Source organism: Moschus berezovskii, chromosome 1 (genome assembly GCF_049115385.1).
Source record: "Moschus berezovskii isolate FMDL1 chromosome 1, NW_MosBer_1.0, whole genome shotgun sequence".
Classification (NCBI taxonomy): Eukaryota; Metazoa; Chordata; class Mammalia; order Artiodactyla; family Moschidae; genus Moschus; species Moschus berezovskii.
The window spans coordinates 24,904,777-25,193,134 of NC_142460.1; the positions used below are offsets into that span (position 1 = coordinate 24,904,777).

General features: G+C 42.0%; 1 protein-coding gene and 1 non-coding gene across 12 annotated transcripts; both read right to left on the reverse strand.

Moving 5' to 3' along the window:
• Positions 1-44,238: 44,238 nt before the first annotated feature.
• Positions 44,239-195,750, reverse strand: BACH1 (BTB domain and CNC homolog 1). Of its 11 annotated transcripts, none has more exons than XR_016037332.1 (7): positions 195,652-195,750; positions 169,128-169,421; positions 164,031-165,368; positions 162,245-162,451; positions 153,876-154,083; positions 132,392-132,591; positions 44,239-44,734 (listed from the first exon to the last, which is right to left on the reverse strand). XR_016037332.1 is itself a non-coding variant. In XM_055421628.2 (6 exons), the coding sequence occupies exons 2-6, from the start codon at positions 169,359-169,361 to the stop codon at positions 44,727-44,729; spliced, it is 1,995 nt and encodes a 664-aa protein (XP_055277603.2). In that variant the 5' UTR covers positions 169,362-169,421; positions 195,652-195,750; the 3' UTR covers positions 44,243-44,726. The 11 variants fall into 11 exon arrangements, 8 of the variants coding, with proteins under 8 accessions (XP_055277603.2, XP_088692065.1, XP_055277577.2 ...); XR_008685324.2 differs by lacking the exon at positions 44,239-44,734 and adding an exon at positions 111,675-116,462; XR_008685322.2 differs by lacking the exon at positions 44,239-44,734 and adding an exon at positions 127,216-128,372.
• Positions 112,277-112,381, reverse strand: LOC129554115 (U6 spliceosomal RNA). Its single transcript, XR_016038513.1, has one exon. It is a non-coding gene; the product is annotated as a U6 spliceosomal RNA (small nuclear RNA).
• Positions 195,751-288,358: the final 92,608 nt, after the last annotated feature.

Sequence of the window (288,358 nt, forward strand, 5' to 3'; positions counted from 1 at the left end):
GTTCTGTTGTTAGTTGTTTCTTTCATTTCTACAACACTTTCTTTTCCTTCTGAGCACTAACCTCGGTCTCTGACTATACATTCACTTCTTTGAGTGTTTTGTTGGAAGTCCTGCTTGTTCCATCCACTGATTGTCGGCACTGTGAGCTCAGAGACCACATCCAGCTGTCCTCATTATGTCAGTCAACTCTTTCAGTTCAGTTCAGTCACTAAGTCGTGTCCGACTTTTTGAAATCCCATGGACCGCAGCACACCAGGCCTCCCTGTCCATCACCAACTCCCAGAGTTTACTCAAACCCATGTCCATTGAATCAGGGATGCCATCCAACCATCTCATCCTCTGTCGTCCCCTTCTCCTCCCGCCTTCAATCTTTCCCAGCATCAGGGTCTTTTCAAATGAGTCAGCTCTTCATATTAGGTGGTCAAAGTATTAGAGTTTCAGCTTCAACATCTGTACCTGCCACATGTGCAGAGTTCATGGCCTTAAAGAATGGTTTCACCTCAGAATCACAGCAAACCTAATTGTTGGGCTGTGAGGACACACAGCTATTTTAGCCACAAGCTCTGGCCCCAGTTTCAGAATCCAGCTTACTCAAACCTGACGGGCATGGCTTTCTATACCCCCCATACCACCACCTCCATCCAGACAAAAGCTGACCCTCATTTCTACAGAGTCATGGGAAGACAGTTGGTTTGCAAAATCAGACTTTTTTTCTGGGTACTAAAGACTCACTTCAGAGAAGGCAATGGCAACCCACTCCAGTACTCTTGCCTGGAAAATCGCATGGATGGAGGAGCCTGGTACTGGATCCCTGTAAATGCGATTTTGTTGCTAAAGAAGTGAGTTAATTAGGAAAGATTCATTTGTAATACATTATAATGAAGGAAATTTCTATGCCTCTTCTAAAAAAAAAAAAAACCACCATCTGGTACAAATATAAAGAAAACTCACCCTGCTAATGACATGTGCAAACATGAATAATGAAACCTCTAGGGGAGCAGAAAATCTTCTCTCTCTGTGGGTAAGGGTTTTTATGGCAAGCCACTCCAGTACTATTGCCTAGAAAATCCCATGGATGGAGGAGCCTGGTAGGCTGCAGTCCGTGGGGTCGCTAAGGGTCGGACACGACTGAGCGACTTCACTTTCACACATTGCAGAAGGAAATGGCAACCCACTCCAGTGTTCTTGCCTGGAGAATCCCAGGGACGGGGGACCCTGGTGGGCTTCTGTCTATGGGGTCATGCAGAGTCGAACACGACTGAAGTGACTTAGCAGCAGCAGCAGCCTTCTTTGAGGAAAGTTTTCCAGGGAAAAGGAAGAGCGGCTTTTCATTCTCAGTGAGTCAATCTGCATTTGAATTAAACGAGAAGACAAAAGAAAGTCCTCCAAGCCATTAGAGATTTCCAATTGCTAAATTTCCTCCAAACTGCATGAAGATAAACAGAACCAGAATATATGATATTCAGAAAGCATCACAGAAGTTGGCCTCACAGAGCCAAAGAAGACGCCACTACAAAGCAAACACTGTCAGGGAAAATAGAACTTCCACCAAAAGCAATAGGCATTGCACTAGAGGTATGGAGACGAAAAAATGTTATTTACACAGAAGCCCAGGGTTTCCAGCGACAGCGACCTGGTGCAGCTTTCGTAGATGGCTGCCACCAGGCGGTCACCGTGGGTATTACAGCTACTTGAAATGCTTTAATTCCAGGTTTTCCCAGAGAAAACTACCTGTGAAAATTCTCAAATCTAGAGATCACGTCCTGGTATGACCGCTCTATCAAACCACTATTCTGACAAATTATATTTTTTCCCCTTAAAAATGGATTGGGGAGCAAAATAGAGCTCTATTACAGCTAAGCTGAACAAGCTTGCCTCCTAAAATGTAACTCTATTTTTGTCCCCTCCACTGTCTCTTAGAATTTATTCAATGAGGCTGGTTTTTATATCCCTGTTTCAGGATGAAAATTCAGGCAGCCTCCTACGCTGGTGGTGGGAATGTAAATTGTGGTGCAGCCATTATGGAAAACAGAACAAAGATTCCTTATACAACTAAAAATAGAGTTACCATATGATTCAGCAGTCCCACTTCTGGACATATATTTGGAAAAGATGAAAACTTTAATTCAGAAACATCCATGTACCCCAATGTTCATAACAGCACTATTTACAATAGCCAAGCAACCTAAATGTTCATCAATAGATGGACGGACAAAAGAGATGTGGTATACTGCTGCAGCTAAGTGGTTTCAGTCATGTCCAACTCTTTGTGACCCTATGAACTGTAGCCACCAGGCTCCTCTATCCATAGGATTCTCCAGGCAAGAATACTGGAGTGAGTTGCCATTTCCTCCTCCAGCAGATCTTGCTGACCCAGAGATCAAACCCACATCTCTTACATATAAGTTCATTTGTATCATATTTTAGATTCCATGTGTGATATCATATGGTAATTATCTTTCTCTGCCTGACACACTTCACTTAGTATGACAATTTCTAGGTCCGTCCATGTTGCTACAAATGGTATTACTTCATTCTTTTTTATGGTTGAGTATACAATATTCCCTGATAGCTCAGTTGGTAAAGAATCCGCCTGCAATGCGGAAGGCCCCGGTTTGATTCCTGGGTCGGAAAATCTGCTGGAGAAGGGATAGCTATCCACTCCAGTATTACTGAGCTTCCCTTGTGGCTCAGTTGGTAAAGAATCCACCTGCAATGCAGGAGAACTAGGTTTGATCCCTGAGTTGGGAATATCCCCTGGACGAGGAAAGGCTACCCACTCCAGTATTCTGGCCTGGAGAACTCAATGGACTGTATAGTCCATGGGGTCACAAAGAGTCAGACAGGACTGAGCAGCTTTCACTTTATACAATATTCCATTGTGAATATATGGGAAGTTCCCAGGTAGCGCTAGTGGTAAAGAACTTGCCTGCCAATGCAGGAGACTAAGAAATGCTGGTTTGATCCCTCGGTTGGGAAGATCTCCTGGAAAAGGAAATGGAAACCCACTCCAGTATTCTTGTCTGGAGAATGCCAGGAACAGAGGAGACTGATGGGTTACAGTCCATGAGGCCACAAAGAGTCGGAACAATTGAAGTGACATAGCATGCATACACTGGTCAGAATTTCAATCTTGCATTAAACATTAGTCCATTCCAGCTTATCCAGAATCCAGCAGAAAGCTGATGTAGGGGGAGGAGAGGGTATGTTGTCTCTTTTCTAGCTAGCATTTCTAACCTCTAAGTGATGATAGAGATACCAAGGGAACATTTCAGGCAAAAATGGGCACAATAAAAGGGTAGGAATGATATGGACCTAAAGAAGCAGAAGATATTAAGAAGAGGTGGCAAGAATACACAGAAGAACTGTACAAAAAAGATCTTCATGACCCAGATAACCACGATGGTGTGATCACTCACCTAGAGCCAGATATCCTGGAACGTGAAGTCAAGTGGGCCTTAGGAAGCATCACTATGAACAAAGCTAATGGAGGTGATGGAATTCCAGCTGATCTATTTCAAATCCTAAAAGATGATTCTGTGAAAGTGCTGCACTCAATATGTCAGCAAACAGAAAACTCAGCAGTGGCCACAGTACTGGAAAAGGTCAGTTTTCATTCCATTCCCAAAGAAAGGCAATGCCTCTTATGTACAAACTACCACACAATTGCACTCGTCTCACACGCTAGTAAAGTAATGCTCAAAATTCTCCAAGCCAGGCTCCAACTGTACATGAAACATGAACTTCCAGATGATCGATCTGGATTTAGAAAAGAAAGAGAAACAAGAGATAAAATTGCCAATATCTGTTGGATCCTAGAAAAAGTAAGATAATTCCAGAAAAACATCTATTTCTGTTTCATTGACTACAATAAAGCCTTTGACAATGTGGATCACAACAAATTGTGGAAGATTCTTAAAGAAATGGGAATATGAGCCCACCTTACCTGCCTCCTGCAAAACTTGTATGCAGGTCAAGAAGCAATAGTTAGAACCAGACATGGAACAATGGACTGGTTCCAAATAGGAAAAGGAGTACATCAAGGCTGTATATTGTCACCCTGCTTATTTAGCTTATATGCAGAGTACATCATGCAAAATGCCAAACTGGATGAAGCACCAGCTGGAATCAAGATTGCTGGGAGAAATATCAATAACCTCAGATATGCAGATGACACGACCCTTATGGCAGAAAGCGAAGAAGAACTAAAGAGCCTCTTAATGAAAAGGAAAGAGGAGAGTGAAAAAGCTGCCTTAAAACTCAACAATTTAAAAAGAAAGATCAAGGCAGTCAATTTCATCACTTCATGGCAAATGGATGGGGAAACAATGGAAACAGTGACAGACTTTATTTTCTTGGGCTTCAAAATCACTGCAGATGGTGACTGCAGCCATGAAACTGAAAGACACTTGCTTCTTGGAAGAAAAGCTATGACCAACCTAGATAGCATATTAAAAAGCAGAGACATTACTTTGCCGACAAAAGTCCATCTAGTCAAAGCTATAGTTTTTCCAGTAGTCATGTATGGATGTGAGAGTTGGACCATAAAGAAAACTGAGTGATGAAAAATTGATGCTTCTGAACTGTGGTGTTGGAGAAGACTCTTGAGAGTCCCTTGGACTGCAAGGAGACCCAGGCAGTCAATCCTAAAGGAAATCGACCCTGAATATTCATTGGAAGGACTGATGCTGAAGTGGAAGCTCCAATACCTTGACCTCTTGATGTGAAGAGCTGACTCGTTTGAAAAGACCCTGATGCTGGGAAAGATTGAGGGCAGGAGGAGAAGGGGATGACAGAGGATGAGATGGTTGGATGGCATCACCAAGTCAAGGCATGAGTTTGACCAAGCTCTGGGACATGTTGAAGGAAAGGGAAGCCTGGCGTGCTGCAGTCCATGGGTTCTCAGGGATTCAGACAGGACTGAGCAACTGAACAGCAATTGCAAGTGATGACATTTGAAATGGAGCCTTTGGCAAGTAATGAGGATTAAGTGAGACCTTGAGGGTGGAATCCTTACAATGGGGAAGAGAGCCCTTCTGGGAAGAGACACCAAAGGGCTTGCTCACTTTATCTTTCCATGAGCAGGCTCTGAGTAGGGGCCACAAGAGAACACAGCAAGAAGGTGGTCATCTGCAAACCAAAAAGAGAGTCTTCCATGCTAGGACCCTGATCTCAGACTTCCATCCTCCAGAAGTATGAGAAAACAAATCTTTGTTGTTTAAGCCACCCAGATTATTTGGTTTTTTCCAGTTGCTCAGTCATGTCTGACTCTTTGCAACCCCATGGTCTGCAGCACATCAGGCTTCCCTGTCCTTCACTATCTCCTATGGTTTGCTCAAACTCATGTCCATTGGGTTGGTGATGCTATCCAACCAACTCATCCTCTGTCACTCCTTTCTTCTCCTGCCCACAATCTTTTTCAGCATCAGGATCTTTTCCTGTGAATCAGGTCATTGCATCAAGTGGACAAAGTATTAGAGCTTGAGCATCAGCCCTTCCAGTGAATATTCAGGGTTGATTTCCCTTATGATTGATAGGTTTGATCTCCTTGCTGTCCAAGGGATTCTTAAGAGTCTTCTCCAGCACCAGAATTCAAGAGCATCGATTCTTCATACTAGTAATGGCAGCCTGAGCCAACAAAGAGACAGAGTGAGGGGCACATAGCAACTGTAAGAAATAGCACAAGGGACCCAGTTCACACCTGTAGGAGAGTGCAAGCTGCTCTGACCAACAGCCCAGCAGGCCTGCAGACCCACAGTTATGCATAATTAGACTCCAGTGCGATTGGTCAGGTCAGCCGTGACTGTCTCATTTCCTTTGTTCATATACTCCATCTTCCAGCTTCTCATGCAGTTTTCAGGAACATGTGGCCAGGTCACAACGTTCTAATCACAGAGATGAAAAAGGATGTCTTTTTGAAATAATGTTTCTTCACTGATGTGAGAAGAGAGAGCCACAGGAAGGTTTCTCTTCCTGTCTGCCCTTTCTTATCCTCAAGTCCCATCTTGATACCTAGAATACTTCTGTAGGATGACAGGCACCTTGCGACAAATAAGCACTAAGTTAAAAGGTCCATAGACTGAAGATGGAGAAGTAGAGGGCTTGCCCAGTGGCTCAGCAGTGAAGAATCCACCTGCAATGCAAAAGATGCAGGAGACATGGATTTGACCCCTGGGTCGGGAAGATCCCCTGGAGGAGGGCATGGCAACCCACTCCAGTATTCTTGCCTGGAGAATCCCATGGACAGAGGAGCCTGGCGGGCTACAGTCCACGGAGCTGCAAAGAGTCAGACACGACTGAAGTGACTGAGCATGTGTGCACTCATGGAGAATTAGGTGGATAGAAATGGTCCCTGTCTTTAATGATATTTCTGAGCAACTGGCCCACACCTGGATGCACCTGTGTCTAGAGTAATTGTTGTGGGAGATAACTGCTAATCCTTTTTGATCAGAGTTTCAGTGGCTCCCAGGGGAATACATTTTCATCCAGTTGGAAAGGACAAGTGACAATGGGCACAGAACAAAAATACATCACTGAGTACGTCCAAGCTCCATCTTTCAGGAAGTTAAAGAGACACATGCAGGCTCCAATTCTTGGTGGTAATCTGACCACTGTTATTGGCACCTCCCAGTCCATCTTGACTTCTCTGGTGGAAAGACACACTAGACAACTTAGTAGATACTTCACCTTCAAATAGCCTTTAATGTAGATGTTCCTGTCTTACAGGAAGGAGTTCCTAAGTTTTCATTTGCCCATCAAAACATGCCTGCTGGCATGCAAATATCCAACAGAAAGAGAAAGTTTAGCAAAATGTCAAATAATAATTCTGATAACAATGAGGACAATACTTACTAGTTCACACAAGATTCCCAAGGTATAGAAAGTACTTAGGAATTTGTTTCTATCATCACAATAGATTTTGGGGAATCCCATTTTGTCAGGTTTGAGAATTCATATATTGGCAGATCCTGACTTTTATACATCAGACTTACAGTTCATTTTCATGCACTATGTATTGATCTGACTAGATCAGCTTTTATATGACACATAGAGACTCCCTGGAAAAGAGCCTGACGGTGGGAAAGACTGAAGGCAAAAGAAGAAGAGGATGGCAGAGGGTGAGGTGGTTGGATGTCATCACCAACACAAGGGACATGAATTTGAGCAAACTCCGAGAGATAGTGGATGACAGGGAAGCCTGGCGTGCTGCAGGCCATGGGGTCGGAAAGAGTCGGTCATGACTGAGCAACTGAACGACAACAGGGACTCGCCTGCTTCTCCTGATCAGTGAGAATATGGCTTAAGCCTGCCTGCCAACAGGTCAGTTCTGCTGAGGGTATCATCTTCATCAAAACTACCAAGGTCATCAGAGTATCTTGAATTCTACTTTATTGCATTTGTTACAGTATGACTTATTCAACATTATTTGTTACATTATTAATTGTTCTACATTATTGCATTTGTTACACTGCAAAAGGTCTTCTCTGGCGGTTCAGACAGTAAAGCATCTGCCTGCAATGAGGAAGACCTGGGTTTGATCCCTGGGTTGGGAAGATCTCCTGGAGGAGGGCATGGCAACCCACCCCAGTATTCTTGCCTGGAGAATTCCATGGACAGAGGAGCCAGGTGGACTAGAGTCCATGGGGCCACAAAGAGTTGGACATGACTGAGCGACTAAGTACAGCGCAGACCTTACTCCCTACCCACCACTCGTAATATATGAATCTATTGCTATGACTTTATTCATAGATTTTAACACACATCTTTGTCAATACATTCCATAAGTACGAGGCTACTCACACTAGGCATGGTGTTCATCAAAATCTTCGATGTCAGAATAAAATATGATCTCATTAGCTCTTCCAAATATTTGCAGTTAAATTAAGTTTCACTCCAACATTTGCTGTCTTTTAGAAACCAGACTATGAAGGAGAGTCACAGGGTCTCTCAGTCATTTCTCCCTGCTTCCTTAATAAACAGAAGTTCCACATGTACAGAAATTAGATATCTGATCCCATAAGCCATTAATGAGCCCCCGCATGCATCAGTGTCTGGCCATGGCAGTGTTTTCCTCCTAACAATCTCCCAGGAGACCAACCTCTGACTGATTATAGGTCCATGATCGGGACACGGTCACACTCTCCTTGTTATTTACTAACAAATGCCCTTGGCCTTGCACTCAGCCATAAATTCAGCTCATTACAGAGATGCTTGAGATCATCTGTTTCAGCCAGTCTTTCCATTCCTGCATCCAGGAGATGGACCGTTCACTCATCGGCTGCTTGCAGATTTGCCTTCCGCCTCCACACACTCCTCTACTCTCAAGGGTCAAAACCCCCTTCAATTTTGTGTGAAATTCACTTCTGGTTGTGAAAAATGATGATCTGGATTTTTTTTTTTTTTTCGCTTAACTTTAGCCCTTCCTGTCCAGTGACTCTTGACTCATCTCTCTGGTTGCTGTGAACGTGTGGTGGGCAGGCTTCTCAGGGCGGTGGTTTTTCTTGTGGTTCATGGGCTCTAGACATGTGGGCTTCAGTTCAATGAAACTTGAGGGCGTCGTTGTCCCCCAGCATGTGGAATCTTCCCAGACCAGGGATTGAATCAGTGTCTCCTGCACTGACAGGCAGATTCCTAACCACTGGACTGCCAATGGATCTCCCTCCTCCTCCTTTTAATAGAGCAATTCTTAGTCCTTCTTCTACCTAGTCCCACAGATATTCCCTTCCACAAGACTCTTGTAAAAGTGTCTTCTATCAAAATTTTACATTCATATCTTTGGACAGTATCTGTTCAAATATTTTACAAATATTTACAAGAAATCCTAAAGAAAACCAACCCTGAATACTCATTGGAAAGACTGATGCTAGAGATGAAGCTCCAATACTTTGGCCACCTGATGCTCCAAAGAGCCAACTCATTGGAAAAGATCCTGATGCTGGGAAAGATTGAAGGCAAAAGGAGAAGAGGGCAGCAGAGGATGAGATGGTTTAATGGCATCAGTTCAGTTCAGTCGCTCAGTTGTGTCCGACTCTTTGAGACCCCATGGACTGCAGCACACCAGGCTTCCCTGTCTATCACCATCTCCCGGAGCTGACTCAAACTCATGTCCATTGAGTCCATGATGCCATCCAACCATTTCATCCTCTGTCGTCCCCCTCTCCTCCTGCCCTCAATCTTTCCCAACATCAGGGTTTTTTCCAATGAGTTGCAGATTTTGCAAATCCAGTTCTTTGCATCATGTGGCCAAAGTATTGGAGTTTCAGTTTCAGCATCAGTCCTTCCAGTGAACACCCAGGACTGATCTCCTTTAGAATGGACTGGCTTGATCTCCTTGCAGTCCAAGGGACTCTCAAAAGTCTTCTCCAAACCACAGTTCAAAAGCGTCAATTCTTTGGCACTCAACTTTCTTTAATGGCGTCACCAACTCAATAAACATGAGTTTGAGCAGAGTCTGGGAGATAGTGAAGAACAGGAAAGCCTGGCGTGCTGCAGTCCATGGGGTTATAAAGAGTTGGACGTGACTTAGTGACTGAACAACAACAATTTATAAATATGAGCCTAACAATAAAATTTGACATGGACTTTCCTGGTGGTCTAGTGGTTAAGAACCCAACTGCCAATGCAGGGGACAGGAGTCCCATCCCTGGTCTGGGAAGGTTCCACATGCCATGGAGCAACAAAGCCAGTGTAACAGAACTACTGAAACACACCCAGAGCCTGGGCTCCGCAAAAAGAGAAACCGCAATTGGCAGTGAGAAGCCCATGCGCCACTGCACAGAGTGGCCCCCACTCACTGCGATTAGAGAAATCCCACACAGCAACGGAGATCCAGTGTAGCCAAGTAAATAATAAATACATGTTAAAAAGAAAATGCCTTAAAAGTTAACATAATAAAGGATCACTTTAAAGAAACTGATTTTTTTAAATGATAAAGACAACCTTTGATGTGTTTAATAAAAGACTTACGATTTCAAATCCATGATTTTACTATAAACTCACAACTTTGTGGAAATGGTAACCAACCACTTACTTTTTGCCTCAAGGTTTGAAAGAACATAAAATGACCAAAGGCGTTTCAGCTGTATTATTTGTGAGAAAAGAAATCCTGACATAAAATGTTGTTAAATATTTAAATGGCTTGCCAGAAGATGGTGGAGTTCCTAACCTTGAATAGATGAAGTTTCAAAATGAATTCTTAATTGCCTGAAAGGAAGCAAAAGGTGATTTTAATGACCTCTCCAAGCCTGATTCTATCCAATATCATGCCCAAGTCATAATACCAATATTTTTAAGAATCAAAATATGTTTTAGAAAGCAAGAAAGTGATTGAATACAAATGTAAAGTATCTTCAGGAAAATATATCTCTGGATAAAATGCTGCAAGAAACTCACATAATCCTCTTTACATGTCAGTAATGATTTCTGTTTGAGGTTCATTCTGGTTGTACATACATGAGCAATGGCACAGTTTATTCAGGGGAATGATAAAAAATTAACAACCACTTCTCATTTTGTTAGAGGAAAAGCATCAGTCCAACATTTTATGTACATGATTGCAAAGACTTAGAAGCAAATTAGTGAAATAGTCCCTGGTCATTCATTCAGAAGTATATTCTACCCTACTGGGTATGTGTTTATTTCACTTAGTGAAATAGCCAACAAAGATTCAAAACTGCTTGTAATCAAAAAGCACTAATTTGGGATTAAGGAAGGATGCTGTATGAATATACAAAGAAAGTAGAAAAAAATTCGAGAGCAATGTTTCAATGAAAACTTGAGAAGGAAGAGACATTGAAGGAATGAGAATTTGCCACATCACATGCTGTCTCTCACTGACAGGTTCCAAAGGCTCATTTTGAAATCTCTCATTTAGAATTTAGAGCACATGCGTATTCCCACACAATCACAGCATCTGCAGGTTGGAAACAGCCTCAAAGATCATTTAGGTCAAGTGCTTCTCTGAGACTTAATCACCTCTTACATCATCCCTGCCAAACAAATCAGGTTATAAATGGCAATTAAGCTTTCAGATGACACGACAAAGTTGTTTTTATATCATAAAGTACCCTAACATATGCAATAAACAGTAAACAAGTAACTCATTGTTCCATTTTGCATTATGACTAGGGAACGGCAACCCAGTCCAGTATTCTTGCCTGGGAAATCCCATGAACAGAGGAGCCTGGCAGGCTACAGAACATGGGGTTGCAAAGAGCTGGACACAGCTGAGCAACTCAGCACATTTAAAAAGTAGGATGGAATCACAGTACCAATTTGCGGGTACCAGCTGCATAGACACATCTCCTGTAGTCCCAAGACTCAATCCGGAACATTCCCTGTCCCCCTCTTGTGTGCAGACACCAGAGGGTTGAGGACTAGATGCTGGAGCAGGGCTGTGAGGAAAAGGGTGAGGATTTGTGTTGCAGGGCAGCAGAAGCATGGCCAAAGGGTCAGGGGAGAGCGAAGAAAGACGTCGGAGGCAGTGAAGAGTGACGAGACTTGCAGCTCCTGCACCTCTCTTAGGGAATCCCTGGGAGTTCAGCTGGTAAATTCGTGCAGGAGACCCTGGTTCCATTCCTAGGTCAGGAATATCCCCTGGAGAAGAGATAGGCTACCCACTCCGTATTCATGGGCTTCCCTGGTGGCTCAGATGGTAAAGAATCCACCAGCAATGAGGGAGACCTGGGTTCAATCTCTGGGTCGGGAAGCTCCCCTGGAGGAGGGCATGGCAACCCACTCCAGTATTCTTGCTAGAGCATCCCATGGACAGAGGAGCCTGGCGGCTACAGTCCATGGGGTCACAAAGAGCTGGACATGACTGAGCGACTAAGCACATGCAGCCTTTCTCTTTGCCCTTCCCTGCTCACCTTCAGACTCAGTGCTGCCCCAAGGCAAGCCTCCTCCTCGGGGCTCCTCCTCTCGTCACACACGGTGGAAGCGTTAAATCAGTCATTTGTGCATTCATTTGGTTTTTGTTTGTTTGTTTCTACTTTGCACTCTATTGCTCTGTCACTTTGCTACTCTTGGTGTTCACCAGCGAGCCAAGAGTCCTAGAGCTCAGGTGCGACCAAACTGTGCATTTCTGGATACAGTGGGCTTCCCTGGTGGCTCAGCTGGTAGAGCATCTGCCTGCAATGCGGGACACCTGGGTTTGATCCCTGGGTTGGGAAGATCCCCTGAAGAAGGGAATGGTTACCCATGCCAGTATTCTGGCCTGGAGAATTCCACGGACTGTATAGTCCCTAGGGTCGCACTAGGGCTCAGGTGCCGTCATACTGTGCATTTCTGGATATCCAATGCCCTTGGACAGCAAGGAGATCCAACCAGTCCCTCCTAAAGGAAATCAGTCCTGAATATTCATTGGAAGGACTGATGTTGAAGCTGAAACTCCAATACTTTGGCCACCTGATGAGAAAAACTGACTCATCTGAAAAGACTCTGATGCTAGCAAAGATTGAAGGTGGGAGGAGAAGGGAATGACAGAGGATGAGATGGTTGGATGGCATCACCGACTCTATGGACATGAGTTTGAGTAAACTCCGGTAGTTGGTGATGGGCAGGGAGGTCTGGCGTGCTGCAGTCCATGGGGTCGCAAAGAGTCAGACACGACTGAGCAACTGAACTGACTAAACTCAATGCCTCTTCACAGCCGGCTCACAGAATGTGCTAAAATACGTGTTTAGGGGATAAGAATTTTTTCGTGGAATATAATTGCTTCACAGCAGTGTGGGGGTTTCTGCTATGCAGTGAAGTCAATCAGCCACTTGTATGCATATATCCCCTCCTTCCTGAACCTTCCTATCCCCTCATCCCATCCATCAAGTTCGTCACAGTGGATCGGACCGAGCTTCCCGTGCTTTGTGGCAGGTTCCCACTAGCAATCTAATTTACACATGACAGCGTATCTAATGCCAATCTCAGTCTTCTAGTTTGTCCCACCCTTTCTGTATCCACCTGTCCGTTCTTCACGTCTGCCTCTCTATTCCTGCCTTGATAAAGGGAAGACAAAGGGATTTGAAGCAGAAACAACCGAGGTCCCTTAAAGCAACAGAATGGAATTCTCTTGTTTCTCTCCAATCTCCTTCCCACGGGCAACCATCAGCCAGACCTCGGCTGTGACAGCTGGGGATGGTTCCCATATCTTCTCTCTTTCCTCTCCCCTTCCTACTTTTCTGCTTCTTCACCCACCCACCTAGACACCTCCTCTAATCTGAACTGACTGCTTAAAGAGCAGGAATCTAAAATCTTAAGGATATTGTTTCAAGAAACAAGAGGTCTGAAGGAGTAAGAAGAAAGATAGGAGGCGAGAAAGTCCCAGAAGAAAGGACTTAAACCTTGTGTGGCTCAGATGACAGGTACTCACTAAATATCCATGCGTTTCTCCACATTTCACAAGCCCACACATCAGAGTGGCTTCAGGTGACTAATTCTTAACAGTAGAACATGAGCAGAAACAATATGCAGGTTCCCATCTGAGAAAATTAAGAACAGGTGTTCCTTTTCTGAGATTGTTCTTTTCCCCTGATACGTTGACCTTGGAGGTTATTTGCTCCAGGGGGCATTACTACAAGTTAGAAGAGCTGTGAGGAACAATCGAACTTTACATGAGGGTAAGTAAGAATTTTTTTGTACAAAGCCACCGAAGTTCAGAGACTTAGAGAATATAATAGCATTACCTATTGTATTGGTAATGCTAATACAATAACATCATTTTTGTTGTTGTTGTTGTTTTTACTTTTTAGTACAGTCTTCAATTGGAAAAGTAGGTTTATTAGTCATGCTTGGTTTATTAGTCATGCTTACAGGTCAAGGGTTACCACGTTTAGGCACTGGCATCTAATCCACAGTTTCCAACCCAAAGTCAAAGTCAGCACTTCCTATTTCTACCTGTCATTCAGTTAGAAGATGTAATATTTTTAAAGAATTGTCTACAGGATTTTCAACACTGTATTCTTCTAGATATTCCTAAATCTACCCCCAAGTGAATCTGTACCAGAAAAGCCTTATTTATTGAACACCTTGTAGAATCATTCTGTGCTCGGCATGAGGCCATTAGATAAAGAGATGCTACAAAAGACAAATGGGAAACTCACTGCAGGAGCCACTGATCAGATACGTGAGGACTATTGCTCATTTATTCCACAGTTTCATCTTTATCTCCTTAATGGATCACAGCCTTGCTGTGAGCAAAGGGGCTTGTGTAACTCAATGAAGTTATGAACCTTATCATGCAGGACCACCCAAGATGGAAGGGTCACAGTGGAGAGCTCTGACAAAATGTGGTCCACTGGAGAAGGGGATGGCAAACCACTCCAGTGTTCTTGCCGTGAGAACCTCATGAACAGTATGAAAAGGCAAAACTATGTGACATCAGAAGAAAAACGCTACCCCCCACCAGGACAGAATGTATCCAATATGCTACTAGAGAAGAGCAGACAGTTATTGCCAAAGAAACTGAAGTTGAACAGTTCTATGAAGACCTACAAGACCTTTTAAAACTAACACCAAAAAAAGATGTCTTTTTGATTATAGAAGATTGGAATGCAAACATAGAAAGTAAAGAGATAACTTGGAGAAATAAGCAAGTTTGGTCTTGAAGTACAAAATGAAGCAGGGCAAAGACTAACAGAATTTTGTCAAACACCCTCTTCCAACAACACAAGAGAAGACTCTACACATGGACATCACTGGATGGTCAACACTGAAGTCAAATTGACTATGTTCTTTGCAACCAAAGATGGAGAAACTCTATACAGTTAGGAGGAAAAAAGACTTGGAGCAGACTATGGCTCAGATCATCAGCTCCTTATTGCAAAATTCATGGTTAAATTGAAGAAAGGACTGCTGCTGCTGCTGCTTAGTCACTTCAGTCGTGTCCGACTCTGTGTGACCCCATAGACGGAAGCCCACCAGGCTCCCCCGTCCCTGGGATTCTCCAGGCAAGAACACTGGAGTGGGTTGCCATTTCCTTCTCCAATGTGTGAAAGTGAAAAGTGAAAGTGAAGTCGCTCAGTCGTGTCCGACCCTTAGCGACCCCACGGACTGCAGCCTACCAGGCTCCTCCATCCATGGGATTTTCTAGGCAAGAGTACTGGAGTGGCTTGCCATTGCCTTCTCTGGAAGAAAGGACAGAAAACTACTAAACCATTCAGGTACGACCTAAATCAAATCCTTTATGATCATACAGTGGAGGTGATAAATAGATTCAAGGGATTAGATCTGGTAGACAGAGTTCCTGAAGAAATATGAAGAGAGGTTCATAGCATTGCACAGGAGGTGATGACCAAAATCATCCCGAAGAAAAAGAAATGCAATAATAGGGAAAGCAGTTGTCTGGGGAGACTTTACAGTTAGCTGAGGAAAGAAGATAAGTGAAAAGCAAGGGAGAAAGGGAAATATATACCCTAGTGAGTGCACAGTTTCAGAGACTAGTAAGCAGAGATAAGGAGACCTTCTTAAATGCAAATGCAAAGAAAGAGAGGAAAGCAACAGAATGGGAAAAACTAACGAGCTCTTCAAGAAAATTGGAGAGCTCAAGGGAACATTTCATGCAAGGACGGGCATGATAAAGGACAGAAACAGTAAGGACCTAACAGAAGCAGAAGAGATTAAGAAGTGGTGGCAAAATACACAGAAGAACTATACAGAAAAGGTCTTTATGACCTGGATTACCACAATGGTGTGGTCATTCACCTAGAGCCAGACATCCTAGAATGCAAAGTCAAGTAGGCCTTAGGAAGCATCACTATGAACAAAGATGGTGGAGGTGATAGAATTCCAGCTGAGCTATTTCAAATCCTAAAAGATGATGCTGTTTAAGTGCTGTACTCAGTATGCCAGCAAATTTGGAAAATGCGACAATGGCCACCAGACTGGAAAATGTCGATTTTCATTCCAATCCCAAAGAAGGACAATGCCAAAGAATGTTGAAACTACGGTTCAGTTGCACTCATTTCACATGCTAGCAAGGTTATACTCCAAATCCTTCAAACTAGACTTCAGCAGTATGTGAACTGAGAACTTCCAGATGTACAAGCTGGATTTAGAAAAAAACAGATTAAACTGCCAACAGTCATTGGATCATAGACAAAACAAGGGAAGTACAGAAAAACATCTCTGCTTCATTGACTACACTAAAGCATTTGTGTGGTTCACAACAAACTGTGGACAATTTTTAAAGAGATAGGAATACCAGATCACCTTACCTGTCTCCAGAGAAACCTGTATGCAGTTCAAGAAGCAACAGTTAGAACCAGACATGGAGCAACGGAGTGGTTCAAAATTGGGAAAGGAATACAAGAAGGCTGTATATTGTCTCCCTTTTTATTTAACTTATATGTAGAGTACATCATGTGAAATGCCAGGCTGAATGAATCACAAGCTAGAATCAAGATTACTGGGAGAAATAACAACCTCAGATATGCAGATGTACCAATCTAATAGCAGAAAGTGAAGAGAAACTAAATTACCTCTTGATGAGGATGAAAGAGGAGAGTGAGAAAGCTGGCTTTAAAATTCAACATTCAAAAAACAGATCATGGCATCCAGTCCCATAACTTCATGACCAATAGATGGGGGAAAATTGGAAACAGTATCAGATTTTATCTTCTTGGGCTCCAAAAATCACTGCAGCTGATGACTGCAGCCATGAAATTAAAAGATGCTTGCTCTTTTGAGGGAGAGCTATGGCAAACCTAGACAGCATATAAAAAACCATAGACACCACTTTGCCGGCAAAGGTCCATGTAGTCAAAGCTATGGTTTTTCCAGTAGTCGTGTAGGAATTGAGATTTGGATCATAAAGAAGAGTGAGCATCAAAGAACTGATGCTTTCGAACTGTGGTGCTGGAGAAGACTCTTGAGAGTTCCTTGGACTGCAGGCAGATCAAACCAATCAATCCTAAAGGAAATCAAATCTGAATATTGATTGGAAGGACTGATGCTGAAGCTGAAGCTCCAATACTTTGGCCACCTAGTGAGAAAAGCCAACTCATTGGAAAGGACCCTGATCCTGGGAAAAATGTAAGACAGAAGGTGAAGGGGGTGGCAGAGGATGAGATGGTTAGATAGCATCATTGACTCTGCTGCTGCTGCTGCTAAGTTGCTTCAGTTGTGTCTGACTCTGTGCGACCCCATAGACGGCAGCCCACCAGGCTCCGCTGTCCCTGGGATTCTCCAGACAAGAACACTGGAGGGGTTGCCATTTCCTTCTCCAATGCAGGAAAGTGAAAATTGAAAGTGAAGTCGCCCAGTTGTGTCTGACTCTTTGCGACCCCATGGACTGCAGCCTACCAGGCTCCTCTGTCCATGGGATTTTCCAGCAAGAGTACTGGAGTGGCATGCCATTGCCTTCTCCGATCATTGACTCAATGGATATGAATTTGAGTAAGCTCTGGGAGAGAGTGAAGGACAGGGAAGCCTTGCATGATGCAGTCCATGGGGTCTCAAAGAGTCAGACGTGACTTAGCAAATGAACAACAATAACAAAAATCATCTTTATAAGAATATTCTCCACACTGTCCTTTCTTAATATCAGTAATAGCCATGCCTATTCTGTAAAATAGAATTGTATTGGTGCCTAACTCATCAAATATGTGTTGCAAGGACAAAATAATGCATTTTAAAAAGCTTAACATGGTGACTGGAACAGAATAAGCACCAAATATATTTTTGCTATTGTAATGAATTTTTAAAATCTTAATTGAATGGTAAATTTATGTTAATGTTCAATATGTTTTCTAATAGATAAGAGCCCAGACTGGAGCCTATTGATAGCAAGTCTATCATACGTCTCCAACTTTGTTCTGTGCTGCGTTTCTTTCTCATACTTTTCCAACATATGTAACTTTGCAGCACTTTATATATTCCTTTAAGCTGCTCTAAATTCTTTTCAGAGTCATGAAGACTATAACTAAATAAAAAAATTAACTGACTGAACCCCAAGTTCTTGACTTACCTTTTATTAGCATTTGGAGAGGGAAAATGAAACAACAATGAAAAGCCTATACATATAAATAGAATTCTCTCCATTAGAGCATCCTCTTTCTTTCCTACTGGTGTAAAAAATTTAAATCTTAGCACTTGTGACTGGAGAACACACAAGCTCCAACTAGGCTCCATCAACTAGTTTGACTTTGACACCTCGGTCAAAACTTTACAAAGGATATCACTTTCAGCAAAACCTATTTTCAAACATTCATGCTGAGGATGAGAGTGTATTCTGTGCATGGACCTGAGACATGTAAAGAATCTCTGGACAAAAGCTATAACTGTGACAGCCAATTTCCAAACAAATTCTCAAGAACCCCAAGGTGTGACAATATATTTATAGAAAGAGAGTTTTTTAAATATGAAATTGTTGGAAAAATCTGCCTATATGGTCATCATAATAAATAGCCTTAAAACATTATTGCCCCTAACTTCAAAGTAAATTAATTCTACTCAATTCAGTAAACATATCCTGCAACTTGTTTCCTGAACAGTGCACTAGATTCTGGAGACCTAGAGATAAGTAAAGCAAGGACCAAACTCTCAAAGTTTCTGCAGTTGGGTAAGACACACTTAAATAATTAGTCTTGATGAATAAATACATTTCAGTGTCTTCTTAGCATTGATCACAAATTAGTCATTTATTTGTTTGCTTCTGTATTTACTGCCTCCTCCACTAAGCTCACTAGGGGACATGACTATTTTGTAGGCAATGAATTCAGCTCTTGTACAGAAGTCATTACATTTTAGGCACTCAATAAATATTTTCTAAATAGTACTGTTGTCATGGGTAAAATGAACACAAGTCAATAGCTTTCATATATGCAAATAGCAGCACTTAGAAGATGTAATGGAAAAGATCCATTTCTAATGGCAACAACAATAATTCTGAGTAAAGATAAAACATCTAGGTATAAATCTAACAAGGGATGTGGAATAACAATTCCAGAAAAATGGATAGATTCCTGAATGAGCCAGAAGAATAATCAAATGAATGGAAAGATATGCCAAGTTTATTGACAAAAAGGCTTAAGATTACAAAAATGTCCTTCTCCCTAAGTTAATTCATAAATTTAACAATCCCAATAAGAACATTAAAAAAAAAAACTTTGTTCAGAAACTATACAAGCAAATTCTAAAGTTCATATGGAAAAATATGCTAGTAGTTATAACCAGGAAATGTCTGAAATAGAAAAGCCTCACAAGCTAATAAATACACTATAAAACTTCAGTTATTAAATGTGTGGTATTGGGACACATATAACAGACAAAACAAGAAAAGATAAATTCTTTCCACTTCTTTGATTTAGTACATGATAAAGAAAGAAAGAAAGTGAAGTCACTCAGTCGTGTCCGACTCTTTGCAATCCCATGGACTGTAGCCTGCCAGGATTCTCCATCCATGGGATTCACCAGGCAAGAATACTGGAGTGGGTTGCCATTCCCTTCTCCAAGGGATCTTCCTGACCCAGGGATCCCCCGCATTGTAGGTAGATGCTTTACCATCTGAGCCACCAGGGAAGTCCACAATAAAAGTGGTGTTCAAATCTGTACTGATAAACATGAATTTTAGTACATAATGTTGGGGACAAGCAAATAGCCATCTGGAAAAATGATACTATTGAATTCATAAATAATACCATATACAAAGAAAAATTCCAAATAGATTTAGGTATAAAAAAATAAAATCATAACACGATTGAATTCTTTTAAAGCCACAAAATGGAAGTAGAATTTATTGCAATGACTCAGAAGCAAGAAGTGAAAAGTAGAAGATTGATCATTTCAACCACATAAAATTTATAGATTTTACATTCTACAACAGCATAAGAACATGCTGGAGGAAAATATTTGAAATCCATATCACCATCAAAGGACTACATTTACTAATATGTAGAGAGCTCCTAGACATTTAGAAGAAAAATAACAAAAAACTAAGAGAAATATGGACAGAGAACATAAACAGGCAGTGCACACACACAAAAAAAATGGCCACTAAACATATAAAATACTCATAATTTTTAAAATGCAAATTAAAACTCCATTTCTCACTGTGATGTGTAGAATTCTATGGAGGTCCCATAATCTCCATTCTCTAATGTTAGGGCTACATAATCCCCTTTCCTTGAGTGTGACTGGGACCATGACTTGCTTCCTTTGTTTCCTTTTTAATGTTTTATTTTATACTGGAGTATAGCCAATTAACAATGTTGTGATCATTTCAGGGAAACACCAAAATGAGTCAGCCATACATGCACATGTATCCATGCTCCCCCAAGCTCCCCTCCCAGCCAGGCTGCCCCATGGCATTGAGCAGAGCTTCCGGTGTTATATAAAAGTTTGTCATCCATTTTAAATACAACAGTGTGTACATGTCCATCCCAAACTCCCTAACTGTCCATTTCCCCTCATTCTCTAAGACCGTGAGTCTGTTTCTGTTTTGTAACAGAAAACTGCTTCTAACCACTAGCAGTTCTAAACAATAGTTTCTATTGGTATAGAACAAACAGCTGCTAAGCAAAACAGTCTGAGCCCAGACTAACTGCTAACTACCCTGAATAGGCTATGTTATATGACAAACAGGATGATATGACATTCCATGATTATGTCACGTAAAATAAGATTGTATCTTTTTAAAAAAATTAATTTATTTTAACTGAAGGCTAATTACTTTACAATATTGTGGTGGGTTTTGCCATACACTGACATGAATCAGCCACGGGTGTACATGTGTCCCCCATCCGGAACCCCTCTTCCACCTCCCTCCCCACCCCATGCCTCTGGGTTGTGACAGTGCACCGGCTTTGAGTGCCGTTTCATGCATCAAACTTGGACTGGTCATCTATAAGATCGCATCTTAAGAGACTACAGTAAGAAAATCTCCTGCTGGCCATGAAGGAGCAAGCTGACGTGATGTGAACTGCCTGTAAAGGGTCACATGGCTGAGAACTATATGGTATATCAAGATAATACTGAGAGCATCAGTTCTACAAATATAAGATACTAACATCTTTCAACAACCACACGAACTTGAAAGAAGAGTTCAAGCCTCAGATGAGATTGAAGTCCCAGACAACACTTTAATTGCGGCCTTAGTCCCTGAACAGAGGATGCTTAGTTAGGCTGTGGTCCTAACTAAGGACTGTGGGGCTGTTGGTCCACAGAAATCATGAGATAACAAATGTGTTTTGTATTAAGCCACTAAGTTTGTGGCAATTTGTTATGCAGCGATAGGAAACTATTACATTCACCAATCATGTTGGCAAAAATACAAGAGTACAGCACTGTGTGTTGCTGAGTTATGTCCACCAGCCAACTTTTACATTGCCAGTGGGACACCAAATGGTTTGATGCCTGTGGGGGAAAATCTGGCAATGTCTAGCACAGTCACATTTACACATGCCATTTGGCCTAGCAAACTTCTCACCTCTGGAAATCTATCAGACATTTGCATAAGTTTGAAATGATATATGTACAAAAGTTTTCATTAGAGCATTATGTATAATAATAAATAATGGAAGCAAACCGAAGGTCCAACATTTGGGGACTGGTTAAGTTACCCAGGGTCATCTACTTAACAGCACATTATGTGTCCCTAAAGAATAAAAATGATGTATAATGCTATGGGGAAAAATCTCTAGGATACATTACAAAGTGAAAAAAGGTAAAATGCAGAACAATATCTAGAGTATGACAGTGAACACTTTTGATAATGAACACTTATGCTTAAGGAAACACGTTATTTTAAAGCAAATACTTGTAGGGAATGGGGAGAAACAAGATGGATGGGGATAAGAATAGGAGTAGGTCTTCTCCAAGAATACTTATTAAGCATTTTCTATTTTGCAACATATACATGTATCACCAATTAAAATTAGTATAATTTTTTAAATTACTGAATGGATGGATGTCTAAAAGCACTGTGTTATACAGGTATATAAGATGCAGAGGTGACAATGGATAAGCAGTGAGGGATGGAATAGCATCAGTCTTATATTTTCATGTGGACAGGGACTCTACATAGGATTCCGAAAGGTATTCAAGAGTTAAAACAGATAGCCAAGCCTCAGAAGGACAGCAAGGACTCTGTTCAAACACACAATGGGATGAGACTGGCAGTACATCTAGGGAACAAAGGAGTCTGGTCTCATTAAATGTAACAGGTAAACCGAGAGCTACATAGGGAGAAGGGCAACAGTGAATAAATCAAGGCGTCCATGGAAGTGCTCCTAAGGAACCTGAGCATAAGGTTTATGTCTTAAGATCATTCTAATGATGGCTTGGAGGATGTATCAGAGGGGATCTGAATTTGTTTCCTGTGGCTGTCATAAACAATTAACATGTAATTAGTGGCTTATAAAAACACAATTGCATTCTCCCCCACTTCTGGAGTCCAGGAATCTGAGCCAGAAGTCTGAAATCACAGTCCTGTGACAGGGCCCCGTTCCCAAGGAAGCTCTAGGGGAAAATCAATTCTTTGCTTCTTCCGGGTGCTTGGCTGTGGCTGTGTCACTCCAGTCTCTGCCTTCATCCTCATGTGGACTTTCCCCCTGTATGTCTGAGTCCTCTCCTCTGTCGCTTCTAAAGACATTTGCCACTGGATTTGGGGCAGACTTGGGTAATCCAAAATGATACCATATCAAGATCTTAACTCAATTACATTAGCAAAGAGCTTCTTTCCAAATAAATTCACATTCACAGATCCCAGGAATTAGAACATGGAATTTTAGGGATGGCCATGATGGTCAATGCTAAGGACAGGAGAATATTTAGAGGTGATTGTAATTGACCATGTAATCGATGTTCAACAAAATTCAACTTTCCTGATTAAAACCTACAAGTCATTTTAATTTTCCAGAAATCCACTCCACATATTTCTTTCTAAGCTCACCCCTCTTGCCTTGATTTTTATTCAAGTAATTGAAGGCATATTTGCAGCAACCCCCTCCTACGCCCATCTCTTCTAAGTCTTCCATTATGCCATAACCACTGCGTGACATTTTCTACTTTAGGGACGCTTCTGGGCTTTCTATTCAGGAGTGGCAGGTCTCAAGGAGATACCTTCCTTTAAAAAGACAGCTAGCTAGAGGCAGACAGAAGGCTCTACAATGAATATTTCCAGACAAGAAAGCCTGAGGCATATGGCATTAAAGTTTCTATAAGGCCTATGTGGAAGCACACCAATCTTCATAAAAACTAGATACGAGAATTTCAAGAGTAGGAGGTAGCATATTAAAAAGAATGCAGAAGAAGCAAATCTTTAAACTTGCCATCAGAGTCAAGAGAGGGGTTTCTAAATAAAGGAGAAAAACAAGTCAAAGCTCCCAACTTCTCCTCCTCCATAAAAAGACACTTTCTACCAACTTAGGTCAACAGTCAAGAAGAAAAGAGCGATCCTCCAGAATGTGATCTGGTCTCCCCTTTGTGGTGCCTGTAGCCAAATTTTAGCTGTTGACCCTAACCAATGCTCCAGTGAATCCCTTACTTTCTAATCAGAAATTACTCTCTTTCCAACACTCAAGGCTCTGATTCTAAACTGCTACTATCCAAAAGAACTTTCTGTAAAGACAGAATTTTCTGTATCTGCCTTATCTAATACGGTATCCGCCAGCCATAGGTGGGTATTGACCACTTGAACTGTGGATGATATGAGAGGGAGCTAATTTTCCAATTATCTTACATTTTTATTTCTTTACATTGAAATAGCCATGTGTGTCTGTTGACTACCATACTGAACAGCACATTTGTAACACTGCTGGACGCAGGACCTGACCCATCCTCCTTTTTGAACAGGATCAAGTTCTATCTCAGCAACAACATAAGTCTTGTTGCCAGTCCATTCTATAGGAGATCAATCCTGGGTGTTCATTGGAAGGACTGATGCTAAAGCTGAAACTCCAATACTTTGGCCACCTCATGTGACGAGTTGACTCACTGGAAAAGACTATGATGCTGGGAAGGATTGGGGGCGGGAGGAGAAGGAGACGACAGAGAATGAGATGGCTGGATAGCATCACCGATTCGATGGACATGAGTTTGAGTGGACTCCGGGAGTTTGTGATGGACAGAGAGGCCTGGCGTGCTGTGATTCATGGGGTCGCAAAGAGTCAGACACGACTGAGTGACTGAACTGAACTGAACCGAACCACTCCTAGAAAACCATCTAGCAAACCTATTGGAGCTCATGACCAACAACAATATTTCAATGATACAAATTAGAAGGTTGTTTTCTTCTCTCTTGCATTGGTTCAGAACGTTACGAGAAAAGACCGAAGATGCTGACTAGATATTTTCAGAGACATGGTCATAACTGTGGGGCCCTCTGAGAGCCACAGTCTCACATTGTGGCTGTGTGTATGATAAAATCACCCTTCCATTCTAGCCTCTCTTTCCACACAAATTAACAAAGACTCTTTAGCTCTTGGATTTAATTTCTATTATGGGATTGAAATGTGTCCAGTTACATACACTATCATTATAAGTATTAAGTTGCAAACATGCCTTATGCTGTTTTCATGTTCCAAGCTACCAACTTTTATATGGAGTGAAATTGGCAACCCATTGAAAGAATGCTAATAAGGCATTTAGGTCCAGACTCATTCTCTTTCAAGGAAACATTATAGATGCCTCCAAGAAAATGAACAAGAAACCATTGTTTCAGTGGGTGATTTTGCCACATCTATACTCTAAAGCATTAAAATATTGCTGAAGCTTTTAATAAGTCAACTAGGCTGAAAGAACCTGGATTCTTTATTCCCAAAGAAGGGGGAACATTTCAACAACTCCCCCTTCTCTTCCTGCCCTCAATCTTTCCCAGCATCAGGGTCTTTTCCAAAGAGTCAGCTCTTCGTATCAGATAGCCAAATATTGGAGTTTCAGCTTCAGCATCAGTCCTTCCAATGAATATTCACAGTTGATTTCTTTTAGGATTGACTGGTTTGATCTCCTTTCAGGCTAAGGGACTCTCAAGTCTTCTCCAGAACCATAGGTCAAAAGCATCAATTATTTGGGGCTCAGCCTTCTTTATAGTCCAGCTCTCACATCCATACATGACTTCTGGAAAAACCATAGTTTGACTATCTGGACCATTGTTGGCAAAGTAATGTCTCTGCTGTTTAATGCGCTGTCTAGGTTTGTCATAGCTTTTCCTCCAAGGAGCAAGCATCTTTTAATTTTATGATTGCAGTCACTGTTCAGAGTGAGTTTGGAGCCCAAGAAAATAAAACATGATGGTAAGCCTACAACTGAGAGAAAATAAGAAAGAACAAGACCAAATCAATATATAATCTACAAATAATAAAGATAACCCAATAATGAATGAGGTCAAATTTATAGAGCACTCAGAGTCTCTCAGAGAAAAACGGTTTCAAAACTATATGATATCATTACCCGTCATTAGTGCTTTAAAGGAGCTGATTGCCCTGCCATTCTTTGTGTTGTTGTTTTCTCTTCTTAAATAAAAGTTATTTTTGTGACACCAACAGCCATTAGAGGAGAAATGATTCCACACAGTGGTGGTTAGCAACGGGGCGTAATTATTCATTTCTATTGAGGGCCTTCATTTAGGGACTAGAATTTTGAGAGCATCTTGAGCAAATTGATTCCAAGTTAACTTTTATTTAAAAATAGTTATTTATTTGGCTGCACCAGGTCTTAATTGTGGCACATGGGATCCTGGATCTTCTTTGCAGCATGTGGGATCGTGAAGTACTGCATGCAAATTCTTAGTTGTGGCCTGTGGGATCCAGTTCCCTGACCAGGAATCAAACCAGGGCCTCCTGTATTGGACGTGCTGAGTCTTAGCCACTGGACCAACAGAGAAGTTTCCCAAGTTAACTCTTAAAGTAGATGCTAGGTAGACAATAGATAGGTAGATGACATAGATACGTATTTTTGAAACACAAACTATTTATGGCTGTGGTTATTAAAGAGCCTTCAAGCCCACTGCAACACATGGGTTCACCTGTTTTTTCACATTGTGAGATTTCTATAAAATAGAACCCTAGATTTAAAATGGACTTTAGCCACTGCTGACTCTATGGACATGAGTTTGAGTGAACTCCGGGAGTTGGTGATGGACAGGGAGGCCTGGCATGCTGTGATTCATGGGGTCACGGAGAGTCGGACACGACTGAGCGACTAAACTGTACTGAACTGAACTGAAGAGCAGGAGCTCCAGGTCAGTCTACATGGTTCAAACATTTCCTTGGTCGTGTGACCTTAAGAAACATGTGTATCCTTTTTGTAGGGCCTCCCCAATGGCTCACGTGGTAAAGAATCCACTTGCAATGCAGGAAAACACAAGAGTCGCAGCTTCGATTCCTGAGCTGGGAAGATCCCCTAGAGAAGGGGATCTGTAAAATCATTATACACAGTACCTACTTCTTTAAGATGTTGTAAAGGTTAAATGAGTTCACTATTGTTACGGACATAGGATACTCCCTGGCACCTGGTAAGTGGCAAATGTTAGTTCTTATCATCTTCATTATAATCATTTTACAGATGGAAAACAGCAATGTCCAGGTAGGGAAAGTGATGTGTCCAAGTCAAACAACTAATAAACACACAGAAGAACCAGAGTCTCTTGGCAGGTAGCCTGTGTTTCTTCCACCCTGATGTGCTGCCTGTGCTGTTTTGTGCTACATTATTCTAGGCTCCACTTTCTTCTGCGTGAAGTCCTTATCAGGAACGTAACAAGGAGGAAAGAAGCCAGAGAGGAGGAAGCCTAAAGGTGCGGGTACCAGAGCTCTCAAGGCAAAACAATATAGATCGAACTAGCTGCTGGAACCAGTCAGCTCAGTGTCATTGCTAAAGGTCCCTACACCCAAGCTTCTCTCCATCTGCTGCTATTCCGAAAATTTCTTTTTACCATGAACAACTTTTCATCGCATAATTTAAATACATCATAAATACCATTGTTTTGCAGTGCCATGGTAAAGAATCCTCCTGCCAACGCAAGAGACACAAGAAACATGGGTTCGATCTCCGGGTTGGGAAGATCCCCTGGAGTTGGAAATGGCAACCCACTCCAGAAATTCCATGGACAGAGGAGCCTGGTGGGTGACTGAGCACATAAGCACACTCGGTTATAAAAAGCACACATTGGCTTACATTTACATTCATGTCAAATGCTACTCTTAATAACTTTCAAAACTTACTTTTTCTTTTTTTCAGTTCAGTTCAGTTCAGTTCAGTCGCTCAGTCGTGTCCGACTCTCCGCGACCCCATGAATCATGGCACGCCAGGCCTCCCTGTCCATCACCAACTCCCGGAGTTCACTCAAACTCATGTCCACAGAGTCGGTGATGCCATCCAGCCATCTCATTCTCCGTCGTCCCCTTCTCCTCCCGCCCCCAACCCTTCCCAGCATCAGAGACTTTTCCAGTGAATCAACTCGTCGCATGAGGTGGCCAAAGTATTGGAGTTTCAGCTTCAGCATCAGTCCCTCCAATGAACATCCAGGATTGATCTCCTTTAGAATGGACTGGTTGGATCTCCTTGCAGTATAAGGGACTCTCAAGAGTCTTCTCCAACACCACAGTTCAAAAGCATCGATTCTTCGGCGATCAGCTTTCTTCACAGTCCAACTCTCACATCCATACATGACCACGGGAAAAACCATTGCCTTGACTAGACGGACCTTGGTTGGCAAAGTAATGTCTCTGCTTTTTAATATACTATCAAGGTTGGTCATAACTTTCCTTCCAAGGAGCAAGCGTCTTTTAATTTCATGGCTGCAATCAGCATCTGCAGTGATTTTGGAGCCCAAAAAAACAAAGTCTGACACTGTTTCCACTGTTTTTCCATCTATTTCCCATGAAGTGATGGGACCAGATGCCATGATCTTTGTTTTCTGAATGTTGAGCTTCAAGCCAACCTTTTCACTCTCCTCTTTCACTTTCATCAAGAGGCTTTTGAGTTCCTCTTCACTTTCTGCCATAAGGGTAGTGTCATCTGCATATCTGAGGTTATTGATATTTCTCCCAGCAATCTTGATTCCAGCTTGTGCTTCTTCCAGCCCAGCGTTCCTCATGATGTACTCTGCATATAAGTTAAATAAGCAAGGTGACAATATACAACCTTGACGTACACCTTTTCCTATTTGGAACCAGTCTGTTGTTCCATGTCCAGTTCTAACTGTTGCTTCCTGACCTGCATACAGGTTTCTCAAGAGGCAGGTCAGGTGGTCTGGGATTCCCATCTCTTTCAGAATGTTCCACAGTTTATTGTGATCGACACAGTCAAAGGCTTTGGCATAGTCAATGAAGCAGAAATAGATGTTTTTCTGAAACTCTCTTGCTTTCTCCATGATCCAGCGGATGTTGGCAATTTGATCTCTGGTGCCTCTGCCTTTTCTAAAACCTGCTTGAACATCTGGGAGTTCACGGTTCACATACTGCTGAAGCCTGGCTTGGAGAATTTTGAGCATGACTTTACTAGCGTGTGAGATGAGTGCAATTGTGCGGTAGTTTGAGCATTCTTTGGCATTGCCTTTCTTTGGGATTGGAATGAAGACTGACCTCTTCCAGTCCTGTATTTGAGTATAATTGCCTTACAATGTTGTGTTAGCTTCATTGTTTCTATGCAGTAAAGTGAACCAGCTATATGTAAGCATATATCCCCTCCCTCTTGGGCCTCCCTTTCACACCCCAACCCACCTTTCTAGGTCATCACAGAGCAACAATACTTTTAATATTTATAAGATAAAATATGCAAATATATAATAATAATATTAACTTAATAAATAAGAACATAAGAGCGTTAACTAGGGAGCAGGGGATATTGAGGTGTGGGATGAACTGGAACAAACTGAATGCTCTGGGTACTGAAATCAAACTTCCCTTTCCTCACCATTTGCCAAGAGCTAGGAGTGGAGCACAAGTCCATTATGAGCCATTTCATAAACAATGAACAAAGAAACATGAAAGGCATGAACTTATTTGCTCCTTCCATGAAATACCAATCCCACTGAAGATCCAAGTCAAGGCAGATCTATTACCATGAAAAAAGTGACTATCCACGGGACCCTGAAGGAGAGCCAACAACACATTTGATGTCACATTTCCTGATTCCTGTGGACATTTAGAGAAAAAAAAAAAAGAAACAGGCTCTTGTGTAGACACATGTTCTAATCCAAATTTTTACATAGCATGAAAAAGAAAGGAAAAAATAAGCCATCAGCAAATTTTCCATCTTTCCCTGCATTCCACAGAAATAACACTTGCTTCTGCCCAAAGTACTTTAAACATAATTCCTCTTTGTATTGAAAGCTTAAAGTGTAAAGGCCATCTTGACTATAAAAGCTTCATAAAAATCCATATATTTAAGTTCAGAATGACTTTTCTTTCATTCCCATGTAGTGTCTGCAAACCACATTGATGCGTTTTATCAGGAGTCACACTGGCTCAAAGTAGAGAGATAAAAACCATATGAACATAAAGTCTTATTTTTTAAGTTCTTAGCTTTAAATATGCATCAGCAGGATAGAAGCTGTTATTTTCTCCACATTGGCCTTAATCACTGTGCAAAGCATTTGAAAATTACTCTTCTTGAAAAGTGGACTTGGCCATTGTCAGTCTCTGTCACCAAAGCTTTCTCTTTTGTTAAAAAAAGAAAGAAACTATTTGTCTAGCACTTCTTCCCCCGGTGCTACATGGAACATTTCAAATCATTGATAAATTAGGGAAATTGTTTTAATGAGAAAGATTGATTTTGTCACGCATGCAATATCTTCTCTTTTCTTGACCTCATTCTCCCCTGGGACATCAGTTATTATTCAAAGTCTCTACAGCTTGCTTGAAACTCCTCTGGGAATGTCAGTTTACCAACCTGCCTCATGGAAAAATATTGTTATCTGCTTTACCGTATGTATGTATAAATATATACACATTCGTAAGGGAGTGTCTTGGTCCATTTGGGGCTACTATAACAAAATACCACAGCCTGGGTAGTTTATGTTAGTAGCTTAGTCATGTCTTTCTCTTTATGACTCCATGGACTATAGCCCACCAGGCTCCTCTGTCCTCAGATTTTCCAGGCAAGAAAATCAGAATGCGTAGCCATCCTTTTCTCCAGGGAATCTTCCTGACCCAGGAATTGAACCCGATCTCCCGCATTGCAGGCAGATTATTTATTATCTGAGCCACCAGAGCAGCCCTGGGTTTATATAAACAATAGAAACTTATTTCTCACAGACTAAAGGCTGGGAAGTCTGAGATCAGGGGGCTGGCAGCATTGAATGAGAGCCCTCTTTCAGACTATAGACTTTTTGTTATATTCTGATATGGCAGAAAAAGAAAGGGATCTCTCTGAAGCCTCTTTCAAAGGCACTTTTGTAAGGGCCCCACCCTCCTGACTTAAGCCACCTGTCAATGGTTCTACCTGCTAATACCATCACCCGTGGGGATCAGGATTTCCACATACGACCTTGAGGGGAACATAAACATTCAAACCACAGCAAGGTGAATGCATATATTCTCCAGGGAAGCTCCCCAACCCAGGGATCAAACCCAGCTCTCCCACATAGAAGGCAGATTCTTTACTGTCTGAGCCACCAGGGAAGCCCACAATTTGCACTATTCTAAATGTATTCCTCACTTCTTGCCTTCCTCACAGGCCATCAAATAACCCACTTCTTGAATTATATGCACTTTTCTAACTGGAAGGAAAAACCCCAGTGTCAAATAGCACTATCTCATTTGCTCACGGAATAGCCAATTAATACACAAGAAACAATATCAAGGTTAAAGAAACATGAAACATAGTTAAGGACCACAGAGTAAACCACAGCTCAAAAGGATAGCAAATGACTAGACATATAGCAGATCATCAATAACTGGGCACCTAATTGATTTTGTTCTTTACCCAGAAGCAATTTTAATTTTTTAAGAGAACTTATAATAAATTGTTAGTGGTAGAATTTAAGATCACGTGGAAGACAATAAAGATTTGGTTTTAGTTTTGTATCCACTAAATTGCACCATGTAGTTGATCATTTAATTTTATCTAAATGCAAATTTGACCTTATATTTGTCATTTTGTACCATATAATTTTTTAAAATATTGATATGAAATGAAGTGGATTCTCAGATGTGGGCCCCGATTTAGTGTTGATCTGATCAATGCTGAAATAAAAACCATTCTTGGTTGGATTTTTTAACTTTCTCAGTTTTAACAACAACAGTTTTTTATTGTTTCATTGACCCTTGAACTGGGTAGAGACAGAAAGCAAGACCCACTGTGTGATTAATGACAATCTCACCAGATTAACCCAAACTAGTTTGTGAAAGGTCGATAGATAGCTTCCCTTACTATTATCAACCAAGAGAAGGATAAATGAGGTTAAAATTTTTAAGAATAAAGGAAGCATTAATATACAAACAATCTTTGGGGTGAAAGATCCTATTTTTTTTGTAAAGATATTCAGAAGGGCAATATAAATATCTGAATGTTGAGATATGTGTGTGTATGCACCTACATATTCACTGAAATCAACATGCATGTTTCAATAAACACCAAGATTTATTATGCCTTTGGGAAATATTGACTTGGGTAAAAATCAATACATCTTGATGTTCACCGCCACAAAATCAATAGTTGCTTAATAATTTACCAAGATTCAGGGGATTTAATGTATCTGATGACTGTGAAGTAAAGTAAAACGACTATACTTTCTTCCAGGAATACTTGATAAAGGATATAATACCAGCATCAGACATCTGGAATCAAAAGTTATGCCCCCTCCTTTCTGAATGAAAGCAAGTGATACATCATCTTTCCCAGAATTGCAGATGAAGACTCTGAAATTTGAACAAGGAGCCAAAGAGGAAGAGGAAGAAACCTCAGAGAAGACAACTCTCATTGGAAAATAGATTCAATGTCAATTCAATGTCACAGATGAATGCGGGTGTCTGTGCCTGTGAATCGAAGAACAGTACCCTCCTGGTAAATATAATTCCGTCCACTTTGTTAGGCCCTAAACTTGCCTTACGTTGACTGTACATTTGTCTCTTCCTAGTTTCCCACTTAACTCCAGAGATTCATAAATGCAGGTAATTCAAATGCCTTGACAATCTAACCCCAATTCAAAAGGGTCTTAGTGACAGACTTAGGGAAAAAAAGTGCTGGAACAGTTTCTATCCTTCTTAGGATAACCTTAATGTTTGTTTCCAAATATTAAGGAACATGAAAATTAGAAGATGGCCAACCCTCTGCAGTGCTTACATAATGATTCATCTATAAATCAGAAGCCAGGCCAATATGACCAGTCATTAACTTTGCATCACTCAGGTTAAGTCCAAAACAGGGAAACTCTATACAATGAATTGTGGGGATGTGTGAACCGTCTGACAAACATACAGAATGGATGCTTTCTAGTGCTTCTAGACGGTGTTAATAAGTTGAGCTTTGGAAATAAAAACCGAGATCAAAGCAACCAACAGACTAAATAAAAACTCAGCTCCCTCCAGAAAAAAAAAAATTAATGATTAATTTCTCTAGAAAATTGTCAAACTACCTTTAGCTGAAAGCACAGAAAAGAGACCTGGCTCCCATGCTGTATGGTTCACAAAGAAAAATAGTGAACAAGCATGGACTCCAGAAAATAATGGCTAATAATACTCCCCTAAAGAAAACAGAGCTATGAGTCATTCTTGGCAGGCATTGACAATAGATAAGGCAGGATATCTAATAAAAGAATGGGGGTGGTGGAGCAAGATGTATCTACAAAGATTAAAGATTGCAAGTAACCACTGAACTGAAATGGTTCTGAGTGCAAAACTGTCCCATTCTCTTGCATTCACAGCAGAGAACATCTGTGATGGGTGAACTCTCCTAAGGTATCACAATTTGTTTTTCAGAAAGCTTGCCCATAAATTATCCTAATTGAGCCTCACAATAAAAACTTGAAGGACTTGGAAAGGTGTTATAATACCCTCTTAACAGAGAAGGGTGCCTTCCAACAGAAACATGTAACTAGTCCAAGATCACACAACAATTAAAGGGCAGAAATGAGTCTGAATCTATGTCTTCTACTTCTAAACCCAGGGCATTTCTTTGGATGTCAAAAAGAAGCTTTTATATAACAACAACAAAAGTTGCTACCATTCGTGTTAGTCAGCATTCTCCAGAGAAACAGAAACAACAGGAAGTGTGTGTGTGTGTGTATATACAAGGAGAGAGAGAGAGAAACTTTAAAAAACTGACTCACACATTTGTGGGAACCGACAAGTGTGAAATCTGCAAAGCGGTCCAGTAGGCTGGAAGCTCAAGCAGGATTTCCATGTTGCAGCCTCAAGACAGAACTTCTTCAAGAAACCTCAGTCTTTGCTCTTAAGGTTTTCAACTGATTGGATGAGGCCCAACCACATTCAGTTCAGTTCAGTTCAGTTGCTCAGTCGTGTCTGACTCTTTGCGACCCCATGAGCTGCAGCACGCCAGGCTTCTCTGTCCGTCACCAACTCCCAGAGGCCACCCAAACTCATGTCCGTTGAGTCGGTGATGCCATCCAACCATCTCATCCTCTGTCATCCCCTTCTCCTCCTGCCTTCAATCTTTCCCAACATCAGGGTCTTTTCAAATGAGTCAGCTCTTCGCATCAGTTGGCCAGAGTATTGGAGTTTCAGCTTCAACATCAGTCCTTCCAATGAACACCCAGGACTGATCTCCTTTAGGATGGACTGGTTGGATCTCCTTGCAGTCCAAGGGACTCTCAAGGGTCTTCTTCAACACCACAGTTCAAAAGCATCAATTCTTCAGTGCTCACCACAGTTCAAAAGCATCAATTCTTCAGCTTTCTTTATAGTCCAACTCTCACATCCATCCATGACCACTGGGAAAACCATAGTTTTGACTAGACGAACTTTTGTGGGCAAAGTAATGTCTCTACTTCTTAATATGCTGTCTAGGTTGGTCATAGCTTTCCTTCCAAGGAGTAAGAGTCTTTTAATTCCATGGCTGCAATCACCATCTGCAGTGATTTTTGGAGCAGAAAAAAAGTCTGTCACTGTTTCCCCATCTATTTGCCATGAAGGAACGGGATGCCATGATCTTAGTTTTCTGACTGTTGAGCTTTAAGCCAACGTTTTCACTCTCCTCTTTCACTTTCGTCAAGAAGCTCTTTAGTTCTTCTTCACTTTCTGCCCTATATGGAGGGTAATCTGCTTTACTTAACGCCAACTGATTATAAGTGTTAATCACAACTGAAAAACATCTTCACAGCATCAGAACTAGTGTTTGACCACACAAACAAGCACCACAACCTAGCCAAGCATGACATATAAAAGTAAATTAAAACACTTGCAATCAATAATATTCTTTTGTTGTTGTTGGAGTATAATTGCTTTCAGTTCAGTTCAGTTCAGTTCAGTCGCTCAGTCGTGTCCGACTCTTTGCAACCCCATGAATCACAGCACGCCAGGCCTCCCTGTCCATCACCAACTCCCAGAGTTCACTCAAACTCATGTCCATTGAGTCGGTGATGCCATCCAGCCATGCTTTACAATGTGCTATTTTCTACTGTACAACAAAATGAATCAGCTATATGTGTGTTGGTGGTTTAGTTGCTAAGTTGTGTCCAACTCTTGTAACCCCATGGACTGTAGCTCACCAGGCTCCTCTGTCCATGGGATCTCCCAGGCAAGATACTGGAGTGGGTTGCCATTTCCTTCTACAAGCTATGTGTATACATGTCAATCATATTCTTATAACTTCTTTTGTACATTTTCCAGATCACATTAGTGACATTAAGATCAAATTATTAGATCAAATTTTTCCTTCAAATATCTATCTCTAATATTCCAATTTTAAATCCCGCATTCTCCTTTTACATAACTTACCCCCATTCTGTATCAGGTTTCTGTTCATCATGGCAACTGCAAAATGTGAAGCATAGTTACTTCTCTGACAACCAGAGTGAGAAAAGAGTTCCTTGGTTAACCAAATTCTAATTCTTAAGTCATTCTAAAGTGGTGTTTCTAAAAAACTGGGTGATGGACTATCTTCCTTTGAAATCATCTGTGGACTTTGTTAAAAGCAGATTCCTAAGTCTTACCCTAATGCTTTGGAATCAGAATTTCTATGGTGGGCCCACGCTATATTTTAGCAAGCATCCTAGGCAACATTTGGGTGTAATACAGTATAAGAATCACTGAACCAGAAGATTAAAGCTGTGAGGATACAAATAAGACTCAGACACTAACACAAAACCCTCTTCACATTATACACAGGAACAGCCTAACCCTAACCCTAACCCTAACCCCAGCCGAGTAGAGATCAAGAGAGGAAACAAAAAGAAAACTTCCCAGCTTTGGCAGAAATAAAGACATTGGTTCCTGTCATATTCTCACAAACAAATGCCCCAGTGCTCTGTAAAAAGGGGAAACAAACACATCACTGCCTGTAGAAAGTGACTTTGAGAAAATAGGAATAGATCCATAACATGGAATGAATGCCATGAGCTGTAAACAGTGAAAGAGAACTGTGCCACGTGTGGTACCCATTGTATGACTCAGAAGGTGCTTCATCAACACAAGGTACAACTTCAGCTGGTCAAGTACCCTGAACTTTGAGAAGCTTTTGATCTAGAATCTAGATAAAGTGAAGTCACTCAGTCGTGTCTGACTCTGCGACCCCATGGAGTATAGCCCACCAAGCTTCTCTGTCCATGGGATTTCTCAGGCAAGAATACTGGAGTGGGCTAACATTTCCTTCTCCAGGGGATCTTCCCAACCCAGGGATCGAACCCAGGTCTCCCACATTACAGGCAACGCTTTACCCTCTGAGCCACCAGGAAAGCCAGAATCTATATAAAAGAAATGAATAAATGTGAAGAAACAAAAAGCAGTGTCACTCTGAGAAGTGAAAATCTAAAATCTTGAGAAGTCTGCCTTCTGAAGGAATTATAGACCTAGAACAAATTTGTACTACTAAGTCTATTCCCTTGGTCTTCAGTTTCCCATAAACTATCACAGCAAGATGACATTTCACCCTGGTTTAAATTCTTTCATGGGAGATTTTGAAAAACTTCTTGGTAACTTCTGATACGAGTGTGCTCCATTCTATAAATAAAACAAAACCAACTGCATATTTTTAAAATCAACTCCCCAGAATTTAATTCAAATTATCACGTGTCTTCTGCAGGGTTATTTTAGCAGTGAGCACATAGGCTGCAGGGCAAAGGGAAACAGTGCTCTGTTGGTGGGAAAGTAAACAGGGAAAAATCATTACAAAAAAAGCAACCTGAAATTTTCTCAAAAAATTAAAAATAGAGCTCCCATCTACATCTGGGTATTTACCCAAAGGGATTAGAAACCCTTAGATATCTAGAGATACCTGCACTTCCATGTTCATTGAAGCATTATTCACAACAGTCAAAATATGGCAACAATCTAGGTGTCAATTAGTTGATGAATGAATAAAGAAGATGATCGAACCCAGGTCTCCCACATTGCAGGCATACACTTTAACCTCTGGTCCACCAGGGAGACCTGGTATACATTTGCAGTGGAATATTATTCAGCCACGAGAGAGAAGGCCATCCTACCATTTACAATAACCTGTATGAATGTTGCCGGCATTATGCTAAGCGAAATAAGTCAGACAGAGAAAGACAAATGTGTCACTTATGTGTAGAATCTAAAAAGCAGAGTAGAGCAGTGGTTACAAGGGTTGGGGAATGGAGATATTAGTCACAGCTGCAAACCTTGTTACAAAATTAGGAAGTTCTAGAGAACTAAGGTGCAGCAGGGTGATTATAGGTGCCACTGCGATGGGTAAATGCTGCTAAGTATTCTCATCACATAAAAAAATGCTGACTATGTGATGTGACAGAGGTTGCAGCTAATTCACCATGGCAATCATTTTGCAATAAAACATGTGTCCAGTGGTTCAGGATGGGGGGACACATGTACTCCCATGGTTGATTCATGTCAACATATGTCAAAAACCACCACAATATTGTAAAGTAATTAGCCTCCAATTAAAATTAACTAATTAATTTTAAAAAACTAAGCTGTACAGCTTAAGTTTATACAACTTTATGTGTCAATTATATCCCAGTAAATCTAGGGATAAATAAAAAGTAAATAGTGACCACAGTGTTCATTTTAAATATACCATCTAGAAGAGTTAATTTTCACACAGTTAAATTTCACACAGTTGGTAATGTGTCTACTGAACAAACAAAAATAACCTTGCAGTTCTTTTCCAAATTACCCTTCAACTTGTAATTGAAATCTTGTAAAAACATGCCAAGCATAGTAAAACAATATGCAGATATTTATATAAATTATGTAAATATTTATATTTTAATTATATATGCATATTTGCTTAAATAATCTGATGTTTAGGGGACACTAGTGTAAAAAAGCAATGGTCTGGAATGACAACAAAATTGGCTTAATGTGTGGCCCTTCCACTTATTAATTTATATGTTCATAAGCATATTATTAACAACTCTAGATCTCTCTTCAGGCTGGGTATGTCAATACCTTCTTCACAGCATCATGAATAGCATGCATAGCAGGATTTCTGGATAAACACAAATTTAAACTGCAACACAGAACTTCCCTCCCCTGATATCTAAGAAGCAGAGGAAAAAGAATTGCATCAACCAAAAAAAAAATCATTAAACTAGGAATGTACATTTTTTAAAGTAATGGAAGAAAAGTTACAAGTGACTCTAGAGAGAGGGACACAGGACCACTTCACACCCCTCCTACAAGAGTCCACCATATCCCAGGGGTATCAGTGAGTTTATGAAGTCCTGAAATATTTCACTATTGCCCCCAAACCTGAACAGAAGCAGACTGAATGCACATTTTTATTTTTTTCCTCTTTTAACAGAGGAATTGGAGAAGGAAATGGCAACCCACTCCAGTGTTCTTACCTAGAGAATCCTGTGGACAGAGGATCCTGGTGGGCTGTTGTCCATGGGGTCGTGCAGAGTTGGACATGAGTGAATCGATTTAGCACACATGCATGCCTTGGAGAAGGAAATGGCAACCCACTCCAGTGTTCTTGCCTGGAGAATCCCAGGGACGGAGAAGCCTGGTGGGCTGCCATCTATGGGGTCTCACAGAGTCGGACACGACTGAAGCGACAGCAGCAGCAGCAGCAGAGGAATAATGGACTGGTTCCTGGAGTGAACCATTAAATGAAGGAGGTTAAATGAAGGAAGCCATATTGACGAATTGAAGATTAAGCTGAAGTTCAAGGATATCCCTGCTCCATGCAAACATGAAGGACTCCTAGCTAGTGGTATTGAAAATATATGGTTTAAACATTGTGGAGGCAGAACAGATCCTAGGTATCTTTGTGGACACATCAGGGGAAGGAAAGGGTAGGATGAAGTGAGAAAGTGGTATTGATACGTATGCACTATCATGTGTGAAACAGATAGCTAGTGGGAAGCTGCAGTGTAACACAGGGAGCCCAGCTTGGCGCTCTATGATGACCTGGAGGGATACAATGGTGTGGGAGGGGAGGGAGGAAATACATACATATATATATATATAATTATGACTAATTGGCGTTGTTGTACAGCAGAAATCACAATATTGTAAAGCAACTTTCCTCCAATTAAAAAATAAATTTAAAAGAGAGAGAGCGCTCCTCAGCTGACCAAATAGAATGTCCGCATAGAATGCCAAAGTGTAAGCAAAGTGAAAGGAAACAGCACGAGGCAACTCTGCAAACGTGACAGCAGAATGAGCGGGAGTAGTGATAGGAGCAGCACATCAAAGGACAAAGACCCAAGACCAGGAGGAAAAAGTTACTCAGTGAACAGAAGGAAACTGCAAACTGCTACAACTCCTGTTCCACTATAAAACAGTAATAAAAAATAAAACACTACAAAAAATAAAAAATAATTTTATTTGGTATAAATAAACAAAATTATTTAATGGATAGAGAGAGATGATAAAAGGATAGAATGAGATGAAAAGGGAGATTGTATAGCTAAGGCAATAAATTGATGCCCAAATCAACATCACTCCTGAACTAAAAAAATATATATTAGACCTAGCAAGGAGTTGAATACACATTGCTAAAGAGCAAATTATTGGCATGTGGAAAGTACAGGCCATGAATGCAGATTTAACAAAGATGAAGAAATTTAAACAATTAGGAGTAAGTAGATTAAACCAGTCAATCCTATAGGAAATCAACCCTGAATATTCATTAGAAGGACTGATGCTGAAGCTGAAACTCCAATACTCTGGCCACCTGATGTGAAGAGCTGACTCACTGGAACAGACCCTGATGCTGGGAAAGATTGAAGACAGGAAGAGAAGGGGGCGACAAAGGATGAGATGGTTGGATGGCATCACTGACTCAATGGACATGAGTTTGAGCAAGCTCCAGGAGATGGTGAAGGACAGGGAAGCCTGGCGTGCTGCAGACCACGGTGTCGCAAAGAGTCAGACATGACCGAGCAAGCAACAAAGAGAGGAACTAAATTTCATGAAGGACAGAACCACTCCATCCTAAAAAGAACTAGTGCCTCTGAGGCAGTTCAGTTCAGTTCAGTTCAGTCGCTCAGTCGTGTCCGACTCTCCGCGACCCCATGAATCACAGCACACCAGGCCTCCCTGTCCATCACCAACTCCCGGAGTTCACCCAAACTCATGTCCATAGAGTCGGTGATGCCATCCAGCCATCTCATTCTCCGTCGTCCCCTTCTCCTCCCGTCCCCAACCTTTCCCAGCATCAGACTCTTTTCCAGTGAGTCAACTCGTCGCATGAGGTGGCCAAAGTATTGCAGTTTCAGCTTTAGCATCAGTCCTTCCAATGAACACCCAGGATTGATCTCCTCTAGAATGGACTGGTTGGATCTCCTTGCAGTCCAAGGGACTCTCAAGAGTCTTCTCCAGCACCACAGTTCAAAAGCATCGATTCTTCGGAGATCAGCCTTCTTCATAGTCCAACTCTCACATCCATACATGACCACAAGAAAAACCATAGCAGAGAATCCAACAAATTAACCCACAAAATATGTTATAAGTTATAGTACAAGAAAAGCAAACCCTGAAATTCTATAGATAAAACTAATGTGTTAGAGTGAAAGAGTGTATCCTGACTGGGCATAGCCAGTGTGACAGTGAACCCTCCACACTGACAGACTGTCAAACATCAAGAATAAAATAGGGCTTCCCTGATGACTCAGTGGTAGAGAATCCAGCTGCCGGTTCGGGAGACGTGAGTTCCATCCCTGATCTGGGAACATCCCACGTGCCGTGGAGCTGTTGTGACACAGCTATTGAGCCTGTGCTCTAGACACTGGGAGTCACACCTACTGAAGCCTAAGCACCCTAGACCCCACGCTCCACAGAGATGCCCCTGCAAAGAGAAGCCCACACACTGCAACTAGAGAAGAGCCCACACAGCAATGAAAACTCAGCACAGCCAAAATAAACCAATAAACACTAAAAAAGAATTAAGAAACAAACAGTCATACAGGCAAATTGTGAAAATCGCTCATGAGAGTTAAAACATCACATTGACCTTCTATTTATCCACTGTGTCAATGAATGCCAGATGATGATAGAATAAGGCCTATTATGGTCTAAGGGAAATAAAATGGTTTCCCAAGGGGATTATTTCCCGCTAAGAAGCTGTTGACATTTGGAAGCATCAGGCAGACATATAAAAGACATATACAAGAAATGAGGCAATGGAAAAGTCATGAAGTCTTTAATCTGGCCAATAAAGAGCTGAATCTAATTTTTAAACTCAAGAAAAAAGAAATCATGACCCAAAAAGTTAAGCATTGAATCTATTATATCATTTTTGCAATGTCTGTATATGTTAGAAAATGCTCACATTAAAATTTTGGAGGAAAAAACACTGAGCTATCACATGTGATGATGTGTATTTTAATGACCATGTTTTATATCTTTGTAAAGATGGTTGAGCTGTCAATGTCACTGACAATGTGTCCTTAGCATGTGTCCACTGCCTTAGCAGTAACACTGAGCATCGGGGAGCTGAGGAGGACCATTCAGCAGCTTCCCACACCCCCAGGCTGGAGGCAGATATTTATCTGAAATATATTTCTGAATCATAAGCTTTGATAAGAGGGAAAGTTAAGAATCTGTGACAGAATCAGGGCCTTGGCATCGGATGGGACCATCAATGGGGCCATTATGGCACTCAGTAAAAAAAAAAAAAAAAAAAATGAGGCTTCCCCAGCAGATCAGTGGATAAAGAGTCTGTCTGCAATGCAGGAGACACAGGAGATGTGGGTTCGATCCCTGGGTTGGGAGGATCCCCTGGAGAAGGAAACAGCAACCCACTTCAGTATTCTTGCCTGAAAAATTCCATGGACAGTGGAGCCAAAGTGTCACAAAGAATCAGACATGATCTAGCCACTAAGTAAGCACAATACTAAAAATAATTATTAGCTACATCATAACAAATTTGTGATTCTCTTCTCCTCTAGGAAAACTAAGAAAGATGTTGTCTATTTCCTTTGAAATATTGTACAGCTTGCATTGTGTGGTGTGATGAAAAGATCATTTAACCAAATGCCAGGAAACTTGAACTTACAGTTCAATATATTTGATTATCTATAGATGTCATAGGTGACACGTAGATTAAATTTAAAAATGCATGTGTGGTGAGTTTAGATGCTCTATTCTGTGATATTGCTGCTCAGCATCCATCTGGTTCAACCGACAGGGACTTAGATGAATACCAGCCCCAAATGCAAGTACATGTCCTCGACGGCAGCCTGGTGAGCCACGAGCGAAGGTAAGCTCCTAAAATAGCTCCCCAACAGCCCTTGTTCAACAGCCTCCCCTGCCTCTCACATGGCCTTCCTCTTGTGTGCCCCTTGGGTAAGACCCCAGAGGAGTGTACCAAGAGGCTGTTCTTTCCTTTGCATTGATCACTTTGGCCTTCCCCTAGGAACTCCAAAGCACTCCATTCATAGACCCTAATAGAGGCACGTGCCCCTGGTCCTATCTCTCTCTCTCTGCACTCTGCCTTGATCTCTCTCCCACCTTGCTGGACCCTTGAGACACCTTCCTCCAGGACCTGTGAGTAATGAACTTCTCTATTTTAATTTCTCTTGTGATTTGTTGTTGAACTGGGGTTCACCTTTCCAACGCCCTGTGCTCCACTCAAGAAATGTTTGGGTAACAAAGTCACAAGGATAGGATTATTTCAATGGATGCCCCCCAAGTCTAAGAAATTTCAACACCATATACAAAAATTTCAAAGTAACAACAGGAAAACACCTTATTGTAATCATTTATATGAAATCTAAAGTTGAAGCATATGTGACATTCATTTTAAAAACCTGGAAATATCAGGACTTCCCTGGTGATCCAGTGGCTAAGACTCCACACTCCCAATGCAGGTGGCCCTGTTTCAATCCCTAGTCAGGGAGCTAGATCCCACAACCTTCAATTAAGAATTCACATGACGCACCTAAAGATTCCGCATGCCACAGGTGAGACCTGGTGCAGCCAAATAAATAAAAAATGTATTTTAAAACAGGGGAATATCAACATCTTAGAAGATTCAGGGTTGTAAAAACAGAAATGCAAAAAGGAGGATTTGTTATAGTAAAAGCTAAAATCTAAAAGAGAAACTGGCCCCCATAATAAGCTGAAAGGTATGGAGCAGTTTCTGTTTCTGTCTTTCTGAGACTGGATGTTGTCTTGGATTGTTTTTAGTGGTTGCAATGCATGTGTATGTGTGTGTTTGTGTGAACATCCCGGAGTCAGGACAGCCAGTTCCTGCTCCTGGGGTTTACAGGAGGCTTGGGGTTGCCATAGTGTCAACTCCAGCTTCCATAGTACTTATCCCATGACTCCCTTAGAATATCATCTAATTCCCAGTCCTTGGTGATCATGGACTGATCAATGAACTAGAACTAAGTCTGCAAGTAGAACAGTTAGGAAGGGAGGTTGAACAGACAGGTAAACTAATCAATGTCTCTTCTACAGTTGTTTTTGTAATATAAGGTTTGAATAAGAAATAAAAATTATATTGGAAACTGAAGAGACATTATGCACAATTAGAATACTTATATAACTAAAAGAGCCAAATGAATCTATTAGAAATAAATGATCAACTAGAAATAATAAAAGTGAAATAATAATAATATAATAAAAATAATAAAAAATAATAATAGAAATGGAAAGATAGTACATCTAAAAATTTCATAGAAGTTTTGTATTCCATAACAGGTAGCTAAAACACAATCATAAAGGAGATTATTTCTCAATAATAATAAAATTATAAAATATTAATGAAAAAGTTTAATGAAAGCTACACAGAACTGTACAATGAAAGAATGTCAAATAGAAAATACAAAGAAAAACTTTGCTAATAAAAAGTTATGACGTAGACCTCAATAAAGAGATTAATATTTTCTCCAAGTTAATTTAAATGGGTATTATAATCTCATTCACATTTCCAATTGGGAGTGGCAGGAAAATAACAAAAAACTTCTAAAATTGATTCTGAAAAAAAAAAACATTTAAAGTAATTGGAATATTAAAGAAATATTTTTAAAAAGGAATCATCACAGGTATTTTAAATACAGGAAAAGCAAAGTATTACTTTAGGAGAACTGAGTTTTATCAGATATGAAACCTTATAGGGACTTCCCTGGTGGTCCATTGGGTAAGAATCCACCTTCCAGTTCAGGGACACAGGTTCCATCCCCGGTTCAGGAAGATCTCACACGACATGGAGCAACTAAGCCTGTGCGGTGCAGCTACTGGGTCTCCCTGCTCTGGAGCCCCTGCATCACAGCTGGAGAGTCCGTGTGCCAAAATGAAAGATCTCTGCTGCCGCGACGAAGACCCAGCACAGCAAAATAAATAAATAAATAAATATTTTTTTAAAAACCTTACAAAACATCGATAATAAAAATGCAGCTGTCATAAGACTGGAAAAAAGGATGAATAGAACAAAACAGATAAATCAGAAATTGCAGCAGCACTATATTAAAAACGCATTGGTTAAAATAAAAATTATAAATAAATTATATTGATAAAATATACCAATTTTAAAAGAAATTAAGTTGTATATTTACCTTTTATCATCCCCTAAATAAAGGCTAGGTCCATAAAAGAATCATTTTTAGCAAATTGATAAATATTATAATAATTAATATATCTATTTTACCTGCAGAGGAACGATTATTTTTTTGTTTATTTTATCTTTTTAATAAGAGGAAAATTGCTTTACAATGTACAATAACTTTCTAAGTCAAAGTACCAAGTAAAATCACAAAGAAAAAATTGTGAAATTTATGTTTGCAAAATTTTAAACTTTTATCTTAAAAAATTTACCAAAAACAGAAAACCTCAACTGAAAAGGAAAAAGAGATAGAAGCAATATTGATATCAAATATGCAAAATATTTCTTTCTATGGCAAATCCTGTTCAGTTGCTCAGTTATCTCTGACTCTTGACCCCATGAACTACAGCATGCCAAGCTTCCCTGTTCTGCACTATCTCCTGGGATTTGCTCAAAGTCATGTCCATTGAGTCAATGATGCTATCAACCATCTCATCCTCTGTTGCCCCTTTCTTCTCCTGTCCTCAATCTTTCCCAGCATCAGGGTCTTTTCAAATGAGTCGGCTCTTGGCATCAGGTGGCCAAAGGATTGGAACTTCAGTTTCAGCATCAGACCTTCCAATGAATATTCAGGGTTGATTTCCTTTGATGTTGACTGATTTTATTTCCTTGCTGTCCAAGGGACTTCTACAGCATTTAATCTCTCACCAAACTGTACAAGAATAACAATAATACTATTAAAATTGAAATAGGCAGCAATTTATACAAGAAAAAAATACAAATACATTTAAACAGGTGGAAATATGCTCTTTCTCACTAAATATCAAAGATATGCACATTGAAGCAAATTTGAATACTATCATGCAGCTACAAGCTAGAAAACATTTTTGGTAATAGTGTAACTGGTATAACTGATTTAAATGGCAACATCACAAAACGAACACCAAGGGTCATAAACTTATTTTTTCCATTCTTACTACATCCATAAGACAATAAAATGAATATAAACTTTGAATTCAATTAGGCATGGGCTCCATTTCTGATATTAAATTTCAGACTCACCTTCTTTATTGACTAAGAGATGATAACAGTAACTACCGCTAAGATTTCCATGAAGATTATACATGATAATGATGCCCATAAATACCTAGGAGTGCATACATACAAAATAGGTTTTAATACCTGTGCTTTCTCTCCCCTTCCTGCTGTCCCCACAAAAGATATACATGAGCAGATACACACCTAAACATGAAAAACACATGATAAGAATGTAAATTGGTACAGCCACTGTAGAAAACAGTGTGGAGTTTCCTTAAAACACTAAAAATAAAACTACCATATGATCCAGCAATTCCACTCTTGAGCATATATCCGAAGAAAACAACATTAGTTTGAGAAGATACAAGCACTCCAATATTCATAAAAACTTACTTACAATTGCCAAGATATGGAGGCAATCCAAGTGTCCATCAATGAATGAACTGACAAATAAGACATTGTATATATATGTATCAGAGAAGGAAATGGTAACCCACTCCAGTATTCTTTTTTGTTTTTAATTTTTATTCTTTTTTTGGGGGGGGCTAATTACTTTACAATATTGTATTGGTTTTGCCATACATTGACACGAATCCGCCCCAGGTGTACATGTGTTCCCCATCCTGAACCCCCCCTCCCACCTCCCTCCCCGTATCATCCCTCTGGGTCATCCCCCTGCACCAGCCCCAAGCATCCTGTATCATGCATCAAACCTGGACTGGCGATTCATTTCACATATGATAATATACATGTTTCAATGCCATTCTCCCAAATCATCCCACCCTGGCCCTCTCCCACAGAGTCCCAAAGACTGTTCTATACATCTGTGTCTCTTTTGCTGTCTCGCATACAGGGTTATTGTTACCTTCTTTCTAAATTCCATATATATGCGTCAGTATACTGTATTGGTGTTTTTCTTTCTGGCTTACTTCACTCTGTATAATAGGCTCCAGTTTCATCCACCTCATTAGAACTGATTCAAACGCATTCTTTTCAATGGCTGAGTAATACTCCATTGTGTATATGTACCACAGCTTTCTTATCCATTTGTCTGCTGATGGACATCTAGGTTGCTTCCATGTCCTGGCTATTATAAACAGTGCTGCGATGAACATTGGGGTACACGTGTCTCTTTCAATTCTGGTTTCCTTGGTGTGTATGCCCAGCAGTGGGATTGCTGGGTCGTATGGCAGTTCTATTTCCAGTTTTTTAAGGAATCTCCACATTGTTCTCCATAGTGGCTGTACTAGTTTGCATTCCCACCAACAGTGTAAGAGGGTTCCCTTTTCTCCACACCCTTTCCAGCATTTATTGCTTTTGGATAGCAGCCATTCTGACTGGCATGAAATGGTACCTCATTGTGGTTTTTATTTGCATTTCTCTGATAATGAGTGATGTTGAGCATCTTTTCATGTGTTTGTCAACCATCTGTATGTCTTCTTTGGAGAAATGTCTGTTTAGTTCTTTGGCCCATTTTTTGATTGGGTCATTTATTTTTCTGGAATTGAACTGCAGGAGTTGCTTGTATATTTTTTAGATTAATTTTTTTAATCAACCTTGTCAGTTGCTTCATTTGCTATTATTTTCTCCCATTCTGAAGGTTGTCTTTTCACCTTGCTTACAGTTTCCTTTGTTGTGCAGAAGCTTTTAATTTTAATTAGGTCCCATTTGTTTATTTTTGCTTTTACTTCTAATATTCTGGGAGGAGGGTCATGGAGGATCCTGCTGTGATTTATGTCAGAGAATGTTTTGCCTATGTTTTCCTTGAGGAGTTTTATAGTTTCTGGCCTTGCGTTTAGATCTTTAATCCATTTTGAATTTATTTTTGTGTATGGTGTTACGGAGTGTTCTAGTTTCATTCTTTTACAAGTGGTTGACCAGTTTTCCCAGCACCACTTGTTAAAGAGATTGTCTTTTCTCTATTGTATATTCTTGCCTCCTGCGTCAAAGATAAGGTGTCCATAGGTGCATGGATTTACCTCTGGGCTTTCTATTTTGTTCCACTGATCTATATTTCTGTCTTTATGCCAGTATCATACTGTCTTGAAGACCGTGGCTTTGTAGTAGAGCCTAAAGTCCGGCATGTTGATTCCTCCAGTTCCATTCTTCTTTCTCAAGATTGCTTTGGCTATTCGAGGTTTTCTGTATTTCCATACAAATTGTGAAATTATTTGTTCTAGCTCTGTGAAAAATACCGTTGGTAGCTTGATAGGGATTGCATTGAATCTATAGATTGCTTTGAGTAGTATACTCATTTTCACTATATTGATTCTTCCAATCCATGAACACGGTATATTTCTCCATCTATTAGTGACCTCTTTGATTTCTTTCACCAGCGTTTTATAATTTTCTATATATAGGTCTTTTGTTTCTTTAGATCACTCCAGTATTCTTGCCTGGAAAATCCTATGAACAGAGGAACCTGGTGGGCTACAGTCCATGGGGTCACAAAGAGTTAGTCATGGCTTAGTGACTAAACAACAACAAATATGTGTGTACATACACAGTGTAATACTACTCAGCCATAAAAAATAAAATTTTTCCATTTGAACCAACATGGTTGAACCTAGAGAATACTATGCCTAGTGAAATAAATCAGACACAGACAAATACTGTATTTGTCACTTATATGTGGAATCTAAAAAATAAAACAAATCAGTAAATGTAAAAAAGAAGAAACAGACTCACAGATAAAAGGAACAAACTAGTGGTTACCAGTGGAGAGAAGGAAGATGGGAGGGACAAGACAGGGGTGGGAGATTAAGAGATACTAACTGCTATGGATAAAGTAAATAAGCTGCAAGGGTATATTGTATGGTATAGGAAATACAGCCAAAATTGTAATTGGACTACAACCTTTAAAAACTGTGAATCATTATCTTGTACACCTGAAATTTATTTAATACTGTAAATCAACTTTTCCTAAATAAAAATAGACACAGATGATCAGATACATACATAAATCTGAACACCTATGCACATGTATAAATACACACATGAAAAAATTTAGTTTAAGGAAATAATTTAACCAAAGCCTAGCACCATTGAGATCTGAAGGGAAATGGTAGGTCATTCCTAAACCGTTAAAAGGGCTTGGGAGTTCTCCAGCTACAAACTTGTCAGTATGAGGAAGGCAGGACCCAAAGGGACACAAAAGAAGACAGCATGGGGTAGAATCAAGGACCAGCCCAACCTAGCCCTTACTAATTGCCAAGGGCAACCAACCTCCCTCCATACACCTGAATTCCAGCTCAGGAAGATAAACTGCTCATAAACTGCTGAAAAATCACTTCACAATAGAGTCATGGTAATTGCTTGGAAGTATTTAATTCATCCAAGGGGTCTTGGCTTTAAACTGCACAGTTAGGTAATATTTTTTCCCTACTAACTAGAAGATGAGCTCTCCAGGGGAGATACAGATCAGTTGCAGAAAATAGAATTATTTTCCTCTGCACATCACAATTGCAATGTGTGCAAAAATTTGTAGATGTTGCATGTGAAAACCCAAAAAAAAAAAAAAAAAACTAATGGACAAGCTGATTTCATATATTCTTATTATTAGACATTAATTCTTATTGTTAGTAACTGTTATTATTCTTGAAATGGCAGCAAAAGATTATTTATTTCTAGAGGTCCTAACTTATAATCTTCTATTATACGTGAAACCAGGTGTCGAAGAGTCACATGGATCCATACATGATGGACAGTCTCTCTCTGCTTACACAGGCCTTTGGTAAACACAGATTCTAGTTCTGAATCTACTGCCGCTGTTTTTCCAGCCTCTATTGTTGCCTTCAGTTTGTTCCCCTGTTTTCTAATTGCTCACTTGTTTCCTCATCCTATTTATAGCTCTATTTTTTTCCCTTCACTGTTGGAATGATTTCCAGCTGCAACACTCTTTCAAATGTTTCTGAGGGAAAAAAAGAAATCTCATCTTACACAGAAATAGCCAACCTCAAAATGATTCATTTTATTGTCCAGGCCTTTTTACGATTAAAAGACCTTTTCATATTATTCATGAGTCTAAACTGATTCATCCATATAATTTAGATTTTTAAGCTTTTAGGTTAAGGACTACAATTTCCTAATGACATTTTCAGTGCTAGGTAGAAAGTCTGCACTGAAATTGATGTTTTTTCCCTTAAAAAAAGAAATGTTAGCACTTACTCCACCTTTTAACTTAGGCTGCAGAACTAAAGAAATAGGTTTAGACTCTGTAAGGTGGGAAGGATTCTTAATAACTGCCTGAAGCGACTCACTATAATAGGAAGCAGGCTTTGGTGCTAATGGATTTCTGTTTAATGAAATCACACATGTATGCAAATTTGATACAGGGAAACCATTATTTGTGGGTGCATTACTTTTGAAAACTTTCTTGTTTTGTTCATTCTAAAATGAATATATGCTCATTATGGAAAATAGAAAAGAGAAAAAAAATCAACCATACTCTCACTATACAAAATACTATCAGTATTAACACCTGATGACTTGATTTTATTTTTTTGTGGCTCTAAATGGAATTTGGGGTTTTGTTTTTTCCTTTGTGGTTTCATATAATCGTGTTTATTTTTATATATTAAACTTCACATATATATATAAGTATATACATATATGCAATATATCAAATTGCCAACATCCGCTAGATCACCAAAAAAGCAAGAGAGTTCCAGAAAAACATCTACTTTTGCTTTATTGACTATGTCAAAGTCTTTTACTGTGTGGATCACAACAAACTGTGGAAAATTCTTCAAGAGATGGGAATACCAGACCACTTTGTGAGCATGCTCACAAGACAGGGCACATACAGAGAATGGCAAGAGGTTCTATTGGGCTAAAAATGAAGTCATAAGAGATGTTTCTGAAGAAATCAGCAGGGATCCACCAAGAAGGGCATGAAAACTAATTAAACTAACTGTGAGTTAACACCCTGGATTAACATCAATCTGGTTTAATCATTCATACTACTAGCCTAAGGGTTAAGTGAGATAATATCTGGTACTCGGGTATTTTCAACAGGACATGAACCCTGAACTACCAGATGTTCACATTGGTTTTAGAAAAGGCAGAGGCACCAGAGATCAAATTGCCAACATCTGTTGGATCATTGAAAAAGCAAGAAAGTTCCAGAAAAACATCTATTTCTGCTTTATTGACTATGCCAAAGACTTTGACTGTGTGGATCACAACAAACTGTGGAAAATTCTTCAAGAGATGGGAATACCAGACCACCTGACCTGCTTCTTGAGAAATCTGTATGCAGGTCATGAAGAACACTTAGAACTGGACATGGAACAACAGACTGGTTCCAAATTGGGAAAAGAGTACATCAAGGCAGTATAATGTCACCCTGATTATTTAACTTATATGCAGAGTACATCATGTGAAATGCTGGGCTGGATGAAGCACAGGCTGGAATCAAGATTGCCAGGAGAAATATCAATAACCTCAGATATGCAGATGACACCACCCTTATGGCAGAAAGTGAAGAGGAACTCAAAAGCCTCTTGATGAAAGTGAAAGTGGAGAGTGAAAAAGTTGGCTTGAAGCTCAGCATTCAGAAAACTAAGATCATGGCATCTGGTCCCATCACTTCATGGGAAATAGATGGGGAAACAGTGGAAATAGTGACAGATTTTATTTTGGGGGGTTCCAAAATCACTCCAGATGGTACTTCAGCTGTGAAATTAAAAGACACTTGTTCCTTGGAAGTAAAGCTATGACCAACCTAGACAGCATAGTAAAAAGCAGAGACATTACTGTGCCAACAAAGGTCCATCTAATCAAAGCTACAATTTTTCCAGTAGTCATGTGTGGATATGAGAGTTGAACTATAAAGCAAGCTGAGCGCTAAAGAATTGATGCTTTTGAACTGTGGTGTTGGAGAAGACTCTTGAGAGTCCCTTGGACTGCAAGGAGATCCAATCAGTCCATCCTAAAGGAAATCAGTCCTGAATATTCAATGGAAGGACTGATGCTCAAGCTGAAACTCCAATACTTTGGCCACCTGATGCTAAGAGCTGACTCATTGGAAAAGACCCTGATGCTGTGAAAGATTGAAGGCAAAAGGAGAAGGGGATGACAGAAGATGAGGTGGTTGGATGGCTCACCGACTCGATTAAGATGAGTTTGAGTAAGCTCTGGGAGTTGGTGATGGACAGGGAAGCCCCGTGCTGCAGTCCATGGGGTCGCAAAGACTCGGACACAACTTAGCAACTGAATTGAACTGAATATATGCGTGTGTGTGTGTGTTTGTGTGTGTGTGTGTGTGTGTGTGTGTGTAGACATAAAATACCTTACTTTCTTTATTATGGCATGAATAATTCTCCTATTATAAATTTTTACAAAATCACCTTAAAACAGTTACATAATATCCCATTGAGTGCTAATGCTCAACCCTATTTGGCTTTTATGTGACATTTTATTGTCATCTTAATTCGCAAATAAACTCATTATTTATCCTGTTATAAAATTTAACAGTTTCTTCATTGGAGTTTATTTAGGGTTTCTCAGTCCTGGGTGTTCATTGGAAGGACTGATGCTAAAGCTGAAACTCCAATACTTTGGCCACCTCATGAGAAGAGTTGACCCACTGGAAAAGACTCTGATGCTGGGAGGGATTGGGGGCAGGAGGAGAAGGGGACGACAGAGAATGAGATGGCTGGATGGCATCACCGACTCGATGGACATGAGTTTGAGTGAATTCCGGGAGTTGGTGATGGACAGGGAGGCCTGGCATGCTGTGATTCATGGGGTCGCAGAGAGTTGGACATGACTGAGCGACTGAACTGAACTGAAGGGTTTCCCAGGTGGTACTAGAGGTAAAGGACCTGCCTGTCGATACAGGAGACTTAAGAGATGCAGATTCAGTCCCTGGGTTGGGAAGATTCCCTGGAGAAGGGCATGGCACCCCACCTTAATATTCTTGCCTGGAGAATCCCATGGGTAGAGGAGCACACACACACACGCAGGATTTCTAATAATATAATACATTGTAATATAATCCACATACTATAAATAAATGTCATATAAGTACATTAATATAATAATGTCAATATATTTAAATTTTCTCATACTATCACTTTCTCCATCCTTTTATGTATTCATAACCCTTTACTCAAGTTTTACATTTCACAGTGTTAATCAACGATTCTAGATTGCTAGATTTATAGTCCTGAGGTTACAATTTAATTCAATAGAAACTGAATTATTTATGGTCTCAAAAAGCAAGTTATTTTAAATAAAATCAATGATAAATTTCCATTAAGATGCAAAGCATTTGGTGTAAAGTAGAAGATTCTTTTGTAATTCATAAGTCCCATGCTGCTGCTGCTGCTGCTAAGTCGCTTCAGTTGTGTCCAACTCTGTGCGACCCCATAGATGGCAGCCCACATCCCGGGATTCTCCAGGCAAGAACACTGGAGTGGGCTGCATTTCCTTCTCCAGTGCATGAAAGGAAAAGTGAAAGTAAAGTCGCTCAGTCATGTCCAAGTCTAGCAACCCCATGGACTACCAGGCTACCTCCGTCCATGGGATTTTCCAGGCGAGAGTACTGGAGTGGGTTGCCATTGCCTTCTCCAGCATAAGTCCCATGCTGCTAAGTCACTTCAGTCGTGTCCGACTCTGTGTGACCCCATAGATGGAAGCCCACCAGGCTCCCTCGTTCCTGGGATTCTCCAGGCAAGAACACTAGAGTGGGTTGCCATTTCCTTCTCCAATAAGTCCCATACTTAGTGCTTAAAATGAACCCCATTGTGATATAGCATGTAAAATGCCATTTATCAGAGCTATAAATAAATTCTTAAAATTAAAAGTACAGCTTCAAAGTCTTTCTTGAACACTTTGATTCTAACTAATCGGCATCCTTACTATGTATTAGATTATAAAAATTGCAGTGGTGGAAGCTTGTGAAAAATACTCCTGTTTCAACTTACTATGAATTGTAACATACATAAAATGTACAGTGTACCTATTTTGTCAAAATTGGTTTTAATGTTCTTGATATCAGTTGTAATTTATAATAGGAAGCAAATATTCTGGCAGCACCAGGGTATGGGCCAAAACTAAATTTTTTGAAAGAACACACCTTTTAGATAAGCCAGAAAATATATTTGGTAAATGTTGTAAATGGTGCAGAAGGTTGTCATTAGAAAATAATTTTAAAGACACAAAAAGTCACAGAAGGGAACTAGTCTAGCTGGATAGAAGAATTTGCAGAATACAAATTTAATATTCTGTATTTTAGGGAAGTTTGTGGGAAGATCTTGGAAAGGTTGTGTGGCAGAATATTAAGACACAACCCTCCTGTCTTCCATTTTCACCTGAGACCCAAATAGAGAACATTCCCTGCCAAGTATCCTTATGATTTTAAAGGGATATCTGTGAAAGACTTGCCATAGCATAACTAAAACCAGTTTTAACAGCTTTGCCAAATACCACCACCCCCCACACTAGGGTATATAAGAGAAAACCAAAAGGAGAGAGATACAAAGAACATCTTTAAACAGAAAGCTTTGCCATTATTTGAGCTTTTGTTCATTGGGATTGATTAACAGGAATGGAGTTATTAGTTCAAAAAAAGAACTATTGGAAAGATGAACCTCATAAGGACCTTGGAGAGACCAGAGATGGAAGACAGCCTCACATGTCCTAGGCCATGGTACTTACCCTCCCGCCTACAGAGGGGGGAGGCATACCTCCTTCTGCCAGAGAAAGGGAATATGGCATAAGAGAGTCATGCAGAGGACACGTGTTCCTCAAACTCAGAGAGAACCTAACGGAGAGAGAGATGCCACACTGCCTGCCAGGAGGCAGAACCAAAAGGCAGGATCTTATTGGAAGTAGCCTGTGTGTCTCCATCATTTTTGGATAGTGATAAAATGTGCAAAGAACCGCCTCATTGAAAAAGACCCTGATACTGGGAAAGATTGAAGGCAGGAGGAGAAGGGGACGACAGAGGATGAGATGGTTGGATGCCATCACCAATGTGATGGACATGAGTTTGAGTAGGCTCCGGGAGTTGGTGATGGACAGGGAGGCCTGGTGTGCTGCAGTCCATGGGGTCGCAAAGAGTCAGACAGGACTGAGCGACTGAACTGAACTGAATATATCTAGAGCTTCCCAGGTGGTAAAGAATCTGCCTGCAAAGCAGGAGACCTGGGTTCAGTCCCTGGGTCAGGAAGATTCCCTGGAGAAGAGAATAGCTACCCACTCCAGCATATTTGCCTGGAGAATCCGAAGGACAGAGGAGCCTGGGAGGCTACAGTCCACAGGGTCACGAAAGAGTCAGACACGAATGAGCGACTGACACTGTCACACTTTTCAGCAATGTCTAACACATATAGTACCTACCACTTGCCGGCACTGCTACGAAGCCTGTAACCATAATAACCCTGTACTCTGAGAACACTATGAAATAGGTGCTTTCCTAATTTCTCCATTTTCCAGTGAGAAACAAAGGCATGGAAAGGTCAAAGTCACACTGCTAATAAGTGGCAAAGCCAAAATTCAAAATCAGGAAATCTAGTTCTAGAGCTCATAAGCACTTTGTTGGGTCAGATCAAAGAATATCAAAAAAAGAGTGAGAGAAATTCAACATTTATTACAGCCTGATCAAATTATGAGCTACTGACTCACATCAATAAAGCCAAGTCACAAAGAACTGTGAACAAGTATTTTTGATTTTCCCAGCATATTAGCTCTGTAAGGACCCCCTGAGGTCACCTGGACTTAGGGTAAAAAATGGGCAGCAGACTCCAAGTGCCAGCTTTTTTTACATGAACAGTACATTGAGTAGATATTTTAATACTAAAAGTCTTCAGAGAAGTTATGGAATCTGACTAAGATTTCTTCCCAAGATGAGGGAAAAAAATGACAAAAGTTGGGTTATTTTTTTTTTGAGATGCACTGGTGAGTAAGAATAAATTTGGTTTCTCCATGCACTATGCCAACCACCGTTCTCAATAAATGAGTTAGAGAGAGAACCAGTGGGATACTGGAGCCAGCTAGCAAGAGCCATCTCTGTGTGTCTCTCCCCAAATACAAGTTCAGTGGTACCACATAGGTAGTTTGAAATCAACCGCAGTGGGAGAATTTACACCGTGGAAATTGCAAATGCCACAGGACAGATTCTTCTTCTGCTTCTAAGAGCTGGCTGCTAAACATTTACCAGCATACCACTGGAAAGAATCTCCCATTTGGAGTTGAGATGAATGTAGAAAAGTATTGACCTGGACCAAGGGCTGGAACTAGGAGTCAGCAAGAAAGAAGTGGCATTCCCAAGGATCAAGGCGAAGAGAGAAAATAATAACCTGAAAGCAAACCCAAGGGTGATCATGTTATAATGACCAACTCTGGACACACCATTTGGACTAAAGGTCAGCTTTTAAAAATAGCCTAAAGGTTGAGGAATGAATATGACAAAGAAATACAGGAAGGAGGGAGCCACACAATGCAGGGACCAACAGTGCCAGAGCTACTGGACCTGAGGCTGGTTTTGGAGCATCCTGGACTAGAACCCACTGTGTCAGGACTGCTGCTTTGGCTCCTGGCTCAGTCACTCAGCCGTGTCCGACTCTTTGCAACCCCATGGACTGTCACCCACCAGGCGCCTCTGTCCATGGGATGTTCCAGGCAAGAATACTGGAGCGGGTTGCCACTTCCTCTTCCATGGGATCTTCCCAACCCAGGGATTGAACCAGAATCTCCAGCATTGCAGGCCGATTCTTGACCCGCTGAACCATCAGGACTGGTAATCTCCAAAAGAGGCTGCCAGAGTGTATATATAAACTTGTTTCCATTTCAGTGAATTCTAGAGATTTTGTATATTATGAGATTCTTTTGCTAAGATCAGTTACCTTTTTTGATCATGTAGTCCTTAGCAATATAAACAAATAAACAATAAAAACATTGTTAGGCTTGCCTCAGATACAGCAGGGCAGGGAAAAGTTAAGGGAAATATGTGCATAAGAGGATCCTGGGGAGAAGGCTGGACAGAGGAATGTACATAACAGCAGCTCGAAAATAAATAAGCAGAACAAAATATCTGAGGAATGGGCCAGCTAGTTTCCTGGTGCATTAGCCAGCAGAAAGATTGCAAAACACTACTCATTTCTCTGAGACTCAGATCAATATCTCTCACAGGGAAGGTGTCTCTTAGAAAATATACATTCCTGCATCAGGCATCTGGTTAGCTTGTGGATTCACTACAGGGCCCTTTCTCTGCTCTTATAGCCATTTTTGAGCCCCTGAACTTTCTCTTGTTAGGCATAATTTGATGTGAAATTATAAGCCCTAACAAAATGACTTAAATCCCTTAGAAAAGACCAGAAGCTAGAGCGATGACATTTGAAGATTAAAACCTAAAATTGTCCAGAATGACTAAATAGTCCTTCACTTGTACAGAAACAAATCTTAGCATAATTGATCTTTCAGGGATCAATTTATTGCTAATCATTCTGTCAGAACCATTTTGGTTTTGCATTTCTCCAACAAAGATAAACCATCCAATTTAGACCTTCTTTCCTGTAGATGTGTATCTTGTATCGTGATGAACTGTGATAAACTGAAGATCATTATGTGTCCTGTTGGAAGGTGATCTAATTTAACCTGTGTATTCGGTAGATGTTGTTGTTTAGTCACTAAGTCAAGTCTGACTCTTTGCAACCCCATGGCCTGTAGACCACCAGGCTTCTCTGTCCATGGGATTTCCCAGGCAAGAATACTGGAATGAGTTGCCATTTCCTCCTCCAAGCAATCTTCTGGGCCCAGGGATCAAACCTGCATCTCCAGCAGATTCTATTACCGCTGAGCCACTAGGGAAATCCTAACTCTATAACTAAGTAACTCAATAGCCAGATAAACTAAGTGACATCCCAAGATCATACAGTTCAGTAGAATTCCATTGACCTATACATCAGTTAAACATTCAATATTTGGTTAAGGCAAAAGATGATAAACTCAGAGGCACTGAATATTGGAGTAAGTGTTAGTTACCCAGTCATGCCCAACTCTTTGCGACCCCATGGACTACAGCCCACCAGACTCTTCTTTCCATGAGATTTTCCAGGCAAGGATACTGGAGTGGGTTGCCATTTCCTTCCCCAGGGGATCTTCCAGACCCAGGGATCGAACCCAGATCTCCTACACTGCAGGCAGATTCTTTATCGACTGAGCTACAAGGGGAGCCAGTACACCTTTAAGCAGTATTATATTAAAACTCACAAGATTATTTGACCCTGGGAAATAGACATAGCTTATATGAGTCTTGCTTTTATTATCAATTTTTAATGGTTTTATTATCATTTTGAATATTGGAGTAAATGCATCCTATTTTTCTATTCCTAAATTTGTCTAATGCCTCTTTGTAATGATCAATAAATGACCCTATTGAGACATAGATAGTAGATGGTGGCATGTTTATGTAATTTAAGATATAAGAGAGAGACACGTAGCTGTTACTTAATCAGTCATGGCCCCACAGCCCAGAGCCCACAAGGAGCTATCGTTACTGAGAATTAAGTTATCACACCTCAAAGCAGTGGGCTTCCCCAGTGGCTGAGCAGTAAATGATCTCCCTACTATGCAGGAGACACAGGTTCGATCCCTGGGTTTAGAAGATCCCCTGGAGGAGGAAATGGCAACCCACTCCAGTATTCTTGCCTGAGGAATCCTATGGACAGAGGAACCTTGCAGGCTATGTATGATCCATGGGGTGGCAAAGAGTTGGACATGACTGAGCAATCAAGCGCACACACACCTCTAAGCAGTATTATATTAAAACCCACAAGATTTTGTGATCCTGGGAAATAGATATAGCTTATATGAGCCTTGGTTTTATTATCATTTTGTAAAATATTGCAGAATAGGTCTTTAAGCTATCTCCCAATTGTAAATGTAATAGGAATGAAACTCAGTTGTGGAAAAAAAAATACTATCCATTCATTCTAAGCTACACATTTTTTAAATTTGTATCTTAACATCTCTGAAATTGGAAGAATTTTTACAACCAAAAGTGTCTTACCATCATTGTCACCATGTGGCTGTTATGGTGAAATGGGAAGTGAACATCCAGAGACAATGGTGGAACAAGCCTTTTTCCTGTTCTCTTTCCTATTTATTTCTTTTTTTAATTGAACATTATATTAATTTCAAGGAACACACTTTTCATAAATGCTGCATGCCCAGTGCTTTCGTAGCACAGAGGAAGGTACTGAAAAGAAACCATGAACACTGACAAGTCTGCATCAAAACGAAATTCAGAAGAGCATGACTCCAGGTGGGACAAACTACTATGAATGTGGATTAAAATTGAACTTGCTTATATTTTCCTTTTTATTTATGCATAAGGGTAGTACATGACAGAATTCTATGCCTAGAGAAATCTAGAAAAAAAATGTTTTCATCAGTATAAAGTAAAAACACCAAGAGAAATGACAGAATTAAGTCACAGTTTAGCAGCAACTTTTTTTCTTTGTGGAACACAACTAAATTTGGCATCTTAGAGTTCACAAAATATAATATCCCATTCCTTAGGTCAGGTGCATTTCAATTCCGAGCCCCTATTCTTACAGCCTGATGGCAAATGCAACCCTAGTTATTCAACAACCTCTAGCCCATGGTTTGATGTGTGTTATACTGCAAGGAGATCCAACAGTCCATTCTAAGGGAGATCAATCCTGGATGTTCATTGGAGGGACTGATGCTAAAGCTGAAACTGCAATACTTTGGCCACCTCATGCGACGAGTTGACTCACTGGAAAAGACTCTGATGCTGGGAAAGGTTGGGGGCGGGAGGAGAAGGGGGCGACGGTGAATGAGATGGCTGGATGGCATCACCAACTCTGTGGACATGAGTTTGAGTGTACTCCGGGAGTTGGTGATGGACAGGGAGGCCTGGTGTGCTGTGATTCATGGGGTCGCGGAGAGTCGGACACGACTGAGCAACTGAACTGAACTGAATCTTTGAGAAGGCTGGTAAGTCAGGTTCCTGGGGTTCTGCCTCTTTAAATACCCGCAACCAGTTATTTATTCTCAGTTCTTCCAGAACTGCATCCAGGAGCTGAGCACAGAGCTCCTCTATTCCAGAAAAACCACAGATCTCTCCTTGTACCAACATGGGAATCTCCTCAACATCATTCTTTCTCATAAAGTGATGAATTCCTCCCCTGTAGAAAGGGAGTCCAATAGGGAACACTTCTGGCTATTTCCTCCTTCTCACCTACCCTGTCCCTAAGAATTGAGAGAGAAAATTGTACTTTATTAAAGAATAACAGATAAGAAACTGACTATGCTTCCCAGGCCCTCCTTTACCCTCTCTTAGAGGGAGCTGCTCAAAGGGAGCCAACATCCTTCTACTATTCCACGATGAGTGTTTTACCAGGGCAACCCCATGGGGAGGCCTGTGCTGGTCCAACATAGCCTGGGACTGAGAGGGTAAGCCTGTCTGTTTCTTGGGTTCAGGGTCAGGACTCCACTTGTCTACACATATGTCACATCCTCAAGGTCAGCTACAATAGAAATAAAGACAATATTCGGTCTTACTACTTCCGGGTTGGACTGCAAGAAGATCAGAACAGTCAGTCCTAGAGGAAATCAACCCTGCTTAGTCATTGGAAGGATGGATGCTGAAACTGAAGCTCCAATATTTGGGCCTCCGGATGTGAAATGCTGACTCACTGGAAATGACCCTGATGTTGGGAAAGATCGAAGGCAAAAGGAGAAGGAGGTGACAGAGGAGGAGATGGTTGTATGACAGCATTGACTCGATGAACATGATTTTGAGCAAACTCTGGGAGATAGTGAAGGACAGGGAAGACTGGCGTGCTGCAGTTCATGGGGTTGCAAAGAGTCAGACATGACTGAAAAAAAACTTCATTATCATTAGCCTCAACTGGTCTTGAGCTTGGGGAAGATAAGTACACATTCCCAGGTACACATTCTCTCTGTTGAAATACTTTCCTCCTTCTCTTCCTTTTTTGATGGAATCTGATGGCCCATCAAACTCCATCAGCAGCAGCCAAAAATTTAGTCCTCTTTTCCAGAAAATGGATGATAAAGTATCTCCATGCCATCCTTCCTCTACAAGAAAGAAGATGAATTAAAACAGCTAAATTTCCACGTCAAACCAGGGGGAACTTTGTATTGTAATCTGTGATCTACCACCAGTGAGTGAATTCCATTGTCAGAACATCTCCCAGAAGTCAGAGTATTGAAAATAGAGTTCTGAGGGTTATTATTTACAAGAGAGCTATGTCTTAAGGGAAGGAATTTGGGAGGGAAAGAATCAAAGGCAGACTAAAAACCCAAGAAGGAAGATTTGAGGAAGACCTTTAGGTACCCAGAGGGCATCTAGATGGTGCCAGGAGGCTATAACATAAGGGACCAAGAAGAACATAAAAAGTGCTATTTTTCCATTACACTAACTCTGATGAGTATTTTCCTGTATGTGTGCTATAATTCAGGGTTTTCATGTGGACCCCGCCCTTTTTAGGCAGTTTTCCTCTGAAAGGTGTACTTTATGACAGCAGCAATTTCTACTGTCCTCCAATAATAACATTTATCTGCTAACCCCACGGCTCATGATAGACTGTCATGGTGGACTCTTATCGAACATATCATTATCCATTCTGGCTGCCATAAGCGCCACATTAATCTCTGACTCTCTGAGATGGAAATTAAATTGTGCTCCAAGTTCTTAAGCGTTTACCTGTCATTGCTAAGTGATTGATTCCCTGAGAATCAGGGATTTTAAAATTAAGGGTGGATCTTTAATTAATAGACTAGAGAAACTCCCTCAGATATAGGGAGGAGGGTCATAGTCATTTTTATGATACACTAAAATAAACCATGATCTACCTGTCCAGCTTCTCATCAAACACCCCGAGACGAAAGGGCAGGCAGCCTTCCTTTCCAGGCTTACGCTCCTCACCTGTGGGTCCAAGGCTGCACCACCGACTGACTGAGACATAAAAGCTTTGTCTTCAGTGTCTTGCCTGCTAGGTTGGTAATAAATTTTGCCATCCGGGGCAAATTACCATTCAGGACAACACTGAAATTCCACTTGTCTAGAGGCAGCTGATTTTCCTTTTAAAGGTGAGTCAGTTCCTGGTTTCTGAAAACAAGCTTCTCTCTTCACATTCGGCTTTCACACATTTGCAGAAACAATTATTGAGGTCTCATTCGACTTTCTTTCCAACTGCATTAGGAGAAAATTCCTAAATGCAGAGCACACCCAGACCTGAGAAGCGGGGAAGATTTAATTCTTGAGCCTCAAAAGCACCATTTAACCCTTCCTGGTACCCTCCCTTTCAAGTCAGCCCATGCCTTCTGCAGTGGCTCTTTTGATGTGTTAACTTGGCTGAGCTATTCTTTCCAGTTATTCAAACACAAACTTAGGCATTGCTGTGGAAAGATTTTTGCAGATTTAATTAAAGTCCCTACTCAGTTGACTTTAATTAAGGGAAATTATCTCGGATAATCTGGTAGGCCTGGCTTAATCCGTTGGAAGGCCTTAAAAAGCATGGCAGGATAAAAAAGAATGAAATAACGCCATTTGCAGCAACATGTATGGACCTAGAGATTATCAGACTAAGTGAAGTAAGTCAGAGAAAGACAAATACCATATGATATCACCTATTTATGGAATCTCAAAAAAAATAATATGAATGAATACGAAACAGACTCACAGACATAGAAAGTGAACATGGTTATCAAGGATAGTGGGGAGGTAGGATAAATTAGGAGTTTCGGATTAATAGATAAATAAAATAGATAAAATAAAATAAAAATACATAAACAAGGACTGTATAGCACAGGGAAATCTGTTCACTATCTTGCAATAATCTATAAGGGAAAAGAATCCGAAAAAGAAGACATAGATAAATAGATAGAGATAGAAATATATATTAATAGATGCTGCTGAGTCATAGATAGATACAAAGATATAGATATAGGTATAGATATTTGTTGCTGTTGTTGTTCAGTGGCTAAATTGATTCTAACTCTGCAACCACATGGACTGTAGCATGACAGGCTCCTCTGTCCTCCATTATCTCCTGGAGTTTGTTCAAATTCATGTCCATCAAGTCAGTGATGCTGTCCTACCATCTCATCCTCTGCTGCCCACTTCTCTTTTGCTGTCAATCTTTCCCAGCATCAGGGTCTTTTCCAAAGAGTCAGCTCTTTGCATCAGGTGGCCAGAGTATTGGCGCTTCAAAATCAGCATCAGTCCTTCCAATGAATATCCAGGGTTGATCTCCTTTAGGATGGACTGGTTGGATCTCCTTGCAGTCCAAGGGACACTCAAGAGTCTTCTCCAGGACCACAATTCAAAAGCATCAATTATTTAGCACTCAGACTTCTTTATGGTTTAACTGGGAAAACCACAGCTTTGACAGGTAAAGATATAAATATATAGATAGGCTGAGGTATGGGTATGTGTGAGTGCTAAGTTGCTTTAGTTGTGTCTGACTCTTTGTGACCCTATGGACTGTACATAGCCCTCCAGGCTCCTCTGTCCATGGTATTCTCCAAGCAAGAATACTGGAGTGGGTTGCCGCGCCCTCTTTCAGGGGAGCTACAGATCTAAGTACAGATCCATAGATAGGCTGAGGCTTCCCTGAAAGAAGAAACTCCACCTGTGGACACCTGTGGATGCCTGTGCCATGGAGATCCATCCTGCCCATGACCCTCCCTTCCTACTGGTCCCAATTTTCTGCTTGAATTCTAATGGATAATCTCTCTCACCCCGCTGTACTTATACCCACCTAGGAATCTTTCTGGAGGCCGCCTGCTCCAGACCTCCCTTTCTCTCTCCCTTTACTCAAACTTTACTTGTGTGCTAATAGTCATGGAGTTCCTTGAACAAAAATATTGAGACATGTTGTCTCACAATAGGTTTTTTTAAAATTCTGTGAACATGTTTAAATGAAATGTCTTATAAGTGTAAATATTAAATTGTACTTATTTGTGCGTATAATGTGGAGAAGGCAATGGCAAGCCACTCCAGTACTCTTGCCTAGAAAATCCCATGGACGGAGGAGCCTGGTGGGCTGCAGTCCGTGGGGTCGCTAAGGGTCGGACACGACTGAGCGACTTCACTTTCACTTTTCACTTTCACACATTGGAGAAGGAAATGGCAGCCCACTCCAGTGTTCCTGCCTGGAGAATCCCAGGGACGGGGGAGCCTGATGGGCTGCCATCTATGGGGTCACACAGAGTCGGACACGACTGAAGTGACTTAGCAGCAGCAGCAGCATGCGTATAATGACACACATTTCTTGAAAGGAATAAAAAAAATGTCCCTTCAAATTGGTATATCTGGGATAACCAGGGCATATGATAATCACACCTATACACAAAATAGCTCTCCTTCAGTTGGAAATAAATATTATCCCAAACATACTAAGATGTTAGGTGTTTGGATGTTGGATGTTTTTGCCATACAAGCCTAAACAGTGAAGTGTAATTCATCTCACGATGTATTTTTACTTTCACAGAATTCTTCCAAAGTTGTTCATAGATCCTGGTTCTGAAAGTGTGCTTCCCTGATCAGCATCATAAGCATTATTTGCGAAACTGTTAGAAATATAAATGAAAATTCTTAAGCCCCACCACAGACATGCTGAATCAAAACCTCTGCAGGCAAGAAGTTCCAGAAACCTGGGTTTTAATAAACACTTTGGGGGAGTCTGATGTGATCTAAAGTGTGTTGTTGTTATTGTTCAGTTGCTCAGACATGACCAACTCTTTGCAACCCCATGGACTGCAGAATGCCAGGCCTCCCTGTCCATCACCAACTCCCAGAGCTTTCTCAAATCATGTGCATTGAATCAGTGCTGCCATCCAACCATCTCCTTCTCTGTTGTACCCTTCTCTTCCTGCCTTCAATCTTTCCCAGCATCAGGGTCTTTTCTAACGAACATTAGATGGCCAAAATACTGGAACGTCACTCTAAAGAATATTCACGACTGACCTCCTTTAGGATTGACTGGTTTGATCTCCTTGCAGTCCAAGGGACTCTCAAGAGCCTTCTCCAATACCACAGTTCAATAGCATCAATTCTTGGGTGTTCAGCCTTCTTTATGATCCAACTCTCACATCCATACATGACTACTGGAAAAACCATAGATTTGACTAGATGGACCTTTGTCAGTAAAGTAATGTCTCTGCTTTTTGAGAACCACTTTCTTAATCCAAAGGAAACAAGTAAAGTCACTAGTAACACTGGGATAGTTTTGAAAGGCAAATATGTGGGGTTTTAATTAGCTATCATATATAAGAAGCAAACTGGAAAGAGTTTGTAAAACAACTATCAAAAATAGTCTATTAAAAAACAGTGGCATATACAGCCATGTGTGTGAGCTCTGTCACTCTGTCATGTCTGATTCTTTGGTATCCCATGGACTGTAACCCACCAGGCTCCTCTGTTCATGGGATTTCTCAGGCAAGAATATTAGGGTGGGAAACCATTTCCTCCTCCAGGGGATCTTCCTGACCCAGGAATTGAACCCAAGTCTCTAACAACTTCTGCATTGGCGGGAGAATTATTTACCACTAATACCATCTGGGAAGTTCATATACAAACATACCTCATTTTTCTGCACTTCACAGATACTGCATTTTTCACAAATTGAAGGTTTGCTGGAAACACTTTGTCAAGTGATTCTGTTAACACCATTTCTCCAACAGCATTTGCTCACTTCATATCTACTCTATGTCATTCTTATTTTATTTATTTATTTCATTTTTGCCTGTGTTAGTTCTTAGTTGGGGCTCACAGGCCCAGTAGTTGCCACATGGCAATGTGGAATCTCAGTTTCCTGACCAGGGATCCAACCCATGTTCCCTGAATTGGCAGATGGATTCTTAACCACAGGACCACCAGTAAGTCCCTAGGCTATGTCACTTTTAGTAATTCTAGTGATATTTTGAACTTTTCATTATTATTGTTATTGTATTGTTGTTCAGTTGGTAAATCATGTCCAACTCTTTGAGAGCTCATGGACTGCAGCATATCAGGCTTCCCTGTCCTTCACTATTTCTCAGAGTCTGCTGAAACTCATGTCCATTGAGTTGGTGATGCCATTCAACCATCTCATCCTCTGTCATCCCCTTCTCCTCCTGCCTTCAATCTTTCCCAGCATCAGGGTCTTTTCCGACAAGTCAGCTCTTCAGATAAAGTGACCCAAGTATTGGAGCTTCAGCTTCAGCATCAGTCCTTCCAAGGAATATTCAGGGTTTATTTCCTTCAGGATTGACTGGTTTGATCTCCTTGCAGTCCACAGGACTCTCAAGAGTCTTGTCTAGCACCACAGTTCAGAAGCATCCATTATTTGCCACTCAACCTTGTTTATAGTCCAACTCTCCCATCCATAAATGACTACTAGAAAAACCATAGCTTTGACTAGATGGAACTTTGTTGGCAAAGTAATGTCTCTGCTTTTTAATATGCTAAGTTGGTCATAGCTTTTCTTCCAAGGAGAAAGCATCTTTTAATTTTATGGCTGCAGTCACTATCTGCAGTGATTTTGGAGCCCAAGAAAATGAAATCTGCCACTATTTCCGTATGCTTGGATATATTGTGAGGAAAGTGAAAAAGTGAAAGTTAATCACTAAGTCATGCCTGACTCTTTGAGACCCTGTGGACTATAGCCCACCACGTTCCTCTCTCTATGGAATTTTCCAAGCAAGAGTACTGGAGTGGGTTGCCATTTCTTTCTCCAGGGGATCTTCCTGACCCTGGGATTGAACCTGGGTCTCCTGCATTGGAGACAGATTCTTTACCATTTGAGCCACCAGGAAAGCCCATATTGTGAAGCATTAATTCATATTCCTACAACCACCCCTTTGCATCCGTCCCATTCATGCTGCTGGACAAGAGGATTTCAGGGACTGTGTTCCATATATGTGTCTTGCAATTCTCTCAAAGAACTAAGAGGTCATTATTTTAGCTTTGGATTTTTAAAATGTTCCTTTTCCCTGTTATCATCACCCACACCCACTATTTCTCATCCCTAGAGTAGGTAAAAAACTCTCTGTCTGGTAAGGGAAGGAGAAAAGATGCAGCAGTCAAAAAGATAATGTCTTAGTCACAGGAAACAGTTTGCAGGGATGCAGACAATGTTTATCCATAGTTAAAAGATAGAGAGAGAGAGAAAGGAACAGAAGGAGAAAAAAGAGGGAGACAAGAAGGAAAATGAGAAAAAGGACAGATCTTAATCCTCTCCGATGGGACACTAACAGGCCCGGCAAGAGAAAATGAGTTTTCCATCAACTCCGCCAGCAACATGCAAGTTGCTCTTACATCCAAGCACTCTAGAACAACACGGAAAAATGATATAGAAAACTGGAGAAACAAGGACCAAATTAAGAAAATCTGTGAGAGCGGGTTGACCTCAGAAGAATAACCTCACACTTGAGAGTTTCTCAAAAGATGACCAGCAACTGACTTCCTTCCTGGAACTGATGTTATTTTCACACATCTTGGGCTGTCTCTAAATTTAAAGTTGCCCAGAACCCAGTGTTTCGACTCTATAAACATGGCAACATCCCCGTGAAAGCGAAGGATCAAACACCGTGATTGTTCATTCGCTCTCTCTCTCCTTTTAGCTCCTTTCTCTACTGGTTTCCATTCCTTTCTTCTCTGCCCACACCAGCTATTCTTATTTCCCGCTTTTACTCTGAGTTCCTTATTTCAGTCATATCTGGAATATAAGAACTCTCTGGACTCATCTCTTACTTGGCTCAGAAACAGTTTCACCTGTCATTCTCGTCTTTGTCCTGCTGCTTTTTAGAATTTTTTGTTGGACATATTTATTGCTCATTTTTTCTGTACCTTCAGAAAGAAGGCAGGGTAAGATCATTAGAATCACAAAACCTACTTTCCAGGCCCACACTCCTATTTCCTAAATACCTGGGAAGATCACTTCGTTTTTAGCCATTAGTCTCTTCGTCTGCAAAATGAGTGAGTTAGGCCAAATTTCCATCAAAGTTCCTTCCAGTTTTAAAATACCGCAATTTTCAGCAGAAAAAGAACCATATCTAAATTCAGTTATTCAGGAGAAAGGAATTAGTTTTGTTCCAGGCACCAGAAAGATTATTTCATGCTATGAGAAGAAATCATATAAACTGTTCGTACCAAATACTCATTCAGAACCACTACAGCTAAAAATACATTTTCCTTTGTTGTCTTCTGTCTCACTTTCTCACCTCCTCTAAGGCATTAATTTCTCAGCTAGTGAGTGGTTGTTGTTTTTTTCATGCTTTCTTTCCCCTTTCTGGCTTACCAAACGGGAAGCTGGTTCAGCTTGTGTTCAAACCTTGTCCCCTCCACTGCACTCTATATCATCCTGCTCTCTTCTCTTAAACATCACCTGATGCCACTCACTGTCTTCACTTTCCACCTTATTTCTTCCTTTCTGCCCGACAGTGCCACTGTCTAATCATCTGCCTCTCCACGGATTTCCATGTAAACTTCGTATAAGGAGAGCTGTTTCTCATTTGTGTTTTTGTCTTTAAGTCCCAACTATGCATTGAATACCTTCGGGTCAAATTAATTAATCCTAACAATTGAGGCATCAAGCTACAAACGAGACATGGGGGATCTTATATGTGTTTTGCTAAATAAAAGAACCAATCCTAAAAGACTTTATACTATACAATTTCAGCTATAGGGTATTCTGGAAAAGGCAAAATTATGAAGGCAGTAAAAAGTTCAATAGTTGCCAGGGGATGAGAAGGAGAGGGTAAAAAAGAAGTAGGTGGGGCAGTGGGAATTTTTAGGTCAGTGAAGCCAATTCTATAGGCTATTTGTTTGATGGATATATGTTATTATTCATTCTACTAAACTCTCAAAACAATATAACACGGAATAAACTCTAATGTCAATTACGGATCTTCAGTTAAGAAAGATTCCTCAATTGTAACAAAGATGCCACACAATGCGTGTGAGTGTGTGTGTCCTCTCAGTTTCTCACTTGTGTTGGACTCTTTGTGACCCCATGGACTGTAGCCCGCCAGGCTCCTCTGTCCATGAGATTTCCCAGGCAAGAGTACTGGAGAGCATTGCCACTTCCTTTTCTAAGGGGTCTTCCCAAACCAGGGATCAAACCCATGTTTCCTGCATTGGGAAGTGGATTCTTTACTGCTGATCCACCTGGGAAGCCCCAGATAGATTTTTAGAGCAGCTTTAGTCATAATTGCCAAAACCTAGTGCTTTTGAACTGTGGTGCTGGAGAAGACTCTTGAGAGTCCCTTGGACTGCAAGGAGATGCAACCAGTCCATTCTAAAGGAGATCAATCCTGGGTGTTCATTGAGGACTGATGCTAAAGCTGAAACTCCAATACTTTGGCCACCTCATGCGACGAGTTGACTCACTGGAAAAGAGTCTGATGCTAGGAAGGATTGGGGGTGGGAGGAGACGGGGACGACAGAGAATGAGATGGCTGGATGGCATCACTGACTTGATGGACATGAGTTTGGGTGAACTCCAGGAGTTGGTGATGGATAGGGAAGCCTGGCGTGCTACGATTCATGGGGTCGCAAAGAGTCAGACACGACTGAGCGACTGAACTGAACTGAAGTGAAAAATTACATACTGCTTGATTTAACTGCCTGACATTCTAGAAAAGATAAAACTCTGGAGGCAGAAAAAGGATCATTAGTTATTAGGGGTTGGGGGAAAGGAGAGGTGAAGAAGTGGAGCCCAGAGGATTTTTCAGGGCAGTGACATTAGTCTGTACATTGTAAAAGTGGAGGTATATCATTTGTGGGCTTCCCAGTTGGCTCTAGTGGTTAAAAAAAAAAAAAAATCCACCTGCCAATTTAAAAGATGCAGGTTCAATCCCTGGGTCAAGGCATGGAGGAAGGCATGGCAACCCACTCCAGTATTCTTGCCTGGAGGATCCCTTGGACAGAAGGGACTGGCAGACTGCAGCCCATACGGTTGTAAAGAGTCAAGACATGACTGAAGCAACATAGCACACATGTACATATCATTTATCCATTGTCAAAGCTCATAGGATATATGAAAACAAGAGTGAGCCCTAATGTAAGCCATGGACATCAGATTACAATGAAATATCAATGTGGTTCAGCCATCATGAAAAATGTAAAAATCCCACTCTGGTTTCGGATTTTGACAGTACGGAAAGTTGTGCATATGTGGACACTGGGGATATATTGGAAATCTCTGTATCTCTCATTCAATTTTATGGTGAGCCCAGAACTGCTCTTTAAAAGAAAGTCTACTTAAGAAAAAAGAATAAACCCACATCAGACTCTCCAGGTCATTTAGTTTTGTCTACAAAATGAACACCCTGGATACACTCTCAAAGTTCACACTGGCATTAGAACTAGATGCTTGGCCTCCTACTTTCAAGCCCAAGGAGTTTTTCTATAGCTGACTTGGCATTCAGGTCTTGTTTGCCTTTGAATTGTTTCTGTATTCAGTAGCTTTCCCTCTTTTTTTTCATAGCTTTTGTCTGCAACCTGGGCATCGTCTATATCATTTTCTTGTCTGGGTCACTAATTAGCAATTGATTTCTGAAAACTCAGCTCATCCTCAATAAACGCTGTTACGAAGTAGTCAGAAAAAAAAATGTCTCCCAGAGATTTATGGAGTTATTAAGTCTCAAATCTAACTTTGACGAGCTCATACATTAAGACCTCCTGTCCCAGGAGGATCATCTGTGATGACACAAGCAAGAGGTGAACCTACTCAGCTCAGCCGGAAAGTTCAGCATCAGGCTGGTGAATCCATCTTCCCTGGGCCGAGTGCTGTCACAGCGGGCTGACTTATGCTCTAATTAGGTGCCCCTCTCTTGCAACCTCTACAGTTTAATAGGCATCACATTTGCCTCAGGTCTAATGTCCATTTTTAAATTGACTGGCATGCCATTAGCTTTTGGGTTGGGGGACTAGTTTCTTCCCAGGAAGGGAGCTTGGCAGATACATCCATCGACCTGCTCTTGCCTAATGCATTAAGGAGAGCTTCTTCTTCAACCTGTCTTCCCACGAAGGCAGGAGCTCTTTGTTCTCCTAGCAAAACTCATTTTATGAAACTGCATTCATCACCCACATAAACCCACCTCCTCATGCACCCCTGCCTTCATGGTCCTCCTCTCTGAAGCCCTCCCCAGTTGGCAATGAAAGGATGTTCAGACAAGGAACTGTGGTCTCTTGAAGGACAAAGGCGGCTCTTCAGCCAAGTTCTGGTGATTACAGAAATTCATTGCACAAGGCAGTGAGGAAGGTTTTTGTTGATCAGATAACAGGGACTTCAAATGCCTCCTGATGATATACGCCAGGCCAAAAATCAACACAGTAAACTCAGCCTGTGTTCAAGCCGCAGCATCAAATGTATTCATTTTAAATCAGAATACATTGATCCCTGTCTCTCTCTCTCCCTGCAAGCCTGTGAGAGAGTAGTTAACACAAAGGCAATGTATAAATATTTAATCTAAAGAAAGAGACAACCTGTAGGCTGTTTTCTAATAGCTCAATAAAACAGTGACAATAGAATTTTTGAGGAAATATCATTGAATAGGCTGTAATGGTTATTGGTTACTACGGTATAGAAAAACAATCATGTATTAAGATTTCAAATATATGCTGGAGGAAGACAACCCCAACTACTAAAAATCATATTTTAAAAGAATATTTATAAGACCATGATGAGATGCCACTACACCTTTAACAGAAGTACTCAAAAAATAGTGATAATACCAAAGGCTTATGAGGATGTGACAAAACTGTACCTCTAAAATCTTGCTGGTGAAATGCAAAATGGTACATCCTTATACCATATGCCTTGGCACATTCTTAAACTCACCAGTTTCTTAAAAATGAGCTGATAGTTTCTTTAAAGGAAAAAGCTAAACTAAGCATATATTCATCTTGTGACCCAATAATCACACTCCTGAGAATATCCCAGAGTAGTGAAAATTTAGGAGCACAGAAAAACCAGGACAGGATTGTTCATAGCAGCTTTATTTGCAATGACAAACAGGAAGAAGCTACTCAAATGGACTTCAACAGGTGAAGGGCTAAACAAACTGACACAGCCACACCATGAAATCCTACTCAGCATTTAAAAGATGGAACTTGAAACATGCAACAATTTGGATGAATCTCAAGGGCATTCTGCCCAGCTGGAAAACAAGCCAACCTCAAAAGGTCACATACTAGATGATTGTATTCATGTAACTTTCTCAAAATGACAATGCAATAGAGAAGAAAGCAAACTCGTGCTAGCAGGAGTAAGGAATGGTGGAGAACAGAGACATCACTATAAAAGGGCAGCGTGCATGAGATATTTACAGTGCTGGAGTCGTTTTGTATCTTGTGGAGGTGATTACACAGATCTGTAACATGGGATGAAATGACACACATGCATTGCACCAATGTCAGTTTCCTGATACTGCCCTGGCACCACAGTTATGTAAGATATAACCAATGCAGAAACTGAATGAGTGGTACACGGACTTCTCTTTACCTCTGTGAGTAAATGATTATTTCAAAATATAAATGTTTAAAATAATAATCATTAACAAGAACATGCTCATTAAAGCAGAACAGTTAATACATATACAGAAAATCAATGCATACTTTCACTATCCCAAAATAGTGGGGGTTTTTACTTTTTAAAAAGTTTAAAAGTAAACTTTTAAAGTTTAAAACCTCTATTGATATGTTTCTGTGCTTAGTGATTGTGCTTGAGTATTAGAGTTTAAATATTATGCTTGCTTTCTTTACATAGTTTCTACATTGAACTCATATGAAATCTGTAATCCATTCCCCAAATTCTGTTTTCTTGTGCTCCACCAAAAGGGCAGAACTTTAAAAACAGTAAGTTATACGTACCTTACTAAAATGAAATGAGCCAGAAGTTGTTCTTGGAAGAAAATTGTAGAAGTAAAATACTCCCCCAAGAGGACCAAATAGTTTCCCAAATGAAAATCAAGCAGAATCTCATAAGAACTCTTTGTGTGTGATTTTTTTAAACATAATACATACCCAAAATTGATAAGACAACCAAATAACATGCATGCTCATAATACTAAGCCATATATACTAATTTTGTAACTATTAAAGCAATGGTAATTTAATTGCAATATATTTCCCTACCTCAACACGGTATCAATCATAAAGGATAACCTACTCTTCATGCTTACCATAAATCATCCATTATGGCCACTGGAAGAAGACTGACCATGTAGTAACTGGTAAATCGACCTCAGATGAACAAAAAACACTAAAGTCTTTATTGAAGTGTCTTATATTTCATAATTATTATGATGCTGTCCCCTTCATGGATCACAGTCTTGTTGTGGCAAAGGGACTTGCATAACTCAATGAACCTATGAGCCATGCTGTGCAGGGCTACCCAAGACAGATGGGTCATTGTGAAGAGTTCTGACAAAATGTGGTCCACTGAGAAGGAAACAGCAAATCACTCCAGTATTCTTACTTCAAGAACCCCATGAACTGTATGAAAAAGAAAAAAGTTATGATACTGGAGGATGACCCACCAGGATGGAAGGTCTCCAACATGCTACTGGGGAAGAGCAAAGGGTAATTACTGTTAGTTCCAGAAAAAAGGAAGCGACTGGGCCAAAGTGGAAATGTCGTCCAGTTGTGGATGTGTCCGGTGGTGAAAGTAAAGTTTAATGCTGTAAAGAACAATATTGCATAGGAACCTGGAATGTTAGGTCCATGAATCAAGAAAAATTGGATGTAGTCAAGCAGGAGATGGCAAGATTGAACATCAACATCTTAGGAATAAGTGAACTGAAATAGACAGGAATGGACAAATTTAATTCAGATGACCATTATATCTAATACTGTGGGCAAGAATCCCTTAGAAGATAGGGAATAGCCCCCATAGCCAAAAAAAAATCCGAGGCAGTACTTGGGTATAATCTCAAAAATAATGGAGTGATCTTGGTTCATTTCCAGGGCAAACCATTCAGCATCACAGTAATCCAAGTCTATGCCCCAACCATAAACGCCTAAACTAAAGCTGACCAGTTCTGTGAAGACCTACAACACCCAGAACTAACACTCAGAAAAGGTTTCCTTTTTATCATAGGGGATTGGAATGCAAAAGTAGGGAGTCGAGAGATACCCAGAATAACAGACAACTTTGGCCTGGAGTACACGATGAAGCAGGACAAAGATTAACAGAATTCTGTCAAGAACACAGTGGTCATAGCAAACACCCCTCTCCAACAACACGAGAGACAGCTTTACACACGGACGACATCAGACGGCCAATACCAAAATCAGACTGATCATGTTCTTTGCAGTCAAAGAGGGAGAAGCTCTAAACAGTCGGCAAAGATAAGACCTGGAGCTGAGTGTGGCTCCGATCATCAGCTCCTTATTGTAAAATTCAGGCTTAAATGAAAGAAAGTAGGGAAGCCACTAGGCCATTCATATATGATTCAGCTCCCTTAGAAATTGTATAGTAGAGGTGATGAATAGATTCAAGGGATTAGATCTGATGAACAGAGTGCCTGAAGAACTATGGATGGAGCTTTGTAACACTGCATAGGAGGTAGTGATCAAAACCATCCCAATGAAAAGAAATGAAAGAAGGCAAAGTGGTTGTCTGAGGGGGCTTTACAAATAGCTGAGGAAAAAAGAGAAGCAAAAGGCAAGGGAGAAAGGGAAACATATGCCCAACTGAATGCAGAGTTCTAGAGAAGAACAAGGAGAGATAAGGCCTTCTTAAATGAACAATGCAGAGAAATAGAGGGAAACAACACAATGGGAAAGACCTCTTCAAGAAAACTGGAGATATCAAGGGAATTTTTCACGCAAGGATGGGCACGAAAAAGGGCAGAAATAGTAGAGAAGTGAAGTCACTCAGTTGTGTCCGACTTTTTGTGACCCCATGGACTGTAGCCCACCAGGCACCTCTGCCCATGGCGTTTTCCAGGCAAGAGTACTGGAGTGGGTTACCATTTCATTCTCCAGGGGAATCTTCCCAACCCAGGGATCAAACCCAGGTCTCCTACATTGCAGGCAGACTCTTTACCCTCTGAGCCATGAGGGAAGCCACCTGCTTTTCAACAAAAGCAGAAAATATTAAGAAGAGGTGACAAGAATACACAGAAGAACTATATAAGGGAAAAAAAGTCTTAATGACCTGGATAACCACGATGGTGTGGTCACTAACGTAGAGCCAGACATCCTGGAATGTGAAGTCAGGTGGTCCTTAGAAAGCATTACTACAAACAAAGCTAGTGGAGGTAAAGGAATTCCAGCTGAGCTATTTCAAACCCTAAAAGATGATGCTGTGAAAGTGCTGCACTCAATATGTCAGCAAATTTGGAAAACTCAGCAGTGAGCGCAGGACTGGAAAAGGTCAGTTTTCATTCCAATCCCAAAGAAAGGCAATGCCAAAGAATGCTCAAACTACTGTACAGTTACACTCATTTCACATGCTAGCAAGGTAATGCTCAAAATTATTCAAGCTAAGCTTAAGCAGTCTGTGAACTGAGAACTTCCAGATGTACAAGTTGGGCTTCAAAGAGGCAAAGGAACCAAAGGTCAAATTGTCAACATCTGTTGGATCATAGAGAAAGCAAAGGAATTCCAGAAAAACAACTACTTTTGCTTCATTGACTATGCTAAAACCTTTGACTGTGTGGGTCACAACAAACTGGGAATTCTTAAATTCTTAGAGATGGGAATACCAGACCACTTTACCTGTCTGCTGAGACATCTGTATGCAGGTCAAGAAGCAACAGTTACAAATGGACATGGAACAATGGACTGGTTCAAAATTGGAAAGAAGTACAATAGGTTGTATATTGTCACCCTGCTTATTTAACTTCTATGCAAAGTACATCATGAGAAATACCAGGCTGGATGACTCACAATCTGGAATCAAGATTGATGGGAGAAATATCAACAACCTCAGATACGCAGACGATACCACTGTCATGGCAAGAAGTGAAGATAGAGAGCATCCAGATGAGGGTGAAAGAGGAGAATGAAAAAGCTGGCTGAAAACTCGGCATTCAGAAAACTCAGACCATGGCACCAGTCCCACCACTTCATGGAAAATAGAAGGTGAAAAAGTGACAGATTTCATTTTCTTGGGCTCCAAAATCACTGAGGATTGTGACTGCAGCCATGAAATTAAAAGATGCTTGCTCCTTGGAAGAAAATCTACAACAAACCTAGACAGCATATTCAAAAGCAAAGACCTCACTTTGCCAACAAAGGTTTGTATAGTCAAAGCTATGATTTTTTTCCAGTAGCCATGTTCAGGTGAGAGATGAACTACAAAGAAGGCTGAGTGTCAAATAATTGACGCTTTCAAATTGTGGTGCTGGAGAAGATTCTTGATAGTCCTTTGGACTGCAAGGAGATCAAACCAGCTAATCCTATAGGAAATCAACCCTGAGTATTCATTGGAAGAACTGATGCTGAAACCGAAGCTCCAGTACTTTGGCCACGTGATGCAAAGAGCTGACTCACTGGAAAAGACCCTAATGCTGGGAAAGATTGAAGGCAAAAGGAGAAGGCAGTGGCAGAGGATGAGATGGTTAGATAAAATCATCAACTCAATGGACATGAATCTGAGCAAACTCCAGGAGATAGTGGAAGACAGAGGAACCTAGCACGCAGTAGTTCATAGGGTTTCAGAGCTAGACACGACTTAGTGACTGAACAACAGCAATGATGCTGTCCTCTATTTCATACTTCCCTTGTGAGCTTCTCTGTTATTTATACAGAACAAATAATTTATTCATAGTCTCTATATTTAATGCTTAATGCTTTCTCTTTGGGTAATCTACATTTATGAACTTATTTTTGTTAAGTATTTCTAAAGTAGACTCCACACATCTCCAGAATGAGTTTAATGACAGAAGATAACTGAGGTTTATGATTTTCCCCAGCTATTTATGAAAACAAAGAACAGCCTATTTATTATTCAGATGTAAAACCTCTATTCATCAAAAAGGCATTGATTTCATATTTTCAACTAAAAGAATCCTGAATTATTTTAAGTCCTGAAACAAATGCCATCCAAATTGGAATTTCAAGATAGGCTCACAATCAAAAGGCCTATAGCCTGAAGTTGAAATTCAAATGAATGCTTAGTTTTGTCTCATTTTTTTTCAGCTTGAATAACTAGAATGTGAAAGAGAAAAATACACACATAAGTACATATAAAGTAAAATTTTCTCAAAGCATTCGACATTCAAAAGAAAATCCTGCCCACTGTTGTGTCAGAAATAGAAACAGACTTAAACGTGAGTATCCGAGTTGAAAGAATAAAACAAATATGCACACAGATACAGGCAGGGTGGTGGAAAGCTAAACAGCAGATGAGCACAGACTGAGGAGCCCTGTTCCCAGGATGCTCATGGCTGAGCACTGAGCAGGCACAGGGCCAGACCAGGCAACCTCTCAACTTCAGGTTACGGCCTCTGTTTACAGCCAAATTCCTCCAGCCTGCCCCATGGCACCCCAGTGCACAGAGGCCCAAGTTCTTGGTGCCATTCACACAAGTGCTATACTCTTTCTTTCAGAGTCCAACTGAACTCTAGGTTTTTCAAAATTCCTGATCCACACATCCCAACTTACAAAATGGGCAAAATGAAAATGGGTACCTATGCTAGTTTGTTGGGCTTCCCAGGTGGCACAGTGCTAAAGCATCTGCCTGCCAATGCAGGAGATGTGGGTTTGACCCCTGGTTTGGGAAAGTCCCCCAGAGAATGAAATGCACTCCAATATTCATGCCTGGGAAGTCCCATAGACTGCTGGACTACAGTCCTTGGGGTTGCAAGAGTCAGACATGACTTAGCAACTGAACAACAGCAACATATTAGTGTGTTAGGTCTGCTGTAACAAACATCACAGACCGGATGCCTCAACACAACTTTCTTTTCCCACGGTCACCAGTTCTCACAATCAAGGTGTCAGGAGAGTTGGTTCCTTCTGAGGCCTCTCTCCTTGGCCTTTCTCTCCGTGTATCTCACATGGTCTTCTCTCTAACTTTGTCTTAATCTTCTCTTTTTATGAGAACACCAGTCATAGCAGATTAGAGCCCATTCCAGTGACTCTGTTTTAACTACTTCCCAAATTCCATCTGTAAGTACAGTCATGTTCTGAAGTTTTAGGGCTGAGGCTTTAACAGATTAATTCTGCCCATAACAATATCTAACTCCTCAGCTGGAGGCTTGACAAACTGCAGAAATTCTTACTTCCCTGGAGAAGAATACGGGGGAATTGTTCTCTGGAGTGTTTGACATGGATGCGCTAGAATTTAGGGGTGTTTGTTGACACCTGCTTCCCACTGGAGAAGGTAGAAGATGGAGATGCTGGTAGGAGAGAGGAAAAGAACATCAGAGACAGCCTGAGTTTGGAATGGCAAGGAGCCATGTATTCCCCATGGGTTCAGCGAACACTGAAAGGTAGCCAGGCTTGCACCATCTTGATGGGAGGCAAGCGGATATGCATACAATGCAGGGCAGAAGATGGTAGACAGAGGGTGGGAAGAAGCCAGGCGTGGAGTGAATTTCCTGCCACACCATTCAGACCCCACGTGATACACTCAGCAGATCACTCAGCAGCCCACAGATGAGCCAGAACGTGGAGGCCAGTCATACCAATCAGCAACAGCCAGGAGAACCCTGCAAATAACATGAACCAGGTTAAAATGTTTTTCTCCATTTCATTCTATCCCCTTCTTCCTCATGCTTCAATCCAGGAGGAGCGAATAGCAGGAGGTACAAAGAAGAGAAAGGCGTGTTAGAAGGAAAGACTGCACCCCTTTCTAAGATGATAGTTCAAACCTGAGCCAGGGGAAAGGAGAGAAGCTCAGCACTGGATATGAAGCTGAAGTTTCTGTTAAGACTGGACTGGACTGTTTAATACGTGACAGTAAAATGGGACTTGTCTAATGAGGCAAAAGGACGAGAAAGCTGTGAGATCTTACCCAGACTTCATCCAGGGATAAGGGGAGAGGACTGGACAGGCCATGCTCAAATACAATAGATGAATTAAAGCTGTTCCCTATTTCCCTTCTTGTTGAGTTCAGTTGATCCAACAAACCAATAGTATTTCATCTTCTCAGACACAGATTGTTGAAAAAATATTCTGAACTAGCTCTTTCCCAGAAATCCTTCAAGTTACACCATACTCAAATCCATATTTTTAGACACCATTTCTGTCCCATTATTCCTCTCTCCAAACTTCTCCATTGACTCGGGGATCTAAAGGATAAAGCCTAGGATTTTCTACTTGAGCATAAAAGCCTTCTCTGCTAATCCACTTTTCCAGATGTCTGATGCTTCTTTCTCAGGGAAAACTATATTCCGATCTTAAGAGACTGAAAGGGTTACCTCATTAGTTTCTCAGGGATCCTCCCATCATGCCCTGCAGACACTTTGAAATGAAAATTGTGTCTCAGTGATTTGGGATCAGGGAACCCAAAACATCCACTCCTTCACTCAACTATAAACAGCCAATGTGGGCTGCCACACATCAGAGTCTATGGCTGTCCCTTGGCCCAGATTCCTTAAAGAGTCTCTGTTAGCACTAAATGGAGTTCCATTATCTTTACATCTGACATTTTCCATTTTGTAAGACTGTACATCTGTATTTGAGAATGGTGGCTCAGCTGGTAAAGAACAGGCCTGCCAATGCAGGAGATGCAAGAGACTCGGGTTCAACCCTTGGGTTGGGAAGAGCTCTAGGAAATGAAAGTAGCAACCCACTCCAGTATTCTTGCCTGGGAAATTTCATGGACAGAGGAGACTGGCTGACTGTAGTCCATGGGGTCATAAAGAGTCAGACACAAGTGAGTGTACATAAACATACACAAACACACACACACACACACACACCAGATAATGAGTGCTCTTTTGTGTTTTAAACCTTACATAAGAACCTGCTGCTGCTGCTAAGTCACTTCAGTCATGTCCTACTCTGTGCGACCCCGTAGACAGCAGCCCACCAGGCTCCCCCATCCCTGGGATTCTCCAGGCAAGAACACTGGAGAGGGTTGCCATTTCCTTCTTCAACGCATGAAAGTGAAAAGTGAAAGTGAAGTCACTCAGTCGTGTCTGACTCTTTGCGACCCCATGGACTGCAGCCCACCAGGCTCCTCCATCCATGGGATTTTCCACGCAAGAGTACTGGAGTGGGTGCCACTGCCTTCTCCTACATAAGAACCTAGATTCTAACTTTTCACACTTCTCTTGGTCTTCTTTGGTACTCAGTTCAGTCGCTCAGTCGTGTCCAACTCTTTGCCACCCCATGAACCGCAGCACACCAGGCTTCCCTGTCCATCACCAACTCCTGGAGTTTGCCCAATCTCTTGCCCATTGAGTCAGTGATGCTATCCAATCATCTCATCTTCTGTCATCCCCTTCTCCTCCTGACCTCAATCTTTTCCAGCATCAGGGTCTTTTCAAATGACTCAGCTCTTTGCATCAGGTGGCCAAAGTATTGGAGTTTCAGCTTCAACATCAGTCCTTCCAATGAACACCCAGGACTGATCTTCGGTACTAGGTAAGACAAAAAATCAAAAAAGGAGAGAAGATAGAGAAGATAATATAGGCCTTTTTAAATGACCCTGAATCTGAAACTTATGGTCCCCTCCCACAGAGGGGGAAGGAAAACCTCCATGAATAAGGATGATCATCTACCCCTTGAGGAGATGGGCCCGTGTCAAATATGGACCACCAAGGGTTCAGTGTGCTTAGGAAACTCTTGCCAGGTTTGGAGCCATAAGTCACAAAGCCTCTATAGAGTTTCCTTGGACTTGAACGTTTTCTTACAACCAATAACACCTTTAAAGGGCAATGGCTCTTACTCTTTATCAATCAAGAAAGCATATTTGCAAAATCTGGAATCTAGTTTACAGTTAGGATCCACATTTTTCTTTCTGATCCTTTTATTTATTTCTTAAGAATTGTTTTATTGTTACCATGCAAGCTTGTGCCTAAACTACAGCCTTTATTTATTTTATTTATTTATTTTTTAAACTACAGCCTTTAATAAAGCTATGACAGCTTTATTTCACAGATGCCTCGTGACCATATTAACCTCCCCTCGGTGGAGTTATTAAAGGTGCGTTCTGCCCACACTCCCTTTGGTGTGGCTTCCAAGGAGAGTCAGAAGGCTTCTCGGGAAGGGAAGGACATGTTTATAGCTGGACCCATGGGAGTGTTTGCATAATTACTGGAATGATTAAGGATGTGTTTTTGGGCATAGACGAGTATACCAAGTTTTAATACGTTTCGTGACAATGCATAAGGCGAGTGTATGCTGTACCTGATACCAGACCCTGCCAGTCGCCAAAATAAATAAATATGTGCAGACTCTGGAATGAATTCAGTCATGCTTATAAACAGAAACTTCAAGGGGAAATGAGCTTTGATTCTTGACGGGAGAATTGTTTGTGATCTGAACGAGGACAGTTATATGGAAAAGGTACCAGAGAGCCAGGGGACACAAAGTCTTAGATGGTTTTCTCTAATCCCATGCTGTAAAGACAGCTTAATGGGAGGAAGGGGGTGGCAGAGGGAGCCTTGATTAATTCTGAGACTGGAGTTAAACCTTTTCTAATTTGACTCACCAATATTTAATCTTGTATCTTTGCATCCTTAATCAAAACTCAGAGGGAATCTTTAATCTTGTATGTATAAAACAGAAGATGATTAGACCTTTGACCTGCCTGTGCTTCCAAGCTGCTGCTTTCTTGTCTGCTTTCTGGATACTTCCTACTGCTCTTCGTATCTCCAGCAACCCTAGTTATAGAACACTGGTATTCTGGAATTTTAGAAGAATGAATATGACAAACATGAAGAAGTCTTGTATCTAATCTGTCACCTATTCACTCATTGATGCTTCTTTTCTTTCAATGGCAAAGAGCACGTATTCTGTGGCAGACGTTGTTTTGCATATGAATAAAGAGCATGAACAAGACCGTCACATCTACTTCCGTTCAGTTCAGCAGTTCAGTCGCGTCCCACTCTTTGAGACCCCGTAGACTGCAGCACACCAGGGTTCCCTGTCCATCACCAACTCCCAGAGCTCACTCAAACTCATGTCCATTGAGTTGGTGATGCCATCCAACCATCTCATCCTCTGTCTTCCCCTTCTCCTCCCACCTTCAATCTTTCCCAGCATCAGGGTCTTTTCCAAGGAGTCAGCTCTTCCCATCAGGTGGCCAGAGTATTGGAGTTTCAGCTTCATCATCAGTCCTTCCAATGAATATTCAAGACTGACTTCCTTTAGGATGGACTGGTTGGATCTCCTTGCAGTCCAAGGGACTATCAGGAGTCTTCTCCAACACCACAGCTGAAAAGCATCAATTCTTCAGTGCTCAGCCTTCTTTATAGTTCAACTCTCACATCCATACAGGACTACTAGAAAAACCATAGGTTTGACTAGACAGACCTTTGTAGGAAAAGTAATGTCTCTGCTTTTTAATATGCTGTCTAGGTTGGTCATAGCCTTTCTTCCAAGGAGCAAACCTGTTTTAATTTAATGACTACCATCACCATCTGCAGTGATTTTGGACCCCCAAAAAATAAAGTGTGTCACTGTTTCCCCGTCTATTTGCCATGAAGTGATGGGACCAGATGCCACGATCTTAGTTTTCTGAATGTTGAGTTTTAAGCCAACTTTTTCACTCTCCTCTTTCACTTTCATCAAGAGGCTCTTTTGTTCTTCCCTTTTTGACATAACAGTGGTGTCATCTGCATATATGAGGTTATTGATACTTCTCCCAGAAATCTTGATTCCAGCTTGTGCTTCATCTAGCCTGGCATTTCGCATGATGTACTCTGAATATAAGTTAATAAGCAGGGTGACAATATACAGCCTTGACATACTCCTTTCCTGACTTCGAACCAGTCTGTTGTTCCACGTCTAGTTCTAACTGTTGCTTCTTGACCTGCATACACATTTCTCAGGAGGCAAGTAAGGTGGTCTGGTATTGCGTTCTCTTTCAGAATTTTCCACAGTTTATTGTGACCCACACAGTCAAAGGCTTTGGCATAGTCAATAAAGCAGAAGTAGATGTCTTTCTGGAACTCTCATGGTTTTTCAATGATCCAACAGATGTTGGCAATTTGATCTCTGGTTCCTCTCCCTTTTCTAAATCCAGCTTGAACATCTGGAAGTTCATGGTTCACATACTCTTGAAGCTTGGCTTGGAGAATTTTGAGCATTACTTTGCTAGTGTGTAAGATAAGTGCAACTGTATGGTAGTTTGAACATTCTTTGGCATTGTCTTTCTTTGAGTTTAGAATGAAAACTGACTTTTTTCAGTTCTGTGGCCACTGCTGAGTTTTCCAAATTTGCTGGCATATTGAGGACATCATCTTTTAGGATTTGAAATAGGAATTCCACCACCTCCACTAGCTTTATTCATAGTGATGCTTCCTAAGGCCCACTTGACTTCCCATTCCAGGATGTCTGGCTCTAGGTGAGTGATCACACCATCATGATTATCTGGGTCATGAAGATCTTTCTTGTATAGTACTTCTGTGTATTCTTGCCACCTCTTCTTAATATCTTCTGCTTCTGTTAGATCCATACCATTTCTGTCTTTAATTGTGCCCATCTTTGCCTGAAATGTTCTCTTGGTATCTCTAATTTTCTTGAAGAGATCTCTAGTCTTTTTCATTCTATTGTTTTCCTCTATTTTTTTGCATTGATCACTGAGGAAGGCTTTCTTATCTCTCCTTGATATTCCTTGGAACTCTGCATTCAAATCAATACATTTTTCCTTTTCTGCTTTGCCTCTAGCTTCTCTTCTTTTCTCAGCTATTTGTAAGGCCTCCTCAGACAATCATTTTGCCTTTTTGCACTTCTTTTTCTTGGGGATGGTCTTGATCCCTAGCTCCTGTACAATGTCACAAACTTTCATCCATAGTTCTTCAGGCACTCTGTCTATCAAATCTAATCCTTTGAATCTATTTGTCACTTCCACTGTATAATCATAAGGGATTTGATATAGGTCATAACTAAATGGTCTAGTGATTTTCCCTACTTTCTTCAATTTCAGTCTGAATTTGGCAATAAGGAGTTCATGATCTGAGCAATACTTAGCTTCCAGTCTTGTTTTTGCTGACTGTATAGAGCTTCTCCATCTTTGGCTGCAAAGAATATAATCAATCTGATTTTGGTATTGACCATCTGGTGATGTCCACGTGTAGAGTCATCTCTTGTGTTGTTGGCAGAGGGTGTCTGCTCTGACCAGTGCCTTCTTTTGGCAAATCTCTGTTAGCCTTTGCCCTGCTTCATTTTGTACTCCAAGGCCAAATTTGCCTGTTACTCCAGGTTTCTCTTGATTTCCTACTTTTGCATTCCAGTTGTTATAATGAAAAGGATGTCTTTTTTGTGTTAGTTATAGAAGGTCTTGTAGGTCTTCATAGAATCGTTCAACTTCAGCTTCTCCATCATTACTGGTCGGGGCATAGACTTGGATTACAGTAATATTGAATGGTTTGCCTCGAAAATGAACAGAGATCATTCTGTCATTTTTGAGATTGCATCCAAGGACTGCATTTCGGACTCTTTGGTTGACTATGATGGCTACTCCATTTCTTCTAAGGGATTCTTGACCACAGTAGTCAATATAATGGTCATCTGAGTTAAATTCACCCATTCCAGTCCATTTTAGTTCTGATTCCTGAAATGTCAATGTTCACTCTTGTCATCTCCTGTTTGACCACTTCCAATTTGCCTTGATTCATGGATCTAACATTCCAGGTTCCTATGCAGTATTGCTCTTATAGCATAGGACTTTACTTCCATCACCAGTCACATCCACAAGTGGGTGTTGTTTTTGCTTTGGCTCCATCTCTTCATTTTTTTCTGGAATTATTTCTCCCCTCATCTCCAGGAGCATATTGGGCACCTACCAACCTGGGGAGTTCATCTTTCAGTGTCCTATCTTTTTGCCTTTCCAAACTGCTCATGGGGTTCTCAAGGCAAAAATACTGAAGGGTTTGCCATTGCCTTCTCCAGTGGACCACGTTTTGGCAGAACTCTCCACCATGACCTGTCCATCTTGGCTGGCCCTACATGGCATGGCTCATAGTTTCATTGAGTTAGACAATCCTGTGGTCCATGTGATCAGTCTGATTAGTTTTCTGTGATTGTGGTTTTCATTCTGTTGGCACTCTGATGGAGAAGCATAAGAAGCTATGGAAGCTTACTGATGGGAGAGACTGACTGAGGGGGAAACAGGGTCTTGTTATAATGCACGGGGCCATGCTCAGTAAATCTTTAATCCAGTTTTCTATTGATGGGTGGGGCTGTGTTCCCTCCCTGTTGTTTGAGGTAATGAAGATAATAGCGACCTCCTTCAAAAGGTCCCATGCGCGTACTGAGGCACTGAGTGACCCCCACTCCGCAGCAGGCCACCACCAACCCACACCTCCGCTGGAGACTCCTGGACACTCACGGGCAAGTCTGGGTCAGTCTCCTGTGGGGTCACTGCTCCTTTCTCCTGGGTCCTGGTGTGCACAAGGTTTTGTTTGTGCTCTTCAAGAGTCAGTTTCCCCAGTCCTGTGGAAGTTCTGGTGGCTCTCTGGTGGGTTAATGGTGACCTCTTCCAGAGGGCTTATGTCACACCCAGGTCTGCTGCACTCAGAGCTCCTGCCCCGGTGGCAGTCCACTGCTGACCCGTCCTCCACAGGAGACGCTCACACACAGCTCTGGCTCAGTCTCTGTGGGGTCTCTGGGCCTTGGTGCACAAGGTTTGTTTGAGCCCTCTGAGTGTCTCTGGTGGGTTTGGGGTTTGATTCCAAATGCGATTTCCCTCCTCCTACCATCTTGCTGGGGATTCTCCTTTGCCCTTGGACGTGAGGTATCTTTTTTTGGTGGGATCCAACATTCTTCTGTCAACAGTTGTTCAGCAGCAAGTTGTAATTTTGGAGTTCTCACAGGAGAAGATGAGTGCATTTCCTTTTACCCTGCCATCTCCCTCCGCCACACTACAAACCCTTTAGAACAGCTATACTGTTGCACCACAGCTACAGAAATTTGGACAATAGCATCCACATTAACAATATATAACCTCTCAACCCGGCCTCCCAGTTCTGCCGTGCATCCAGGCATGTCGACCGCATGCTCCATGCATAATAAGTACGTTTTCATTCATTCTTTACTAAGTAACCAAATTCAGGTGATCTAGGAAAATAAATATGCTTCTAAGGATTAAATAATACTATTGGAAAATTCTTCTTACTCAGATGACTGCAAAGTAGAAAGTGTTTACTGGCGAAATCCAGTCATACATCTGGTAAAATGTTTTTGGATGCTGGTAGAAAATGGATAATCAGGTGATAAAATTCAGCATTCCAGAGATTTCTCTTATAGCCAAGTGGTTAAGAATCTGATTTGTAATGGAGGGCATATGGGTTTGATCCCACACACAACGGAGCAACTAAGTCCAAGTGCTGCATTCACTGAACCCAACTGCTTTGGAGCCTGCAGGCCACAACGAGAGACTCAGGCGACCCAAGGAAAGATCCCACATGGTGCAGCTAAGACCTGAGGCCGCCAAATAAATAAATACTTTTTACAATTCTCCATTCCAGCATCACAGGAGTTTAATAACAAGACAAAGGCTTTAAGCAGTGTCTAAGATGGTTGGATGGCATCACTGATGCAATGGACATGAACTTGGGCAAAGCTTGGGAGATGGTGAGGAGCAGGAAAGCCTGGCATGCTGAAGTCCAATGGGTGGTGAAGAGTTGGAGACAACTTGGCAACTGAACAAAAACAAGGCATTCTTTTATGCACAATAAACAGGATTCCAGGGGCACATCTCCCCCAACCCATGCCACATCATAATCATGACTTTTATAGAGGAATATTCCTGCAACAAGGAGAACACTCAGATCATACCTGTTCCTTGACCCCAATCCTCCCATATCCAGGCAATCAGTTCAGTTCAGTTCAGTCGCTCAGTCATGTCCTACTCTTTGCGACCCCATGAACCACAGCATGCCAGGACTCCCTGTCCATTACTAACTCCCAGAGTTCACTCAAACCCATGTCCATCAAGTCGGTGATGCCATCCAGCCATCTCATTCTCTGTCGTCCCCTTTTCCTCCTGCCCCCAATCCCTCCCAGCATCAGAGTCTTTTCCAGTGAGTTAACTCGTCACATGAGGTAGCCAAAGTATTGGAGTTTCAGCTTTAGCATCAGTCCTTCCAGAGAACACCCAGGACTGATCTCCTTTAGAATGGACTGGTTGGATCTCCTTGCAGTCCAAGGGACTCTCAAGAGTCTTCTCCAGCACCACAGTTCAAAAGCATCCATTCTTCAGCGATCAGGTTTCTTCACAGTCCAATTCTCACATCCATACATGACCACGGGAAAAACCATAGCCTTGACTAGACGGACCTTGGTTGGCAAAGTAATGTCTCTGCTTTTTAATATGCTCTCTAGGTTGGTCATAATTTCCTTCCAAGGAGTAAGCGTCTTTTAATTTCATGGCTGCAATCAGCATCCACAGGGATTTTGGAGCCCAAGAAAATAGTCTGACACTGTTTCCACTGTTTCTCCATCTATTTCCCATGAAGTGATGGGACCAGATGCCATGATCTTAGTTTTCTGAATGTCGAGCTTCAAGCCAAACTTTTCACTCTCCACTTTCACTTTCATCAAGAGGCTTTTGAGTTCCTCTTCACTTTAAGGGTGGTGTCATCTGCATATCTGAGGTTGTTGATATTTCTCCCAGCAATCTTGATTCCAGCTTGTGCTTCTTCCAGCCCAGCATTCCCCATGATGTATTCTGCATATAAGTTAAATAAGCAGGGTGACAATATACAACCTTGACGTACCCTTTTTCCTATTTGGAACCAGTCTGTTGTTCCATGTCCAGTTCTAACTGTTGCTTCCTGACCTGCATACAGGTTTCTCAAAAGGCAGGTCAAGTGGTCTGGTATTCCCATCTCTTGAAGAATTTACCACAGTTTATTGTGATCTACACAGTCAAAGGCTTTGGCATAGTCAATGAAGCAGAAATAGATGTTTTTCTGGAACTCTCTTGCTTTCTCCATCATCCAACGGATGTTGGCAATTTGATCTCTGGTGCCTCTGCCTTTTCTAAAACCAGCTTTAACATCTGGAAGTTCACAGTTCACATATTGCTGAAGCCTGGCTTGCAGAATTTTGAGCATGACTTTACTAGCGTATGAGATGAGTGCAATTGTGTGGTAGTTTGAGCATTCTTTGGCATTGCCTTTCTTTGGGATTGGAATGAAGACTGACCTTTTCCAGTCCTGTGGCCACTGCTGAGTTTTCCAAATTTGCTGGCATACTGAGTGCAGCACTTTCACAGCATCATCTTTCAGGATTTGAAATAGCTCAACTGGATTTCCATCACCTCCACTAGCTTTGTTCCTAGTGATGCTTTCTAATGCCCACTTGACTTCATATTCCTAGATGTCTGGCTCTAGGTGAGTGATCACCCCATTGTGATTATCTTGGAGTGAAGATCTTTTTTTGTACAGTTCTTCTGTGTATTCTTGCCACCTCTTCTGAATATCTTCTGCTTCTGTTAGGTCCACACCATTTCTGTCCTTTATCGAGCCCATCTTTGCATGAAATGTTCCCTTGATATCTCTAATTTTCTTGAAGAGATCTCTTGTCTTTCCTATTCTGTTGTTTTCCTCTATTTCTTTGCATTGATCGCTGAGGAAGGCTTTCTTATCTCTCCTTGCTATTCTTTGGAACTCTGCATTCAGATGCTTATATCTTTCCTTTTCTCCTTTGCTTTTCACTTCTCTTCTTTTCACAGCTATTTGTAAGGCCTCCTCAGACAGCCATTTTGCTTTTTTGCATTTCTTTTCCATGGGGATGGTCTTGGTCCCTGTCTCCTGTACAATGTCACGAACCTCCGTCCAGAGTTCATCAGGCACTCTATCTATCAGATCTAGTGCCTTAAATCTATTTCTCACTTCCACTGTATAATCATAAGGGATTTGATTTAGGTCATATCTGAATGGTCTAGTGGTTTTCCCTACTTTCTTCAATTTAAGTCTGAATTTGGCAATAAGGAGTTCGTGATCTGAGCCACAGTCAGCTCCTGGTCTTGCTTTTGCTAACTGTATACAGCTTCTCCATCTTTGGCTGCAAAGAATATAATCAATCTGATTCCGGTGTTGACCATCTGGTGATGTCCATGTGCAGAGTCTTCTCTTGTGTTGTTAGAAGAGGGTGTTTGCTATGACCAGTGCATTCTCTTGACAAAACTCTATTAGCATTTGCCCTGCTTCATTCCACGCTCCAAGGCCAAATTTGCCTGTTACTCCAGGTGTTTCTTGATTTCCTACTTTTGCATTCCAGTCCCCTATAATGAAAAGGACATCTTTTTTGGGTGTTAGTTCTAAAAGGTCTTGTAGGTCTTCATAGAACCGTTCAACTTCAGCTTCTTCAGTGTTACTGGTTGGGGCATAGGCTTGGATTACTGTAATATTGAATGGTTTGCCTTGGAAACGAACAGAAATCATTCTGTCATTTTTAAGATTGCATCCAAGTACTGCATTTCGGATTCTTTTGTTGACCATGATGGCTACTCCATTTCTTCTAAGGGATTCCTGCCCACAGTATTAGATATAATGGTCATCTGAGTTAAATTCACCCATTCCAGTCCATTTTAGTTCACTGATTCCTAGAACGTCTATGTTCACTCTTCCCTCTTATTACCACTTTAGAAAGCCATGTATTTCAAGAAGCTTGTTAAAATAAATCTTTTCATTCTTAAGCTCCTAATTCAGTTTCAATAGTGGAACCAAATTTAAATGACCAGCAATTAACAAAACCAAAAAAAATTTTTTTAAAAAAAGCTCCTTGAAACAAATAAAAAAATGCTGAATTCCCTGAACACCTTTTCCCTGCCACTATAATCAAAATAATGATTATTATGAAATATAAATTTTCAGGGGAGAGAAAGCTTTTTTTTCTGTTTTTATAATAGTTTTCTAGGTTGGGTCCTCCTGAATTCCTGTAAACAAAGGGTTGGTTGGCTGCATTTTATCCCTCCCCTTGGTGTTTTGCAAATACTAAAACTGATGGCCAGGATGCTGGTAAGGGGAAAATATTGAAATAACACAAAAAGAGTAATAGTTGAACTCAGATTTATTCTATCCACTATACTAAAACACTCGGGTAAAACTCACTGTGGCAAAGTATCAATATTACATGATAACATCCACAATAAAAGTGATATTTTCTGTTGCTGTTGCTGTACAGAGGAGCATAGAAAACACCAAGACTGTGTGAAAAACACCTCCTTCTTTCCAGCTTTTTCTTTTGGTTGAGACCAAAAGGATTCCCAGAGAAATGCTATAAGCCCTCCAGAGGCACCCGACACTGAGCTCTTCCACTTTTATTAATGGCTCATCCAGAAGACCCTTTGGTTGTGCAGAGGAGGAATATTTGCTATATGTCAGTCACACTTTATTTGTGAGAGAATTTTGTCAGTTCAGTTCAGTTCAGTTCAGTTCAGTCGCTCAGTCGTGACCGACTCTTTGCAACCCCACGAATCACAGCACACCAGGCCTCCCTGTCCATCACCAACTCCCAGAGTTCACTCAAACTCATGTCCATTGAGTCAGTGATGCCATCCAGCCATCTCTTTCTCTGTCATCCCCTTCTCCTCCCACCCCCAATCCTTCCCAGCATCAGAGTCTTTTCCAGTGAGTCAACTCTTCGCATGAGGTGGCCAAAGTATTGGAGTTTCAGCTTTAGCATCAGTCCTTCTAATGAACACCCAGGATTGATCTCCTTTAGAATGGACTGGTTGGATCTCTTTGCAGTCCAAGGGACTCTCAAGAGTCTTCTCCAGCACCACAGTTCAAAAGCATCAATTCTTCAGTGATCAGCTTTCTTCACAGTCCAACTCTCACATCCATACATGACCACGGGAAAAACCATAGCCTTGACTAGACGGACCTTTGTTGGCAAAGTAATGTCTCTGCTTTTTAATATGCTATCTAGGTTGGTCATAACTTTCCTTCTAAGGAGTAAGCGTCTTTTAATTTCATGGCTTCAATCAGCATCCACAGTGATTTTGGAGCCCCAAAAAATGAAGTCTGACACTGTTTCCCCATCTATTTCCCATGAAGTGATGGGACCAGATGCCATGATCTTTGTTTTCTGAATGTTGAGCTTTAAGCCAACCTTTTCCCTCTCCTCTTTCACTTTCATCAAGAGGCTTTTGAGTTCCTCTTCACTTTCTGCCATAAGGGTGGTGTCATCTGCGTATCTGAGGTTATTGATATTTGTCACTTAAAGCATGCTAATAAAAAGCACACTTAAAAAATATTCAATCAAAAACAGTTTGTCAAACACAGAAGAGTAGAAAGCACAGTGACTCTGCAAAAGAAGCACTCACTCGGCAAAGATCTTGCTTTACCCAAACAGTACCCTATCCAGACCACGAGGAAGGGAATCTTAGGACAGAAACACAAAGAGCCTGGATCTCAGAAAGAGGAAGTCAAAAAATATTCTTTTCAGCATTTCTCTTTCCTGGAATAAGACGGGAAGAGAGTAGACGCCAGAGGAGGCAATGTGGTCACTTCATGCCTTTTCTGAGCTGAAACCCCAACAACACTTAACATTCAGATGACTTGCCTGCTTTTTACAGCTCTTTTCTCTTTAAAATTATTTATTTGGGGAAATATTTAAGACATAGAAAAGGAAACAGCAAATAAGTACCTATGCCCCCACCCTTAGTTTAAGAAATAACAGTTTGTTGTTGATGTTGTTCAGTCACTAAGTCGTGCCTGACTCTCTGACTCCATGGAGCACACCAGGCTTCTCTGTCCCTCACTATCTCCCAGAGTTTGCCCGAGTTCACGTCCATTGAATTGGTGGCTGATGCTATGCAACCACCTCATCTCAGAAAACACTAATCCAGTATATTTAATGCCCTCTGTTTACTCATTACAAATATATCCCCCCACTTCACTCCTGAATTTAGGGTTTGCCTTTTCCAATCATTTTTGGTAGTTTTATTCTGTGTATATGTAACCTTTAACAATTCTTGAATTGTGTTATATGTTTTTAACCTTTATGTACATTTTTAAATTTGCTAACCATTATATATTTTTTTATTTTTTAACATTTATATAGCTTTATGTATTTAACTTTTACATATTCTGCAATTTTCTAAAATATCACTGTGTTTATAAGTTCTTGTATAAATATATTTGGCTCCAGTTTATTAATTTTCAGTGCTGCATAGTAGTCCTTTGTGTGAATATACCACATGAATTTATCCACTTTTCTGTTGATGACTTAGTGTTTGCTACTACAAACACTTTTACAAAAAATATTTTGCTGTGAGCATCTCTGTCTCCTGGACAAGTTGCCATGGAGTATATTCCTGTGGGTCGTTGTGTCATAAGGCAAGTGAATCTGCAACTTTATTAAATATTGTAAAACTGATCTTCAGTGTGGCTACACCAATGTACACTCCCCCTGCTGTGTGTAGGACTTGCCACTGCCTTACATCCTTGTCACGATGTAGTACTGTCAGGTTTTTAAATTTCTGTCAATGTGATAAGTGTGAAATTACAATCATCTTCTCAAGTGATTATTAGTTATTTCTGTTTCCTCATCAGTGAGGTTCCATGTCGCTGTGTGTTTTTTATGGATGACTTTTTTATTATATTGTTTGCCCTTTTCCTAGTGATGAGAGTGATTTATTCTATATACACTGCATACTAAGTCTCTGTTGATTGTACATGCTGCAGATATCTTTTTCATTCTTATTGTGATGTCTTTTGATGAACAAAATTTTCATTGTAATATATGCCATTTATATTTTTTATAATTTGTACTTTACCAGTTTTATTTCACGTCAGAAGTCTTAAAGATATTCTTCTTTGTTTTCCTCTAAATTTTTTCAGTTTTTTATCTTCATAGTCAAATTTTTAATGTATCTTAATTCGATTTCTTTATGAAGTGTGAAATAGTATGGCATAGTGATTAAGAGCGTGGAATCTGAAGCTAGACTACTTGAACTCACATCTCAGCTCTATCGCTTTTTAGCCAGTCACTTAACCTTTATGTGCCCTAGTTTCTTAATCTGTAAAATGGATATAAAAATAACAGTGTCTGTTGATAGATAAGTGTGAAGTTGCGACAAGGATATGCAAAAAACTCTTAGAACCGTACCTACTAAATGTGTTTAAGTGATTACTGTTATTACATGAAGTAGGGATCTAATTTTGTTTTTATATGTGGATAGCCAAATTTTTCACTCCTTTATATTATTTAGTCCCTGTCTCTCTCACTTTCTAACAATGTCATTTCTGTCACACATCAGCTTTCATGCAGTATGAGCATTTTTCCAGCTTCTTTATTCTTCCATTGGTCTATCTGTCTATCACCTAGAAAAATTTCCAGTCCACTTTTAAAATTACCTTAGTCTAGAAGTCTCTGAAGTTGTCACTCTGGTCTCTTCTTCTTTTATATACAATCCCGCCTCAACAACATTATTTTTTTTCTTTTTTAAAAATTCATTTATTTTTTAATTGAAGGATAATTGCTTTATAGAGTTTTTGTTGTTTTCTGTCAAACCTCAACATGAATCAGCCACAGAGGTACATATGTCCCCTCTCTCTTGAAACTTCCTCCTATCTCCCTCCCCATCCCACCCCTCTAGGTTGATACAGAGCCCTTGTTTGAGTTCCCTGAGTCATAGGGCAAATTCCCCTTGGCTATCTATTTTACATATGGTAATGTAAGTTTGTACGTCAAGGTTGTATATTGTCACCCTGCTTATTTAACTTATATGCAGAGTACTTTTAATAAGTAATATTTAACTTATATGCATGAGGAACACTGGGCTGGAAGAAGCACAAGCTGGAATCAAGATAGCCGGGAAAAATATCAATAACCTCAGATATGCAGATGACACCACCCTTATGGCAGAAAGTGAAGAGGAACTCAAAAGCCTCTTGATGAAAGTGAAAGAGGAGAGTGAAAAGTTTGGCTTGAAACTCAACATTCAGAAAACTAAGATCATGGCATCTGGCCCCATCACTTCATGGCAAATAGATGGGGAAACAATGGAAACAGTGTCAGACTTTATTTCTTTGGGCTCCAAAATCACTGCAGATGCTGATTGCAGCCATGAAATTAAAAGACGCTTACTCCTTGGAAGGAAAGTCATGACCAACCTGCTGCTGCTGCTGCTGCTGCTAAGTCACTTCAGTCGTGTCCGACTCTGTGTGACCCCACAGACGGAAGCCCACCAGGCTCTCCTGTCCCTGGGATTCTCCAGGCAAGAACACTGGAGTGGGTTGCCATTTCCTTCTCCACATGACCAACCTAGATAGCATATTAAAAAAGCAGAGACATTACTTTGCCAACCAAGGTCCGTCTAGTCAAGGATATGGTTTTTCCCATGGTCATGTATGGATGTGAGAGTTGGACTGTGAAGAAAGCTGATTGCTGAGAATTGATGCTTTTGAACTGTGATGCTGGAGAAGACTCTTGAGAGTCCCTTAGACTCCAAGGAGATCCAACCAGTCCATTCTAAAGGAGATCAATCCTGGGTGTTCATTAGAAGGACTGATGCTAAAGCTGAAACTCCAATACTTTGGCCACCTCATGCGACGAGTTGACTCACTGGAAAAGAGTCTGATGCTAGGAGGGGTTGGGAGCGGGAGGAGACGGGGACGACAGAGAATGAGATGGCTGGATGGCATCACCGACTCGATGGAGGTGAGTTTGAGTGAACTCCGGGAGTTGGTGATGGACAGGGAGGCCTGGCGTGCTGTGATTCATGGGGTCGCAAAGAGTCGGACACGACTGAGCGACTGAACTGGACTGAATGTAAGTTTCCATGTCACTCTTGCTATACATCCCCTCTCCCCTTGTCCATAAGTCGGAACAACATTATTTGTAGTTGTTTGATAAGTAACTGAAGGACAAGGGCACTCTTGGTTCACTGGGGCTGCCAAAACAGTATACCACAAACTGGGGAACTTAAACTAGTTGTCTCTCATTACTAGAAGCTGGAAATTCAAAATCAAGATGTTGGCAGAGTCATGGTCGCTCAGGGACCTATAAAGATATCCTCCCTTTTCTTTCCCTAGCTTTGCATGCTATCTTTGGTGTCGCCTGGGTTATAGATTCATCATCAAATCCTCCGTCTTCATGTGGCATTTTTTCCATGTCCCTGTTTTTACATGGAGTTCTTTTTGTAAGGACATCAATCATATTGGATTAGAGATCCCACCTACCCCTGCAGGGCCTCATCTTAACTAATTATATCTGCAACAATTTTCAAACCAGGTAACATTCTGAGGGACTGGGAGTTGGGACTTTCTTTCATGCGGGGTACCATTCAACCCATAACAAGAGCACAGCCAAAAATGCTGACGTTTGAATTCAACCACATCTCTCAGTCCTCACGTGAACACCGCGGTCACCTGCTGAGAATTCTTGTCTTTCTCTTTCAGCTACAGTGACTCAATCCTCCTAGCCCCTGCTGTCCTAACTCAGACAGATTTTAAACCAAATAACTGCAAACTTCAAAGACCCATCCATATCAGGAGTTAGCAAAGAATGAAGAATTTAGAATCTTACCCCCAGAGATCCCGATTTAGTGGTTTGAGTTGATCAGTGCCAATGCAGAGAGTCAAGGGACGACACTTTGGGAAGCACTAATCCAGACAATAGTGTTATAAGGCACGTTTCTGAGGAAGGAGCAATCTGTGGCATAGCCCACCTCATTACTCAACATGCAGGCAGCTGCTCATCAAGCCAAAGGTCTTGGAAAAGGCTGTCTGCAGAGAACTGGAGTTTTCTTGATAAGTTCTCTGGAAAGTTAGATTAATACCACTTCAGAGTTTAAATCCCACTCTTACAGGATCACAGAATTGAACTGGTTTCATTTTTTAATTAGTAATTCAATTGTGTCTTCAATTTTCACAGGCTGCAAATTCCCTCAAGGTCTAAAGTAGGACACTGCAGGAATCTATCCTACATTAATAAAGCTTGGACCAGAGGTTGCTTTTTTATCCGAAAAAATTAAATTAAAAGACAACAGCTGGTGTTTGTTAAAATCCCACTACTTGCCAGCATTTTTCTGGGCACTACTGATACAGCATTGAACAAAATAGACATAATCCCTGTTATTGCAGAGCTTTTATTCTCATTAATGGGAGATGATTGAGAAGCAAGAAAAATTAGTAAAATATGTGAAAACTCCAGGATGATAGACATTTTCAACTGTTTCATTTAATACTGCATTCCAAGTGCCTAGAATGGTCATTGGCACACAGATGCAAGTCAACAAATGCATGTGTGGGTGCATGTTAACAGCTTCTTTTGTGTCCAACACTTTGCAATCCGATGGATCCCGGCCTACCAGACTCCTCTGACCATGGGATTCTCCAGGCAAGGATACTGGAGTGGGTTGCCATGCCCTCCTCCTGGGGATCTTCCTGACTCAGGGATCGAACCCACATCTCTAACGTCTCCTGCATTGGCAGGGGGGTTCTTTACCACTAGCACCACCTACATATGTTGACTGCCAAATAGTGATAAGTGCAATGGTAAAATAAGGTAGGAATATGGAATAAAGTGTGGGAGGGGGTACAATTTTAAATGAGAGAATCAAGAAAGGTTCATAGAGAAAAAGGTCTTTGGAGTAAAGATCTGAAGGAGGTGAGGATGCAAGTCATGCATGTACCTGAGAAAGAAAGGGGCCAGAACTCAGCATGGCAAGGGCCCTGAGGTGGGAGCAAACTTGGTATATTCAAGGAATAGGGTGGAGACAAGGAAAGGAGGGAGAGAGAGGCAGGAACATGGAAAGATAAGGGCATTGCGGATGGACAGATTGGGAAGAGCCAAATGTACCCCTATAATGAGCTTGGCATTTGCTCTGAGAAGGGAAGACACCAAGGGTTTAAGCAATGGAGTGATAGAAACTACTCATATTTAACAAGTGTATATTTAGCTGCTGTGTTTTGAATACACTGAAGTGCATAAGCAGGAAGTCATCGCAAAAGCCCACAAAAAGTTAGAGTGTCTTGGAACAAAATAGTAGTACAGTAGGATAAGAAGGAATAGGATCCTAGGTGTATTTTGAAGACTTGGGCAACAGGATTTGCTGATGGATGGAATTTCAGATGTGAGAAAAAGAGAGTAGCTGAAGATGTAGCCAGGTAAATGGGTGACAAAGGGAGACAGAAATGTTCTGTATATTGATTGTGGCAGTGGTTTCATGGTATATACATTAATCGAAATCCATTGAATTGTGCACTTTAAATGGACAGTCTAATGGGCATAAATTTTATCTCAAAAGTTGATTAAAATTTTTTAAAGAGGATAAAGCTAGGGGTTTTATCTTAAGTGACCAACATAATGGAGTTGCAATTTACATAAATGCAAAAGACAAAAAGAGAAGGCTATTTTGTTGATGGGGAAATAGCAGGAGCCGAAACTCACATTGAGTTTGAAATACCTATAAGATATGGAAACAGAGATGTTAAACAGACAGTCAGATATAAAAATCTGGGTTTCAGGAAATAAGCCAGGCTGGAAATACACATATGGAAGTCATAACACATAGATAAAGCCATAAGGCTGTATACAATTATTGCAAGACTGAGTATAGATAGAAAATAGATGAGATCCAGCGATCGCACGCCTGGGCATACACACCGAGGAAACCAGAATTGAAAGAGACACATGTACTCCAATGTTCATTGCAGCACTGTTTATAATAGCCAGGACATGGAAGCAACCTAGATGTCCATCTGCAGATGAATGGATAAGAAAGCTTTGGTACATAGACACAATGGAGTATTTCTCAGCCATCAAAAAGAATGCATTTGAATCAGTTTTAATGAGGTGGATGAAATTGGAGCCAATTATACAGAGTGAAGTAAGCCAGAAAGAAGAACATCAATACTGTATGCTGCTGCTGCTGCTGCTGCTAAGTCACTTCAGTCGTGTCCGACTCTATGTGACCCCATAGATGGAAGCCCACCAGGCTCCCCCGTCCCTGGGATTCTCCAAGCAAGAACACTGGAGTGGGTTGCCATTTCCTTCTCCAATGTGTGAAAGTGAAAAGTGAAAGTGAAGTCGCTCAGTCGTGTCCGACCTTTAGCGACCCCACGGACTGCAGCCTACCAGGCTGCTCCATCCATGGGATTTTCTAGGCAAGAGTACTGGAGTGGCTTGCCATTGCCTTCTCCTCAATACTGTATATTAACGCATATATATGGAATTTAGAAAGATGGTAACCTGAACCCTGTATAAGAGACTGCAAAAGAGACATAGGCATTTAGAACAGTCTTTGGGACTCTGTGGGAGAGGGTGAAGGTGGAATGATTGGGGAGAATGGAATTGTAGCATCTATATTATCATAAGTGACCAGTCCAGGTTCGACGCATAAATTTTCCTCTGTTCATTTCTTTGCATTTGTGCTTTTTCAATAAAAATACTTTTAACTGATAAAAAAAAAAAAGAATCATACATTCTATTATGCTTATTGGGGTATGACCACAGGCCTATTGTTAACTGTCCACTGTTAACTACCTAGGCTTAAGGCATATGAATCACGGGTTAACTTTGATTGTATCTTTTTCCTTTGTTCAGATTAGTTTCAGGGAAACTTATACACTTAGGATATATAAGTGTATAAGTTATAGAAAAAAACTGGTCCGGGTCCTTGGCTAAGAGGAAACTCTGCCTTGGGCCCTCTGGTGTAATAAACTGCACTCCACTATCTGCAAAAAAAAAAAGAAAATAGATGAGAGCTAAGGCCCAATCCCTGAGATGCTCCAGCATTCAGAGGTAGTGAAGATGAGGAGGAACAGCAGAGATCCTGAGAAGGAGCAGCAGTGATTAAGGAGGACAAGAGGTGGACTCTGGTACCCAAGAAGGCTAGAGAAGGAAGGTTTGAGAGAGAAAGGAATAATCCTGCGGCAAACACTGCTGATAAAACAGGCTAAATGAAGACTGAGAACTGCTCATTCATGGAGGCCACCTGGAGGGCATTACTAATGGGCTGATAGTGAAGAAAGAGAAAAGAGAAATTAGAGTTCGCCCATAGATGTAATTCATGGCGTTTCAGTGCAAGAGCTGGGGAGTGGTGCGTGCAGGAGAAAGTGGGGTCAAGGGAGGGTTTCCTTAAGATGAGAGAAATCAGAGCCTGTTTTCTCGCCGATGGGAATGACCCGGCAGAGAAAGAAATGTCAGTGCCTTAGAGGAGCTAGGGGAAAACTGTTAGAGCTTTGTTTCTGAGGAAGCAGGAGGCAGTGGAATTGAGAGCATCAGCAGAAGCGGTGGCTTGTGTCAGGGGCCCAGAGAGCTCTTTAGTTATAGAAACAAGGAGGACACTGAAGCACAAGGAAGGGAGGTGAGGCCAGGGGAGCTGCTGCTGCGTCTTCTCTGATTGGTTCTGTTTTCTCAGTGAAAGAGGAAGCAGCAGCATCACTGACAGTGAGCATGAGCAAGAGGGGCCTCCCTGGTGGCTCAGCGGTAAAGCATCTGCCTGCCAATGCAGGAGACACAGGTTCGATCCCTGGGTCGGGAAGATCCCCAGGAGCAGGAAATAGCAACCCACTCCAGTATTCTTGCCTGGGAAATCCCTTGGACAGAGGAGCCTGATGGGCTACAGTCCACGGGGTCACAGAGTTGGACGTGACTTAGCGACTAAGCACGCACACATGAGTGAGAAGCTGTTGGACACTTGAGAGCAGACTGCGCCGACAGCCAGCGGGTAGAGGGACTGCAAACCGCCAGCCCCTTGGTCCATCTCTGTTTACGTGGCCTGCGGGTTAAGAATGGCTTTTACATTTTTTTCAAAGTAAAATGTAAGGATAAATGTAGCCTTTTGGTGAGAACAGGAGCTTGAAGAGCTCAGGATATTTCCTCTCAGCTCACAAAGTCTGTAATATATACTAATGGCCTTTTAGGAAAAAACTGACTTTCCCTTGATGTAGGAGAGTGAGACAGTGAGTGGGCTGAGACTGTACAGCAAGACATGCCAGGCAACAGGAAGGCGCTGGGCAGGAGCTTGATAGAATGTCAACCCACAGAATCCTCACACAAGCACTGCAAGTGAAATATTAATAACCCAACTTTAGAGATACGCTAATTGGCTTTCAGGCAAGTTCAGTAACTTTCTCAAGGTCACACAAATAGTAAGTGTTGGGATAATGACTTAATTAGCAAATATACAGCTACTTCAAATTCCTGTTTCCTTTCCACTCTGCCATGCCACTACAGAAGACTGTGGTCTCTCTCCCTTTACCTAGATTTCTTGCATCTGCAATGGCAAAGTGATGCATAAAGGAAGCAGCACATGCAGCCAATGAGCCACCCCTAAAGCTGGACAGAGGTAAGGGTAGACCTTACCCTGCTCTTGGCTTTGTGACCTTGAACAAACTATGTAGCATGTCCAAGTCTCTGATTTTCTCATCTGTAAAATCAGATTAGTAATAATTGCACCATTTGAACTTGTTGATCAGTTAAGTTCAGTTAAGTCACTCAGTCGTGTTCCACTCTTTGTGACCCCATGGACTGCAGCACGCCAGGCCTCCCTGTCCATCACCAGCTCCTGGAGGTTATTCAAACTCATGTCCACCGAGTTGGTGATGCCATCCAACCATCTCATCCTCTGTCTTCCCCTTCTCCTCCAACCTTCAATCTTCCCCAGCATCAGGGTCTTTTCCAATGAGTCAGTTCTTCGCATGAGGTGGCCAAAGTATTGGAGTTTCAGCTTCAACATCAGTCCTTCCAATGAACATCCAGGACTGATCTCCTTTAGAATGGACTGGCTGGATCTCCTTGCAGTCCAAGGGACTCTCAAGAGTCTTCTCCAACACCACAGTTCAAAAGCATCAATTCTTCAGCACTCAGCTTTGTTTATAGTCCAACTCTCACATCCATACATGACTACTGGAAAAACCATAGCTTTGACTAGACGGACCTTTGTTGGCAAAGTAATATCTCTGCTATTCAGCCATTTTTTACCTATAAAAATAATGGTTTCATATGTTTCAAACTATTACCTGCCATCCAAGGATACTGTGTGGGTTAAAGTTATTTTTGTTGTTGCTTAGTTGCTAAGTCATGTCTGACTCTTTTCGACCCCATGGACTGGAGCCAGCCAGCCTCCTCTGTCCATGGAATTTCCCAGGCAAGAGTACTGGAGTGGGTTGCCATTTCTTCCTCCAGGCAATCTTCCTGACCCAGGGATCAAACTCACGCAGATTCTTTATCACTGAGCCACCTGGGAAGCCACTGGATTAAAGTTAATATACATCTAGCACAAATAAAATGACAGTATTTAAAGAGCAGCTATTCTATGGACAATAATAATAGGTGCATCCTTATAGCTAAAAAAGTATTTATTTAGAGAGAAGGAACTGCAAAATGCTCTCAACTATGTTCACCGGGCCCAGGGGCAGAGGAAAACTGAAGGGAGGAAGTCTGCAGGAATCCCAGTTCTGGTCAGTCAGCCTCAATCACACTAACCCTAAGTCTAAAACCATCTTGACAACATTTGGCTTGGAGGAGCCCTGAAGGCCACTTGATGACCACCTTCTAATACATGGATGACTCATGGGGAGGACAGAGGCATCTCACTCTGTTGGGCCGCAGGGCATAGAGGTAGGTATAGTGAGTGGAAGTTACATGGAGACAGTTACAGGCCATTGAGCTAAAACAATCTGGTAATTAGAATTATTAACCATGGAATGAGCCACAGTGGGAGGTAGAAAGTTCAAGGGGAGAGCAGGAAAGCATTAGATGATGTATTGCTAGAGGAATCACATAATGGGCATGTTCATGACATAATAAACTAAAGGATCTTCGATCTTTGATATTCTTTCCAACTCTAAAATAGTATGAGTTAATCCCATGACCTCTTGCTTATTGGAAGAAAAGCTATGACAAATGTAGACATCACATTAAAAAGCAAAGACATCACTTTGCCAACAAAGGCCCATATAGTCAAAGCTGTGGTTTTTCCAGTAGTCGTGTACAGATGTGAGAGCTGGACCATAAAGAAAGCTGAGCGCCAAAGATGCTTTTGAACTGTGGTGTTGGAGAAGACTCTTGAGAATCCCTTGGACTGCAAGGAGATCCAATCAGTCAATCCTAAAGGAAATCAACCCTGAGTACTCATTGGAAGAACTGATGCTGAAGCTCCAAAATTTTGGCCACCTGATGCGAAGAACTGACTCATTGGTAAAGACCCTGATGCTGGGAAAGATTGGAGGCAGGAGGAGAAGGAGTTGACAGAGGATGAGAGGGTTGGATGGCATCACCGACTTGATGGACATGAGTTTGAGCAACTTCTGGTAGATAGTGAAGGACAGGGAAGACTGGCGTGCTTCAGTCCCTGGGGTCTCAAAGAGTCAGACATGACTTAGTGACTGAACAACAACAATGGCCCCGACTCTGGGCTAGTAATGCTGTAAAGTCAGAACATCTTGTTAAGTATCTCGTACAGTACTTAATGGGGCCTCCCCAGTGACTCAGTGGTGAAGAATCTACCTGCAGTGCAGGAGACCTCAGTTCAATCCCTCTAGAAGTTCCCCTAGAGGAGGGCATGGCAACCCACTCCAGTAATCTTGCCTGGAGAATCCCATGAACAGAGGAGCCTGGTGGGCTACAGTCCATGGGGTCACAGAATCGGACACAATTGAAGCCGCTGAGCATGCAGGCACACACAGTGCCTAATAGAGAGCAAGCATCTAAGGAATGATTGACCCTTTTCTCGTGATTCTTCTGTTCCTGAATGCAGGAATTCTTATGAGGCTGTCTTATCATTCAGAAGCTGTATTCTATCTCTCCTTTATTTCATTCTGTTTGATTTATCATCTATCTGCTAATTAAGAAACAGAGGAAGGAAGAGCTGATTTTAAAACAACAAGTTTAAGCTCAAATTTGAATCCAAATCCATTGTCATGAAACTGTTATCATATCACAGTCAGTATTTTATATTTAAACTGGCTTTTCCAAGAATAGATCACTGGGATTTATATTACTATTAGGAAAGAAATTGTTTTCTGAGAATAGATTGACAATAAGCAATTGTCATTTGAAAGATATTTAGATCACTCACAGATAGATGGAATAGAAATGCTGCCTACTTTAGTCTGATTGATCAGAAAAGCCATCCACGCCAGAGACAATATTTAAGCTGATTTCCAACAGACAAGTCACATGAGTCAACAGTGGAGAGAAAAAGACAGAAGGAGCAGCACGTGTGAGCATCTTGAAGCCGGAAAGATTTGGGTGTGTTTGAAAAAGAGTGACTTTGGTGGAGTGATGGCATACTGCAGCCTAAGTTTGGAGAGATCAGCAGAGACCAATCAGGTCGATCTACAGAGCCAACAAGACTTGCAAGGAGGTTGGATTTGTTACAAATAAAATTTAAAAAGCCACTGAAGGTTTTTAAAGAAGGTTTATGTTCTGGAAGATGATTACTTTTGCCTGTGATGTGGAAATGGATTCTAGAGGAGTAAATGTGGAATCAGAGAGACCATCAAAGAGATATCAGCATAGTCTATGAAGGATGGGCTATGACCGGGAACCGAGAAGAGGGAGAAAAGAGAGAGAAGACAGCTTGGAGAGTAGAGTCAGCTGAAGTTACCAATGCTTTGGATAGGGTTATGGGAAGAGAAAGTCAGGACTGATTCAGGTTTATGGACTGAGTCTGTGCATGCTCAGTCACTTCAGTCGTGTCTGACACTTTATGACCCTGTGGACTGTAGCCCGCCAGGCTCCTCAGTCCATGGGATTCTCCAGGCAAGAATACTGGAGTGGGTAGCCATGTTCTCCTCCAGGGGATCGTCTCGACACAGGGATTGAACCTGGGTCTCTTGCATTACATGCAGATTCTTTACCACTGGGCCACCAGGAAAGCCCCTAGATTGAGTAACTAAAGGATAATCGTGCCATTTATTGGTATGGAACAGACTGGGGTGGGTATTCACTCACAGAAAAGAAATGAGAAGGTCTGTCTTAGATGTATTCATTGCAAGGACTAATGCTGAAACTTTGGCCACCTGACTCAAAGGCACTTTGAAAAAGACCCGGATGCTCGGAAAGATTGAAGGCAAAAGGAGAAGGGAGAGGCAGAAGATGAGATGGTTAGATAGCATCACCGACTCAGTGGACATGAATTTGTGCAAACTCCAAGGAATATGGAAGGACAGAGGAACCTGACATGCTCCGGTCCAAAGGGTCACAGAGCCGGACACAACTTAGCGACTGAACAACAATCTTAGGCATATATGATTTGAAGTGTCCGTAAGACACACAGGTTGAGCCGTCAGGTAAGCAAAGTTGCATACGGTGCTCGGGAAGAAAGAAATCATCTAGGTTGGAGACGTAACCTTTGGAGTCTTGAGTCATAATGATTTTTAAAAACAGAGAATTAATAGGATCACTCAGGGAGAAAGAGTAAAATGAAAAGGAAAGAGGATCCACAACTTAAACCAGAGGAATGCCAATACTTCAAGGGAGGAGTCGGAGCCAGCTGCGAAAGAGCACTGACGGAGGAAGCCAGCACATGTGGGAAATTAGAAAACAACAGTGTACTGACAGCCAAGAGAAGAGAGTGTTTCAGGACGTAAATGGCCAACCCCATCAAATACCCAAGGGACAGAGAAGGAGACATGGCAAATGGCTGTGAGGATTGTCAGTGATCCTGAGACAAGAAATGTCAGTAAAGTGGTGAGGCAGTGTAGAAGCCATACTGGAATATATTAAAGAAAAGTTCAGGAGGTGGAACCAATACAGTTAACAATCCTTGAGAATTTGGGTTATCCTGAATAATGGAAAATGAGTGAAATCAATCTGCAAGGAGCTGTGGAACCAACGTTTGTTTGTTTCTAAGATAAAGATGGAAAATTAGAATATGGTTACAAAACTGATGTGGTAAAGGAACTTCCCTGGTGGTCCAGTGGCTAAGAATCTATGCTCCCAACGCAGGGGACCTGGGTCCAGTCCCTGGCCAGGGAACTAAATCCCACATGCTGCAGCTGAAACTTCACATACCTCAGCTAAAAGTTCACATGTCACAGCTAAGACCCAGTGCAGCCAAATAAATAAATAAATGTGTTTTTCTAAAACCTGATTTGGGAAAGAATGGAAAATTCCATAAAAATGGATAACCAAAGTGAAGTGTTTTACAAGTCAAAGAGCACTGGATCCAGAGGATAAAGGCAAGACCTGTAATTGGCCAAGATGAACAAAGTGCCCTCCATCATGAAGGAAGGGAAAAGGTGAAGTTAGCGCCTTATGAGGGCTGCTGTTATTGTTAGCCACTCAGTCGTGTCTGACTCTTTGCAACCCATGGACTGCAGCACACCAGACTTCCTTGTCCTTCACCATCTCCTGGAGTTTGCTCAAACTCATGCCCATTGAGTAAGTGATGCCATCCAACCATCGCATCCTCTGTCATCCCCTTCTCCTCCTGACCTCAGTCTTTCCCAGCATCAGAGTCTTTTCCAATGAGTCAGCTTTGGTCATCAGGTGACCAAAGTATTGGAGCTTCAGCTTCAGCATGAGTCCTTCCAATAAAGTTGATTTCCTTTAGGATGGACTGGTTTGATCTCCTTGCAGTCCAAGAGACTCTCAAGAGTCTTCTCCAGCACCCTAATTTGAAACCATCAATTATTTGGTGCTCAGCCTTTTTTTATGGTCCACCTCTCTCATCTATACATGATTACTGGACCACAGAGAATAATCAAACAAATACAGAATGCAGGAAATCAATAGGAAAAATGACTCATCTCTTCAACAAATAAATGCCTTGTTTAAAAAAAAGAGGTGGGAGAGGAAGAAAGTGTTAAACAATAATAGGAGCATAAAAGATAAATCAACTAAACTCTATTTAAAAAAAAAAAAAAACTTGTTTGAGTCCTGATGGAACAAATAGGACAATTAACAAATTTTGAGACAATTGAAAAACTTTCAACAAGTATTGGAACATATTTCAAAAAACAATTTTGTTAGATGTGATAATACTATTGTAGGTATATTGTTTTAAAGTTCTTATGTGTTAGAAATGAGATGCATGCAAGCATGCTATGAGTTGTATCCAACTCTTTGAGACCCTACCAACTGTAGCCCAACACTTTCCTCTGTGCATGGGATTCTCCAGGCAAGAATACTGGAGTGGGTTGCCAAGTCTTCCTCCAGGGGATCTTCCTGACCCGGGAATCAAACCTATGTCTCTTATGTCTCTTGCATTGGCAGGCAGGTTCTTTACTGCTAGCACCACCTGAGAAGCCCCAGAAATGAGGTATTTACTAGTAAAGTTACTGTGGCCCAAGAGTACAGAGTGGTTAAACACAATTGGCAAAATAATGATAATTATTGCATCTGGGTGATAGTACCATCAGAGTTTATTATACTGTTCTCTCTAATCCAGATATGCTTGCAGTTTTCCATAATAAAATATTTTAAACAAAGTTGAAATGAAAAAGATAATGTGCCGTTAAAATCTGAGCCTTGAGACCTGAAGCTTATAAAGTCCTTTCAGAATCTGAAATCACTTGCAATTTTATAGTACGCAAGAATGATCCAAATACCAATGTGTACTGTTATTCTGCTGAACTGACATTCACCTGTTTGCAGTGTCTTTATAAGAATTCATAATAACTGGAGACATCCAGTAATCTGCGAAGAGCTGCTTGTCTTTACCATTTGGCAGACAATAAACAGGTTACAAGTCTCGCTAAATCATCCATCCACTTCCATCTTTAAGCAGGTGAATGATTATGATGGTGGAATTCAACTTTACAAACAATTACACCATCTGACTCAGATTTCTTGAGACAAAACAGGAGAATAAGGAAACATAAATAGTGGCTGTGTGCAGCCAGATGTACAAATATTTATCTAGCTACTCCACCACTGCAGAGAGTTTTACTGATGCAGTCTAAAGCATAAACTGCAGATACCAGTATTGTATGTGTGTCTGAGACATGAAAATGCAGCAGCCCCTCTGGGGTGCTTACACCATTTAGGAGTTTCATTCCAATGAAATCCAAATGGGAGCAGCTTCCAGCTGTGAGGAATACATCAGGCTTTTTCTTCCTCTCTTCCCCTCTCCCAAACACCTTTGGGACCTGGACTCATTCCAAAAGCCCTGCAGTTTCCTCACAATGATCAATGTCCACACGTGGCCCTGGTTAAACTGTACCTCTATATCACACCCACTGCCATTTCCATCGCCACTCACACACACACACACACACACACACACACACACAGGAATTCCTGTTTCTTGCACAGGATACAATAGAAATAGATCTCAACGTGTGGTGCTGAGACCTGCAGCATCACCCGGAAACTCCTGAAATATGCAATATTCTTGGAACCCCACCCCAGAACTAGGGAAGCAGAAGTTCTGGGCTGGGGGCTAACACTCCAAGTTTTAATAAATCCTACAGGTGCTTTCCAGGCACGTTGAAGTTTGGGGAAAGTTGAGAAGGGTCATGCCTGTAAATGAAGGGTAAGCTGGGAGGTTAACACTGAAAGTCTTTCTAATCCTTAAAAATCTCAGGCTGGGAATTCCCTGGTGGGACAGTGGGTAAGACTCCACCTGCCAGTTCAGCGTATATGGGTTGGATCCTTGGTCCTGGAGGATTCCACATGCGCTGGGGGCAACTAAGCACGCGGGTGCCTAGAGACCATGCTGCGCGGTGAGAAGAAGCCACAGCAAGGAGAAGCCCATGCTCGGCAATGAGACCCCATCACCGCAGCTTTACAGAGCCAGAGCCCCGCAGCGAAGGCTCCGCGCAACCGCAAGTAAATAAACAAGCCTAGGGCTGAGTGCGGAGAAGGCGATGGCAACCCACTCCAGTACTCTTGCCTGGAAAATCCCATGGGAGGAGGAGCCTGGTGGGCTGCAGTCCATGGGGTCGCTAACAGTCGGAGACGACTGAGCGACTTCATTTTCACTTTTCACTTTCACACATTGGAGAAGGAAATGGCAACCCACTCCAGTGTTCTTGCCTGGAGAATCCCAGGGACGGGGGAGCCTGGTGGGCTTCCGTCTATGGGGTCGCACAGAGTCGGACACGACTGAAGCGACTTAGCAGCAGCCGCAGCGGCAGGGCTGAGTGAGTACAAGACATTCTCATTTGACACAAGAACAAAAATGAATAATTAAGAAACCAAAAGACACATCGTCAATGTGAATTCATTAGAGAAAACACAGAGATGGGGTGAAACAGGCCAGATAATCCAAAACCAGTGTTAACAAAATAAGTGCTAAATGACTTATTATTTCAGCGTATCTTCCAAATTGAGGTTAATGTAACATTAGTTTGTGTTGAATCAATTTGTCAACAAGTGCTAATTGAACACCTCTGATGTCCTTTTTCTTCAAAGCACAACCACCAATGGAGACACCCAGAAAGCAAATCTTTGGGGAATTCCCTGAAGGATGTAAGAATTATATCATAATATGAGTAATTCGTATAATGACATTAGAGTAAACTTTAAAGGGATTATTAGAAAGTGAGAAAATTATCGGGGTATTCTCTCCTCTGTCTCTGTCTAGCGTACAGAAGGAAAAAAATCTATATTTTAAAAAGAACAAATATAATGGAAAAGTGTCCAAAGACATCTACTCCACATCTCAGTTCAACGTGAAGTTTTCCTCCTTCTGCTTATTTCACTCTCTATATATTGACAAATATACATGGAATCTAGAAAAATGGTACAGATAAGCCTGTTTGCAGGGCAGGAATAGACAGACATAGGGAACAGAGGGGTGAACACGGTGGGGGAAGGGGCGGGTGGGAGGAATTGGGAGATAGGATTGGCATATGTATACTGCTGCTGCTGCTGCTAAGACGCTTCAGTCGTGTCGGACTCTGTGCGACCCCATAGACGGCAGCCCACCAGACTCCGCCGCCCCTGGGATTCTCCAGGCAAGAACACTGGAGTGGGTCGTCATTTCCTTCTCCAATGCATGAAAGTGAAAAGTGCAAGTGAAGCCGCTCAGTCGTGTCCGACTCTTCGCGACCCCATGGACTGCAGCCCACCAGGCTCCTCCGTCTCTGGGATTCTCCAGGCAAGAGCACTACCATGTGTAAAATAGCCAGTGGGAACCCGATACACAGCGCAGAGTGTTCCGTTCAGTGCTCTGTGATGACCTAGATGGAGAGATTGGGGTGGGGGGGTTAGGAGGAAACCCCAAGAGGGAACAGGACACGTGTATACCTGATCCACTTCACTGTTCAGCAGAAACTAACACAGCATTGTGAAGCAGTTACACTCCAATAAAACAGTTGTTGTTCGGTTGCTGACTCGTGTCTGACTTTTCGCGACCCCAGGACTACAGCCCACCAGGCTCCTCGGTCCAAGCGATTTCCCAGACTAGAATACTGGAGCAGGTTGCCATTCCCTTCTCCAGGGGATCTTCCAGATCCAGGGATTGAACCTGGGTCCTCTGCATTGTAGGCAGATTCTTTACCATCGGAGCCACTAGGGAAGCCCAATAAAACTTTTAATTTTTTTTAAAATGTGAAGTAAATTGTTGCTAAACTCGCACTCAAAACCAGTATGCCTCTTACTGAACTCTGTGTTTATTGGCTCCTGCCAAGAAGCCAGTTCATGGAATCCACTTTTTCGGAAAATCTCCAGGGAGAGAATTTCTGAAATGAGGATTCTGAAGTACAAGTATGTGGGTTATGTTTCTAATTTCCCAGAATACATATGATTTTTCATAATTAAAATGCCCAGGGTTTTTCTTTGATTTTTATTAGGTTATAAAACTGGTGGGGTAATTATTCATGTTAAAAAGAATTATTTTCAGTTTTAAGCTATCACCATATTCCAAACTCTTTTCAATTTCTCTTCATCATGGTGAGGCTGTATTTACAAATGCAGAATAAAGTCACCCAGATGATAATATTTCAAATACTCCCTGCCTTCTTTTTAATTAATAAACCCAAAAGCCATCTTTTGCAGAAATGACTGCCTTAAGCTTCAAAAAGTTTTCAGCTTAAAAGTAGCAAAGTTCAACATTTTACAGTCGGCTGTTCTATTGCAAATTTATGTGGTAGTAGGAAAAATCAGAAAATTGATTCAGGAGATTCAAAAGATGTTAAAGAATGGCAGAAACCAAAACAATATTGTAAAGCAATTATCCTCCAATTAAAAATAAATGTAAATTTTTAAAAAAGATGCTAAAGGGGACATTTTCCTCCCTCCATACCACCCTCCTTAAAACTTTTACAAAATGCAAAAAAAAAAAATCTTATTTTTCCTTTCTAAAATAATTTGCCTAAATTTTACTGAAGGCTTTTATTATTATTATGACATCTAAAGAGTTAGAATTGAATGTATTTCTGTGAAAATAAACAAAGACCAATCAAATAAGAACAATAAAGGGCTTGGATAAGAACTTGGATAAGAAGTGAGCAAGAAGATGTCCCTGGCATCTTGGCAAAGATGCAAAGGCAGGCAGGGAAGTAGAAAACTTGATGGTACAAAACAGAGAGGCTTCAGGTGTGCTCTGACTGGAGGCTGTGGGCTTAGGAAAGCTGGAGGAGGGCTAAATCATAGCAAGGTATCTTCTGTGAACTGTTAAGGGTACATATTTGGCTTTTTCTGGTTGACCCTCAGTTGGAAGGGGGACAAAAATTTGGGAAGCTGTTTTTAACCCAATTCTGGTCATTTGGGGTTGATTGTTACAAAAATTACTGTGTAGCCTTCTAGATTGTTTCTTTTGGGGTTTTTGTTTGTCATGCCTTTAGTTTTGTTGCAGGTTTTGTGGGTTGTTTTTTTTTTTTTGGCCTTGCATTTTGTGGGATTTTAGTTCTCTGACTGGAGATTGAACCTGAGGCCTCAGCAGTGAAGCCTGGAGTCTGACCACAGGGAATGCTCCCTAGATTGTTATTAGAAATAGTAGTCTGACTTCGAACAGTCAGCAGCTGGGTAACTTGTCTCAAGCTTGATCTGAGCTCAGAAGGTATGAGAAGCTGAAAGAAGGAATCAAAGAAAAGTACCCCTATGAAAAGCAGGGAACTTTCCTTGTTGAGTGAGGGCCATAGGAAACCATGAATTTTGAAATCACACCCTCACATCACCTGGGCAGGTTGAAGGACAACTCCTTGGGGTCTGTGGCCACGGAAGGGATTATGTCAATGCTGCAACTGAAGTCACAGGAGCTTCACAGGAGCTTCCGAAATGAAAGCCCAGGGACATCCTTGGTGGTCCAGTGGTTAAGACTCCACACTACCACTGCAGGGGGCACAAGTTCAATCCCTTGCTGAGGAACTAAGATCCTATGTGGGAAAAAAAAGAAAGAAAGAAAGAAAGATGAAAGGCCAAGTCAGAGCAGAGAATGAAGAGGATAAATAAGAGCAATAATTCTGAGAGCTTCAGCAAGAGAATTGCCAGCCTGCACCCCCGCTCCCCCGCCGGAAAACTCCATGGACGGAGGAGCCTGGTAGGCTACAGTCCGTGGGGTCACAAAGAGTTAGACACGACTGAGTGACTTCACTTCACTTCTGCTAATGTGACTCAGTCAAGAAGTCATGGTGATGGACATTCCAGGGATATTTCTGAGTGTGTGTTCAGAGCAGAGACACTGTCTTTACCACCTCATATGTTAATTTGCCCCTGCATCCTCCAAGGTTAGCATCCACCTTAGGTTAAGAAAAAAGAGGGGTGGACATTTAATGTACCTTCTTTACCATTTGAATGTTTCATAATAGTTAAGTCCATTTCTATGGCAGTAAATTAACAGATGCTGTTTGAGGGAAAATATCCAAAAGTCACATATGACAAGCCATAAGTAAAGTAAACTAGTCACTAAAATAGCCAAATAATATAAAGGTAGTTTTTAAAATGCCTTTTTTTTCAGGTCAATATTTGAAATTCCATAAATTCTATGATTCCTGAAAATAAAACTGTACTGAGAGTAATTATGATGTTATTTTTTTCTAGTTACTTCTATTTGATGGAAATGCATTACAGACCAAGATAGATTTGCTTATTCTGGGAAAGAGGAATTCCTCCCCTTCTTTTGTGCATTTTTAGTTTCCCCCATTTAATTTTGAGAAGTATCTGCTGGGTGTGTGGGGGCAGGCGTCCCTGGTAGCTCAGCTGGTAAAAAATCCACCTGCTATGCAGGAAACCCTGGATCAATTCCTGGGTTGGGAAGATCCACTGGAGAAGGGATAAGTTACCCACTCCAGTATTCTTGGACTTCCCTGGTGGCTCAGATGGTAAAGAATCCACCTGCAATGCAGGAGACCTGAGTTCAATCCTTGGGTTGAGAAGATCCCCTGGAGGAGGGCATGGCTACCCACTCCAGTATTCTGGCCTGGAGAATCTCCATGGACCGAGGAGCCTGGCAGGCTACAGTCCATGGGGTCGCAAAGAGTCGGACACCACTGAGTGACTAAGCACAGTATATCTGCTCAGGGACAGTGTTGCAGCTGCCATGTGACCCAGGTTCAATCCCAAGTCCACAAGCCTTTCCAATCAGAACAGCTTTTCTCTCAAGAAAAGACACCATCTCTTGGCAATAAGTTCAGGGATGTTTATCAGTTCAGTTCAGTTCAGTTCAGTCGCTCAGTCGTGTCCGACTCTCCGCGACCCCATGAATCACAGCACGCCAGGCCTCCCTGTCCTTATAGACATTTCAAAATTTCCGTTTCAGAGCCTTCCAACTTAACTCTTTTTTTTTTAAGGCCCAATTTACTTATTTGTTCCTTTTAATTAACTTTTTTTGGAGTGTAGTTCCTTTACAATGTTGTGTTAGTTTCAGGCATACAGCAAAGTGAGTCGCTTTTTCATGTACATATACCCACTCTGCTTTAGATTTCCTGCCCATTTAGATCACCACAGGTCATGGCGTAAGGTTCCGGGTGCTAAACAGCAAGTTCTCGTTAGCTGTTTGTTTACTGTTAGCACAGTGTCAGTCGTGTACATATGTCAATCCCAATCTCCCTGGTGGTCCCATGCCCTCTTCCCCCACCTTGATGTCCACAAGTTTGTTCCCGACATATTTGTCTCCATTTCTGCTTGGCAGTAAGTTCATCTGCACCACTTCTCTGGATTTCACACATAAGGGATATAGGATATTTTTCCCTTTCTAACTTACTTCACTCTGTATGAGAGTCTCCAGGTCCATGCCTCTGCAGATGGCACTATTTCATTCCTTTTTATGGCTGAGTCATATTCCACGGTAAATATATATATATATATATGAAATGCTTCACAAATTTGCATATCATCCTTGTGCAGGGCCATGCTAATCTTCTCTGTGTCCTTCCAATTTTAGTATTTGTTTTTGTTGTTTTAGGCGGTAAATCATGTCCAACTGTTTCGTGACCGCACAAACTATATACCCCACCAGGCTCCTCTGTGGGCTTTCCAGGCAAGAATACTGAAGTGGGTTGCCACTTACTTCTCCAGGGTATTTTCCTGACCCAGGGATTGAACCTGTGTCGCCTGGATTGCAGGTGGATTCTTTACTTCTGAGCCACCTGGGAAGCCCTAATTTTAGTAAAAGTGCTGTCAAAGTGAACACCCAACTCAACTCTTTAAAGTATGAACTGAGTAGATGAGACAGATCCCTCATCTCGAACGCAGTGGGGTGTTGATGATAGTAATTCTGTTGTCTTAGAATCGGTGACTGAGACCTGGAGCAGAAGGCAGGGACACACCAAGCACCTCCCGATCTAAAGACAGCTGCCAACAGCTGGAGGTGTGAGCCCCTGCAGAACATTTTAATAGACCGGAGTCAACAAGCTGTACTGATCTCAACCATTCCCCCTGCCCTAAGCAAGCACAAGACCATGAAGAGGAGAGGGAGGAGAGACTGCCTATCGTGAGCCATCAGTGATAAGTTGAGAGCCTCAGTACTTTCCATGGAGGAAGAAAAAAGCGGAGCACTCACAGATTTTGGGGTGTCAGAAACAAGAGGAGATGGGCATCTTGATCCACAGGCGACCCAGGCTGATGGGGCATTCAGGCTGAGCTGCTCACTCTCTGAGCCTCTCTGAGCAGGGGAGAGGAGGACTCAGAGGGCAGAGAGAGAGAAACTAGAAGTGGGAAAACCAGCCCTCCCGTTACCTGGCGTTTCCAGGAAACCTGAGTTTGCGGTGACTCATGGTTGACTGCAAAAGGTAGCTGAGCTAAAGCCATGCTTACTGTACTCCAAACAAGAGGTTCACGCACAGGGTGGGTGTACCCAGTGTACCCAGTGATGGAAAAGAATGGCAGGGTGTATCACTGGTAGTGAAATCTGCAGTGGGATTTGAAGAACTTGAGCTAGTTAGTCTCTCTTGGTAGGAAAATTGATGGAAACAAGAGATGGAGCTCTGGGTTCATACTAAGGGGCCCATAAAGAACTCACACGTGTACCCCAAGAAGGAAGCAGCATGGGATGTCCACCCTCGGGGGTATCTGTACTTGGTCCATCTCAACCTAAGAAGGAATAACCAATGGAGTTATCTGGAGGTACAGTGGTTAGGACTCTACACTTCCACTGTAGAGGACATGGGTTCCATGCTTGGTCAGGGAACTAAGATCCCACATGCCGTGGCGCAGCCATAGATAAATAAACAAGTGTTTAAAACAGGAAGCAATAGCCAAGGGATGGCCAATGCATACCAGGAATGACAGCTCCATCCCTTTCCATCTCCCCTCTGTAATCAAGAAGAAAAGTGCCCCAAGAAATGAGGGGTTAGGAGTAAAAAGGCATACCAAGCTTTCTTCTTCCTCTAAGATCCCTTGGAAAAGCATGGCCAGGGCCAGGAGGAGGAGAGGAGACGGATGGATCTAAAATAGATATTTTAAACTTGACCCGCCATTTTAAAATATTCATAAGTAAATAAAAAATGCATGGAACTCTGTATGAAGCAGCATTTTCCTCCCCAAATGAATAAATATTTGCAGGCTGTAAATTGCAAGAAGAGCTCTCCAGCCGTGAGGGACGTAGCCCTGAGGTCAGGGAATCACAATGATGAGGCAGGAGCATGGCAGTAAGTGACCCCTGCACAGGATTTCAATTCCGGGCCACTGTTTTCTTAGATTTCAGGAAAACTAAAGGTGAGCAGCAAAGTTTAAAGTATTTCACCAAAACTTTAATGAAAGATTTGAAATATGTGAGCAACTGGATCATAAAAACAAAAAAAGAGGGCAACTGATCCCCAGCAGGCTCGCCATCACCTCCGGGATTTTGCAGAGGTGAGGAGATCACTTAAGAAGGTACCCTGAGGCCAGGCTCACCCACTAGAAGGGCAAGAAGTAGGTACTTGCTTTGGCTCAGAAAAGGCTGGGGAGAAAAAAAGCAGCCTGGAGAACAGATAAGGAAGACCTTGCAAGAGCAGAGAAAACTCCCTACCCTAGTGAATACACTAGAACAGTGACTTTCAAACTCCTTGTACCAAAATCCACAATAAAAAACACACATTGTGTGCCATGACCGTGTCCACATGGACACGCACAGCGAAGTTTTGTGAAACAATGTCTACTCGCTGTGTGCAATGAAGGGACACTGGTCTTTCACATTCTGTTCTCTTTTTTAATGCCGGTCACAGTTCATATAAATTGATTTCCAGATCCTAGTAGTCTACCAGTGGCAGTATAAACAACACCCATTAGAGCAAGATGACTCTTGAGAGGGAATTTGGGTCACACACCGTGGACATTTGTTTCTTCTCCCCCAAATACGATTCCCATATCCACAGCCCCTTCTAATGTCATCAGATTGGAGTCATATATTCTTTTTTAAAAATGCTTATTTTTAATTATTTGGCTGTGCCAGGTCTTAGCTGTGGCATGGGGCATGTGGGGTCTAATTCCCTGACCAAGGATCGAACCTGGGCCCCCTGCACTGGAAGCACGGAGTGGTAACTGCTGAAACACCGGGAAAATCCCTGGAATCATTTATTTCTGGTAACCTACTTTCCAGATGAGTTCAAGGTCACATCTCTCTGCTGGTTCTCTTATCTAACTACCTCCCTTACCTTTCTAGCTCTCCCCCTTGTAGACACGGACTAGACTACCCAACATTGAAAGTGAAAGTGAAAGTCACTCAGTCATGTCCGACTCTTTCCAACCCCATAAACTATACAGTTCATGAAATTCTCCAGGCCAGAATACTGGAGTGGGTAGCCTTTCCCTTCTCCAGGGGATCTTCCATACCCAGCATTCAAACCCAGGTCTCCCACATTGCAGGTGGATTCTTTACCAGCTGAGCCACAAGGGAAGCCCACCCTATATTATCTCCACTAATTAAACACTTTCCAATCCCTCGGTGGTTTAGTAGCTACATCGTGTCCGACTCTTTGCTATCCCATGGACGGTAGCCCACCAGGCTCCTCTGACCATGGGGTTTTTTTCAGGCAAGAATACTGGAGTATGTTGCCATTTCCTTCTCCAGGGTATCTTCCCGACCCACAAATCGAACCCAGGTCTCCTGCATTGAAGGCAGATTCCTGCACTGCAGGTGGATTCTTTACTGACTGAGCTACAAAGGAAGCCAATCCCTTAAATATCCAATAGGTACAAATCATCCACAGGGCCTTCTTCATAAGCATGTCTGAATAATAATAGTAACAAGTAACATTTGTAGATGCAAGAGTATGTCAATCACTGTCCTCAGCTTTATCAATCTATATCTCTCTATTGGTTATCTTTGTAATCATCCCATAAATAAGGAAAGAGAGACCCGGGAAGGATAAGTAAGGACACATAGCTGTTAAGTATATACTTTGAATACAGAGGTTCTTGGAAAAGCAGGAGGTCACAGAAAAGCATGACACAAAGAATAAGTTTGATCTTCTGATGAGGGGGGAGGGGGTCATGAGACATGGAACATCAGTGGGTCTTATGCAGAGCCTCTTCCAGGTTTTACGCTCATGGCATTGATAGAATAACCCTTCTGTACCAAAGGATTCCAACCAAGAGACTTCTTGCTGTCTCAAAAAGACACACATTTGCTTCAGTTTCAGTCAAAATTTCTACTTTGTAAAGTCAAATCTTTCAACAATTTTATCCCCACAAAACAGAGAAGCAAGATACACATCCTGATAGCCTTTGGATGTGTTAACCATCTTTTCCTACCATTTTCACCTGTATGAAGAATTGTAGATCCTGGGTTTCTTGGAATATTGCCTAGAAAAATCTTTCCCAAGGGAAAGCTTCTAAGAGTGACTGTGCTTATAAGTCGCTCAGTTTTCTAGTTTAATGTGAGAGTAGAATCTAGGGGCACACAAATCATGTTTAACTAACACAACCCTAGATCCTTCACTTCACTTCACCTCCTCCAGGGGGCACCATTTACACAGAATTCAATACAAATGGCACCCGCAGGGATTAGGCAGAGTGATGCTCCTGAAGAATCGTCCCGCTTGAAACCTCTTTGGATATCAGACACCTGGAAAAATAAAATAAATTAATCAAATAAGTTAATTGAATTAATGTTCATAAGGTTGTTTGCTTCCCTTGTAGCTCAGTTGGTAAAGAATCTGCCTGCAATGCAGAAGACCCAGGTTTAATTCCTGGGTCTGGAAGATCCCCTGGAGAAGGAAAGAGCAACCCACTCTAGTATTCTTGCCTGGAAAAACCCATGGACAGAGGAGCCTGGCAGGCTACAGCCCCTAAGTCCGCAAGAGTCGGACACGACTTAGTGACTAAAGAACCACCAAGGTTGCTTAGTGTCCAGAGAGTCAGTAGGAAAGGTAGAAACAGACCGTTTCATCACTTCTTCCTTTCAGAGGGAAACTGTTCCGTTATTAACAATTAATGCCTCGCTTCCAACTGTTAGTCAGAATAGGGGAAAGGAATCCAGAATGGCGGTGGCTAAAAGACAAAGAAGGAAAAAGCCCGCAAAAATACAACAAAGAGAGGTCCAAGGACCAGAGTGAGAACCTCGGGTAGAACAAACAGCACTCCTGGCTGGCCCAGTTTACAAAGGGAAGGCCGAGGAGGCGGAGAAAAGACATAAAAAGAGGAGTCAAAATTGGGCCAGGGCCTCTCTTCTCTTCACATCTTTTAGGTCGGCCCATCCTGGTCGGCCATACCTCCAGGATGTATTTTCCTTCGCTTTCTAAATAAAACTGAGCTGCAACACGGAACTGTAACACTGGTTCCTCCAAGGGCTGTAACACTGGTCTGTCTGTCGCTCCAAATTTTTGTTGCAATGAGACAGAACCAATGAAATTACAAACTCCCCCATATTCTCTCCAGAATGTGTTTCACTGTTGGTCAGGACTTATTCTCAACCATTCTTTCTAAGGTGATTTTGCAGATATCTGATTTCATTCCCATTATGCTGATTGTCACATCAAATTCTCTGAGTTCTCTGAGTTCCTGAAGGTAGTGGTGATTCTCACATATGGTCCCTGGGTGCCAGCAGCAGCAGCACTTGGGAACTTGTCAGAAGTGCAAATACTTGGGCCCTAACCCAGACCAGATGAGTCAGACTCTCTAGGTGTGGTACCAGACATCAGTGTGTTTTCTAGTCTTACCAATGATTCTAACTCATGCTAAACTTTGAGAACCATTGCCTTAACACATAATTTCCAATCCCACTGACACCAGAAACACCCATGAGGTTTTTTAAACTACATCGCCGTCATCGTTCAGTCACTAAGTCAGGCCCAACTCTTTGCAACCGCATGGACTGCAGCACGCCCCTGTCCATCACCAACTCCTGGAGTCAGCTCAAACTCATGTCCATCGAGTCGGTGATGCCATCCAACCATCTCATCCTCTGTCGTCCCCTTCTCCTCCTGCCTCCAATCACTCCCAGCATCAGGGTCTTTTCCCGTGAGTCAGCTCTTCGCATCAGGTGGTCACAGTACTGGAGCTTCAGTTTCAGCATCAGTCCTCCCAATGAATATTCAGGGTTGATTTCCTTTAGAATTGACTGGTTGGATCTCCTTGAGTCCAAGAGACTCTTTCCGACACCACAATTCGAAAACATCAGTTCCTCAGTGCTCAACCTTCCTCATGGTCCAACTCTCATATCCATACATGACTACTGGAGAAACCATAGCTTTGACTAGACAGGCCTTTGTCAGCAAAGTGATGTCTCTGCTTTCTGTTACGCTTTCTATAGGTGCCCTGGATTCTCTCAGGGCCACTGGGAGAGTAAAAATAACTTTGGAATCAAAAAGATCTGGGTGGAAATTTTAGTTTTATCACTCTCCACTGTGTGCCTGGTTAAGGCTGCATTTTCTCATCTCTGAACTGATGGTAGTAGGACCTGCCCCCCAGGAAGGTGTTGGAGGTAAAATGTAGCAAATGCCTCATACAGAGATTGACAGTGAATCCTCTTCCTTGGCCTCCATCACAGCTGGAATCTCATTTGCCCAGCCTGTGAGGATGCAGGTCTCATCTTACCCAGAATCACAAAGCGAGAGTTGCCAGAAGCTGTTTCCAAAGTTTCACAAATAGCCTAACATTTTCACAGCAGTTATTGGGGGTTTTGCCATGAATCAGTGGGAACAATACAGCCCTGAGATCCCACGAGCTATTTCAAACTCTAGATTGATGAGTACAGGAGTTCCCAGGAAGTGATATTTACCAACTGAGAGCATTATAATTGTTAAAGTAGCTGTTATGAGCCAGATCATCTTCCTGCTGACAACAAGGAGGCAAAGAATTTCAATGGTTGCCTAGAAAATTGAGTAAAAGTTCCCCAAGCTACCTGCCACACACAGGTTTGTTTTTCCTTAATTATCTGGGTAATTGCTTTGTGTCCTCCACCTGCCTTTACCAAGAGACACCTGGGCAGAAGAGTGAGCAATTAGAGTGTTTATCGGGGCCACCTGCTGAGTGCAGCTTCAGGCTGCCCATCTTGGTGTGGTGACTTCTCCATTGTCAGTGGGACACGCCTATCAACTACCCCCCCACACACACCGGAACTAATGAGGCCTTTCTAATTAATCTGGGTCTCTGCTCTTGCAGAATTACATGGTTTGTCTTCTTTTTTAATGTACATGAAATTATCTGCCTAAAATCAAATCATTTCCTTGGAAAACATAATACTCAGATCAACTTGCTAATATACATACAAATTTGGGAAGGAGCAAAGACAGAAACAATCAGGTTTTGTCAAGGCAGCAGCTTTTTCTTAAATATCATTTTTGACAAATCTGTACAAATCAAACCAACGTTCGTCAAACACTGTCTCTGAATTAGAGTACAGAGCTCACTAGAAAGTTATCACTGGAGTCCCTGATCATAAAATAAGAGGAAAACATTAGAAGCAAAAGTTGAGATTGGAGCTGGTGAGAGAGTTAGCAAATACACCACTTATGGTGAAGAAAAGACATTTTTCAGAGGCATCAAAATATATGTCTTGGCCTGAACATAGTAGGCCAAGTGCAAGTACAAGTCAAAGTTTAACTGAAAGACTCACAGGACTTGAACTGCAGATGCCAAATAATATAGATCAGCTCTCCCTCCTGGATGACACAGGATACTTCCTTTGTGTTTGTGAAAAGTCCCATTGTATGAGTCTGGATAGGCAAGGCTATGGTGCAGTAACAAATAACCCCAAGTCTCAATAACTTATTGCTACAAATGTTTACCTATTGCCTGCTTTATTAATCAGCATTTTCCAGAGAAACAGAACAAATTGTAGATAGATAGATAATGAGAAACTGGCTCATGCGATTATGAAGTCTAAGACATCCCCAAAATCTGCAACCTGGAGACCCAGGAGAACTGGTTGTATAGTTCAGTCCAAGTCTGAAAGCTTGAGACCCAGGGGAGTTCATGGTAGAAATCCCAGCCCAAGCACAGGAGAAGATAAAATGAGATGTCCCAGCTCAAGAACTGAAACAGAGAAAATCAAGAATCCTTCCTTCCTCCTCTTGTCCTGTTCATGCTCTCAACAGGTTGGCTGATACCCACCTACACTGAGGAGGTAAATTTACTGAGTCCAATCATTCGAATGCCAATATCATCTGGAAACCCTCTCACAGACACATCTGGAAAAAAATGTTTAGTTAATATCTGGGCACCCTGTGATCCACTCAAGCTGACACATAAAATTAACCATCACACCAATGTAACATGTCAAACAAAAGTTGGCTGTGGCTTTGACCCCCTCACCTTCACTCAATGACCCACAGTGAGGAGGAGCAACATTCCAGGACCAGTTAGGACGGACTGAGGGACGGGAGACATGGGAGAAATACGCACTGACTCTTAGTGCTTCTGCCCAGGAGGGGCACATGTTCCTCGTGCACATATCTCACTGGCCGCAGCAAGTTAAATGGCCTCTCCTGAGTTCAGCATGGTGGGAAAGTAAAATCCTTCCACAGCAAAATATGGAGGAAAAAATGAGATATTAGGCAAACAGAAACTCCCTCTACCATACTAATGGAATTCTGATGGGGTCCCCAAATAAACTCTCCTTCTAGACCATGCTCCAAGGACTTCCCCTCAGTTCCCCCCTGCACTTCTTACCACTATTCCATGTAAGCCATGCCTCTGCTGTATTCAAGGAGAGTTGCAAGCCCCTCCCTCTATTCCTAAAAGTGCAACGAATGCCTAGATGAGCATTTGAGACAATTTATTGAAGGCTTAAAAATAACAAGGAAATTATAAAGGAGAAAAATGGAAGGAAACAATAATACTGGATAGGAAATATACACTGGTCCTTGAATTGAGTCCCTCAGCCATATCCCCTCCACTAGTTTTCCGTCTCTGCGGGCTCCCCGAGCCCACCTACCACCTTGAGCCCTCAGTCCCCAGGGAATAGTCCTGACCTGGCTTTTTCTCACTGAAAGACATCATTCATCATATCCTCACTCACAACACCATCATAACCCACAGAGATTCAATTCTGCTCACAAAATTCAGCTCTGATGATTTTATTCAGAGTTGTTTATTATCTACAGTTTCAATTTCTTGATTCTAAGATATAGAATTTTTACTTTTGCATGAATAATGAGCCCATAGAAGAGCAATTTTACTCAAAGATGACAAGTATCTTCTACCTGGGCAAGAGGAAATTACAGCTAGATTCATAACACAATTTGTCTCCATTGCACTCCAAAAGATAATGACTGTGTGTGTGCGTGTGGTGCTTACTGTGGACATGGATATGCCTGTGTAAAGTGAGTACTTCTTTTACATTTTACACTTAAAGTCATTCGTTCAGTTGTGTCTAACTCTTTGCAACCCCATGGACTATACAGTTCATGGACTTTTCCAGGACAGAATACTGGAGTGGGTAGCCTTTCCCTTCTCCAGGGGATCTTCCCAATCCAGGGATTGAACCCAGGTCTCCCGTATTGCAGGGGGATTCTATACCAATTGAGCTACCAGGGAAGCCAAAAATCTGACACTTGTAGTTTGTTTCCTCCTGCTGCTTAAAAGAGAGATAAAAAATGTCTGACACTTGCAGCCTATTTCCTCCATTTGGAGACCCCTGGCTTTCCTGCCTGTTACCCTCTCATTCCCCCCTTTTCTTTTATGAGAATTATGCTGCCTAGAGAAAGGGGCATTTTTTTTCATTCCATAACTGCTTCCAAGCTGATAAGGGGTATCGTTCCTAAAATGGTGAGGCAACATATTTTCCTAACCCTCATATTGAGGGTCTCTGATCCAGGGCCCCCAAGTAGTAGTTGAAGGAAGCTGCCGCAGTGGCAGGAGTGTGAGCAACCATTCGTAACTTAAAAGCCTTCATGTGGCTAGAAACAAATCCAGTCACACAGTTACAGATGCAGTGAGCAAACAGCAAAAACAGAACAATCAGCCAAGTCAGAAGTCACATTATGTCCACAGTTAAGCTACAGAGTGTTGCGCCAGTCCATTTTAGGATTGTTAGATGTCATCAGATTAAGAATAGGCATCACATATGATTGTGGTTGTCGAAGGTATTCGCAGACTTGGAGGAAGTCCTTTCCTTGAAGTGGTGATGCCCACCATGGGAAGCTCTCCACTGAAGAAGAGGGGAGTGCTCTGCAGACCCAGCAGTTAGACCGATCGTGGAAGGCAGCATAGGAGTGAGCCCAGGACAGGAAGGCATTGTCTTGAGGATCAAACGGCAGACTCGGGATTTTTGGAGTCATCAGAAGCAGGCTCACATAGATTATCAGGCCCGTCCAGATCACGTTCAAGGGGAGCGGTGCTGCTCACTGTCCTTGAAGGAGCCCACATGGCATGAAGAAGCACTGTGGGAAGAGTCTATCAGGAGCCACCTGCCTTGGGTCTTCTGGATGACCCGCAGTCTGCAACCCTCCCCTCGGCAGTCTGATGCCAATGGGGTGCCAGAGACCCATGGGCAGGGTCTTTCCCAGCCCCCGTGAGTTGGCTCCAGAGTACTTCTTGGGTGTTCATATATACATAGTTTAAATATTCATGTAAATAATATTTTATGTTCTGCTTTTTCACTTAGGTCATAAACATATTTCGATATTTTATATAATTCTCTTAATTAACATGGTTAAAAATTACACAATATTCCATCTTAATACAATATTCCATCTTGAAAAATTGACATAATTTAATAAAGCGGTCTCTTAACTTAGATAGTTTGCTTTATTTAGTATTATGAATGAGGCTGTCATAAACTGCTTCATGCTTATGAATGTTTGCTTCTGTGAGATTATTTTACTGAGGTAAATTTCCAGGGATAAAATTCAATATTTCACATAATGGCCTTAATTAGCATGGTTAAAAACTATAAAATTCCTGACTTAATAATATAAATATTTTTACTTTGTCCTAAGTAACAATATTTATATTAAGTCAGGGATTTTATAATAGCAGCACAGATGCAAGAGATGCCGGCCCTGGCGCAACCAACCATGCAAAGAGGCGTGGCCAAGAGGAGCTACCCCATGTCCAACAGACGGTGGCTGCGTGGGCGCAGGAGGGCCGAGAGGAGCTACTACATGTTCAAGGTCAGGAGGGGTGTCCTTGGGGAGATACCCCTTGTCCAAGGTAAGGTGCAGCAGCTGCACTTTCTTGGAGCAGCTGTGAAGAGCTATCCCACGCCCAAGGTAAGAGACCCAAATAAGACGGTAGGTATTGCGAGGGGGCATCAGAGGGCAGACACACTGAAATCATAATCACAGGAAACCAGTCAATCTGATCACATGGACCACAGCCGAATGTGGTCCACTGGAGAAGGGAATGGCAAACCACTTCAGTATACTTGCCTGGAGAACCCCATGAACAGTAACAAAGGGCAAAATGACAGGATACTGAATGAGGAATTCCCCAGGTCGGTAGGTGCCCAGTATGCTACTGGAGATCAGTGGAGAAATAACTCTAGAAGGAATGAAGGGATGGAGCAAAAGCAAAACCAATACCCAGTAGTAGATGTGACTGATGCTAGAAGCAAGGTCCGGTGCTGTAAAGAGCAATATTGCATAGGAACCTGGAATGTTAGGTCCATGAATCAAGGCAAATTGGAAGTGGTCAAACAGGAGATGGCAAGAGTGAACGTCGACATTCTAGGGATCAGTGAATTAAAATGGACTGGAATGGGTGAATTTAACTCAGATGACCATTATATCTACTACTGCGGGCAGGAAGAAATGGAGTAGCCATCATGGTCAAAAAAAGAGTCCGAAATGCAGTACTTGGATGCAATCTTAAGAACGACAGAATGATTTCTGTTCATTTCCAAGGCAAACCATTCAATATTACAGTAATCCAGGCCTATGCCCCAACCAGTAACGCTGAAGAAGCCGAAGTTGAACGGTTCTATGAAGACCTACAAGACCTTTTAGAACTAACACACAAAAAAGATGTCCTTTTCATTATAGGGGACTGGAATGCAAAAGTAGGAAATCAAGAAACACCTGGAGTAACAGGCAAATTTGGCCTTGGAGCATGGAATGAAGCAGGGCAAATGCTAATAGAGTTTTGTCAAGAGAATGCACTGGTCATAGCAAACACCCTCTTCTAACAACACAAGAGAAGACTCTGCACATGGACATCACCAGATGGTCAACACCGGAATCAGATTGATTATATTCTTTGCAGCCAAAGATGGAGAAGCTGTATACAGTTAGCAAAAGCAAGACCAGGAGCTGACTGTGGCTCAGATCACGAACTCCTTATTGCCAAATTCAGACTTAAATTGAAGAAAGTAGGGAAAACCACTAGACCATTCAGATATGACCTAAATCAAATCCCTTATGATTATACAGTGGAAGTGAGAAATAGATTTAAGGCACTAGATCTGATAGATAGAGTGCCTGATGAACTATGGACGGAGGTTCGTGACATTGTGCAGGAGACAGGGACCAAGACCATCCCCATGGAAAAGAAATGCAAAAAAGCAAAATGGCTGTCTGAGGAGGCCTTACAAATAGCTGTGAAAAGAAGAGAAGCGAAAAGCAAAGGAGAAAAGGAAAGATATAAGCATCTGAATGAAGAGTTGCAAAGAATAGCAAGGAGAGATAAGACAGCCTTCCTCAGCTATCAATGCAAAGAAATAGAGGAAAACAACAGAAGAGGAAAAACAAGAGATCTCTTCAAGAAAATTAGAGATTCCAAGGGAACATTTCATGCAAAGATGGGCTCGATAAAGGACAGAAATGGTATGGACCTAACAGAAGCAGAAGATATTCAGAAGAGGTGGCAAGAATACACAGAAGAACTGTACAAAAAAGATCTTCACGACCAAGATAGTCACAATAACGTAATCACTGACCTAGAGCCAGACATCTTGGAATGTGAAGTCAAGTGGGCCTTAGAAAGCATCACTACGAACAAAGCTAGTGGAGGTGATGGAATTCCAATTGAGCTATTTCAAATCTTGAAAGATGATGCTGTGAAAGTGCTGCACTCAGTATGCCAGCAAATTTGGAAAACTCAGCAGTGGCCACATGACTGGAGAAGGTCAGTCTTCATTCCAATCCCAAAGAAAGGCAATGCCAAAGAATGCTCAAATTCTGCACAATTGCACTCATCTCACATGGTAGTAAAGTCATGCTCAAAATTCTGCAAGCCAGGCTTCAGCAATATGTGAACTGTGAACTCCCAGATGTTCAAGCAGGTTTTAGAAAAGGCAGAGGCACCAGAGATCAAATTGCCAACATCCGCTGGATCATGGAGAAAGCAAGAGAGTTCCAGAAAAACATCTATTTCTGCTTCATTGACTATGCCAAAACCTTTGACTGTGTGGATCACAATAAACTGTGGAAAATTCTTCAAGAGATGGGAATACCAGGCCACCTGACCTCTTGAGAAACCTGTATGCAGGTCAGGAAGCAACAGTCAGAACTGTACATGGAACAACAGACTGGTTCCAAATAGGAAAAGGAGTACGTCAATGCTGTATATTGTCACCTTGCTTATTTAACTTATATGCAGAGTACATCATGGGGAACGCTGGGCTGGAAGAAGCACAAGCTGGAATCAAGATTGCTGGGAGAAATATCAATAACCTCAGATATGCAGATGTCACCACCCTTATGGCAGAAAGTGAAGAGGAACTCAAAAGCCTCTTGATGAAAGTGAAAGAGGAGAGTGAAAAGGTTGGCTTGAAGCTCAACATTCAGAAAACAAAGATCATGGCATCTGGTCCCATCACTTCATGGGAAATAGATGGGGAAACAGTGGAAACAGTGACAGAATTTATTTTTTGGTGATCCAAAATCACTGCGGATGCTGATTACAGCCATGAAATTAAAAGACGCTTACTCCCTGGAAGGAAAGTTATGACCAACCTAGATAGTATATTATAAAGCAGAGACATTACTTTGCCAACCAAGGTCTGTCTAGTCAAGGCTATGGTTTTTCCCGTGGTCATGTATGGATGTGAGAGTTGGACTGTGAAGAAAGCTGATCGCCGAAGAATTGATGCTTTTGAACTGTGGTGCTGGAGAAGACTCTTGAGAGTCCCTTGGACTGCAAGGAGATCCAACCAGTCCATTCTAAAGGAGCTCAGTTCTGGGTGTTCATTGGAAGGACTGATGCTAAAGCTGAAACTGCAATACTTTGGCCACCTCATGCGACGAGTTGACTCATTGGAAAAGACTCTGATGCTAGGAAAGGTTGGGGACGGGAGGAGAAGGGGACGACAGAGAATGAGATGGCTGAATGGCATCATCGACTCTATGGACATGAGTTTGAGTGAACTCCGGGAGTTGGTGATGGACAGGGAGGCCTGGCGTGCTGTGATTCATGGGGTCGCAGAGAGTCGGACACGACTGAGCGACTGAACCGAACTGAACTGAACTGAACTAATGAATAATTTTTACTGAAATATTAGATAAAGTTTTTATTTGAAACATGGGTAGCTCAGTTTAATTTGATCAACTAATAATGAAATACACATAGTTTACTTCTAATATGAAGAAATTTTAACCCCCCCAAAATTAGCCTAAGAATATTTGCATTGGGATAAAGGAAGCTTCTTTTTATATAAAGGCCCTCTGATATACACAAATTATATATGTATGATAACCTTTTGATTGCAAGTAACAGAGACCTAACTCACACTAACTTATGCAAGAAAGGGGTGTTTGAAGAGCTACGAGTATAGCACACATCACCATGATAAAAACTCAGAAGTGTAACATCTGAGCATCACTGGAGAGCTTGTTAAGAATTAGAATATTATTAAAACTAGAGACACAGATGTAAAGAATTAGAATATTATTAAAACTAGAGACACAGATGTAAAGAATTAGAATATTATTAAAACTAGAGACACAGATGTAAAGAACAGACTTGTGGACTCTGTGGGAGGAAGCAAGGGTGGGATGATTTGAGAGAATAGCGTTGAAACATGTATATTATCATATGTGAAACAGATCGCCAGTCCAGGTTTGATGCATGAGACATGGCACTCAGGGCTGGTGCACTGGGATGACCCAGAGGGATGCGATGGGGACGGAGGTGGAGGACACATGTACACCCATGGCTGATTCATGTCAATGTATGGCAAAACCACTACAGTCTTGTAAAGTAATTCAGTTCAGTTCAGTCGTTCAGTCGTGTCTGACTCCTTGCGACCCCATGAATCACAGCACACCAGGCCTCCCTGTCCATCACCAACTCCCGGAGTTCACTCAAACTCATGTCCATCGAGTCTGCGATGCCATCCAGCCATCTCATTCTCTGTCGTCCCGTTTTCCTCCTGCCCCCAATCCCTCCCAGCATCAGACTCTTTTCCAGTGAGTCAACTCATCTCATGAGGTGGCCAAAGTATTGGAGCTTCAGCTTTAGCATCAGTCCTTCCAGTGAACACCCAGGACTGATCTCCTTTAGGATGGACTGGTTGGATCTCCTTGTAGTCCAAGGGACTCTCAAGAGTCTTCTCCAACACCACAGTTCAAAAGCATCAATTCTTCAGTGCTCAGCTTTCTTTATAGTCCAACTCTCACATCCATACATGACCACTGGAAAAACCACAGCCTTGACTAGACGGACCTTTGTTGGCAAAGACAAATAGAGTAGCACTGAAACATATCCATTACCATATGTAAAGTAGATAGCCAGTGGGAATTTGCTGTGTGATTCAGGGAGCTCAAACCTGTTTCTCTGTGACTGCCTAGGGGTGGGATGCTGTCAGAGATGAGAGGGAGGTTCAAGAGGGAGGGGACATATGTGTGCTGATGGTTGATTCATGCTGGTCTATGTCAGAAACCACACAATACTGCAAAGCAATTATCCTCCAATTAAAAATAAATTTTAAAATAAAAAAAAAGAATTAGAATATTATTAAAACTCTTCCATCTTCTTCTGTCTAGATCTCGCTTTATCTTCTCCTACTGGAGACAGATGTCTGCTCCTGGAGCCCTTCCCAACAGCTCCACACCCAAAGCGGAGACAAGCTGTTGCATATTGAAGACTGCTTCCAGCTCTTCATCCTTCCATGCATCCACACAATAGCCATGACCTGACCACAGGCAGTGTATTTGTCTGCCCTGGCTTCGGGCTGGTGCATGTGACTTGCTTTGGCCAGTAACATATGGGTGGAAATGACAGCGTGCCACTTCTGAGACTGCATCTCTGACACTTTGTATGCCCTTGCTTGCTCTTTTGTGGGACAGTCCCCCGCTAGCCTGCTGGAAGTTAAGAGACACACGGCACAGATGTGGAAACCTGAAATGTGGACTAGAGATACCCCAGCTGCAAGTACTTTTATTTTTTGAGTTAAATTTTAAATATCACAGTTATCCATTTTTTTAAAATTAACATAAAAAGTGAGCTTAGTTAATACAGTAAATAATAAAAACCTGTAGACCACCAGGCTCCTCTGTCCACGGAATTTTCCAGGTAAGAATACTGGAGTGGACTGCCATTTCCTTCCCCAGGAGATCTTCCTGACCGAGGGAGCGACCCTGAGTCTCTCGGTCTCCTGCATTGACACAAGGGTTCTTTACCAGCTGAGCCACCAGGGGAAGCCCCAAATAATAAAATTATATGTAATTGGAATCTCCATTATGGCCAGCGATTTTAAAGAAAGAAAAAGGAAAAGAAGACACAAAAAGCAATACTTACCAAAACTCTAAGAAGCAGCAGTGTTTCTTTAGATTAAAAAAAAAATCTTAAATTTGGTAGTAAACATGTTTTAAAATCCAAGTGAAAAAGTCGTCTTTTAAAACATCATTTACCACAACTGAGGAAAAACAGGAACTGTTTTCCAAAGGAAGTAAAGAGTATTGTCTCTCACGTCACAGGTTAAAAGGCTGCCTTTAACATCTTCTTGTTGCCGTCTGGCCACCAGCATCAGCTCCCAAAAAGGGTTCAGAGTAAACTGTCTGGTGCCAAACGCAGGTGAATGACTGAACACACACAGAACAGTGCAGGTGAACTAACCTCGTGGAAGAAGATGCAGAAGGTAACTAGCTAGAAAAGCGAGGCAAAGGGGAAAGAAATAGCACAAGGATTAAACAGAACAAGGGTTAAGACTCACGGCCAGAGCACACAGAGGAGAGCTGCACATGCGTCTGGTTCCCAGGGTCTAGGGACGACCACAGCGGTGATCTCTGCTGAGCAAGGCAGCCCACGACAGAGCAGAGAACCCTGGAACATCGGAGAGCTGTATCTGAAGAAATCCATCCAAAAGCGAAGCAGCATCAAGAAGAGGATGCAGAGGAACGAAGTTTGCAGGAGGGGAGGCGATGCCAGCCCCTGTCTAGGGAAATTACACACAGGGTTTGAAACCCAAGCATCTAAGAGAACCAAGCAGAAACAGGCTGGATAAGCAGCCTCACCTCCCTGCAAAAGGCATTCTGGGGAGCAATTGCTTTCAGTTATGAAGCAGACAAAAATTATTTCCAAATGTCATTATTTCCAAAGATAGTTTGATTGATATGCTCCCCCGTGCCTCTCCTGGGACCCATGATGAACTGCAAAGGGCCTACAGATAATCGAATACAGAGAAGAAACAGCTGGGATGGGCAAGAGCAAAGCAGAGACTGAAAATTGGGTACCCTTCAGGACTGTTTCGCTAAAGACTTTAAAGATCATGTAACATCTTTATCAAATGACATAGTCATTTGAACTGGGGGAAAAAAACCTGTAGCTGGGAGGAGTGGTTCTTTTCATACAAGAAGGTTTTCCTGTAGTTGATTAACTTCAATGCTGGGCAGTAGAAATAGGTTGATATGGGGAGAGTTATAAGGTAAACTTCCCTCTCTCGAATCATTTTCAGACATTTGAGAATGTATACCTTTTCTTTAACTTCCTCTTGGAAGGGTTTAAGGATGATGAGAGGCTGAAAAGGGAGTTTGTAGTAGAAAAGGAGGAGGTTTATGACAGAAAGCACCTCTCTTTTCTTGGTTGGGCTCAAAATACCTTGAAATAACTTTGTAGTTCGCATAAACCTGTCCATGCCTTCTTTAATCCAAAGAGAGACCAGTTAGGTGTCCCCTAAGAAAGTTCCACGGTAAAAGAATCCGCCTGCAGGGGATAAAGTTTCAATCTTTGGGTCTTGAAGACCCCCTGGAGGAGGAAATGTCAACCCACTCCAGTATTCTTACCTGGAAAATCACATGGACACAGGGACCTGGTGGGTTACAGTCCATGGGATCTCAAGGAGTCAGACATGACTTAGCGACTGACAATTTCACTTCACTTCAACATCTCTATAGGGCATCCCTGGTGGCTCAGCGGTAAAGAGTCTGCCTACAGATGCAGGAGACAAGACATAGGTTCAATCCCATCAAGAAGATCCCCTGGAGAAGGAAATGGCAACCTACTCCAGTATTCTTGCCTGGGAAATCCTATGGACACAGGAGCCTGGTGGGATACAGTCCATGGGGTCACAAAGAGTCGGACATGACTTAGCGACTAAACAACAATAACATCTTTACAACTATGGTCATATGTTGATCCAACTTTTTATATCTGCAGCAGAAAATCAGGTTAAAAGCGAAAGGTCTCCTCTCTTGTCTTTTATCTTTTTAAGTATGAGCACTTGCCAAGAATTAATCAGAACAATGGTTATATAAGTCGGGGTTCTCCAGAGAAACAGAAACAGACTAATAGAATATGTGTGTGTGTCACCCATATATATGCACACCCATATATATGCACCATTTCTAGAGATGGGGTGGGATCAATGTCACCCACAGCACTAAAATAATTTGAAAACCATTCATCCCATCTATAAAATATTCTCATCTATACAGTTATTTCTGCTTCATTGACTATGCCAAAGCCTTTGACTGTGTCGATCACAATAAACTGTGGAACATTCTGAAAGAGATGGGAATCCCAGACCACCTGACCTGCCTCTTGAGAAACCTGTATGCAGGTCAGGAAGCAACAATTAGAACTGGACATGGAACAACAGACTGGTTCCAAATAGGAAAAGGTGTATGTCAAGGTTGTATATTGTCACCTTGCTTATTTAACTTATATGCAGAGTACATCATGAGGAACACTGGGCTGGAAGAAGCACAAGCTGGAATCAAGATTGCTGGGAGAAATATCAATAACCTCAGATATGCAGATGACACCACCCTTATGGCAGAAAGTGAAGAGAAACTCAAAAGCCTCTTGATGAAAGTGAAAGAGGAGAGTGAAAAGGTTGGCTTGAAGCTCAACATTCAGAAAACAAAGATCATGGCATCTGGTCCCATCACTTCATGGGAAATAGATGGAAAAACAGTGGAAACAGTGTCAGACTTTGTTTTTTTGGGCTCCAAAATCACTGCAGATGCTGACTGCAGCCATGAAATTAAAAGACGCTTGCTCCTTGGAAGGAAAGTTATGACCAACCTTGATAGTATATTAAAAAGCAGAGACATTACTTTGCCAACCAAGGTCCGTCTAGTCAAGGCAATGGTTTTTCCCATGGTCATGTATGGATGTGAGAGTTGGACTGTGAAGAAGGCTGATCGCCGAAGAATCGATGCTTTTGAACTGTGGTGTTGGAGAAGACTCTTGAGAGTCCCTTGTACTGCAAGGAGATCCAACCAGTCCATTTTAGAGGAGATCAATCCTGGATGTTCATTGGAGGGACTGATGCTAAAGCTGAAGCTGCAATACTTTGGCCACCTCATGCGACGAGTTGACTCACTGGAAAAGACTCTGATGCTGGGAAAGGTTGGGGGCGGGAGGAGAAGGGGACGACGGAGAATGAGATGGCTGGATGGCATCACCGACTCTGTGGACATGAGTTTGAGTGAGCTCCGGGAGTTGGTGATGGACAGGGAGGCCTGGAGTGCTGTGATTCATGGGGTCGCGGAGAGTCGGACACGACTGAGCGACTGATCTGATCTGATCTGATACAGTTATTTATAGTTTTGGAAAGCACTTTGTGGGTGAGCACTTTGACTTGCATAACAGCAGCTCTAGGGGGCCACCTGGGGCTCTCGAGACTTCCCAGGTGGCTCAGTGGTAAAGAATCTGCCTGCCAAAGCAGGAGACACAGGGGACACGGGTTCGATCCCTGGGTCAGGAAGAGTCCCTGGAGAAGGAAATGGCAACCCCCTCCAGTATTCTTGCCTGGAAAATCCCCCAGACCAAGGGGCCTGGTGGGCTACAGTTCATGGGGTCGCCAAAGAGTTGGACAGGACTTAGCAACTAAACAACAAGGGGCGCCACCTAGTGGGTAATATGACCCCCGCTGGACACCTGGAGTGAACCAGGCTTCTTTGCCACCACTCAGGGTGTATCCCTCTCAGGCTTACTGAACAGGAAACTGCCAGCCTACATGTCTGCCTGGCGGGGGAGATTCTCGGAGGTCCCATGAGAGGGTGCTCAGAGGCTGAGTGGTGAGAGCAGAGGAAGAGGTGCAGAAAGAGAAGAAGAGCTTCAAGGCAAGAAAAGAAAAGCTCAGAACAAAGTGCCCACTGCCAACAGCAGGAACGGTTTCTGTTTTCACAGCTGGGTGACGAACAAACAGAAATTGATTGTCTCGCATACCTGGAAGCCAAAAGCCCATGATCAAGGTGACGGCAGGGTTGGTTCCTTCTGAGGGTGTGAGGAAGAGTCCACCCTTTCTCTCGAGCACCTGCTTGCCAGCAATCTTTGGTGCTCCTTGGCTTGTAGGCGCATCAGTCATCTCTGTCTTCATCTTTATATGGTGCTCTCCCTGCGTGTGAGTCTAGCTCCTCCAGAGGTCCCTGTTGCATAAATACGTCAGTCATGTTGGATTAGGATGCATTCTGCACTGTTGGGTGCTTGTGTGCCAAGTCATGGCCAATCTTTACAACCCCATGGACTGTGGCCCACCAGGCTTCTCTGTCCATAGGATTCACTGCACTGGGTTGCCATTTCCTCCTCCAGGGGATCTTCTTGACTCAGGGATCAAACTTACGTCTCCTGTGTCTCCTGCATTGCAGGCAGATTTTTTACCAAGCAGCCATCAAGGAAGCTCAGTTCAGTTCAGTTCAACTCAGTTGCCCAGTTGTGTCCGACTCTTTGCAACCCCATGAACTGTAGCACACCAGGCCTCCCTATCCATCACCAACTCCCGGAGTTTACCCAAACTCAAGTCCATTGAGCTGGTGATGCCATCCAACCATCTCATCCTGTCGTCCCCTTCTCCTTCTGCCTTCAATCTTTCCCAGCATTGGGGTCTTTTCAAATGAGTCAGCTCTTCCCATCAGGTGGCCAAAGTATTGGAGTTTCAGCTTGAACATCAGTCCTTCCAATGTACACTCAGGACTGATCTCCTTTAGGATGGACAGGTAGGATCTCCTTGCAGTCCAAGGGACTCCCAAGAGTCTTCTCCAGCACCACAGTTCAAAAGCATCAGTTCTTCAGCGCTCAGCTTTCTTTATAGTCCAACTCACATCCATACATGACCACTGGAAAAACCATAGCCTTGACTAGACAGACCTTTGCTCAGATGCATCCTAATGGCCTCATTTTAACTTGATTACTTCTGTAAAGACTTCAACTCCAAATCAGGTCACTTTCTGAGGTACTCGGGTTTAGGTCTTCAACATCTGAATTTTGAGGAAACATGTTTCAATCCATAACAGATAGTAAGTGTTTAGAGCTGAGCCCACCAACCACAGGTGAATATTGAGCATTTGAACTGTGGCTAGACTGAACAGAGATGAGCTGTGAATGTAAAAAAGACACCAGAGTTCAAATATGCAGAGTGAAAAAAAAAGAATGTAGGATACCTCCATAATCTTTATACTGATTACCTGCTAAATACTTTCGACATATTGGGTTAGTTAGTTCAGTCGCTCAGTCATGTCCGACTCTTTGCGACCCCATGAATCACAGCACGCCAGGCCTCCCTGTCCATCACCAACTCCCGGAGTTCACTCAAACTCATATCCATCGAGTCGGTGATGCCATCCAGCCACCTCATTCTCTGTCGTCCCCGTCTCCTCCCACCCCCAAACTATAACACAGAATGAAGATTAATTTCCTCTTTTTCTTTTCACATTTTTCAATCTATGTGGTGTCAAAAAAATTTTAAATTGCACATGCAGTTTCAGTGGGTGGTTTGCCTTAGATTTCTATTGCACAGCACTGTTCTAGAACCTGAAATTCACCAGGTCCCTGATACCTGGTCACGTTGTGAGAAGATATTCTGAGCTTCTCATACAGTTCTCTGACAATGAAGGCAAAATTAAGCCTTTGATTCACTTAAAATGTGACATGCAGTAGATGGCAAACATCAAACTTTATACCTGTGTAACCTACTCTAAATGTGAAATAAGGCTTTGTCTAATCTAAGTGACAAAGGCTGTATTGTCACCCTGCTTACTTAACTTATATGAAGAGTACATCATGCAAAATGCCAGGCTGGATGAAGCACAAGCTGGAATTAAGATTGCTGGGAAAAACAGCAATAACCTCAGCTACGCAGATAGCACCACCCTTATGGTGAAGAAAAGCTAAGAAAGGGAAGAGGAACTAAACAGCCTCTTGATGAAAGTGAAAGAGGAGAGTGAAAAACCTGGCTTAAAACTCAACATTCAAAAAACTAAGATAATGGCATCCAGTCCCATCACTTCATGGCAGATAGATGGGGAAACAGTGGAAACAGTGACGGACTTTATTTTCTTGGGCTCCAAAATCACTGCAGATGGTGACTAAATCCATGAAATTAAAAGACGCTTGCTCCTCGGAAGAAAAGCTATGACAAGCTTAGCACATTAAAACGCAGAGACATTACTTTGCCGACAAAGGTTCATATATTCAAAGCGATGGTTTTTCCAGTAGTCATGTATGGATGTGAGAGTTGGATCATAAAGAAGGCTGAGCACCAAAAAACTGATGCTTTTGAACTGTGGTGTTGGAGAAGACTCTTGAGAAGCCTTTGGACTGCAAGGAGATCAAACCAGTCAATCCTAAAGGAGATCAATCCTGAATATCCATTGGAAGGGCTGATGCCGAAACTGAAGCTCCAGTCCTTTGGCCACCCGACGCGAAAAGCTGACTCTTTGGAAAAGACTCTGATGCTGGGAAAGATTGAAGGCAAGAGGAGAAGGGGGTGAAAGACGATCAGATGTTTGGATGGCATCCTCAACTGAATGGACGTGACTTTGAGCAAGCTCCGGGAGATGGTAAAGGACAGGGACGCCTGGCATGCTGCAGTCCACGGGGCTGCAAAGGGTCAGACACAGCTGAGAGACTCAACAACAAAAGTGACAAAAGAAGTATTTGATCAATAAGGATCGCATTTTATTTTTATTACTAAGAACTCAATTTGGAACAGGTCACCCAATATCATCTTATAATAGTGGCTCCTGTTTAAGGTAATCACTTTTTCATTTACCTCGTATGAGAAAAATGAGGCTACCTAGCAAGGGTGCCTTTTATTAATGATTACCTCAGAATGGTACCAGTCATTATAAAAGATGGTTTTCCAAGTGAGCTTTTGCATATGCTCCTTGCAGATAAATCATGGGTTCCTTAGTGAAGTCACATCAGTGCAGATGGATTTTGCTTTATGAAATGCACGGGGTTATAAATACTCTGACCTTGTTTATAAAGGGAACCGGTTAGTTCACTTAATAAAGACATTAATTTGCCGTGCAGCTTGGACTGATTACCCATTAGCTGCTCTCTCCTGACCAACAGCTCCGACTTAACAAACGCAGTTGATCTAATCGCAGGCAGTGGTATGCTGCCACCTATGGCTGGGAAAAAAAAAAGGATCCTGTGTGGAGTTCTGCCAAAGCCACACTATTGAAGAGTTAGAGTGGGCGGAAAAAAAGGTTAGAACAAAAGGCATTAAAAAAGATACAACTTCAAGAGGGAGGGGCCATATGTGTACCTACGACAGATCCATGTTGATGTGTGGCAGAAACTAAGGCAGTACTGTAAAGCAATTACCCTTCAATTAAAAATAAACATATTTTTTGGACCTTCCCCATGTTCCTTCCTGGAGAAGGAAATGGCAACCCACTCCAGTGTTCTTGCCTGGAGAATCCCAGGGACAGGGGAGCCTGGTGGGCTTCCGTCTATGGGGTCACACAGAGTCGGACACGACTGAAGTGACTTAGCAGTAGCAGCATGTTAAAATCATAGTAAAACATTGACTTCCAGAAAAATAAAGCCTCGATGAAGCAGGTCATATAAAATCACAATTGCAAAGCCTTAACCCAATTATTCTTGGTGGGGCTGGGGCAATACTGATAAGTGAAACAGTGTACGGTCTACTATAATCAGTTTCCAAGTGGGACACTGTTTCTGTTCCCCAGAAATCACCTTGGGACCTCCACAAACATGACTTCAAAAGTGGGATCATATGTTAAAGGCAGAGATGTAAAGCTTTGGTGCAAATCCTCCTGCTCGACACAAACCTCCCGTATCAACTCCCCACTAGACCTCTCCACAAAGAAGCACACACTGTGCCTTGCACACTGCAGTCGTCACCGAAACCTTCCGCAAACCCACCTTGGTCTTGTCCGAACAGTCTCACTGAGTAGTAACCACTTCTACTCTGTCATTCAAGAAGGAAATCTTGATTAGAAATTTCTTTCTAATCATGGAACAGTCCACGATTCTTCTGTCCCTTTTTACCAATCCTCCTTCCCACCTCACAGCAGTCTCCCTTTCCCTACCTGTTTCATGAACCTGGCTCCTGCTTACTTGCCAACCCGGACTTTCTTAGTCCAGCCCGCCTGATCCCCCTGACTATAGCCCTGGTCTCTTATCCATCTCCTCAATCCCACTCTTTCTCTCCACAATCGGCTCTCCTCACAACAGCCAAAGCAAACTTCCTAAAACACAGGACTGATCACATCATGTCTTTCAGAAGTTTCCTACTGTCTTAAGATAAATTCCAGATCCCATCACATACTTATCAGAGCCTGGACTCTTCTCAGCCCTCTCCTGGCTGACCATGTGCCCCTCTTGCAATCTGTAATCCTCATCACAGGGACCACTCATACAGCATTCAGTCCTGCTAGACACACACTTCAGGTCTACAAACAAACCAGGTCCTCTCTCGTCCCTCAGCTTTCACAGGTGCGGTCATCTGGGCTCAGAACACGCCTCTCCAACCCCTTGACAGTTTCCTGTTCACCTTCCAGAACTTCATTGGTTGGCTCCTTGCAATCCCCCCTCAGTGTCTATGCATGTGTGGATGCTCAGTCGTGTCTGACACTTTGCAACACCTACAGACTGTAGCCCGCCAGGCTCCTCTGTCCATGGATTCTCCAGGCAAGGATACTGGAGTGGGGTGCCATTTCCTTCTCCAGGGGATCTACCAGACCCAGGGATCAAACCCGCATCTCTTACATGTCTCCTGCATTGGCAGGTGGGTTCTTTATCACAAGCACCACGTAGGATCCCCAGTTTCTGTACCTGAGGGTAAATCTCAGGAAGGCAGCTGGAGTCTATGGTCCAGATATTCTAGCATTTATTCCAGTTATCTATTGCTGTGTAACCACCCCAAAAACTTAGTGACATAATTTTCCTTTGTGTTCATGAAATCTGTATGTGCCCAGTGCTTCAGCTGAGTCTGACTCTTTGTGACCCCGTGGACTGTAGCCCACCAGGTTCCTCTGTCCATGGGATTTTCCAGACAAGAATACTAGAGTGGGTTGCCATGCCCTTCTCTATGGGATCTTCCCAACTCAGGGATTGAACCAGTGTCTCTTATGATTCCTGCATTGGCAGGAAGGTTCTTTACCACTAGTGCCGCCTGGGAAATCCTATGGAATCTGTGAGTCATGGACAAAGATGGTTTGTCTCTGTTCCATGGTATCTGAGATCTCAGTTGGGGGAGACTCAAACAGCTGGACATGGCTTGAATGACTGGGGATTAGGGAAATCTGGAGGCTTCTTTACTGTGGCACTGAGCCTGGATCCAGCCAGTACCATCAATGGGCATGCCTAACATAGGGCCTTTCTGTGTGACCTGGGCCTCCTCACAGTCTGAGGGCCTTGAATATCTGGGCTTGTTCATGGTGACCCAGGGTTCCAAAAACAAGTATTCTGGTATATTAAAAAAAAAAATTAGGAGCTGCATGGCCTTTTGAGAGCTAGGTCCAGAAATGTCATAGAATAAGTTCTATTGGGCTTCCCTGGTAGCCCAGATGGTAAAGAATCCACCCACAATGCAGGAGACCAGGATTCAATCCCTGGATCCAGAAGATCCCCTGGAAAAGGAAATGGCAACCCACTCCAGTATTCTTGCCTGGAGAATTCCATGGACAGAGGAGCCTGGCGGGCTACACAGTCCATGGGGCCGCAAAGGACACGACTGAGCAAATGACACCAACTATTGGTGAATGCAGCCACAAGTCCACCCAGGTTCAAGAAGAGGGGCCATGACATAGATCCCATTTGTCAAAGGAGGAGTGTCAGAGAATCTGTGGGCCTACCTAGGACAGCCGAGTCCCTGCTGGATAGTGGAGGCCTAGAAGAGCAAGCAAGGACAGATGATTTAAGAGTGACTCCGAGAAACCAGTCCATGAGGGGGAGATGGAGAGAAAAGTTAGACCACAAGGCTTCAATCAGGGAACAGAGAAGAAAATCTGCACTCTTTACTAGCAAATGCCTCTGTGCAACGATATATCCCGGACCTGGAAATAAAAACTAAACCTTTTAGTTAAATACTGTACATGCCTGGTGCATTAAATGGGCCAGATTCAGCAGAGACAGTCCTGTAACGTTTGCTCTTTCTTCCACCACTTGGGATTCTCTGCGACGTCTCTTCCCTACCCCCTGGTGGCAGCTCGGGCAAATCTCAAAACTGTACCATTGCTTTTGATTCAAAGAATAGTTTCTATTTTCAGGTGTTTAAAAACCCGGAACAGAATCTATTCAAAATATACACTGTGTTTCAAAAATGGCATAGCTTCACACCAAAATCCAGCGGTCTGGCTTCTTTTGAAAACCTGGGGACTTCCTTGGCGGTCCAGGGGTTCAGACCACCTTCCAGTACACAAGGTGTGAGTTGAATCTCTGGTCGGGGAACTGAGACCCCGCGTGCCTTGCGGCCAAAAGAAGAAAGCATAAAAAGGAAGCCACACAGTAATAAATTCAGTAAAGACTTTCAAAATGATTTACATAAAAATAAAGAAAGAAAAGAAAACCTGAAGATCTGGTAACAGCTGACCTGCCCTGCAACAAACAAACAGTAGGCGCAGAGGAGCACTTGCCTCTTTTGGATGAGGTGAACGCCACAGCCCTGCTCGTCCTGTTCTGTGACTTGTCTAAACCACATCTACTTGGTCTCCCGGCCCTGGGACCCGCCCCAGAATGAACACATGGTGTCTTCTTTACTCCCTGGCTCCAGTTCCTCCTCCTTGGCCCCCGTTTTTAGTTTTCTCTTTACTGTTGATCCCTTTCATCCAGGGAGTCAACCAGACAGCAGCTTTCCCTTGGGGGTGGGGGCGCATCTCTGTGGTCCCCTCAGCAATCTCCCACAGGGACATGGGTGAGGCACCTTCCAAGCGACATCTGACCGCTACTTCTCCACCAGACACTTGCCTTCACCGTACAAACATTTTGTTCCTTGTGAGGAGAAGGGGACGACAGAGGATGAGATGGCTGGATGGCATCACCGACTCAATGGACGTGAGTTTGAGTGAGCTCCGGGAGTTCGTGATGGACAGGGAGGCCTGACGTGCTGCAGTCCATGGGGTCGTGGAGAGTCGGACACGACTGAACGACTGAATGGGGGATGAAGGCGGGTCCTCACAGGACTGCAGCCTACTTACCTGCCATGGCACACACTTGGCAGCAAGGCGGGCCCCTCTGTGGTGACGGGCAGGCTGCCCTGCTACCTCTCTGCCCAGCCCATTCTCATTTGGCTGGCCTCCCCATCATTAGACCTCTCCACTGAGGAGCCGGGACCTCTCCCTTCACACAGATGTCCGGCCGCCCCCTGCAAATTCTTAAGAGCACACACCAGGTTCTTTATGGTCCATGCACAGGTCAGAAAAGAACTTCCAGACACAAGACAGAATGAAAGAATAGTTTATTAGAGCAGGAGATGCTGTGGGCAGGCCGGCTTTTCCAATGGTTAGGGAGTGTGTGTGCTAAGTCACTTTGGTTGTCTGACCCTCTGTGACCCCATGAACTCCTCCATCCATGAGATTTCCCAGGCAGGGATACTGGAGTGGGTTGTCACACCTTCCTCCAGAGGATCTACTGGACCCAGGGATCAAACCCACGTTTCACGTTTCTTGCACTGGCACACGGGTTCTTCACCACTAGCGCCACCTGGAAGCCCATGACAAATATGGGTCATCTGCCTGTTTTGGTAGCCAAGGAACAAAGGAATGGAGTAGGAAGCTTGTGAGTCCTTTGCTGATTGGGTGAGATACGTGTAATTTCCTTATACAGGGAAGGAGAGGAACAGGACAAATACCTTTCCTAACATGGGACAGGAAAGGGACGAGCCAGGTGGCCAGGAAACGCTCAAATATTCCGCAACGGTTCCAACATGGCAGGAAGGGTGACGAGGGTCTGGTACTTTCTGTTCCTGCGTTCTAAGGCCCCTTGAGCTCATCTCATATTTTTGGCCTCTGGGCACCACAAGGTTCCACAAAAACCCTTTCTTTCTTGCCTCGGAGAGCAGCCCAGGGGGAAACATACCAGTTTCTCGGGTCAGACACATCCAGCCAGGAGTGGGTGTTGGCCTCCCCTTCCACAGACACCCTATCTGGGTGAGGTTCTCCTGGTAGGCCCCCTTTCACTTAACTGGGAGGATCAGAAACTCCCCATCTGTGTCCCACAGCAGCCCCCACTGTGATGAATGCACCTGAAAGAATCTAGTCTCTCAACGGACCTTGAGGCTCCTCTTATCTAGGCCAAAATTCTCATCCGGCCTCCGCTAGTAAACCCTGGAGGTGCCTCCCAAGTGACTCTGTGGTAAAGAATCTGCTTACCAATGCAGGAGGTGCAGAAGATGCAGGTTCGACGCCTGGGTTGGGATGATCCCCTGGAGGAGGCAATGGCTACCCTCCAGTATTCTTGCCCAGGAAACTTCATGGACAGAGGAGCCTGATGGACTATAGTCCATGGAGTCGCAAAGTGTCAGACACAACTGAGCACACACATGCGTGCATTAAGCCCTGTACAAATGTGTCTATGCTGACATCTCTCTTTAATATGTGAGATCAACGTCTCCCACTGTCCTCAGCTATGAGGCTTGAGCTGAAATTCTAAGACAACAAAGTCCCACGACACTCCTGTTACATATGAGACTGTATCTTCCTTGACGCACCAATGTTAGACTCTCTATTTAGCAGTGTGCGATAGAACTTTCTACAGTCATAGAAATGCTCCGCATCTGCACTGTGCAAAGTGGCAGCCACCAGCAACATGTGGCTGTTGAGAACTTGAATGTGACTAGTGAGGCTGAGAAATTGAATTTTTAAAACTACTTCATTTGAATTCACGTAAGTTTAAACAGCTTCTTGTGGCTAGCAGGTACTATATTAGAGGGCACCATTCTATATAATAAGACTAAAATTTATTATATGCTAGCTGTGTACTAATTGGGCTTCCCTGGTGACTCAGACAGTAAAGAATCTGCCTGCCTGCAGTGTGGGAGACCTGGGTTCAACTCCTGGGTTGGGAAGATCCCCTGGAAGAGGGAACAGCTACCCAATCCAGAATTCTTGCCTGGAGAATTCCATGGACAGAGAAGCCTGGTGGGCTACAGTCCATGGAATGGCAAAGAGTTGGACACGACTGAGCAACTTTCGTTTTATGTACTAACTGGTTTTCTAAAAGGAATTATTCCATGCATTGTTTCATTTGATTCTTACTATAGCTATACAAGATTGAGCTCTTCTCCATTTTTTATTTTATAACTTAAGTCAAAAAGTAATCTTCAAAGTATAACCAACTAAAGCTCACTTAACTTCCCTCGGTTCTTTATTCAAATGGCATCTTCTCAGATGACTTTCCTTTGCCACCTTGTACAAAGCTCCCACTCTGCTCTTCTGCTTCTGTGCTTATTTATCTCAAGGCCCTTTTCACCTTCTAATATCCTCAGTGCTTTATAGTTCTGCTTCTTGTCCCTTTCTCTGGACTAGAATGTAAACTCTGTGAGGATAGAGATTTTCATCTCTCTCTCTCATGGGTCCCTGGAACCCAAAACAGTGTTTAGTGGTTCCTCTTGGAGCTTACTAGGATTTTGTTGAATGAATAAATGAGCTGCCTTCTAGAAGAGACAGTCCTGCTCCCTGAAATCCCCACTGTTCCGCTGAGCCCTTGCCGGGGTTTGCAAGTGAGACAGTCCAAAGCCATCCTCGGAGATTGAGACAGGAGAGAGCTGAACGTGAGCTCCCCAGGGCAATCGGGGGAGAGGGCAGTGGGACGCGTCGCAGGCTGGCATGCGGCTGAGGCCCCACGTGAGGCTGGGCAGGCTGTCAAAATGCCCCAGGGGAAGGGGAGACCCCAGGACAGAGCAATCAATCGCACAGGGTGCACACTGCCGCGGTCTGTATTGTAGTGAAATAAATATGTTCCCCAAATTGCAATAAAGCCTACTCTATCCATTCAGCTCTAGTGCCAGAGGCAGTTTTATGCTGAAGTATAGCTGATGTACAATATTATATTTTATAGGTACACAATCAGTTCAGTTCAGTCGCTCAGTCGTGTCCGACTCTCTGCGACCCCATGAATCACAGCATGCCAGGCCTCCCTGTCCATCACCAACTCCCGGAGGTCACTCAAACTCATGTCCACAGAGTCGGTGATGCCATCCAGCCATCTCATTCTCTGTCGTCCCCTTCTCCTCCCACCCCCAATCCTTTCCAGCATCAGAGTCTTTTCCAGTGAGTCAACTCGTCACATGAGGTGGCCAAAGTATTGCAGTTTCAGCTTTAGCATCAGTCCTTCCAATGAGCACCCAGGATTGATCTCCTTTAGAATGGACTGGTTGGATCTCCTTGCAGTCCAAGGGACACTCAAGAGTCTTCTCCAGCATCACAGTTCAAAAGCATCAATTCTTCGGCAATCAGCTTTCTTCACACTCCAACTCTCACATCCATACATGACCAAGGGAAAAACCATAGCCTTGACTAGACGGACCTTTGTTGGCAAAGTAATGTCTCTGCTTTTTAATATGCTGTCTAGATTGGTCATAACTTTCCTTCCAAGGAGCAAGTGTCTTTTAATTTCATGGCTGCAATCAGCATCTGCAGTGATTTTGGAGCCCCAAAAAATAAAGTCTGATACTGTTTCCACTGTTTCCCCATCTATTTCCCATGAAGTGATGGGACCAGATGCCATGATCTTCGTTTTCTGAATGTTGAGCTTCAAGCCACACTTTTCACTCTCCTCTTTCATCAAGAGGCTTTTGAGTTCCTCTTCACTTTCTGCCATAAGGGTGGTGTCATCTGCATATCTGAGGTTACTGATATTTCTCCCGGCAATCTTGGTTCCAGCTTGTGCTTCTTCCAGCCCAGCGTTCCTCATGATGTACTCTGCATATAAGTTAAATAAGCAGGGTGACAATATACAACCTTGACGTACTCCTTTTCCATTTGGAACCAGTCTGTTGTTCCTTGCCCAGTTCTAACTGTTGCTTCCTGACTTGCATACAGGTTTCTCAAGAGGCAGGTCAGGTGGTCTGGTATTCCCATCTCTTGAAGAATTTTCCACAGTTTATTGTGATCCACACAGTCAAATGCTTTGGCATAGTCAATGAAGCAGAAATAGATGTTTTTCTGGAACTCTCTTGCTTTCTCCATGATCCAGCACATGTTGGCAATTTGATCTCTGGTGCCTCTGCCTTTTCTAAAACCTGCTTGAACATCTGGAAGTTCACGGTTCACATATTGCTGAAGCCTGGCTTGCAGAATTTTGAGCATGACTTTACTACCATGTGAGATGAGTGCAGTTGTGCAGTAGTTTGAGCATTCTTTGGCATTGCCTTTCTTTGGGATTGGAATGAAGACTGACCTTTTCCAGTCCTGTGGCCACTGCTGAGTTTTCCAAATTTGCTGGCATATTGAGTGCAGCACTTTCACAGCATCATCTTTCAGGATTTGAAATAGCTCAATTGGAATTCCATCACCTCCACTAGCTTTGTTCGTAGTGATGCTCTCTAAGGCCCACTTGACTTCACATTCCAAGATGTCTGGCTCCAGGTGAGTGATCACACTATCGTGATTATCTTGGTTGTGAAGATCTTTCTTGTACAGTTCTTCTGTATATTCTTGTCACCTCTTCTTAATATCTTCTGCTTCTGTTAGGTCCATACCATTTCTGTCCTTTATCGAGCCCATCTTTGCATGAAATGTTCCCTTGATATCTCTAATTTTCTTGAAGAGATCTCTTGTTTTTCTTATTCTGTTGTTTTCCTCTATTTCTTTGCATTGATCGCTGTGGAAGGCTTTCTTATCTCTCCTTGCTATTCCTTGGAACTCTGCTTTCAGATGCTTATATCTTTCCTTTTCTCCTTTGCTTTTCGCTTCTCCTCTTTTCACAGCTATTTGTAAGGCCTCCTCAGACAGCCATTTTGCTTTTTTGCATTTCAGAGCGACACAATTTTAAAGGTTATGCTCTATTTACAGTTATTATAAAATCTTGGCTATACTTCCTCTGCTGTACAATATATCCTTGTAGCTTATTTTAATATATAATAGTTTGTACCTCTTAATCCCATACCCAGGGAATATTTTGTTTGCTTATTTACTTAACTCACCTGCTTATTTATTCATTTGAGTGAAATTAAAGGAAGCTATTGATTTTAATGACTTTAACAACATGTCTAAAATATAGCACAATAAACAATAAGCTGAACTATTCGGATGGAAGCAACTGCCTAAGACAGCAAGGAGATCCAACCAGTCCATCCTAAAGGAAATCAACCCTGAATATTCATTGGAAGGACTGATGCTGAAGCTGAAGCTCCAATACTCTGGCTACCTGATGCAAAGAACTGACTCATCAGAAAAGACCCTGATGCTGGGAAAGATTGAAGCCAGGAGGAGAAGGGGAGGACAGAGGATGAGATGGTTGGATGGCATCACTGACTTGATGGACCTGAGTTTGAGTAAGCTCCAGGAGATGGTGATGGACCAGGAAGCCTGGTGTGCTGCAGTCCATGGGGTTGCAAAGAGTCGGATGCAACTGAGCAACTGAACCGAACTGAAGTGCCTCAGACAGACTGACCAAGAGACTCTAAGCCAATCCCACCACAAATACCCACATTCACTCTCCAGAAATCCGCCCTTCCTTCCCAATAGGAAGAGTATTCACTCAGTATGTGTCGAATAGCTGACAAGGACTTTCAAACAATATGAATGAAAGTTTGAATCAATCTGACTCTGGTCTCAAGGGCCAGAAGACCCAGTATGGCATATGTACAGATAAAGAAACTACAGTAGAAATTAAGTAGAATTTCCTACAGCTAAGTAATGACATGTCAAAACCTGGCTTAAAACTCAGTGTTTTCCCTCCAGGTCCATGCTCTTTCTGTCCCCATCGTCCTCTTTCTGAAAAGACCTGGACTTTTGCCTGAGTCATTACTTAAATCTGTGCAGTTCCTTTAATCCTGAAGTGCATACTTCATTTTTAGCCTATTTAAAATACATTTGCAGCTGTCAGCTCTGCCTGACCCTAGTGAACACAAGGCCAGTCTATGAAGGGTTTGGAGTAGCCGAATTCCCCTACTTTATCTTAGCAGCTTGAATTCTTTAATTTATACATGCTCCACTCCTCATTTTTGTAAGTTTCAAACTCCATCCTTGATTCCACACCAAGCTTCCCCCCCAGGTTATACTAATTTATCTGGTGGGCCAAAACAGAGCTGTCTGAGCAGATACCCAGATCTCTAGGCATGATACGAAGGATTTCTTGGCAGACTATATTTTCCACAACAGACACCTCAAATATCAGATGTTGAGCGCAGTAGATGAAGTCTTCTAAATAAAAAGCAAATAAAAATCTCAGAAGCCTGAAACACGGTTTAAAAAAAAAAAAATTTTTTTTTTTTTTTAAAGAAAAATTTATTTCAAAGGTACTGGTAGTGGTCCTGTTCATTTAAGATTATCGTTGAAATCAAAGCAAACCAAACAGAAGTTTAGTTATTTCACAAAAGAAAATTCTTTGAAATTTATAGTCCAAAGCAAAAAGACTCAAAGTTTCTGAGGTGGATCAAGAAAGATTAAATTACAGTGAATATTTCCATATTTAATCGTGCTCTGGGTATTATTTGCAAGACTGCCTTGAAAGAGATTAATATCACACCAGAAACCTAACAAGAGAGTATCTAGAAAATTATTTAGGTCCAGTCTCCTGAAAGAAGGAAGTTAACTAATTAGGAAACAGTGGCTTTCCAGACAGTGAGTAAATGGAAGCTAAAGGGGAAGAAGGGAAACAGTGTCCACTGAAAAGACAGTTCTTTCTAAATAAAAAGAGGACATGTGACAATCAGTTTTTAAAATCCTTTCCATTCTCTTTTCATTTACACTTCTAGAACAGTAAGACTTCCCTGGTGGTCCAGTGGTTAAGACCCCACCTTCCAATGCGGGGGACGTGGCTTCAGCCCCTGATGGGGGAACCAAGCCCGTGGGCCGCAACCAGAGGAAGCCCTGCCCATCACAAAAAGACCCAGTGCAGTCAGAATAAAAAATTAAAAATGAAAATAAACGGCCAAAATCTAGAACACTGTAGATGACAGAGATGAAGGAGAAAAAAGAAGTTTGGGCTTAAGCACAAGGTAATACTTTGTTTTTAACCCTGAAGCTACTTTGCCTCTAGAAGCAGAGTAGGAAATGGGGAGGCTGGGAACGTGAGTTCATGACCTTCACTGAGGCCTGCTTCTCGCTATACCTTGCTGTTTCTCCTCTTGTGAGCTCTCCATAAGGTCACAAACAGTCTGACATGACTGAGGACACACCCAGTAATAGCGTAAGCTTTCCAAAGTCACCAGAGTCACTGCCTCCACATAATTCCTTCCCACGTTTTCCCCTTAATCTCCTACATTCTGGTTTCTGGGAAAAGATCATTTGTTAACCTCTTTACCCCTTCATCTCTGGAGAGGTGGGAGTTGATTCATGAATTTGGAAACAATAACTGGCTGTTCTCCGCTTGGGCACGGACCTTCTTCCTCTTGGGATGCGCGTGCATCACCTCTTGTGTTCAGCCCCGCTGCACAACCACGCAGATGGCGCAGAGGCCGTGCGGGTGGTGTGCTGCTGCTTAGAGGAAAATCTCTCTTCGTGGAAACCAGGAGCAGGGAAACGTTCATTTCCTCCAAGAGGAAACAAACTGATGACACAAACTTGCCTCATCCCGGAGTTCACACCTGGATCTCTCTCTGAGCTACATCTTCAACTCACTTTATTGAGGTTTCCTTTCAGTTTTCCACCCACCATTCCTTCATTTTATTTATCTACCTGCTCATCACCCAGGAAGGGGCTATGAAATGCTCCCCAGGGGGCATGGAGGTTGCGGGGTGGAGGGCAGTGTTTATAGAGATACTGAAAAGCCACAATCAGAATAGAATTGGGTGCTGAAGGACCCATGTGATCTGGAACCTCATGGCACCATGGCGCACAGTGGAGGCCAGGGAATCTTAACTTTGGTGTTGCCTGGAGGCTTGGACTAGGCCCAGTGGGTTTTCACAGTAGCTAGCACAAGTGGCTTGGGTAAGAGGTTTTAAACCAGACTGTAAGCCTTTTGAATTTGGACAGTCATTGTGGCTTATATTTTACTTGTAAAATATAACTTTCTGTGGAGTCCTAACTGCCTCTGTGGGCTTTTGAAAAGGCTGAGTGGGCAACTTTAAGCCATAGGTGCCAGGACCTCAGCACAGGTGTGGGTCACCCTTCACAGGATCAACAGCATTCCTTTGGAGACTCAGAAGTTGTAATGGCTCGATGCCAAGACTCTAAAGTGACTCAGAGTTAATCATGACACACACAAGAGTAGCATGTATTTATGCCACTTGGTTTGAAAGTGAGCCAACATCCAACCATTAGCACAGCTACATGCCCAGAACACGCACCCAGTGTACCCAAAGGCTGTGGTAGACGAGTTTCCTGGAGAGTTTTCTTGAATCAGTTTTCCCCTGATACCAGTCAGTCCCCACTTGCCAGGTTCTACTGCCTATGGACTTAAATTCAGCTGACAGAAATACCACTGCCCACAGAAAAAGCAAGGAATTCCAGAAAAACATCTACTTCTGCTTCACTGGCTATGCTAAAGCCTCTGACTGTGTGGATCACAATAAACCGTGGGAAATTCTTAAAAGAGATAGGAATACCAGATCACCTTACCTGGCTCCTAAGACACCAGTATGCAGGTCAATAACCAACAGTTAGAACCGGCATGAAACAATGGACTGGTTCAAAACTGGGAAAGAAGTACGTCAAGGCTGTATTTTGTCACCCTGTTTAACACATGCAGAGCACATAATGCAAAATGCCAGACTGGATGAGTCACAAGCTGGAATCAAGATTGGCAGGAGAAATATCAACAAGTTCAGATATGCAGATGATACCACTCAAGTGCAGAAAGCGAAGAGGAACTAAAGAGCCTCTTGATGAAAGTGAAAGCAGAAAGTGAAAAAGCTCTCTTAAAACTCAACATTCAAAAAAGTGAATATCATGGTATCTAGTCCCATCACTTCATGGCAAACACAAAGGGGAAAAGTGGGAAAAGTAACAGATTTTATTTTCTTGGGCTCCTAAATCACTGCAGATGGTGACTGCATCTATGAAATTAAAAGACGCTTACTCCTTGGAAGGAAAGTTATGATCAACCTAGACAGCATATTAAAAAGTAGAGACATCACTTTGTCAACAAAGGTCTGTTTAGTGAAGGCTATGGTTTTTCCAGTATTTATATATGGATGTGAGAGTTGGACCATAAAGGCTGAGCTTTTGAACTGTGGTGTTGGAGAAGACTCTTGAGAGTCCCTTGGACTGCCAGGAGATCCAACCAGTCCATCCTAAAGGAGATTAACCCTGAATATTCATCGAAAGCTGAAGCTCCAATACTCTGGCCACCTGATGCAAAGAGCCGACTCATCAGAAAAGACCCTGATGCTGGGAAAGATTGAGAACAGGAGGAGAAGGGGGCAACAGAAGATGAGATGGTTCGATGGCATCACTGACTTGATGGACATCAGTTTGAACAAGCTCTGGGAGATGGTGAAGGACAGGGAAGCCTGGCGTGCTGCCGTCCACAGGGTTGAAAAGAGTTAGACACGACTTAGCAACTAAAAAACAGCAAAAGGACCTGAGAAAATGTGCAATGTGGCATAAATGACCTTGCAGCAGCATGACTGCAGGTGTCCCATTCAACTCCAAGAGCACGAGAGCCTTGCAAGCAAAGCCCAGCAGCATGAGCCCCTAGCCTGGGCAGGCAACCTCAAGGCACGACTTCCAGAGAGGGCTTCACAGGGCTGTTAGAACTGGGCAACATGTGTGCTGCTTTCCTGCTTTTCTCAAGGCGGCTGGGTCCCAGTGCATTATGGTGTGCTGGGAAGGTTCCAGCTTTTAACTGGTAGTGCCAGGCCCGTGTCACTGACCCTACACTTGCCACCCAACTCCAGTCTGTTTGTAGGACCGAGGATCCAAGGCTGGTCCCTCAGCAATCCCACGTGGCTTGTCTTCAGGTGCCTCTGGATTGCTTAAGTCCATGTAAAGGAGAAAACATCGCTGGGAAGGCAGCTTTCTTAGGTCTAAACAGTGCTTTCCAAGGGGCAGCCTACCAATCTCTGAGGCTCCAATCTGAATATGCCTGTTCACATAGGTATGTGGCCTCCAAGTCCCTAGGGGGAGCTCTCACTCAATCCATCCTGGGTGTCAGAAACCCCTTGAAAGCATAAGAGCACATGAAGTAATTACGCAATGGTGAAGTCTCTCCCCCAGAAACAGTCAATGCCTAAGGTCAAAACTAAGCCTCCACCCACCATGCAACATTACCCCCAGAGGAGACTCACAATAACTAGACCAGAAGACCTTGATCTGGATTGCCAGTAACTCTGAGCAGCTGCCCGAAGCATGATTACAAAGGCCTGGTTAGAAGTTGAATGTAACATGGTTGATTTCATTCTGCAGATAAATTTTTCAAAATTGAGGACTGAAAGAGATACTCCTTAAATAACCCTACAGCTCTAGCCAAAGACAAAAATTAAATCAGAAACAAGGTTAAAACCTGTGATTCTTTAAACACCTGATGATTGCGGAGAACCTTTTCAGGCATGATAATCAACTCATGAAAAAGACTCCTTTATACAGACGCCAGAGCCACACTGTTTATTAACCAAAAGACCAAAATTAGTAAATTCGTATGAGAGGTGAGAAAATGGAAATAGAATGTACAAATCTAGTCGATCAGAAGTAGTTTTCGAGACTTTTATTGAACTGTCATTTTATTACCATCTAACATTTCTAATTTCACTACATTTGGATAAGCACATTAGGAAAAAAATGTAAATTAAATACTATGAAAGTTCACCTTTAATGAAACATGATCTTGATAGAATATGGATATATAAATTTAGTGGTTTTATTGCATTGTTAGAAAATTATATTATGAAAGATACAAAAAAATCAATAGCTGTTACTATTTCTGTTTATTTTACAATCAGTACGCCATCTTCTGCCATTATGGCTTTAAATTTTCATTCTGCCCAACAGGTTTCAAAGAACAGTTTATTACATGCTTTAATAAAACAGTTAAAATATTTACAAATTCAAAATAGATGTTTCATAACTGAAAAAAGTTCACCTGAGAATTCATTATAACATTGCCACTTTTTTATTTTTTTTCTCCAAGTTGTTAATGTGGCTGAGCGTCCACATGCAACCTGTATCGTCTACCGCGTCAAATATATTTGATTCCTTATTTTAAACTAGTTAAGCATTAAGCTATAGTAAATTGTAAGATGTACAGATGCAGTACTTAGATTTATATCCATGTTTGTTCTGAATATAACAATTAAACAAATTATTTGCTACAGCTGCAGGATTCAAATAATGAGAAACACTTTAAGGTTTGGTTATTTTACTGAGTTAGACCTAACAGCTTTTAAAAATCATCAAGCAGTGAGAAGGCTAACTCATAAAATAAGGAACCATAAACATGTAAATATACCATATACAAACTGAAAATCACCTTTGCAAAATTCTGCATGAAGGAAAAGATATACACTGTATACACATAATCCTGTCATTTGTCTTCGGCAGCATCAAAAAAAAATCAATTTAAAACAAATTTTCTTAGAAAAAACTTCTTTAGAAGTTAATGTTAAAATAGGCATAAATGTGTAATGCTATGCAATATATAAAAAACTTCCCCACTTTATGGCCAAAGACAAAGATAAAACAATTTTATCTCTCTGTCCCTCTGTATTACAACTGGAAAATCATGTCGGTATGAGGTAGTGTAGTTACTTGTATTACATGCTGGTTATTAAAAGTAATGCTCTATTTTATGAAATAATACACTTGGCCAATAATTCAAATATCATTAAAGTAAACCTTAATGCTAAACTGTTTATATGTAGCGAGAAATTTAATCCAAGTGCCTTAAAAATTGTAATTAACTCTGGACACAGCTAGGTTTTGTCATAAAATAGGAAGTAATCTTTCAAAGCAGTTATTTACAGTAGCAATTAAAGTACAAGACTGACATTTGCACATACACAGACTGGTGCGAAAAACAGCCACGTGCACACTGAGGTAGGAAATGAAGGAGTCCATCGGCTTGGGTAAGATTTTACACGTTGTAAACCAGAAAAGGTTTTATATTATTTTATATTTTGAATTTAAAATTACAAGTATCAAAGAAATAGCTAGATGGGGGTATACACACATAGACACACACACAAACACACACCACTGATCACTGTTTTGTAGGATGGGATTCATTATCATAGAATTATATTCTCCCTGACAAATTCTTAGGTGTACTTACACAAGCCTCTAGAAAATAATTCTAACTAGTTTTCACCTACAACAGCTAAGTTGATAATAGAAATAGCATACAAACCACTGAAAAGATAGTGGCAAAGCTCCTGCAACACCTGCCCCCATGAAAAAGGGTAACATTTGACGAATTACTCTGAAATGAGAAGCCTGGTCCCCACGGCGCCTCACAGGCCTGCTGGCTTCAGACCCGGTCCTACACATTAACTACACAAGCCCTCTGCCAGATAAGATGCAATCTACCCAAGTCAGGTGTCTAACCTCAGTGAAATGAAGTACTTTCCAATCCAAATCCTAAAAATTACTTTCCATACCCTTTAAAACTGGATTCTGCAAATGTTTCTCTGAATGCAAATATTCAATGTTGCTTTCATCATTGACAACTCCACAGCTTTCGTCTGACTCCCAAGCAAGCCTATAACAGCAGAATGGCTAAGAACCATTGCATAATGACAGGGGATAATGGTTCAGATTATTAGAAAACTATCTTAAAACAGGATTGAATAAACACAAAGACTGATTTTAAAACGTCCAAGTTCAAAATGATGGGTGTGCCCTTATGCGCTAGATTTGGGGAGGAGAGCAAGACTAAATCTGGCTTCCGAATTCAAAGCCACAATGAACAAAATTGTTTTTAGCCTATCTCACAAACATGCATGGTTGTTGTGGACACATTTTGATCTATCGTAATGCTTTTTACAAAGAAACCACAGAACTTCAGAGACAGGATGGGAAATGAACTGCCACCCCTGATAAACGCAGGCCATCTGAGATATCGGGTTCCCTTGTACGAGTTGCCTCCGGCGGGCAGGCCCACAGCCCTGTCCCGGCTGAGCACTCCAGGATTCCAGGGAGGCTAAGACAAGGCTGCCATCACGGAGCTCACGCCACTGTGTCCTGAGTTTTATTTCTCCTTCCAAAAGGACGAGAATGTGAGAAAACATAAAGATCATGCTGGACCCAGATGTAGAAGAGACGAAGAGGAAAAGAGGGCAACGACACTTATCTACTGCTGATGCAGCCAGGACTCTTCAAGTCCACACTGAGGAGGACCATGAGCCTCTGCCAGAGGCCAGCCTCCTGCCCGTGGTTCCTAACTGCTTCCAACGTAGCCCAGGGGCACAACTGCAGGCCAGCCAGTCTCCACTTTCAGCAAGAGGTGAAAGAGCAACAGGCCAGGGTTCAGGCGAGATGGTCTCCACGTGTTCCCACTTCAGGCCTACAGCAGTAGGCCCGAGGAGGTGACACCTGACTTTCAGTAGCTTGGAACTCTGAGGCATTACTTGGAAGAAAATTTTCTTTTAAACCAGTATGTTCTAAGAAGGCCAGATGATAAATCTTTTGCAGGCTACTTCTTCAGAGCAGGAAGTGTCTGCAGAGGTTTCAACCTGTTTAACTCCTGTTTGATATGCTACAGTTTTTCAGTTTCTTATTTACATTGAACACTGGGAAGATCATTGCTAATAGCTGTTATTCTTTAAGAATGAGCAGTTTTCAGTACCCTTGCCGGAAAAACCCATGGACAGAGGAGCCTGGTATATGCTATAGTCCATGGGGTCACAAAGAGTCAGACATGACTGAGCGACTTCACTTTCTTTCTTTCTGTCAAAGCCTTACTGCATTTCCACGTGGGAATTTTCAGTATTCAGGTGGCAGATCATTTCTGCCTCTCCTGTGGAAATGAAGGAAAAGTCAAAGGCTGACGTCAAAGAAATTCCCTTAACAGCAAAGTACGAGGGGAGACAAACCATACTGTCAAGAGACGGGTGGCCGCATCAGGCTTTTAAGACAATGCCAAACGTCAGTAGCTAGTAGCCGGAGGCGCATTCACTCATCAGTAGTACACTTGTCGGTCATCTGCTGACAGAAGTCCGAGATGCCCCCGCTCTGGCGACAGGGCTCCCGGGGCCCGGGGTTCGGCTCCGAGAGGGTGCTGGCAGCCATCTGGGACTCCTGGCCCCGCACACCACCCGCCTCGCCGCCCTTGGTGCTGGGGTAACACAGGCCGGACTCCCTGGCAGGCAGTCCAGCCGCGGGCCTTTCAGACAGACTGAGGATGGAGGGTAACGCGAGCTCACCGTCAGGAGTGCTCTTGCCTTTCTCGGAAATTAACAGGGAGAGCGGGCAGTCAGAGGCTGAGTACTTGGCGAGGATCTGTATCTGTTCTTGACTCAGAGCCGCTTCTTTACAGACTTGCTGGCAAAGCCCGGTCAGGTTCTGCTTGGTCTCGCCCAGTGTGGACAAAATGTGATCCCTCTCCTTCAACAAGCTCTCCTTTTCGTTTTGCTATAGGTGAGAAAGAGAATATGGTGAGCTGTGTTGATGAGCTCATCAACATGGCTAGGGTGTGCAATCATTCATACCCACGGCACCTTCTCATCATGTAAGGTCATGGGGGATTTTTCCTGCCAATTCCATTCAAAAATATACTCCGAAAGCGCCCGTCCCTAACAGGCCTACACATATCTTGGGGTTCAGAACTTCTCAGATTTTAGAGAGAAAGTATAGATGCACACTTAATTCCTCCAGCAGCATCTGAAGCAGCACCACACTCTCAGACACCTTCCCATATCTAAATAAGACACATGAAAGCATCAATAGACAAAGTAGGATACATAATGACTGTGTACCCTGATCTAGGCTTGTGTCAGTTTTTTGGCCAAAATAGTTGTAACAGACTGCATGGTTTTCAGTTTTTTGAATCTGTGGACTGCAGATAAACCAGTGCAGACTCTGGGGATGAAATACAACCCCCACAAAAGCACAAGCGAATTGATCATAACTCCAAAGATTCTAATAACGACTGGACATTAGCTGTGCCAGACATTGTGCTAAATGTTTCCAAACATACCATTTCAACTATGTAATCCTCACAATGACTGTTGATTTCAGGAATATCAAACACATTTTACAGATGGGGTTCAGATTTTAACTTGCCCAGAGTCAGAAAGCTAGTAGGTGAGTTACTGAAGTGTGAAGTATGGAGGTGGAGGGAAATTATGTTTATTACTATTATTGTTATTTAGCTGCTAAGTCGTGTCCAACTCTTTTGTGACCCTATGGGCTTTCCGTAGGCCTTACTGGACATACTGCAGTGGGCTGCTATTTCCTTGTCTGGGAGACCTTCCTAACTCAGGATCTGAACCCACGGCTTCTGCCACATCTCTTACACTGCAGGTGGGCTCTTTACCACTGAGCCACCAGGGTTTCCCAGGTGGTGCTAGTGGTCAAGAATCTGCCTGACAATGCAGAAGACGCCAACACTCGGGTTCAAACCCTGTGTCGGGTTCGATCCCTGGGTCAGGAAGATCCCTTGGAGGAGGAACTGGCAACCTGCTCCAGTATTCTTGCCTGGAAAATCCCATGGACAGAGGAGCCTGGTGGGTTACAATCTGTGCAGACACAGAGAGTCGGACACAACTGAGCACAACTATTACTCCTATTGGTACTATTGTTATTTTCATGTTAAATGATTATCCCTATAAGAAAGCCTGCCATGAAGTTTTGCTCAGGCTTTCCCGGGTCTGGCCGCTCTGGCCGCCATCACTGGTCACTGCGGACAGCGTGTCTTTTTTTCTCTCATTGTACCACCTCATCCTTCCGATTCTACCACTGCATTGCACCTAATCTAGTATGAGCTAGAAAACCAAATAATCAAGCTGGTTATATGGTAAGAGTAAATAAATGTTGACAGAGGGTCAAAGATTTCTCTTGTGAAATCTATGACAAATCTCTTGGCCTTCTGCTCTTTGGCAACTTCAGGGGAGCAGGAGCTGTTAACTGTTGCCAGTTAACATTTAGACAAGTTGCCTCACAGTAGCCATCTACAATGGCCAACCTTCAAATAGATGCTTTTCTTGGACAAAAATAGCTAAAAGGTTAAAAAAGAAACCTGCTTTGCACAAAAGTACTGCTGTGGATTTATATTAAAGTTTTTCTACAAAACTGTGGGTGACTCCAACTATGAGTAGTCAGGTTTTAGTGGATGCCTCCAACTATGGATAGTCAGGTTTTAAATGTTTCAGGGCCATCTAAGACTTTGAAAAACTCTGCACTGAATAAGAAATACTAAATTTTTCTATTGCAAGGTACATACTTCTATTTATTGAAAGTAAAGTCACTCAGTCGTGTCTTACTCTTTGCAACCCCATGGACTGTAGCCTACCAGGCTTCTCTGTCCATGGGATTTTCCAGGCAAGAATACTGGAGTCGGTTGCCATTTCCTTCTCCAGGGGATCTTTCCAACCCAGGAATCTAACCTGGGTCTCCTGCATTGTAGGCAGATGTTTTACCATCTGAGCTACCAGGAAAGCCCCTATTTACTGAAGCATGATGTATATCCTGAATGAACGCATGATATTTCACACACACACACAGAAGGAGCAACTCTCCAGCAGCAAGGATGTTTTCTGGAGTCTAATACCTGCTATAAGAGACTAAGGATTTTTACAGAAAGAGGTAGCTCCCCATTTTGGAACAAGAGAAGGCTCAGGGGTAAAGAATCCGCCTGTCAGCACAGGAGACTTGGATTTGATCCCTGGGTCGGGAAGATCCCTGGCAGCACAGCATGGCAGCCCACTGCAGTCTTCTTGCCTGGAGAATCTCATGGGCAGAGGAGCCTGGTGGGCCACAGTTCACAGAGTGGCAAAGAGTCAGATACAACTGAGCACGCACAGACACAAGGTAAGCCTGTGAGACGCTGTTCTAAACAGCACATGAGCCCAGCACTAATGGGGTCACGTCAAAAGCACGCACCGGCTGGCTGAGGAGGCTGGCTCTCCCCTGGCAAGCCTGGGAAAACCGCGACATCAAGAAGACCAATGACTATTGTGAGTTCTAAGAAATTAAACTAGAAAACAATTAATCCATGAGCCCACTGTGATACTAAAAGGATGTGGTCAGAGGGAGGGAAAAGAGGAGGGAAGGAAAGCTCTTCTTAAAAGAGGAATACCAATAAATCTAAGTGGAATGACAGAACTGGAAAAATCCCGAGTTTGCAGTGCCCATTGTAAAGGCCATCATCGCATGCTTAAAACCAAAGGACAGAGGAGTGTTGGGGAACCAGATACTCACAAAGTGCCTAATTAACAGTCCACAGGAAACAATCACAAAGGCAAAAAAAAAAAAAAATTTGGAAATGATCTGCCCCCATGCACTCAAGTGGAACAACACCCTGACACGGTGTCTCCCCAAGTGACCCAGTATGAAGGACACAACGATGAATGTTTAATCTCAATCTGAGAACACACACTTTCACAGTTTACATGAAATACAAAGAGTGAAGGAAGGAGTTAAATAAAACGAAGGGGAAATGATCAGACAAACATTAAAAGTATGACACTTCATGAGAACACTGGCCTGGACTCTTAAAAAACCTATTATCATTAAAAAATAGCAGGGGGGAGCACTGGGCACATACCCTGAGGTATAGCTGAAAAGGACACACGCACCCCAATGTTCATCACAGCACTATTCACAATAGCGAGGACATGGAAGGGACCTAGATGGCCATCAGCAGATGAATGGATAAAGCAGCCGTGGAACATATACACAACAGAATATTACTCACCATAAAAAGGAATGCACTTGACTCTAATATATATGTACACACACACAATGGAACATTACTCAGCCATACTGACATGTCCTGGAGGAGGAAATGCTGACCCACTCCAGCGTTCTTGCTGGAGAATCCCCACAGAGGACCCTGGCAGGCTCTAGTCCATGGGGTTGCAAAGAGTCAGACACAATTGTGTGAGCAAGGGACCAACATGTGCCCACTGCTATAGTTAAAACTAACACAACACTTAGTCAACTATACTCTCATAGAAAACAACATTTTTTTAAATTAAAAAAAAATGGGGGAAGAAGGGGGAGGATTTGTTCTAGACTGAGAGACTAAAGACAAAACTAAAAACATCATGTGAGAACTGGCTCCTACTTTGCAAAGAAAAACTATAAAGTATGCCTGGGTATAAGGGTAATTTGAATAGGAACTACATATGTTACTTAAGACGTTAATTTTCTCAGGTATGACAAAGATATTGGTAAATATATTTGATAAAGATATCCAAAAAATGTCATTTTAGAAGATTTATATTTAAACATTTAGGGGTGAAATGTCATAATGTGGTAGGCTTCAAATGATTCAGAAAATAAAAGGAGAGCCATAAAGACAGACAGGGAGTATAGTGAGAAGATCACCCAACTGCAGTAACAAAGAATCCAAGACTGCTGGCAAGGCCAGAGGGACAAAGACCCACAGACCAACCAAGCGGAGCAGGGGGCACAGACCCGACCAGAGAGAGAGAGACCAGGACCCACAGGAAGAGGCAGAAAGCAAAGATGGCAAATGCCCATGACTGGTGAGTCCACCCAGGAAGTATATGGTTGTTTACCGCACTATTCATTTAACTTTCCTGCAAGCTTGAACTTTCTAGAATGGGGAGGAGGAAGATGATTCTCAAGAACAAATAAAAACACATAAAGCTAGCTCCCTATAAGACTCTTAAGCATTTTATTGGCAAGGGCTATCTCTCACTGATCTTTGATTTCCCTGGTACCCAGTACATTTAATATGGAATGAAAAGCAGATACTCGCAGAAAACATAACTACTAATTTTTACTGAGCCCTGAACATGTGCAGGGCAGGACAAAGAGTCTTCCATCTCTGGCTGCATCTCATCCTCGCACCAGACCTGAGGGAGACACTACTCTTATCTCCTTGTTATCGATGAGGGGATTGAGTTTTGGAGAGGCAACGACCTCTCCAAAGCCACCAAGTGGCCAGGCAGAGTTTTCAGCTGTTTCACTCCAAAGCCTCCATCTGACTTCTCTGTTCCAGTGCAGCAGTTTCTAGAAACTTAGTGTGCATAATAAAGACTCACACTGGAAACTTGCAGAATGCATGTTCCTGGGCCCCTCCCACAGGTCTGGGATAGGGCTCCAGAGGGAGCATTTTGAAGGCAGACTCCCAGGTGACTCTGATGCCAACTGTACACAGGCCACATTTCAAGACACGCTGCTCAAGGGTCTCACAGAGTGGCAGCGGGGAGGCCCCAGAGGGCCCACTGCAGGGTTTGGAGATGGCAGTGCACGTGTGACTAGAGCAGTAGTTAGACTGTGACCAGAAAAGGGCTGTTTTTAATACAATAATCTTCATGACAAAATTCAAAACAGTAAAGACAAACTGGGCTTCCCTGGTGGCTCAGACTGTCAAGAGTCTGCCTTCAATGCAGGAGATCTGGGTTCGATCCCTGGATTGGGAAGATCTCCTGGAGAAGGGAAAGGCTACTACCCCCTCCAGTATTCTTGCCTGGAGACAATCCACGGGAGCGCATACACTCAGACACAACTGAGCGACTAACACTTTCCCTTCACAAAGACAGATGAGGTCATTTGACTCCTACACCATCATCCTGGACAAGGGCAGTGAAACGAAACAATGTGTGAACATCTCAACCTCGAGTTCCAGAGCTTTGTGAATACTGTGATTTCTGATCACTTATAAGCTGATATCAATCAATATCTGATTTCTTCTAAGAGAAATTACACTTTGGCAACTTTTTTTTTTTTTCTTTAAAAAGCAAAGTTTATTTCAAGGTTACCTTTGTTTGAGACCACAATGGTATCAGAGACACATATTTTCTAACTTCTGATTTCATCTTACAGAAAAGAATAAACATAGATCTTGAGAAGAATCCTATAAAGATGACAGCTTTGTAAGTCAAACACGTTAAGTTGAATGACTCTTGAACTTTGTTCAAGATCTTTCAAGATCTTATATTTATTGGTAAAAGAAAAGTCATGATTTTGGTTTGTTAATTATAGATATTCAATTCTTACAGTAAAAGCAATACTGAATTAATACCTAATCTCTAACATACTATCAAATTTTAAATAAAGATTAAAAGTCAATACCATCAATTTATCAACCAAATAAATACCTGTCTTTATTTTTCTTCAAAGGTTACTGACAGACTCCAACAGGACTTCTTGTTGAAAAATAAAACTCAATTTATTAAATTCAAATTAACATCTCCCTTTGGCTCTCCCAACATATAAAGACCACCTGAAGCATGCTTAAAAGACATTTACTCCTTGGAAGAAAAGCTACAAACCTAGACAGCATATTAAAAAGCAGAGATATTACTTTGCATACAAAGGTCCATCTAGTCAAAGCTACAGTTTTTCCAGTAGTCATGTATAGATGTGAGAGTTGGACCATAAAGAAAGCTGAGTGCCGAAGAATTGATGCTTTTGAGCTGTGGTGTTGGAGAAAACTCTTGAGAGTCCCTTGGACTGCAAGAAGATAAAACCAGTCCATCCTAAAGGAAATCAACCCTGAATATTCATTGGAAGGACTGATACTGAAGCTGAAGCTCTAATACACTCTGGCCACCTGATGCGAAGAACTGACTCATTTGAAAAGACCCTGATGCTGGGAAAGATTGAAGGTAGGAGGCGAAGGGGATTACAGAGGATGAGATGGCTGGATGGCATCACTGACTCGATGGGCATTGCGTTGGAGCAAGCTCCGGGAGCTGGTGGTGGACAGGGCGGCCTGGCGTGCTGCAGTCCATGAGTCGGACAAAGAGTCGGACGTGACTGAGCGACTGAACTGCACTGAAGCATGCTTCACACATGGTTTTTATCTCACTGACCCACCTTAAAAATACTATTTTCAAATCATTACTCGTTTTGTAATCAAAATACTTTTTTTCACGTGCTGATCCATCCAGTCTATTAGGCTATTACTCTTAGAAGCAACTGCAAAAATTTCCTAAGAACCATGGGAAAACCAAATATTCCCTTGTATTGAAAATTAACCAAGAGTTATTCCACCAACCACATGAAAGGAATCTTTCCATAACGGGAGAGGCAATATAAACAGTGAGGCCCAAACCCAGAGTCTACAGCGTAGACAGAGACATTAGGAAAGGAACAATCGAGGGGGAGAAGATTGAAAATTGACAAACAATAGTATAGCAATAAGAAGAAAAAAAGTAATACTTATTGAGTACTATGTGCCCAGCATTTTTCTAAAGACTCAGATGTATTAGCTCATTTAATCTTCATAAACTGGAGAAGGAAATGCAACCCACTCCAGTATTCTTGCCTGGAAAATCCCACAGATGGAGGAGCCTGGCAGTCTATGGTTCATGGCGTTGCAAAGAGTTGGACTTCACTTCACTTCACTGCCAGTAATTTTGCCTAGGAAATCCTATGGACAGAGAAGCCTGGCAGGCAACATACAGTCCATGGGGTCACAAAAGAGCTGGACATGACTTAGAGACTAAACAACAATAATCTTCATAAATGAACACTCATTTCTATAAAGTAAGAACTAGTATTATCCCATCTTACAGAGGAGAAAACTGAGGGACAAAGGTATTACATAGCCTGCCCAGAGTTACACGGGCTTCCCTGGTGGCTCAGAGAGTAAAGGATCTACCTGCAATGCAGGAGCTGTAGGAGACGCGGGTTTGACGCCTGGGTGGGGAAGATCCCCTGGAGCAGGGCATGGCAACCCACTCTGGTATTCTTGCCTAGAGCACCCGATGGAGAGAGGAACCTGGTGGGCTACAGTCTAGGGGGTCGAAAAGAGTCAGACACAACTTAGTGACACCATGCACCCAGGAAAAACAGACCATTCAATGACCGTTTTTGCCACATCTAGACTGTCTCTGCAGTCGTCTCTGACCACGGTTTTAGCTTAAGCTGGCCTGCACTGTCAGTTACCTTTCTTCACACAACGCTTCTCTCTATTAATACCAACCACTACCATACAAAGAAACACTGGTGAAAATTAACCCATTTTTTAGTTAATTTGTGTTTTGATGCTGGAATAAAAAATAATATGTAACAAAGTAGGCATTCTTACCCCTGAGGATCTCATTAGGTATTAAAATTTTCTATTTATATTAGCACATGAATTTTTTCCCTTAGATGAAAGACTCAAGTTGGCTGGTTCGCTTTGCTATCAACCAAAACAAGTTACTGGTTCATTAAAACCAACAACTGAAACATTAGCATTTACAGACACCAAGCTCAACACAAAGAGATTAAAGTGTTTTATCGTTTCTTTCATTTTTACTCAACCACCAGAATTAGATATTGAAATTATCTTTAATCTATAAACCACCTTTTAAAAAGACACATAGAAATAGTTCAACTTACATACGACAGTATGACACTATATACATAAAACACTTGCTGAGGTAAAATTATGAGAATCCTCATCTCCTTTTTTCTTTTTCTATCTTTTTCTTTCTTTTTTCTATCTCCTTATCTTTCTGAAAATGTCACATAATTTATTTAATATTAATTGGCAAATTTTAAAATAATTGAACATTATATCTGACTTGGGATATAATGAAATAGATATTTCCTGTAAAAAAGAAAGACAGAATGAACTGTTAGAATAAGAAGAAACTTCTAGACTCACCAGCTTCTCAATTTCTGATTCAAGATTCTGTATACAGTCAAGTTTTCTCTTGCGACAACGCTGTGCAGCAATTCTGTTTTTACTTCTTCTCCGAATATCATGGATACAATCCAGCTGTTCTGGAGTCAGTTTGTGCATTTTCAACAAAGATTGAAAATCATTTCGAGAGAGTGAAATTATTCGTTGTGCATTAAATGGCAATTTTACCTAGAAGGTGAAATAAACATTAGCAATTATTGCTGCATTCTTTGGTTTTACTTAAATCTAGGAAGAGGAAAATAAGCATCTATGTTTTCCAGGGAACTTTACTTAAGACTTAAAAAAAAACATCTTTCCCAATCTCTACACATGCTTTTTTTTCCCTTCATTATTTCTGTTCTATTTTGAGAGGGTTTAGAAAACAAATTGAGAAGCAGATTTTTTTCGCAAATCAAACATCATAAACACAAATATTAATGTACTTATGATGAAAAAACAGAATTTAAATTATTTTGCTAGGGCATGTCAGTACCCCATAGAGATCTTTAAGGCATTTTCTAAAGTGTTTTAAATGTATTTTTATCCAAACCAAAAAAATTGTTTTGTTCTTTGACTTCTATTACTGTGTAGAACTGACTTAATATTGTGTATAACAACACAAATAATTTCTAAGGCATTTCTGAAAATTTATTTTTCTGTCAGAAAAATGGCAGTTTCACATAATTCATTTTACTTCCCAATGCAGAAATGGTTAGAAAAACCTTGAATACTTTATAGTCATTTTCAACATATTTAAATTTCAAATAATAATAATAAGATAATCTTTAAAAAATAATACTGTGGGAAAGTTTAATCATCAGAAAGAAATGAAACATTTGTCAGTTTCTCTGGCTACCGACTTAGTCTTTCAAGCTTACAGAAATTAGCTACATAAAATATTCTAAAATTTCTTAAATGTTTCATTTAAACACTCTGTCATAGTTTCAAGCACTGCATTTACAAATGTCATATAAAAATCAATATATATAACTTCATGCTTACATATTACTTCTTAAATTTAATAATCAACACCTCCTTCCAAAGCCAAGGGGGAAAAAACCTCTTGTTTCAAACTATGTCATCTAACAGGTATAAAACCAAAGAGTATGATAAAGAACTAATGAGTCTTTATTATTACTAGAACTATAGTCAAGTTTTACAAAAAACATCTATTAAATACCAACATTTATACACAAAGTACACAGATGAAGATTAGTATGATTAATAACACACTGGTTACATGTAGTTCATGCTAAATTATTAGGACATTCTTTAATAGATGAAATGACTAAGGGAAAATAAGAAAAAAAATTATAGCTATGAGAAACTAGTATAAAGAAAACTCTGGGCCGGAAGCCACATTCCTGCAACTGGTCACTGCTAAGTCATTGCTAAGTGACTAAGTCCCACGTCTAGACGTCCTTGTGGCAGTGAATAAGATTGAATATATGCTGTATTTAACCAGGAGTTAATCATCAAATGACTACAGAATCATTCTTTTTCCTCTCAGGACCTGGCACTTGATTTAAACAGTTACACGGCCAATGCGGGAATCCACTCCCCAGTTAACAGAACAAATACACCTACTCGAAATAAAGGAACACAGCAGTGTTTCCAACTTCCTCACTCACTCCTGGTATGTATCATAGGGTGGTATGGGTTTCCTCTCCCTCCCTGAGCCAGATCACATTCACAACAGGAGGGACACATTCAGCCCAGCTGGCAGCTGCCAAACAATGACTGGAGCACACACTCCTTTCCCGCTCACCTCACACTCCTGTTCTCTGGCTGAACAGGGCTCACTGTCCCCTTCGGTATCCGTCTCCGAGTCGTCTCCCAAGCTGATCACACAAGCATAAGGACAAGGCTCCTGCTGGGGCTCTGAAACGTAGTCATCGGTTCCAATTTCCAGGCTGCTGGAACAGCCCTCAGTGTTCAGAGTGCTTATAAAAGGGCAACTGACAGAACTCAAAGTCGTGAAAGTCCTCTGACCCGGTTCCGGGCTCTCGCTGATCCTGATACCTAACCAGGGACACTCAGACCGCTTCTGGGGGTAGTTCTGCTCTGGGCCGTCTCTGGCCATGGCAGGTGACAACTGCATTTGGCAGGGAGAGTCCGCGCTGCAGATGTCACTCCAGAAGCCCTTCGCGAGGTGCTCCGCCACCTCTCGCTCCACGCTGCTCAGATCACTCGCGGCAAGGCCACTCTCCTTCCCGGGGCCGGAGTCTGATTTCACATCTCGACCCTCACCGAAAGCCTTCTCTTCTCGTACACTGGAACCCGACGAAGGCTGTTCCGTTAACACTGCCGTGCTCTGCATGCCAGCCAAGTTCAAGTCACCGTACTGGCCGTACGTGTGTAAGAGAGACAGAGAGTAGAGCCCGTGGTGGTCTGCAGAATTGGGGGGGCAGGGAGTCGCTTCTGTTTTTTCAGATGAGCCCTGGGAAGCGGGATCTTTCTTTTTGGCTTCTTCATGTTCCATCGCTGACTTACTTTCTTCACATTTTAAAATCACCTGTAAGTCTTCACAGTCCTGGATTCCTCCTAGACACTCATTTTCCGACAGCTCATGGGGCTGAACAGAAGCAGCCTGAATGTCTTTGACGCTGGACTCCACGGTACGGACTCTGTCAGTTCCAAACGCTTTCTGGAATTTTCGGTATTTGGGGCATAAAGAAGGCAGAGCCAGGGCAGCGTCCTTTTCTAAGCACATGGATTCACATGTTTGGCTGGCACTGTCCTGCAGAGGAGGAGTTTCTTTTGCACTGCCTTGATACCTACGCAGTTTACAGTGAGGGGTTTGGACATTTTTTTTGTCCAGAAATTCCTCCACCTCATCGATTTCTAAATCCTTCTGGTCCAAAAGCGAAAACTTAAAGTCTGGTTTCTGGCAAGGCGAGGAGAAGCATTTTTTCCTGGGGCATTCCTGCTGGTCTGCGGTGGAGTCCAGAAACTTGTATTTGAGAAACTGAAAACAGGACTCCTCAATGTCAGGCACGCCTAAAAATTCCACACACCTGTACACCTCATCCACATTGTCCTTACTGAGTACCAGTTTAGCGGTGTAGGCAAACTGAATTAAAGGTTCAAATCCTTTAACTGTCACCTGTTAATACACAAACACAAACACATCACATGAAGAGCTGTCTAGCAGATGAGGACGAGAGAAGCGTCAAAGTGGCAAGATGAAAACCTCTTTGTACTACTTATAAAACAGGGATTTTAATTTGGTGAGAAAAAAATATTCTTCTCAGAAATGTAAAGCTAAGGGAATCTAGAAAAGCTTGCTTCTCACATCCTGTTCATTGGGACCGCACCCTCCACTTTATAGATTTCCACTCAAGATGATCCATGGAGTATGATTTACTCATTTGAGATAAAGATATAAACATTACCACAACTTTTCACATTAGCAGAAAGAGGACATCTATGGAATAAAGCAACATGGATAAACGTTCAACACACTGTTTCAAGTGCTGGGGTCTGTTGCCATCCTAGCTCCATGTGGTTACCATATTCCAAACAACTCCTCAACTGTGATAGACTACTCAGGGGAATATTCAAGGCCGGAGAACAATATAGCTAAAGCAATGAAAGTATTCCTAACCATGGTGGACAGTAAATGGTTAATTATCAATTATCTTAGAGTTTCTACTAAAACTTTTAAAGATTCAGATTTACAAAGTGATCTACGTGACTAGATCACTGTGCCTAGTACAGTCTCAGCAAAAATTCAAGGACTCTAGCTAATAAAACCTTTAAGCTCAAAATTGTACATTCACACTGAACCTGCCTCTGCAGAGAGAGGGGCAGATGACACCTACTGAGGGCATGGAAAGTTTCATTCTAGGCGCAAAACACAGAAATTAATTGTAAATCACTGAATTCCGGTAACAGTGATCAAGATAAAATTTTTCTGTGATCCTCTTAAACACCCGCTAAACTGGGCATACTTAATTAGCTTTTAAATCGCTAAAAAAAATTAATAAAAATAGCAACACCAAATACTGGTGAAGATGTGGAAAAACTGGAAAACTCACACATTGCTGGTGGGAACGTAAAATGGTGCAGCCGCTCTGCAAACCAGTTTGGCAGTTTCTTATAAACATGCAACCACCATATGTCCCAGCAACTGCACTCCTGTTCTTTTACGCCAGAAAAATGAAAACTCATCTTGCACAAGCGCTCACTGCAATGTTATTTGTAACAGCCCCAAATTGGAATTAGCCTGATTTCCTTCAATAGGTGTACAGCTAAATAAAAACTGGTACACCCACAGTATGGAATGCTCATCAATAAAAAAGAATATACTGCAGATGCCTAAGACTTGGATAAATCTCAGAGAAATTACTGTAAGAGGAAAAAGGCCAATCCCAAAAGGTTGAAACTCCAATACTTTGGCCACCTCATGCGAAGAGCTGACTCACTGGAAAAGACTCTGATGCTGGGAGGGATTGGGGGCAGGAGGAGAAGGGGAGGACAGAGGATGAGATGGCTGGATGGCATCACCGACTCGATGGATGTGAGTCTGAGTGAACTCCGAGAGTTGGTGATGGACTGGGAGGCCTGGCGTGCTGTGATTCATGGGGTCGCAAAGAGTTGGACACGACTGAACTGAACTGAAAAGGTCACCTACTGTATGATTCCATTCATGTGACATTTTTCAGATGACAAAACTTTAAGAAAGGAGGACAGATTAGCAGTTGCCAGGGATTAGGAATGGAGGGAGGGGGTGAGGGAGTATGGATGGAAACCAGGAAGGAAGTGAGTGGGATTACAAAAGGGCAACAAAAGGGCTTCTCAGGTGGGTGCTGAAACTGTTCAGTTTCCTTACTGTGGTCGTGGATACATGGATCCACCCAGGAAATGAAACTGTATAGAATTTCCTAGCATAGGCAATTTAGTACAAGTAAAACCAGGGAAGTCTAAGATGGGTGAATCGTATTACTGTCAAAATCCTGGTTGTGATATACAATTTTGCAAAAATATTACCATTGGAAAAAACTGAGGAGAGTGCAGCAAAGGGTCTCTCTGTGTTGCTACTTGTTAAAGAACAATGGCTGACCAATAGCTGGCCCTTCTTGCCACTGCCTTAGTATTGTATTATTTGCTCTGACTTCTGCCACAGAACTGACAACCTGTAGCTACCATTTCATGGATGTATGTATGCATGACCAGCAATAAGCTAAACTGTAGACTCAGTGTCATCACAGAACAGCCCACACAAACCTGTCATACACACACAGGTTCTACATACTTTGTCCAAATTCCTTTTAACAACTTCTAATGTGTGCTGGAGAAGACTCTCGAGAGTCCCTTGGACTGCAAGGAGATCAAACCAGTCAATCCTAAAGGAAATCAACCCTGAATATTCACTGGAAGGACTGACGCTGAAACTGAAGCTCCAATACTTTGGCCACCTGATGCGAACAACATTTGAAAAGACCCTGATGCTGGGAAAAGACTAAGGGCAGGAGGAGAAGGGGACGACAGAGGATGAGATGGTTGGATGGCATCACTGACTCAATGGACTTCTGAGTTTAAGCAAACTCTGGGAGACAATGAAGGACCCGGAAGCCTGGCCTGCTGTAGTCCATGGTGTCAAAAATTGTCAGATACAACAATGAACAAAATGTGTGTCCCAATGCCACAAGGCTCAGAACTCTCCTAATTGTAGTCACTAATGAAACCAAACAAACTGTTAAAAAAAAGTCAGTGTACCCAGTACTCCTGTCCCGAGAGTCATCTCTTAGAGGCAGGATGGTAACAAGAACCTAAGTGTCTAGGTGCATGAGCTCCATGATAGGCCTGGGGGGAAAAGTGTGTAAGAACAAGGCTCTATAAATAAGACACAAAATCACCTTTCTTCTACCCACACACTGTCTCAATCTTAAGAAGGAAGAAAAGGAGAGAACCCTTCTGGAGTACCTAACAGCCACCTGTAGACAAAATGAGGAGGCTGGAAGCATACTCTTTTAGGCTTCCTCCAAATTCTAAAACATCTGGTTTGAAAAACTAATAAATCTGGCAACTCGGACTCAGAGTTAAAACAGTAAAACTGAGCAGCACAGGGAGGCTGTGCCCAGTAACTCCCTTTCAGCCCCTGTCCATGAGGGTAGGTCGGTCATAACCAAATGCAGGCTTGAGAGGACCCTAATCCCTGTCACAGTTGTCCATCACAGAAAAAGGTCCAAAGGGGGCGTCCCACCCAGGTGTGCGACCTCTCCGAATGCCCCTATCCACTGGTGAGGCATTTCATTAAAACATAACAGAGGGTCCAGCTATTCAATGGCCCAACAGATATTAACTAACATCCAAAGTTATCATTTCAGGGACTTCCCTGGCAGTCCAAGGGCTAAGATTCTGCACTTCCACTGTCGGGGACAGGGGTTCGACCCCTGGTAGGGGAACTACAATTCTGCCTGCCTTGCTGCTGCTGTTAAGTCGCTTCAGTGGTGTCTGACTCTGTGCGACCCCAAAGACGGCAGCCCACCAGGCTCCCCGGTCCCTGGGACTCTCCAGGCAAGAACACTGGAGTGGGTTGCCATTTCCTTCTCCAATGCATGAAAGTGAAAAGTTAAAGTGAAGTCGCTCAGTCGTGTCCAACTCTTAGCGACCCCATGGACTGCAGCCCACCAGGCTCCTCCATCCATGGGCGTTTCCAGGCAAGAGTACTGGAGTGCGTGCGGCCAAAAATATAAAGTGAACCAGTTGACATGGAAAATGCCAGGATGTCTACAAAGCAAGTTAAACGTGCAGCTGCAGAAGCACAGGCAAGGGATGACCGGGAGACGGCGTTCTGCATTAACGGGATCTACCAGGGGAGACTTAGTTGGTTGCATCAATGCGGGGCGAACTCTCCCACCTCTCCGGGCAGCGTGATGCGTGGCTCAGCACCGGCAGGGCCGGCAAGCCGGGCGTGGAAGTAGGCGCTGCAGGCGGCCAGCACGGCGCGGTGCGCGCGGAAGGGCCGGCCCTCCACCAGCACCGTCACGTCACACAGCTCGTCCTTCCGCCGCTGTTCGTCCAGGCAGCGCAGCACGTGCGCGCCGTGCACTGCCGACTCGTAGGCGAACACCGCGTTCTCACCCAGCCACATTCTGCGTCCGGGGCGGCGTCAGGAGGGTCCGAGAGAGCATGCTTCTGACGGTCGTCAACCCTGCCGAGACACAGGCCGCGGTCACTCACAGAACGGCTGGGGAAAGAGGTCTGTCCCGGTGGCCCCGGCAGGTAGCCATCAACACGTGGCTGCTGTTTAGTTGCTCAGTCGTGTCTGACTCTCTGCAACCTCATGGACTGGGGCCCTCCAGGCTCCTCGGTCCATGGGTATTTTCCCGGCAAGAATACTGGGGTGGGTTGCCATTTCCTTCTCCGGGGGGATCTTCCCCACCCGGGGATCGAACCCACCTCTCCTACAATGGCAGGTGGGTTCTTTACCACTGAGCCACTTGGGAAGCCCCGCATAAAATACTCATCACTAAAACCCAAATGAAAACAAACGCTTCCACCTAAACAGGCTCAGGGTCAAGTGACGGGTGTGCACTGATGACCGTACCCTAGGCATCCAGGACTACGGAGCTGATGCTTCCCCTCCTATCTGAAGCTTTTAAATGATCAGCTGTATTGATTTAGCACTCTAATTTTAATGTTGGCATGGAACAGAGATGGCTTCTTTTTTTAGAAATTTTATCTTGAGAACCTGGGTGACTGGTTTTAAAAAGGTACTGGCATACCCCAATGATCTGTACTGTTCTAGGGCAGGATAGCTTAGGAGTGAATGTGATTTGAACTTAATACATTTTTTGAGAGTGTTCAAATTCACAACTCAGCAGCTTCATCTTCTGACCCTAAACACAGTACTAAAGTAAACTGCCTGAGAAAATTGGATCCCAAAGATTACAGGTGGACAATTTTGAAGTGTATCCGTATTCTACTGGAGATTAAAGAGGCCCAACTAAAAGAACTGTAGGCTGACAGACATGATAACTGTAGATTCAGCAAAAAAAATTTTTTTTTAAATGTTTAAAGGGCTATCTCATCTCGAAGATTTATGACTGTGGAGAAACAAGGTGATCTGGCAATGGAAAGAATCAGAACACGTGAAATTCCTTAAAACTGTACTGACAAACAATTTTGCCTATGTTACACATAATAAAAAGAAACCTTTTAAAAGAAAAAAGGCTCCTGAGAGCCTGGAAGCATTTATTCACTTCACTTCATTTAATATAGATTTTTGAAAAGCAATTTTTATAATAATAGGAAACATTTTTCGGGTGAAGTAGAGGGAAGACCTTTTGAAGCAAGGACTTTATGGCTCTGAAAAGAGGCATTTTGTACAGAGAAAACAGCTCCAATGAGCAAACAGGTAAGGCTGAGAAGTTTCTGGGTGGCATCAGTGGGAGCGTGTAGGTCACCAGAGGTCACACTTTGGGCTGGGCTAAACGGTGGAACATAGCACTCCACATTCTCTGCGTCCCGCATTTCCCAACACTTGACAGCAGGCAGGAGGGTGTGGTGCTCCAGAACAAGGGACACACTGTACAAAAGGCAAAGCTCCTCCAACATGAAGAAGAGGATTTCCTTGATTTAAAGACTCAGGTCTGCCAGGCCAGATCTTAGTAATGCATCTCTTTACATAACAAGTCTTACTTAACACTACAAAATGTAAGTAACAAATAGGACTACTCCATTGTTAACAAGATGGTTTACCACACAGAGGAACTCCTGGTTTTCTCAAAATGCTAAAACGAAAGAAAGTTATCAAAAATGTGTATTTTTAAAAAGACATACTAACATATGTGCATGCATGCCTGCTAAGTCACTTCAGTCATGTCCATCTCCTTGCGACCCTATGGACTGTAACTCACCAGACTCCTCTGTCCATGGGATTCTCCAGGCAAGAATACTGGAGTTGGTTGCCATGCCCTTCTCTAGGGGAACTTCCCAACCCAGGGATCAAACCCGCATCTCTTATGTCTCCTGCATTGGCAGGCAAGTTCTTTACCACTAGCACTACCTGGGAGGCCCATACTAATACAGAGTAGCCTCCAAAAATTTCTTGATCACATATATACCTACACACACACAAACAACTATGGGCTTCCCCGGTGGCTCAGTCGGTAAAGAATTTGCCTGCAGTGCAGGAGACCTGGGTTCGATCTCTGGGTCAGGAAGATCCCCCGGAGAACAGAATGGCTACCCACTCCAGTATTCTTGCCTGGAGAATTTCATGGACAGAGGAAACTGGTGGGCTACAGTCCATGGGGTCACAGAGTTGGACACGACTGAGGGACTGAACAGAACTGAACCAGAAAAAAAAAAAAAAAGACAGCACCAATATATATTGTCGTTTAGTTGCTAAATTGTGTCTGACTCTGTGACCCATGGACTGTAGCCTGCCAGGCTCCTCTGTCCATGGGATTTCCCAGGCAAGAAAACTGGAGTGGGCTGCAATTTCCTACTCCAAGGGATCTTCCTGACCAGGGACCACAAGCTCCCCACAGGGTGATCCCTGTTTTTCTTCTGAACCTTACTCATGTCCCGAAACATGAAAGTCCTCAAATGTTCCGTGACTGAATAAACATTACTTTGTTCACAGTTGTTATACGCCAAACAAAAATGAAAGGAGAAATAAAAAATATACTAAATCCAGACAGCCCAGACCCAAAGTTGTGTCCCAGTCTCTGCGATCCTATGGATTGTACCCCTCCAGGCTCCTCTGTCCATGGGATTCTCCAAGCAAGAATACTGGAGTGGGTTGCCATTTCTTCCTCCAGGGGATCTTCCCAACCCAGGTATCAAACCAGCGTCCCTTACATCTCCTGCATTGGCAGGCGGGTTCTTTACCACTAGCGCCACCTGGGAAGCCCCAATCATAGGTGAATTCCACCTCAAAGACACGATGTCTCAGTAACCACACAAGACATGCATCTATGAGTTCTATTGTACTTATGTGTTCATTTTTAAGGTGCTCATTATAGCTGAAATATTAAGTTCCTGAGAAACAGTCAATGAAAAAATCTCTGACGATGTGGTTAAACTTTTCCCAAGGTCAACGATCACAACCTATCATTTATTTACTGATTCAACATACCACATGAAATCATGGCAACTCGAAAACCACGTCCAAGGACTAACTTGACTTTCGGGTTGTGCCCACATTGAAAGGGTAGTAAATTCCCTTTCGCAATCGGTCTTGGTATTTCAGTTATCAACATAAGGAACTGTTGTTAAGAGTAGTAGGGAGGAGCTATCGTTCAATGAAACTGTGTATCTAGTTTCTAGTTTGTGTGGCACTGCAGGGACCACTGCCCTCCACTTTATCCAAGGCTGCCCACCTCCCTAGCCAAGCCGGATTCAACAGTGACCATGTGCCTTGCAGTGTCCCTGGACAAGTCCCCAGCCTTCTTATTCTGTCCTATCATCTGCCCTGATGATGATATAAAACTACATAAATCCTACCCTCATAATCTGTGAAACCACCATGGAAAACTGCGGAAATTCTTCAAAAAAATGAAGAACAGAACTACTGTATAATCCAACCATTCCACTTCAGGATATTAATCCAAAGAATATGAAAACACCAACTATAAACATACACACCCTCATGTTCAATGAAGTATTATTTATCACAGCCAAGATATGAAAATAACATAAATGCCCATCAATGGATGAATGGATAAAGAAGTGAAGTACATTTATACTACTCAGCCATAAAAAAATGAAATCTTGCCATTTTGACAGTTTAACGTTAAGTGAAATAAGTCAGATGAAGAAAGATAACTATCGTGTGATCCTCACTCATATATGGAGTCTAAAGAAAACAAACTAAACAAAATAAAATCCATATACACAGAGACTAGACTGCTGCTTACTAGAGGGGAACGGGCTTCCCCGATGGCGCAGACGGTGAAGAATCTGCCTGCAAAGCAGGAGACCCGGGTTCGATCCCTGGGTCAGGAAGATCCTCTGTAGAAGGAAATGGCAACTCACTCCAGTATTCTCGCCTGGAGAATTCCATGAACAGAGGAGCCTGGCTGCAGGCCATGGGGTTGCAAAGAATCAGATACCACTGAGCAACTAACACTTTCACTTTTACTTACTAGAAGGGAATGGAGTCCAGGATGAGCAAAATAGATGAAAGGGGTCACCAGTATGCGTGGTGACGAATGGTAACTAGACAGCTGGTGGTGATTACCATGTAATGTATACAGATGTGGAACTGTAATGGGGAACACCTGAAGGTTATATATATAATTGGCATATAATGTTTATATACCAATTTTACCTCAATTACAAAAAAAACTGTACTGAAAGACACTGAAGAACACATACTAAATGGAGAGGGACTCTCCCCTAAGACAAGCGAGGCCCAATCCCCACAGAGCTGCCATCGGCCCACATGTCATCAAGCAGTTACATGCTGCTCCAGCTAGTCTGCTCACCGCCCGCCTCAAGAGGAGCTCATTTTTGGCTCAGTCTCCTTGTTCAGACAGCTCTGGGTGACAGGCTACCTCATAAATTCATGGCCAGCTTACAGCTTTGGGCCGTATGCCAACACCAAGTTCCAACAGCTGCAGCTGAGAGAAGCTAGAAAATCAGGGAGTCAAACAGCCACCTGGGACGATCTCTCTTAAGTGGGCTGACCTGACTCCTCCCAGAAACCTGGGCCTCAGCCCTGAGACCTCCCACGCTCGGCCCTGGGGTCCAGTCTCCTCCCAAGCCCCAGTGCCTCTGTCCCTTGCAGTGAAGACCCACCTGTGTCCATCTGTCCCGTCACAACTCCAGTCCAGGCCACACTGGCTCTTGCCTAGACAAATGTTGTTTATCCTCTTGCAAGGCCTCACCAGCTCACACATGTACAAATATAATTATGTAAAATAAAAAGTGACACAAACATTCACACAGCAATATTTTATCCTTACTAGTGAGAAGGAAATGGCAACCCACTCCAGTGTTCTTGCCTGGAGAATCCCAGGGACAGGGGAGCCTGGTGGGCTGCCGTATATGGGGTCACACAGAGTCGGACACGACCGAAGTGACTTAGCAGCAGCAGCAAAGCAATTCTACTCTATTAAAAAAAAAAAATCCAGTGTGATCCACTCAAATTTTACGAACCAATAATGGACCATGACCTCACACACTGAGAACATAAGACCACTGGCTAACAGAACAGGGTCTAGAATCATACAGCACCTGGGTTCAAATCTCAGCTCTGCCCCTTACTGGCTATGTGGCTTTGGCAAACCTGCTTAGCCTTGCTGGGTTGGGTCTCGGTTTCAAACAAGGTTAACAACAGCACCTCACTGGGTTGTTGTGAGGTTTACATGAGGACAATGAAGGTTAAAGGGTTGAGCACACTGTCTGGCCCAAAGCCAACAAATTTTAAATATTAGCGGCTATTAACGATGATGATAATAAAAATAACAAAAGCCTCAGTCCCCTCAATCCCCTCCAATTTATTCCCCTCCATCAAAGTTACAGATCCCTTGCTAAAAACCCCACAATGTCTTCCAGATTCCTTATGATCAATTCTAAATCCTTAGCATGTCCTCCAGACCTGCATGGTCGGGTTGTCCATTAATCCAGCCTTACCTCAAAGCCTTTGTCTCCCTCTCTTGCTGTTCTCCAGCCTGACCATCCTTCCTTCCCGCTCCACAGGCACCAAGCTCCCTCCAGCCTCAGAACCTCTGCACATGCTGTCCCCACCCCCTGGATTTCTACTCTTCAGCTGGCCAACTCCTCACCTGTTAGGTCTCAGCTTAAATGTCAATACCTTGCCTGACTTGTTCTCTGTTACAGCTCAAGCTTGTAACAGAGTACCTGGCCCAATGCAGGTACCTGCTTCTGAATGAATGACGGCATTTTTAGTACAAACCCAAAATGCAGACCGTCTAACTTCATCTTCCAGACACAGCACAGTCAGCCACTCCAACACAGAGGAGCAATGCCGCTGAGCCGAGTACTCAGAGAAGAGTCCTTGGATAGCTCTTCCAGAGTCAGAAATACAACTACCCGACCCTGGCCTCACCAGTGTGGAGCCCTACATAAAGTTATTCTTAAATTCAAATCCAACTTTCCTCATTCTGAAAACCATCTAGGTGATCAGTAATCTATTTCTACCAAGTAACATTAACTAAGGAATGACTAAATCAGCTAAGAATGGCATACTCAGTCACCTTCTGACATATTTCAAACATAAAGAGTAAGGTATAACATCCCCACAGAGTCTTCCGGGCGTAAAATTCTGTGAATTTATTAACTCCAAATTTAGATTCCTATGTTGCACCTGAATGTTTCTATGTTCTTAGAAACAGAAAGTGTTATAATTCAAAACAAAGGTTCATTGACCTGAGCAAATTGCTGATTCATTCTGTAATGCTGATAAAGGATGAACAGGCATTTTAAAGCTTCCTGCATCTCAATTTGGAAATAACTCCTGCTCTCTGCTCAGTACACAATTTAAATTTTAACAGTTACCTCTTGGTATTGTGCTTTCCAAGTCATTTTTTTAAATGAAACAAGTTCCTGTGGCTTTATCACATTTTAATAACTTTAAGGTAATTTACTTTAAAAAATATATACAAACTTTTAAAATCCTGAGGTGAATATTCCATCATGGAACCAGATCTATAATGCTTCAGAACAGAAATTCAGAATGAAGTTCCATGTGTACAAAATAGCTGGACTTTTATTCACTTCCGTGAAAAGTCTCACAACTTGGTTGTTTTTTAATTCTCAGTGTAGAGGGCATGGGGAGTAACCTAACACCAAGCACTCATATAACAGAGAAGGACCATCATCCAAACATCCTTCATCTTTCACTTAACAATGACAAATCTTCTTTCTACAAGTGCCTACCTGTGCCATATAGCAGACTGGTGCCATGAAAACACACACAAAAAAAGACAGTCCCTACATTTAAGAAGAATATAGCCTGGAAATGTTTAAAATGAAAATGATACCCTGGAGTGAAAGATATGACAATGACCACTATAATCAACTTACACAGGAATGTGGGCAGTTCCTAAAGGTATCTGCAGTAAGACTTCAAATAAAAACTACTTTCTGGTCAATTCTCATTTAACCATAATGTTCAATTTATTGGAAGGGGAACAGAGGAGAAAGGGGCAGCAAAGGATGAGACGCTTAAATAGCACCACTGACTCAAATTCATGAATTTGCGGAAACTCTGGGAGACAGGGAAGGACAGAGGAGCCTGGCATGCTGCAGTCCTTGAGGTCACAAAGAGTCAAGCACGCCTTAGAGACTCAAGGACAACAACAAAGGCAGAAAGAACATAGGAAATCCAAGTTCCAGAGGCAAAAGAAGAGTAACAGATTCTTCTGTTAGATCCTCTTATTAAAACCAATGTAGGAAACAATGAAGCCTTCGATTTGCGTAACACATGTGGTGGCTATTCGACTCTTAATGGGACTGTTATGTCTCAATGGAGTGTGACTATGTTTTGAAAACATGAACTAGCAACTAGAATTGGCTCATACCAGTACGGCAGATTTACTGAATTATATATTGTCTATCATGCACTTCTCGCTCACTATTTTATTTATCAACTCAGAGGCAAGATTTACATTGAATGAACTCAATGAGTTTTAAATTTAAAATACAGAATTCAATGAGTTTTGATACTTGTATGTGTGGATGAAACCACTGCCACCATCAGGATAAATTTCCATCACTTCTCAAAATTCCATATGCCTCTTTGAGGTCTCTCCTTCCCTGGTCCCCTGGTCCCAGGTAACCAATGATTTGTTTTTATGTCACTTGTCTATCAGTGTGCATTTTCCATGATTTTTGTGTAAACAGAATAACACATTCTACTTATGTAAACAGAACGTAATTTGGCCTTGGGTTTCTTTCACTCGGTTTAATGACAATCAAGATGTGTACATTCGATGTCTGGGTTCTTTATTGCTGAACAGTATTCCATTATATGTACATACCACCATATGTTTATCCATTCAACTGTGGATGCACTATTTATTGTAATAAAGGTGTGTACTTGTGTGCTAAGTCACTTCAGTCGTGACTGACTCTTTGCCACCCCACAGACAGTAGCCTACCAGGCTCCTCTGACCATGGAACTCTCCAGGCAAGAATACCAGAGTGGGTTGTCATACTCTGCTCCAAGGGATCTTCCCAACCCAAGGATCGAACCTGTGTCTCATACATCTACCTGCACTGGCCAGCAAGTTCTTTACCACTAGCGCCACCTGGGAAGGCCATAGTGAAGATGCACTGTTTCCAGTTTGGGGGTTGCTGTAATAAAGCTTCCAGGAACATCTTCACAGACATACACTTTATTTCTCTTGGGTAACTAAATACCTAGGAGTGGAGAAGCTGAGTGATATGGTGAGTTTCTGTTTAACTTCTGAGAAACTGCTAAACACTTTTCCAAAGTAACTGTATCATTTCCTTGCTACCAGCAGTGTGCAGTAACTCCAGGTGCTCCACATTCTCACCAATCTTGGTAATGTCAGTCTTTTTAATCTTAGCGATCCTAACAAATATACAGTGGCACAGCAGGAGATGGTGAAGGACAGGGAAGCCTGGCATGCTGCAGTCCATGTGGCTGCAGAGTCGAACACGACTGAGCAATTGAACAACAGCGCTGTGGTTCTAGTTTGCATTTCTTGATGGCTAATAATGTTGAGCATCTCTATATATGTTTGCTAGCCATCGGTATATCTTCTCCTGTGAAATGTCTGTCCAGTTATTCTGTCCATTTTTAACTGGACTCTTCTTCTCCAGTTGGAAGGGCCGGCAGAATGCTGATCAAGATAGCAGTGAATCTAAACAACAATTTGGGGAGGCCTGCCATCTAACACACTGAGTCTTCTGAGGCATGAACATGGCATATCCCCCATTTACTCAGGTCTTCCTTAATTCTCTCAGCATTATTTTGAAGTTTCTTAGGAAAGAGATCTCTTACATCTTTTGTTAAACTTATTCTTAAGTATTTTGGGTTTTTTTTTATAGTTACTATAAACGGACTTGTTTGTTAAACTTCACTTTCTGGTTCTCTTCTGATACTACAGACATAAAATTGATGTTTTTAAATATTAACCTTGAATTCTCCACAACCTTACTTCACTTATGAGATCTGTTTTTTTGTCGATTCCTTATGACTTTCTATGTACACAATCATGTCATCTGCATATAGAGATAGTTTTCTTTCCATCTTTACACTTTTCCCCCTTACTGCTAAAAAAGAATGAAATAATACCATTTGCAACAACAAGTATGAACCTAAATAGTATTATACTAAGTAAGCCAGACAAATATTATATGATATCACTGATATGTGGAATCTTAAAGAAAAGACACAAATAAATTTACATATAAAATAGAAATAGACCCATAGACTTATAAAACAAACTTATGCTTATGGAAGGGGAAAGGAGGGGCAGGGGGAGGGATAAATTAGGAGTTTTGGATTAACATACACACATTACTACACAGAAAACCAACCAGGATGTACTATATAGCACAGGGTATTGTACTCAATATTCTCAAATAATCTATTTTTAAAAAGTCTGAATATGTGTGTGTGTGTCTCTGAATCACTTTGCTATACATCTGAAACTAACATTGTAAATCAACTATATTTCAATAAAAAAATAAATGTTTTTGAGTGGCACAGGGTGACCTTGAAACTGTAAGGAGAGAAATGTAATAGCATGTTACTTAGCTTTCCAGTGTTCAATATTGACACAGGTATAATAACATGAACACTGCTAACTGGTTTTCATTTTTCAGAACAAATAATGGGAGACTTAATCATGGTTATTAAATGAAATGTAATTATTAACCTTGACAAATAAAGGGGACAGGGTGAGAGATAGAATCAGACAGAATCCAAAGGAAAAGCAGTATTTCTTTATGACTTATACTGAGTCAAAAGATACTGCCTTAAATACTGTTATCAGCAGACAGATAACATCTTAGGCTCATAAATATGATGAGGGCATAAAACACTAGAGAGACTGAGGTAACCACCACAGACATTAAGCAGCAGCAATGGGTAAAGACGGATATTATCTCTGAAGACAAACTAGATGTGCTATAGATGAGACTGCTTTACGATAAATCGATCGTTTTTAAATCAAAAACGTGTAATACTTTGTAAAAACACAAACCTAAAAGATGTTTAAACAGACAATAAACAAAAAAACAGTGAAACTCAGTTAAAGTCTAAACTGCTGATAACTTAGCTGTGAGTCTTATTGCAGCTTTTTAAAGATTCCTCAAATAGAAAAGGAATTTGATAAAGAGAAAAATCTATCTTTAACCAAAATCTTATATTACTCTGACAAAACTAGGAGATAGTCAGGGAAGAAAAATATAGTAAGATTTCTTCTAGTTTGGGAACAATGTTATACATACTGTTTAATATTCCATATTGACAAAGATATCAATTCAAATAGATTCTTTAAAATTTTAAGGGTATCCTTTAGGGAAACAAGCTGTTAAACTGCCTAACTGACTCACTGAAAGAGATCCTGATGCTGAGAAAGACTGAAGGCAGGAGGAGACGGGGACGACAGAGAATGAGATGGCTGGATGGCATCACCGACTCGACGGACATGAGTTTGAGCGAGCTCCGGGAGTTGGTGATGGACAGGAAGGCCTGGCGTGCTGCAGTCCACGGGGTCACGGAGAGTCGGACACAAACTGAGCGCCTGAACTGAGAGCACTGACTCTCTGAAATCTGTTGTATTTCTGCCAAGAAAACCACTCACATAAGAAAATTTGGCAGCTGCTTTTGATGATTTAAACCACAAGCTGATTCTTTAAGGAGACCAACAAAATTGACAAGCTTCTGCAGTCTCACCAAGGAAAATTATGAGAAAAAGAGGAATACACAACATTTCCAGTGTTATACAGAAATACTGCAATGGCTCTTAAAACTTCTTGACCCTTCACACGTGCTTCGAGCCACAGTAAAATTTACTGCTCTCCTTTATAGTGCTGCTGTGCTGTGGTCAGTCGTGTCCGGCTCTCTGCGACTCCACGGACTGGAGCACCCCAGGCTGCTCTGTCTATGGGATTTCTCTGGCAAGCATATGGGAGTAGGTTGTCACTTACTTCTCCAAGGAATCTTCCCAACCCAGGGATCAAACCTACGTCTCTTGCATCTCCTGCATTAGCAGGTGGAGTCTTTACCACTGCACCACCTGGGGAGCAGGACTTTATGGTAAAACTCCTCAAAAAATAAAAAACAAACTATCTATATTCACACTGCCGCCACTTCCCTCTCTCTCAACTCTTCCCTCTCTCTCTTCACTTGACCCCACTAAAATCAAGTCTTCCCCCCTCCACTCCCTGGGAATTACTGAGGATCAGCGGCCTTCACATCACCAAATGGGAAATTTTGAGTCTTCTCAGGTAGCATCTTAGCAACACTGACCAGGTTGATCATTCCCTCCCTGAAATCCTTTCTTTACTTGGCTTCCTGGATACCATGGCCTTCTGATTTACCGCTTCAAGCAGCCCCTTGTCAACCTGGTGGATTCCCCCTTCTCCTCCAGAGCTGTTAGTGCTGGAGAACCAGGACTTGGTCCTCCCAGCTCTCCTCTCTGGAACACTCCCTACAAGAGCAGCAGACACGATCACTGATGGGCTTGCTGTGTGCTCTCACTTTTACATTTGGTCTAATCTCGCCTGTTCTCGAACTTTGTACTCAGGTATCCAACTGCACACTCAAACCACTCCTGTCTGTGTCTAGCAGATATCTCACATTGGACACGTCCACAAACCTTGGTTCCTCAACCTCCAGCTAGGATATAGATCAAAATATTGTCAATGGTTACCTGCAGGTAATTTTTCCTTGTTTCTGCCCTCAAATTCTTAACTATAAATACATATTACTCTAGAATCAGAAAAATGTTCAAACAGACAACAAACTATAAACAAAAATATGTGCCTTCAGAAAAAAAGGCAGTTCCATTTCTGTTGTCTTTAGGGTTCCCAAGGAACGTCAGTTACTTTTTCCCCCTTTAGAATGGATATTTTCTCCAGCCATCAGTAAATATTGATTTATCACTGCCCGGAAAATTCATGGGTAACTCTAAAACACTGTTTTAAATCAGGTTCCACTGATATCTTCTCAGTAATTACAAAATAATTAAATTTCATAGAAATTTTACAAAATGCTTTGATGTGGGAAAAGAAGACCTTGTTACAGGAAAATAAGAAAAGATCCATCAAGTCCAGTCTAGCTCTGTGAACATAGGCAAATGTGCATCCTTGTGACTTAAGCGGGGAGGCCCTGCCCTACGTGTGTCCCAAATGCCTTTGAAAAAGATAAAGTGTTACACACAAAATACAAAGAATTATGAAATGCAAAAGGAAATCAATTTCAGCACTACCAGCAGATATAGGAAAGAACAAGTACTGGGATATAATTAAGGTAATGGAGATATTTCCAACAGTGTTATCGCTAAGATCTCTAACCTCACCCTACAGGTTCCCCGTAAGGAAAACAACACCAACACTTACGTCAAGGACTGAATGGTTGGCTGCATCTAACAGCACAGTGCCTGGCATAAGACTTATCGTTATTATTCCCAACTTTATGCAAGTGACCAAAAGAAAACTACATTTTCCAAGGTTCTACAAACCCAAAAAGTTAAGCTACAAAATACAGAGATTCCGCAACCTCTAAGAATGAAAGTATGAGTAAGCCTAGTAATGATCTCAACAAGATAAAAAGAAAGTATTAAGATTACACAAGTCTGCTCAAGAAAATGGATAATCTAAAAGACCCAAAGAATTCACAACTAAAAGATGACATTCATCCAAACACACTTCTGTTACAGATGAGGAAACAAATTCTGAGAGGGCAGTATCTTAAGGTTAAAAAAGTCTTCCTCAATGTAACTGTATTACATTTCAATTCATATTCAGTTCAGTTCAGTCACTCAGTCGTGTCCGACTCTTTGTGACCCCACGAATCACAGCACGCCAGGCCTCCCTGTCCATCACCAACTCCCAGAGTTCACTCAAACTCATGTCCATCGAGGCGGTGATGCCATCCAGCCATCTCATCTCTGTCGTCCCCTTCTCCTCCTGCCCCCAATCCCTCCCAGAATCAGAGTCTTTTCCAGTGAGTCAACTCGTCCCATGAGGTGGCCAAAGTATTGCAGTTTCAGCTTTAGAATCAGTCCTTCCAATGAACACCCAGGATTGATCTCCTTTAGAATGGACTGGTTGGATCTCCTTGCAGTCCAAGGGACTCTCAAGAGTCTTCTCCAGCACCACAGTTCAAAAGCATCAATTCTTCGGCGATCAGCTTTCTTCACAGTCCAACTCTCACATCCATACATGACCACAGGACTAGACGGACCTTTGTTGGCAAAGTAATGTCTCTGCTTTTTAATATACTATCTAGGTTGGTCATAACTTTCCTTCTAAGGAGTAAGCATCTTTTAATTTCATGGCTGCAGTCACCCTCTGCAGTGATTTGGTAGCCCCAAAAAATAAAGTCTCAGAGAAGGCAATGGCAAGCCACTCTAGTACTCTTGCCTAGAAAATCCCATGGACGGAGGAGCCTGGTAGGCTGCAGTCCGCTACGAGTCAGACATGACTGAGCTACTTCACTTTCCCTTTTCACTTTCACACATTGGAGAAGGAAATGGCAACCCACTCCAGTGTTCTTGCATGGAGAATCCCAGGGATGGGGGAGCCTGATAGGCTGCCGTCTATGGGGTCACACACAGTCGGACACGACTGAAGTGACTTAGCAGCAGCAGTAGCAGTAAGCAAAAATAAAGTCTGGAACTGTTTCCCCATCTATTTCCCATGAAGTGATGGGACCAGATGCCATGATCTTTGTTTTCTGAATGTTGAGCTTCAAGCCAACCTTTTCACTCTCCTCTTTCACTTTCATCAAGAGGCTTTTGAGTTCCTCTTCACTTTCTGCCATAAGGGTGGTGTCATCTGCATATCTGAGGTTATGGATATTTCTCCCAGCAATCTTGATTCCAGCTTTTGCTTCTTCTAGCCCAGCGTTTCTCATGATGTACTCTGCATATAAGTTAAATAAGCAGGGTGACAATATACAGACTTGACATACTCCTTTTCCTATTTGGAACCAGTCTGTTGTCCCATGTCCAGTTCTAACTGTTGCTCAGAGGGTAAAAGCATCTGCTTGCAATGAGGGAGACCCGGGTTCGATCCCTGGGTTGGGAAGATCCTCTGGAGAAGGAAATGGCAACCCACTCCAGTACTCCTGGTGGAAAATTCCATGGATGGAGGAACCTCATAGGTTACAGTCCATGGGGTCGCAGAGAGTTGGACACGACTGAGCAATTCATATTCCATGATCTAAACAGTGATGCTGTGTTGAGGACAGGGTAACAGTGAGGAAGAAGAAAACAAATAACAGAGGGAAATGCCTCAGGTGTCCCCTGCATGTGATGAGAACGCCAAAGATTAAAAGGACAGTTAGGAAGCAGACATTTCCCCTCATTACACAATATTCGGTTTGTTAATTTCTGATCAACACTTCCTGAATTACATAGATCATTAAAAATCTCATAGATCATTAAAAAGAATCTGACACTAAACTAGGCTGAACTTAAACCAAAGTGTGAAGTTATACCCAATGAAATTTCCATAGAAATTTAAAAGAAGGACACAGTGCTGGAGATATTTCACCAAAAGTTACTTTCAATACAGAATCATAAGTGTTCCTGTCCTACATTCATAATGAAATATTCATGGCATTTGTTTTCAAGCTGTAAAAATTATAGCCGTGATTTACATTATTTATTTCTGATTGCCTAGAGGAAGTGAAAGCCTTATAACTAAACCTCGGTCAGAATGACCTTCTGTAGGTCTAAGACTTGACAAATATAGTAAGCAAAGTAACTGAAAACACAAGCAAACCACGGAAAAGGGGCCCTTGAAATTCCCAACCACTCCAAACACCTTCTCATCCCGACTCCTAATAAATCTGAGTCAAAAAAAAAAAGGATTAAGAGGAAAAAACATTAAGCAACAATGTGAATTAAACAAGGCAGCAGTTACAGGAGGTCTTCCTGGTGGCTCAGTCGATAAAAAATCTACCTGCAACGAAGGAGACCCGATCCTTTGGAGAAGGGAATGGCTACCCACTCTCGCGTGGAAAATTCCATGGACAGAGGAGCCTGGTGGGCTACAGTCCACAGGGTCACAAGAGTCCGACACAACTTAGCAACTAACACCACCAACCACCACCACTGCAGCTGCAGTAGAGCAATTATAGTATGAATCACAGATATGAAACTTTCTAATTTTAGTAGAGGCACTAAATTGAAATGCTTTATTTAAAGACAACCTAATCCACTAATCCCTGGCAGGCAGTACAGTGCTAGGTATCTCAATAAACATAGCTACAACTAAAATTTTAAAATCTGTTTCTCATTATTGATGTGAACTTGCAAGTCAAAATCACCATCTTTAAAATGGAAAATATCGAGCTGTAGACGTTCCACCTAGTCTTCAAAGAGCTACTTTCCAACATATAATCCCAAGATTTAGTCAGCTAAGTAATATTAATTTGAGATCTATTTTTTAAAAAGCTGAAATATTCCTCAGTTCAAATATTATTTGAGGAACAACTGACTAGGCAAATACTATTGTTTTTCATCTGAGATGGAAAGTGTTTTGGCAGTAGCCTTTCTAAATTCTACCCAACCATTTAAGAAGTCTCCCCTAACCATCTATCACGGCTATTCATTATTCTCAATTAGGGGGAAAAAAACACCTATTAGCAGTTACTCTCTATTTGATGAATTTACAACACGAAGTGTTACTTATGCTATTTGTTTGCCCTTCCTATGGGAAGAGCTGTGCTGTGCGCTGTGCTTAGTCGCTCAGTCGTGTCTGACTCTTTGTGACCCCATGGACTGCAGCCCATCAGGCTCTTCTGTCCATGGGGATTCTCCAGGCAAGAGTACTGGAGTGGGTTGCCATGCCCTCCTCCAGGGGATCTTCCTAACCCAGGTCTCCCGCATTGCAGGTGGATTTTTTACCATCTGAGCCACCAAGGAAGCCCAAACAAAGAGCCAAAAACTGGGCTTGAGAAGAAGGAACAAGAATGAAACAAAGTCCTCTGAACATACATCAAAGTGCTGTGAACAGTTTAGAAGTGTAACAGAAACACTGTAAAACTGAAGTGGAATGATTTGTGAAATCTGAAAGGTATGGCAAATAAGCTAACCACAGGACAGCTTTCCCTCCAAGATGATTGAGTGTGTAAAGAGGGACTGATGGATCTGTTTGTATCCCAGATTCAAGGATGTGGGTTCCAAAGGATCCTGGCCAATCCAGGCAATGTACCAACTACTCAAGCCGGACTAGCCTCACCACTCACAAGAGAGACAGACATCACAGGTGGGCGTGCCCTACAGAGGCTGAGAGAAAGTGGTTCCTCTTGGGTTAGAAACAATCAGAAGCTACAAGATACAGTTATGTATTCTCCCTTCCCTGCAAGTAGGAGGAGGATCACAGAGAACTGAAGAACTGTTCAGAGGACCAAAAGAAATATATTCTTTCTACACAAAATTTTTGGGGTAGAATGGGCAAATTTTCACAACTTTTAAATCACGTTAAAATAAAACATTTATGTGATCTGACTATAAAAATAATACTTGATCATAGTAAGAAATAAGAGGGGGGGAAAAAAATCACCTAAAACCCCAAAGACAACCACATACTCTCTCTCAGAAGTCTGAGCCTACAGAGTAGCAATGACGTCTATATGCTGCCACGTGTCAAACAGACAGCCAGTGGGAAGCTCCTGTGTAACACAGGGAGCTCAGCTCAGTGCTCTATGATGACCTAGAGGGGTGGAATGGTGGGGCCTGGAGGAGGGGGCAGGCTTAAGAGGTAAAGGATATATGTGTACAAATAGCTGATTCACTTTGCTGTCCAGCAGAAATATACTCCAATTGTAAAGCAAATATACGCCAATTAAAAAAAAAAAGTACCTGTCTGCCTTAGTGTGGGGATAAGTAGCAGGCAAGCATGACCCTGTGGGCCATCCAGCTGACTTTCGCCTCCCTCACTTTCTAACCAAATCCTGATTGTGCCTATGAGTCTACTCCACCTGAGGCCATGAGTTTCTGGGGGTGGCAAACCCTAGCCCCACCCTAAGAATCACAATCCGCTTCAGCCAGTCACTGTGGTCCCACTTCCCTGGACATTGACTGGTTTAGACGTAAACTGATGCAATGCTGACTCAACAGAGGAGAGACTGGGGTGGAGTACTATGAGGTCTTCGGGAAAGGCTTTTATCACTGAGAGAGAGACATCACAGGAAAAAAAGTCTTCTTCCAAGAAACTTAGTCAGACTTACTTGTACACTTGAACTTGCGGCAGTCATCTTGTAACCATAAGAGGAACTAGCCATGGGCAAAATAAACATATATCCTGCATTTTCAACTTTTTCTCACTGACCTTACTTTTAAAAACATGCACACACAGACACATCTTTCTGACCCAACCTCCCCCTACAAAAACCGCTCTCTCTACTCTTCTCAAAAAAACTGTCAAAACAAGCTGTTTCCTCCACTAAACTATGCACTCATCACTGACATTCCTAGGCTTTTTTAATTTCCCAAAACTTAAGCTCCTTCTGTCCTACGTTTTCAAAGCATATTTGACACATTGCTGTCTTGGCAATGAACACCTGCTACAATAATGGTCTGCCCTGCAGATTGTAATCTCTGAAAACACTGCCAAAATCTAGAAAAGTTCCTGGCATATAAAGCACAAATATTTGTTTCATAAATGAAATGGAAACCCAATGCCTAACAAACAGGCATATCCGAATGCTGAAATGAGTGTAGCAACCCTACTATCTTACACGCACCAGAATGCGCCTCTGTGTGTGTTAAGCTGGGAAGAACAGAGGCACAGGAAGATAAGAGAGCAAAGTGCCTTGAAACCTGAAGACACAATTCTTTACTCTCCAGGGATCAGAGGGCTGGTCAAAGCTAACTCAACAGGAGAGGGGAAGACGTTCCCACATTGGCATCTGAGAACCAAGGGGAGGGAGGCGTGCCAGAATCTGGGCGACTCTGCCACTGGTCAGCCCTGCTGCCAACCTGAGCCAGGGAGGAAGGGGTGTCCCAGCCCTCCTGGGGCCTGGAGCTGGCAGCGAACCTGACCAGTGACAACAGGCACACCTCAAAGGCCAAGCACACACACACACAAAAAAAAAAAACAACTAAAGAAATACATTAGAGCTTAAACTGTACTTGCAACAGTCCAAGAGACAACGAAGCAAGCAGAGTTGGTGACAGTTTCAGATTCAGCCCTACCCAGCACTTCCTTTGGTATGACAACTAGGAATGAAGCGATGTAAGCAAAGAACTCTACTCAGTTAAGCGAAAATGCTTTTCTACTTCAAAAGTCACTTCCGAGTGTGAAAGAACCGATTAAAAGGGCAATGGCTTTTTTCTTACTTCCCCTTCTAAGTTTAGTAATAAATCCTATCTAGAGGAGAGTCCTGGGCCATGCTGGGAACACTCCTCAAAAAAACAGTAAATAAAGAGACACTAGATATTTTTCCACTAGTCATGTATGGATGTGAGAGCTGGACCATAAAGAAGGCTGAGTGCCAAAGAATTTATGCTTTTGAACTGTGGTGTTGGAGAAGACTCTTGAGAGTCCCTTGGACTGCAAGGAGATCAAATCACTCAATCCTAAAGGAAATCAATCCTGAATATTCATTGGAGGGACTGATGCTGAAGCTCCAATACTTTGATGCGAAGAGCCAACTCACTGGAAAAGACCCTGATGGAAGACTGAAGGAAGGCAAAAGGAGAAGGGGATGACAGAGGATGAGATGGTTGAATGGCATCACCAACTCAATGGATAGGAGTTTAAGCAAGCTCCAGGAGATGATGAAGGACAGGGAAGCCTGATGTGCTGCAGTCCATGGGGTCGCAAAGAGTTGGACACGACTGAGACTGAACAATGAAATACTTTGAAAATGAAAAGTGTCTTGGGCCAAGATCTGATAACCACAGTTTATAAAACAGTTCAGTGCAAAATACTAATGAAATCAGTGATGAAATTACTGACCTAATGAAATTACTGATCTTACCAAACCCTACTTACTCCAAAAGGACAACCTAATCATTGAAACCTAATCAATTCATTGAAAGACTAATAAATTTTTTATAGCTGCCCATTTTATAGCAAACTCTCTGAAAGACAAGTACGTCTCCTCACTGATTTAACAGACTTCCAAAAGACGCTGGCACACTTTAGAGGAGAAAAAGATATTAAGGACATGAAGATAGCAGCAAGTAGGAAGTGAAGTGGATGGGTCGTACCATACCAGCAGGGGCCTAGGAGGTCACCTCCTTAGGCAAAAACATCTCCCTTGGGAATCCCAGAGGCTGACCAGTCAGTAAAGAAAGAGATCAGTGTGTGTGCTGGGGAAGAGGGAGGCCGAAGGAGAAGGCAAGACATTCCCTACACGCATACCACGGTTAGTCTATAACCACAGAGGTGGGATACTGCCAGGCTACAAACAAATGGAAAAAATGATCCCACCATATAAAACGCTTTTTAATGTAATTTGACTTTAACGGGGGATGGGGAAATGGAGTGCAGCTGACCACGATGACTAAGATCCAATCTAAGAAATGACAAAGTGAAAATGACTTTACCAGATAGTAGCTGGGAGACTGTTATTTACTTACAAAAATATCCTTTGATTACTAAGTTTCCTAAGCCATTAAGAAAATGACTTACATTTATTTTTTAAAAGGCCGTGACTTACACAGAGCTTCCGCTGCATGGAGGTAACATTCTCTAAGCAGTGTCAGTACTGAGAAAGGAGCCAGCAGCCCGCTGACTCCATGGCATGCCCACTGTGCTTCTAGGACCGTCATTAACAGCCAAGATCCTGGCAGCCGCTCTGTCTTTGTTCCTTGTATTTGCTTGGGGACAATTTTTATGATGCTATTAATATGCCCTGATCCTCAATAACACAAAGGATCGGTTCTAGAGGAGTGATCATATTAAAAGAGAATAGTTGCTAGATAACCCAAATTATATTTTGCCCAATCTAATCCTAAGTCAATTATAAGGACAAAGAAGTCACAAGATAAATGTTCTATCTTAGAAGATGAACTAAAAGAATCCAGCTGCTTCCTCAATCCTCACACCCATGATGGAAACAGAAAGAATTATCAATGATCGAGAGTTTTAATTTGGTACACATTTCAAGTAACTTAAGAGTGCAGCAAACATTGTTTTCTCTTTTACTCTTTAGAAAATTCCCAATTTCCAAAGAACAGAACTAAAATGAATCCACATTACACCACCAATACAGCATCTCACAGTTTACTGAACACACACAGCCAAACCACATTCAATGTTCCATGGAGATAAAATAGAAGACATATATCATTATCAGTAAGAAACTGACACATTCTAGTCAAAAGGATGGTCAAAACCTTTGACATGACCTTTCTGAACTACTAATAGATGCAAGAAGCTATGTGATAAATATACCCACTGTTCATCATCGATACCTCTCTATATTAATACAGGGACGTCATTTTTAAAAAGTACACCACCTAGATGTAATTGGCAGGTAAATTTACACTGCAAATGTTCACCACATACAAGCCATAAATGAGAATCAATATTAATAAATCAGTTCTGTCCTAATGGTAATAAGCAGGAAGGGACCGGATAGGTTACTAACCTGCCGGACCACAATGTCCTCAACCATAAAGGGAGGAATAAATAGATGAGATGCAGGACGGCAGGTGTTTTCATTTATTAAAAAGCCAATTCCAATTAACTGGTAATAACTGCCTCGAGAGCATCTGGCTGAGACTGTTTAATCGGCTGATCCCTTTAATAGAAATCCATGTCCTGTGCTCCTCGCCCTCAGAGTGGTCTCTGTCTGAGATGCTCAGTGATTTGTCAGGATGCTCACTTGAATTGTCTTCCCAGTAGCAGCCATGCGCAGCACACCCACGCGCTTCCCTTCAACCTCTCTCTGATCAATGGCTGAAAGCAGCTTGAGGAGGCGGCAACACAGGACTGTAACCAAGTACTTCAATGAACTAAAGAACAGACAATAACAACCAACCATATTGATGTTTAACGTGGAGCCAGCACTGTTCTAACCACTTAACACACATTAATGTACTTAATCTGCAACCACCTCTATGACGCAGATTCTATTATCATCATCCCATTTTACAGATGAGAAAAGGAGACAGGACTAAGTGAAGTAACCTGTCTGAGCAGGTAAGTAACGGAGCAAGAACTTGACCTTCAGCAGTCTGGCTTTAGGTGACTCACTTTCAGTAACTCTGCTTGCTTCTTCTCTGTCAACTCTACAGTGACCAGACCCACCACTTCAGTTCCGTCAATACTGTGGCAGCCAGAAGCCCAGGTTTCATGGTGGGTGTACAGCTCTATTTTATCTGCAGTCATGAAACGTTTGCTTTCTCCAAGGGGCCTGGATTCTGGCAATTAGTGCTCAAATTACCCATACCTTGGGCTTGGGCAGAATACCTTATTTGGCATATCTTTTTAAATTAAAATAGTTTTGTAAGTCATCCATTCCACCAAATAAAATACACCATTTAGTAGTGTGTGCATGCGTGTGCTAAGTCATGTCCAACTCTTTGTGACCCCACAGAATGTACGGCTCTTCTGTCCATGCGGATTCTCTAGGCAAGAATACTGGAGTGGGTTGCCATTCCCTTCTCCAAGAAATCTTCCCAACCCAGGGATCGAACCTGTGTCTCTTATGTCTCCTGTGTAGAAGCCTCAGGAAATTGAGTTCAGGATTAGGACAATTCTCCCATTAACAGAACACTGGTCAGAAAGCTGGGAGGAAGAGATGATTCCTTAAACCTAAGTCTTGGAGAGGATCAGCATTGTGATGAGAATCTCTGACAACTGGCCATTTTAAGAGGCTTTGCGACCATTATTCTCAACATCATTTTTCACAGTTCAGTTCAGTTCAATCGCTCAGTCGTGTCCAACTCTCCGCGACCCCATGAATCACAGCACGCCAGGCCTCCCTGTCCATCACCAACTCCCGGAGTACACTCAAACTCATGTCCACAGAGTCGGTGATGCCATCCAGCCATCTCATTCTCTGTCGTCCCCTTCTCCTCCCGCCCCCAACCTTTCCAGCATCAGAGTCTTTTCCAGTGAGTCAACTCGTCGCATGAAGTGGCCAAAGTATTGCAGTTTCAACTTTCAGTCCTTCCAATGAACACCCAGGATTGATCTCCTTTAGAATGGACTGGTTGGATCTCCTTGTAGTATAAGGGACTCTCAAGAGTCTTTTCCAACACCACAGTTCAAAAGCATCAGTTCTTCGGCGATCAGCTGTCTTCACAGTCCAACTCTCACATCCATACATGACCACGGGAAAAACCATAGCCTTGACTAGACGGACCTTGGTTGGCAAAGTAATGTCTCTGCTTTTTAATATACTATCAAGGTTGGTCATAACTTTCCTTCCAAGGAGTAAGCGTCTTTTAATTTCATGGCTGCAATCAGCATCCACAGTGATTCTGGAGCCCCAAAAAATAAAGTCTGACACTGTTTCCACTGTTTTTCCATCTATTTCCCATGAAGTGATGGGACCAGATGCCATGATCTTTGTTTTCTGAATGTTGAGCTTCAAGCCAACCTTTTCACTCTCCTCTTTCATTTTCATCAAGAGGCTTTTGAGTTCCTCTTCACTTTCTGCCATAAGGGTAGTGTCATCTGCATATCTGAGGTTACTGATATTTCTCCCAGCAATCTTGATTCCAGCTTGTGCTTCCTCCAGCCCAGCGTTCCTCATGATGTACTCTGCATATAAGTTAAATAAGCAAGGTGACAATATACAGCCTTGACGTACTCCTTTTCCTATTTGGAACCAGTCTGTTGTTCCATGGCCAGTTCTAACTGTTGCTTCCTGACCTGCATACAGGTTTCTCAAGAGGCAGGTCAGGTGGTCTGGTATTCCCATCTCTTTCAGAATTTTCCAGTTTATTGTGATCCACACAGTCAAAGGCTTTTTCACAGTACAGGAGTACAAAAGGCATACGGCCTACAAGATTTTAACTGAATGGTAAACATTCACCATCCCCCAGCATGCCTAGAAGGCTGATTTTCTGAGTAAATCATATTCTCCTAAGGGGGAAAATGCCACTTTCCAATATGTAGTCTTCTTAATCCTTGTTAAAAGGGCCCCTTGTAAAGTTGGCCCCCTAAAAATGTAGACTTCTAGGAGTAACAGCACAGAGTAATTTTGCAAAGAATATGTTACATACAAATTATACTCCAGTGTGCACATTATTTTCCGGTGGTCCCATTATACCCTTTCACTTATTACTACACTTCAGATCCTATCCATGAAACAAACCAACCTCCTGACTTGTCTCCAAATTCAAAATACATGGTATCATAGGTAATGGGCAACTTTGCATTTGTTGTTCCCTCCATTCTCAACATTAACAATGTAATGATAAAATGTACCCTCAAGTTTCTAAATCCTTAAAATACAGGATTAAAAAAAAATGTGAAATTTATATTAATTAAGAACATCTGAAAGAATGATAGCTTTTAAGAGGAAATCACAAGTTAAAAAAAAAAAACACCCTAGTTGTTGAAAGAGTATTATTGGCAGTGGTTAACAAACTCTTTATGTTCCTAAGGGTGGGGGGAGAGGCAAAAAACCTACGTTATAAAACACGCATATACTACTATTAGTCTGTACCCTGAAGATTAATGTCGTTCTTATTTTATAGAAGTGATGTTTAAAAAAAACCAAGGGCTTATTGTTTTCTTCCAAATGAATCATCTGGCACCCACCTTAGAAACCCAAATCCCTAAAAAATTCATGATTTCTAATCTCTTCTAGTTGCAAACATAAAGCACCATTTTCTACTACAAAATATCTTAAATAAAAGTCCATCAAAAAGAAAAAAGAATCATTCATTCTTCTGACCACAGATAAGGGCCAGCTGCTCCCAGTCCACATTTCCCATCCCTAAACTTTGTAGACAATAGGGACTGTACGCCTGGGTCTTGGGCTCCTTTTTAAAGCAAGAAGTAATGATCCAACTTGGAAAGACACCAGGGTCATCACTTCTAAGACAATAAGACAGACAGCCATATGGTTTGCCTTTCATCAGTCAGCGCTTTCTAGACTTGACCGAAAGACCTGTTAATTCCACCCACGTTCTCCTCTCCGCACCAGAAACTACTACTGTGTGCCTGAAAAGCCCCGGCCCATGAAAAACCAAGAGGCGGGTGCCTTTGGCGTTCTCCTAAAGAAATCTTTATGAAGAACAGATTAAGTGCATTTTCTGAGATGTATACACCACACAACAGCAAAACCACAACAGGGAAACAAAAAAAGCCCTGAGTGCAGTAAGAGAAATGAGTGTTTGTTACAGTACTGTTGGGAGGTGACTCCTAGCTGCACATTTCTTCCTCTGTTTTAGCTCACTGGCACAAACTTCTCAGGCAGTAGGTCACGAGGCTGCTCTGTGTTTAAACACCATCTCAGCATTACTTGGCCGCTTCCTAAGAGTGCTGGCACGTCACCCACTGATTACCTGCATCCACACACACACAACCCCAGCTTCAGGCCTCTGAGGCAACCCATCTGGAGTGCTCCTTGGCCTTTTATAGTGGAGGCATGTGATGAGCGTACCGGCACCAGCTGTTCCTAATTACCTCTCCGGCTGGGGCGAATGACTCAGCAGCCCAACTTTCTTTTTAAGGAGTCATCTACCTTGCGAGCCGACCAACAAACTGAACAATGGTAAAACACTTGACGCGGCTATAGGTTAAACAACAACAATCACGCACGATGCCAGGCTATCACTTAAACCACGGCTGTCCTACTGCAAGCTGACTCACCAGATGTCTCCCCCCGCCCCGCCCCGCCCCCAGGCTTCCCTAGTGGTTCAGACAGTAAAGAATCTGCCTGTAAAGTGGGAGACCCAGGTTCGATCCCTGGGTGGGGAAGATTCCCCTGTAGAAGGGAATGGCAACCCACTCCCATATTCTTGCCTGGAGAATTCCACGGACAGAGGAGTCTGGAGGGCTACAGACCACGGGATACAACAGTTAGACACGACTGAACGACTAACATCTTTCTTTACTCCAAAGGCTGAATTGAAGTAGGAAGCCTTTTCCAGTCCAGCCAGCCCTTGCACCACTACCCAAGCCCAGGAAGAGGCCAGCCGGCCTATTCCCACTTCTCTGCTTGACCATGTGAAGCGCTCAAGCGCGCTCGTCAATCGCACGCCCGGGTGTTCCCACCCCTTTAGCATTCGGAACTGCCGCCGGAAAGGCAAACCCCTCCTGGCTATGTGGAGTGTCAAAACACAGGAACCCAAGATCTAGCCGTACCGCCCTCCACAACCGATACTGACAAAATTCCCCCCAAAAGACAAGACATCCCTACAAAACAGCCTTTGTTCCTCCAAGCCTGACCTCGCAGCTTGTTCCCCCACCCCCTCGCAAGCAGTTTCTTCCACAAGGACTACTACGCTGTAACTCGGAATCAGCCCGAACCCAACGCTCACATTGCACAAAAGCCTTTCTGCACGATTCTACTCAATGACACAAAACTGCCGCGCAAGGACGCGCGAGCGACGGCACTCGCCTGAAACACGCACAAAGCTGGCGTCTCTACGAGCAACACCCACTCTCACCCGACTGTGGGAGCCTTTGATAAGAGCGTGCTGGGCAAAACTCCCAACAAGGAGGGTGGGGAGGGGGTCCTGGGATCCCCCGGGGGCTCCCCCCACAACCAGTCTTGGCTAAACCCAGCCAGCCCCGCGAGGTGGTGTTTTTGCTCCAGCCACCGACTCGGCCTTTCTGAGTCCGCGATTACACGCGCCACCTACAGCCCGCGGCTCCCCCCACCCGGCTGGGCAGACGGGAGGCCGACAGCTCGCGGGCCGCGGCGGCCGAGGGTGGGCGGGAGAACAATACGGGGCCGGGCCGGCCGCGCGGGCGCCGCTGAGGTGTCACAGCCGGGCGCCCGGCGCGGCCTCGGGGCGGGGGTGGCGCGCCCTGGAGGCGGCGGAGGGGCCCGCAGCCCCGCGGCGCCGGGTAAAGTACAGAGCCGGCCCGAGAACAGCGGCGCTGGCGGCGGCGCGCGGGGCCGCTCGCCCCTTCCGGCGGACGCGGCCCCTTCCAGGAACCCGCGCCCGCAGCCGCCCCGACCCGGGAAGCGGCCGCCCCGCGCCCCCCGCTCCGCCGCCTCCCCCGGACCCGCCCGAAGACCGCCCCTCAGCGGCCGACGGCCAGACAGCGCGCCGCCGCCGCCGCGCCGAACCCTCCCGGCGAAGGGCGCCCGGGACGGGCGAGCCACTCACCACAGCCGAGGCGCGGCGCGGCCCGACTGACGGCGGCAGCGAGCCCGACGGGCAGCGCGGGCAGCGGTCAGGTGACTGACCGCCTCCCCGCGGGCGGCCGCCCCCTCCGCGCCCCACCCCGCCCTTCGCTCCGCCGCCGCCCCGCCCCCTCCCGGCGCCGAAGCCCCGCCCCGCCTCGCGAGGCCCCGCCCCGTAGGCCCACCTCGCGAGGCCCCGCCCCCCCCGCTCCGGCGCGCCTAAACCCCGCCCTCCCGAAAAGCCCGCCCCGCACGCCGGCCAGGAATCCAGGCTCTGCGGATGACTGCGGCTTGCTGCCTGCTGCCCGAAGCCCACCCGACGGGAAAGCAGCGAGGGACCGCACCCAGGAACCGGGCAGGGCAGGCTAGTGCAGGCGATGGTGTCTTTGCAACCTCCGCGGGCAGCGCCCCTTTGCAGGCACAGCCCGCTGTCTGAACGAAAAAACCCACCTGAGGACCATCATCTCCTCCTTTCCTGCTTCAAGAGGAAAAGAAAAGCCTGATGGCCTGCTCGCTCGGAGTGTTGCCTGGACACCCGGAGTCGAGTGCCAGCGGACACCAGGAGTTGAAGACGAGCGCCGGCCCAAGTCCCTCTCCCCAGACCAGACCCGATCAGAGGTAGCTTCTGGCAGCACTCTCCTCTGCCTTCTCCTGGGTGTGGCGGGGCGCCCAGGTTCGCAGATATCTGAGCTTGCAGATAAAGATGCATCAAGTGCACCAGGATTTTGTAGAAAGCATCTGGCAGCCCTGGTGTCTGACAGTGAAAACAACAGCGCTGGCTAGCAGGTGTCCGCTTTACGCCGTGGCTGCCAGGAAACTTGGAACCGGGTTCAGTGTCCTAGTGGTGTCAGCCAGCTCATCTCGGCCCCGGGTCACACATTCATCTCTTCTGCTGTTTATTCTGGTGTTTATCCAGTTGTCGGCTTTAAAATTAAGTTCCCAGTCTACTTAAGCATCTCTGCAGTTCAGAGCACTGACTGTGGGTAGAGACGCCCACCTGGCAAAAAACCTACACTTCCCAATCTAACGGGAGACCCGAGCGTCCCTTTCACTGTGCCGATGGATTGGAGGCCGGATCTTGGGATTTTGCCATCGGCTTTTGATTCAGGTTGAAACACAAGACGCTGATAGTTGGACAGCATCAGCACCAGTAGGTGAAGGCTCATTCTGGGGTAGGAAAGAAGACAACTCTGCACCTCCCCGTGCAAAAAAGGCTACCAAGTTAACAAAAGTCAGGTATTGTCGCTAACGTGACGACATTTGTACTCAGACTGAGACTGAGGGACATTTGAGTTATATCCAAAATACACGAGAAAATGACGGTGAAACTGTGTGGAGTCCACGGGGCGAAGTGATTGACTGTAACCTAGAATTTGGACAGGAGGTGACATTTGCATTGAAGAATAGGACCCTATAAGCCAAGGAGGGAAGGCTGTATGCCACAGCCTAAAGGGAGAAGGCAGATGGCATCTCAGGCTGCCTGCGTTCCTGCGTGCACCTGTGCTGTGTCACTGACTCTGCCACCCTATGGGCTGTAGCCCGCCAGGCTCCCCCGTCCATGAGATTCTCCAGGCAGGAATACTGGAGCAGGCTGCCATCCTCTTCTCCAGGGGATCAAATCAGGGACCAAACCGACATCTATTATGTCTCCTGCATTGGCAGGTGGGCTCTCTACTACTATCGCCATCTGGGAAACCCTTGTGTTTATTTAATATTGAAATGGTAAGTAAGGTGAAAGGAATGTAGTCTCTGACTTGGGATGTTTACAACTTCTAAGATTTAAAAAAGGCAAAAATAATTTTTAAAAATGAGCTATTAATATAAGGATATATTGTACAACACAGCCATATTTATTTTATAATGACAATAAATGAAGTATAACCTTTAAAAATTCTGAGTCACTATATTATACACCTGTAACATATAACATATAATATTGTACATCAGCTATACTTCAGTTTTTTAAAAGGCAGTAATAGAGAAAGAAGACAATATTGGAGCAGAAGAATTTAATGTGACAGGGGCCAAACTGGTGAAAAAGTTGCTACTGGAATACCAGATTTAATGACAACCTAAGTGACTCAGTGTAGGGTCTGAGTAGGGAAAAATTCCTATGGCTCCAAAAACCAGTTGGGGATTAAAAATGGCAAAAACTCTTTTGTCACTCTCTCCATCAAGAGGGGAATTTGTTTTCCAACCATTTGAATCTGGACTGATGCTATAACTGCATAGCCTGGAGAACACTGCAGAAATGATACTCTGTTAATTCTGGGTTTAGTCTTTGGATTGGCATCTCCCACTTCCTCTTTCCTAGGACCCTCCCTCTCAGACAAGTCACCATGCTGTGACAAGCTCAGCATGGGACATGTGTACCCTCTCTAGTCAACTGCCCCCAGCAAAGCAACCAGCCAATTTGTTGTTTTTCAGTCGCTCAGTCGTGTCCAACTCTTTGTGACCCCAGGGACTGCAGCACACCAGGCTTCCCTGTCCTTCACCATCTCCTGGAGTTTTCTGAAACTCATCACTCATGAATCAGTGATGTTATCTAACCTTCTCATCCTCAGTCTTTCCCAGGCAGGCTACTGTCCATGTCTCTCAACCAGCCAATATTTGGCATCAAATGTGTCATGAGTGAGTCACCTTTGATGTTCTGTTCTAGTCAAGTTTAAACACGACTCCAACCCCAGATACAAAAACTAAACCAAAAAACTCCTAACAGAGTCCAGTGAATTCATAAAAACATAAGATAATAATATGATTGCTGTTTTAAGCCACTAAGTCTTGGGGTGATTTGGTTAAGGAAAATGAAATGGCTTAGAGCATGAAAATGTAGTTAAATTTGTGAGAAAACTCAAGGTCAGTGATCAAGGCTGAGAGGAAAGTTCAGATAAATAAAACAGGAAATATGTAGAAGAGACTCATTTTAAACCTGTGTCAAGCTCCTTGATCTGAGATGACCCTTGAGATTCTCAATTACAAATTAATTGTGCCCCCAAATTCCTTCAGTCTGTTGTGTTGATAGAATTAAGTAGAGAAATTGTTATTCTCTCAGAAGTTAATGCTAAAAATTATTCTTCACATATATATACATATACATATGTTGTTGTTCAGTCACTGAGACATGCCCAACTCTCAACACTCAGGATGCCCTCTGCCTCTATAAAGTGAAGAAAGTGAAAGTGGCTCAGTTGTGTCCGACCCTTGCAACCCCATGGACTGTAGCCCACCAGGTTCCTCTGTCCGTGGGATTTCCCAGGCAAGAATACTGGAGTGGTTTGCCATTTCCTACTCCAGGATATCTTCCCAACCCAGGGATCACACCCTTGTCGCCTGCATTGGCAGGCAGATTCTTTACCAGAGCCACCAGGGAAACCCAGCCTTTACCTGGAGCTACTGGCAAAGCAACACGATTCTAGGGCTAGTGCTAACCCTCCACCTTGGCTAGCCTCAGGATGCACTGCTGTCCATTTCCTATCTGTTTCCTGCCAGTCCCCAGATTTATTCACCAGGTCCAGTCTTGGGGATAACCAGAGTGAATATATTAAACACACACAAGGAAAGAATGTAACCGTCAAAAAGAGGAACCCATCAAAATCTGAAGCCAAGAAGAGGAGAGCCAGAGACGCAAACACAGGCAACACATGCTGGCCCTGGGGTGAGGGTGAGGGTGACTGTGCAGCAGCCGAGGGCGTGGTAACAGGTATCTCCTGATTTTCAAAAGTTTGCTTTTTCCCACTTTGATTTTTACAGAATACCTGCATGAGTACTTAGTTTTACTAACCAAGAGAAATCTGAAGAGGGTTTTTATTTTTACGGAAAAAGGTGGAAATCGCATTCAGCTTTTGTTTCCCGGAGACGGGCATGCCAACCCACTCAGTATTCTTGCCTGGAGAATACCATGTACAGAGGACCCTGGTGGGCTGCAGTCCATGGGTCGAGAAGAGTCGGACTGAGCGTCTAACACTTGGTTTTGCAGTGAGCCTTTGGATTGAAGCTCAACATTCAGAAAACAAAGATCATGGCATCTGGTCCCATCACTTCGTGGGAAATAGATGGGGAAACAGTGGAAACAGTGTCAGACTTTATTTTGGGGGCTCCAAAATCACTGCAGATGCTGATTGCAGCCAGGAAATTAAAAGACACTTACTCCTTGGAAGGAAAGTTATGACCAACCTAGATAGTATATTAAAAAGCAGAGACATTACTTTGCCAACCAAGGTCCGTCTAGTCAAGGCTATGGTTTTTCCCGTGGTCATGTATGGATGCGACAGTTGGACTGTGAAGAAAGCTGATCACTGAAGAATTGATGCTTTTGAACTGTGGTGCTGGAGAAAACTCTTGAGAGTCCCTTGGACTGCAAGGAGATCCAACCAGTCCATTCTAGAGAAGATCAATCCTGGGTGTTCTTTGGAAGGACTGATGCTAAAACTGAAACTCCAATACTTTGGCCACCTCATGAGATGAGTTGACTCACTGGAAAAGACTCTGATGCTGGGAGGGATTGGGGGCGGGAGGAGACGGGGACGACAGAGAATGAGATGGCTGGATGGCATCACCAACTCGCTAGACATGAGTTTGAGTGAACTCCGGGAGTTGGTGATGGACAGGGAGGCCTGGCGTGCTGTGATTCATGGGGTCGCAAAGAATCGGCACAACTGAGCGACTGGACTGAACTGAACTGACTTTATAGAGGCCAGGCTTCCCTGGTGGCTCAGACGGTAAAGACTTCGCCTGCCATGAAGGATTTCCGGGTTCGATCCCTGGGTCCGGAAGATCCCCTGTAGAAGGGAACGACTACCCACTCCTGTGTTCTTGCCTGGAGAATTCCAAACCTGGCAGACTGTATAGTCCATGGGGTCGCAAAGAGTCAGACACGACTGAGCGACTAACACTTATTTTATAGAGGCAGCGCACATCCTTAGAGCCAAGAGTGGCGCCACCCAGCTCATCCCCATAGAACTGCAATCAGCATCTCAGTGTTAAGTTGCCACAGCTCTGAATTCTATCTGAGCTGCTGCTGCTGCTGAGTCACTTCAGTCGTGTCCGACTCTGTGCGACCCCATAGACGGAAGCCCACCAGGCTCCCCCGTCCCTGGGATTCTCCAGGCAAGAACACTGGAGTGGGTTGCCATTTCCTTCTCCAATGTGTGAAAGTGAAAAGTGAAAGCGAAGTCGCTCAGTCGTGTCCGACCCTGAGCGACCCCACGGACTGCAGCCTACCAGGCTGCTCCATCCATGGGATTTTCTAGGCAAGAGTACTGGAGTGGCTTGCCATTGCCTTCTCCGCATCTGTGTTTTATCTCAATTTATTTTGAGCACTCATTAACAATACATATCCTAAGGTCATTACTTCTTAACTTTATCCCATTTCCGCTTATGAAAGCTTTCATAGGAACACTCTCTCTCAAAAGGTGAGAAAAACTGTTATTTTATTCCCAGGTACAATTACATACAGGTCGTCTGGAGGATGGGAGCTGAGGGCTACCGTGTCTTAGTTCCACTAGATTAGCCACCAAGGTCACCCCACTTACATCGCTGTTTGATTTCATTCTAATGATTTGCTTCACATATACATCTGCCCTCAGGGAAAGATTATTTCATTAGTGAGCATCGACAGTTGGTATGTTTGCTGGCAATATTCTCATCATAAACTAATAAATCATCTTTCTGGTTGTCTTCCTACAGCTTCGAGTGAGTGAGTATTCAAATAACAGAGAGTCACTGAGAAGCGTAGAGTTCGGGTTTTCAGATCTGCAAGTATAGAATCGTACTGAGTGTGACAAGGTAAAGCCCAGGGTGACCTGTCCCAGGTCCCCTACTTCACAGGAACTCTCTTTGTATCCATCGCTAGTGAGCTTTAGATCAGGGGCACTGTGTCACCCATTCACTTCTCTTCCCCTAAATCCCTGTTTGGCAGACACGGCTAGTTGTCTACTCAATATCCGTCGCCCCTTCTTCTTTCTATTCTGATTGAAACTGAAGTTGCTCAGTCGTGTCTGACTCTTTTGCAACCCCATGGACTGTAACCTATCAGGATCCTCGGTCCATGGGATTCTGCAGGCAAGAATACTGGAGTGAATTGCCATTTCCTTCCCCAGGGGGTCTTCCCGACCCAGGGATCGAACCCGGGTCTCCCTCATTGCAGGCAGACGCTTTACCCTCTGAGCCACCAGGGAATTCTAATTGAATGTATGCTTAAAACCACTTGAAAACACAGCCCCAAACTCCCATAGCCATGTGACTTAGGTCTTGGTCAACTAGATATAAGCCTGTAGAAGTTCCAGGAAAGCACTTACTTTTCTGATAACAGAAGACCAAATCAGCCAATGTACAGTTTTGCCTCGTGCCCTCCCTGCCTTGCGTGATTGGAGGTGGGGCTCTTTTCTTTCATCCCTGAAGATGAGAACCACACTCTAAGGATAGCAGACCAGGAAGCTAGTAAAAAGCTCAGGTCCTTGGCAGTTTTCTTGAGCAACTGACCAGTCCTGGTTGTGGGGTTCACTCTTCTTATAATACCAGAAAAAGAAAACCCTATTCAGTCAGGCTTGTAGAGTTGAGTGTCAATTCAGTGAAGCCAAAGGCAGCCTTAACTGATAAGTTTTATTTCCAGGCTTTGCCAGGTCCCCCATGTTATTCTGTTTGAAGCACACCCTGAGAACCCTGAAGTCACATGTCCTAAGTTATGTGGGAATGAATAAGTTGTTATGATCATATGCAAACTATGCATACGACCCCGAAAGCTAGCAAACAAATAGCAGTGAAGAATAGTATGATTGTGTTGAGAGTACTAAAAGGACAAAAAATTGATTTCATTATGAAATTGCAAAGAGTATTATTATTGACTTCTGGATTGCCATACCCTCTTAGGTATAACTAGGTCACAAATAAGAAAACAAAGATGCAGTTAAGTCAGTAAAAATTCTCTGATAAAATTCCAGGAAATGGCTCTTCTAAAACATGGGACAGTTGCCAAAGAGGGGCAAGAAGGAAGTTAATATCATTCAGAACAATGTTTAGCTCCTCAAAAACATTGGGAAGCATAAGGAATTATATGGAATTATTTTGATAATTGAAACTCTTCCTCTTTTAACATGCATTTTATAACTGACCCATCAGAGTCTGCATTGCAGTTAGATTACACGAATTGAAAGAGGAATATCAACTTACAGCAGCCAAAATAAAGAAATCCACATCTATGCCATGAGACTGTAAGAATTAGGAGATGTTGAATCCCATTTAGTCAAACAAAATGTCTTTTCACACTAATGATTTGAGAATTTTTTCCTAAGTAAAAGGAGACTTTAGAATTAATATAAAGTTTAGAGTTCTAAAAGCATCCATTTAAATTGATGAGAACATTAAAAAAAAAAATTGCCTCCTGGCTAAATAAGATTTCCAGAAGAAACTCTATTGGGATGTGTTTTATATCCCTTAGGATACATGAGGAAAGGAAACCTAGGGCATATCTCTAATTAACTACATGTGCCCCATGGGTTTCCCAAAACAAGCTCTAATATAATTTAATTCTTTATCTTTAGCAATGAGAAGTCAAGCATAAAACCATGTGCAAGCACTACATGATGTGCCATAGAAAGGAAGCAAAAATAAACATAGATTTTTTTTTTATCATCTTTAATAGGAAAAATCCATATTTCTGTTACCAGATCCAGAGAGATCAAGTTTTGCCCCTTGTACTTCTCTATTTGGTGTCTGAAATCCCTTGGAGATTAATTTGGGGAGGATAAAGGTTTTGCACATTCACAAGTTCTCTGTTAAAATAAAAATTGCCTCAAAGGACAAGTACATAAAGCTGCCTTCAAGGACAATCACAATTACTCTAGTAAGAATAAACTTATAAAAATACTCATGGTGTATGGGGTTGAAATGCATTTCAATAGGAAAGTAGGATTAAGTAGAAGAAAACTGGAAGTTACACCTGGGAGCCATGCCACTTAAAGAACTGTGATGCAGTCAGGAAAAGCAATTGAGGGGCATTGAGTGCAAAATAGTAGGATACTGACAGAGACCAATTCAGAATTCTGGCCAGGAGCTGGCACAGCTTTCGGGAACTAATGTTTCCTATTCAGTAAAAAGGTACTAAACAGAGTTTTGCCAAGAGAATGCACTGGTCATAGCAAACACCCTCTGCCAACAACATAAGAGATGATTCTACACATGGACATCACCAGATGGTCAATACCGAACTCAGATTGATTATATTCTTTGCAGCCAAAGATAGAGAAGCTGTATACCAGTCAGCAAATACAAGACAGGCAGCTGACTGTGGCTCAGATCAGTAACTCCTTATTGCAAAATTTAGACTTAAATTGAAGAAAATAGGGAAAAACCATTAGATCATTCAGGTATGACCTAAATCAAATCCCTTATGATTATACAGTGGTAGTGACAAATAGATTCAAAGGATTAAATCCGATAGAGTGCCTGAAGAACTATGGATGGAGGTTCGTGACATTCTACAGGAGGCAGTGATCAAGACCATCCCAAAGAAAAAGAAATGCAAAAGGAAAAATGGTTGTCTGAGGAGGCCTTACAAATAGCTAACAAAAGAAGAGACGTGAAAGGCAAAGGAGAAAAGGAAAGATATACCCTTTTGAATGCAGAGTTCCAAAGAATAGCAAGGAGAGATAAGAAAGCCTTCCTCAGTGATCAGTGCAAAGAAATAGAGGAAAACAATAGAATGGGAAAGACTAGAGATCTCTTCAAAAAAATTAGAGATACCAAGGGAACATTTCATGCAAAGATGGGCTCAATAAAGGACAGAAATGGTAGGGACCTAACAGAAGCAGAAGATACTAAGAAGAGGTGGCAAGAATACACAGAAGAACTGTACAAAAAAGATCTTCACGACTCAGATAACTACGATGGTGTGATCACTCACCTAGAGCCAGACATCCTGGGATGTGAAGTCAAGTGGGCCTTAGGAAACATCACTACAAACAAAGCTAGTGGAGGTGATGGAATTCCGGTTGAGCTATTTCAAATCCTAAAGGATGATGCTGTGAAAGTGCTGTACTCAGTATGTCAGCAAATTTGGAAAACTCAGCAGTGGCCACGGGGCTTAAAAAAGTCAGTTTTCATTCCAATCCCAAAGACTGGCAATGCCAAAGAATGTTCAAACTACCACACAATTGCATTCATCTCACACACTAGCAAAGTAATGCTCAAAATTCTCCAAGCCAGTTTTCAACATTATGTGAACCTGTGAACTCCCAGATGTTCAATCTGCATTTAGAAAAGGCAGAGGAACCAGAGATCAAATTGCCAACATAAATTGGATCATCAAAAAAAGCAAGAGAGTTCCAGAAAAACATCTACTTCTGCTTTATTAACTGTGCCAAACTTTGATTTTGTGGATCACAACAAACTGTGGAAAGTTCTTCAAGAGATGGGAATACCAGACCACCTGACCTGCCTCCTGAGAAATGTGTATGCAGGTCAGGAAGCAACAATTAGAACCGGACATAGAACAACAGACTGGTTCCAGTTGGGGAAAGGAGTACATCAAGACTGTATATTGTCACCCTGCTTATTTAACTTACATGCCGAGTACATCATGCAAAATGCAGGGCTGGATGAAGCACAAGCTGGAATCAAGATTGCTGGGAGAAATATCCATAACCTCAGATACACAGATGACACCACCCTTATGGTAGAAAGTGAAGAGGAACTAAACAGCCTCTTGATGAAAGTGAAAGAGGAGAGTGAAAAAGTTGACTTAAAGCTCAACATTCAGAAAACTAAGATCATGGCATCTGGTCCCATCACTTCATGGGAAATGGATGGGGAAACAATGGAAACAGTGAGAGACTTTATTTTGGGGGGCTCCAAAATCACTGCAGATGGTGACTGCAGCCATGAAATTAGAAGACGCTTGCTCCTTGGAAGAAAAGCTATGACCAGGCTAGACAGTGTATTAAAAAGCAGAGACATTACTTTGCCAACAAAGGTCTATCTAGTCAAAGCTGTGATTTTCCAGTAGTCATGTATGGATTTGAGAGTGGGACTATAAAGAAAGCTGAGCACCGAAGAATCGATGTTTTTGAACTGTGGTGCTGGAGAAGACTCTTGAGATTCCCTTGGACTGCAAGGAGATCCAACCAGTCCATTCTGAAGGCAATCAGTCCTGAATATTCATTGGAAGGACTGATGCTGAAATTGACACTCCAATACTTCGGCCACCTGATTGGAAGAACTGACTCATTTGAAAATACCCCAATGCTGGGAAAGATTGCAGGCAGGAGAAGGGGATGACAGACTATGACATGGTTGAATAGCATCACTGGCTCAATGGACATGAGTTTGAACAAGGTCTGGGATTTGGTGATGGACAGGGAAGCCTGGCGTGTGTCCATGGGGTCACAAAGAGTCAGACACGACCAAGCAACTGAACTGAACATGAATCCTTATTTCAAGGTCTACTTCTGAGAAACCTGACCTAGGACCTAAGTGAAGATGCTTTCTGTCTTATTCTGTAATAAATGCTTGGTAATTAGGGCAAGCTCCAAGTTTAATTCTTGCCTTACTACTTAGCTGTGCTGACTTCTATGTGCCTGCTTCCCATCTTTGAATGTTTTCAGTTTCAGTACTACTTCCTTTCTTCTTAACACTATCAGAACTTAGATTTTGAGTTGCCTAGTTAGAGGAACACACCAATGGTTGTTGAATGCTAGGAAAGAGTACATTGATATGTTAATATTAACATATCATTTAACATATCATTATGCATTTAATCTTCATGACAATCAAAAGGGATCTGTTTGCCCACCCCTGTTTCAATGATGAGGAATTTGAGGGTCAGAGAAGTAATTTATTTGTCCAGTATTACCCTGAATGAATATTTAAATGCAAAGAAGCTTATATAGAATGTAGAGTTTTTTATAAAAAGATAAAACTCTATTATGCATAACTATCACGTTAAGGATATTTGCAAGGAAATTCCCAAAAGTAGACTGTAATCAAAAGTTGACTTCCCTTTCAAGGATGTCTCTCCCAGTCTCACCTCCCCAATTCCTGACACCTCTACACACGCAGCAGCTAAATAATGACAGTGTTGAATGAATAAGTATATGAATGAATCAACAAAGAACAAGGAGGTCACATATACTAAAGCTTTTACTGAACTGTAATATTCAACAGATGGCCTTCTTGATGCCGTAGCAAAAATCTTCATTTGTTAATTTTAAAAATGTATCTAGGAGAGAACAAGATGGCGGAGGAGTTGGTGGATGTGGAGTTTATCTCTCACTACGGATACATCAGGAACGCACCGTCAGACCCAGAAGTGCATGCAGAACACCAGCTGAGAGCGGACAGGAGTACCTGACTAGTAGAAGAGAATATATAGACCAATGCAAAACTCAGTAGGACGAAGGAACTAGGAGGAAAAACAGGAGTGTTAGAAGGACTGGACTTGCCCTTGGCGGGTGGGGGAACTGAACCAGGGGTCCAGTCCCCACATGGGAGCAATTGTCAGAAAGAAACATTTAAGGGTGAGAGTGAAAGAGCTGATCCGTGGCAGCCTAAAAGGAATGAGAGTCAGATAGTCCTTGCCGCAGCCATACATACCCCAGACAGGGACACAGGTCCCCTGGAAGGCACAGAGGCTGGGAGCTGGAGTTTAGGGATTGTGGAGCAATCCTGCTCTCTGTGGAGCAGGGTGAGGGCTGCTGTTGACTGCGGAGAGACAGAGAGATTGAAGGGATGTGAGGGAGGAGATTGTGGTGGGAAATGCCTGTGGAGGAAAGCTGGGCAGCCATGGAAGCAAGGCGATACTGCTGAGTCAGCGTAGGGGTGGAATCATCACCATAGCCTGTCTCTCCTCACACGCCAGCATTGGTAGCTGAACAATAGAGAGGCTGCCCCAACAAATGCATGATGCTCTGAACTACAGAGTAGGACCCCAGCCAGGGGGGCCCTTTTGTGTGCCTGACACGCCAAAAAACAGAGAAGGACCCCAGGAAAGGGAGCCCTCTAATTGCCTGAGCGGGCTGAGAGCTACAGAGAAAGACTGGCCAAAGAGGGCTTCTGATCGCCAGCTACAAGAGGCTTGAAAAAAGACTCTGATAGGGTCATAACTCTTGCAGTGGAGGCAGTCCATGTCCCTAGGCACTTGGCACCGCCAGGGTCCCCAAAAGCCAAGCAGCTGCGCCACCTTCACACTCAACTTGCACTGGGACAGAGCTGCCACGGGCAAAAAAATTCTTGCATCTAATGCGTGCAGGGTCGCTTCAGTCATGTCCAACTCTTTGCACCCCTGTAGACTGAAGCCTGCCAGGCTTCTCTGTCAGGGAGAGGGGTTCTCCAGGCAAGAATACTGAAGCACATTGGCCAATATGGGTTGCCATAGCCTTCAAGACACTATATTTCTTGCTGACCGAGCCACCAACTCCCCTGAGTACCTGGTGCTGCCAGAACCCCCTTGAGCCAAGCAGCTGCACCACTTCCACAGCTGGCCCTCACAGGGACAAACCCAAATCCTCCAGGGCAGCCTCAGGAGCAAACCTCAGTGGATGACCCACACGTAGAGGTGGAAATAAAACCACAAATGAAACCCAGGGGCAGTGTGACTAAGGAAGAAGACCCAAAACCTCCCACCAGTTGTACAAGCTGCAGAATAAATCCACATGATCAACTATGGAATATATAAAAGGTCACTGAGAGCTCCACAGAAGGAAATGCTCTGATAGCTGTGGACACTGGAGGCAAGAACACACAGGAGGAGGACCAGGTTAGAATCTGAGCTGCCCCCACAGCAGGTCCAGAGATCTGCACAGTGGTGGAGGGCATCCTAGGGAGGTGAGGTGGACTGTGATTCCCAGCGAGGGAAAGGACTCTGACAGCAGTGACAAGAAAACCATTTATTATTCTTACGTTTTGAACTGTTCTGTAGATTCTTTTGGATTTTTTCTTTTTATTCTTTTTTCCTTCTTTCCCCCTTCTGTTGTAGTTGTCAATTTTATTGGCACTTTGAAAATAATGAAGCTTTTGAGCTTTTTTTTCTTTTCTTTTTTTTTTTTTTTGTCTCAGTCACATTTTTTATTATTGTTATAAACCTCTGCCTGTACATTGGGCTTTTGCAGCTCTGTGGAGTTTGCCTTTTTTTTCTTTTCTCTTTTTTCAATTTTAATTTTTTTAATCTATTATTATGTTTTCTACATGTATTCCTTTGTGTTCTTTTCCTACTGCTCTTTTCCCCTTGCAGTCAATCTTTAATGTACATAAATCTTCCTCCTCTACCTGTATTTAACTTTGCATATCTATTCTTTCTTTTAATTCTGTTAGTTCTATTTTCATTGCTTTATTCCCCAGTTGGCACCTTGCTTTAATTTTGCTTTCCATTTTGTGCTTTAGTTAGTTTTATACTGGTAGATATAATTTTTGGTTTCCTTTGTTCACTGGGCCAATATATTGTACTTTATTTTTGTTGGGCTGTTTTGATTTTGCTTATGGGTATATATGTATATGTACACAGTCAGTCACACTTTTTATTGTTGTTATAAACCTCTGCATCTACATTGGGCTTTTGCTATACTGTGAAGTTTTCCTTTTTTCTTTCACTTTTTTTTCTTCTTTTCTCTTTTTTATAATTTTAACTTTTAATTTTCTTAAACCTTTTATATTTTTTCTACATTTATTCCTTTGTTTGCCTTTCCACTGTTCTTTTCCCCTTGCAGTTAATCTTTAATGTACATAAATCTTCTTCATCTACCTCTATTTAACTTTACATCTACCTCTATTTAACTTTACTTATCTATTCTTACTTTCTTTTCTTTCTTTCATTTCCTTTCAGCATATTTGTTAGTTTTGCTTTCATTGCTTTATTCCCCCCTTGGCACCTTGCTTTAGTTTTGTTTTCCAGTTTGTGCTTTAATTAGTTTTGTTCTTGTAAATATAATTTTTTATTTCCTTTGTTCACTGGGTCAGTCTATTGTACATTATTTTTTTTTTTTGGACTGTTTCGACTTTACTCATGGGTGTATATGTGTATATTCCATGATTTTAATTATTATTTGCCTGAAAAACAAGACCCATATATATGCTGTCTACAAAAAACCCACTTCAGACCTTAAGACACATATAAACTAAAAGTGAGAGGATGGAAAATATATTCCATGCAAATGGGAACCAAAAGAAAGCTGGAGTAGCAATCTTCATATCAGACAAAATAGACTTTAAAGAAGATTACAAGAGATAAGGAAGGACACTACATAATGATCAAGGGATCAATCTAAGAGGAAGAGATAATGATTGTGAATATCTATGCACCCAACATAGGAGTGCCTCAATACATAAGACAAACACTAACAGACTTAAAAGCCTCATAGGAGGTGGCTCAGAAGGTAAAGCGTCTGCCTGCAATGCGGGAGATCTGGGTTCGTTCCTTGGGTTGGGAAGATCCCCTGGAGAAGGAAATGGCAACCCACTCCAGTATTCTTGCCTGGAGAATCCCAAGGACCAAGGAGCCTGGTAGGTTATAGTCCACGGTGTCACAAAGAGTCGGACACAACTAAGTGACTAACACATACACACACACACACAACAGACTTAAAAGGAGAAATCGACAGTAACACAAAAATAGTAGGAGACTTTAACACCCCACTCACACCAATGGACAGATCATCAAAACATAAAATTAATAAGGAAACACAAGTCTTAAATCATACATTAGATGAGATGGATCTCATTGATCTCTTCAGGACATTCTATCCAAATGCAGAATACACCTTCTTCTCAAGTGCACATGGGACATTCTACAGGATAGACCACATCTTGGGTCACAAATCAAACCTCAGGAAATTCAAGAAAATTGAAAATGTATCAAGCATCTTCTTCGACCACAATGCTATGAGACTAGATACCAATTACAAGAAAAAAAACTGTAACAAAACACAAACCCATGGAGATTAAAAAACACATTTCTGAATAACCAACAGGTTAGTGAGGAAATCAAAAGGGAAATCAAAAATTTTCTAGAAACAAATGACAATGGAAACACAACAACTCAAAACTGATGGGATGCAGCAAAAGCAGTCCTAAGAGGAAAGTTTATAGCGATACAATCCTACCTCAAGAAACAAGAAAAACACCAAATAGACAACCTAACTTTACACTTAAAACACTGGAAAAAAAAAAAAAAACCCAAAGTTAGTGAAAGGAAAGAAATCTTAAACATCCTAGCAGAAATAAATGAAAAAGAAATGAAAGAATAGTAAAGATTAATAAAACTAAAAGTTGGTTCTTTGAGAAAATAAACAAAATTGACTAACCTTTAGCCAGGCTCATCAAGAAAAAAGAGAGAAGAATCAAATGAACAAAATTAGAAATGAAAAGGGAGAGGTTACAACAGACAATGCAGAAATACAAAGGATTATAAGAGACTATTATGAACAACTATATGGCAATAAAATGGATAACCTGGAAGAAATGGACAGATTCTTAGAAAAGTTGAATCTTCCAAGACTGAACAAGGAAGAAATAGAAATTATTTCTAGAATAACCCGACTACAAACTCTGAAACTGAAGCTGTGGCCAAAAATCTCCCAAAAAACAAAATCCCAGGATCAGATGGCTTCACAGGAGAATTCTATCAAACATTTAGAGAAGAGCTAATGCCTATCCTTCTAATATGCTCAAAAAACTGCAGAGGAAGGAACACTTCCAAACTCATTATACGAGGCCACCACCACCCTGACACCAAAACCAGACAAAGACAATATGAAAAAAGAAAACTGCAGGCCAACATCACTGGTGACCATAGATGCAAAAATCCTCAACAAAATGCTAGCAAACAGAATTCAGCAACACATCAAAAAGCTCATACACCATGATCTAGTTGGGTTTATTCCAGGGATGCAAGGATTCTTCAATACAAGCAAATAAATCGATGTTACACACCATATTAACAAATTGAAAGATAAAAACCATATGATAATCTCAATAGATGCAGAAAAAGCCTTTGACAAAACTCAGCACCCATTTATAATTAAAACTCTTCAAAATATGGACATGGAAGGAACCTACCTCAACATAGTAAAGGCCATATATGATAAGCCTACAGCAAAATTATTCTCAGTGGTGAAAAACTGAAAGCATTCCCCCTAAGATCATGGACAAGACAAGGGTGTCCACTTTCACCACTGTTATTCAGCATAATTCTGGAAGTCCTAGCTACAGCAATTAGAGAAGAAAAAGAAAGAAAAGGCATCCAGATTGGAAAAAAAGAAGTAAAGCTCTCACTGTTTGCAGATGACGTGATACTGTACATAGAGAACCCTAAAGACCGTATCGGAAAATTACTAGAGCTAATCAGTGAATTTAGCAAAGTTGCAGAATACAAAATCAATACACAGAAATCACTTGCATTTCTATATACTAACAATGAAAAATCAGAAAGAGAAATTAAGGAATCAATCCTGTGCACCACTGAAACAAAAAGAATTAAATATCTAGGAATAAACTTACCTAAGGAGACAAAAGAACTGTACACATAAAATTGTAAGACTCTGATGAAAGAAATCAAAGATGACATAAACAGATGGAGAGAGATTCCATGTTCCTGGGTTGGAAGAATCAATATTGTGAAAATGACTATACTACCAAATTCAATCTACAGATTCAGTGCTATCCTTATCTAATTACCAATGGCATTTTTCACAGAACTAGAACAAAAAGTTTCACAATTTATATGGAAAGACAAAAGACCCCGAATAGCCAAAGCAGTTTTAAGAAAGAAGAATGGTGCTGGAGGAATCAACCTTCCTGACTTCAGATTATATTACAAATTACAGTCATCAAGACAGTATGGTACTGACACAAAATCAGAAATATAGACCAAGCTAGTAAAGTCATGCTTAAAATTCTCCAAGCCAGGCTTCAGCAATACGTGAACCGTGAATTTCCAGACATTCAAGCTGGTTTTAGAAAAGGCAGAGGAACCAGAGATCAAATTGCCAACATCCGCTGGATCATGGAGAAAGCAAAAGAGTTCCAGAAAAACATCTATTTCTGCTTCATTGACTATGCCAAAGCCTTTGACTGTGTGTATCACAATAAACTGTGGAACATTCCGAAAGAGATGGGAATACCAGACCACCTGACCTGCCTCTTGAGAAACCTGTATGCAGGTCAGGAAGCAACAGTTAGAACTGGACATGGAACAACAGACTGGTTCCAAATAGGAAAAGGAGCACGTCAAGGCTGTATATTGTCACCCTGCTTATTTAACTTATATGCAGAGTACATCATGAGGAACACTGGGCTGGAAGAAACACAAGCTGGAATCAAGATTGCCGGGAGAAATATCAATAACCTCAGATATGCAGATGACACCACCCTTATGGCAGAAAGTGAAGAGGAACTCAAAAGCCTCTTGATGAAAGTGAAAGAGGAGAGTGAAAAAGTTGGCTTGAAGCTCAGCATTCAGAAAACTAAGATCATGGCATCTGGTCCCATCACTTCATGGGAAATAGATGGGGAAACAGCATAAACAGTGTCAGACTTTATTTCTTTAGGTTCCAAAATCACTGTGGATGCTGACTGTAGCCATGAAATTAAAAGATGCTTACTCCTTGGAAGGAAACTTATGACCAACCTAGGTAGCATATTAAAAAGCAGAGACATTACTTTGCCAACCAAGGTTCATCTAGTCAAGGCTATGGCTTTTCCAGTGGTCATGTATGGATGTGAGAGTTGGACTGTGAAGAAAGCTGATCGCCGAAGAATGGATGCTTTTGAACTGTGGTGCTGGAGAAGACTCTTGAGAGTCCCTTGGACTGCAAGGAGATCCAACCAGTGTTGGATGTTCATTGGAAAGACTGGGTGTTCATTAGAAGGACTGATGCTAAAGCTGAAACTCCAATACTTTGGCCAAATCATGCGAAAAGTTGACTCACTGGAAAAGAGTCTGATGCTGAGAGGGATTGGGGGCAGGAGGAGACGGGGATGACAGAGAATGAGATGGCTGGATGGCATCACCGACTTTGATGGATGTGAGTTTGAGTGAACTCTGGGAGTTGTTGATGGACAGGGAGGTCTGGCGTGCTGTGATTCATGGGGTCGCAAAGAGTCAAACACGACTGAGCGAATGAACTGAACTGAATAGCAAATTAAAACTGACAAAGGATTAATTTCCAAAATATAGAAGCAGCTCATACAAGTCAATGCCAGAAAATAAACAAGCCAATCAAAAAGTGGGGAAAATATCTAAACAGACATTTCTCCAAAGAAGACATACAGATGGCTAACAAGCATATGAAAAGATGCTCAATATCGCTCATTATTAGAGAAATGCAACTCAAAACTACAATGAGGTATCACCTCACAGCAGTCAGAATGGCTATCATCAAAAAGTCTACAAACAATAAATCCTGGAGAGGGTGTGGAGAAAAGGGAACGCTCTTGGTGGGAATGTAAATTGATATACCCACTATGGAAGGCAGTATGGAGATTCCTTAAAAAACTAGGAATAAAACCACCACATGACCCAGCAATCCCACTCCTAGGCATAAACCCTGAGGAAACCAAAATTGAAAAAGACACTTGTATCCCATTGTTCATTGCAGCACTTTTTACCATAGCTAAAACATGGAAGCAACCTAGATGTCCATCGACAGATGAGTGGATAAAGAAGTTGTGATACATATATATAATGGAATATTACTCAGCCATAAAAAGGAACGCATTTGATTCAGTTCTGATGCAGTGGATGAACCTATTATACAGAGTGAAGTGGGTCAGAAAGAGAAAGATAAATATCATATTCTAACGCACACGTACGGAATCCAAAATGGTACTGAAGAATTTATTTGCAGGGCTGCAGTGGAGAAACAGACATAGAGAATTGACTTATGGACGTGGGGAGAGGGGAGGAGAGGGTGAGATGTATGGAGAGAGTAACAGGGAAGCTTACATCACCGTATGCAAAACAGATAGCCAACGGGAATTTGCTGTCTGGCTCAGGAAACTCAAACAGGAACTCTGTATCAACCTACAGGGGTGGGGTGGGAAGGGAGATGGGAGGATGGTTCAGAAAGGAGGAGATATATGTATAACTATGGCTGATTCATGTTGAGGTTTGACAGAAAACAATAAAATTCTGTAAAACAATTATCTTTTAATTAAAAAAATTTTTAAATATATATATTTGGCTGCTATCAAAGAAAAGCATAATTGGGAAATTCAATCACATAATAATTATGTTATTTTAAGATAATTTTCCTCCCATGGGAGTTTTCTATTTTATCAATTTTGTGTCTACTGTATTTTTTAGGAGACAAGCTTTTCTACAGTTTACAGCAAAAGGTTAGCTTTAAGTGGAAATCCATTTTATTTACATATGTTCCTAGGTCTTTACATAAAAATGGTAAAGATGAAGAAATAAATGTGCCTGTTTTCCCAAGTGTAAACCCTTTCAACTCTTTGAGACATGCTGAGAAATAAAATTCTTCAATCACAAAAATTTTTTTTAAGTTGAAAAAGTACAAAGGTATAGGAAGCCGACCCCCCTGAACAGTCTACTAAAGGATAGCAATTAAAACTTTCCAGGAGAGAGAGAAAAGGGAACAGATGGAGACTGGTCTACAAAGTATAACTAGCAAGAAGGGAAATCAGAAAAGGATGTATTTTGAGGGGAGGGGAATCTCAATATTAAAAATGGAGGGAAATTAATGGATGAAATCAAAGGAACCATTGGAGGAATGGAGAGAAACTTCTCAGGAGAACAGTAGAGACCATTTCCTGAGATTTGGGGTCAGGAAAAACTCTCTGCAAGTTGTGATTAGAATAATTACCAGGGTAAACCAAACATGAACTCAAGTGAGTCCATACAGGCCCTCCAAAAAACAGACTCCAAGATAAGATTAAACATGCAGATATTCAATCAGGAGGAATGCCTATATGAAAAGAAGCAAGGAAAGAGCCAGAAGATACTTGCTGTTCATTTGCTCAGTCATGTCTGACTCTTTTCGGCCCCATGGACTGCAGCACGCCAGGGTTCCCTGTCCTTCACCATTTCTCAGAGCTTGCTTAAACTCATGTCCATTGAGTCAGTGATGCCATCCAACCATCTCATCTTCTGTTGTCCCCTTCTCCTCTTGCATTCAATCTTTCCCAGCATCAGGGTCCTTTCCAATGAGTCAGTTCTTTGCATCAGGTGGCCAAAGTACTGGACCTTCAGCTGCAGCATCAGTCATCCCCATGAATGTTCAGGTCGATTTCCTTTAGGATTGACTGGTTTGATCTCCTTGCTATCCAAGGGACTCTCATGAGTTTTCTCCAGCACTACAGTTTGAAGGCATCAGTTCTTTGAAGCTCAGCCTTTTCATTGTACAGCTCTCACATCCATACATTACTACTGGAAAGAATCCCCCTGCAATGTGGGAGACCTGGGTTCAATCCCTGGGTAAGGAAGATCCCCTGGAGAAGGGAAAGGCTACCCACTCCATTATTCTGATCTGGAGAATTCCATGGACTGTATAGTCCATGGGGTCACAGAGTTGGACATGACTGAGCGACTTTCACTTTCACTATTGTAAGTTTCCATTGTGTAGTGGTCATCATGTTTGCCTAACTTGTGAGAAGTTCTCGGTTTGAAACCAAGTGGAAACAAGTGCTACTGTTTAAGGTTTCCCTGGTGGCTCAAACAGTAAAGAATCTGCCTGCAATGTGGGATACCCAGGTTCAGTCCCTGGGGTGGGAAGATCCCCTGGAGAAGGAAATGCAACCTACTCCAGTACTCTTGCCCAGAGAATTCCATGGATGAAGGAAACTGGTAGGCTACAGTCCATGGGGTCTCAAAGAGTCAGACACGACTGAGCAACTTCACTTTCACTTTCTTTTGACTAAATGGACCTTTGTGGGCAAAGTAATGTCTCTGCTTTTTAATATGCTGTCTAGGTTAGTCCTAACTTTTCTTCCAAGGAGCAAGCATCCTTTAATTTCATGGTTGCAGTCACCATCCACAGTGATTTTGGAGCCCAAGAAAATAAAGTCTGTCACTGTTTCCTTTGTCTCCCCATTATTTGCCATTAAGTGATGGAACCAGATGCTATGATCTTCATTTTTTGGATGTTAAGTTTAAAGCCAGCGTTTCACTCTCCCCTTTCACCTTCATCAAGAGGCTCTTTAGTTCTTCACTTTCAGTCATAAGGGTGGTGTCATCTGCATATCTGTGGTTATTGATACATTTCTCCCAGCAATCTTGATTCCAGCTTGTGCTTCATCCAGCCCAACATTTCACATGATATATTCTGCATAGAAGTTAAATAAGCAGAGTGACAATATACTGCCTTGACACACTCCTTTCCCAATTTGGAACCATTCTGTTCCATGTCCTAATCTAACTGTTGCTTCATGACCTGCATACAGATTTCTCAAGAGACAGGTCAGGTGGTCTGGTATTCCCATCTCTTTAAGAATTTTCCACAGTTTGTTGTGATCCATACAGTCAAAGGCTTTAGCATCATCAGTGAAGCAGAAGTAGATGTTTTTATGGAATTCTCCTGTTTTTCGATGATCTAACGGATGTTGGCAATTTGATCTCTGGTTTCTCTGCCTTTCCTAAATCAAGTTTGTACATCTTGAAGTTCTCAGTTCACTCACTGCTGAAACCTAGCTTGAAATATTTTTAGCATTATTTTGCTAGCATGTGAAATGAGTGCAATTGTGTGGTAGCTTGAACATTCTTTGATATTGCCTTTCTTTGGGACTTAAACGAAAACTGACCTTTTCCATTCGTATGGCCACTGCTGAGTTTTCCAAATTTGCTGACATATTGAGTGCAGCACTTGAACAGCATTATCTTTTGGGATTTGAAATAGCTCAGCTGGAATTCCATCACCTCCACTAGCCTTGTTTGAAGTGATGCTTCCTAAGGCCCACTTGACTTCATGCTCTAGGATGTCTGGCTCTAGGTGAGTGATCACACCATCGTGATTATCTGGGTCATTAAGATCTTTTTTGTACAGTTCTTCTGTGGATTCTTGCACCTCTTCTTAATATCTTCTGCTTCTGTTAGGTCCATACCTTTTCTGTCCTTTATTGTGCCTATCTTAGCATGAAGTATTCCCTTCAGTCAGTTCAGTTGCTCAGTCATGTTGACTCTTTGCAACCAATGTTCCCTTGGTATCTCTAATTTTCTTGAAGAGATCTCAGTCTTCCCCATTCTAATGTTGTCCTCTATTTCTTTGCATTGTTCACTTAAAAAGGCTTTATTATCTCTTCTCGCATTCAGATGGGTGTGTCTTTCTTTTTCTCCTTTGCCTTTCACTTCAGTCCAAACTATAAGAAGGGAAAACAGCCCCACTGATCAGCAGAAAATTGGATTAAATATTTAATCCAATGGCCTTACTGAGCAAGAGGGCTTGCTGCAGTCCACGGGGTTGCAAAGTCTGACACAACTGAGCAACTGACCTAAACTGAATTGAGTGTGGCTTTGCCCACCAGAACAAGACCCAGTTTCCCCACAGCCATTCCCTCCCATCAGGAAGCTTGCACAGACCTCTTATCCTCATCCATCAGAGGGCAGACAGAATGAAAACTGCAAACACAGAAAACTAACCAAACTGATTGCAGTGGATCATACCCTTGCCTAACTCAATGAACTATGAGACATGCTGTGTAGGGCCACCCATGATAGACAGGTCATGGTGGAGAGTTCTAACAAAATATGGTCCACTGGAGAAGGCAATGGCAAACCACTTCAACATTTTGCAAACACTTTTCCCTTGAGAGCCCCATGAACAGAAGAGACTAGCAGAGTCGTTAACTTTTCAGAAGTCTGACCTCGAGCGAAGGAGAGCAGGAGAGAAACTTACATGGAAGTGCTCTAGAAATGTGTAGACTCTAATGAGGGTTCAATGAAGCCATCAGGATATCCTTGGGCCTGAACTGACACTGGGAGGAGTCTGGTGGTTCCATGAATAGATGTACCTGAGTATTCCCCTCTACACTCCATCACTGGCAGGAGCAGCCCACGGGAAGAGTGGCCTTGAACAAAGGTATCTTCGCATTTCAAAGCTTCACGGATGAGCCCCTGAAGCCATTGCAGATAATGCTGTGCAGTTCAAGGTCTAGGAAGTACATTCTCATGGCCACTTTCAGTTCAGTTCAGTTCAGTCGCTCAGTTGTGTCCGACTCCTTGAGACCCCATGAATCACAGCACGCCAGGCCTCCCTGTCCATCACCAACTCCTGGAGTTCACTCAAACTCACCTCCATCGAGTTGGTGATGCCATCCAGCCATCTCATTCTCTGTCATCCCCGTCTCCTCCCACCCCCAATCCCTCCCAGCATCAGACTCTTTTCCAGTGAGTCAACTCGTCGCATGAGGTTGCCAAAATGTTGGAGTTTCAGCTTTAGCATCAGTCCTTCCAATGAACACCCAGGATTGATCTCCTTTAGAATGGACTGGTTCGATCTCCTTGCAGTCCAAGGGACTCTCAAGAGTCTTCTCCAGCACCACAGTTCAAAAGCATCAATTCTTCAGCGATCAGCCTTCTTCACAGTCCAACTCTCACATCCATACATGACCACGGGAAAAACCATAGCCTTGACTAGACAGACCTTTGTCTCTGCTTTTTAATATGCTATCTAGGTTGGTCATAACTTTCCTTCCAAGGAGTAAGTGTCTTTTAATTTCCTGGCTGCAATCAGCATCTGCAGTGATTTTGGAGCCCAAAGAAATAAAGTCTGACACTGTTTCCACTGTTTCCCCATCTATTTCCCATGAAGTGATGGGACCAGATGCCATGATCTTCATTTTCTGAATGTTGAGCTTAAGCCACACTTTTCACTCTCCTCTTTCACTTTCATCAAGAGGCCTTTGAGTTCCTCTTCACTTTCTGCCATGGCCACTTTACTGAGTTTCAAAAAAAATCTCTGAATATTATAAGGTAACATCCCTTTTATTTTCAGCATTTCACAGAAAAATAATACAACTAGTCACCTTTTATTGAGCACCTGTGTGTACCAATCAGTGTGCTAAACACCTCATATATTTTTTCCCTTATATTCCTCAGAGCAACTCCATGAGGTTAAACGCCTCCCCCAATAATACACAATTAGTAAGGCGTAATGCCAGGACTCAGCACAGGCATTTCAACTCCTGATGGCTATTTTGCAACTTCTAATTATAATACCAGCTTTGGTATTAGGTAACACTGTCTTGAGAATTAAGGGAAATAATTCCTGTTAAAGCCCTCAGCCCGGTTCCTGCTCAAGATTAAGAGACCAAAGCATGTTACTGTTATTGGATCGTTGAGGCAGGACTTAGATCCAGCCCTGACTGAAGCCAGCATCTGCACTCTTAGCCACTCCATCAGTGTAAATTCAGTATTTCAATCATATAGTATTGGGAGCAACTGAAAAGGCCCTGAAAACAAAAAAGGAAGGATAAAACTAAACGTTCTTTTTTTTTTTTGCAGTTATTACCACGATCAACTTTTTTTTTATTTTAGTTGGAGGCTAATTACTTTACAATACTGTATTGGTTTTGCATACAGTGACATGAATCTGCCCCGGGTGTACATGTGTTCCCCATCCTGAACCCCCCTCCCACCTCCCTCCCCATCCCATCCCTCTGGGTCATCCCAGCGCACCATCCCCGAGCATCCTGTATCATGCATCGAACCTGGACTGGCGATTCGTTTCACATATGATAATATACATGTTTCAATGCCAAACAGTAGTATCACTCACACAGATAGAATTCAATGATAGGAGATACTAGAAATGTAGTACACCTCCTTTGGTTCCCCAGGGAAGAAAGTCACATAGGTGTGGCCTGTTTACTGCTTATTCTTAAATAGAAATATGTAAAGCTTATGCGACTGCCAATGGGAAAATGATGAGACAACTTACTCTCTACATTCTTTCAAAGGAAAGCAGAAAGGAAACAAAAACATTTGCAAAAGAAGGCATCTGGATTTCTGCTTATGACCGAGATGGAGTAATGGAGACGAGATTTACCCTCCCACCAGAAACAACCACGAAACCTGAAAACAATATGAAACCATGGCTTTTAGACTTTGGATTCTGATAACATAGGACAGTGCTCACTAAGAGAGGAGAAACACACACGATGAGGCCTATGAGTGCCCCAGACTACTACCTAGAAAACATCAACTTAGGTGGAGCCTCACGGTCAACGTGAGTTCTGGAGATGGAGCTGGAGGGAGGTAGGCTGGAGAAACCAAGGCAGCTGGAACTCAGAGCAGAATGCTGAAGGCAGGGAGCTATACAGAGAGAGAACTGCAGTCATCTGCATATAGTCAGCATCAAGTCCTCAGCGTAGCAATGGTCGGGGCGTGCCTGCGAGGAAAATGCTGGAGGATGGGGGAAAGCCACCTACAAGGAGCAAAAGGAGCAAATACTGAACTTCATGCAGGACTGAGAATAGTTCAGTTTTCTACAGGCCCAAGGAGAAAATCTCATAATTCATGGGGTCTTGAGTTGAGCACTCAGGAAGTTATTGCCTCAGTAAGTAAGTAAGTAAGTGTTAGTCACTCACTCGTGCCCGACTCTCTGTGACCCCATAGACTGCAGCCTACCAGGCTCCTCTGTCCATGAGATTTTCCAGGCAAGGATATTGGAGTGGGTTGCCATTTCCTTCTCCAGGGCATCTTCCCAACCCAGGGACCTCCTGCACTGCAGGCAGATTCTTTACCGACTGAGCTACAAGGGAAGCCAAAGACTGTTCTTGTCTCACTTAACAAGTCTTGAAAGCAAGACTTGAAAAGATCAGACGAACTGAATACACGTATATAACCACCATCTAGATTAATATATCAAAATTTTCCAGGAACCCAGATGAATCCTTGGTTTTACCTCCCAATAATTACCTCTTTCCTGAAACTAACACCATAAATTTTGCCTGTTTTTTGAACTTCATATAGGTGAGACTGTATGGTATACAACCTTGTATCTGGCTTCTTTACCTGTATGCTATTTTTGCAAAATTTGTCCCCGTTATTAGGAGTAGCTGTAACGCACATATTTCATTGCTGTGTATTAATTTTACTATTGGTGGGCATGTGGGTTGTTTCTACTTTGGGGCTATTGTGAGTAAAGTTACCATGAACATGCATGTAAAGTTTTCTGGCGAATGAATGCACACATTTGTATTGAGTATACAACTAAGAGTAGAATTGCTAGGTCAGAGGGAATGCAAATGTTCAGAGTTAGTAAATACTGCCTAACAATTTTCCAAAATGGTTGTTTAATGCACATTCCTACTAGTGATGCATAAGAGTTTCAATGACTTCGCATCCATCGAAACACTTGGCATTGTCCATTTTTAAAGTTTTACCCATTCTGGTAGTCTTGTAAAGATATTTCTTCGTGATTTTAAGTTGTATTTTCATGATGTTAATCCCATTTCATAAATATATTCACCACTTCAAAGTCCTATTATAAAGTTTCACTTTAGTCTTTTGTTATTTTCTATTGAATTGTCTGGATTTTTCTTAAGGAGTCCTAAGAAGATTTTTTTTCAAGTATGTTATTCCGGGCATATGTCTTTGTCCGTTTTTTTTGTTTTGTTTTGTTTTTTTCCTTCATCCTGTGCCTTGCCTTTCAATCTCTTGAGTTTGGTTTTGGTAAATCAACTTTAAGGAGATAAAATGTATGCACCATTAGTGGCACAGATTTTAAGTGTGAAGTCCTATGATTTTTGACAATGTATGCACATATGTAATGCCAACAGTCTAGAACATTTCCAGCATGTCAGAAAAGTCCTGCATGCTTCTTTACCTTACCCTCCTCTTCCAGGCAACACTGGTTAGATTTCTATTATCATAGCTTAGTTTTGTCTGATCTTAGTCCTGGGTGTTCATTGGAAGGACTGATGCTAAAGCTGAAGCTCCAATACTTTGGCCACCTCATGAGAAGAGCTGACTCACTGGAAAAGACTCTGATGCTGGGAGGGATTGGGAGCGGGAGGAGACGGGGACGACAGAGAATGAGATGGCTGGATGGCATCACCGACTCGATGGACATGAGTTTGAGTGAACTCCGGGAGTTGGTGATGGACAGGGAAGCCTGGAGACGTCCCTGACACGACTGAGCGACTGAACTGAACTGAAGCCTTATGTAAAGGAACAACAAAGTAGATTCAATGTTGTTATTGTGTGTGTGAGTAACTCATTCAAGTTATTGCTGAGTATACATTTGTATGACTGAAACACAATTTGTTTATCTGTTCACCTGTTGAAAGACCTTTGCGTTGCTTCAGTTTTGGACTGTTGTAGATAGTGAAGTGAAAATTGATCAGTTGTGTCCAACTCTTTGCAACCCATGGACTGTAGCCTGCCAGGTTCCTCAGTCCATGGAATTCTCCAGGCCAGTATACTGGAGTGGGTAGCCATTTGCTTCTCCAGGGGATCTTCCCAACCCAGGGATTGAACCCAGGTCTCCCTCATTGCAGGCGGATTCTTTACCATCTGAGCCACCAGGGAGGTTGTAGATAAAGCTACTATTACTGTACATGTTTTTTTGTAGATATGTACTTTTAGGTCCTTTATTCTCTAGAAATGGAATTGCTGGGGATGGGGTAGGTGTATATGCAACTTTATAAGAAATTGCCAAACTTGCCAAACTTTTTCAAAGTTTTGTAACATTTTACACTTCCATCAGCAATGTATGAGCCTTTCATTTGCCATATATCCCCTCCAATACTTAATGCTGTCAATCTATTAAACATTGCAATGTATTTCCATTTCAGTGACAACTAATAGTAATTTTTTCACCATTTCAAGTGTCTGTGTGCCATCCTCATATTTTCTTTTCTGTAGTATCTTTTCAAGTCTTGTCCATTGTCTATTGCTTATTTATTCTTTTATTGTTGATGTCTCAGAGTTCTTTTTGTTTTCTGGATATAAGAGCAAGAGAGAGAGAGCATTTGATTCCAGTCTTGTCTGTGGTTTGCCTTTTAATTTTTTTTTAGTTGGTATATTATTCTGAAGTCGAATATATCAGTTTTTCTTTTTATGATTAGTATTTTTTGATTCTCATCTTCGAAATCTATGCCAACTGCAAAATCATGAAGTTGTTTTCTCCTTTATCTCTTCTGGAAGTTTTATCCTCTTAGCTTTTACATTGGGGTCTATTTTCCATCTTAAATAGATTTTTGTGGATGGCATGAGGTAGAGATCAACGTCAATTTTTTCCTGTGTGTGTATTAGTCACTCAGTTGTGTCCAGCTCTTTATGACCCCATGGACTGTAACCCACGGGGGCTCCTCTGTCCACGGACTTCTCCAGGCAAGAATACTGGAGTGGGCTGCCATTCCCTTCTCCAGGGGATCTTCCTGACCCAGGGATCAAATCCCGGTCTCCTGCATTGCAGGCAGATTCTTTACTGTCTGAGCCACCAGGGAACTCTTTTTCCCCATATAGATATCCAAATTTTCCACACCAATTATTGAAATTATTTCCCCCATTCATTTGGCTTGGCATTTAGTCAAGAATTGATTACCATATAACAGTGGAACAATTTCTGAGCTATTCTTTCCTTCAGTTCTTTAGGTCTAGCCTTACACTGATATACTATTTCAATTATGGTAGCTTTAAAGTGCATTTTAAAATCAGGTATGCAAACTCTCCAATGTTTTTCTTCTTTTTCAGAACTGTTTGGCTATTCTTGGTCCTTTGCAGTCTATAAGAATTTTAAAATGTAAAAAAAAAATGTTTAAAGCATTCTGAAATTTTATTCTGAATAGTGTTAAGTCTATAGATCATTTCTGGGGATAAGTGATATCTTAATCTTGAATCTTACAATACATGAACATGACATATTTCATATTTACTTAAATATATTTCAGTATTTCACTGCAATGGTTTGTAGTTTACAGAATACCAGTTCAATAAAGCAAGAAAAATAAACAAAAGGAACAAAAAATGGACAGACTTAAAACGTTATGTTAACAGTTAACATGAATTTTATGTAGAAAAGACCTTCCCTGGTGGCTCAGATGGTAAAAAGTTTGCATGCAATACAAGAGACCCAGGTTTGATCCCTGGGTCAGGAAGAAGATCCCCTGGAAAAGGAAATGGCAACCGCACCCCAGTATTCTTGCCTGGAAAATCCTATGGACAGAGAGTAGCCTGGTAGGCTACAGTCCATGGGGTCACACAGGGTCAGACACAACTGAGCGATTGCACTTCCTTTCTTTTTATGTAGAGAAAGGTAAGAAAAAAAATTAGCTTACCAGAAGTAATTGAATAAATGTAGGACTTCTCTGGTGGCTCAGTGGTAAAGAATCCACCTGCCAATGCTGGAGACACAGGTTCAGTCCCTGGTCCAGGAGGATCCCACATGCCATGGAGCAGCTAGGCCCTGTGCCACAACTATTGAGCCTGTGCTCTAGAGCCTGGGAGTCGCAACCACTGAAGCCCTTGCGCCCTAAAGCCTGAGCTCTGCAACAAGAGAAGCCCCCACACTGCAACTAGAGAGTAGCCCCCACTCATCACAACTAGAAAAAAACCTGAGCAGCGACAAAGACACAGCACAGCCAAAAATAAATAAATAAATAAAACTTGTAATAAATAAATTTAGTGAGGTCACAGAATACAGGATTAATATCCAAAAATCAATTGTCTCATACACATTTTGTCAAATTCATTCTTCCTGTATTATGATACTTGATGGTATTATAAATGGTATTACTTTTTATTTTATTTTTCAGTTTATTGCTACTATAGAGACAATCAGCTCTGTGCTTTTACACCTACTATTGGTGGTGGTGGTGGTGTAGTTGCTAAGTCATGTCCGACTCTTGAGACCCCATGGACTATAGCCTGCCAAGCTCCTCTGTCCATGGGATTCTCCAGGCAAGAATACTTGAGTGGGTTGCCATTTCCTTCCCCAGGGATCTTTCCGACCTAGGAATCGAACTCAGGCTGCCTGTATTGCAGGCAGATTCACCTACTATTATCTCACCCTAAATGGCATTACCCTCAAGGCAGTCCTTTATCTCTTCTTCGCTGACTCAGTTCAGTTCAGTTCAGTTGCTCAGTCACGTCCGACTCTGCGACCCCATGGGCTGCAGCACGCCAGGCTTCCCTGTCCACTGCTGATTAATAATCTTTAAGTAATTTACTCTTTACCATGCTAAAACAAAACTTGAACTTTCACAGTATATTAAAAGATATTAGCAATGTAAAGATAATTTTTAAAATGTAAACTACAAATTACTAGTTATAGTGAAATATATTTTAAACTTAGTGAACTTCCTGCTAAGTGACAAAATGTTTCCAAGTATTTCAATTAAGAAAAATGAAATATCAAATTAAGTATATCTTGATGGAGCAGTATAAATGCCCTTCAAGGAGCGATCAAAAATAAAGAAAACATAAATAATATAATTTGACATGCCTCTTTTATTTGATCCTGGCTTCTGGATAATGCTTCTTCCTTTCTGTAGGTCTAGCTCTTCTCATTGTTCTAATTAAATGAAGAGATGAGTCTTTAGGGCTTAGCACAATCTCTACCCCTGGTGAGTGCTCAAAAAGTGCCAGTTATTATTCATTATATAAATAATTTCTAGAAACCAAGACTTCTGGTAGGACAGAACCATGGATAATCTAGAGGTATTAACAATCAATTTGAAACATAAGAAATAGAAAACCCTTTAGGAGTATTCACTAAAAATACAAATCCAATAATTTGTTGCCTCCTAGCTCAAAAATGTTGAAGTCTTTTGTTTCTTTTTAACAGAATTTTTAAATGGCTAAAGGAAAGGTACTTGTGTTACAATCAGATATTTAATCTAAATCCTCTCGTTTCCTTGATCTGTTGTACAGAAATTAAACTCATTGTCATATTGAAATATTTGAATAATGTTTATAAACTATGAACATAATGTTTATGACCAACCTTGATATTATATTAAAAAGCAGAGACATTACTTTGCCAACCAAGGTCCGTCTAGTCAAGGCAATGGTTTTTCCCGTGGTCATGTATGGATGTGAGAGTTGGACTGTGAAGAAAGCTGATTGCCGAAGAATTGATGCTTTTGAACTGTGGTGCTGGAGAAGACTCTTGAGAGTCCCTTGGACTGCAAGGAGATCGAACCAGTCCATTCTAAAGGAGATCAATCCTGGGTGTTCATTGGAAGGACTGATGCTAAAGCTGAAACTCCAATACTTTGGCCACCTCATGCAAAGAGTTGACTCATTGGAAAATACCCTGATGCTGGGAGGGATTAGGGGCAGGAGGAGAAGGGGATGACAGAGAATGAGATGGCTGGATGGCATCACCGACTCTGTGGACATGAGTTTGAGTGAACTCCGGGAGTTGGTGATGGACAGGGAGGCCTGGCGTGCTGTGATTCATGGGGTCGCAGAGAGTCGGACACGACTGAGCGACTGAACTGAACTGAACTGAATGTTTATAAACATAACAAAGCAAGAGGTATTTTGAAACAGCTCATTATTAATATGTGAACACCAGGTGCTGGGTATGAAAAAAAACAACACTGGAAGCAAGGGATTAAAAGAATAATAACTACTTAACTTCATATCAGGCATGTATTGTTGTGTAACACATTACTGTAAATCACAGCAGTTCGTCAAAATAAACACTTATTATCTCATAGTTTCTGTAGGTCAGGATTTTGGGAGCAGTTAGTTGGGGTTCTGGCAGACGATTTCTTTTGAAGCTATAGTCCAGACATTGTCCAGTGTCACAGTCACATTTAAAGGCTTAGGATTCTTTCCAAGATGGTTCACTCACCTACTACTATTTCTTGGCAAGAAGCTCCAATTCTGAAATTCTCCATGGAAGGCTTGAATATCCTTATGACAAAGCATTTAGGGGGCTACTTCCCCCAAAGGTGAGCCATCCAAGAGAGCAGGACAGAAGCCACATTGTTTTCATAATCCAGCCTCAGAAGTCACACACGCTATTTCACAACATCCTGTGGGTTGCACAACACCATTCTAATCAAAGTGGGAGAAGACTACAAAAGAACATGAACACAAAGAGTTGAGGATCATTAGGTATCATCTTTGAGGCTGCCAACCATGAACCTTAATTAAAATCTAATGCTGTACTAGTTTGCATTCCCACAGATGTAAAGAACAGACTTTTGGACTCTGTGGGAGAAGGCGAGGGTGGGATGATTTGAGAGAATAGCATTGAAACATGTATATTATCATATATGAAATAGATTGCCAGTCCACGCTCGATGCATGAGACTGCCCTGGGATGACCCTGAGAGATGGGGTGGGGAGGGAGGTGGGAAGGGGGTTCAGGATGCGGGACACACGTACACCCACCATGGCTGATTCATGTCAATGTATGGCAAAACCACTACAATACTGTAAAGTAATTAGCCTCCAATTAAAATACATAAATTAATTTACCAAAAAAAAATCCAATGCTAATATAGTACATGAAAAAAATCAGTTTTAAAATTATGTTACATTCAACAGTATTTTGTAACTTTTAATCTGTATGAATTTCTAAAACATATATATTTCATTTTGTTTTCAACTTTATTTTTTAAAAAGATAGCATGCTGTAGATAATCTCTTGGCACTTGGTATTTTCCACTTGATATCACATTTGTGGTATTTATCCTGTTGTAAGCGTTGCAGCATTTTATTAGTTAAGAATGTTGCATAATATTCTATTGTGTGGTTATACAATAGTTCTTTAATCCACTCTCCTGTTGAGCACTGGGGCTCTTTCCAGGCTTTCGCTATTGTGAACAATACTGCCAGGAATATTCTTACAGGGAATTCTTACCTTGCTGATCATATATGGGCAAGAGTTTCTCTTGGATGTATTCCTGAAGGTAAAACGGCCAGGTTACCTGATGTACGTATTAGTTCAACATTAATAGATAATGCCAATCTATTTTCCAAAGTGATAACCTCTGTATATATGCCCACTAGTAACATATAAAACATTCAACAGCTATTCAAGACTTTTTTTTTTAATTAGAAATTGCTATGACCTTAATATTTTCCTTAAAAGCAAGTAAGAAATACAGCCCTGTCTTGGAGAAGAACACAATCTAAATGAGAAGAAAAATCATATCTAAAACAATTAGAGAGCAATTCTAAGATATTATTAATATATAAATGTCAAGATAACGCCTTACAGGGCAACAGTAAAAGTCAAAAATATTTTTAATTTAAAACTCTTTTTTTAATTGTTTTTGGTCTTGCCACCTTGAGGCATGTGGGATCTTAGTGCGCTGACCAGGGATCAAACTCATGCTCCCTGCAGTGGAAGCAAGCATGAAGTCTTAAACACTGGACCACCAGAGAACTCCCTCAAACATTTTTTTTTAATGTACCCATCATGCAGTAGTCCCTCTTACACTTCCTTCCCAACCCTTCTTATCAAGGCTGGGAACACGGTACAAATTCCAAATTTCATTTGAAGTTTGATATTTCATTGTAATTTTTTGCCATCACTCCAAAAATATAACCATTTTGCTCCAAAATAAAGTAATATTTTTACCACTGATCTTTGAGCACAATTTATAATACAAAACTATGTGACATATTTATTTTGTGTTAATCTGTTCTAACACATTAATAAGTATGTATCAGTTCAGTTCAGTTCAGTCGCTCAGTCGTGTCCGACTCTTTGCGACCCCATGAATCAAAGCACGCCAGGCCTCCCTGTCCCCATTTAATAAGCACTATTTAGTGGTGGGTGTGTCTTGAGTTTTCTTGTGTGATCTCAATATCCATTTTGAGAATAAACTAATTTCACATTGGAAATGTTTTCAAACTGTTTCAAAAGACTTTTTTTTCGTATCACACACTTCTTTTGAAAAACACTTTCATAATGTAGAAATGTCATATTTACCTTGAAGGGACAAGTTAAATGCGTGTGTTTGTCAAATGTCTGCTAAATAGCATGATTCTAACCACCATTTATCTTTACAGGAAAGCTCAGTGAATCTCTATTGTTTGTTTTATGTGTACCATCTTTTAATACATCTTTTAATTATCTTGGCAAAAATTAAGCCAGGAACTTCTGTGGTATTAATCTGTATGCTCTTCATGGTCATACTCAGTCTTGTATGACTCCTTGTGACCCCACAGACTATAGCCCTTCAGGCTCCTCTGTCCATAGGATGTCCCAGGCAAGAATACTGGAGTGGGTTGCCACTTTCTTCTCCAGGGGAACTTCGCAACCCGGGAATCAAACCCAGGTCTCCTGCATTGGCAGGCGGGTCCTTTACCACCGAGCCACCAAGAAAGCCCACTACATATGAGTAAAGCTGAGTTTATATTTTTTTTAGTTTTTGGAAAACTAGCTAAATAAAACTGGACTCTCTAATATTTTCTTAATTTACCTCTAGCTTGGAGCCCAGTGGTCTGGTGAATAATTAATATTATGCTTATTTTTCTGCTTTCTTTTCTTCTCTTTCTCTCAAACAGGCTGCTGCTGCTGCTAAGGCTTCAGTCGCCTCCGACTCTGTGCGACCCCATAGATGGCAGCCCACCAGGCTCCCCCATCCCTGGGATTCTCCAGGCAAGAACACTGGAGTGGGTTGCCATTTCCTTCTCCAATGTGTGAAAGTGAAAAGTGAAAGTGAAGTCGCTCAGTCGTGTCCGACTAGTAGCGACCCCATGGACTGCAGCCCACCAGGCTCCTCTGTCCATGCGATTTTCTAGGCAAGAGTACTGGAGTGGCTTGCCATTGCCTTCTCCGCTCAAACAGGCTACACCACAGTATTAAGAAAGGGAAGAAGAGGATGGCAATTTCTATATTTTTTTCCCAAATATTTGTTCTATTCATTTGATACTATTAAATTATAATTTATACTATTTGATATTGAATTTTAACTCTTTTGGGGTTTTCACTGAAAGTAGCAAAATAAAATACAATATTGTGCTCACAATTCTGTAACTGTAGTGTTGAAATTCATTTTTAGTTTTATTTTTAAGTGACCTCAGTTCAGTTCAGTTCAGTCACTCAGTCGTGTCTGATTCTTTGAGACCCTGTGGATGGCAGCATGCCAGGCCTCCCTGTCCATCACCAACTCCCGGAGTTCATCCAAACCCATGTCCATTGAGTTAGTGATGCCATCCAACCATCTCATCCTCTGTCGCCCCCTTCTCCTCCTGCCTTCAATCTTTCCCAACATCAGGGCCTTTTCCAGTGAGTCAGTTCTTCACATCAGGTGGCCAAAGTTTTGGAGTGTCACCTTCAGCATCAGTCCTTCCAATGAACACCCAGGATTGATCTCCTTTAGAATGGACTGGTTGGATATCCTTGCAGTCCAAGGGACTCTCAAGAGTCCTCTCCAACACCACAGTTCAAAAGCATCAATTCTTCTGCGCTCAACTTTCTTTATAGTCCAACTCTCACATCCATACATGACCACTGGAAAAACCACATCCTTGACTAGATGGAACTTTGTTGGCAAAGTAATGTCTCTGCTTTTTAATATGCTGTCTAGGTTGGTCATAACTTTGAGCAACCAATCATTCCAATTTTCCAGGGACTGAGAGGCTTCCTGGTATTTGGGACAGTCAGTGCTAGACAGTCAAGGAAAGTCCTGGGTAAACTGGGTTGCAGGGGTTCCGCTCACTGATGACTGTCTAGCTAGCTCTTAAGTGACATAGTACCTTGGTACTTCTTTTTGCCTGGTGGCTTTTGTCTTTTTTTACATGAAAGCCCAGAGGAAACTGGGGAGTAGGCAGTGCAAAGATGAGGAATGTTGGGTAGTTTTCAGTTTTCTAAATGATTTTGGTAAGAAACAAGCTATAAATCTTTCCTGAAATAATGCTTCTATATTCTGAGTAGTCATTTCTAATAACCCTAAGGTAATTAGTTTGAAAATTACTTATTATAGGGAATTTTCCTAAGAAAAAAAAAAACATTGTATAAACATAAATAAAATTGGATGTTTTTTTAAAGTGATCTGAAAAATTATGACTCTTCCCTTCAAAATGCGAACGGTCATTTAATTAAATGCTTAAATAATGCTTATAATTGGCATACTAATTTATATTGGAGTCATTTCTATACACTACATATTTTGCAGCAAATTGAAGTTCTTTATATAATTAATGTTATGGTGTATTTTAATTGGAATTGGAGCGTTAAATTGCATATTTTAAAGAGGGCTGTAGAAATTTTACTTACCGCTTTTCTTTTATGATGTTTTTAATCAGAGCTATGAGTAATTTCAAGTTGAATCAGCAATATAATCCCCAATTATATCATTAGACCTACGACAAAGTACTGATTTTAAAGGATGAAGTTTCTGAAAATACACTTCAAATGAATCAGGAATGTTTTTATTTTATAACATGATATTTCAAAAAATATATATATAAATATATATATTTTTATATATATATAAATCAGCGTGTGTGTGTAAGAGTGTGCGCGCATCAGAAGGGGAAGAGAAAAAACTGAATCCTGGCCACTAAGCAACAGAAGCCTGCTTCAAGCTTTGCTGTGCACAAGAGTCACCCGGGGAGCTCGTGGCAGTGCAGATTCTGATTCTGGGGTAGGTCTGGGTGGTTGCCAAGTTTCTGTCTTTCCAGCCAACTCTCAGATGACACTGATGCTCCCAGCTGCTGTTCTCGTCACTGAAGCAGCGAGTTCTAGTACTCTTAGCTTTACCCTGCTGTCCATTCTTTTCTATAAACTTCATCTGTTTCTTTGGCTGTGTGGGGTCTTCGATCTCTCGCGGCGGTGCACACGCTCCCTGAGCCTGACGCGCAGACTCAGTCGTGGCCGCGCGCTGGACTAGTTGCTCCGCGGGCTTGTGGGATCTCAGTTCCCCCACCAGGGCTGGAACCCACATCCCCTGCATTGTGAGGCAGGTTTTTAACCACTGGACCACCAGGGATGTCCCTTTACTGTGCATTCTTAGTAGCGTCATTCCCTACCCAAATCATCTTATTTCCTTTTTATTTGCAGAGGGTCTTCCTCGCTCCTGTATCTCCAGCATCAACAACATGATAAGCTATTACTTCTAAAGATTTATTAGTTAAACAATGTATTTGCACATGGTGCATGTGTGCTGTCGCTCAGTCGTGTCCGACTCTTTGCGACCCCATGGACAGTAGCCCACCAGGCTCCTCTATCCATGGGATTTCCTAGGCAAGAACACTGGAATGGGTTGCCATTTCCTTCTCCAGGAGATCTTCCCAACCCAGGGATCAAACTCATGTCTCTGCATTGGCAGACGGATTCTTTACCACTTGAGCGACCAGGGAAATCCATTTGCACAAAGACAAGGCATATACTCCGTATAGATTATCAGATACACACCATGAATATATCAGGCAGAGGTCTGGTGTTTAAGAGCACGACTTGGATCTGCAATCCCTGGCTGTGTGACACCAGCAAGTGGCATAAGGTCTCCTGCTTCAATGACCTCGTCAGTAAAGCAGGAGTAATAACCACACTCACAGTACTGTCATGAGGACTGAATAAGTTGCTACCTGGGACATGCCTAAGAAAGGGCCTGGCACATAATAAACATAATATCAATATGAGCTCTTGAGCTACAACATATTACCACTGATAGTTATTTTTATTTACAAAACTTAGCAGCTTCCCGAAGGTAGCAGGCATGTTCTGTGTTCTATCAGAAAGGGGTCTCGATCAGTGATTTTAAACTGTGCTTGTCAGAAAGCTACTTCTGAGGGGAAGGTGGCCAGAAAGGTGGGCAGAACACAGCAATCACCCCTCCATCACCACCACCACTCAAAGCAGCACCACCATCTCTTTCACTACTAACATTTCAAAGAGAAGTGTTCTTTAAAAAGAAAAAAAAAAAACTTGAGAACTGGAGTATAAGATAGTGTCCAAAGCTTTATTCTGTGTTATAATCTTATCTATCTTTAAAAAGTAAGTCATTAAAATGGCATAGCTGGGCTTCCCTGGTGGCTCAATGGTAAAGAATTCACCTGCCAACGCAGGAGACACGGGTTCGATGCTTGAGCCAGGAAGATCCCACATGCTGTGGAGCAACTTATTCTGTACACCAGAGCTATGGAGCCTGTGCTTGAGAGCCCGGGAACCACAGCTACTGAGCCCAGGACCCTAGAACCCACGCTCTGCAACAAGAGAAGCTACAGAGGCGAGAAACCCACACACCGCAACTAGCGAGTAGCCCTTGCGGCAACGAAGACCCAGCACAGACAAAAGCAAATAATTTTTTTTTAAAAAGTAAGGAAACCTGAATAGAGTATAAAGGTTTAAAAAAAAAAAATAGTACAACTTATGACCCATAGCAGTTTTCAAGTTGTTCAGTTGCTGAGTCGTGTCCGACTCTTTGTGACCCTATGGACTGTAGCCCACCAGGCTCCTCTGTCTATGGGATTTCCCAGGCAAGAACACTGGAGTGGGCTGCCATTCCCTTCTCCAGGGGATCTTCCCAACTTAGGGATTGAATGTGTGTCTCCTGTGTCCCTTGCCCTGGCAGGCTCCTTCCTTACCACTGTGCCACCTGGCAAGTTTTCAGGTAGGTGTGCAATATATATTGATAATATCATATATTATATTTTGGTTATGCTATTATGTATAATGTATTGATGATATATTGCTGGAGGCTCAGTAAGTTAAAGTTCAGGAGGGTGAAGATCATGATTGCTGGCTTGAGAGGGGTTGAGAAGTGAGGAAATAAGACCAGAGTGGCCTCTGCTGTTTAGAGACAAGTATCTGAGGGAAGTAAATAGCATCTGAAGAGGATTCAAGATCAAAGGAGGAGGATTCTAATGAATGCTGGACAGATGTGGGGTTTGGTTTTGCATTTTAGCCCTGTGTACTTACTTCAGCAAATATTTATTGTCCTGTTCAATTATGACCTCCTCCTTTTCCTTCAGACCGGAGTCTCAGCCCTGACTGCCCATTAGCATTACCTGGCGAAATTCCAAACGATGCCTATTCTTCCACTGCGAAAACACACACTTCAGAGGAGGCTCTGGGGCTGGCATGGTGGGTTTCGTTGCTGTTGTCAACGCAAAGCTCCTCAAGGCAATCCTAACTTTTAAATTGTTTCAGACTTTGCTAGAAAACTGTTTCAGACTTTTAAGCTTTGTTTCAAACCAAAATGTGTAGGATTTACATCAATACATTTTTGACTTGTTAAAATGTATTCAATTTACCTCTTAAATAGTTGTTAACAGTTTTGTGTCTGTTTGAATGTGCTAAGCTTGGTCTCGCAGTCGTGTCTGACTCTTTGTGACCCCATGGACTGTAGCCCGCCAGGCTCCTCTGTCCATGGGGTTCTCCAGGCAAGAATACTGGAGTGGGTTGCCATGCCCTCCTCCAAGGATCTTCCCAACCCAGGGATTGAAACCAGGTCTCAGATTCTTTACCGTCTGCGCTATCAGGGAAGCCCAATGTATTTGAATGTGATGTATATTACACTGTGTGGTAAGAATATTTAATGAACAGATATTATCATGAAATTCCAAGAAAGATATAATTTGATTAATGAAACATACTTTAATCAAAGTATATACTTGCCTTTGGGACAAAGTATAAGTATATATGCCTGCCCAGGTGGCACTGCAAATGCAGGAGACGTGGAGGAGGAATTGGCAACCCACTCCAATATCCTTGCCTGGGAAAGCCCATGACAGAGGAGCCTGGTGGGCTACACACCATGGGGTCGCAAAGAATCAGACATGACTGTGTACTGAGCACTAACACTGTAACTATATATAACATGAATTTCATTAATCAGGTTCTCCAAATACAAAATCTGGAAACTAGAGGTTGAATGGAAGAATAGTTTTCTATGGCCGCCTCATACTAAAGTCTGCATAGCCTCCTTTGGAAATGCAGACATCAGTGGGAGAGTGGCTACGAGGTGTGGACCAATCTGACTTAAATGCCTGCTCAATTCCTAAATAGCTACATGTGTTTTACACTTCTATTAAATAGGTAGTTCAGCTCAGTTCAGTCACTCAGTCATGTCTGACTCTGTGACCCCATGGACTGCAACATGCCAGGCTTCCCTGTCATCACCAACTCCCGGAGCTTGCTCAAACTCATGTCCATCTAGCCACTGATGCCATCCAACCATCTCATCCTCTGTCGTCCCCTTCTCCTCCTGCCTTCAATCTTTCCCAGCATCAGTTTCTTTTCTAATGAGGCAGCTCTTTGCATCAGGTGGCCAAAGTATTGGAGTTTCAGCTTCAGCATCAGTCCTTCCAATAAATATTCAGGACTGATTTCCTTTAGGATTGACTGGTTGGATCTCCTTGCAGTCCAAGGAAATCTCAAGAGTCTTCTCTAACACTGCAGTTCAAAAGCATCAATTCTTCAGTGCTCAGCTTTCTTTATAGTCCAACTCTCACATCCATACATAGCTACTGGAAAAACCACAGATTTGACTAGACAGAATTGTTGGCAAAGTAATGTCTCTGCTTTTTAGTATGGTGTCTAGGTTGGTCATAGCTTTTATTCCAAGGAACAAGTATCTTTTAATTTCATGGTTGTGGTCACCATCTGCAGTGATTTTGAAGCCCAAAAAAATAAAGTCTCTCACTGTTTTCATTGTTAGAGATCATCACAATTATGACATGTACAAAACTGAGTATATTTTGGGGCTTAGTTTTATAAATATATCATGAAGTTGGTAGCATCCTTTTAATTCATTGGGTTGCAGTGAAATGCAAACCCAGGACATCCTACTCCAGTGCATTTAACCACTGCCCAACCCTGCCTCAAGGCAAGTACAGCATTTCTTACTTGTTCATTCATGGAGCTGGTGTTCCATTAAACACTGCCTTCCCATTGAAAAAGCTGTTTCCTACAGACAGACATAACTAAGCCCAAGAAAATGTAATAGCATATTATTTTCATTTTCTTGATGTTTTTTCCAAAATAACCAAGATATAAATTGTAAAGAACATTATACTCAAACATTCAATATCATTGATGTTATTACCTAGGTATAGTTACCTCAGTTACTAACCTTTAACATTTCTGAATCATTGCTGAATTGAATTCTGTTGGGTTTTTTTTTCCCCCTGTCTGGTTTAAGCAATTCAAACTTGTGCTGAATCTCTTAATTTGGAGAACTAGTTTTCCAAAGCTTATCTGTCTTCTCGGCGTCTTTGTGTTCAGAGACTTAACAAGCAGTTTCAGCCAACCTTTGATCACCTTAAAAACTCTGCTTTGCAGCTAGATTCTATACTTCGTGATGAAAATGTTCTTTCCCTGCCTCTCTCTCTCCTTTGTCTCTCATTTCTCCACACACTGAAACAAGAAGTGTTAGTCACACCATCACCATGGACTTCAGTGAAACACGATCTCTCTCCAGTTTACGAGCTCCCTGGCAGTTTTCTAAGACTTCATCAACGTTTCACATCTGAAAAATTCTGTATCTTCCTCTAGCCAAGTTTTGATCCATATCTCAAATAGAGTTTTTAGAGAAAGACCCCTAATATTTACCTCTCTCTGCCATCAAGACTGCATTACTGTAGTTTGGCTTATGGTAGATTCTAATTCCTTAAAGCATATTTAACTAGTATGTATTAAAACTTCCCCTTCATGGATCACAGCCTTGTCATGCTGAAAAGGCTTGAGTAACTCAATGAAGTTACGAGCCATGCTGTGCAGGGCCTCTCAAGACAGACACGTCATAGTGAAGAGTTCTGACAAAATGCAGTCCCCTGGCGGAGAGAATGGCAAACCACTCCAGTGTTCTTGTGGTTTAAGCAAAGATAGGACACAGTTTCTCCATAATTACATATTAAATTATAATATACAACATCGACATCATATGTTACAGTTAATCATTTGCAGCATTCTATGTTGTAGAAATCCAGCATTTTACAAATCAGTTCTCGTGAACTCTTCCAGAGCTAAGTAGACAATGCCTAATAGACCACAGAGAAGCTGGGTCTTCTACTTTGGCTACTAAGTTGCCAGAAGAAAGCTAGGGAATAATAAATAAAAGTAATTTAAAACATCCTGGGCCCTTACCATTCTGCTTATACCTGTTAACATATAATGGTTATAATAATCTGACCAGGTGTTTCCTATTCTTATCACTATTTTACTCACTAAGAGACTTAGGTGACTTAACTTGCTAGAGATCACAGGCCTAGTTAGGATGGAGCCAGGAGCCAGACTCCAGTCTGGCGTTACCCTCTTCCTTACCCACGGGTCCACACTGCCTCCAGGCACTGTCTCCATACATTGACTCAGTCATGTAGAACGTGTTTATTTGGTGGCTACCTCAAAAGGCGGGCTTCCCCGTGTCTCAGCCGTTAATAACCTGCCTGCAATGCAGAAGACTCAGGTTCGATCCCTGGGTAGAGAAGATCTCCTGGAGAAGGAAATGGCAACCCACTCCAATATTCTTGCCTGGAGAATACCATGGACAGAGGAGCCTGGCGGGCTACAGTCCACAGGGTCACGAAGTCTGCCATGACTGAAGCGACTGAGCGTGGAAGCACCTCTTAAGGCAGGGCCTCTGCTTTGATGGGGCAATCAAACAATTTGAAAGGAGTATGGTGTTATAACAGGCACAGCCAAAGGGATTAATGACAAATCGCATAACCCACTCTGGAGGACATGAGATAAAGTCCCCAGGGAGATGTGGGGTTTTGAACAAGCAGGAAAAAAAGAAGCTGCGGGCTGAGGGTGAGCTGCCCAAGGCAGAGAGAATTACAGGGGCAGAGAGCAGGAGGTAAGAGAGGAAGATAAAAGTCTGAAGGTCATTCTTCAGTGGACGGGGTGTCCAGCGCATAGAATAGAGGTGAACATGCTCAAGAGCGGCAGGAAGCCCAGGCAGAGGCCAGATCATGCTCCCCGCGTTGGAGGATGCCCTTAAAAGATACCAAGCAAATAAGAGCATTTTCTCTTCTAAAGTAGATTGCTCTGGCTTACATGCGTTAAAAGACTGGAAAGTGAGGACCAACGAGAACAGCTAGGAGGCCGATCTGGTCATTGGAGCAAAAGATTTTAACGGTCTGAACTGAACTGACTGTGCTGGAGGTAACAAGAGTGGCAGCTTATTACTCTGTGATGCAATGCTAGGACACACAGAGATAATGAACCACAGATACTAAACGCATGCTGAACAATATTCACAGCACATACACACCATGGATATATTTACTTACTCAAAAGCATCTAAGAGAAAAGCAGTCAAGAACAAAGGGATTGTATTCAAGAATGAAAAAAAAAAAAGAGGATAGATTTGGAGGAAATCATCAAGAATTCATCAAACTACTATAGTTGCTGCAAATAATCATATCCCAGAGGAAATCTCAAGGGATCCGTTTTTCCTACTAGGGATGAAGTAGAGGAAACCCTAACGAAAACAAACAAGAAAGGATTGCACAATTTGCTTCAATTAAAAAAGAGAGAGATGATTGATTTGAAGTTTGTAACAGGCAAAATCACGTAGGCATAGCCTCCAGAAATTCAAGTGCAGGATAAACACGTGCCAGGAGGCTGCACCCAAATTCCAGCTACTCCTATTGCATAAATTTAATTCCACCTTCCATTGACTCATTTCAGAAGAAAACAGAATTCCTGAAATCAGTCACGAGCCCTAGGTTTGCCTCATCTTCTAGCATCCATGTCTCTTCATGCCTCTTCCCTCCTACACTTTTGGAACTGTATTTTATCTTTTTTAATTTATTTATTTAATGTAATTGAAGGACAATTGCTTTACAGAATTTTGTTGTTTTCTGCCAAATATCAACATGAATCAGCCATAGGTATACATTTGTCACCTCCCTTTTGAAACTCCCTCCCATCTCCGTCCCCACCCCACCCCTCTAGGTTGATACAGAGCCCCTGTTTGAGTTTCCTGAGACATACAGCAAATTCCCGTTGGCTGTCTATTTTACAGATGGTAATGTAAGTGTCCATGTTGCTCTCTCCATACATCTCACCCTCTCCTTCCTCCCTTCCCTCCCCTCCCACCACATCCATAAGTCTGTTCTCAATGTCTGTTTCTCCGTTGCTGGCCTGCAAATAAATTCATCAGTAACACCTTTCTAGATTGGAACTGTATTTTAAATGCTTAGTAAATTCTGTTGGTTTGAGATGTTCCACATTTGACAATACCACTGCACGGCATCACCTTATGTATGAATGGTCAGAACAGGACTAGCTCTTCTTTATCTTTTATAATATCTTCTTTATTACTGTTACTGTTGCTGCTTTTGCTGAAGTATAGTTGTTTTACAATGTTGTGTTAGTTTCTTGCTGTACAGCAAAGTGAATCAGTGATACACATACATGTACCCCCATTTTTTAAGTCTCCTTCCCATTTGGGTCATCACAGAGCACTGAGCAGAGCTCCCCGGGCTATACGGTAGGTTCCCATTTGTTGTCTGTTTCATATGTAGTCGTCTATACATGTCAATCCCAATCACCCAATTCATCTCGCCCCCTCTTCCTCCTTTGCTAACCCTAAGTTTGTTTTCTACAGCTGTGAGTCTATTTCTGCTTTGCAAATAATTCATCTCTACTATTTTTCCAGATTCTACACATAAGCGGTATTATACAACATTTAATTGTGCTTTTTTGCTTCTTGTTTGTTTTTTGGCCACACCTCGCAGCATGTGGGAGCTTAGTCCCCTGATCAGAGGTCAAAAAACAGGACCAGCTCATAGCGTCTTTCCTTTGTGCTTCATCGTCATCCCCCCTGGAATACCTGTGTCAGTGAGATAAGCGTGGCTGCAAAAGGAAGCACAGTGGAAGGACCAACATTTACTGAACATCTCCTGTGCGCTAGGCTCTGAGATTGATGCTCTTCACATGGTGTCTTGTTGGTTTAATTTTTATATCCTGCAAAGGAAATGGATTCTCTCCATTTTACAGTTGAGGGTATCATTTAGAAGCTTTCCCCAAAGTAACTGAAGTATCAAAGTCAGGTGTAAAGTCTAAGTCCAATTCCAAAGTCTACATTTTTTTCTGCTACATCTCATTCTAAAGTCCTTCAGTCTAAAGTCCTTGGGAAAAAAAGAATATTTTCTTCCTTCATACTTTGCAAAGACAACAGCAGAGTTAAAGAAAAAATTTAAAGAAATAAACTCCAAGAAATATGAAATATTTTTATGAAGGCTATTTCCTTTGAAAAATCTTCAAAACTCTGCATTTTGTTCATGTTGCAATTTAGGTAAAAAGGTGTTTTTAAAACTTTCATTAAGAATTCAAACATGCTCAGTTGTCTGACTCTTTGCGACCCCTGGACTGTAGGCCGCCAGGCTCCTCTGTCCATGGGATTCTCCAGGCAAGAATACTGGAGTGGGTTGCCATGCTCTCCTCCAGGGGGTCTTCCCAAGCCAGGGATGGAACTTGCATCTCTTACATCTCCTGCATTGGCAGCCAGGTTCTTTATCACTAGCACCACCTGGGAAGCCCTAAGAATTCATAACCGTATTTTAAAAACACCATAACCCATATGGAAGAATATTAGTATTCTTGAACAGAGCCAGTGGTACAGAAAAATGACAAGAAGTTTTGTGGTCAGACTGAAATTCTGCAATCTTGACTTTGCAACTTATGAACTCCATACCTTTGGGCCAACTATTCAAACTCCTAGGCCATTAATGTGCAGTTCTGAAAGATGTAGGTAATGGAACTTCTTTGTATGTTTGTTGCGAAGAGTAAATGATAAAAGTAAAGAGCCTGGCATAGTCTCAGCATATTTTATATTCATAAATTATAGGTATAAGTGGAATATCATTATTTTTTAACAGCAAGTGATTCAAACATGCAGCCAAGTTTAAAAAGTGGCAGCCTGAACAAGTACATATAGAATAAATGGGCAACAAGCTCCTACTGTATGCCACAGAGAACTATATTCAGTGTGCTGGGATAAACAAAAATGAAAAAGAACATGAAAAAGGATGTTTATATATGTATAATTGAGTCATGTGGTATGCAGCAAAAACTAACACAACAATGAAATTAACTATAGTTCCATTTTTTAACTTATTTATTTTTAATTGAAAGATAACTGCTTTACAATATTTCTTTGGTTTCTGCTATACATCAACATGAATTAGTCATAGGTATATATATGTCCCTTCTTCTTGAACCTCCCTCCCACCACCCACCCTTTTCCACCCCTCTAGGTTTTTACAGAGCCTCCCTTTGAGTTCCCTGAGTCAAACAACAGTTTTTTTATAAAAGAAAAAAAAAGAATTTTATTAAAAAGTGGATGCCTGGCTCAGTGGTTTAAAAAAATATTGATCCCTTGATACACATTCAAGAAAGGTTGATTTAGTTGATATTAGATGAGGCCTGAGCCCTGAAATCTTGACAACCTCCCCCATGCAGTTCTGCCTGTGAGCTCAGTTGTGTCTGACTCTTTGTGACCCCATGGACTGTAGCCCGCCAGTCTCCTCTGTCCATGGGATTTCTCCAACAAGAATACTGGAGTGGGTTTCCAATTCCTTCTCCAGGGGATCTTCCCGACCCAGGGATGGAACACTCCTCTCTTGCGTCTCCTGCAGTGGCAGATATATTTTTTACCAACTGAGCCACTGAGGAGGTCTAATGTCCTAATGTGATTCTAAACGCTGGCCTGGAAGAAGCACAAGCTGGAATCAAGACTGCTGGGAGAAATATCAATAACCTCAGATATGCAGATGATACCACCCTTATGGCAGAAAGTGAAGAGGAACTAAAAAACCTCTTGATGAAAGTGAAAGAGGAGAGTGAAAAAGTTGCCTTGAAGCTCAACATTCAGAAAACTAAGATCATGGCATCTGGTCCCATCACTTCATGGGAAATAGATGGGGAAACAGTGTCAGACTTTAATTTTTCGGCTTCAAAATCACTGTGGACGCTGATTGCAGCCATGAAATTAAAAGACACTTACTCCTTGGAAGGAAAGTTATGACCAACGTAGATAGCATATTAAAAAGCAGAGACATTACTTTGCCAACAAAGGTCTGTCTAGTCAAGGCTATGGTTTTTCCAGTGGTTATGTATGGATGTGAGAGTTGGACTGTGAAGAAAGCTGATCGCCGAAGAATGGATGCTTTTGAACTGTGGTGTTGGAGAAGACTCTTGAGAGTCCCTTGAACTGCAAGGAGATCCAACCAGTCCATTCTAAAGGAGATCAATCCTGGGTGTTCATTGGAAGGACTGATGCTAAAGCTGAAACTCCAATAGTTTGGCCACCTAATGCGAAGAGTTGACTCACTGGAAAAGACTCTGACGCTGGGAGGGATTGAGGGCAGGAGGAGAAGGGGACGACAGAGAATGAGATGGCTGGATGGCATCACCGACTCTGTGGACATGAGTTTGAGTGAACTCCGGGAGTTGGTGATAGACAGGGAGGCCTGGCGTGCTGTGATTCATGGGGTCGCAAACAGTCGGACACAACTGAGTGATTGAACTGGAATGAACTGAACTGAATGTTCTGCAAAGTATAGGCTGTCTGGGCTAGGACAGTAGTGGTGGTAAATGGTGGTGGCAGAGGGGGAGGAGTGGAGACTAAAAGCCCTCCTAATGGCTTTGGCACATTTGGGGGACTTAACACGTGGAAACCGGTTACACAGGAGACATTGCTCCTCTGTCAGTGTTGGCCAGAGGTGCTGTGGCAATCAACCAAAAAGAAGTCTGCAGCCTACCCTCATCCCATGTAGGGAGACCAGTCTCCACTCTCCCTGCTGGCCCATACCAGAGGGAAGAGCAGGAATTAAAAAACAAAATGTGCGGAGAAGAGTATTTCCTCATTTATTCCTCTAAGTCATAAAGGAACGTGATCATTCATTCCTGGGAGGATAAACTACACCAAATGTGAAATTTTACAGTGAATAAAACTGAGATTTTTTTTGGGGGGGGGAGGTGGGGAGCTGCTCTGAGTCTTAGTTGCAGCATGTGGGCCCTTCGATACTCACAGCATCACGAAAACTCATAGCTGAAGCATGTGGGATTTAGCGATGGAGCCTGGGTCCCCTGTACTGGGAGCACAGAGTCCTAGACACTGGACATTTGCATTGCCCACAGTTGAAAAATGATCTTCAATCTGTGCCTATAATCACATTTAAAACTCAGTCCCCCAAGACTGAGCTTTATATGATTCTGATCATCCACTGCTCTGTACCATATCATTCTAAAACACAGTGGCATAAAAATAACCAATTTATTATTACCCTTGCATCTGTGGGTCAGGAATTCAGAAAAGCATAACCAGTGCAACTCTCCTCTCCACAGTGTCTGGGGCCTAAACTGGAAAGTTGGGTATTTTCACTGACATAACTGATACCTTCCCTGGTGGGTTTGTCGGTAAAGAACCCATTTGCCAATATAGAAACCCAATGCAGATTCAATCCCTGGGTCAGACGGATACCCTGGAGAAGGAAATGGCAACCCACTCCAGTATTCTTGCCTGGGAAATCCCATGGACAGAGGAACCTAGTTGGCCACAATCCACAGGGTCACAAGAGTAGGACATGACATAGCTGCTAAACAACAAAGCCAGGGATAATTTAATGACTCAACTTTTGACCAGAGTTAAATATGGCTTCTCCCTGTTACTTGAGCTTCCTCACAGCATGGCAGCTTCCAGCCAGTCAAACTCATTATGTGGTCCAGGACTCCAAGAAAAAAATGTCACCTGGCATTTTATGACCCTGACTCAGAAATCGCATAGCAATTACGTCTGGATTCTCTGATGGTTAAAGCAGTCACCAGATCACTCCGATTCAGGGAGAGGGGGTGGGAACAATACCTCTCAATGGTGGGAGAGTCTCAGAAAATTTTCTGATACCTCAACAGGTATGAGCTAAAGCTTAGAATGACTGGAAGTTAGAGATTCTCACCAAGCTGTTGGTAAGAGACAGCATACACCGCAGTACAAAAAAACATGATTATATTTTACAGTTGGGGAGGAAGACGTTATTGAAACAAAATTTTGTGTTTATGCCATATCTCATTAAAAATCCTTGAAACACCATTTACAACAATATTCCATATGCATGAAGAAACCAGAGTCTGTACACTAATGTAAAGAACAAAACCAAGATATAATTTAAATACGGTGTTGTTCAGTTGCTAAGTCATGTCCAACTCTTTGCAACCCCATGAACTGCAGTGTACCAGGCTTCCCTGTCCTTCACTACCTCCCAGAGTTTATTCAAACTCTTGTCCATTGAGTTGATGATGCCATCTAACAATCTCATCCTCTGCCACACCTTTCTCCTTTTACCTTCAAATTTTCCTATTTCATTGGTCTTTTCCAATGAACCAGCTCTTCTCACCATGTGGCCAGTGTTGGAACTTCAGCTTCAGCAACAGTCCTTCCAATGAATATTTAGGGTTGATTTCCTTTAGGATTGACTGGTTTGATCTCCTTGCAGTCCAAGGGACTCTCAAGAGTCTTCTCCAAAACCACAATTCAAAAGTATCAGTTCTTCAGGGCTTCAGTTCAGTTCAGTTCAGTCGCTCAGTCGTGTCCGACTCTTTGCGACCCCATGAATCACAGCACGCCAGGTCTCCCTGTCCATCAACAACTCCCGGAGTTCACTCAAACTCATGTCCATCAAGTCGGTGATGCCATCCAGCCATCTCATTCTCTGTCGTCCCCTTCTCCTCCCGCCCCCAATCAGAGTCTTTTCCAGTGAGTCAACTCGTCGCATGAGGTGGCCAAAGTATTGGAGTTTCAGTTTTAGCATCAGACCTTCCAGTGAACACCCAGGATTGATCTCCTTTAGAATGGACTGGTTGGATCTCCTTGCAGTCCAACGCAAGTCTTCTTTATGGTCCAACTCTCACATCCATACATGACTACTGCAAAAACCATAGCTTTGACTATATGGACCTTTGTTGGCAAAGTGATGTTTCTCCTTTTTAATACACTGTCTGGGTTTGGCATAGCTTTCCTTCCAAAGAGCAAGCATCTTTTAATTTCATGGCTGCAGTCACCATCCGCAGTAATTTTGGAGCCCAAGAAAATAAATTTTATCACTGTTTCACTTTGTCCCCTTCTGTTTGTCAGGAAGTGACGAAACCAGATGGCATGATCTTAGTTTTTGAATGTTGTGTTTTAAGCCAGTTTTTTCTCTCTCCTCTTTCACCTTCATCAGGAGGCTCTTTAGTTCCTCTTCACTTTCTGCCATTACAGTGGTATCACCTGAATATCAAAGACTGTTGATATTTCTCCCAACTGGAATCAAGATTGCTGGGAGTGGGAGAAATTTAAATATGACCTGTTTCTATATACTTACCTCTCAGATTAAGAGTCAGTTTCCTCCAAAGCATTGACTAAATTAGAATATTCTGACTGGGTGTCTTTTCAAAATTAAAATAGAAAAAACTTATATCTAGTAAGAATTTTTATTTATACATTTCTTTATAATTCTTGGTAGTACATAACCCTGCAAAATATACTGTGATACATTAGCATAATTTATCCCATTTCTCAAATTTTATGGAAATAAGTGTCTCTCTCAGGATCACAAAATGAACTTATGCAAGCCTCACATTTTAGCATATGGCCAAAGACAGGTGCTGCTTAGAAAGCAATGAATACTTCCTAAATAGTGTATCTTGTTAAAAAAACATTCTGAACAGTCTTTTACAACTGAAATAGCCAGGGAAAGTAGGTTATTGCATGCCTTCTCCCAGAGCTGGTAGTCCCAATCTGCTGCACTCTTTTTTCCTAGAGAGATAAAAACTGTGAATCATACCAGTTCCTGCTTTGAACACAGTCCACAGACACTGTGAGCAGATGGGCTTTTTGGCCTCCAAACCATTCTTTGCTGTCTACCACAGGTGAGTAGCAGATACACTCTTAAATTAGCCCAACGGCTAAGTCAAGAACTAGCCAGTTACAAACATGAGAGACAACTTACGACAGCATGCTGTATAGATTTAAAGAAAACTGACAGTCTTTGGACTCTACTTAAGAGTTGACACATATTGGTAGCCAATCCCTGTATCAACAATCATGCCAGTTTTCATATTTGTATGTTACCTACAAAGCAAGTTAGTGACACTGTCTTCAGATAGGCAAACATTGCAAATGAAATTGTAAGATTTTTGATTACTGGTATAGCAGAAAACTTTTTTTTATAACAAAAGAAAGAATTAGGAACATGAGAAAACACTCAAAGAGAGAAGTATATGTGTGTGTTCGGTTGTGTGTGACTCTTTGCAACCCTGTGGGACTGTAGTCCTCCAGATTCCTCTGTCCATGGGATTTTCCAGGCAAGAATACTGGAGTGGCTTGCCGTTTCCTCCTCCAGGGGAGGTTCCGGACCCAGGGATTGAAGCAGGGCCTCCTGCATTGCAGGCAGATACTATCTGAGCCACCAAGGAAACCCTAAAGAGATCTGTTAAAGAAGAATTTTAAAAAGTAAAAACTGGTTCACACAGAAGTGGAAGCTATAATGCCTTCACCTGATGAAATATTTTGGAGTCATTATGTGCACTGCAGAATGCTACAGAACCTGTTAGTATAAATTGTAGTGTTAATAGTTCACATGAGAAAAATCAGGTAAATATCTCAACGAATGCAAAAAATAAAAAGACATAAAATCCAATATCTATTCCTTATATAAGGTGAAAAAGATCAATTCTTCTATTTAATCACATCAAAAACATCATCAAACAATGATCAGACTTCAAATTTTCCATTTAAATTTCACAAACAAAACAAAGGTGCTATCACCACTACACGTTGCTCTCGAAGTAAAATTCAATGTAATAAAATAAGAAAAATAAATAAGGAGTCTACATACTGAAAAATAGTATTCAAGATTGTCATTATTAGAGATTATGTGCATGTGTGCGTGCTGTTATTTCAGTTGTGTCTGACTCTTTGCAACCACATGGACTACAGTGCTCAAGGCTCTTCTGTCCATGGAATTCTCCAGGCAAGAACACTGGAGTAGGTTGCTATGCCCTCCTCCAGGGGATCTTCCCAACCCAGGAATTGAACCCATGTATCTTATGTCTCCTGCATTGCAAGCTGGTTCTTTTACCACTAGCATAACCTGGGAAGCCCCATTAGAGATCATTTGATGGCATTAAAGGTTGAACCAAAGTGACTGGTTAAAAAATGTAACTTGTAAAAATAGACACTTTTCCTATATAGAAATGATATTGAGAGAAAAAAGTAATTAAGCAATTTCTCAAAGAGCAAAACAGATAAATAGAAATCATCTTAAGAGTGTGCAGAACAAATATGAAGAAAATATTGCAACTTTCCTGAGGAAACATAAAAGGAAAGTTGAATAAATGGTCCTGTATCATTATCAATTCAACCTTCAAAGAAAATTACCTGAAAAAAACAACAAGATTTTGGGAGGTATTTGACAAAACTGTATTCAATTCTGGGCTTCTCCAGTGGCTCAATGATAAAGAATCTGCTTGCAATGAGGGAGATGCAGGAGACACAGGTTCAATCCCTGGGTCAGAAAGATCCACTGGAGGAGGGCATGGCAACCTACCCCAGTATTCTTGTTTGGAGAATCCCATGGATAGAGGAGCCTGGTGGGCTACAGTCCATGGGGTCACAAAGAGTCAGACACGACTGAAGCGACTGAGCACGCACACACATATCAAATTCATCTAAAAGATTAAATACATTAGAAATAGCCCAGGAAAATTTTCAGAGAAAATAAAATGAGGAAGAACTTATTTTATCAAAAGTTAAAACATAAAATTCCAGAAGCTAAAACATTTGTGGCAGGACTAGGATATCAGGGATCTATTGTTGCATAGTCAGTTCAGTTCAGTCACTCAGTCGTGTCCAACTCTTTGCAACCCCATAAACAGCAGCATGCCAGGCCTCCCTGTCCATCACCAACTGCCAGAGTCTACCCAAATCCATATCCATTGAGTCAGTCAGTGATGCCATCCTCTGTCGTCCCTTTCTCCTCTTGCCCTCAATCTTTCCCAGAATCAGGCAAGGTCTTTTCAAATGTTGCATAATAAATGTCCCCCAAATATATCAGCTTATGAAAAAGGATCGAAGAGAGTCAGACATGACTGAAGTGACTTAGCATGCACACAGGCTTGTCTTAAGGCTTAGCTAGGGAAACCTAGTTCCTTAACCTGTTTCCAAGTTCAGTCACTTGGCTGTTGGAAAGATTCAGCTCCTCACAGGCTGCTGGTCAGAGATCTTCCTCATTTCCTTGCCATATGCCTTCGCCAGAGGGCAGCTCACAAATGGCAGGTGGCTTCACCAAAGCAAGCCAAGGAAAAGGAAAGGGAGGGAGTGTGTGGGGCGGGGATGGGTGGGGGGAGAGGGAAACTAGCAAGATGGAAGTCACGGTTTTGTAATCTAATTGCTGATCTGCCATGTCATCACTTTCCTTAGAAAAGTGTCCACTTCCTTAGAAGCAAGTCACTAGGTCCAACTCACATTTAAGGGAAAGGAATTACACAAGAGCATGAATGCCAGGATACCATGAACACGAGGATCAGTGGGGATCATTTTACAGACCTTCCCACCACAACTACAGAGACACATCAATGAAAGGACATGAAGAGTGTTTTTTAAAAAGACCCCAATTCCTTTGAGAATTTAGCATGTCATAAATATAGCATTCCATATGAACGATGAAAAGCTCTATTGATGATCATGCCATTGCCAAATCAAATTATCACCAAAGAATTATTTCTGGATAAGCAGTTAGTGATCTCGAAAACAGAATCTGGACACCAATCTCTTGTTGTTGTTGTTCAGTTCCTAAGATGCACCCAACTCTTTGTGACCCCATGGACTGCAGCATGCCAGGCTTCCCCGTCCTTCCCCAGCCCCCAGAGTTTGTTCACATTCATATCCATTGCGCTGGTGATGCCATCCAACCATTCCATCCTCTGTTGCCCCCTTCCCCTCCTGCCCTAATCTTTCCCAGCATCAGGTCTTTTCCAATGAGTTGGCTTTTTACATCAGGAGGCCAAAGTATTGGAGCTTCAGTTTCAGCATCAGTCCTTTCAATGAATATTCAGAGTTGATTTCCTTTAGGATTGACTGGTTTGATCTCTTAGTGCTATCCAAGGGTCTCTCAAGAGTCTTCTCCAGCACCACAGTTTGAAAACATCAATTCTTCAGTGCTCAACCTTCTTTATAGTCCAACTCAAATCCATACATAACTACTGGAAAAACCATAGCTTTGACTCTATGGACCTTAGTCAACAAAGTGATGTCTCTGCTTTTTAATACACTGTTTAAGTTTGTCATAGCTTTTCTTCCAGGGAACAAGCACCTTTTAATTTCATGACTGCAGTCACCACCTGCAGTGATTTTGGAATCCAAGAAAATAAAGTCTATCACTGTTGCTACTTTTTCACCATCTATTAGCTATGAACTGATGGGACTGGATTCCTTAATCTTAGTTTATTGAATGTTGAATTTTAAGCCAGCTTTTATATACAAAAATTAATCTTGATGGATTAAAATGTACATGTAAGAAAAATAATAAGTACTAGTAGCAGGATTTTTAATAATTACTATGTCAGAGTGAGTAAAGCATTTTTTAATCTGACACAAAACCCAGAAACCTTGAAAGTAATTTTTGTTATCATTTGCCTAAATGAAAACACTTAAGCATCCACATGGAATGAAAAGTTGGAAAAGAATGTGTGCTATATATTTGACAAAGAATTTGTTTCCTTAATATAAAAATAGTACTTTTAAATAAGGGAAAGCTGATCTAATAGAAAAATTGAATATAAAGGTCTAACATACATGTGAAAAGGTGCCCAGCTGACCTCGTGAAGAAACGTAATGTTAGAAAAATGAGATACCGTTTTTGACTATAAAAGTTGCAAATATTTTTAAGTTTTACAACCTGCAGTTGGCAAAAGTGCAGAGAGAATGTAAATTTAGGCTGTGTTTTTCGATTGGTAAGTTACTTCATAGTTAAAAAGTGTGTATAACCTTTAACCCAACAACTCCAATACTAAGAATTTATCATAGGGAATTCATGAAAGCATACAAGGATCACACACATAAATATAATTCTGGCTGCAATCAAGGCTGCCATGTATCATCTAGGTTGTGCCCTCCACTGGTCACTCAGACAAAGTTGTAGGGAGTTGCCAGCGTGGGGGAAAAGCTCCAACCAAACAAATCAAACATCATTGTGTGGAGTTATATCTGTCAAGGAAAAATGTGTATCATTTTGGGTCCCAGTAGGAAACTGATGGTGCACTCAACTGGGTGATTTGAGTAGAGTTCAATAAATAGGCTGTTTACAGAGGTAGAGCACAGTGTAGAGAAACTAGAAAGGCTAATAATACAACGTCCTGCTACTCAAAGGGCAAGGAAAGGAACAGGTATCAGATGAGGGATGCAGGACCTTGGGAAAGAGAGAAAATTTGAGAGAGGAAGCCAGCCTCCAGCAAGCAGACCAGAAAGAGTCAGGGGGATAAATACCCCAACCTCTCCTTGTTTCCTCTTTCCAATTTCCTGCAGCGGCTCCTATTGGCTGAACCCAACAAAAAGGTAAAAGCACATTGATATGATCCATATGCAGATCAAGAAACAAGCAAAGTGGAGAGAGGTAGAGAGTGGAACTGGAGGGGTCTGTGGAAAACATCCCAGTATCATTTTCTAACCCACGCAAAGGTGTCACAGAATTGGCAGCTACCTTAGTACCCAAGATTTATAATGGCAAGAAAACAGAGTTCAAAATTTTCATTGCTGAATTAATGTACATGACACAATAGAATGCTACTGAGCTTTTTAAAAAGAAATTATAAAGTAATTTGTTTTATTTATTCATTTTTTAATTTTATTGAAATATGGTTATTTACAATATTGTATTGGTTTCAGGGGTACAGCAACGTGATTCATTTATATATAGGTATTCATATATGCTGCTAAGTCACTTCAGTCGTGTCCGACTCTGCAACCCCATGGACTATAGCCCACCAGGCTCTTCTGTCCATGGAATTCTCCAGGCAAGAGTACTTCAGTGGGTGGCCTTTTCCTTCTCCAATATATTCATATATATATATATATGTCAATTCTTTTCTAGATTCTTTTCTAGTATAGGTAATAACAAGGTTTGAGTACAGTTCCCTACACTATACAGCAGGTCTTTGTTAGTTATCTATTTTATATAGTACTGTGTATATTTTAATCCCATACTCCTAACTTATCCCCTGTATCTTTCTCCTTTGGGAGCCATAAGTTTGTTTTCTGTGTCTATGAGTCTATTTTTGATATTACACAATGGAATATTACTTAGCCATAAAAAATGAATGCCATTTGCAGCAACATCAATGGATCTAGAGATTATCATAGTAAGTCAGACAGAGAAAGACAAATATGATATCACTTACATGTGAAATCTAAAAACAATGATACAAGTGAGCTATTGAGCTTTTATTTTAAAAATGAGGAATATGTACATAGACTGGTCTGAAAAAGAAACCAAGGCATTTTAATGCATTAAATACAGTCTGAATGCTTCTCTCAATGTGTGTGTGCATGTCTAATAAACTGTAACATGGAAAATGTTCCATTATCTGAGAATACACTTTCATATGCCCAAGAATTTCTGATAGAATATCTGACACTCTTAAAAGAGATTCTCTTTAGGGAGTGACAGAAAGGGGGAAGGAGGAACAAAGAACAGGAGGCATCATATTTTTATTTTATATTATTCATAATACCCAAACAAAACTTAAAAGATTACTTTGGCAAAAACTATTTTTAATATTCTTTACCAGGGATGTAACAATACTGTGAAAATGCAGTTTATATAATATTAAAGCATGGCAAAATTTTGTACACAATATGATTATAAAAATATTTTCTAAAATATATACAGGGGAGAAAACTTTTTAAAAAGGAAAGGAAGCATCAGACATTACCATGGTTGAATAAAGGCGGGAGAGGGGATTATTGGCATATTTTAACCCTTTGCATTTCCTAAATATTTTTAATCAGAATATGATACTTTTACAGTGGAGAAAGGAAATAATTCTTAAATTATGGCTTTGAACGTTTAAAGTGGAAATCACTTTCAAATGAATTCTAATGCAGAACCTCAATCACAGGGACAACATTTAGGTATTTTCTAGATGAATTTTTTAAAGTGGCTTGCCTTTTCTTAATTCAAAAATTAAAAAAAAAAAAAATTCTTTCCCTCTGTGGAATGTGGGATCTTAGACCAGGGATCAAATTCACGTCCTCTGCACTGAAAACATAGAGTCTTAATCGTGAGACTACCAGGGAAGTCCTCTAGATGAATTATGAAAGTTCAAAATTAACCATAGTTGGGAACATCCAGTATAATCAAATATTAAAGCATCTTCAATCTCATTACACAAAGATACAGAAAAATGGGTACTATTATCAGTCATCACTGAATGTTTTAAAAAGCATACAAATTTTTTTAAACCAAGTTCTGATTTCTTAGCTTTGTTCTTCACTGGATAAAGAAACAGACTATAGAAAAAATTTGAAAGCTGGACTTGTCAATTTTAAACAGGAGGATAAATAGAACTTTTAGTTCTAGCACAAGGTGACTGAGTAGTTTTGTTCCAGAAATCTCTACACATAGCCTTCTTATCAGGAGAGACAAGATAGATATAAATGACAGTTTCAAGAGTTTGGATGGAACCCCAGATTTCTAGAATCTGGAGCAGGAGAAGGACAAAGGAATGTTAGTCTTTAGTGATGCTGACTCCTACCCACATAGCTCTCTGAAAAAACGATAGGCATATTAAAATTCCTTTTCTCATTTATGACTAAATGAGACATAAGAACACTTGCCGTAAGATATAATTTTAAGGGAAAGTTAGCCAATCTTCTTGGAAGAAGAAATGAAATCATCCAAAAAAAGCACTTTGCGAACCATGATGAAAGATGGGGAAACAAGCCCTTCCTCTTGTGTCTAAAGATTCAGTGTTCAGTATCTAGTAATGAATACACTGGAAATAGAAACTGTTCAGGAAGGAGACTGACGTCTGTGAACATAATTAAATAAGTTACATGAAATTCATGACTCAAATTAGTTCATGTGACCAAAAGACAAAAATTCTATTGGGAAAGAAAAATCATTCCATAGTATGTGTCCTACTCTGTGCCGACTATTTCCTTTATGCAAACAAGAATCATGATGCAGTAAAAAGGGAAATGGCTATCTGGGTTCAGCATGAAATCAGTTCAGTTCAGTTCAGTCGCTCAGTCGTGTCTGACTCTTTGCGACCCCATGAATCACAGCACGCCAGGCCTCCCTGTCCATCACCAACTCCTGGAGTTCACTCAAACGCATGTCCATCGAGTCGGTGATGCCATCCAAGCATCTCATCCTCTGTCGTCCCTGTCTCCTCCTGCCCCCAATCCCTCCCAGCATCAGAGTCTTTTCCAGTGAGTCAATGAGGTGACCAAAGTATTGGAGTTTCAGCTTTAGCATCAGTCCTTCCAATGAACACCCAGGACTGATCTCCTTTAGAATGGACTGGTTGGATCTCCTTGCAGTCCAAGGGACTCTCAAGACTCTTCTCCAGCACCACAGTTCAAAGCATCAATTCTTTGGCAATCAGCTTTCTTCACAGTCCAACTCTCACATCCATCCATACATGACCACGGGAAAAACCATAGCCTTGACTAGACAGACCTTTGTTGGCAAAGTAATGTCTCTGCTTTTTAATATGCTATCTGGGTTGGTCATAACTTTCCTTCCAAGGAGTAAGCGTCTTTTAATTTCCTGGCTGCAGTCAGCATCTGCAGTGATTTTGGAGCCCAAAAAAATAGCATGGATAAATTTTATTTTTTGCTAATTCATGAACGGTAGAGTTATAAGGAATTGAGAGGACCAGCATAAACCAAAGTTTTTCCATTGGGAAATGGTAAAATCCACATTCTCAACAGAGATCAAAACAAGTTTACTGCCTACATTTCCTTACCTTCTTTATCAAGAGGACTTTTAAAAATTTATTTATTTATTTGGCTGCCCGAGATCTTAGGAGACCTTTCATTAAGGCGCATGGACTCCCTAGCTGTGGTGCACAGGCTTTAGTTTCTCTGAGATATGTGGGATCTTAGTTCCCCAACCAGGGATCGAACCCATGTCCACTGCTTTGCAAGGTGGTTTTTTAGTCACTGGACCACCAAGGAAGTCTCCTTTAGCATAAGGATTTTGAAGTGTGAGGAAGTTTCATGTGAACATTCTTAAGAAAGTTGAAAGATGTTTTTCATTTTTCCTCTTGTACAATCAATTAAAAAATGAATTTTAAATGTAAAATGTGAATATAGCTATAATTTCTGATGTTTGCAAAATTACTTCAATGGGCTTTATGTTGTAGAGCAGTTCTAGGTTCACAGCAAAAGAAGGTGCAGATATTTCTCATATACTCCCCACCCCCACTCATTATAGCCCCTAGCTTCTCCATTATCAACGTCCCCCCTCCCCACCAAGAATGTACATTTGTCATCCATTGTTGAGCATACATTAACACTTAACCATCGGAAGTCCATAGTTTATACTAGGATTCATTCTTGGTGCTGTACATTCTGTGGATTTAAACAAATGTATAATGCACATATTCTCCATTTTGGTGTCATGTAGAGTGTGTTTTAGTTACTCGATCATGTCCAATTCTTGCGACTCCACAGACTGTGGCCACCAGGTTCTTCTATCCATGGGATTCTCCAGCCAAGAATACTAGAGTGGGTAGACAGTCCCTTCTCCAGGGGATCTTCCCCACCCAGGGATCAAACCTGCTTCTCCCACATTGCACACAGATTCTTTACCACTGAGCCATCTGGGTTGTCCTAAAAATTCTCTGCGGCCCATCTATTCATTCCTTCCCCTCCCACCCCATTCCCTAACAACTAATAATCCTTTATCGTCTACATAATTTTGCCTTTTCCAGAATGTCATACAGTTCAAATCATATCATATGTAGCCTTTTCAAGCTGGCTTCTTTCAGTCAGTATTATCCGTATAAAATTCCTCCATGTGTTTTCATAGCTTGATAGATTTTCTTTTTTTACACTGAATAATATTCCATTGTCTCAATGTACCATAGTTATTTATCTATTAGATTACCTAAGGACATACTGCAAGGAGATCCAACCAGTCCATTCTAGAGGAGATGAATCCTGGGTGTTCATTGGAGGGACTGATGCTAAGGATGAAACTGCAATACTTTGGCCACCTCATGCGATGAGTTGATTCACTGGAAAAGACTCTGATGCTGGGAAAGGTTGGGGGCGGGAGGAGAAGGGGACGACAGAGAATGAGATGGCTGGATGGCATCACCGACTCTGTGGACATGAGTTTGAGTGAGCTCCGGGAGTTGGTGATGGACAGGGAGGCCTGGCGTGCTGTGATTCATGGGGTTGCAAAGAGTCAGACACAACTGAGCAACCGAAATGAACTGAACTGAACTGAAGGACATCTTTGTTAGCTTTCGATTTTGACAGTTATGAATAAAGCTGATTTAAACATCTGCAAGCTTTTGTGTGAATGCTAAGTTTTCAGTTTCTTTGGGTGAATACCAAAGAGTGTGACCGCTGGATTGTATGGTAAGAGTGTGTTTAGTTTTGTAAGAAATCACCAGACTGTCTTCCAAAGTGACTGTGCTATTTTGCATTTCTACCAGCAGAGAATTAAGGTTCCTTTTGCTTCACATCTTTTTCAGAATTTGGAGTTGTCAATGTTCCAAATTTTGGCCATTTTTCAAAAGTGTGTAGTAGTATCTCGCTATTGTTTTCAGTTCATTTTCTTGATGACATATAATGTGGAGCATCTTTTCTTATGCTCACTTACCATAGCTTCTTGGATGAGGTGTCCAGTGTTAGTTCTTTTTTTAAAATTAAAGTATACTTGATTTACAGTGTTGTGTTTTAACTCTTGTTAGTGGTTGCTAGGAAAACTATTCCTCAGAAGCATAGTCAGGTCCTTTTCTGCAGAAGTACAACCTTGACAGTGGTCAGCCTCAAATTCATATCCCTGAATAAATTTTGCAAAGCTTTCAGGTGAAGAAATTCTTTCCTTTAGAAGAGAATCTGGGGTTTGCTGAGCCAGCAAATGGCTTGAAATCAGAAAGCATAGATTTCAGACTGTGCCCACTTTTAAGAGCTTTGAGCAAGACACAACTTCTCTTGGTCTCAGCAGTTTCATTTCTGAAATCAACAGGTCCCATACGGCCATCATATCCCATAATTCCCACTGGACATCACCCCATAAATACTAGTTCTAACAAATCCAGGTTCAAGTGAAGACCACTCTATAGCCTGGTTCTGTGTTTCCTCTTAACATCTTTCCCCTCAAGATTACCTATTTAGGAGATGAGCTACCCCGCACCCAGGGTTAGGGCGGTGGCCAAGAGGAGCTGTACCACGTTCAGGAGGCGGTGGCTGCTTGGGCACCGGAGGGCCGAGAGGAGCTGATCTACATTCAAAGCAGGAGGCGTGGCCTTGAGGAGATACCCCTTGTCCAAGGTAAGGTACAGCGGCTGCGCCTTGCTGGAGCAGCTGGGAAGAGATACTCCACGACCAAGTGGAATATAAGAACCCAGTGTTCTGGGGAGGAAGGAACAAGATGGCGGAGGGATAAGATGGTAAGACCACTTTCTCCCCCACAAATTCATCAAAAGAACATTTGAATGCGGAGTTAAGTCCACAAAACAACTTTGGAATACTGGCAGAGGACATCAGGCTCCCAGAAAAGCAGCCCATTGTCTTCTAAAGGAGAGAGAAGAAATCCAGCTCCACCCACCAGAACACCGACACATGCTTCCCTAACCAGGGAACCCGGACAAGTCACCCGTCCAACCCCACACACAGCGAAGAAACTACGTAATAAAGAGAACTCCACAAACTGTAAGAAGAGGGAAAGGCCACCCCAAGCAAAGCAATATAAGCAAGATGAAGAGGCGGAGAAATACCCAGCAAGTAAAGGAACAAGATAATTGCCCACCAACACAAACAAAAGAAGAAGATATAGGGAATTTACCTGATAAAGAATTTCAAATTTTGATGGTGAAAATGATTCAAAATCTTGAAAGCAAAATGGAGTTACAGATAAATAACCTGGAGAAAAGGATTGAGAAGATGGAAGAAAGATTTAATAAGGACTTAGAAGAAATAAAAAAGAGTCAATATACAATGAATAATGCAATAGATGAGATCAGAAACACTCTGGAGGGAACAAACAGTAGAATAACAGAGGCAGAAGACAGGATAAGCGAACTAGAAGATAGAATTGTAGAAATAAATGAAACAGAGAGGAAAAAAGAAAAACGAATTAAAAGAAATGAGGACAATATTAGAGACCTCTGGGACAATGTTAAACGCTCCAACATTCGAATCATAGGAGTCCCAGAAGAAGAAGACAAAAAGAAAGACCATGAGAGAATACTTGAGGAGATAATAGTTGAAAACTTCCCTAAAATGGGGAAAGAAATAATCACCCAAGTCCAAGAAACCCAGAGAGTCCCCAACAGGATAAACCCAAGGCGAAATACTCCAAGACACATATTAATCAAATTAACAAAGATCAAACACAAAGAACAAATATTAAAAGCAGCAAGGGAAAAGCAGCAAATAACACATAAGGGGATTCCCATAAGGATAACAGCTGATCTTTCAACAGAAACTCTTCAGGCCAGAAGGGAGTGGCAAGACATACTTAAAGTGATGAAAGAAAATACCCTACAGCCCAGATTACTATACCCAGCAAGGATCTCATTCAAATATGAAGGAGAAATCAAAAGCTTTACAGACAAGCAAAAGCTGAGGGAATTCAGCATCACCAAACCAGCTCTCCAACAAATGCTAAAGGATCTTCTATAGACAGGATACACAGAAAGAGTGTATAAACTTGAACCCAAAGCAATAAAGAAAATGGCTACGGGATCGTACTTATCAATAACTACCTTAAACGTAAATGGGTTGAAATTTTCAAAAAGGCTAGGAAACAATTCTCATAGCCATCAATAGTTCAGTGTTGAGTTCATGAATAGTTTTTAAAGTTTGGGACAAACTGTAGTATTTGCTATTTGAAGTACTATTTGTAATTGGCATATTACGATGTAACATTGGTCTTCATTTCCATCTTAAAACGCCTAAAAATGCCTAACAGGTTTTTAGATTTGTGAATTTTAGTTGAAATGTATTTTACGATGTTACTAAACCTGCAGAAATATTGAAATATTTCAGAGAACTTATTCACTGTACATTTAATTTATTTTATTTATAAAAGTTATGAACTGTAGAAAGTTTTACTTGTTGGGTCAAATGCTTGTTGCTTCAAATGCTTGTTGCATTTGAAGTGCTAGTTACAAGAAAATCAAATACCTTCAATGTATAAATGCTATTAAGTTTTTAAAGGACTCTGGAGTATAAGTAAGTTTGTTTAAAGAAATTAGTCTGTTCAACTTGAAAAAAATAAATAAAATTGGAAAAAAAAAAACCATGCTTATATGACTAAAAAAGTCATACAAATTAAAAAATTATATTAAGTAAAAAAAAAAAAAGATTACCTATTTAAACATTTTAGCTCATTCAAGATAGTGTCCTATGAAAAATGTGTAAGAAAGTCATTTCTTTAATAATCAAGCATTCTAAACAGATACCATTTAGCTAACAAAGTAGTTTACTAAACATTTAAATAATTTAAATGTTTAAATAATGTTTAAACAATTTAAAACATGTTTAAATAATTTAAACATTATTAGGCTACTAAAGTAACCTAATAAACATTTGCCAAAATGCATTGAAGAGTACAGTCTGGGACTTCCCTAGTGATCCAATGGTTAAAAATCCGCCTACCAATGCAGGGAACACAGGTTCAATCCCTTGTCCAGGAAGAGTCCACATGCCATCGGGCGACTAAGCCCATGCCCTGCAGCTACTGAGCCCACTCTCTTACGTGCGACAACCACAGAAGCCCACACACCCGAGAGTCCATGTTCTGCAACAAGAAAAGCCACCACATAGACACATGTACTCCAATGTTCATTGCAGCACTGTTTATAATAGCTAGGACATGGAAGCAACCTAGATGTCCATCAGCAGACAAATGGATAAGAAAGCTGTGGTACATATACACAATGGAATATTACTCAGCCATTAAAAAGAATGCAGTTGAATCAGTTCTAATGAGGTGGATGAAACTGAAGCCTATTATACAGAGTGAAGTAAGTCAGAAAGTAAACCACCAATACAGTATATTAATTCATATGTATAATATATATGGAATTTAGAAAGATGATAATGGTGACCCTATATGCAAGACAGCAAAAGAGACACAGATGTAAAGAACAGACTTTTGGACTCTGTGGGAGAAGGCAAGGGTGAGATGATTTGAGAGAATAGCATTGAAGCATATATATTACCATATGTGAAATAGATCACCAGCCCAAATTCAATGCATGAAACAGGGCACTCAAAGCCAGTGCACTGGGACAACCCTGAGGGATGGGATGGGGAGGTTGAGGGGGTGCGGTTCAGGATGGGGAACACATGTACACCCATGGCTGATTCATGTCAATGTATGGCAAAAACCACCACAATATTGTAAAGTAATTAGCCTCCAATTAAAATAAATTAATTTTAAAACAAAAAACAAAAAAAAGAGAAGCCACCAAATGAGAAGCCTGTGCACTGCAACTAGAGTAGCCCACACTCACTGCAACTAGAGAAAAGCTCCGACAGCAACAAAGACCCAGCACAGCCAAGAAAAGACTACAGTCTGGACATTCTCCTCAACCGTTTTTCTTCATAATTATTAAAAAGCATCAAATTAAGTTATGGGTTATAATTTCCTAAACCGTTTTTCATGCATATAAAATTTGAATTAGGTGGAAACAATACATTTTAGGCATATTCGTGAAACATTTCTCAAAATCATTTGCACGTCACAACATGAGGATATCTTCATAGCACAGAGTCACTCAACTGTAGTAACATAATATGACCCTTAATTAAAAGTAGTATTCTTACTATAAAATTTGACTAAGTATCTACAAAAAACCCCTCAAAATTCTAGGTTGAAAACATTTGTAGAAATAAATTTGTGTGTCTGTTATTAACATTTGACTGACACCATTTGGAATTAAAGAAGTTAGGATTTACTGGCCAGCTTTGTCACTATAAGCTGTAACTTTGAGCAACTGATTTTAACTTTGGCTTTTTTATCTATAAAATGGCTGTCACTTTATGAAGGTCCTCATAGTTTGGTGTGTGGATAGGAAAACATATGTAAAACCTCGATTTAACTCAGATTTTGGTGCTAATGGTACAGGAGGCTTGGTTCTTTTGTGACAGTTCGAAACAGCTTAGGAATGGCACTAAACCACAGCAATGTGTTTTGTTATAATGGAGATGGTGGAGGTGGTTGTGGTGTCAATGGGTGAGTTTGCAGATAAGGGGCCAAAGAACAAAAGGTCACCAAAATTTATCTATCCAATATCTTCTAGAAAGAGAAAGTTTGTAAGCTTGTCTGAAGTTGCAAGCCTGAGACCACTTGCAGCTACGGCCAAGTCGGGTCAGGTCCATGCTTTTGGTTGTTTACAGAAACATTTGCCTGAAATGAGTTCACCGTCTTCAGCTGCCAGGATTAATGCCCCCGTGGAGCAGGTTTGAGCTGTTTTTAGGAGCATGGCTCGGGCAAGCTGTTGAGAAATGTGGCCGAGTGAGCACAGGATCTCGACATAGGTAATTAGAGGCTGATGGTCCAGTTTTCAGAACTCTCCAAAATTACAGAGGAGGCTTGCGTTGGGTCTGGGCTTGTCCTGCTCTGTCATCATCATTTCCTGTCTCTGTGGTAAAGGGCTGGAGGAGATGCTTGCCAAGATGAGCACATGGAGAGACCAACTTACCCTTGTAGCTGCCAGATCAGAAACAGAAACTCAGTTGCCTGAGATTTCATTGAGCCTATTTCCCAGCCAACACTTCGACAGAGTAAATAAGCCCTCACTATTGATTCATTTGACTATGAAAATACTATTTTGCGTCTTCTGCTGGATCCATACAGTGCACGTCAGCGCAGAACTATTTGCCATGTGCTCTGGTTTGTGTGGGCTTTCCTGGTGGCTCAGTTGGTAAAGAATCTGCCTGCAATGCAGGAGACCCAAGTTTGATCCCTGGATCAGGAAGATCCCCTGGAGAAAGGCATGGCTCCTCACTCCAGTATTTTTGCCTGCAGAATTCCATGAACAGAGGAGCCTGGTGGGCTACAGTCCATGGGATCCCAAAGAGTTTGGACATGACTAAGTGATGGACAGGGAGGCCTGGCGTGCTGCGGTTCATGGGGTCGCAAAGAGTCGGACATGACTGAGCAACTGAACTGAACTGAACTGAAGTGACTAACACCTTCTGGTTTGTGTACAGTCTGGCCACAGACTTCTTTTGGAAGCTCCTAGTTTAATATCTCTCAACTTACAAAATATCCATGTGGAGATTCCTGAGGAGCCATGTGTTAGAGGTGTATATGTCAGTTGCATTCATTGTGAGCTCCCAACACTTGGAAATATCCCTTGGACTACGAGGAGATCCAACTTGTCAATCTTAAAAGAAATCAGTCCTGAATATTCATTGGAAGGACTGATGCTGAAGCTGAAACTCCAATACTTTGGTCACCTGATGCAAAGAACCAACTCATTGGAAAAGACCCTGACACTGGGAAAGATTGAAGGTGGGAAGAGAAGGTGATGTCAGAGGATGAGACAGTTGGGTGGCATCCCCAACGCAATGGACATGTGTTTGAGTAGGCTCCAGGAGTTGGTGATAGACAGGGAAGCCTGGTGTACTGCAGTCCATGGGGTCACAAAGAGTCAGACACCACTGAGCAACTGAACTGAACTGAACTGAACATTGAAAGTGAATGTGTTAGTCTCTCAGTCATGTCCAACTCTTTGCAACCTCATGGACTGTAGCCAGTGCCTTCTCCAGGGACATAGAAAGCATTCACTAGATATTTTTAAATGGTTGCTACCATAACTTGGAAAAAGGGTTACTTTGATGCGCTAGTGAGATAATCAGCAACTCATTGGAACGTGGAACAACTGAGCGAAATCCCCAGTGCTTCTTGCTCAAGGATGGGTTGCTTAACAAGAGTCTGACCATGTAAGTTATCAAGAAATGAATCAAATGTGTCAGCTTAACAAAGATACCTTGGTGAGTTATCTTGGGAATTCATCTTCTGTGTGTCTAAGGAAACAGCCCATTTTGACAGAGAGTCACAATTCATGGTTTCATGATATAATTGACATAATTGCAGCACCACACCTAAGGTTTCCCTACTTTGGGCAAGATCTTACCATCCTCTAATACACAGTGTATATTTTTAGAAGAGGATATAAACAACGAAGAACAAACCTCATAATTATACAAGTGTGTCAGTGTCATTCTTTTTAGAGGACAACTTCCTCATTGTAAGTAAGTTATTGTCAAATATATTTATAATGTAGACACCTAATTCTGAGAGGCTGCTCCTTTCAATGGAAAAACAAGAAGAGCACTAATGGAGACTAATGATTTACAGAGAAACTGAAAAAGTGGAACATATTAGGAACTAAAACAAGACAGAGGAACCCAAGCTTTGCGTCTCTATGGTATCAACAACCACTGCTTTGCAGTTAGAGGTGGAGACGCTCCACCTGCCTGACATGCTTCCTGGGAAAGCCCAGGCTGAGCGGGGGAGAGTGAGGATGTAAGTGGGGGCCCCAGATAAAAATTATGAAGAAGAGCTGTGTTCATTTCAAAACAAAGCCATGTGTAGATCATAGAAGAGCTACTGCTGCAGGCATGGACAGAAAACCCAGGCAACTTGTCCGTAAAAATGCCAAGCCGAGTGGCTGAATCTTAAGAAAGAGAATTTGAAGTTAAGTCAACCTCTTTGGCACATAAATAAGAATCATTTTTTCTTAGTGATGTCTTTTTTTTTTCCAAGCATGAGTTGCAGAGTCAAATAACCATTGTTCTCATCTGAGTTTCACCAGTGCTGCATGTTGGGCAAGTAATAGCTCTCCCAGGCCTTCAGTTCTGCCTCTCCAAATCAGAGAAGACAGTTCCTCTTCTCATGTCTGGAGAGGTCTTTGCACAGGGTCTGGCATATAGGAAGCCACCAATAAGTGTCAGCTACTCTTTTTCACCTTTTCTATGAAGGGATATGGAAATTGTTTCCCATTTCTTTTTATATTTTCCTTTACTATTTTAATCAATTCTTTTTTAAAATATTAAGCTTTACCCAGAGTGCTAGTATGGGGTAAGAAAAGGTGATGTTGCTTGCATTTGAAAGAGAGCGGCAAATGCAGTGAGTCCTAGCACAAAAGCTGCATTTCCATGTGGTATCCCAGCATGAAAGGCAGAGACACCCAGCAAAGGCGCTAAGGAACCTGAGACAGTGAGTCCCCTCTCTATTAACTGGTCTGCATTAGGTGTTCTTTTCTTTTCTGGCCCTAGACTGTGTGTTTTGTTCTTTCATGTGTTTAGTTACTCATTCCATTCAACACAAATGTCAGGCATTGTACTAAACTGTGGGGGAGGGGACAGATAAGGGCTAGGAGCCCAAGCAAGCACTTTCAGATCCCAGGATCCAGGAGGGAAACAGAAAAGGAACAGACAAGGAAACTGATAAATGTAATTCTGGATGATGAAAAGAAAGGGTTTAAGGAAATGTTCCCAGGCAACTCTGTTTCTGATAAAAGACCACTAGCTTTGGTGCCCACACACATGTCAGTTCAGTTCAGTTCAGTTCATTTCAGTCGCTCAGTTGTGTCCGACTCTCCGCGACCCCATGAATCACAGCACACCAGGCCTCCCTGTCCATCACCAACTCCCGGAGTTCACTCAAACTCATGTCCACAGAGTCGGTGATGCCATCCAGCCATCTCATTCTCTGTCGTCCCCTTCTCCTCCTGCCCCCAACCTTTCCTAGCATCGATAATGGTAAAATATTTGACTGATGTTATGTATTATAATAGTCATTGTTTATCAAAGAAGCCAACAAAAATAAGTACAATAGGGTTTTGCATATGCCAAAAACCATTTTCATTTTTGAAAGAAAGGCAAATTCTCTGATCATTCTATGCTGAAATCAGATTTTTCTTCTATTTCAAGTTTAACTATGGAATTCAATTACTGCCACAGATCACAGCACCCATCCTCTAAGAATATCTAAAAGTCAAGAAAACTAGTTGTAACCGTGGTGCATGAAATTCTTGGATTACATGGGGGTTCAGTCATATCCCCACGGACTGTAGCCCTCCAGGCTCCTCTGTCCATGGGATTTCCCAGGCAAGAATACTGGAGTGGGTTGCCATTTCCTCCTCCAGGGGATCTTCCCGACCCAGGGATTGAATCCACCGAGAGGGATCGAACTCGTGTCTCCTGCGCCTTATGCATTGGTAGGCATAGGCAGATTCCTTACCACTGAGCCACCTGGGAAGTCCCCTTACCACGGTAAATTAATTAATTAATCAAGTAATCAGTTAAAACCATACAAATAGATGCATTTAGTCTTACATCTCACTTTTCTTCCATCTTTTACTTCTTGAAGTCATCTTGATGCCCAGGTCTCTGTTTATGTCAATTCCTGCATCTTCTGGCCTGGCTCCAAACCACAGTGATTTTGCAGCTCCAAGAGCACTGTTACAGGGTCAGCCCAAAGAAGAGCAAAGTGGACTTTTATAAATACTTGAGCCACCAAATGAAACCAAGAGATGAAGTCAAATACAAATGGAAGTGGCTTATGGTACAGGAAACATGGCCTAAGGCAGGAATCAGGAAACCTCAGGGAACTAGACACAGACTTCTTCTTACATAAAGAATACTGGGGAGACACAGCCTAAGGCAGGAGTCAGGAGACCTCAGGGAACTAGACACAGGCTTCATCTATAAAAGGAATATGGGGGAGGACTTTCCTGGCAGTCCAGTGGTTAAGATTTCACCTTCAATGCATGAACAGTATCAATGCAGGGAGTGTATGTTAAATCCCTGGTTGGGGCGCTAAGAGCCCATATGCCTCACCGCCAAAAAAACCAAAACACAAAACAGAAACAATATTGTAACAAATTCAATAAAGACTTTTTAAATGGTCCACATCAAAAACCAAACAAACAAAAATAAAACACAAAATCTTCTGGGACTTCTCTGGTGGCATAGTGGATAAGAACCCGCCTCAGAGCAATGAAGCCTGTGTACCACAACCACTGAAGCCCACACACTCTAGGACCCTTGAGCCACAACTGAGCCCACATGTTGCAACTCCCAAAACCCTCGAGACTTAGAGCCTATGCCTCACAACAAGAGAAGCCATAGCGATGAAAAGCCTGTGCGTCACAGCAGAGAGTAGTCCCCACTCACCGCAACTAGAGAAAGCCCGTATAGAGCGACAAAGACCCAGCGGAGCCCAAAATCAATCAATCAATCACAGTATAAAAAGGAATCTTTTTAAAAAAATAAAAGGAATACTGGTATCAATTCAGTTCAGTTCAGTCACTCAGTCGTGTCTGATTCTTTGCAACCCCATGAATCACAGCACGCCAGGCCTCCTTGTCCATCACCAACTCCCAGAGTTCACTCAAACTCATGTCCATCGAGTCGGTGATGCCATCCAGCCATCTCATTCTCTGTCGTCCCCTTCTCCTCCTGCCCCCAATCCCTCCCAGCATCAGAGTCTTTTCCAGTGAGTCAATTCGTCGCGTAAGGTGGCCAAAGTATTGGAGCTTCAGCTTTAGCATCAGTCCTTCCAGTGAACACCGAAGATTGATCTCCTTTAGAATGGACTGGATGGATCTCCTTGCAGTCCCTTCTCAAATGGGAAAAACCAAAGAGATCTTCTCTGTCACATTTATATGACAGCTCTCAAAGACCAGAAAGGTGGATCAGAGGGTTCTATATAGACCCTCACTTTTCTCATGAACTTACATGTCTGGTATGTCACCCTGATGGGATGAATTAAGGTATTGTTCCCCACATTGGCTCTCTTCCCTGGAGAGTGATGATACATCCCAGCCCATTTCCAGGTGACTTGCAGTGCCTCTCTATGTGGCATTATGATAGAAAAGTGTACTTTTCCATCATGTTACCAGATCTGGCCATATGACTTACTTGAGCCAATGAATTACAAGCAGAGGTGACAGTGGCTCTGTTTTAAGCAAACACTTTGAAGAATCACATTTTTCAGCCGATTCATTTTTTCTCTGTGTCACAAAAATAGCATGTTCCAGCTAACCACTGTTCTTTTGGTTCCTGGAAAGAAGAAACACTTGGAGGGGAATTGCAACCACAGATGCACAAGCACCACCATGTAATGAGTGGGAAATGAAAATATGGTACTGTGAGCCCCTGGGATGTGGAGACTGTGTGTTACTGCAGTAATACTGACTAGTATATCTGATAGCACAACATAGTAGAACAACTCCATTGGGATAAGCACCTCATCTCTTAAAGCATCCCATCCCTTAAGGAGCTTGGATTTTATTCTGAAGATGAGCCAAAGGAGATTAGATAGGATTTGTTCAAGCCCTATGTTGTCATCTATAGTCTGAAAGTAACAGGGATCAAAGAACAATTGTTGTACCATCCTAGAAGAGCTGGGATGCTGAGGTGAGCCATAGTGATCCTGACAAGTCACAATGAGCTCTTCTACAATTCTGGGAGCGAACATGAAATAGATCAACCTCAAAGGCGTGAGGCGCAGCATAGGTTTATATTTGCCCCACTATGACCCATTTCTTAGGATCCACAGCAAATCAATTTGTCCTCCATTCCTGGAGTCTAGATGGGCTTCTGAGGTGGTGCTGTGGTAACGTATCTGTCTGCCAGTGCAGAAGACACAGGAGACCCAGGTTTGATTCCTGATTAGGGAAGATCCCCTAGAAGAGGAAATGGCAACCCACTCCAGTATTCTTGCCTGAAGAATCTCATGAGCAGAGGAGTCCATTGGGTTACAAAGAGTCAGGCATGACCGAGTGACTGAGCACACACACACACGCATACACAGAACAAACACACACAGTCGGGGTGATCAGAAGGTCAATAAACAGAAACCATGTCTTTGGGCTCCCTGTTCGGTACCTGCCTTGATGGTCCCTCCTCTTCCTTTTCATTTGTCTGTTCATGGGCTGTTTGACAACTCTGCTGCTAAGCCAGTGCCCTTGCACTGCAATTCCAGATACTTTAAAACTCAAAGTTGGCATGTTTTTCAAATGAATTGAAAGCATTTAAAAATATCTAGAGAAGAAGCCAAGAGCAACTGAAGTCCTAACCACCTGAACAGGAACTGACAAACCTGGGTCCTGCCAGGACCAGCAGGGAGGGGAGAAGGACTGTGATTCAGAACAAGAGTTGGATGGCAGAAACACAGGGCTAGGCAGAGGGGGTTTGTTCCTAGAACGCTGCTGCCTAATCCAGGAAGGACAGACAGGGCTGGGAAGCCAACCGCAAGCACAGCTACACCCCAATCCTGGCAAGATCAACTTGGTGGAGGGGCACAGGTCTCCTGAGAGCAGCCCATGACAAGCTGACTAGGGCAATCAAAGATGAGATCTACTGTCCCTGGAGTGATCCTTCAGATGAGTGGCTAAGACGATTCATTCTTTAGCTACACCCACTTGAGCAGATGACTCAGCTTCAGGGACATAAAAGTCTGGAAAGGATGAGCAGAAGGAACTCATGGGAGGCAGAGCTCAACAGGAGTGAAACAAGGATTTTCCGGGGATGTCCTATCATGGAGCGGCCACAGCTGGCAAGCACGGTGGAGTCTGCTTCCTCCATGAGGCCCGTCCCCTTCTGTGACCGACGAGGAAACTGAGCCCAAGGAGGTGAAATGACCCATCCAACACCATAGCCAGTGAATGCATGGGCCAACTCTCCCGTCTTCTGGTGAAAGCTCTTTCTTATTCCCCACACTGGCCTGTCCACGATAAATATAAGGGCTTTGTCGAAACCCCTCTTGTGCAGGTCAGGGCAGCAGAAAGAAGTTGTGACCACAACAGGAAAAGCTTGTGAATCTTGTTGCATTTGACAAGTGATCAGGCCAGGACAATGACCTTTCTGCTCTAAATTTCCAAAAAGGTATGAAATACCATTGTATAGACTAACAGAAAACAAGCTTATGGTTGCAGGGGAAAGGGTGGGCTGAAGGGGTAGTTAGGGAGTTTGGGATCAACATGGACACTCTACTATATTTAAAATGGATAATCAACAAGGACCTACTGTACAGCACAGGGAGCTCTGCTCAATGTTATGTGGCAGCCTGGATAGGAGGAGTGTTCAGAGAGAATGGATACACGTATATGTATGGCTGAGTCCCTTCACAGGTCACCTGAAACTATCACAACGTTGTTAATCGGCTATACTCCAATATAAAATAAAAAGCTCAAAAAAAGATACTGTTATATAATTATTATCTGCATGTGGAGGGGGAAAAAAAATCAACCCATGTAATGCCCAAACTATTGAAACTTCATATTTGAGAATTCTGCAAGTCATCCACATGGTCAGGGGTAAGGGTCTCCTTAATGAGAATTCCACAAGGCATACATAAGCCGCATTACACTCCTTCTGGAGCTGGGGGTAGGGAAGGCAGGTGGGTGGAGTGGAAAGGGCCCAGAAGAGGAAGGAAGATGAGGGAAGTGCTTACCAAAAACACTCGCTGACAAATAATGAAAACAAAGAACTTGGCTGGGGTGGGTGCAGTTAAATTAGGTTTTCATTTGAGAAACAGATCAAAGAACTCATTTAAAACCCTTGTAGAGAGATAAGAGAGTTCGTTTAAAACACTGGATTGACCCAAAGATCTTAGAAATATATAGGAAAGATTCAAATTTCTGTAGGTCAACCTCACTCTTGCCAGTCGCCATACTTTCATTTCCTCCTTAATCAGATTCAAATACCCATTCAGCAAAAGTAATGCACGAGATCCTAGACTGAAGAGCAACTTGACCTCATCCCACAATCACTGTCAGGCTCCAGCGGAAGGCACACTTCTTTTTATCACTTCCTTGCACTCCATTGCTGTCGCTCAGCCACTGAGTGGTGTCTGACTCTTTGAGACCCCATGGACTGCAGTATGCCAGGCTTTCCTGTCCTTCACCATCTCCTGAAGTTTGCTCAGGCTCATGTCCATCGAGTCAGTGATGCTGTCTAACCATCTCGTCTTGCATTCAGATGTCACCAAATGATGACACTCACGGGAGGAAATATTTCTCTGGTACTTGCTAGATTCGTTTACTCATTTCATCGGACCGCCTCTCACAGTGCCTATTTTTGCTCTGTGGGACGGATTGTGACCAGAGTTTCTCTTTGCATAAACCACACAGTAACCATAACCTCAGAATAGTTTTCAGGGCTTACTGAGCTGTGACAAAACTCAAACGGTGCGAGTTAAAGGGTTTCAAAGAATCACTGAGGCATCTGATCCTTCTGAAAGTGATTCTATCACCAGATTATCTAATAGGGGCCACAAGCTGCTTGAAAATTAAAATTGAGAATGAGAAAATAGATAGGCAATGTGATGCCTTGTAACTTGGGCTTTTCTTCTGCAAAGAAAGCCAAAGCAGACACAAGAGGGCACTTGAGCCCATACTCATTTTGGAAGCAAATTCCTTGTAACTCCTTCCTCTCTCTTAGTCCCCTTACCTCGGGTCCCTACCCAAGTCTATGAACCTATTCCTTAAAGGAGCTAAAACCCACCTACAAAGTGGAAAATATGAAGTGGGTTGATTTTAAGTTTCACATAATAATACATCAATTATCAGAGCAATACTGATGCTAAGATTGATAGTAGCATGGAAATTTGGTTTTGGTCCACAGCAGTAACTTTATTGCCCACTCTTGATCACAAGGCACGGTGGGGTCGCAGAGATAACATGGCTCACACTTAATCCAATAGCCTTCTCTAGTTTCAAAACCACCCTCCCCAAGAGGGTGAGCAAGGTTTGGTGTCAGAGAAACCAAACTGGCCAGTTGGAGTTTCATTTCCCTCCATTCAAGAAGCCATGATGAAATACCATAAAAGTAACTGCTTTAAAAATCACCTAGATTCCCCAAGCTATTTTAGATTATCTCATGGGGAATAGCAAAATATACATGTGCTTGTTTATGAAAGCAAAAAATTGAACAAATACTAAAGTATAGATTTTATAGGCAATATTACCTGATATTAATTAATAAAATTATAAGTAAATAATAAAAAGATGTGGTGCTAGTGGTAAAGAATCCACCTGACAATGCAGGAGATGCAATAGACCTGGGTTCAATCTCTGGGTTGGGAAGATCCCCTGAAGAAGGGAATGGCTACCCACTCCAGTAGTCTTGCCTGGAAAATTCCATGGTCATAGGAGCCAGGCGTGGAGAAGGCAATGGCAAGCCACTCCAGTACTCTTGCCTAGAAAATCCCATGGATGGAGGAGCCTGGTAGGCTGCAGTCCGTGGGATCGCTAATGGTCGGACACGACTGAGCGACTTCACTTTCACTTTTCACTTTCACACATTGGAGAAGGAAATGGCAACCCACTCCAGTGTTCTTGCTTGGAGAATCCCAGGGGCGGGGGAGCCTGGTGGGCTTCCATCTAAGGGGTCACACAGAGTCGGACACAACTGAAGTGACTCAGCAGCAGCAGCAGCAGCAGGAGCCAGGCGAATTCCATGAAGTCAATGGAACCGCAAATGAGTGAGCGCACAGTGAAAAGATGACAGAAAATATCTTAATTGTCTGGGCATTAAGAAATAGCCTCCAAACTAATCCTACATTAGTTTCCCCACCCCCCCACTAGTTAAGACTTCAGGTAGGATATATGCTGTGAGCTGAATTACATCCTCCTCAAAATCCATATATCTGGGATCCTTAACCGTTAGTGTCTCATAATGTGGCTGATTTCGAAGAAAAACAGTCTTGATTTACACAAATGATTAAGGTAAACTGAGGTTGTTAGGGCCAATCCTAATCCAGTGTGACTGAAGTCCTCATAATAAAAGGACATGAGAACACAAGCCAACACAGAGGAAAGACCACGTGAGCACACTGGGAAAGACAGCCTCTACGAGCCAAGGGGAAAGCCGCAGGAGAAACCCCACACTGCCAACACCGTAATTTCAAGCCTCCAGAACTGTTAGGAAATAACTTTCTCTTGTTTAAGCCAGCCAGTCTTTATACTTTGTTAGGGCAGCTCTAGCAAACTAATAGAGTGTATTAACTCTTCCACAGTTTATGTCCATACCCCAGTGTATTCGTTAGAAAGTAAAAAATTCACTATTAGAGAGTCACTTAAAAGCTAAGTATAATTTGTCTCTCTCACATTTCATGTTTTGCTTTTGTGCACAATTCACTGGAAGCATGTCTGAATTCTGGAAATTATGACAAGATCAGCTTGGAATTTAGGCTATAAATCCTTAACACTTGATCCAACTAGATTACTATCATCTCCATTCTACAGATGTGAAAAATGAAGCCTTGAAAGGTTAAGCAACCTGTTCAGGTTGTGCAACTGGAAAAGGGAAGGGCTAGGATGTTCTTGCCTGGAGAATCCCAGGGACGGGGAAGCCTGGTGGGCTGCGTCTATGGGGTCGCACAGAGTCGGACACAACTGAAGCGACTTAGCAGCAGCCGCAGCAGGATTTGAGCCTACTTATGGGAAACCACTCCAGTACTCTTGCCTGAAAATCCCATAGACGGAGGAGCCTGGTAGGCTACAGTCCATGGGGTCGCAGAGAGTCAGACACGACCAAGTGACTTCACTTGACTTGACTTCATTTGAGTCAGGGTCAGAGTTGTGTTTATAACTATTGTGGGACTTTACCTCTCCAAGCAGGGAGAAAAGGGACACAGATAAATTCTGAGCTTTAATGCCTGACAGAGAAGATTTCAAAGTTTTGTTTTGAGGAAAAAGATAATGAGTTGAATGTTAAACCTGTTAATTCCCATAGGGACTTGGGACAAAGAGCTGAGAGGGGAATAATGGGGCTCCTTCATGTAGAGAAAAGGGACCTCTCCTACACTGTTGATGGTAATGTAAATCAGTGCAGCCAATATGGAGAACAGTATGGAGGTTCCTTAAAAAACTAAAAATAGAGTTACCATATGATCCAGGAATCCCACTCCTGGGTATGTATCCAAAAAGGACAGAAACTTTAATTCAAAAAGATATATGCACCCCAATGTTCATAGCAGCATTCCTTAGAATAGCTAAGACATGGAAACAACCTAAATGTCCAGTGACAGATGAATGGATAAAGAAGTGGTACATAAATACAATAGAATATTACTTAGCCATGTGAAAGAACAAAAAATGCCATTTGCAGCAGCATGAATGGACCTAGAAGTTATCATATTGAGTGAAGTAAGCCAGACAGAAAAAGACAAATATATGACATCATTTATATATAGAATCTAAAAAGTAATACAGATGAATCTATGTACAAAACAGAAATAGACTCACAGACATAGAAAACAAATTTGTGTTTACAAGGAGAAAAGGGAGGACAGAGATAAAAAAGAGTATGAGATTAACAGATACGTGTCGTCGCTCAGTTGTGTCCAACTCTTTGTGACCCCATGGAGTGTAGCCTACCAGGCTCCTCCGTCCATGGGATTTTCCAGGCAAGAGTACTGGAGTGGGTTGCCATTTCCTTCTCCAGGCGATCTTCCCGACTCAGGGATCGAATCCAGGTCTCCCGCATTGCAGGCAGAAGCTTTACCCTCTAAGCCACCAGGGAAGAACACAGATAAACAACAATAATGTAAAGTATAGCAGAAGGAACAGAATTCAATATAATAACCTATAATGGAAATATACATTTCTGGTTCTGAATCTCTTTGCTGTACAACTGAAATTGTAAATCAGCTATTTACTTCAATTTAAAAAAATAATAATGGGGCTCCTCCACAGACCACATGGAAGTAGATATGACCTCAAAGAAGATCATGAAGAGACAAGAGAATGAAAAAGACTGTCTGAGTAGGGACACAGTTAAGATGAGGATGAGGCAAAGATGTTCGGAAAGAAGCCAGAAAGGCAGAGCAGAACCAGAAAACAATGTCTCGGGTATCAAGTTTAAAATAATGTTAAGAATACGATGATAAATATATTAAATAACAAAATGCTGATTTGTGTTATTAGCAAATTGAAGTGTGTTACATTAAACTATTATGATAGCAGGCAAGTGATTGGACTCAACTTTCTGCTATTACTTGGGTCACTATATGATAAACTAGCATTTTTTAAATATTTGTTTATGTGGCTGTGTCTGGTCTCAGATGAGGCACGCGGGATTGTCAGTTTTCATTGCAGCGTAATTTTGGCATGTGGAATCTTTTAATTGCAGCATATGGAATCTCTAGTTGCAGCACAAGAAGTCTTAGTTGCGGCATGTGGGATCTAGTTCCCTGACCAGGGATCAAACCCTGGCCAATTGCATTGGGAGCGTGGAGTCTCAGCCATTGGACCACCAGAAAGTCCCAATAAACTAGCATTTTTAAAAACTTAAATGTTAGTGTTCACTTAACTATGAAAAAATGTGAAATAAATAGAAATAGAAACATACTACCAGTCTTGAAAATAATCACAATGATCTGAATATGAAAAAAAGCTGTAAAATCACTTCTTAAATTCAGAAAAACATTTCAGAGCTCAAAAAACCAAGATAGAAAGCTAGTTACATTTTGATAAAAGAATGGATATTAGTAATATAAATATCTAGTGATCCCTCATTGAGAAAATAAAACTGTAGTTTACTAAGAAAGAGATAGAAACCCCATGACTTGGCTAAATTCATGAAAAGAAAAGGTCTTTCAATGAAGTATTGTTGTTAACAGAAAAATACATATATCCCACATGTTTACTATCATTTTTCAAAAAATTAGACTAAATCTTACTATTTGACATAGACACCCTGAGTTAGAAACGTCATTTAAGCTTAATTGCCACATCACGTATATCAGCAGGAATTCCCTCTGCTTCATCCCTAACAAAGGGTCATTCAGTAGCCCACATCTTTGCTTCCATTGATCACAGAAAGTTCTTCTTAATGTTGAGTTTAAGGCTGCCTCCCTATAACATCGATCAAATTCTTCCCTAGAGACAAGATAAAACAAATTTGGACCAAAATACTTAGCCTGTCTCTCATTAATCTTCTCTCCTGCACATTCTAATTCTTCCGTTAGATCTACCAAGTACATATTTTCAGACTGTCCCGCTGGGTCATCATTATTTGTGGGCATTCCAGTTTAGCAACTGACCCTTAAACTGTGATGGCCAAATTTTAACGCAACACTCCAGCTATGTCTGACAATTACAGTTGTCATTCAACAAACAATGACTGAGAGTCTGTTAAATTCAAGACACTGGGAATATAAACGAATATAAAACACAGCATTTACAATTCAGATCTTCTGGGGGAAATCTGCATTATAAGACTATGTTTCTTTGGCAGCCATGTGATATTTTGGTCCCACAGAAAATTCACAGTTGATTAATTTGTCCATGGTTTTTATTTTTGTTTTTTCAAAAGCTGCTGTCAAAGAAAGGCTTGGGGTGTCTTATTGTAAAACTGACCAACAGGAACTGACTTATTTCATGTCACTTTATACCCAACTGTCAAGCTTGGTGAGATCATTGCAAGCTTTTTATCTTTTACCCCCTACTTTTTAAAGTGGACATTTGTAAATTTTATGCACTTGATTTTATGTCAATGTCAGGGTCACTGATAAAAATTTTCACAAGAAAAGTCTACGAACAAAGAAGTGTGGCATGCCTGGAGAAATTTACTGGTGGGTTGAACTCCCTTGATTTTGTGATTGTCCAACTACCTGAAATGTCATCTATTTTAGCATAGGGATCCAGCATTACTCTATCTTGTACCTGAGATTACTTAGATAGGCTTCTTCTAATGTAATACAATAATAAATGAAATACAATAATAATGAATGAAATACAATAATAAAGATTGCCAAGGGTTTATTTGTGCTGTTTATAATTCCTTTCAGTTCAGTTCAGTTCATTTCAGTCACTCAGTCGTCTCCGACGCTTTGCGACCCCATGAACCACAGCACGCCAGGCCTCCCTGTCCATCACCAACTCCCGGAGTTTACCCAAACCCATGTCCATTGAGTCGGTGATGCCATCCAACCATTTCATTCTCTGTCGTCCTCTCCTCCTCCCGCCCCCAATCGCTCCCAGCATCAGAGTCTTTTCCAGTGAGTCAACTCTTCACATGAAGTGGCCAAAGTATTGGAGTTTCAGCTTTAGCATCAGTCCTTCCAATGAACACCCAGGACTGATCTCCTTTAGAATGGACTGGTTGGATCTCCTTGCAGTCCAAGGGACTCTCAAGAGTCTTCTCCAACACCACAGTTCAAAAGCATCAATTCTTCGGTGATCAACTTTCTTCACAGTCCAACTCTCACATCCATACATGACCACGGGAAAAACCATAGCCTTGACTAGACGGACCTTGGTTGGCAAAGTAATGTCTCTGCTTTTTAATATGCTATCTAGGTTGGTCATAAGTTTCCTTCCAAGGAGTAAGTGTCTTTTAATTTCATGGCTGCAATCAGCATCCGCAGTGATTTTGGAGCCCCAAAAAATAAAGTCTGACACTGTTTCCACTGTTTCCCCATCTATTTCCCATGAAGTGATGGGACCAGAAGCTATGATCTTAGTTTTCTGAAGCTTCAAGCCAACCTTTTCACTCTCCTCTTTCACTTTCATCAAGAGGCTTTTGAGTTCCTCTTCACTTTCTGCCATAAGGGTGGTGTCATCTGCATATCTGAGGTTATTGATATTTCTCCTGGCAATCTTGATTCCAGCCTGTGCTTCTTCCAGCCCAGCGTTCCTCATGATGTACTCTACATATAAGTTAAATAAGCAGGGTGACAATATACAACCTTGACGTACCCCTTTTCCTATTTGGAACCAGTCTGTTGTTCCATGCCCAGTTCTAACTGTTGCTTCCTGACCTGCATACAGGTTTCTCAAGAGGCAGGTCAGTGGTCTGGTATTCCCATTTCTTTCAGAATTTTCCACAGTTTATTGTGATCCACACAGTCAAAGGCTTTGGCATAGTCAATGAAACAGAAATAGATGTTTTTCTGGAACTCTCTTGCTTTCTCCATGATCCAGCGCATGTTGGCAATTTGATCTCTGGTGCCTCTGCCTTTTCTAAATCCAGTTTGAACATCTGGAATTTCACAGTTCACGTATTGCTGAAGCCTGGCTGGAGAATTTTGAGCATGACTTTCCTAGCATGTGAGATGAGTACAATTGTGCAGTAGTTTGAGCATTCTTTGGCATTGCCTTTCTTTGGGATTGGAATGACAACTGACCTTTTCCAGTCCTGTGGCCACTGCTGAGTTTTCCAAATTTGCTGGCATATTGAGTGCAGCACTTTCACAACATCATCTTTCAGGATTTGAAATAGCTCAACTGGAATTCTATCACCTCCATTAGCTTTGTTCGTCATGATGCTTTCTAAGGCCCACTTGACTTCACATTCCAGGATGTCTGGCTCTAGGTGAGTGATCACACCATCATGATTATCTTGGTCTTGAAGATCTTTTTTGTACAGTTCTTCTGTGTATTCTTGCCACCTCTTCTGAATATCTTCTGCTTCTGTTAGGTCCATACCATTTCTGTCCTTTATCGAGCCCATCTTTGCATGAAAAGTTCCTTTGGTATCTCTAATTTTCTTGAAGAGATCTCTTGTTTTTCCTATTCTGTTGTTTTCCTCTATTTCTTTGCACTGATCGCTAAGGAAGGCTTTCTTATCTCTCCTTGCTATTCTTTGGAACTCTGCATTCAGATGCTTATATCTTTCCTTTTCTCCTTTGCTTTTCACTTCTCTTCTTTTCACAGCTATTTGTAAGGCCTCCTCAGACAGCCATTTTGCTTTTTTGCATTTCTTTTCCATGGGGATGGTCTTGGTCCCTGTCTCCTATACAATGTCACAAACCTCCGTCCATATTTCATCAGGCACTCTATCTATCAGATCTAGTCCCTTAAATCTATTTCTCACTTCCACTGTATAGTCATAAGGGATTTGATTTAGGTCATATCTGAATAGTCTAGTGGTTTTCCCTACTTTCTTCAATTTAAGCCTGAATTTGGCAATAAGGAGATGCAACGCCTGCTCCGAGCGCGTAGACACAGCAGACCACGCGCAGAAGTGTGCCCAAGAGGAGCTACCCCACGCCCGAGATCAGGGGCAGCGGCCGAGAAGAGCTACTCCACGTTCAAGATCAGGAGGGGTGGCTGTGAGGAGATACCCCTTGTCCAAGGTAAGGTGCAGTGGCTGCACTTTGCTGGAGCAGCCGTGAAGAGATCCCCCACGACCAAGGTAAGTGAAACCCAAATAAGACGGTAGGTATTGCGAGGGGGCATCAGAGGGCAGACACACTGAAATCATAATCACAGAAAACTAGTTGATCTGATCACACGGACCACAGCCTTGTCTAACTCAATGAAACTAAGCCATGACGTGTGGGGCCACCCAAGATGGGCGGGTCATGGTGGAGAGGTCTGACAGAATGTGGTCCACTGGAGAAGGGAATGGCAAACCACTTCAGTATACTTGCCTTGAGAACCCCATGAACAGTATGAAAAGGCAAAATGATAGGATACTGAACGAGGAACTCCCCAGGTCCGAAGGTGCCCAGTATGCTACTGGAGATCAGTGGAGAAATAACTCCAGAAAGAATGAAGGGATGGAGCCAAAGCAAAAACAATACCCAGTTGTGGATGTGACCGGTGATAGAAGCAAGGTCCAATGCTATAAAGAGCAATATTGCATAGGAACCTGGAATGTTAGGTCCATGAATCAAGGCAAATTGGAAGTGGTCAAACAAGAGATGGCAAGAGTGAACATAGACATTCTAGGAATCAGTGAACTAAAATGGACTGGAATGGGTGAATTTAACTCAGATGACCATTATATCTACTACTGTGGGCAGGAATCCCTTAGAAGAAATGGAGTAGCCATCCTGGTCAACAAAAGAGTCCGAAATGCAGTACTTGGATGCAATCTCAAAAACGACAGAATGATCTCTGTTCATTTCCAAGGCAAACCATTCAATATTACAGTAATCCAAGCCTACGCCCCAACCAGTAACACTGAAGAAGCCGAAGTTGAACAGTTTTATGAAGACCTACAAGACCTTTTAGAACTAACACCCAAAAAAGATGTCTTTTTCATTATAGGGGACTGGAATGCAAAAGTAGGAAATCAAGAAACACCTGGAGTAACAGGCAAATTTGGCCTTGGAGCATGGAATGAAGCAGGGCAAAGGCTAATAGAGTTTTGCCAAGAGAATGCACTGGTCATAGCAAACACCCTCTTCCAACAACACAAGAGAAGACTCTACACATGGACATCACCAGATGGTCAACACCGAAATCAGATTGATTATATTCTTTGCAGCCAAAGTTGGAGAAGCTCTACACAGTTAGCAAAAACAAGACCAGGAGCTGACTGGCTCAGATCATAATTCCTTTAGGAAGAAGAAAAAGAAGAACTTTACAGATAGCTAACTGATAAGAAAGCCAAAAGAGGCACCAACCACACAAACAGCAGAAATGTGCATAAGGAAACTGCAGAGCTCCAATAGTGGGTTGTTGTTGTTCAGTACTGACTCTGCAATCCCATGGACTGCAGCATGCCAGGCTTCCCTGTCCTTCACTGTCTCCCAGAATTTGCTCAAACTCATTTCCACTGAGTCGATGCCATCCAACCATCTCATCCTCCGTCACCTCCTTCCCCTCCTGCCCTTACTCATCTTTTCCAATGAGTCAGCTCTTCGCAGCAGGTGGCCAAAGTATCGGAGCTTCAGCTTCAGCATCAGTATTTCCCATGAATATTCGGAGTTGATTTCCTTTAGGATTGACTGGTTTTGATCTCCTTGCTTTCCAAGAGACTCTCAAGAGTCTTCTCCAGCACATTTTGAAAGCATCAGTTCTTCGGTGCTCAGTCTTCTTTGTGGTCCAGCTCTCACATCTGTACATGACTACTGGGAAAACCATAGCACAGCATTCATAAATGGTCATGAAAACACAGAAATGTTTAAGCCCTTAGCAAATGTCTATGTTTTATACATTCAGTTCAGTTCAGTCGCTCAGTCGTGTCCGACTCTTTGTGACCCCATATATAAAATAGATAGCTAATGGGAAATTGCTGTATAGCACAGGGAGCTCAGTCTGCTACTCTGTTACAACCTAGAGGGCTGGGATAGGGTAGGGAGTGGGAGGGAGCTTGACGAGGGAAGGGACATACATACACTTATGGCTGATTCATGATGTTGTATGGCAAAAACCAACACAACTTTGTAAAGCAATTATCCTCCAATTAAAAATAAATTAAAAACAACACATTTGGGGTTTCCATAACACAAAACATTTGAAAAGTTAGACAGGGAAATCAACTACCCCAAAGAGATTCTCACTCTAATATTGAGTAAACGTGAACCTTCTCTCCTATTATTTTGAGTATCTGTATTACAAAATCAACTACCCCAAAGAGATTCTCACTCTAATATTGAGTAAACATGAAACTTCTCTCCTATTATTTTGAGTATCTGTATTACAAAATCAACTACCCCAAAGAGATTCTCACTCTAATATTGAGTAAACATGAAACTTCTCTCCTATTATTTTGAGTATCTGTATTACAAAATTAAAATGTAAATGCTTATTATATAACCTTGTAATAAATATCAATTAGTATAAAAAAGAAAATGCCTGTGTTTCTAGGAAATATGCTTCTTCATTCCCCTAGGAATAGTCTGAAATAATTTAAAACGTGTGAAAGGAAGTCACCAAAGAAATGTTAAAGGATGTAGAGGCGATGATCACAGTCATGGAGAATACCTGCCTGGGTCATGGAAAATGAAGTCTTCATGGACTTTGACAAGATCTGATCATCCCTTTAGAGAGAGCCTTGTCCGTATTAGTTATCAAAGTTAGTTTAATTTGAAGCTCTTTCTTACTTTAACTTCTCCTATGTAGATTGAGATTCAATGATGACAACTGGGGGTCCCAGAACCAATAAGTATAACTTTGTCTGCTATTTTACATTGATCATAAAATCTAGGAAATGTAAGATAAAGGAAAATGGGAATCAGTAAACTGACATTAAAAAAAAAATGTCAGTCTCTTATTAATTACCATCTTCTCTTCTAAGAGTTCAGGGCTTCCCTTGTAGCTCAGTCAGTAAAGAATACACCAGCAATGCAGGAATCCACATTTAATGCAGGAGACCCAGGTTCAGTTCATGGGTCAGGAAGGTCTCCTGGAGAAGAAAATGGCAACCCACTCCAGTATTCGTGCCTGGAAAATCCCATGAGCCTGGCTGGTTACAGTCCATGGGGTCACAAGAGTTGGACACAACTTAGCGACTAAACCACTTCCAAGCATTCATCAACATTAATAAATGGTTCTAGACTTCTCAAGTCTATTTCTTAAACCTTTGCACATTGCCAGGCTTCCTTTCCTTCTCCTACTTCCTGATGTCTCTGACAATACATCATGCAATCCTATGCCATGCTAAGTCACTTCAGTTGTTTCCGACTCTGTGTGACCCTATGGACTGTAGCCCACCTGCATCTGTCTGTCCACGGAATTCTCCAGGCAAGAATACTGGAGTGGGTTACCATTCCCAAACTGGCTTTTCTCACGACCAATCCGCATTGGCAGGTGGGTTACCACTAGTGCTACCTGGGAAACCCTACATCCTGAAGACCTTTATATTCTGAAAGGCAACTTATCTCTACTGGAGGCACGACACTTAAGATTGCTTGAGGCTCTCTTGTCTATCTTCCTAAATCCCACGCTTGATGACTGAGTGGAAAGAAAACAACTTCAGATTCAGAAAGCCAAATATCAAACTCCTGGCTCTGCACTTACGAGTTCTATAATTTTGGGCAAATTGCTAACCCTCACAAGCCTCATTATGTTTCTCTGTAACTGTAGATACCTCGTAATTCACAGGATTATTATAAGAATGAAATGAAAATATGCAAGCAAACCAAATAAATAAAAAATATTATCAAATGAAATCCAGAAATATGTAAAAAGAATTATATAATATGACTCAGTGGGATTTATCCTGGAAATGCAAATCTGGGTGATTCAATGTAATGTATTATATTGAAAGTGTACAGAAGAAAAACTATATGATTTTATCAACTGATCAGTAGAGCATTTAACAAAATTCAACATTCACTCCTGATTTATAAAAACAAAAACCTCTCTGCAAACTCGGAATAGAATCAAACTTCCTAAACTTGATAAAGAGCGTCTTCAAAAAAATCCTTCAAACAACCTCACACTTAACGGTAAAAACTGAATGCTTTTCTCCTAAGATCAGAAATATGCCAAGAGTATACACTCTTACCTTACAACATCTGTTGGATCATCAAAAAGCAAGAGAGTTCCAGAAAAACATCTATCCCTGCTTTATTGACTATGCCAAAGCCTCTGACTGTGTGGATCACAACAAACTGTGTAAAATTCTTAAAGAGATGGGAATACCAGACTACCTTATCTGCCTCCTGAGAAACAAATGCAGGTCAAGAGGCAACAGTTAGAACTGGACATGGAACAAGAGACTGGTTCCAAATAGGAAAAGGAGTATGCCAAGGCTGTATATTGTTACCCTACTTATTTAACTTTATATGCAGAGTACATCATGAGAAATGCTGGACTGGATGAAGCACAAGAAGGAATCAAGATTGCTGGGAGAAATATTAATAACCTCAGATATGCAGATGACACCACCCTTATGGCAGAAGCGAAGAACTAAAGAGCCTCTTGATGAAAGTGAAAGAGGAGAGTGAAAAAGTTGACTTAAAACTCAACACTCAGACAGTCGGAAAAGGGTGCTGGAAGGACTGCCCAATAGAAATCTACTACATTGGAGAGACGCCCGGCTCCCGGCGGCGCAGACGCGAGAGACGCCCGGCTCCCGGCGGCGCAGACGCGAGAGACGCCCGGCTCCCGGCGGCGCAGACGCGAGAGACGCCCGGCTCCCGGCGGCGCAGACGCGAGAGACGCCCGGCTCCCGGCGGCGCAGACGCGAGAGACGCCCGGCTCCCGGCGGCGCAGACGCGAGAGACGCCCGGCTCCCGGCGGCGCAGACGCGAGAGACGCCCGGCTCCCGGCGGCGCAGACGCGAGAGACGCCCGGCTCCCGGCGGCGCAGACGCGAGAGACGCCCGGCTCCCGGCGGCGCAGACGCGAGAGACGCCCGGCTCCCGGCGGCGCAGACGCGAGAGACGCCCGGCTCCCGGCGCAACCGACCACGTGCAGAATCGTGGCTGAGAGGAGCTGCCCCACGCCCAGGGTTGGGGCGGTGGCCGAGAGGAGCTTTACCACGTCCAGGAGGTGGTGGCTGCTTGGGCACCGGAGGGCCGAGAGGAGCTGATCCACATTCAAAGCAGGAGGGGCGGCCTTGAGGAGATACCCCTCGTCCAAGGTAGGGTACAGCGGCTGCGCCTTGCTAGAGCGGCTGGGAAGGGATACTCCACGACCAGGTGGAATATAGGAATCCAGTGTTCTGGGGAGGAAGGAACAAGACGGCGAGACCACTTTCTTCCCCACAAATTCATCAAAAGAACATTTGAACGTGGAGTAAAGTCCACAAAACCACTTCTGAATACTGGCAGAGGACATCAGGCTCCCAGAAAACCAGCCCATTGTCTTCTAAAGGAAAGAGAAGAAATCCAGCTCCACCCACCAGAACACTGACATATGCTTCCCTAACCAGGGAACCCGGACAAGTCACCTGTCCAACCCCACACACAGCAAAGAAACTACATAATAAAGAGAACTCCACAAACTGCAAGAAGAGGGAAAGGACACCCCAAGCAAAGCAATATAAGCAAGATGAAGAGGCAGAGAAATACCCAGCAAGTAAAGGAACAAGATAATTGCCCACCAACACAAACAAAAGAAGAAGATATAGGGAATCTACCTGATAAAGAATTTCGAATTTTGATGGTGAAAATGATTCAAAATCTTGAAAGCAAAATGGAATTACAGATAAATAACCTGGAGAAAAGGATTGAGAAGATGGAAGAAAGATTTAATAAGGACTTAGAAGAAATAAAAAAGAGTCAATATACAATGAATAATGCAATAGATGAGATCAGAAACACTCTGGAGGGAACAAACAGTAGAATAACAGAGGCAGAAGACAGGATAAGCGAACTAGAAGATAGAATTATAGAAATAAATGAAACAGAGAGGAAAAAAGAAAAACGAATTAAAAGAAATGAGGACAATATTAGAGACCTCTGGGACAATGTTAAACGCTCCAACATTCGAATCATAGGAGTCCCAGAAGAAGAAGACAAAAAGAAAGACCATGAGAGAATACTTGAGGAGATAATAGTTGAAAACTTCCCTAAAATAGGGAAAGAAATAATCACCCAAGTCCAAGAAATCCAGAGAGTCCCCAACAGGATAAACCCAAGGCGAAATACTCCAAGACACATATTAATCAAATTAACAAAGATCAAACACAAAGAACAAATATTAAAAGCAGCAAGGGAAAAGCAGCAAATAACACTCAAGGGGATTCCCATAAGGATAACAGCTGATCTTTCAACAGAAACTCTTCAGGCCAGAAGGGAGTGGCAAGATATACTTAAAGTGATGAAAGAAAATAACCTACAGCCCAGATTACTATACCCAGCAAGGATCTCATTCAAATATGAAGGAGAAATCAAAAGCTTTACAGACAAGCAAAAGCTGAGGGAATTCAGCATCACCAAACCAGCTCTCCAACAAATGCTAAAGGATCTTCTATAGACAGGAATCACAGAAAGAGTGTATAAACTTGAACCCAAAGCAATAAAGAAAATGGCTACGGGATCGTACTTTTCAATAATTACCTTAAACATAAATGGGTTGAATGCCCCAACCAAAAGACAAAGGCTGGCTGAATGGATACAAAAACAAGACCCCCATATATGTTGTCTGCAAGAGACCCACCTCAAAACGAGGGATGCATACAGACTGAAAGTGAAGGGCTGGAAAAAGATAGTCCATGCAAATAGAGACCAAAAGAAAGCAGGAGTAGCAATACTCATATCAGATAAAATAGACTTTAAAACAAAGGCTGTGAAACGAGACAAAGAAGGAAACTACATAATGATCAAAGGATCAATCCAAGAAGAAGATATAACAATTATAAATATTTATGCACCTAACATAGGAGCACCGCAATATGTAAGACAATTACTAACAAGTATGAAAGGGGAAATTAACAATAACACAATAATAGTGGGAGATTTTAACACCCCACTTACATCTATGGATAGATCAACTAAACAGAAAATTAACAAGGAAACACAATCTTTAAATGATATAATAGAACAGTTAGACCTAATAGATATCTATAGGACATTTCACCCCAGAACAATGAATTTCACCTTTTTCTCAAGCGCACACGGAACCTTTTCCAGGATAGATCACATCCTGGGACATAAATCTAGCCTAGGTAAATTCAAAAAAATTTAAATCATTCCAAGCATCTTTTCTGACCACAATGCAGTAAGATTAGATCTCAATTACAGGAGAATAACTATTAAAAGTGCCAACATATGGAGACTGAACAACACGCTGCTGAATAATGACAAATCATAGAAGAAATCAAAAGAGACATCAAAATATGCATAGAAATGAATGAAAACGAAAACACAACAACCCAAAACCTCTGGGACACTGTAAAAGCAGTGCTAAGGGGGAAGTTCATAGCAATACAGGCACACCTCAAGAAACAAGAAAAAAGTCAACTAAATAACCTAACTCTACATCTAAAGCAACTAGAAAAGGAAGAAATGAAGAACCCCAGGGTCAGTAGAAGGAAAGAAATCATAAAAATTAGGGCAGAGATAAATGCAAAAGAAACAAAAGAGACCATAGCAAAAATCAACAAAGCCAAAAGCTGGTTCTTTGAGAAGGTGAATAAAATTGACAAACCACTAGCCAGACTCATCAAGAAACAAAGGGAGAAGAACCAAATCAATAAAATTAGAAATGAAAATGGAGAGATCACAACTGACAACACAGAAATACAAAGGATTATTAGAGAATACTATCAGCAATTATATGGCAATAAAATGAATAACCTGGAAGAAATGGACAAATTCCTAGAAAAGTACAACTTTCCAAAACTGAACCAGGAAGAAATAGAAAATCTGAACAAACCCATCACAAGCACGGAAATTGAAACTGTAATCAAAAATCTCCCAGCAAACAAAAGCCCAGGTCCAGACGGCTTCACAGCTGAATTCTACCAAAAATTTAGAGAAGAGCTAACACCTATTCTACTCAACTCTTCCAGAAAATAGCTGAGGAAGGGAAACTTCCAAACTCATTCTATGAGGCCACCATCACCCTAATCCCAAAACCTGGTAAAGACCCCACAAAAAAAGAAAACTATAGGCCAATATCACTGATGAACATAGATGCAAAAATCCTTAACAAAATTCTAGCAATCAGAATCCAACAACATATTAAGAAGATCATACATCATGACCAAGTGGGCTTTATCCCAGGAATGCAAGGATTCTTCAATATCCGCAAATCAATCAACGTAATACACCACATTAACAAACTGAAAAATAAAAATCATATGATTATCTCAATAGATGCAGAGAAAGCCTTCGACAAAATTCAACATCCATTTTTGATAAAAACCCTCCAGAAAGTGGGAATTGAAGGGACATACCTCAACATAATAAAAGCTATATATGACAAACCCACAGCAAACATTATCCTCAATGGTGAAAAACTGAAAGCATTTCCCCTAAAGTCAGGAACAAGACAAGGGTGCCCACTCTCACCACTACTATTCAACATAGTTCTGGAAGTTTTGGCCACAGCAATCAGAGCAGAAAAAGACATAAAAGGAATACAAATTGGAAAAGAAGAAGTAAAGCTTTCACTGTTCGCTGATGACACGATCCTCTACACAGAAAACCCTAAAGACTCTACCAGAAAACTACTAGAGCTAATCAATGATTACAGTAAAGTTGCAGGATATAAAATCAACACACAGAAATCCCTTGCATTCCTATACACTAATAATGAGAAAATAGAAAGAGAAATTAAGGAAACTATTCCATTCACTGTTGCAACGAAAACAATTAAATACTTAGGAATATATCTACCTAAGGAAACAAAAGACTTGTACATAGAAAACTATAAAACACTAGTGAAAGTAATCAAAGAGGACACTAATAGATGGAGAAATATACCGTGTTCGTGGATTGGAAGAATAAATATTGTAAAAATGAGTATACTACCCAAAGTAATTTATACATTCAATGCAATCCCTATCAAGCTACCAACAATATTTTTCACAGAACTAGAACAAATAATCTCACAATTTGTATGGAAATACAAAAAACCTCGAATAGCTAAAGCAATTTTGAGGAAGAAGAATGGAACTGGGGGAATTAATCTGCCAGACTTCAGGCTCTATTACAAAGCCACAGTCATCAAGACAGTATGGTACTGGCATAAAGACAGAAATATAGATCAATGGAACAAAATAGAAAGCCCAGAGATAAACCCACGCTCCTATGGACACCTTATCTTCGACAAAGGAGGCAAGAATATAAAATGGAGAAAAGACAGTCTCTTTAACAAGTGGTGCTGGGAAAACTGGTCAGCCACTTGTAAAAGAATGAAACTAGAACACTTCGTAACACCATACACCAAAATAAACTCAAAATGGATTAAAGATCTAAATGTAAGACCAGAAACTATAAAACTCCTAGAGGAGAACGTAGGCAAAACACTCTCCGACATAAATCACAGCAGGATCCTCCAAGACCCACCTCCCAGAATATTGGAAATAAAAGCAAAAATAAACAAATGGGACCTAATTAAAATCAAAAGCTTCTGCACAGCAAAGGAAACTCTAAGCAAGGTGAAAAGACAGCCTTCAGAATGGGAGAAAATAATAGCAAATGAAGCAACTGATAAAGGATTAATCTCCAAATTATACAAGCAGCTCCTGCAGCTTAATTCCAGAAAACTAAGTGACCCAATCAAAAAATGGGCCAAAGAACTAAACAGACATTTCTCCAAAGAAGACATAAAGATGGCTAACAAACACATGAAAAAATGCTCAACATCCCTCATCATCAGAGAAATGCAAATCAAAACCACAATGAGATACCATTTCACACCAGTCAGAATGGCTGCTATCCAAAAGTCTACATGCAATAAATGCTGGAGAGGGTGTGGAGAGAAGGGAACCCTCTTACACTGTTGGTGGGAATGCAAACTAGTACAGCCACTATGGAGAACAGTGTGGAGATTCCTCAGAAAACTGGAAATAGAACTGCCATATGATCCAGCGATCGCACTCCTGGGCATACACACCGAGGAAACCAGAATTGAAAGAGACACATGTACTCCAATGTTCATTGCAGCACTGTTTATAATAGCCAGGACATGGAAGCAACCTAGATGTCCATCTGCAGATGAATGGATAAGAAAGCTTTGGTACATATACACAATGGAGTATTTCTCAGCCATCAAAAAGAATGCATTTGAATCAGTTTTAATGAGGTGGATGAAATTGGAGCCAATTATACAGAGTGAAGTAAGCCAGAAAGAAGAACATCAATACCGTATATTAACGCATATATATGGAATTTAGAAAAATGGTAACCTGAACCCTGTATAAGAGACTGCAAAAGAGACATAGGCATTTAGAACAGTCTTTGGGACTCTGTGGGAGAGGGTGAAGGTGGAATGATTGGGGAGAATGGAATTGTAGCATGTATATTATCATAAGTGACCAGTCCAGGTTCGACGCATA

Coding starts and splice junctions, on each gene's coding strand:
- BACH1 (XM_055421564.2), bottom strand. CDS start 169,361: ATGTGGCTGGGTGAGAACGCGGTGTTCGCCTACGAGTCGGCAGTGCAC. Junction 165,369..169,127: donor GCATCACGCTGCCCGGAGAG/GTGGGAGAGTTC, acceptor GTGTATTAACAG/GTGACAGTTAAAGGATTTGA. Junction 154,084..162,244: donor AATCAGAAATTGAGAAGCTG/GTGAGTCTAGAA, acceptor TCTCACCTATAG/CAAAACGAAAAGGAGAGCTT.